Source organism: Bos javanicus, chromosome 20 (genome assembly GCF_032452875.1).
Source record: "Bos javanicus breed banteng chromosome 20, ARS-OSU_banteng_1.0, whole genome shotgun sequence".
Classification (NCBI taxonomy): Eukaryota; Metazoa; Chordata; class Mammalia; order Artiodactyla; family Bovidae; genus Bos; species Bos javanicus.
The window spans coordinates 67,452,522-67,740,879 of NC_083887.1; the positions used below are offsets into that span (position 1 = coordinate 67,452,522).

Consider the following 288,358-nt stretch of genomic DNA (forward strand, 5'->3'; position numbering starts at 1 on the left):
TGCCCTGTTCTTTTCTGAGTGCATCTGCATGGCTCTCTAGGTTAGCCCAGGGGTGGAAACCTGGTCATCTAGGAAATGCTGAGTCTTTCCTGAGGGTTTCTGAGCAGGAATTCCCCAGGCTGGAGGCTGAAGCACAGGAGCCAAGGGCACTCTGGGTGCCAGGTTTCCTGCCCTTCGGAGGAGCAGGCTGGGCTCCCAGTGGCCCAGTGAGAGCAAGGATGAGGTCCTGAAACTGAGGAAGCGGGGCAGCATTTATATCTGGGGATTAACGCCCTCTGGGCTTCAGAACCACCACTCCACTTTCAGAGGTTGACTGTTCGACTCTTGCTTGGATTCCATTGATCAATTAATTGATGTTTTGCTTATGCTCATTCAAGTTTTCTGTTTCTTGCCACCAAAGGAGTTCTATTTAACTAAGAGATTTCAATTCTAGACTCTAAGCACTCATTAAAGAGAACCCTCTTCATAGCATGGAAATAAACCCAACAGAAGTCAACTTCCTTGTTCTAGGTGTAAAACTGGCAGATCCCAGGCTTGGGGCAGATAAAGTATAAGATGAACTCGGGACATATTATTATGTCAGAAAACAAGAAAAAGGGTGAAAAAATGAGACGGATCCTTGGTACAAGGACACAGAGCAGATGCCGCAGGAAGGCGGTCTCAGCAGAAACGTCTGGGTCAGTTTTCACTCTAACATCATTGAGGATGGTAATGAGTTTTTGCAAAAATCCCTGTGTCCATGTCAACAATAATAGTTGTTGTTTAGTTTCTAAGCCTTGTCTGACTCTTTGAAACCCCATGGACTGTAGCATGCCAGGCTCCTCTGTCCATGGAATTCTCCAGGCAAGAATACTACAGGGCTATGTCCTTCTCCAGGGGGATCTTTCCGATCCAGGAATCAAACCTACGTCTCCTTCTTGGCGGGTAGATTCTTTACCACTGAGCTACCAGGGAAACACCCAACAATTCATCGATACACAAAATAAGTAGAGGGGAAGGATGAGCTCTCAACTACTGTGGCATGATCGTTCAGCTGATAAAGTAGAGGGAGAGCTGGATTGAAAGGTCTTCACTCGGTGGCCGTCACTGCACAGAGCGGCTCAGGCAAGGTCATCACTGATGCTTAGGAAGTCGTCAGTGATGCTCAGATCTCAGGGGCGGGGATGGATTTGGATGAGGAGCAGGATGTTGGCCTGTCTTAATGTGCCTTCTCAGTTACCTTGTTCAAAATCAGGGAAAAGCTAGTAACTACAGAGTGAGAAATTGGACCACACAATCACTGGCTGAGCAAACTCTGCCTCGGCGTCGAGGGCAGACCACACCCCGTGCTCTGGGTGTGATGCATGATATTCAGTGTCCCTCTCCAGAGGAAATGCCCAGCTCTATGTGAGCAATCATTGGCGAACAGCCCATTCAAGCAAGACGGGTAGGATTCTGAACTGTCTCAGGTGAAAGGGGATTGCAAGATGGGATAACCGGACGCAGGAAATGGTCCTAGAACTGACTCTTTTTCTGGAGGGGGGAAATGCCATAAAGGACATTACAGTAAGGCCCCTGCATACGATCTTCAAGTTGCAAATTTTCAAAGATGCGAGTGCGCCCCTGTGTGCCAGCTGCTGAACTGCACTGCTGTACTTTTCAAGGCACTGTGTGTAAGATTAAAATGTTTGCTTTATTTTTTGTGTTTGTTTTAATGTATTATTTATGTGAAAAATATTATAAACCTATTACAGTACAATACTATGTGGCCTTGTGTTATTTTGTACCTAGGCCAAGTTTATTGGACTTACAAACAAAAGTACTATCAGAATGGAACTCATTAGTATGTAGGGGACTTACTGTATTGGATTAATTGTCAAAATTAAAATATAGATGGTGGGCTAGATGAAACAATTGCATCAATGCTAAATTCACCACAGTTGATCATTGCACTACAGCTACGCAAAAGCACACCCATTATTAGGTGTAAGAAGCTAGTCTCGGATGGTTCAGAGAATATTATATTAATATGGATACGCATATTTTGACAGAGAGAGAACACATGCAAAAGCAGATGGGGGAAAATGGAAATAAAATTTGATTCTGAGGAAAGGGCACACAAGTCTTCTGGTTCAATTTTTAAAACGTTTTCTCTAATTTCAAAATGATTTCCCAATAACAACAGCGAAAGTGGTGCAATCTATCCCCCAGGAAGAAAACCCAGCTCTGCAGGGGCAGTGAGTCACCCAGACACCCCGGGCCTTCCTCAGTCTCGGGATTTGCTGTTTGAGTTCAGCAGGGTGGAGTGAGTCGCCCAGCACCCCGGGCCTTCCTCAGTCTCGGGATTTGCTGTTTGAGTTCAGCAGGGTGGAGACAGGCTGGGCCTGAAGGCGTCACTTTTCTGCCTCCTGCTCAGCGATTTTATCTTTTCCAGGGTGTTTCTTTCGATTAACCTCCAGGTAGCAGAGGGTGAAAACAGCTCAGCCACGTGCCAAGAATAAGGCTTGGCTCTCCTGCAGCCTCAGAAAAACTGTAAATAAACCAAAACACAGGGGACATTATTCGATCTGGAAAAGGGTTACTTAAGTATTCCAGGATGTTGGAAACAAAAGACACTTTAAATACCACAAGGCCTTCAAGAGTGACTTAGAGGATGTAATTCTGCCCAATCCTAGCTGAAATCATTTGGAAGGAAACCGCAGCTAAGAACTTAAGCCCTGAATGTAAGAGAGAGAATTAAGCTATCCAGTGTCTTAGACCCCAAGATTTCAGGGATCTTCAGTTTTAAGTGGACGAAAATGGGATCAGCAAACATCTGAGAAGCCCTGAGCTCCTCCCTGTTACCAAGTCCAAGCTTGCTCTGCTTGCCACAGGCGAGGCCAGTGAATCAGAGACGAACGAGGTGTTGAGGCAAGGAATTAAGCTTCGTTCTGAAAGCTGGCTGACCAAGAAGATGGCAGACTGACCTCTCAAAATGACCGTCTGGGATCAGGATGCCAGGCTCTCTTATGGATCAGAGATCCGGGAGGTGAGGAGACACAGTGAAAAGGCCATTCAGTCCTGCAAGTACCTCCTGTGATGGCGAGCCTCAGGCAGGGGAATGCATTAATTTCTTCCTTCCTGCCATCCACAGGAGGACAGGCTTCTGAACAAGGACACAACAGTCAGGCAGAGGGGCAGGGTGCTCTGAAGCAAACCGTTCTGTGTGATTATAATAACAAAAGCAGCCAAAGGCACAGATCTAACAGGGAAGAGTCAAAACTGGCTCTTCCCTGTTACATCATGACTACATCAGCCACTCCTGCATGCATGCTCCTGCTCCCCCACGGCAGCACGGGAATTGAGGGGAGCTGTGGCATTGCTCTGTGGCCAGGCTAAAGGCATCACAACAGCCGTTCCCGCAGGAGGGCCCCTCGGCCAGCAGCATCGGCGTCAGCTGGGAATAAGAGAAACGCCGTCAGGCCCCACGCAGACCTGCCAAGTCTGAGCTCTGGGTGTGTTAACAAGCCCTTGGGTGGTTCTGTGTTCACTGCAGAGTGACAGCCGCTGGGCTCCGGCTCCTTTCCAAGCTTTCATTTCCAGCGGAATGTCAGTTGCTCAAGCAGCCAGGTTTTAATTCAGTTCTATCTCTCCTTGTAAACTTGGGGAGAGGAAGTCACATTTCTGTGCCTTTTGGTAAATTTAGGGACCTTCTCATTTTCTGTCTTCTTTTTCTTGTTTATTCAAAGTTACATCAAACTGGACTTATCTAATTCGAAGGGGTTTGCTCAACCTTGGAACTTGGATGCAGACGTCAGAAAAGGCTTTGCAAGGCCTGAGGAGCAAAGACCAAAGTCGAGGTCAGAAATTAGAAGCTGTGAGAGAACAAGCCAGCATTTACCAGTGGGGGGTGGGGGAAGGAGCAAATGGGTGGGGGGTTAAGATGTACAAACCACTATGCATAGAGGGAGGGGACGTGTGTGTCCCTGTGCTGACTCATGTTGGTGTATGGCAGAAACTAACACAATCCGGTAAGGCAATATCTTGCAATAACAAATTAATAAAAGAACCAATAAAGATATGTTGTACAGCAGAGGGAAATGTAGCCATTATTTTGTAATAACTTCATATTTTAAATTTTAATTTTTTATTGGGATATAGTTGATTAACAATGTTACGTTAGTTTCTGGTGTACAGCAAAGTGGTTCACTCACACACATACATGGATCTGATATTACTCTGCCAACAAAGGTCCATCTAGTCAAAACTATGGCTTTTTCCAGTAGTCATGTATGGATGTGAGAGTTGGACCATAAGGAAAGCTGAGCGCTGAAGAACTGAAGCTTTGAACTGTGGTGTTGGAGAAGGCTCTTGAGAGTCCCTTGGACTGCAAGCAGATCCAACCAGTCCATCCTAAAGGAAATCAGTCCTGAATATTCACTGGAAGGACTGATGCTGAAGCTGAGGCTCCACTACTTTGGCCACCTGATGTGAAGAGCTGACTCATTAGAAAAGACCCTGATGCTGGGAAAGATTGAAGACAGGAGGAGAAGGGGACGACAGAAGACTAGATGGATGGATGGCATCACTCACTTGATGGACATGAGTTTGAGCAAGCTTTGGGATATGGTGAAGGACAGGGAAGCCTGGCTTGCTGCAGTCCATGGGGTTGCAAGGAGTCAGACATGACTGAGTGACTGAACAACAACAACAATTCTTTTTAAAATTCTTTTCCCATTTAGGTTATTACAGAGTACTGAGCAGAGTTCCCTGTGTTGTACAATAGGCCCTTGTTGGTTATCCATTTTAAATATAGCAGTTTTTTTCCTGTCAATTCCAAACTCCTAATGTTTCCCTTCCCCCTCTGGAAACCATAAATTCATTCTCTACATCTGTGAGTCTGTTTCTATTTCATAAATAAGTTAATTTGTGTAATTTTTAAAATATTGTGCATAGAAGCAGTATAACATATATTTCTCTTTGTCTGCCTTACATCTCTTAGTACAATAATCTTTAGGTCCATCCATATCCCTGCAAATGGCATTGTTTCATTCTTTTTAGTGGCTGAGTAATATTCCATCACACATGTACCACATCTTCTTTATCAATAACTTTAAATGGAGTGTAGTCTATAAAAATATTGAATTACTATATTGCACACCTAAAACTAACATGCTATTGTAAATTAACTATACTTCAATAATAAAATATTAACATAAAGCAAGTAGAAGCTGTGGAAGTCTTTGCTCTGTTGGCAGGAAGTGAAGAGGCAGTCGCTTCTTATAACTTGTGGTCCTACCCCTCGTTTTCACCATCGAGTTTCTTCCATCCTAAACGTAAGTGGTATCTCTTTGCGTGGCCTCTGAGCTGGGGTCATGTAAGATTCTCCACGGGGAGGGACCAGTCCAGTACTGTCCAGAGAGGAGAGCAGGTGGGGGGGAAAGAGAATCCTGTTCTCCTGCAAAAAGAATGGCCAGTTGTTCGATAATCTGCAAAAGACGCTATGAAGAGGTGGAAGAACGTGTGGAATTTTTTCTCCAACTTGAAATTTTTTCTCCAACTAGAGTTAATCTCCTGATATAATCCATGTTTCAGCGCTAAAGTGATTACTAAAGGAAAATTCTTAAAAGAGGAAGCAGCAGGGAATGAGTTACAGGGCTGAGAAAAGAGGATTCTAAAGGATCTAAAGAGAGACAAGTGGGGTTGGAAGGCCATTGTGTGTATGTGTGAGTGTGCATAAATGTGTATATGTGTGTGCATGGTGTATGTATATGCTTGTGTGTATTCAGTGTGTACAAGCATGTATGTGTGAGTACATATGTGTATATGTGTGTATTTGTGTACATGCGTGAATGTGCATATGTGTTTATATGCTCATGTGTGTTCAGTGTACAAGTGTGTATGTGTGTATGTGTGTGTGCGTGTGACTGTGAGAGCATCCATTTGCAGTGTGTGAGTGTGTGTGCAGTCTCCTTGTAGCCTTCAGTTAACAAGAATCCTGGTGGTTATGAGGGAGTGGCAAGAAGGAGAAGGAAAGAGACGTGGAGGGGAGGGAAGAAAGAGATGGTGGGATCTGGGTCTCGGGCATGGTAGGGATGGCTGGGGAGGCTCAGCCTTTGAAGCAATTGAAGCGTAGGCTGGAATGCTGCCCAGGCAGGTGGCAAATGTTTTACTTTATTTACTTTATTTCATTCTGCTTTTGTAAAGAACCAACACCTTAGTCTGACAGATACGGTCATGGAAGAAAGAAACATTTATGATTGTCAGGAGGGCATTGGAGGCTTGGTGGCAGCTGTGATCCTGAATTCTAAACCCAGTGTCTTGCCAGCGGTATACCTGGGATTATGCCTTCACCTCCCAGAGCCAATTCCTTTATCAATCACTGAGGATTTTAATAAGATTATAGCTTCCCTGGTGGCTCAAGTGGTAAAGAATCTGCCTGCAATGTGGAAGAGCTGGGTTGGGAAGATTCCCTGGAGGAGAGAAAGGCTACCCACTCCAGTATTCTGGTCTGGAGAATTCCATGGACTGTATAATCCATGGGGTGGCAAAGAGTTGGACACAACTGAGTGACTTTCACTTTTACTTATATATAATATATATGCATTATACATATACTAATATCATAATACATATGCCTAGACAGTGTATTAAAAAGCAGAGACATCACTTTGCTGACAAAGATCTGTATAGTCAAAGCTCTCATTTTTCCAATAGTCATCAACAGATGTGAGAGTTGAACCACAAAGAAGGCTGAATGCCAAAGATTTGATGCTTTTGAACTGTGATCCTGGGAAGGACTCTTGAGAGGTCTCTGGACAGCAAGGAGATCAAACCAGTCAATACTAAAGGAAATCAATCCTGAATATTCATTGGAAGGACTGATGCTAAAGGCTGAAGCTCCAATGCCTTTGGCCACCTATGTGAATAACCGACTCACTGGAAAAGGCCCTGAAGATTGAAGGGTGCCTGAAAGACTGAAGGCAGGAGAAGAGGGTGACAGAGGATGAGATGGTTGGATGGGATCATTGACTCGATGGACATGAGTTTGAGTATTCTCCGGGAGTTGGCAAAGGACAGTCCAGCACAACTTACTGACTGAACAATAGCAACAACATAAAGTATGCATTACAGGCCTGCCTGCCTGCTAAGTGGCTTCAGTCATGTCTGACTCTTTGTGACCCCATGGACTGTGGCCCACCAGGCTCCTCAGTCCATGGAATTCTCCAGGCAAGAATACTGGAGTGGGTTGTCATTTCCTCCTCCAGGGGATCTGCCCTTCCCAGGTCTTGAACCTGCATCTCTTATGCCTGCATTGGCAGGTGGGTTCTTTACCACTAGCGCCATCGTATTGCTATGTGTATGTATTATACACGATGTACGTACATAAGGCAAGAGGAGAAGGGGACGACAGAGGATGAGATGGTTGGATGGCATCACCGACTCGATGGACATGAGTTTAAGTAATCTCTGGGAGTTGGTGATGGACAGGGAGGCCTGGCGTGCTGGGATTCATGGGGTCGCAAAGAGTCGGACACGACTGAGCGACTGAACTGAACTGAACTGATGTATTATGCTACTGAGTTGCATTCTTGAAAATAATTACTATGGTGAATGTTATGTGAATTTTATCAAAATAAAAATTAAATAACATAAAATAAACCTCAAGAAGTAGCCCTCAGGTGAACCAGGCTCCTCACCATTTGGGAGAGGAAGCCCCTGTCTTTGGGGGCGTGTTGGAAATTTCCTCACAGGCACCTGCCTCTTTTTCCAGGGACCCTCCACTCTTGCCTGAACAAAAATTTTCCTTTTAAGCTGACTTGGGTCTACAGAATATTCTCTGCTTTCTGAAAACTAATTCTTGCCTCTTTTTTTTCAAATCATTCCCTCAGTATGGATCGTTCTTTTCCAGCCCCCTGGTGGCTCAGATGGCAAAGCGTTTGCCTGCAATGCAGGAGACCCAGGTTCTATCCCTGGGTTGGGAAGATCTCCTGGAGAAGGAAATGGCAGTCCACTCCAGTACTCTTGCCTGGAAAATTTCCATGGACTGAGGAGCCTCGTAGGCTACAGTCCATGGGGTCACAAAGAGTCAGACATGACTGAGCAACTTCACTTTCCAGCCCCAGGGTCTATGCCCGGGAGTCTTCTACACGGTGTTTCAGAAGAGAATGCAGATACTGGGGTCGGTTTCCTGGAACCCTAGTTCAGCAGTCCCGAGGAGGCCTGGCCTGAAGCCCATCACAGGCTTCTTCTCACAGGCTCCCTGCAGCTGCCTGGGTCTCCTTGAAGGCTCTTCTTTGAGCTCATGTAGAGAAACTATAACCTCAGCTTTGCTATATTTAAAATGGATAACCATCAAGGCCAACACAGGAGATGCAAAAGAGACATAGGTTCAATCCCTGGGTCGGGAAGATCCCCTGAAGTAGCAAATGGCAGCCCACTCCAGTAGTCTTGCCTGGAGAATCCCATGGACAGAGGAGCCTGGTGGGCTACAGTTCATGGGGGTCGCAAAGAACTGTACACAACAGAGCACACAGCAGAGAGAGAAGAGAAACTGTAACTTCAGCTTTGCTATATTTAAAACGGATAACCAGCAAGGGCCAGTTGCCATACAGCACAGGGGACTCTGCTCAACGTCGTGTGGCAGCCTGGAAGGGAGGGGGTCTGGGGGAGAAGGACACGTGTGTAAGTGTGGCTGAGTCCCTTTGCTGTCCACCGGAAACTATCACAACATTGCTGATTGGCTATACTCCAATACAAAATAAAAAGTTGAAAAATAATAAAATGGAACATCTGTGAAAAAAAAATTGCTGCTTTTGCAGCAAAATTGTGTCCCTGGAGATGAGCCACCAAACCCTGGCATGTACACAGCATGTGGGTGCTGGGCTACTCAAGATAAAGGGGAGGCCTCTTGACTCCCACCCTCTGCATGTGGCTCTGTGTCTGCGGCCCATTTGGGGGGCGTCTCCTGCTCCAGGCCGGAGGCACAGGTCACTCCTGCCCAGAAGCCTCCCCTTTCCCATCCTCTGGGATGGGACACCGTCGTCCGGGCCACCGTTTCTTCCTACTTCCCCGTACCGGTTACTTATCTCTGCCGGAGAGAACCCCCCTAACTCATGAGAAGCTGGCACACCTGTCACTGCTCCCCACATGACAATGACCCCTCTTCCTCCTGCAGGAATCCCCTTAATAAAGCCCCTCTTCAATCAGTCCGCACTAGGTTTTAATTAGATGTTGAGCTGAAGCGGCCTCAGCAGACCATGAAGGAACTCAGGAAATGGCCACACCGTGGCTTCCTGAAGCCTGTCACTGCCCAGCAGTTGGCCCCTGCGGGGACAGGGGTGCCCTGCAGGTGGGCCCTGTGACCCAGAGCTGCCCGACACCCGAGGAACCTCAAGGGCCGTGGCTATGAGGGTGGGACGCAGTCACTGGATGTAGTCACGCAGTTACTCTGTAGGCTGGAGGTCCTGAGTCACCCTCTGGGGCGGGCAGGCCTGGCATCGAGCCCAGGCAGCCTGGCAGGGAGAGTGTGCTCAGGGTGCAAGCTGCCTTCAGGGGGTCACGGACCCCCAGGCTCACCTCTGTCTCTGGGGCTGAAGCCCGAGGTTGGGGATAACCCCACTGAGGACCTGACCCTCTGGGAGACCATATGGTCTAGACGAGAAACTGAAAAGATTAGCGGGGCACACTTCGGTCAGTTTGAGCTGAAAGATCCCAGAGAGGCAGCACATCCCTTCATTTTCCCTGCAGAGCAAGGGAGGCCTCATTCCTGGCATTGCAGAAGTTAAGGGGAATGAGATCAGAGTCCCAACTTCAGCTCTGAAACACAGCCCTGCTGTCGCCCAGCCACATCACCTTGGGAAAGAGAAGAGTCCTCAGGCAAGATTTCAAGAGAATATACGGAAGACCTGAAAGAAAATGTGACTATTTAAGACACTATTCAGGAATGTTCTCCTCAAACATAACGTGTCAGGTAAAACAGTTTCGTCTGCAGCGGGCAAAACCCTGACTCAAATTCACTTCTGCCAAAAGTGGGGAATAGTTTCAGGAGGGAAAAGAGTTGCAAAGCCTTTGTTTTCTCCAAGAACAATGCAGTTATTGAATCTATGAACCCGTTTTGCAAATGAAATGTCAATGAGCTTGTTATTACTGTTCTTTAGTTGTTCAGTCGTGTCTGACTCTTCTGACATCATGGACTATAGCCGCCAGGCTCCTCTGTCCATGGGATTCTCCAGGCAAGAACACTGGAGTGGCTTGCCATTCCCTTCTCCAGGGGATCTTCTCGACCCAGGAACTGAACCCAAGTCTTCTGCATAAGAAGGTGGATACTTTACCACTGAGCCACCAGGGAAGTCTTCAATGAGCTAGAGAACATTAATTTATTATAAATTATTATTATAATTATACATAAACATAAATAATTGTTGTTATGGATTATCATAAATTTATTATTATACATCACTGAAAAGATTTAAAAATTGGGAAAAATAAAGGCAGAAACAAGAAGTCCTGAGTCTGTGTCTAGATTCTGATCAGTACAGTTCAGTTCAGTTCAGTCTCTCAGTCGTTTCTGACTCTTTGCAATCCCATGGACTGCAGCACGCCAGGGCTCCCTATCCATTACCAATGCCCGGAGTTTAATCAAACTCATGGAGAGTGAAAAAGTTGGCTTAAAGCTCAACATTCAGAAAACGAAGATCATGGCATTTGGTCCCATCACTTCATGGTAAATAGATGGGGAAACAGTAGAAATAGTGTCAGACTTTATTTTTTGGGCTCCAAAATCACTGCAGATGGTGACTGCAGCCATGAAATTAAAAGTTGCTTACTCCTTGGAAGGAAAGTTATGACCAACCTAGATAGCATATTCAAGAGCAGAGACATTACTTTGCCAACGAAGGTCCGTCTAGTCAAGGCTATGGTTTTTCCAGTGGTCATGTATGGATGTGAGAGTTGGACTGTGAAGAAGGCTGAGCACTGAAGAATTGACGCTTTTGAGCTGTGGTGTTGGAGAAGACTCTTGAGAGTCCCTTGGACCGCAAGGAGATCCTATCAGTCCATTCTGAAGGAGATCATCCCTGGGATTTCTTTGGAAGGAATGATGCTAAAGCTGAAACACCAGTACTTTGGCCACCTCATGCAAAGAGTTGACTCACTGGAAAAGACTCTGATGCTGGGAGGGATTGGGGGCAGGAGGAGAAGGGGACGATAGAGGATGAGATGGCTGGATGGCATCACTGACTCGATGGACGTGAGTCTGAATGAACTCCGGGAGTTGGTGATGGACAGGGAGGCCTGGTGTGCTGCGATTCATGGGGTTGCAAAGAGTCAGACATGACTGAGCGCCTGAACTGAACTGATGTCCATTGAGTTGCTGATGCCATCCAACCATCTCATCCTCTGTCATCCCCTTCTCTTCCTGCCTTCAATCTTTCCCAGCATCAGGGTCTTTTCAAATGAGTCACTTCTTCACATCAGGTGGCCAAAGGATAGGAGTTTCAGCTTCAGCATCAGTCCTTCCAATGAATATTCAGGACTGATTTCTTTTACGATGGACTGGTTGGATCTGGTTGCAGTCCAAGGGACTCTCAAGAGTCTTCTTCAACACCACAGTTCAAAAGCATTAATTCTTCAGTGCTCAGCTTTCCTTATAGTCCAACTCTCACATCCATACATGACCACTGGAAAAACCATAGCCTTGACTAGACAGACCTTTGTTGACAAAGTTAATGTCTCTGCTTTTTAATATGCTGTCTAGGTTGATTATAACTTTCCTTCCAAGGAGTAAGCGTCTTTTAATTTCATTGCTGCAGTCACCATCTGCAGTGATTTTGGAGCCCCAAAAAATAAAGTCAGCCACTGTTTCTACTGTTTCCCCATCTATTTTCCATGAAGTGATGGGACCGGATGCCATGATCTTACTTTTCTGAATGTTGAGCTTTAGGCCAGCTTTTTCACTCTCCTATTTCTCTTTTATCAAGAGGCTCTTTAGTTCTTCTCTTTCTGCTGTAAGTGTGATGTCATCTGCATATCTGAGGTTATTGATATTTCTCCCAGCAATCTTGATTCTAGCTTGTGCTTCATCCAGCCCAGCGTTTCTCATGTACTCTGCATAGAAGTTAAATAAACAGGGTGACAATCCACAGCCTTGACGTACTCCTTTTCCTATTTGGAACCAGTCTGTTGTTCTATGTCCAGTTCTAACTGTTGCTTCTTGACCTGCCTACAGATTTCTAAGGAGACAGGTAAGGTGGTCTGGTATTCCCATCTCTTTCAGAATTTTCCACAGTTTTTTGTGATCCACACAGTTCTATTTATAAACATCTCTAAAAAAGTCATTTGTCTTTGTTTGTAGAGTGAATGTAAATTATACATCAGGTAAAACCTAACTAGTCTCAATATTACACTTACATAAAGCAAACTACAATAAAATGGTCATTTTAACCTTTTTTTAATTTATAGGAGGTTTTAATTTTTTTTTTTTTTACTAATGCAAAAGACTATCATCTGAGACTGTTGCATAAAACAATGGCTTCAAACAGAGTCAAGCCCAGAATATCAAAAAGAAGGCAGCTCCCCATTCAGTTGGGATGTGGCTATCCATCACTTTTATGTGAAGAACAAAATCTGACTAATGTTGGATCAGTTTCTTTTACTTTAACCTTTGCTTCCCGTGGCTTTTGTTCACTCAAAGGATACTATCTATACATAATGGCCTGCCTCTGAGGGCCCTGCCCCTCTGCCTGAATGTTAAACCGAAGTGCCTTTGTTTAGAGAGATATCCTGACCCTGTCCACCTGTGTATGCCTGCAAGAAAAAGGAAATTAAGACACCCCTTTCCCAGGGCTGATCATTTCAGGAGATATCTGCAAAACTTCTGACTGTTTTACTTTGTTTCCTTACCGCCCCCTCTTCTGTTCTCTGAAAGAAGCTGTGAGCCTGCGTGCTCAGTCATGTCCGACTCTTTGTGACCCCATGGGCTGTGGCCCACCAGGCTTCTCTGTCCATGGGATTTCCCAGGCAAGAATACTGGAGTGGGTTTCCATGCTCTCCTCCAGGGGTTCTTCTTGACCCAGGGATCCAACTCGAGTCTCTTAAATTTCCTGCATTGACAGGCAGGTTCTTTACCACTAGAGCCACCTGGGAAGCCCAGAATATAATGTTACCCAGTCATAAAAAAGAATGAAATAATGTTGTTTTCAGCAACATGAGTGGATCTAGAGACTATCATCCTAAGTGAAGACAGAGAGAGACAAGTATCATTTGATACCACTTATACGTGAAAGCTGAAAACCGGTGCAGATGAACTTATTTAGAAAGCGGAAACAAACTTGAAACAGGGCAGGGACCTATGGTCCTTGCCCCGCCATGTCCTGTGACTGCCTTTTGTCTGTGGAAAACTTTAGTCAAATAATGAATTTAACCAGAAAAATGAGAAATGTGGAAACAAGGGAAAACAGTCAAAGGAGACTAAATAATAATAATGTGTCATTAAGCACAGTCAAGGACTTTTAGTTCTTTCTTGAGGGCTATAGATAATATTCTGAGCCATATCCTGTGAGCTGTCTTATAGATACTGAAATACCAGGTAGAGAAGTTAACTACACGATGACCAGACTGTGCCCAGGACTTGAGCTGCTGCAATTCTGAGAACTAACTGCAAAGAAATGGAGAAAAATGGACCCTGGAGCTGAAGATTAGCTGTCCCTAAAACAGCCAAGATGACGCTGGTCAGGCCATCTGCGACAACGTGAATATGGCTGTTAGAGATGACTGTGCTGTTTCTGCATGTAGCCCCTCCGCTTCTGTCTATAAAAGCTGTTGCCCACTGGTTGCAACCTTTGGGAAGATGGCCGTCACCTTCCCCTCTCATTCGCCAGCATCTAAAGTAAAGCAAACTTTCCTTTCCACCAACCTGGCCTGTTCACTGGCTTTTAAGTGTTGAGCAGCTCGATCCTGCCACACACTTTTGATAACACTCACAGACCCACAGAACAAGCCTATGGTTATCCAACATGAAAGGCAGGGAGGAATGAATTAGGAGTTTGGGATTAAAAGATACACACCACTATACAAAGACTAGATAAGCAATAAGAACCAACTGTATTGCACAGGGAATTATAGTCAATATCTTATAATAACCTATAATGGAAAAGAATCTGAAACAGAATATATATATATACATGTATACATGTGTGTGTGTATATATACGCATAACTGAATCACTTTTCTGTACACCTGAAACGCTGTAAATCAACTATACTTAAAAAAAGAAAAACAGTTGAAAAACAAGTGACTCCCTAGAGCTCCCTCAACCCTTCTGCCCTGTGAAGACACGATGAGAAGACAGCCGTCTATGAGCCATGGAGGATTCCAGCTTCTAGAACTGCAAAGAATGCATGTTTTTTGTTTATAACCTATGGTGGTCTGTTAGAGCTGCCTCAATGGAACAAGACACATAGGAAACACCCTTGTCTCGTTTGTCTTCTGGAAATATAGCTACTCACAGAAGAAGCAAATTCATATCAGGAAAGAGAGGAGAGTGTATATGACAGTCATGTGACCAAGTTTTCTCCCATCTATTATTTTAATGCCTCTCTCTAGCACGACAGGAACCTGCTAGCCATGATTATAAGGACATCAGCCCAGGTTGCATCTGATCCTACAACCATTTTGCTACTGTAACTGAACTGCAGAGTTAAACCCAAGTTTTTAAGAGGCAGCCCAAAACATCAAAAATCTGAAATACTCATTTCATTTCCGTCCTTTATTTTCTCCTTGGAACATCAGAGAATGTGGATGGATGTTTCTTCTTGATGTGACTTGAAAGGCATTATCGCATTGGTCAGGACAATCAAAATGTTTTGTATTGACTAGACTTCTTGATTCATTTTCCCAAACCCTCGGTCTTCACGTTGCCCGGCTGCCTCCCAGGGCCCTTCAGCCGTGCAGATCGCCCTGACGCAGGGTCTGTGCCCTTTGTTCACCTGACTAATTCTTTCACGACCTGCAGCGAGATAAGAAGTCACTTAGTGCATCCTTGGTTATACTGTGCTTTATGTTTGTGTGTTTCGGGTTGGTTTATTTTCCTTTTAGGTGTGGGACTATTCTCTGTCCAAAAGTGTGCTTTTGTGTCGTTACCGGAGGCTGTTTACATTTGAAAGACTTTCATGGAGTGGAGTTCACTCCAGGTTTTCAGAAATGCCCTCCTTTTTGTAATATTTATGGCCTCATCTTCAGAAAAAATGATGTTTTCTTTGGTTGGCATTCCCAGGAGATGACAAAGTGAGAGAAATTTGCATCTTTCTGAAGGTAAATGTCTCAGATTTGTGGTTTTGACATACAAGACGGATGATTACGTTTTGTATTCTATAAAGAACTAAATATTAGATATTATGATCATAAGTTGTTTCTAAGAAGACACACACAAATATATACAAGTATATTCATAACTATGGTTTCAGACTTCATTGTTGAAGAAGGGTTTTTATTTTAAAAATGCACATCTAATTCAGAGACTTTACAAATAATTGACAAAGCCTGAGTCAGGAATGGTGTGTTCTCTGGGATTCAGTAACAATGGACTTTAATTCATCACTGCAGGAATGACTGTGGAATTTGGTGAAATAATTTTCATAGAAAAGTAAAATACAATTTGGGGCCTCAAGTTTCTGATAATTGAGTAATTTTAGCCCTTGTGACCTTCACTCCCAGATATTTTGGCCATACTAAACAAAATAAAGTTGATTTGCCAGCAATATCAAGTTTTGAGGCTATAATCACCCATCCACCCATTCGCTCATCTATCCATCACTCATGTGTGTATTTATTTTCAAAATGTTGTGAGCTGGGTTCTCCTTCTGCTGTGGGAAATAATGCAGAGAATTATGTAACATTAGACGCATCCCCTTTCTCACAGCTTCATTCCTTCTGTCAGGCCAGCACTGATTTGTTTCCGAGAGTTAAGACAGAATATGTTTGTGTCAGTCGCTCAGTCGTGTCCGACTCTTTGTGACCCCATGGACTGTAGCTTGCCAGGCTCCTCTATCCACAGGATTCTCCAGGCAAGAATACTGGAGTGGGTTGCCATTCCTTCCTCCAGGGAATCTTCCCCACCCAGGGATCAAACCTAGGTCTCCCGTGTTGCAGGCAGATTCTTTACTGTCTGAGCCACCAGGGAAGCCACAGAAAGAACATGGAATCAGAAGAATGGTGGGAAGCCTGGAGAGTATCTGAAGTTGAGATTATGTTTGTGGTCAGAAATGGGTGTGCAATGGACTGCATGGCTTGTGCCCCACGAATCGCATGTTGAAGCCCTGCTTGCACTGTGACAGAATTCGGAGGTGGGGCCTTTGGGAAGTGATTAGTGTCAGATGACATCACGAGGGTGGGGCCCTCGTGAAGGGGTTGGTGCCCTTTAACCTGCCTGTGATGCAGGAGACCAGGGTTCGATCCCTGGGTTGGGAAGTTCCTCTGGAGAAGGGAGTGGCAATCCACTCCAGTATTCTTGCCTGGAAAATCCCATAGACAGAGAAGCCTGACGGGCCACAGTCTGTGGGGCCGCAAAGACTCAGACACGACTGAGCAACTAACACACACACACACACACACACACACACACAAAGAAGAGGAAAGAAGCTACTGGCTCCCCCTGTGGGGCGTGAGGATACAGGAAGAGGACTGAGCTCTGTAAACCAGGAAGTGTGCTCTCGCCAGAACCCACCATGCTGGGGCCCTAATCCCGCACTTCCAGCTTCTAGAACTCTGAGAAATTCCTATTTGCTATTTAAGCCACTAATCTCCAGTGATTTCTTACAGCAGCCCCAGGGTCTGAGGCAGGGGTACCCAAGTAGATTATGAGAACAGTGTTCTTTTTTTAAAATTAATTTTTATGGGACAGCTGCTTTACATTGTGTGTTAGTTTCTGCTGCACAGGGCAATGAATCAGCCACATGTATATATATATCCATATATCCATATATATACATATGCATGTATATGTCACCTCCTCCTTGGATTTCCTTCCCATTTAGGTCGCCACAGAGCACTGAAGAGAGTTATATTTGGTGCTATTCAGTAGGTTCTCATTAGTTGTCTATTTTATGCACAGTGTACATATGTATGTGTATTAGTGTGTATATACATATATATATATATATAGAGAGAGTGTATATATAGTGTATATATGTCGATCCTGATCTCCCAGTTCATCCCATCCCCTTTTCCCCACTTGGTGTCCATACCTTGGGTCCCTACATCTATGTCTCTACTTCTGCTCTGCAAAAGGTTTCATCTGTACTCCTTTTCCAGATCCCACATGTGTTAATCTATGGTATTTGCCTTTCTCTTTCCGACTTCCTTCACTCTGTGTGACAGTCTCTAGGTCCATCCATGTCTCTGTAAACGAGACAGTTTCTTCCCTGTTTATGGCGGATTGCTTTCCATCGCCTCTGTGTGCCTGAACAGTGCTTCTTGGCAGTTTGACTCTTGCATGATCTGGAAAGAAGGTGTGTGTCTGGCCCAAATCACTGCTGGTTTCTTATTCCATGTGGGGTGTGGAGGACCACCTCACAGTCACAGGACCTATCTGCAGTGGGTCAGCAGGAGCGGCCGGTGCCTCTGCTGTGGCCAGAGTAGCCACAGAGGAGCCAGTTCTTAGTGATGATGCTGGCCTTTGAGACAGTTACACAGATCCAGACACCCCGGGTGATGGTCACAGTCAGAACAGAGATCTGCTGTGTAACAGATGGACCGACTGGCCAGATCAGTGCCACCAACATTGTAACTAAACGACAGGAATCAGATGAAGCAATTTATTTTTTTCAAGAAAAAAAGAACAACTCATTCAATGGGCTAAGTCCAATGTTAAGAGCACACCTCAGTCCAACAAAGTGTAGTATCAGTGGGTTATGACAGGTTATATAGTTCCTTTCAATAAATCAAAAATCTAAAATTAAAGGGCACACATATTTCTGGGCTTCACTGGGCAAGCTTTTCTCTTGAGTAATCTAAGATGAAACATAATTTTTAAAGAGCTGTGTCTACGATTTTCCTAATAATGAATAAAGAAATATCACAAACCTGCACAATTCCACGACCTTTTTAAAGTCAGTGGAGTTTTGTTTGCCGTCCTATGACTGATGGGACATGTTTGGGACCTTTTTAAAGTCAGGGGAGTTTCGTTTGCCGTCCCATGACTGATGGGACACGTTTGGGACATTGATGTGTCATTCCAGTGGGGGGACCTTGCCAGACTGGCTTTATTCACTGGAAACCTAAAAGAAGTAAAGACCACTGGGATGGTCATGATTTTACAAAGGCTAAGATCACATGGGAATGGGGCTTTAGCAGGCCGTCCAAAACCAATGTTTAGAAGAGGATACAGGAAGCCCAACAATGCCACAAAGCACAGGCCCCTTGGCTTTTTCATTAAGATGTTTACACCGGGTGGGATCCCGTTTCCTGTCTTTTGAAGGCAAAGCCTTGGCACTGGAGAAGGCCGTCCCCTTCGGTCTGAGGCAATCTGTGCCTTTTCTGTTGGAGGGCCTGGGGGAAGCGGCCCGTGGCCCCTGCCCACCACATGCCCCGCTTGCCCAGACGGTGTGCTGTGTGGATGGAGGAAGGGAGCCCCGCGTCAGTCTTGGGGGCTAGGGGTGGATGCGTTAAGTATGTGTCAGCGGGCCCAGCCTTCTTGGCGCCAGGGACTAGTTCCATGGAAGACGGTTCTTCCACGGAGTCGGGTGGGCGGGGTGGGGAGGCTTTAGGCTGATTCAAGTGCACTGCATTTAGTGTGCCCTTCGTTTCTATCTCACTGCATTGTGATGTAACGCAGGAACTGTGCACCTCACCCCAACTCGAATCAGCAGGAGGCCGGAGCTTGTTTACTTGCAGTGACCGCTCCCATCGGGGGTGGTGGGAGGCAGTGACGCCCGAAGGCTGTTGCTTATGTCCAGTCTACGCCATCATTTTGTTTCGGTTGCTGTCACTGCAGAAAACCCAGCATCACAAAGACAGGATGTTGGAAACAGAAGCAGCACTTTTCAGGGCTTTTGTGACACTCTCAGGATATCCCACCTGGACTTTAATCCAGGACGTATGGGATTTGAAGTTGTCTCAAACATGCTTTTAGGGCCACCGTCGTTTGCAGTCTCATGCGGTGATGTGAGGAAAGAGCAGCGGCTGTCAATGCAGTTGGAGCTTTGTCGCTTGCCGGCTGCTCACCTCCAGCTGCGTGATGGCTAGCAGGTTGGGGACCCCTGGTCTATGTTGAGACTTTGAGTCACCGTCAGCCCCACAGCCAGCTGACCTCAAGATGTGTCCCCAGCCTTGTGGGAGCCTTGGACCGCATGGGGCAGGTCCCCCTCTCAAAGCCCAAGAAGCTGCCTTAGACTATCCTGCTCTCCCCCTCCCCGAGAGGAGGCCTGGACTGGGGGTCAGCGAGACCCCTTCCAGGTCCAACTCTGCCTTTTACTGTTTGAACCATCCTGAGCAAACATACACTCTCTGCCTTGGTTTCCCTGTTGGTCACAGACGGAGGTGATGGATGGCCCCACCCCCCTTGCTCACAGGATGGTTCTGAAGATTAAATAAAGAGGTTCAGGTAAACACTCTTTCCAGGGCTGTGTAGCTATAACATGTAATGAGAAAAATAAAGGTTTTCAGTAAGTAGTGCTGGAGCCATCGGATATCCTTATGCCAAAAATTGAACATCACATCTTACACAAAAAGCACCTCATAGTGGATCATAGACCCCAAAAGAAAATCTAGCTCGATAAGACTTCTAGAAGAAATAAAAGTGAAAATACCTGTGACCTTGGATTTGGTAAAGACCTCTCAGATACACCACCAAAAGCACCATCCACAACATGAGAAATTGAACATTTGGACTTCATCAAAATGGCAAAGATGCTAAGAGAATGAAAAGACAGGCCACAGATAGGGAGAAAATATTTGCAAACCCACATCTGATAAAGGATCCTATGCCAAATAATCAAAACTCAAAAACAAACAATACAGCAAAAAAGGGGGAAAGATATGAAAAGAAGATGAGCAGGTGGCAACTAAGTACGCAGAAAAGAGCTCAGCGTCATCAGACACCAGGGGCACCAAGCAAAGCCTTGATGAGCGACTGTACATTCCTACAGGCTGGCTCTGACCAGGCGTCCTCAGGGCAGGGGCTCTTCGGGTGTGGACATCCCTGATTGCAGAAAGCAGGGCAAGTGGGGAGCAGCAGGGACCTCCCAGGTGGAGAGGAGTCCTCGATGCTGGGTGACCACTTTTGAAAGAAGAGACCCTGGCATCCCCTTGTAGAAGAGAGTGTTTCTGGCAGAGGCTCTGAGCTGTAACATGACAAACACATTCCTCAGAATGGCAGCAGCGAGAGGAGTCAACAGTTCACTAGCCAAACAAGTTTTCTCTACATCAGCATGTGACAGGCACTTGGAGGAGTTCAGCTCAGCTATTCCCAGGAGAAACATCAATAACCTCAGATATGCAGATGACACCACCCTTGTGGCAGAAAGAGAAGAGGAACTAAAGAGCCTCTTGATGAAGGTAAAAGAGGAGAGGGAAAAAGCTGGCTTAAAACCCAACAGTCAAAAAACGAAGATCATGGCATCCGGTCCACCACTTGATGGCAAAGAGATGTGAAAAAAATGGAAACAGTGATACGATGCTATGTTGTCACTTCAGTCATGTCCGACTCTGTGTGACCCCAGGGACGGCAGCACACCAGGCTCCCCTGTTCCTGGGATTCTCCAGGCAAGAACACTGGAGTGGGTTGCCATTGCCTTCTCCAATGCAGGAAAGTGAAAAGTGAAAGTGAAGTCACTCAGTCGTGTCCGACTCCTAGCGACCCCATGGATTGCAGCCCACCAGGCTCCTCCATCCATGGGATTTTCCAGGCAAGTGTACTGGAGTGGGATGCCATTGCCTTCTCCGGGAAACAGTGACAGACTTTATTTTCTTGGGCTCCAAAATCACTGCAGATGGTGACTGCAGCCATGAAATTAAAAGACACTTGCTCCTTGGAAGAAAAGCTATGACCAACCTAGAGAGCACAGTAAAATCAGAGATATTACTTTGCTGACAAAGGTTCATCTAGTCAAAGCTTTGGTTTTTTCAGTAGTCACTTATGGATATGAGAGCTGAACCATAAAGAAGGCTGAGCACCAAAGAATTGATGTTTTTGAAATGTGATGTTGGAGAAGACTCTTGAGAGTCCCTTGGACAGCAAGGAGATCAAACCAGTCCATCCTAAAGGAAATCAACCTTGAGTATTCAGTGGAAGGACTGATGCTGAAGCTGAAGCTACAATACTTTGGCACCTAATGAGAAGAGCTGACTCATTAGAAAAGACCCTGATGCTGGGAAAGATTAAAGGCAGGAGGAGAAGGGGACGACAGAGGATGAGATGGTTGGATGGCATCACTGACTCGATGGGCATAAGTTTTAGCAAGCTTTGGGAGATGGTGAAGGACAGGGAAGCGTGGAGTGCTGCAGTCCATGGGTCGCAAAGAGTTGGACTCGACTGATGGACTGAACAGGAGCAGTAAGACCCTCCCCAGACAGCTCCTGTGGAAGGAAATACTTTTCTGGAGCTAGTGGCCTCCATCACTATTTTTTTTTTAATTTGAAGTATCGTTAATTTATTCATTACAATGTTGTGTGAATTTCTGCTGTACAGCAAAGTGATTCACTTATACTTTATACACATAATCTTTTTTACCCCTTCACTCTTTCATTGGGAGATTCTGTACACTCAACACCAACTGTACAAGTTTACATTTGAGTGAAGTAGGAGTCTCAGCTGCACAGAGTTGCAATCACAGAATTCTTCTAACAAGATTGGAAGGAAATATACAAAACATTTTAACTGTGATTATTTCCAGCTGGTGGGATCAATGAGGCTATACCCTCCTTCCTTTTTTTTCCCTCAATTACCTTCTCATGGACACAGCGTGTGTGATAACTTCCTAATCAGGGAGAAAGTGGAGTGAGCTGCATTTTGGGCACACTGTCTCGGTGTTGGTGACCAGAGGGAGAGCCGCAGCCACCCCAGGCTGGTGCTAATGGGGAGAGTGGACTCTCAGTGGGATGTGGAGTTACCAATGATTCAGCATTGCTCCAAAGAAATGAGAATTTTGCATTGAAGAGTCTCCAAGGAGTCATTGTCCTAACTGGTAGCCAATGAAACTGCCTTCAAGGAAAGAAGACCTTAGCTCTTGCTTTTCTATTGAGTGAACTGTGAATTCTGCATCCATGCGTAACCACTTCACATCTCACTAACACACTTAAGATGCTCTGGTAACAATTGAAGGTCTGCTTGGACTGTGATGGAAGGAGGACCTTGGGGCCTCTGAACTCAGGCACTGGTTGGCGGTCCTGAGGAAGATAGAGGGTCCCACACAATATGGAACAGCAGCAGTTCCAGGGCCAGGTCTCCGGAGGGCTCTCCCAGGGCTGGAGCGAGGATTTTAAGACAGCATTGAGAGCAGAATGATTCTAAAGATGCATCAAAACAGCCCCAAAGTGGACAGGCACTTCTCAGCCCTCTGGGGCGGCTACATTCTCGGAAGGCTCTTCCTTCTGGTGACGCTTCAGGGACATGGGTGTTCCTCCAGGAGGAAGGGGTGTGAGGGGCCCTCGGAGGACTCCCGTCCCACCCCATGCTCTTCAGTCACGGTGTTGCCAGTGGTACTCTGCGATCTTGAGAGAAGGTTCTAGAGGGAGAGGAGGGAGCCAGTGCTGGCTTCCCTGGACTGGCGACAAGAGTGTATTCAGAAGTGTTGCCCTCCACTTAAACATGTAAAGTCAGCCCTCCTCTACTGTGTGCAGCGGTCTGGTCTAATGTGCCATTTAAGGCCACCGTCCGGATGTTTGTCCACTGACGTACGTGGGGTGTTGAAGTCCACGACCGTTGCTGTGCTTCTGTCAGTTTCCCTTTATGCCTGGCCCGTGGTGCTCTGCTTAATCACTCAGGAGTGTCCGAGTCTTTGTGACCCCATGGACTGTAGCCCACCAGGCACCTCGGTCTATGGGGATTCGCCAGGCAGGAACACTGGAGTGGGTTGTCATGCCTTCCTCCAGAGGATCTTCCCAGCCCAGGGATTGAACCCATGTCTCCCACATTGCAGGCAGATTCTTCACTGTCTGAGCCACCAGGGAAGCCCTTATGCCTGTTAGTATTTCCTTTATATATTTGGGTGTTCCTGTACTGGGTGAATATATCTTAATGAGTGTAATATCCTCTTCTGATATTGATCTCCCAGCATTATATAAAACCCTTCTTGATCCTTTATTGTAGACTTTGCTTCAAAATCTGCTTTGTCTGATATGAGTACTGCTACCCCAGGCTTCTTTTCGAGGGCTCACCAGCTCATGCTGGAGAGCTGCAATCACCGATGACTGTGACATCCTTTCTTTACTGATGTGGGCGGAAGTAGCCCATGTCTCACTGCCTACCTGGAGACAGCATCCGATGCTGCAGATTAAGGGGTCTGTCTTAGGAGACTGCCCACCCCCCTGACACACATACTTCAGATGCCAAACACAAGTCCAGGTTTTCAACTGTGATTCTGACTGATGGCTGTAGATTGGAGATTCCAATGACCCCCTCTTTGGATTCAATTTATTTGTTCAAGTGGCTCACAGAACTCAGAGGAACAGTTGGATGACTGGTTTGCCAGATTATTATGGAAGGATAGGACTCAGGAAGGGCTGGACAGAAGAGATACAAAGGACAAGGTACGGGGAGGGGCTTGGAGCTCCCACGCCCTCTCCAGGCACCACTCCCCCCAGCCTCCGTGTGACCCCCACCTGGACGCTGTCTGAGCCCTGGCATTTTAGGTTTATATGGAGCCTTCGTTGTGTAGGCCAGACTGACTTAATCATTGGCTGTTGGTGACTCATTCAACCTCCAGCCTCTCCCCTTCCTCAGGGATCAGGAAGCGGGGTTGAAAGTTCCAACCTTCCAATCACATTGTTGGGTCCCGTGACAACCAGCCCCCAACCTCAGGCTACTTAGGGGCTTTCCAAAAGTCATCTCACTGACAAAAGGCACATTTATCGCTCTCATCACTTAGGAAATTCCAAGGGTTTTAGGAGCTCTGTGCCAGAGTCAGGATGAAGACCAAATACATATTTCTTCTTGTAAATCAAAATATCACAGTTTTAGTTAAAATAAGATTATCCAAGTATTTAAAACTTAAGTCTCAGACCAAAAAAAAGAGAAGAATTTGAGGAAGTTTTGAAATGATGTCAATTTCTTAGTCCCACCAGTAAAAGACAACATTAGGTGCAGTGATTACCATTGGGGTTAATATCACATTGGGCTTCCCCAGCGGCTCAGCGGTAAAGAATCTGCCTGCAATGCAGGAGCTACAGGAGATGTGCATTTGGTCCTTGAGTTGAGAAGATCTCCTGGAGGAGGTCATGGCAACCCACTCCAGGACTCTTGCCTGGAGAATCCCATGGACAGAGGAGCCTGGTGGGCTACAGTCCACGGGGTCACAAAGGGCAGGACACAAATGAAGCAACTGAGCATAACACGCAGTATCAGGTTGAGGTTCAAATCTAGGGTGAGTGCAGAGGAGAGCCTAAGGGTGTGAGTGTCCCTCCATGAGCAAGGACATGAGATAAATGAAAATAAGTTTCAAAGAAAGCTTCATGAGAGTTTATGAGAGTCACTAAGGTGTGTTGGGAGAAGGCGATGGTACCCCACTCCAGTATTCTTGCCTGGAAAATCCCATGGACAGAGGAGCCTGGTAGGCTGTAGTCCATGGTGTCACTAAGAGTTGAACATGACTGAGTGACTTCACTTTCATTTTTCACTTTCATGCATTGGAGAAGGAAATGGCAACCCACTCCAGTGGTCTTGCCTGGAGAATCCCAGGGACAGGGGAGCCTGGTGGGCTGCCGTCTATGGGGTTGCACAGAGCTGGACATGAGTGAAGTGACTTAGCTGCGGCAGCAGGAAGGTGTGTTGATTGAGGAAAAAAATGCACAACTTAAAAGTTGAGAATTATGTTTCATCTGGTGGATGTACTGAAGACTTGGGGCTTCCCTGGTGGCTCAGAGGTAAAGAATCCACCTGCCAAGCAGGAGACATGGGTTTGATCACTTGGTGGAGAAGATCCCCTGGAGGAGGAAATGGCAATTCACTCCAGTATTCTTCCCTGAAAAATCCCATGGACAGAGTAGCCTGGTGTGCTACAGTCCACTTGGTCGAAAAGAGTCGGACATGACTGAGCGACTGAACAGCAACAACAACTGAGAACTTAAGACTAGGAGACAGCCTTTCAGGTCGCTCTAGTGACCGCTCTGAAGAGGTAAGGGAGTGGCCAGGATGAAGTGAAGTCGCTCAGTCATGTGCGACTCTTTGTGACCCCTCCCCACCCCCATGGACTGTAGCCTGCCAGGCTCCTCTGTCCATGGGATTCTCCAGGCAAGAATACTGGTGTAGATTGCCGTTTCCTTCTTCAGGGGATCTCCCCAACCCAGGGATCGAACCTGGGTCTCCCACATTGCAGGCAGACTGTTTACCGTCTGAGCCACCAGGGAATTTCAAGATATAGAGGAGCTTTTGCAAAAACAAACAAACAATCAAAAACAGGTAGTTGATCAAGAGATTACCGGTAAAAGGGAATAACCAGATATCTCAAGTTAACGAATTCAGAGCTTTCCTCTGTATGGGTAGCAGCAGACTCATTCCTCTGATGGGCGCCTTAGCTCTCTAGGGCCAGCGTCCTGCTTTTCTCCATCTTGAATCCCCTCCGGGTGCACAGCTGGGGGCGGCTGCAATGGCTGCCACTTGATGGTCCCACATCCTTTGTTTACTGACATGGCAGGTGGCATTCGTCCACCCCAAGTGTTAAGGTAATATTGCGGATATGATTGGCTGCTGGCCGGTGGCCAAAGGAGATTTAAAGGTTGCTCACATTTCACATCATGACTTCTTCCAAAGTAGAGATTTTTGAAGGTGGGACTAAAGTTCTGTGTAGAGCCCATGTTTCTGGTGTCTTCCCGCCTTTAGCATTCCCTCCTGCTCCTTCTGTCGAATGAACCCTGGCTTCCTTTGGAGAACTCACCCATTTCCTTGGTGTGCCATTGTGCTTGGGCAGATCTTCACGGACAAAGACCTCCCTATCGTCAGGTACCGGGGTTGTGCCTGGATGAAACTCCTGGGTGCTTAACTCAACGTCTGCCCTTGAAAGGGGCCATTGGAGAATGGGAAGAAATGCCATCGACTTAGCATGCACGCGTGCAACCCACTCCAGTGTTCTTGCCTGGAGAATCTCACGGACGGAGGAGGCTGGTGGGCTATACAGTCCAAGGGGGCTGAAAAGAGATGGACGTGACTGAGTGACTAACACTTTTACACTTTTTCACTTTTTCGAAAGGAATGCTTTGCAAATGAGTGGTCAGAATGGTGAAATGAGCCAGACACGGAATTGCAGTTTGAACCCCGAGGGGCTCTGGGGGCTGTCACGATGCCCCCGTGTGGCTGGGGCGGGGAGCACTGCTGCACGGGGGGAGGTCTGCAAGGCTGAGCTTGCAGTGCCCCAAGTCCTGAGGGAACCAGACTGGACTTCAAGTGAAAAGGGCTTGTTCCTGTGCTTCCTTGGACTTTCCTGTGGTCACAGGAGGTGTGGGCGATGGTGGCCCAGGGCATGGCTCTCCCCAGGCCCTGCACTACAGCATCCCTGCCCACCCGGCGGGTGCAGCTCCAGTGTGCAGTGGCCTCGATGGAAGCGTGGGGGGCACAGCTGTGGGGAGACGGTCTTCCCGCTGAGCTCTCGGGAACAGAGTGGGAGGCACCTAGAAGTGTGCTGGCTGGGGTCTTCTTGGCCCAGGTGGGCGGCATCCTGCAGGTGTATGCTATCCGATACACTGGGTGTGAGTCCGTGGGGACCTTTATGTCACTTTCCAGATGTGTGAACTGTTTCACAGTTGTTCAGTCGCCAAGTTGTGTCTGACTCTTTGCGACCCCATGGACTGCAGCACACCAGGCTTCCCTGTCCTTCACCATCTCCTGGAGTTTGCTCAAACTCATGTCCCTTGAATCAGTGATGCCATCCAACCATCTCATCCTCTGTTGTCCCCTTTTCCTCCTGCCTTCAATCTTTCCCAGCATCAGGGTTTTTTCCAATGAGCCAGCTCTTTGCATCAGGTAAACTTTTGAAAAATGAGCTGAGGAGAAAGAAGTAAAAGCAGGAGCAGAGGAAATGGGACTGAGCTCCTTAACCGACTGAGCCGGTTTGAGAACTGGCCACATGCCGGGGAGACGAAGACCCCTGGGTGGGGACGGCGGCAGCCAGAATGCTGGGAGAGGTCAGCTCAGGACAGAGAGCAGCTGCCCGGGGAAGCAGGAAGCCGCAGATAGAAAGGGGACACTTTCAAAACACTTTCAAATTCTCCTCTATTTGCAAGGCCTGGTACACAATGGTTCAAATTTACACAAAAAGTCATCAATGAGCATTGAGATGATTTCCTTTCAACTTCACTCTGTAAGGAGATTTCCCTGGGAGAGACTCTCATAGGAGCAAAGTGAGCTAGCACATCTTGGTGCCCAGAGTGCCGGTTAGAACCAAAGGGTGCCTGCCTGGTGAATCTGCAGAGAGAGGCCCGGAGGTCTGTCCACCAGGGGTGGAATCCCCAGGGCAGAGCAGCTCCCCAGTCAGGTGGTGGAGTCCTCTGTGTGGGCTGAGTCACTGCACATCCCTGCGGGCAGCAGGGAAGGGCAAAGAAAGCATCCAGTGGCCCTGGGGGCCCTGATCCCGCCCAGGCTCAGCCCCCCAGATTCAGCTCCGGCCCGGAATCAGCAACAGGGAGGAGGGTCGGTCAAACACACTAGGGCCGTTTCCCTTATCCAGCGGCGTGAATGAGCCCTAAGGTGCTTACAGCCCAGACAGAAGCATTCGGTGCTGATCCACACATTTCTTTCAGCCTGGAAAATCCACTTGTCACTCACTTGACGAGTGCCCTAGCTTGTCACTACCCTACTCCAGTACTCTTGCCTGGAAAATCCCATGGATGGAGGAGCCTGGTGGGCTGCAGTCCATGGGGTCGCTAAGAGTCAGACACAACTGAGCAACTTCACTTTCACTGTTCACTTTCATGCATTGGAGAAGGAAATGGCAACCCACTCCACTGTTCTTGCCTGGAGAATCCCAGGGACGAGGGAGCCTGGTGGGCTGCTGTCTATGGGGTCACACAGAGTTGGACATGACTGAAGCGACTTAGCAGCAGCAGCAGCAGCAGCAGCTAGCTTGTCGGTAGGATCTCAGAACAAAGCGCCTGAGAAAGTGTACAAGGTTGGGAATTGTGGACACCAATAGGAAAAAAAATAACCTGCTTTGAAACAACTGTGGGCGACTCTGACACTGTCGCCTGGGGCAGTATGTCCCCCTGGAAACTCATAAAGCCACCACTAAGCAAAGCTTGGGGAAAAATGAATTGCTCCTCTGAGACGCCAGGAAACATCGAAGAATCCCTCCCTCACGGGTGCCCTAGAGCCTGCGCGCATTCCTTCCCACTCGTCTCTCCCCCTCACCCCCAAACTCTAGAGTTCACGGTGCTGGTGGTGCCCGGGAGCCCAGGAAAGACCCCATGTCCCAGTGAGGTGGTTAGCTCACTCCTCCGCCTTCTGTCTGAGCTTTTCCTTGCATTGCTTGCGGGTACCGCAGCGGCATCCAGCTTGCCGCAGCACCAGCACAGCGAGCTAGGAAAGACCTTCTCAGCAGGAACCCGTGGGACCGGAAACTCTGAAAGCGGAAGTGCTGCCTCTCACAATGCATTCAAAGCGAAAGATTACTGAAAAAAGCCCCAAACCAAGAAAAGGAAAAAAGGACGACCAAACAACTCAGAGTCAGGCATTTGGTTGTGTCCAGATTCTTCTTCCAGGCTTCCCTTGTGGCTCAGTTGGTAAAGAATCTGCCTACAATGCAGGAGACCCCAGTTCGATCCCTAGGTTGGGAAGATCCCCTGGAGAAAGGAAAGGCTACCCACTCCAGTATTCTGGTCTGGAGAATGGGGTCACAAAGAGTCAGACATGACTGAGCGACTTTCACTTCATTTCAGGGCCAACAAAGAGAGAATCCATTTATGTTTTTTTGAGGTTATATTTTTGTTGTGGTGGCTTTGGGGCTTCCCTGGCGGCAGAGTGGTTTGTTCCAACACAGAGGATCCTGCAGGGGCAGTTCATAAACTGTGCTTGCATTTATTCTTGCTCCCAGCCTGCTTTAGCAAAAATGGAATCATTCTGGTATGAACAGACATTGGTGAAACAAGGGCGTCACACTCCAAACATGTAGGATGCAGGAAGAGCGTCATCCCCAGAGTGGAACAGTCAGGAGCTGGAGGGCCTGGCTGATTAGAGTGCATGGCTTAGAGAAAGGCACTCACACGTGTGTCCTGACAAGAAGACGACTGTGGGCCCAACAGAGACTCGGCCCTGGAGCCAGCACTCTGTGACGTCTGAGAGGCAGAAGCAAACCACCCACGGGATACGTGTGGACACCAAACAGTGACTAGACTTGAGTTTCGATCATCAGCCACTGCACCACACTGAAAGGCATGTGTGGGAATGGCACCCTTCCACATCGTATGAGCTAATCAAGGAGAAGACATTCTTTTCTTTGGTTTCCCTGGTAGCTCAGATGGTAAAGAATCTGCCTGCAGTGGGGGAGACCTAGGTTCCATCCCTGGGTTGGGAAGATCCCCTGGAGAAGGAAATGGCACCCCACTCCAGTATTCTTACCTGGAGAATGCCATGGATGGAGGAGCCTGGTGGGTTACAGTCCGAGGGGTCTCAAAGAGTCAGACACGACTGAACGACTTCACTTCTTACTTCTTTCTAAAATTGAGATGATGCTTTTCAGCACTAGGATGCTGCCTTTGAGGGAAATGCCTACAGCGCAGCAGATACAGACCCCCGCTCAGTCCCAGCTGGCTCCTCTGCGAGGTGTGTGCTAACACTCTGCTCTCCACTCCGGCGAGACTCCACGCTGGGCTCCCCAAGCCCCCACTAAGCATCCCAGTCTCTCTGGGAATGGGCACTCAAGGCAAGCAACTCAGAGCTCCTTGGGGCGTGGGAGGGAGCAGCCCAGCACCCGGACTTCATCACTCGTGGAGCCCAGAAACGCAGGAACTGACGGGGCTCCCTGCAGGAGACCACCGGGGAAGCGCCTGGAAAACGCCTCTCTTCCTCACGGTGAGGGGGCGCAGGGAAGGGCCTGCTTCTTGGAAAGCAGCCCCTGGGAAAGAACACATTAAAGAACTGAAGGCCTCTCTGGCACTAAGCTTTCTACCAGGAAACGTTTAGGATTTCTCCCGCTTCCACAAGTGCGTGTCCACCTTTTGTTTATATGCTCCCTGTCTGTCATGACTCACACGGATGGAGGCTCTAAAACAGGGCAGCAGCTCTCAGCCTGCAGTGCTGGGCTCCTGTGTCTTCACGCTGCGACTAGACAGGCCAGGCTGCCAGAGATTCTCAGGAAGTGCCGGCTCATTTGGTTCCCTGTCTCTTAGGGGCCGGAGAAATACCAACAGCCTCAGATATGCAGATGATACCATTCTAATGGCAGAAAGTGAAGGGGAACTAAAGAGCCTCATAATGAGGGTGAAAGAGAAGAGTGAAAAAGCTGGCTTGAAACTCAACATTCAAAAAACGAAGATCGTGGCATCTTGTTCCATCAGTTCATGGGAAATAGAAAGGGAAAAAGTGGAAGTAGTGACAGACTTATTTTGTTGCACTTCAAAATCACCTCGGATGGTGACTGCAGCCATGAAATTAAGAGACACTCACTCCTTGGGAGGAAAGCCATGACAAAACTAGACAGTGTATTAAAAAGCAGAGACATCACTTTGCCAACAAAGGTCAATATAGTCAAAGCTATGGATTTTTTTGTAGTCATGTCTGGATGTGAGAGTTGGACCATAAAGAAGGCTGAGTGCCAAAGAATTGATGTTTTCAAGTTGTGTTGCTAGAGAAGACTCTTCAGAGTCCCTTGGACAGCAAGGAGATCAAACCAGTCAATCCAAAAGGAAATCAACCCTGAATATCCACTGGAAGGACTGATGCTGAAGCTCCAATACTTTGGCCACCTGATGGGAAGAGCTGGCTCATTGGAAAAGACTCTGATGCTGGGAAACACTGAAGGCAAAAGGAGAAGAAAGCAGCAGAGGATGAGATGGTTAGATAGCACCACTGACTCAGTGGACATGAGTTTGAGCAAGCTCTGGGAGATGGGGAGGGACAGGGAAGCCTGGCGTGCTGCAGTCCATGGGGTCGCAAAGAGACAGAGACGACTTAGTGACCGAACAACAACAGAAGATACGAAAGCAATGAATGTAAAATGTTCCTCTACCCACTACTTGGAATCTTCTAGGGTCCCTTCCCTTGTTTCAGAAGCCCTATAAAACGGATAATCTATTTTCTAAAACAAAGAACTGTTTATATAAGTCTATGTAGATCTGTAAAGACTTTGAAGATTCTTCAAATGGTAAACACAGGATAACAAAATTAACAGCTACGGGCATCTGGGGAAAAGAACAAGAAGCACAGAAAGCAGTGAAACCAGGGCTCTGAAATGAGTGTCTGCTAGACATAGGTTCCCAATTTTATTTGGTAGAAAAATTAGCAGAACAAACCATGAATGTTTACCAGTTATAGTGCCCATAAAATTAAAAAAAAAAATAGGGCTTCCCAGGTGGCTCAGAGGAAAAGAATTTGCCTGCCAATGCAAAAGACAGAAGAGATGGGTTCAATCCCTGGGTCTGGAAGAGCCCTTGGAGGACGAAATGGCAACCCACTCCAGTACTCTTGCCTGGGAAATTCCATGGACAGAGGAGCCTGGAGGGCTACAGTCCATGGCTGAACAAGCATGCTCCTGGAGCACGACTGTTCTGTTTTAATAAGTTTCCTCTTTCTTCAAATATTTTGGAGACTTTTGCCATTTTCTGTTCACGTACTCTGAGTAGACCTCATGACTACTATCCATTCTGTAGGATGCTCACCTGGTACATTTCACCTGCACTCTATCTGATTTATTGTTATCATATTTCAGAATGTGGAGTAGGTGGATGAACACAGGAAGCGGCTGATCGTTTGTGTGGTCTCCAGTCCGCTGAGCAAAGCCAGAGAACGTTGGTCAGAAAGAAACAACAGGGGCAGATGGAGGGCATTGGCTAAGGAATGTCTAACTCTTTGATATTAAATGACAACTTGAAATATACATCGATTACAAATCAACGTGCATTTCGATGATAATTTCCCATCCATTGGCTGATATCGCTACCATCCACCTGAGATATTGCTACCCCTGTGGTGTACATGTTTGTTTAAAACTAGTTTCTTCTCCTTCCTGTCAAAAGTCAGTAAAAGGGATGGGAGGAGTGGGTGGGTGAAGCGTAAAGTGTGATGAAATGCCAACATTTGGTTTTAACTGCCAAGGCCCCCAGATTGGCCTCAGAAAAGCAAATTAAACCCACTCCAGGAATCACTGCATATTAAGGAGAAACTGCAGCCTCCGGGGGCCAACGTGATCCAGTCTGTGACAATGCAGGGCTTTAAGGCTCTTGCGTAGGAAAGAACAAGGCTTGGGGTTTTCCAAGGCAGGATGTGTGGGTTGAATGGCTTTTTATTTGATTTTTTCTTAATTTCCTGACTATGCAGGCAACAGTTGTGAGCCCTGAGGGTCGGGGGTGGGAGGAGCAGAGCCGCAGTTGGGTCCTGACGCACTCAGACAATTACAGAAGGGGGAGGTCGTTTTGTCAGACTGAGCTGGATCTGTGTCTAGGAGAGAGGCATGGAAGGGTCAGTTCCATGCTCAGGGCAGAGGCCACTTGACACGTTACGTCCAGGTGGCTGGAAAATGCTTTCCGTTTTCAGGCAGGGCTGGCCCTCCACTGGGAGGCCTTTGTTCCGCAGTTTGTGTTAGTCCTGGGAAGGGAGGACCTTGAGGGGCTCAGGCGTGGATGTGGGATGATTTAAGACATTCTCCATTGCCGTGTGATCCAGCAATCTCCCTTGTGGATGAGTATTCAGACAAAACTCTAATTCAAAAAGGTGCATGTACCTCGGTGTGCACTGCAGCGATGTTTACAATAGTGAGGGTGTGGGAACAACCAAGTGTCCCTCAGCAGATGACTGGACACAGAAGATGTGGCGCATTAACACGATGGGATATTATTCAGCTATAAACGGATGAAATAATGCCATCTGCAGCAACATGGACAGACGTAGAAAATAGCACACCGAGTGAAGTAAGTCAGACAGAGAAAGAGAAACGTGTCGTTTCTATGTGGAATCTAAAGTAGGACGCAAATGAACGTGTCTATAAAACAGAAGTAGACTCACAGGCACAGAGAGCAGACTTGTGAGGGCCAAGGGGGAAGGGCAGAGGAGGAACGGAGTGAGAGGTTGGGACTGGCAGACGTAAATCAGTGCACAAAGGATGGATAAGCAGCAAGATCCCGCTGAATAGCACAGGGAACTACATTCAATATCCTCTGATAAACCACGATGGGAAAGAACATGAAAAAGGATGTCCAGATAGGTCTGACTGAGTCACTTTGCTGCACTGCAGAAGTTAACACAATGGTGTCAATCAACTATATTGCAGTTGAGAAAAAAAGATAGACTCCAAGAAGAAGGATTAGTCCCTTTAGGAGGTTTCAACTCTAGAGTGACACGTATAGCCTACGTTAGTGTGCACTGACCCTGAATCTCACGCTGCGTGTCACAGCCCCGCCACACTCTGGACAAGGGACGGTCATCGAGGTCATCTTGCAGTGAGGCGGCAACAGGTGGTGGTGCTGGAAAACGGGAGAAGGCGGAAGTTCTCTGCAGAAGAGTGACTGGCAGGAGGTGGGCATCGAAAGGCTTGGAGCCGCCACTGCCCTCGACCTACAGCCACACTTGACTACGTCACACACACACACACACACACACACACACACACACACACGTGCGGACCCTGAGAAGGGAGGTGCTATATAAGGAAGAGACGGCAGGAAGGCTCAGGACTCCCCTAAAATACACAGTGAAACAGTTTCCATTCTGCGTTAAGTACTGGGCTTCTCTATCGTGTCAGGCATTAATCTCTTGGGATTACTTAGGAAGTAATGAAATGAACTGACTCTTGTTTTCTGTAATGTTTTCCCTCCTTTTCTTTCCCTCCTTGAGAAGTAGGGATCATCACTGAAGTCATCAGAAGCTAAACTCTTGGAAGAAAACATAAGCATCCATTTTTCGTGACCTTGGATTAGGCATTAGTTCCTTTGATATGACACCAAAAACACAAACAACAAAATAAAAAAAAAAAAACACAGATAAATTGAATTTCATCAAAATTAACTTTTTTCTCTTTTTATTTTTTAAATTATGAAAGTATGATAACACATTTATGAGAGACTTGGGAAAAATAGAATAAAGTTACATATAGTTCTACTAGATATTACAATTATTTTTATGTGGATAAATTAAGATTTTTAGTTGGAGTTTAAATGTCAAATTCTCAAAAATTAGTAGAATGAATATACAGGAAAGTAGAAAGATACAGTTGAAGAAGGCAATGGCACCCCACTCCAGTACTCTTGCCTGGAAAATCCCATGGACGGAGGAGCCTGGTGGGCTGCAGTCCATGGGGTCGAGAAGAGTCGGACATGACTGAGTGACTTCACTTTCACTTTTCACTTTCATGCATTGGAGAAGGAAATGGCAACCCACTCCAGTGTTCTTGCCTGGAGAATCCCAGGGACGGGGGAGCCTGGTGGGCTGCCGTCTATGGGGCTGCGCAGAGTAAGACACAACTGAAGTGACTTAGCAGCAGCAACAGCAGAAAGATACAGTAGACCCAAAAAGCGCCAGGAACCAATTCAACATAATTAAGATTTATACAATTTTTACACAACAGTAGATACAAATTCAAGTTCCCATAGACTACTGCCTAGGAGACATTAGAACATATCCAGGGACATAAAACAAAGTGCAAACATTCATAGTCTAAAGGTATTTAAATCATAAGAGTCTGCTCTCATCACTGTGGAATCATGTTAGAAATCAATATCAAACAATATTTTAAGATAACCCATATATTTTCAAGGGCAATATGACATTTACCAAGAGATATCTTTGACTTAGCCACTGAAAGCCTCAGTAAAGTTAGAAGGCTAAAAAAATCACTGAGGGTGATTGTAGAGAAGAAAGTATTTAAATGGGAAATTAACATCAAAGATTAACTTTTGTTCTTCAAAGGAGACCATTGAGAAGGTAAAAACACAACTCTTACAATAGGAGAAAATATGTGTAAATTATGTATCTGATAAGAGGTTTATATCCTCGTACATAAAGAATTCTTATAATTAAAGAAAAAAAAAATAAAGAGCCAAGTTGAAAATGGGCAAAGGACTTATATCCATTTATCCAAATCAAGTACACAAATGTTCCACTGGAGTATTCAAAGATGTAAATATCATCAGTCATCAAAAAATGCAAGTCAGAACCATATCGAGACGTGACTGCACGTCCATTAGTATGGCTAACACAAAAAGAAAGAAGATAACCTTTGCTGCTGAGGATGTGACCATGGAACCCCTAAACATTGCTGGTGGGCTTGTTAAAACGGTGCAAGTTCTTTGGACAACTGATTGGCAGTTCCTCAACATATTAGACAGAGGGTCACCCTAGGACCTAGCTCTTCTATTCCTAGCTCCAAACCTGAGAGAAATGGAAACACACGTCCACACAAAATCTCGTGCACAATTGTTCATAGCAGCATTATTCACAAGAATAAAAATAAAAACCACCCAGACCTCCATCAATTGATGAATGAATAACCACGAGGTGGCATTTCTATTACCTGAGACAAAAGGATAACGCAGTGATGCACGCTACGATGAAGACGCACCGAGAAACCGTGATGCTGAGGGAACGCAGTCAGACACCAGGGCCACAGAGGCAGGATTCCTTTGACAGGAGGTGGCGTCAAAGTCATAAAGACGGGAAGTACATGAGTGGCTGCCTGGGGCTGAGGACTAGCATGGGATTCCTTTGAGGATGACAAGAGTGTTCTGGAATTAACCAGCGGTGGCGGTTGCAAGGCCGTGTGACTCTGTGAAAAACCGCTGAACTGTACACTTCAAAAGGATATATCTTATCATATGTCTTTGTTTTTTTTTAAAGAGCAAAGAGGAAGAAGGCATACCGCATGCACCAGCCGTTTGTAAACAAGACAGTGGAAGTCATATTTAAAAGCCAAAGCTTTGGATTATCAAACATTTCAGCCCCCAAAGTAAACTTTTTGGGGTGTTATGGGCGATGGGTTGGTGCATACAGCTCAGTCACACCGGTAGGTGGATGGACAATCCATCCTGTGAGGCAGGGCATGGAGTGGGGGATGGGCCTGGCCCAACTCTTCGGGGGTCCAAGCCCAGGACCGAGAGAGTGTCACCCAGCTGTGAGCCCAGATCCAGCCCCAACTGGGGGTCCTGGACCTACTGCTCAGTCCCAGCCTTTGACGGGTCAAGCAGCAGACAGGCGAGACTCTCCCCACCCTCTTCTCCTCCCGACCCTTCCCCAGTACAGATCCCACCCATTAGCAGGTCCCTGTGGCTGCAGGGGGATCCTCTTGTATTTTCTTTAATTTCAGTTCAGTTCAGCCACTCAGTCATGTCCAACTCTTTGCGACCCCATGGACCGCAGCACGCCAGGCCTCCCTGTCCAGCACCAGCTCCCGGAGTTTACTCAAACTCATGTCCATCGAGTCGGTGATGCCATCCAGCCATGTCATCCTCTGTCATCCCCTTCTCCTCCCGCCTTCAATCCCTCCCAGCATCAGTCTTTTCCAATGAGTCAGCTCTTCGCATCAGGTGGCCAAAGGATTGGAGTTTCAGCTTCAACATCAGTCCTTCCAATGAACACCCAGGACTGATGTCCTTTAGGATGGACTGGTTGGATCTCCTTGTAGTCCAAGGGACTCTCAAGAGTCTTCTCCAACACCACAGTTCAAAACCACCCATTTTTCAGTGCTCAGCTTTCTTTATAGTCCAACTTTCACATCCATACATGACCTCTGGAAAAACCATAGCCTTGACTTTAATTTGCTTACTGTTTTTGGCTGTGCTGGGTCTTCCTTGCTCTCCACGGCTTTCTCTAGTTTCGGCAAGTGGGGGCTCCTCTCTGTGGCATCATGGTGGCTTCCTTGCTGCACTCCCACGGCTCTAGAGCACAGACTCAGCAGCTGTGGTACCCACGGCATGTGGAATCTTTTGGGATCAGGCAGGGATCGAACCCGTGTCCCCTGCATTGGCAGGCGGTTTCTTAACCACTGGACCACCAGGGAAGCCCTGGATGCTCTGTGTATACGCATGTTGTGGGTGGGTGTCCATACTCCTTTCACTGCGAAGATACTTAGAGTCTCAGGATGACTCTGTGTCCCACAGATTCGTAACGTTGGTCTGGCATGTGAACTCCAGTTTCCAGTTCTGCAGAATGGCCAGCATTCCTCGAAATAAATGCTCCAGTCATCACGAAGGACCGACTGTGCCGATAGAGACGGACGACCTTGATTCCAAGCACGATGTGGGACCCCCTTGCCGGCATCTGGGCCTGACGAGCCCCCACCCAGGCTGTGGTGAAGATGGAGTTCCATCTGCAGTGGATTTTGCAGATGCTTGAAGAGTAATCAGTTGGAGTCCATTAGGAGAAAAAGAAAGGCAAGGGTGATCGGCTGGCCGTGTGGGGCTGTGGGGGGAGCCCCAGGCTGCGTGGATGTTGAGTCATGGTGAGATGAGTAATGCTAAGAGGAAACAAATGTATGGCGGGTTCCGTGAGCAGTGGGGAGGCCAGGCCTGCCCCTGGGACAGAAGGGGCTGGGAGGTCTGGGAAAAGGGCGCGTATGTTTAGCGTCAGCTTTCCTGGGATTCCCTCAATGCTAATTACCACCGCCTTGCTATGCTGCATCACAATAAATTTTCCTAAGTGGACTGATTATTTGCCCTTGAGGTCCTGCCCACATCTCTCACCTCCCACGCCAAGAATTCGGTTCTCTGGAGACGCGTGCGTTTTTGTTCTGGCCTCAAGTCTTTCTAGGAGAGAGGAAAGTCCCAGGATGGAGCTGCCAAAGTTAATCCGCTTGACCACTAATTGTCTGAATACAAACGAAGAGGCACCGTGAAAGCTGTTTCACGAACTTGGACTGGTTAGACACTCCGCATGAACGTTTGGGGATTAATCATGAAACACAGCAATTAACACAAAAAGAGGCCCTGCCCTAGAAACGGTTTAGTATCTTTGAGAAGGAAAGAAAATGATGTGGTAGGAGGTTTGCCCTTGAGTTCTCAACTCAACTCTGGGAAGCGGCTTAAAGAAATCTCCCAGGAAAAGTGAAGGGGGAATTTGGGCCGCTTCCTTTCAGGTCCTGGGGCTTGCCAAATCAAGGAGGGAACATGGGTGCCCAGCCACCTGTGGATGGGGAGAGTGCATCTCTGGTTACTGAGTGCTCAGCCAGGGGGAGCCAAGGCGCTCAGGAACCCGGAGGTGGTGTGTGAGCAGCTACCGGGGCACCACTCGCTGACTGATGCTGCCCGGGAGTCCTGATGGAGACAGGCTGCAGAAGATGCTTCCAGGCTGGCCCCGGTTCCCATAGTTGCTGGCTTTCTCTGCCTGATGAAACTGGTTCTTTCTTGACTTCTCATACAAGGCTGATGCTTATTAGGCTCTTAAATAGATTTCTCCAGGAGGAGAGAACTAAAACTTCCCCTCACGAAGTCTAGTGTCTTGGTGACCCTCCTGTCTGGGCTGAGCCATTGTGAACAGGGGTGTACACGTTTCTGTGTGAGCACGTTTCCATTCTCTTAGGTACATACTTTACAAGCGGAGCTGGCGGCTCGCACGGTGGTTCTGTGTTCAACATTTTCCAGGAGTTGCCAAAGGAGTTTATCTCATCAGCAAGACCTGAGGATTCTAATTTACGGTTGGATGGCATCACTGGCTCCATGGACACGAGTGTGAGCAAACGCTGGGAAATAGTGGAGGACAGGGAAGCCTGGTGTGCTGCAGACAGCTGCAGCCCATGGGGTCGCAAAGACTCAGACACGACTGAGCAACTGAATGATTTCTCCACATCCTCACCAATACTGGTTATTTGGTGAGTCATTCTTTCTTCTTTCCTTTCTCTGAGAGCCATCCTCGTGAGAATGATGACCTCTCTCATTGTGGTTTTGCTTCTCCTCTTCCTAAAGACTGCTGTCCCACTGACACAGCACACATATTTCCTCTCTCCTGGGTGAGTCCCCAACCCCTGCCCTCACCAAACAAATTTGCAAGAAAACTGGAAACTCTTTGGAAGACAGTCTTTGTTCTTCCCCTCTGGACGTATTTGTCCATTGATGGTGTTTCTGGTCCTTTAATTTTTGGCAAAAAAGTGTCTCTTCTGAGGAAGGGCTCTGTCTTCATGAAAAATGCCTTCCTCATGAAAAGCGCCTTTCTCAGTAAGAGGGTGTATGTCTGGATCAGTGGCGTATCTTGCATTCACATTCAGTCGTGTTTTGTGACTGGAACCTGAGAGGCTTCTCTGTCCATGGGATTTCCCAGGCAAGAATACTACAGTGGGTTGCCATTTCCTTCTCCAAACAGAAGACTGGGACTAACATAGAAACAAGGACCACTGCCACAGGAACACCTTCCTGTTGTGGAGAGAAGGGCCACAGAAGGAGTGATGCTGAGATGATCCTTTGTGTTCATTGACTGTAGTTTTATCTCTCAAAATTGAAGACAACCTCCTTTGTTACATGCTGCACCCTCAGATAGGATAATAATGGAAGAATGTATTTGCTATCAAATTGTTCCTGCAGGCTGCTCCGTCCTGATGGAACTTCCAGCAATGAACAGTGGTACCAGAACCTGAATGCCTACCTGACTGTGAGTCTCTAATGATATCACCCTTTTCTTCCTTCCTGTTGTCTTTTTCTTATTTAAATTTGCCAAGAGTTGATTTGAGGCTAGGTGAATAAACAGCACTCGTTTTAAGTTATTTTGTACCTGCTTTTTGAGATTAGGGGAATAGAATAAAAAATAACCAGGTTGGTTTTTTTTGCACATCTTACAGTATTCTCCCATCTTCCCACCCAGACATGCACAGGTTAAGTGTGTGTGTGAGAGAGAAAGAGAGAAAGACGGAGAGAGAATGAATGAATCTCTGGTGCCTCTTTGTTTTCTGATGAGGACCCCAGCCCTGTGGGACCATGGACCCTCCTGTGACCTCATCTAACCTTAATTATCACCTCCCCCCGCCCGTCCCTCCATCTCCAAATACAGCCACATTGGGGGTCAGCATATGAATTTGAGGGGGGACACAATTCAGTCCCTGGCCAGCAGGGAGCTGGAGGAGCGGGTTTCAGAGTGTCCTAGGGTCTAGGAGCAGCCCTGAAGGGTACGGAGTGTGACCAAGTGCAGCACTCCCCAGGACTACTGCGCTTGTTCAGAAACGAGGGGAGAGACTTAAAGCCGCACAGATTTGGCCCGTTTCCCCTGAGGCACTGGGTCCCCATGTCACGGTCGGGTGCGGAGGTGCTCCCGGCTGTGGAAGACAGACAGACCAGAGGAGCCCGTCTGCCCTGGGGTGGACGGCTCTGAGACCTCCCGATCCTGTCGGAAGGCATGCTTTGCCGCTTGGAGGTGACCTGCGAATGAGTGGCACGCCGTGGTACTGACTGACACTGTGACATGAACCGGAGGAGGAGGTGCTGGGGGAGTCATGGACACGGGAGGCAGGCACACTCATCTCCTGGTGGGCCCTGGCTTCCCCCGGGAAGCTTGGCACCCTTCCTCAGCTCCTGAGAAGATGGTGACGGACAGGCGTGTGTGCAAATCAGCAAAGCACGCTCCCCCAACCTTTCATGCTCCTCCCGGCAGGCGCATGCCCCTCTCAGCCACAGGACACATGGGTGCCGCTGAGTCTCTCGCCAGACTACGGATTCAAGCTCTTTGGATCCGTATGCCTGAAGCAGACCCCCAGCCGGGACGTCAGCTGCCGGGCTCGGCTGTCCAACTCGAAGTCAGAAGAAGAATCCTCAGCCATTGAGCCTCCTGGCTGGGTGTGACCCAGACGGGAGCCTTGCGCGGCCGTGCTCAGGCCTGTGACCACAGAGTCAGCCAGCCAGGCGGCTGTCAGGGTGCGTCCGGCAGGAAGGTGGGCCTGGGGACATTCCTGCTGGAGACCCTGGCAGGAGCAGCCTCGGCATGGTTTTTGGTGTCCTCCTTTGCCAGGTGGGCAGGCGGCCCTGGACACCCTGACCTGTAGAGGTGGGCTCTGCTGGGCCCAGTTCTGGAGTCAGCGAGTGCGGAGTGTAGGTGTGAGGATTTCCACGCGTGTGTGTCTGCTTGGTTGCTTCAGTTGTGTCTGACTCTGTGACCCCATGGACTGTAGCCCACCAGGCTCCTCTGCTCGTGGGATCTCCAGGCAAGAATACTGAAGTGGGTTGCCATTTCCTCCTCCAGGGGACCTTCCCGACCCAGGGATGGAACCCAGGTCTCTTATGTCTCCGGCACTGGCGGGTGGGTCATTTACCACTAGTGCCAGCTGGGAAGCCCCGTACATATGGAGATGTATGTGTATCTACATGTATAACTTCTTTTCCAGATTATTTTATACTGCAGTTTATTACAAAATATTGAATCTAGTTTTCCATGCTATACGGTAGGACTGTGTGGTCTGTCTATTTTGTATATACTAGTTTGTATCTGGTAATCTCACACTCATAATTTATCCCCCCCCGCCCCCACATTTTCCCTCTGGTAACTGTAAGTTGGTTTTCTATGGCTGTGACTTGTTTCTGTTTTGCAAATAAGCTCATTTGTATCATTTTTTTAGATCCCGCATATAAGTGATATCATATTTTTCTCTGTCTGACTCCCTTCATTTAGTATGACAATCTTTAGGTTTATCCATGGTGCTGCAAATGGCATTATTTCCTTTTCTGTGGCTGAATAACAGTCCAGTGTATGTGTGTGTGTATGGCTGTTGTTCAGTAGGTAAATCATGTCCAACTCTTTGCAAACCCACGGACTACAGGGCACCAGGCTTCCCTGTCCTACACCATCTCCAGGAGTTTGCTCAAACTCAGGTCCATTAAGTCAGTGATACCATCCAACCATCTCACACTCTGTTGCCCCCTTCTCCTCCTGCCCTCAATCTTTCCCAGCATCAGGGTCTTGTCCAAATGAGACCGCATCTTCTTTATCCATTCATATGTCAATGGACATCTAGGTTACTTCCATGCCTTGACTATCAACATTGGGGTGCATGTATAGATGTGATTAACACTTAAATCGGTGGACTTTGAGTAAAGCCAATCACCCTCCATAATGGGGTGGGCCTCACCCAATCGGTTGAAGGGTCCCAGAGCAACAACCAATGTTTCCCTGAGAAGCAGGATTTGGCCTCAAGACTACACTGTAGAGACTCTGCCTGAGTTTCCAGCCTGCTGCCCTGCAGAACTGAGGCTTGAGGCTGCAGCCTCAGCTCTTACCTGAACTCCTGGAGTGCTCCCTGCCCTACAGATGTGTGAAACCTCCACAGCTGTGTGAGTCAGTCCCTTAAAGCAACCCCCCCTCATAACCTACGGTGCCTGAGTCTCTAGAGAACGCTGACTAATAAAGCAGGCTGAAGTGAAAGTCGCTCAGTTGTGTCTAACTTGTTGCAATCCTGGGGACTGTAGCCCGACAGTCTGTCCCTGGAATTCTTCAGGCAAGAATACTGGAGTGGGTTGCCATTCCCTTCTCTGGGGTGGCGGGGGGGTGGTCTTCCTGACCCAGGGATCGAACCTGGTTCTCCTGCACAGTGGGCAGATTCTTTACCTGGTTCTCCGACACAGTGGGCAGATTCTTTATCGTCTGAGCCATCAGGGAAGCTCAGTGAAGCAGGGAGCGCCTGTTAATTGATCGTGGCATCTCTAGGGAGGCCGCACCTACCCGTTGCAGACTGCAGGTGCAGCTGGAGAAAACCTGGTCCCTGGGCAGGGAGCTGTGGCCCTGCCCCTGGCACTGGCCACCACCATCCCCAGGTCACCAGCTGTCTTCCCTGCAGCCTTCTCACTCAGGGGCCCTGTCTACTCAGACTGGTTCTAGCACTTTCTACCATATTCTGAGCTCCATTTCTGCCTCTCTGAGGCCAGGATCCCGATTCTGTGCCTGTCTTCCGCATTTCCGAGTAAACCTCACAAAGAATCACAGCTGTTCAGAAGCACGCTGCACAATATAAAATTTATTATAAAACTTCAGCAAATATAAATATCCAGGAGCCATTTGGAATGGAGACCACACCGCAGAAAAAGACTGAAATCTGGGGTTGGGTGGGGAGGGGAGGTTGGAGGCCCCCTGCTGCGTAGCTTTTCACCTGGAAATCCTTGGCCTCCCTTCAGAATGGATGTTAGGAAAACAACCAAAATTTACGGGGGAAAAAAATCGAAAACCCTGCAGCACATAAAAGCAAACCCAAGTGGGCCAATCACAGCCCACAGTGCTTGGTGTAAACCCCATGGAGTCTCTGACTCGGGTCCAGCCTGTCATTCTGCCACTTGAAAGAGAAAAGCATTAAGAAATGCGTTTACATAGGAACACTCACTTGTAAATAACTGAGAAAGAGAGAAAAGGCAACGTGTGAGAATTCTTTCTTGCTTCCAACGGGTCTGAAAGGGACAGAGCACCATGGCGGGAATTTCATTTCCCGTTTCCAGAGGCCAGGCTCCCCACCAGCATGGAGACCAGCTCACCTGCCCGGGGCCACCCGGGGTCCCTGTGCAGAGAAACCGCCGCTGGGGCAGGACACAGGCCTCGGGACACTGGGGATGCAGCCCGGAGGGGCTGACCCCACCTCCGGAAGCGGTGGTTTCCAGGTGGCAGCTGGGCCAGTCCTTAGAAGCAGACCTTCTGCAAGTCTTCCTTATTCCGGGCTGGCCTGCTTTGCCAGAGGTCCGCGGTTCAGGGTGAGCAGGTTGGGGAGCTCTGTCCTGACTCCACGCCTCCTCCCCGCCAAGTGTGTGCCTGTGTGCCCGGGGATGAACACACACACACACCCACGTGCATGCACACACAGGCACATGTGTAGTCTGGTCCAGGAGCTCCGCACGGATTTTTCTTCTTCCTGGGACGCCTGCTGGTGGAGAGACCACACGGCCAGCTGGTGCTGGAGACAGCCCCCGCGCCTGCCGGCTCACAGGTTGGACGTGGAGCAGGCTTTGCAGCACTGCTGGCCGTAGAAGCGGTGGCCACACACCCCGTGCTGGGGCGCCAGGGCACACCAGCGGAAGCGGTCCCCACAGGAGGCGCCTGAAAGCCAGCAGCCCTGCGTCAGTCACCGGTGCCGCACCCTGGGTCAGCCGCCACCCGCGGAAACCCCGGCAAACCAAGGCAAGCCTGCCGCCACCCTGTGGCTGCTCTGCAGGGAGGGCAGCTCTGCAGGTCACACGGACCATGTGGGTCATGCTGTTTGCACAAGATCTTTCTTGGCAGGTTCCTGCAAAGCTGTCATTTTCTAAACACCCCCCACGGAACCACTCAGCCACCCGAGACAACGGGTCTTCTGTGGACTGGACTCTGGTTCTTGGATCCCTGATTGAAGCAGACCACTCACTCTCCTCCAGCCCCATTTTCTCCTCCAGGAACCTCGACAGACAGACAGACAGGGCACGGTGCTGCAAATCCCCAAGGCACTTTGGGTATGTGTGCAGGGATCGCGTTTACCGAGCAGCCAAGGAGCAGCAGGAGAAGGGGACGACAGAGGATGAGATGGTTGGATGGCATCACTGACTCAATGGACATGAGTTTGAGTGAACTCCGGGAGTTGGTGATGGACAGGGAGGCCTGGCGTGCTGCAGTCCATGGGGTCGCAGCGTCGGACATGACTGAGCGACTGAACTGAACTGAAGGAAATCCCATGGACAGAGGAGCATAGCACGCTGCAGTCCACGGGGTTGCAAAAGAATGGGACACGACTTGGCGACCCTAACATCAACAACAAATGAATACGTTGGGGTCTCGTTTAACTTGGGGTGCAAAAGGCTGCTTTACTCAGAATGGCCTTCCCTGAATACAGACGGCAGCATGGGAACACAAGAGGCAGTTGTGCCTGCTGAAAGCCAAATGGCTCTCGCAGCCGCCTGTGCCGTTTCCGGGGAGGAAGGCGTGAGCAGCGAGGGGTCTGCTCCATGGGCCCTTTCATGGGGAAAACTGGTGGAGGTGGAGAGAGAACGTGTAGCGGACACAAGACCCTCTAACCGGCGGGGAGCCCTGGTTGCTCAGCTCTCTTAGCAACCACTCCAGAAACCCAACAGCCCCAGCCGGATCGCGAAGGTCAAACCCAGGCGGGGGAGGGGGGGCCCCCCGACACTCACCTTTCTTCTCTGCGATGGGGCAGAACCGGGTGTTGCAGGCCTGGGAGACGGTGGGCTTCTGCAGCACGGAGCAGCCTGCGGCCGGCCGGCCCCCCGCCAGGCACTGCACGGACCGCGTCTGCATGCCGCCCCCGCAGCTGGCCGTGCACTGCGGGAGACACGAGCCGCCGTCACGCTGGGCCACCCGGCCATCCAGCCATCCCTTTCTACGGGTCCCCTCCACCCAGGCTCCGCAAGGTGGTCTCTCTGTTTCTCGACCGGGGTAGGGGGCTGAACACAAGTTGCGTATTTCCCAGGAAGACGGGCCCAGAAGTCTGAACATCTTGAATCATCAAGGGTTCGATGGACACACACAAAGCGACACCTGTCTGGGGATACAGGCTGCAGGCCCGTCCCGAGACCCTCTCACAAGCCAGCCTTTCTGGTGCCCCTGACTCGGAAAAGCTTGACAAGCCAGCCCCCTCCACAGAGGCACAAAGACAGCCCTCCTGACCCCAAGTTTTGCAGGGACTCCGGATGCCTGGGCATGGCCGCCCCCTCCCAGGAACACCATGTCCCTACACTGGGGCCCCGCACTCTGAGGCTCAGAGCACAGAGGAGCCAGGGCAGGGAGAGGCGGCTCGGTCAGATCAGTCCTCACCAGCGGGCCGGGCACATACCCCATAGACCACGGCAGTGGGTCCACTGGAGACCCACTGCTGGCAAGAAACTGGGAGAGACCCAAACCTGCAGCAATGAATCTGCCCAGAAAGAAAGCGGCTCACAGTCCAGACCGAATTCTGACAAGCTCACGGCATGGCTCACACAAGGCTGCGTGTTCAAGAATGCTAAGAATGTTAAGCGGTAGAGGAGCCCCTGCAGAAAGATGGGGTCAGGAAACAATCTGGAGGTCCTGGTGCACGGTGGGTTAAGTTAAATAGTCGCGTTAACGCGTGAGGATAAAGCTCTGCTGATTTGGAGACACACACACAACTCAGGCTGCTGCCAAGATGTGTGGACAGGACCAATGCCAGGATCCCCCTGGAGCAGTGGCCCGGGGGTGGTCTTCCACGGCCGAAACCGCCCATGGCCAGACTCTGAGGACCGGCTGCAGACAGAGCCAAGTGAGGTGGCTTGTAAACCCCTTGGGAGAGGGACACAGTGATGCGGTAAGTAGAACATCTTGGTTTGCCCCTCGACGGAGGAGAGAAGCTGGAAACAGAGTCCCCAGAGCTCATAAGCTGAAGGAGTCGTTCTTTCTTCTTTTTTCCCTCTTTTGGGACAGGACGTCTGGGCCTCTGGAGAGAAAACCCAGGGCTTTTCGCTGATGAGCGTGTGGGTTTGGAACACACCCTGTGAGGCTGAGCCCTGCTCTTCAAATTCAACATCATCGGCGAACGCTGTGGGTCGCCCCGTTTCAGGGTAGGACACCGGCAGCCAGGAGCGCGACAGTGCCACGGGCAGACTGGTGACGCGTCCCCGAGTCGTCAGGCCCGCTCGAGTCGTGTCAGCTGTCTTGCTGGGGCTGCGGCGTCTCGGACTCGTGACACATGCCTGAGTCGTCAGGCCCGCTCGGCCGCGCCAGCTGTCTTCCTGGGACTGTGGCATCTCTGAGCGTCCCGGCAGAACCACGCTCCTGGCCCGCAGCCTCTGACTCGGGTCCCAGGCGCTCCCTCAGCCCCTGTCCCGGGCTGGGAACTCACTCGGGGACCTGGTTCCTAGTTCTCTTTTCTCATCCATAGTGTTGAACCTCTCTGCCTTGGAGTTGAATTTCTTTCATCACGAGCAGCAGGGCAGACTGCCACTCCCTGCATATATCGTATCTGTTTATATTTGAACCCAAGTTGTGGGCACAGAGGCTGACATAACTATATTTACAGAAAACAGTTTTTACAATTACAATTCACGTTTTAACATGCTGATACTTTTGACCTACTTAAAACAGGAAATGCTTGAAAAGGATACAGTCCAAATGTCCTGTGGTCCAGTATTTTAAATGAAACAGTTTCTAATACCATTCGGGGAGGAGTTCCTGTATTTCTAAATGAAAAGGTGACATCAGATTTGAAGATGTGCTAAGTCATTTCAGTTGTGTTCGACTCTTTGCCATTCCATGGACCTCAGCCCACCAGGCTCCTCTGTCCGTGGGATTCTCCAGGCAAGAATACTGGGGTGGGCTGCCATGCCCTCTCTCCAGAGGATCTTCCTCACCCAGGGATTGAACCCGTGTGTCTTCTGTCTCCTGCACTGGCAGCTGGGTTCTTCACTGCTAGCACCACTGGGAAGCCCCAAGTTTGGAGATAAGCAGAACCAAAGGCACAAACACACCTAGAGGGCAGGTGCAGAGTGGGCGGCGAGTGAGAGCAGCCTCCGGCGGGCTTCAAAGACTCCGCTGCTCCCCATGGCCTGGCCGCAGAGCGCACAGTGCCGATGACAGGGACACCAGCCCCAGACGAGAGTGAAGCTGTGCTGGAGGGGAAAGTTCTCCAGATGAGGACCAGATGCGGCTGCCCTCAGGCACTCATGGATTTGCTTTTCATCTGAAATTCCACATTCCGCAAACACTCCCTGAATACTCAGTATGGAGAGTGTGCCCTGGTGGACACTGGGGACTGTATATATAAAATATGCATGCATGTATGTGTACACATATGTCAACATGGGGAACACACCGCAGAACAGCAGGGCACTCGCCACAGAGTGACCGGTCTGGACGGCTGTTTTGTGACTGCATCCGCTTTCAAGCAGCTCACGTCAGCGGGGCAGCCTTGACCTCTGACAAGGCCGCAGCACGGACGTGGCACGATTCTGGGATGGGAGGCGCGATTCTCCACTTCGGAGTCTGCTTTCTGTCCTTGCTTCCTTTTTAGCACAGGGCACCCGGGAAGCTCGAGGATGCGGGACGCGCTTCCTGGGAGGGCAGTCACTGCCTGGGCAGGGAAGACTGCCACCTGCAGCTGCCCGGGTCATTCCCGTGGCACCAGGCATGGAGCACACCTTGTGGGAAGTGATTTGGAGAGAGATGAAGACTCCTGAAAGTTCCTCTGAAAGCGATGGGGAGCAGACATCTGCCTGTGGTTCCCGGGATCAGCCTCTGGAATCAACGAAGATCCCGCTTGCTGGCCCTGAGAGATCTTCTGCGACGGGAGTGTCCTGGTGGCCTGGTGCTCCGTGGATCTCATAAACTTGGTAGGACTTCACCTCGGAGGTCCTGGAGCCAGTGTTGCCTGATACGGTTATGAGAGCTGGCCCAGGCGGGAGCACAGACGTTCGTGGCCGTCCCCGCTATCATCTTCATCTGCTTTCTCTGTTTTCTTCATGTGGACCATTTTTAAAGTCCCTACTGAATTTACTACAATATTGCTTCTGCTTTATGTTTTGCTTTTTGGCCTTGAGGAATTAAGATCTTACCTCCAGGGATGGAGCCTGCACCTCCTGCACTGGAAGGCCAAGCCCCAGCCACCGGCCCGCCAGGCAAGTCCCTTCCTTTGCTTCTTAAAAACTGACCACCCAGACCCAAGTGCCCAAGAAGACACTGGGCTCTGAGCTGCTCTTGTGTTGCCCTCACTCACAGATGGCAACAGGACAGGCAGAGAGGGCTGCGAGGAGCCCAAAGCCAGAAGCAGGGCCAGGAAGTAGGCTGGGTCAACAGTAGTGTGTGCAGAATTCTTCCCTTACAGCTGCAGGGAGCGCGGGAGGAGGAGGGAACTGGGGACACGGAGACGCCAGGACAGATCCCGCAGCCCCTCTCGGCCTGGGCTGGCCAAGCCTGGGGACCAGGCGGGTTACAGCCATTGTGGGGGCTCAACCCCCATCCTCATTTGCTCAGCTTTGTGGTTGGCCTCAAACAGACTTACAATCACCTGTTTCTTCCAGATCTCGCATTTCTTCCCCATCCATACTCACCTCTGGGGAGCTCAGCCCAGCTTTTACCCAAACCATTACATCCTCTTACCCTGCACAGGGTTAGGGTTTAGAACAACCACGCTGAGCCTGTGTGCTCAGTCATGTCCGACTCTGTGAGACCCCATGGACGGTAGCCCACCAGGCCCTCTGTGCATGGGATTCTCCAGGCAAGAACACTGGAGTGGGTTGCCATTTCCTTCTCCCGGGGATCATCGCCATCCAGAGATAGCACCCACAGATCCTCCATCTCCTGCATTGGCAGGCTGGTTCTTCTTCACCACCAGCGCCACCTGGGAGGCCCTAGAACAATCACAAGTGCCCTAAAAGATGGAGTAACCTTTGGAGATCACCCCCTGGAAGGGCCCCTGCAACCCCGACCCCCAGAAACCCAACACCTCATGGCCTCTGGATGGAAGGGCCTGGAGCTGGCTCCATGGGCCTGGGGGCTACACTCTGGCAGAAACCTTCCAGCCCAGGGCAGCTGGCAACACCGAAGAGGGGCTCTGCCCGCCACCCCTTCACCCCTACCTGAGACCAGGGCGAGGCAAACCAGCTGGCCCGCGGGGGTCCTGCAGCAGCAAATGCGGGGCGTTTGGGGCAGGGAAACAGGGCACAGGCACGCTGCAGCTCCAGCTGGGGCTGCGGCAGGTGCAGGCACTTCTTGGAGGCCAGCTCACGGTACTTCCCAGACATGTACTTCTCAGCACACTTCAGGAACCTTTTCTGGGTTCCTCTTTCACAGGTAACAGAGCACTGAAAAGAAGACAACCAAGGACGTGCGTGAAAGGCATGTCTCTCCACGTGGTGGCCGTCTCTCTTGCAAAATCATTGAGTGGAGATGCCTCCTGATTACGTCAGCCTGAACATTTATAGATGTGTGAACAGTCAGTCCATCCTAAACGACATCAACCCTGAATACTCATGGGAAGGACTGATGCTGAAGCTGAAGCTCCAATACTTTGGCCACCTGATTGATGCTTTTGAACTGAGGTGTTGGAGAAGACTCTTGAGGGTCCCTTGGACTGCAAGGAGATCAAATCAGTCCATCCTAAAGGAAATCAACCCTGAATGCTCATTGGAAGGACTGATAATGAAGCTGAAACTCCAATACTTTGGCAACCTGATGCAAAGAACTGACCTATTTGAAAAGACCCTGATGCTGGGAAAGATTGAAGGCAAGAGGAGAAGCAGACGACAGAGGATGAGATGGCTGGATGGCATCACCAACTCAATGGACATGGGTTTGGGTGAACTCCGGGAGTTGGTGATGGACAGGGAGGCCTGGCGTGCTGGGGGTCCCAAAGAGTCGGACACAACTTAGCGAGTGAACAACAAACAGTCAGTGAAATTTATGGGACCTCTGCATTTTAAAATGGTGTTAACAGTATCTGCCAAAAAAACAACGACTCTCTTGAGGTCACAGTGGCCTGGTACTAGAGACATAAGTTGGGGCAGGGCAGTTAGAAACCGTGAAGGGAGTAATTCCGGAGCTATCGCTGCACTGGGGAGTGAAGATGCTGGGCTGTAACCGATACCAGAATGCACTGGAATCTACCGCACAAGGATGTCAGGTAAACCCCAGAGCTCCTCAGATTCACACACGCAACAGCAGCATGATGCTGGCCCCTAGCACAGGGGCAGGCAGGGGAGACCCAGGGCTTCCATCTCCCCTGGGAAGCTGAGTGCTGCCCTGGACAGAGCACAGCAGGCTCATTCGTTCCGACCAGACGTGCTCTGAGCCCGAGCTGCCGCTGCAGCCGCACCCTCTTGCATGGACAGCGGGGCCCTGGGCCAACCTGTGGCCAGGCGGGGCTGCAGCCACGTGACACACGGGGATGACGCAGAAGGCCAGGCACAGACTGCACCAGGAGGCTGGCTCGGAGGTCACAGGGCAGGTCCCGGGGGCTGGCATCACTGCCCCGGGCTGGCATGTCTGCAGGTCCCATCCACGGAGGAGGCTGGGTGCCCGGGGCTCTGGCCTCATGCTCAGGCTCGGCTTTGGGGCGTGCTTGGCGGGTCCTGCTGCCAGAACAGAGCTGGAGGGCTCCTCTCGGGGGCTTGTTGGGGCCAAGCCTGAGGGAAGCTCTGGGGTGTGGTGAATGTGTGTGTGTGTGTGTGTGCATGCCCGAATGTGTTAGATATTCAGGGCAAGGGATTTCCATCTGGACACCTTCCAGACACCGTGTGTGTTAATCTCTCAGTCATGTCTGACCCTTGGTGATCCCAAGGACTGTAATCCACCAGGCTCCTCTGTCCATGGGATTCTCCAGGCAAGAATACTGGAGTGGGCAGCCATTCCCTTCACCAGGGGATCTTCCCAACACAGTGATCAAACCCCGTACTGCAGGCGGGTTCTTTACCACCGCGCCACCTGGGAAGCCCTTACTAGGCAGATCAAGCTGTTTCCTTCCTAAGGACTCAGCCTCTGGAGACATGCATAGAATCAAATGTCTCCTAATGACTGCATGATTCAGTCATCTAGACACTGACGCCCCTGTTCTCAGGTGAGAGAGGATCGGGAGTTCTTCCTTAGCAGCAGCAGGGTTCACGCAGTAGTGATGCTGTTTTTATTTTTCAGGGGCAAACAAGGGCTGTCTCATTCGGGGTAAATGTCCTGCCTGGCACGCCGTCACTTTATAGAGGCCTTCCTCCCTCCTGGACTAGACGCCATTGGTGGCCTGGGTGGGGATGAGACCCCGAGTCTGTTCCTGAGGGCCAGGGATCAGGGGGCCTTCTTTCCCTGGTTGCTATGGAAACCAGCTGTGTGGGCTGCGTACACGCATGCATCTCAGGACACGCTGTCTCCTCCTGCGGTCGCCCCCCTGCCCCACCACCTAGGCACGTCCTGGGAAACGGCTGCAGCTGCTCGGGGTGAGGTGGGTCCCCCAGCCCACAGCGGGCATGATGAACACCCCCCGGCCAGCACCTGTTCACCCACCCATCCACTCCACATCGAGGGAGGGATGATTGTGTGGGTGACCTGGGTGGGGTGCTCCACGGATGTGATATGAAAGCCAGAGGACACGCCAAGGAGTGGAGGCCAGGTGTGGGGCTGAATACCAGGGGCAGTGGGACCGGAGACTTAGAGGAAAGGAGCGGAAGCAGAGGAACCCAGCAAGGAGGGTTGGCCCTGAGGTGGAAGGTGGTCGACCCAGTTCCACCTGGACCCGGCACGCCTACCTGGGACCAATGCATCTACCTGGGATCTGGCACACCCACCTGGGAAGGTGCACCCACCTGGGACCAGGCGGACACGAGCCACTGCAGCTTCCTGTGCTTGTGGCAGCGCCTGAGCAGACAGGCCTCGTGAGTCCTGGGCTTGGGCTCCGCGGTGCAGACGGCGTCCGGCAGCAGTTGTGCCCTGGCTGAGGGGTTGGTGCTCTTACAGGCCACGGACCTCTTCCGCCAGCCCTTCCCGCAGGTTCGTGAGCACTGCGCGCAGGAAGAGCGAGTGTCAGCTCCCTCAAGAGGGGGATGGGACCGAGCTGGGGCTCCAGCCCTGAGCCCCGAGGCTGGGGAGACTCCAGGTGCCCCCACACCCTGCACTGCACAGGAGGGACCCCATTCACCACCCCACCCATGCCAGCCGCCCCACCCCACTTACCTCCGCCCAGGGCCCAGTGCTCCACGCCGGCGGGCAGCTCTGAGGCTGGCAGGCCTGTCGGCTGGAGGGGACGGGCTGTGGACACAGGCTGGCCGAGACCCGCTCCGATTTGTAGTGCGCGCGCCGCGTGCACTGGACCGCCCGGCTCTGCGTGCCCCCTCCGCACGTGCGGCTGCAGGCGCTCCAGTTCCCCACTGACCAGCTGCGGGGACAGGGGACCCCACGGTGAGGGGCGGGGCTGCGTCTCCAGGAGGAGGAGGCAGGGTCCGGGGGCGGGGCATCAACCTGCATAACTTCCCACCTGCTGCCTCGTGTGCGCAGTCCTTTTCAGTCCTACGTGTGGTCTCCCAGGCCCCTGCCCCTTCTAATTTCCTGATTAGTGTTCCTGACGTCAGGCCTCCCCTCCTCTGGCTGTCAGCTTCTCTTGGGCTTGGAAATAACTCCCCTCAACGCAGTGCATCTATTCCCGCCACCCCCAACCTTTTCCTAAAAGGAAAATTTCAAACATATACAAAAATATAGGCCCTCCGTGTCCCTGTCCACCCAGTCTCAAAGATTATCAGTTTATGTCCCAGATCCCTATAGCATTTTGAAGCAAATTCTAGACATACTCATATCTCAATACACACCTCTAAAAGATAAGGAGTCAGGTTTTTCAGCCTAATTATAATGCCACTGTGACATTTGAAAATTTTAACAATAATCCCTTAACATCTTTAAATAGTCAATGTTCCATTCCCAATTATGTTGTCCCTGTCAAAATTTAATCTGCTTGCTGGAGTCAGAATCCAAATAAAGCTCCTGCTTTGAATTGGTTGATGTGTCTTTTGTTTTGGTCTATAGGTTCTCCGAAATTTCATTTAGTTTTCTCTTTGTTACAGAATGACAGAAAGATGGCTCACCTTACTACATCTCTACAGCTTTCTTTTTTTTTTGCTGATCACAGGACTTTGCAAGCTACATCTCTGTGGTATCACTTAGAAGGCTCTCTGTCCTCTGCCCTTCTTGCAATTAAGTCATTAGTCTAAAGACTTTGTCATATTTGGGGGTTTTTGTTTTGTGTCTACAGATGCCCTGAAATTGTACCAATACTAGGTGGGCTGAGCCCCCCAAATTGCTGAACAAAACCACCAGCATGCGTCCTCAAGTTCTCAAAGGGGTCTGGGACCCAAATCATGGTCGAGCCTGTCTTTGGGCTTTTGTGAAAGTTCTAAGGAAGAAGGAGGCGATGGAGGGAGGAGAGGGGAGTCGATGACACTTGCTGGATTAGGAAGCGGGGTGACCCCGCCCCGGGACTTGGCAGCGCTGCAGTGGCACCAGGTGCACTCAGGCTGCACTGTGAAATGGGAAAGCGCCTGCCGCATCAGGAAACAAGGATGCCACAGCTATCCGTGATTCTGGCCCTCCCACGTGGGCTTCCGAGCTGGGCCCCACTCCCTGCACGAGGAACTGAAGGATGTCGCAGCCATCAGCAGTTCCAGCCCTCCAGCGTGAGCCAGAAGGCCCTAAGGGAATTCAAGAGAGAGAAAAAGTTCTCCTTAAATGTGCAGGGTGCTGGCCCCAGATAGCTGAGATGCGTTATGACAGGAATGACTTCAATGATCCCAGACTTGCATCTTCCCACGCATAGAAGAACACTAAATTCCTTAACTTGGTATCTGATTTTCCTTACTTAACAATCTTTGATGTTCAGACTGCCTGCCCTCCTTGCTGCAAACTGGTGTATAGCCTGACTCCTCTCCCGCCCCCTTGGAGCGGTTTTCTCAGGGTCACTGAGATGCCCTCTCCCGAGCTTGGAATCCTTAACATTCCGGATAAATAACTCTCTACTTTCAGGTTGCAACTGTATTTTTGTAGTTGACAGAACCATGATATGTTTACTTAGGTTTGTTTGTAGAAGCTTTGAGCTAGATTATGCCAAAGTATTTCTCATGAACAGACTCTATTATCTTTCTAAGAAAATTATTTAAAAACTGTGATTAAAAGTTTTATGCATATAATAATAAACTATGTCAGGTTTGTAAGAACTGTTCCGTATCAACTGCGGAAATGCTTCCACTTCTCAGTGTTAACAAGATTGTTGCTGTTGTTTAGTTGCTCCGTTGTATCAGACTCTGCGACCCCGTGGACTGGAGCCCACCAGACTCCTCTGTCCATGGGATATTTCAGGCAAGAAATCTGGAGTGGGTTGCCATTCCCTTCTCCAGGGGATCTTCCCAACCCAGGGATTGAACCCTCATCTCCTACACTGTAGGTAGATTCTTCACTGCTGAGCTATTGGGAAGCCTGGTCTTTACCATCATGTTAAACCATGTAAATTATGCAAACTCCTTAGGAAACCCAGGCTTTGGGCTCCTGGCTGCGTTGATTCTTCATCTGGAGGCTCTCCATTGCTTTTCTATTTTTTATGTTTCCTCCCACTTCTTACATTTGCTTCTCAACTGCGCAGCCTCATAAACTCTAACTGGTCAACCCTGGGTCTGTGGAGGTGTCTTGGCTGCTCCGAGGCTTTTCACATCCCTGTGTTAAGTCCTCGGTCTCCACCATCTTAAGCTGTTCCAGTGGGTTGGTCCATGCTCTGACCTCCTCTTAGCCGCACACCATTAAGAAATGGTCCTGTGCAAAAATCGTTCACACGGCATCTGGAGATGCCAAGTGCTTGCTTTGTTTCACAGGCAGAGCTCCGGGCAAATGTCTTGACTGCAGCTCAGGAAAGAGTCAAATCCACACAAGCTTCTGTGCTGGTGTCTGAGGGTCCACTGAGCAGAACGAGCCGTGTCGGGTGGCTGACGAGCGGCCGTACCTGTCCTGCTGTGGTCTGGTTTTTCAAGTCCGCCAGCTGGAACAGAGCAGGCCGTGGGTGTGACTCCCGTCAGTCAGGTGCCCCAGGCAGGGCCTGGAGCACTCGGCCACCCGGCCACCACGGTGCTGCCCCCAGCCAGGAGTCACCTGGCAGGACTTACCCTGCAGCTCTCAGAGCTGCCTGGACAAGTGGTGGAGTTTACAGTAGTTACTCAACAGTCTGGGCAGGGTTCCCTGGCACCGTCTGCCCCATATTCAATGTCACTAATTGTCAACAGTCAGGAGCTGCTTCTCATAAAATGACTTTTGCCTTCCCATTAAAAAAATAGCAATATTTTGGTTTTGGTTATTTAATGTTTCCTCTGAAACTGCAACAAGGGTATTTGAAAATGCAAATTCTCAACAAGGGTGTTTGGTTTAGTGCAGTACGCTGTCGTGAAGCACTCCCCAGGCAGCCTCAGGGCTGTGACTGCCCTTCAGGCTCAGAGGTCACCCTTGGCGGGGACCAGACCTGTGGCTCACGGCCGAGCCCCACCTGTATGGTCAGCTCAGGGCTGTCACAGAGTCAGCATCAGAAACCGCTAACTTCGTTTTAGAATTGGGTTTCAGTGTCTCTTCCTGCTCCCTTCAAAGTTTTCAGACAAAGCACCCTGTTGATCCCATTTTCAGGAGTAACTCCTGGTCGTCAGTGGAGTGGCCTCTCATAACTCAGTAAGCACATGGGGTAATGACCAGGCAGAACCCAGTTGATGGGGTGAACCTAGAGAAGGCTGTGTTCACCGCTGGGTTTAGCTCCAGGGAGGTGCAGGCTGGACAGGGCGAAGGACAGCATGCGAACACAGCTCCAGTTACAAAGTGTCCCCACGTCGGTCAGGACTTTCACAGGCTGGTGTCCGTCACCGCCTTCAGGAAGGATGCTCTCAGTCACATTGCCCGCTTTGACTTTGTGACATGATCTTTAAAATCCTCTGTGACTACAAACACGGACATTCACACGCCCCATACTCAGTGGCCTGGACTGTGACAGTTGCCATTGCGGCCCAGCGGTCACTGGGTGGGTTCTGAAGACAGAAGGTTCTTGTCTTCATAGGAAACTACAGCCACGCCTCATGTGCAGGCGATTGAGGTTTACCACGCTTTCCGTCTACATGAAGTTGTCGACTTAAAAAACATTCACAACCTAAAAAGCTGAGAGTTATGTTTTATTTGGTGGGAATTTTTAGGGCTTAAGCCCAGGAGGCAGAATCTCAAGGAACCCTGAGAAAACTCTTCAAGGAGCTGAGGGGAGGAGCCAGGTTACATAGAAGTTTTGTGACAAAGGGCAGGTAGTCTGAACATCAAGACTATTGTTGAAGAAAACCAGATATCTCAAGTGAAGGAATTTAGTGCTTTTCTATATATGGGAAGGCACAAGGGTCTGTGCTCATTAAACTGTTCCTTTCATATGCTGTTGGGGCAAGTAACCTGTATTTTCACTTCCTGAGCTCCGCCCCCGGGACTCACTGTGGGTAGTAGCCGCTGTCAGCTGCTAGATCATAGGGATTCTCCTCCTTCCTGAGCACCCTTAGGACTCACCAGCTCACACTGGAGAGCTGCCATCGCTGAGGACTATGACACCCTTGTTTACTGATATGGCGGGAAATACGCTGCTGCTTTCAAGATAACAATGCACATCCCATAATAAACAGATGCCAGTTTGAAAAATCTGCCTTAGCTGCAGGAAGAGAATGTCCGCGAACACATTAACTTAAAGAGAGCGGACAGACTGGGAGCTGAAAGCTCAGTAGCTGAGATCACAGGACTCAGGGTGATGAAGAGGGAGAGAAGCTGATTGCTGAGCCCATCTGGCAGCTGGCCACGCATGGGCTGTTCGCTGGCCTGGCCCATATGCTGAGTCAGGAATTACTGGTCTCTGTCAGGGGATGTTTCAACTGTATCAGAGGGTGCCAGCTGCACTCCAGGCCAGTTCCGAGGCAGAAGTCCAGTGCTGAAAGGGCCAATGATCTCGGTAACCAATTGTGCGAGTGAGTGGTGTGAGAGGCCAGAGCTGTTGGACACACAGCTTGCACTCTGCACTCCTGCCTTGATGCCGAGAGCAAGTCTTCCTGAATTGCAGCAGTAAGTACATTAGAAGTGACAGCAGCATGCCAAACACACACACACATCCTCCACCAGGTGTTGGCAGGGATGTGCTAGACTCTCTGGTTGTCTGCTGGATGCAATGCCGGGGAAAGGCCTCCATGGTCACCCGAGAACTGAAAGTCCATTACTGATGACTGGCTGGCAAGGATGGGGGCCAGACTTCAGGAAACTGGGCACCTGGATCAAGAATCCAGGCTCTGGGAAGCTGGCAGCTTAACAGTGACTTCACTTTGTTCAGTCTCAAAAGGCAAACTCCTTTGTTCGATGTGAGAGTGAAGGAGAGATTTATAATGAGTCATGCACAGGACTGAATTTTTTCATCGTTAAGGCAGCATTTCTTTGCTGACTCACATGGAGCCAAACTGCAGGACCTCAAAACCTCCCCAAAAAGGAGGTTCAGTGGATGTTAATCTTATGGACTGCGAGAAGCCAAAGATACGGAGATTTTTTATTATTCAGGGGCTGATGTGCTATTTTTACTAAACTTTCCTGTCTCACTCCCCTGTCATCAAATGTTATCTTAAGAAGAATCAGTAAGATCTACAGAGCTTCATTTACATGGGGGAGGCATGGGAAATGGAATTATGAGGGATGCACAGGCCAAAGAAATCTACCTCGCTGTTCCAGACAGCCTTGATAATTTCCTGTTTCAGCAAAAACCCTTCATCTGGAGGTTTTTTCTCTGCAGACCATGGAGGGTGTGTGATCCCATTAACTCAAATGAAAAACCCCGGCTCATAAAAGGTGAGAGGGAAATGCTTAGATTCTGAGTGACAGTGAAGGGCTGCTTATTTGCAGGGCTGCTCCCTTTAGCCAGTTTCCACGGGAAACTGGAAGAAAGAGGCTGAGTCTTAGAGTTGGGTAGGGCTTCAGATATGGTCTGCTTTTCCAGTTGTATGTTATGGATGGGGAAGTGGCACCTCAAGAAGCAAAGTGTCATGGAGGGAGTGGATAATGCAAACAAGATGGAGCTCAGGACTCCCCCAGCGCTGCCCTCTGCCTCATCCTTGCTCTGCTGGGAAGAGTGAGCATCTCCCCATTGTGAGATGTCAACGTGGGGAAGGCAGCCACCTCCCTCTCCTCTTCACCCCATTCAGCACCCAACCATCGAGCCAGCTCTGTGTCACAAACACCTCTGCTATGGAGTAAAAATAAAAAACTGGAGTGGTAACTACATACAGGTAGCCCAGTGAGCAACCTATACCCAACTGCAACTGAAACTGAGTAATGACTTGGTCGGAGGTAACTCCCTCCACTTTCACAGGGTTCGCACCCCAATTCTTGTGCCCCAGGATGACCCCAGGGGCTGAGAGGACCTGTGGCTCAGCCCAGTGCTGAGACAGTATTTCCCAAACCACGGCTGCCTGGCAGGGCTTTCAAACATCCACACGCACCTGGTCTTTCCCCCGCTCTGCAGGAATCACAAATCTGCGGTTGAGAGTCAGAAATCTGAATTTTTGCAAAGCCCTCCTTCCCTGGATTGGGAAGGAGGGCTCTGTAAAAGCCCTTGAGATGACCAAGAAACAGGACACCTGCTCATCAGGGCAGTCCAGGGCTCTGGCTCCTGCGGGTGGTAACTGCCCTCGCTCCCAGTTGTGTTAAAGTGGCTGAAAGAAACACAAGCTGGAATCAAGATTGTGGGGAGAAAGATCAATAACCTCAGATATGCAGATGACACCACCCTTATGGCAGAAAGTGAAGAGGAACTCAAAAGCCTCTTGATGAAAGTGAAAGTGGAGAGTGAAAAAGTTGGCTTAAAGCTCAACATTCAGAAAATGAAGATCATGGCATCCGGTCCCATCACTTCATGGGAAATAGATGGGGAAACAGTGGAAACTGTGTCAGACTTTATTTTTTGGGGCTCCAAAATCACTGCAGATGGTGACTATAGCCATGACATTAAAAGATGCTTACTCCTTGGAAGGAAAGTTATGACCAATCTAGATAGCATATTCAAAAGTAGAGATATTACTTTGCCAACAAAGGTTCGTCTAGTCCAGGCTATGGTTTTTCCAGTGGTCATGTATGGATGTGAGAGTTGGACTGTGAAGAAGGCTGAGCACTGAAGAATTGATGCTTTTGAACTGTGGTGCTGGAGAAGATTCTTGAGAGTCCCCTGGACTACAAGGAGATCCAACCAGTCCATTCTGAAGGAGATCAGCCCTGGGATTTCTTTGGAAGGAATGATACTAAAGCTGAAACTCCAGTACTTTGGCCACCTCATGTGAAGAGTTGACTCATTGGAAAAGACTCTGATGCTGGGAGGGATTGGAGGCAGGAGGAGAAGGGGATGACAGAGGGTGAGATGGCTGGATGGCATCACTGACTCAATGGACGTGAGTCTGAGTGAACTCCAGGAGTTGGTGATGGACAGGGAGGCCTGGCGTGCTATGATTCATGGGATCGCGAAGAGTCAGACACGACTGAGCGACTGAACTGACTGAACTGATGCTATTTTTAATGATTATGAGAACTCAGAGGTGCCAATAAAACATCAGGGGCAAAGCCTGGTAAGTAGGTTCCTCTCCAAAAAGCCATCGACCCTCACTCCTCACGACAGGACATCAGAAAAGCCCACTCAGGCAACCCCATTGCCTGGCAGCTCCCATGCCCTGGCCACCCCATCTTCAAGCATCATCCCTGGCTGTAAACACTCTTCTCTGGAGCTGGCATCTGGCCCCAGACTCAGCGACCGAGCCTCTCGGAGGCTGGCATGTCAGGCAGGCTTGGGCTCCTTCTGGAAGAAAGACTTCTCAGAACCAAAGTGGTGGAGAAGCTGGGTCAGAACAGAGCTGCTTCTCCTGTACGGCCCTTCTGACCTCAAAGTGAAGTGCTCAGAGAAGTAAAGGCAGACACATCCAGTGCTGATACTCCGGATCCTCCCAAACAACTCAACCTGACAGCTGGGGAGACATGGTTCCTATCTAAGGAAGGTCCCATGGAGCAAGGTCTTTGGAAATGCACATTTCTGTCAGGCATTGTCCACTTTAAAGTGCACAATGTGCAAAGTGAGGACTGGAGTCCGGGAGACAGCACCTCAGTGGCTCTGAGAAATCACTCCTGAGAAGTGGGGGGGTTGGTGGGGGACAGGAAGGTCAGTACACATGTGATTTTGGTGAAGCGGAAGTTCATGCAATTCAGCACATTCTTTCCAGAACGTTTCTGCTAATCTCATGAAGCTTTTGCTAATCACGAGAAGCAGTTGTCACCATGAAGGGTTTTAGTGCTTTTCTATATACGGGGAGGTACAAAAATTGGGCTCATAAAACCGGTTCCTGAAAATATACGAGTCTGAAGACCTCCCTCCAGTGTTGCCCTGAGCACAGAGGGCCTCATCTCTGCTCTCCACCCTGAACTCCTTGCAGCTTCACTGGTGGCTCAGATGGTAAAGGATCTGCCTGCAATGAGGGAGACCGGGGTTCTATCCCTGGGTTTGGAAGATCCCCTAGAGCAGGGAATGGCAACCCACTCCAGTATTCTTGCCTGGAGAATTTCATGGACAGAGAAGCCTGGCAGTTACAGCCCATGGAGTCACCAAGAATAGGACATGACCGAGTGACTAACTGAACTCCTTTTGAGGGGTGTTGAAGCTCAGCAGCTGTAGCAGTACATGATTTAATCCTTGTAGATACTCAACATTCAGAAAACTAAGATCATGGCATCCGGTCCCATCACTTCATGACAAATAGATGGGGAAACAGTGGAAATAGTGAAAGGCTTTATTTTCTTGGGCTCCAAAATCACTGCAGATGGTGACTGCAGCCGTGAAATTAAGAGACGTTTACTCCTTGGAAGGAAAGTTATGATCAACTTATACAGCATATTAAAAAGCAGAGACATTACTTTGCCAACAAAGGTCCATCTAGTCAAGGCTATGGTTTTCCCAGTAGTCATGTATTGATGTGAGAGTTGGACTATAAAGAAAGCAGAGAGCTGAAGAATTGATGCTTTTGAACTGTGGTGTTGGAGAAGACCCTTGAGAGTCCCTTGGACTGAAAGAAGATCCAACCAGTCCATTCTAAAGGAAATCAGTCCTGAATATTCAGGACTGATGTTGGAGCTGAAACTCCAATACTTTGGCCACTTGATGTGAAGAATTAACTCATCAGAAAAGATCGATGCTGGGAAAGATTGAGGGCAGGAGGAGAAGGGGACGACAGAGGATGAGATGGTTGGATGGCATCACCGACTCAATGGCCATGAGTTTGAGTGAACTCTGGGAGTTGGCGATGGACAGGGAAGCCTGGCTGCTGCAGTCCATGGGGTCACAAAGGATCAGACATGACTGAGCAACTGAACTGAACTGAACTGAACTGAACTGAGAGATATGTGGCAAGTGCCTGTCATCTGTATCTGACAGGATGGAAGCTTGTGACAATAGATGTATTCATAGCTGGGGACACCATTTAGGTTACAAATATTCTACCACCCTGCCCCCTCAGTAGACAGTTGGTTTTTTACTGGGCAAGACCAATATAACTTCTGACATGAGACTCCTTCAGCGTCATCCCCCAAGAGAACAGAACAGTGGGCGCCTCCTCCGTCAGCGTCTGTTCCTGGGGACGCTTGCTGTTGGTTCTGTTCTTCTCTGAACACGAGACGCCCTCTGGATGGGTGCCTCCCTCTTACTGATGCATTTCCAGCCTCGGGAGCAGCTCCCCGCTCTGTTCTGAACTGACCCGTCAGATTCTTGGACGTCTTTTCTGTCTTGGCAAAACGGCTGGGCTGCTGCCTACACCATGCTGAGCGCCAGGTGGGGTGAAAGGCCAGCCGTGCCCCAGGCTGTCAGCATCCTTCCCTGACACCCAGTGACGCCTGGCCGCACAGGAACCAGCGGAGCCTGCCCTCAGGGCTGCCTCTGCCAGCTGAACTTGGAATCGGAATTATGTAATATAATGAGGCTTGGTGTCGCTGGATGAAACATGAGCTTGGAGAAGGAGAAGGCTGTTTCTATGAACACTGGGTTGAATCTCTGGAATGACTCAGTAGAGACCCGTCATTAAATGGAACTGCTCTCAGCTTAGGTGTGGCTCAGAGAAAAATAAAGTCTGGAGAAAACATGAAAGATTTAAGATGATTTTGCACCCGGGTGAATGGGACAGGTTTCAAGTTTTTCCTTCAAGAAACTTAAACAGAACATCATAGGTGTGGGCATATTTTATGCAAATAATCAACTTAGATCTTTAATAGGCAGATTCCTACCCAAGTAAGCTTTGGTTATAACTGAAGGAGTTAGCAAATGGATGAACATTTCTGTATTTTAAGTGAAAACACAGGTTCAAGGCATATGTGTATCTTGTATTTTTAAAGGAGTTTCCCTTAATTTGCCATTTTCATCAGTGGACCAAAATGAGGGTCACTCTCATCCTCTGTCTGATGAGAACCCTGACTCCCCCCGTGAGCATCTCACCTGTAGAGACCTCTGCATCTCCATCACATGGCACTCCCACCTGGCATGTGATGGGAACTCAGAGCCAGCATTCCCCACTGCCCCATTGTGCCCCCTCTGCCCTGTGTGCCCATTCCAGGGGGTGGAACCCCTCCTGGTTTCTGTCCTCTAGCTCTTCCCATGTCTCCCCCCATCACAGATTCTATTTCCCAATTCCCCAGCAAAGCTGCCCTTCCTGAGTGTGTGTGCGTGTGTGCTAAGTCGCTTCAGTCGTGTCCGACTCTTTGTGACACCATGGACTGTAGCCCACCAGGCTCCTCTGTCCATGGGATTCTCCAGGCAAGAATAGTGGAGTGGGTTGCCATGCCCTCCTCCAGGGTATCTTCCTGACCCAGAGATCAAACCCACATCTCTTATATCTCCTGCATTGGCAGGTGGGTTATTTACCATTAGCACCACAAGGGAAGCCCCTCTGATCAAATCCAGGTCGATGGTGGTTCATTTTATGTGTCAACTTGATTGGGTCATGGTACCCAGATATTTGCTCAAATATTAGTCCAGGTGTTTCTGGGGAGGTGTTTTTTTTTTTTTTTAAGATGAGGTTAGCATTTAACTCAGGAGGTTCTAAGTGAAGTAGATTGTCCCCCATAACGTGGGTGGGCCTCGCTCAATCAGTTGAAGTCCTTAATAGAAAAATACTGAGGTTCCCCAGAAGAAAAGAATATTCTAGCAGCAGACAACCTTTGAACTTGAACCATGGCACTGACTCTTCCCTGGGTCTCCAGATTTTGGACCTGCCAGCCTCCACAATTACATGGGTTGATTTCTTAAAATCTCTGCACACACACACACACACACACACACACACACAGGCACACACACACCCTCTACTGGTTCTGTCTTTCTGAGAACCTGGCCCAGTGTAAGATCTTTGTCATTTCCCATTTGAATTGCCTCTGCACTGGCCTCCTTGCTCCTGGGTTTGGTGTGATAAAAGCCAGCCTCCCGTCTGCTACCAGGAAGTTAGTTTCAGTGCTAACATGAATGGGCCCCTTCACTACCTAAAGTCCTTTCCAGTTCGGTTTCCTGGGATACGTGGTTCACCACCCAGGTGAACCTGCTGCATCACTGGGCTCCTTGCCTTCTTCCTCAGGTACTTATGATTTGGCAAAGTACTAGATGCAGAGTACGAGGTGCAGGGTACAAGGCGTAGAGCATTAGGTATAGGGTACTAGATGCAGAACGCCAGGCTCCCAGTACTAGGTGCAGGGTACTAGGTGCAGGGTACTAGGTTTAGAGTACCAGGCTCCCAGTACTAGGTGCAGAGTACGAGGTGCAGGGTACAAGGCATAGAGTATTAGGTATAGGGTACCAGATGCAGAACGCCAGGCTTCCAGTACTAGGTGCAGGGTACAAGGCGTAGAGTATTAGGTATAGGGTACTAGATGCAGAATGCCAGGCTCCCAGTACTAGGTGCAGGGTACTAGGTTTAGAGTACCAGGCTCCCAGTACTAGGTGCAGGGTACTAGGTGCAGAATGCTAGGTTTAGAGTACCAGGCTCCCAGTACTAGGTGCAGGGTACTAGGTTTAGAGTACCAGGCTCCAAGTACTAGGCGCAGGGTACTAGGTGCAGAGTATTAGGTATAGGGTACTAGATGCAGAATGCCAGGCTCCCAGTACTAGGTGCAGGATACTAGGTACAGAGAGCTAGGTTTAGAGTACCAGGCTCCCGGTACTAGGTGCAGGGTACTAAGCTCCATCCTAGTGCAGGGTAACTCCTCCTCCACCCCATCCTCCACCTTCCCTCTCCTCCTCCTCCTCAGCCCTCACCTGGCGGGTGAGGTCATTCACATGCAGTCCAGCTGGCTCTATAAATACAGCCTCTCCGTCTATCTACTCAACATACAAGCAAAGAAGGAAAGCCATGTTTCCTTACTGCATCAACTGTATTTCACATGTACTTTTTGACAGTCAATGAAGGGCTGATAAGGACATAACTAGTAAATATGAATTTTTAAAAAGTGAAAAAAAATCCCACAAAGACGTGCCCATTAATTTTGTTGCATTACTTCTAAGTAATTTTCTAATTATGGGTAAAGATCATGTGCTCAAGAGATCATGCTGCTGAAAGTATGTAATTCTCCACTCAGAAAAGAATTATTGAGAAACTTTAGAACTAAGTTCTAAAAATGGTGCTGGGGGAAGAATGAGGGAATATGGAAAACAACGGTGACCTAACATATTTATTTACATCTGGAGAAAGGAAACATGGAAACTATCTCAACTATACTCAGCTGAATTAGAGACACAGGAGAGGCCCTGGGCAGGTTTTCCCATCTGTCCAGGTGTTTCTCACCTGAGCACAGGGCAGACATAGCTGGTCGCTGGTGAAGGAACATGGTTCTACACCGTGAAGGTTTAGATCCATCTCGAAACCAGTGCAACATTGTAAAGCAATTATCCTCCCCAAAAATAAAAAAGACCCTGGAAAAGAACCTGATGCTAGGAAAGAATAAAGGTAAAAGGAGAAGAAAGAAAATCAGCCCTGAATATTCATTGGAAGGACTGATGCTGAAGCTGAAACTCCAATACTTTGGCCACCTGATGTGAAGAACTGACTCATTTCAAAAGACTCTGATGCTGGGAAAGATTGAAGACGGGAGGAGAAGGGGACGACAGAGGATAAGATGGTTGGATGGCATCACTGACTCAATGGGCATGGGTTTGAGTAAGCCCTGGGAGTTGGTGATGGACAAGGAGGCCTGGCGTGCTGCAGCCCATGGGGCCACAAAGAGTCAGACACAACTTAGGGACCAAACAACAACACAGAGAAAAAAAGAAGTTAAAAAAAGCCTGTCTTTCAAAAAGAAAAGATAATGAGATACTTTGAGAACCCCTAAGAGACGACGCTAAAGCTTTTTGAGTTATGGGAATAAACAGACTCTTGCAGTTTCTTGACCTGCTTTCAAGCAACAGCTTATTAAGGAGCGTTCCCAAAGGACAAAGGCTCCTTCTCCCACCATGTCCAGAGAAAATGGCATTAAGCTGTCCACAAGACTTAAACATTTGGATAGCAGGTGAGGAAATGATACAATTTATGGACAATCCAGTTGTATGAACAAGAGCTTACATGTTATGTAGATCTGTGGATTCCACATGGGATTTCCTTGTTGATTTAGAGAAACTTTCCTATCCTGAAGATATGCCATTTTCCCTAATTGAGAAAGGATGAGGTAATGTTTACCCAAATCACTGAGCGTGTGTAAATACACCCTTTAACTCACTCTAAGAGACACTCACAAGCTCACGACAGGAGGCTTGAACCTGTAAGAGTTCAGATTCTCTCAACTACTTGGATTATGCTTGGAGAAGGAAACGGCAATGCACTCCAGCATTCTTGCCTGGAGAATCCCTTGGACAGAGGAGCCTGGTGGGCTACAGTCCACAGAGTCGCAAAGAATCAGACACAACTGAAGCAACTTAGCACACATGTACGGATTATGCTGCTACAATAACATGAAGGCTTATTTTTCCCCGAAAAAGGCTGACAGATAATAGAGATGACATTTTCTATTCAGATACTCTTTTTCTGAAAAGAAAAAAAGCTTTCATCTAGCCCAGGAGTTGGCAAGCATTTCCCTAAAGGGCCAGAGAGTAGACAGTAGGTATTTTAGGCCGATGGCCACATGATTCCAAGTCCTCCACCTTGCTGTGGCAGGGAGAAAGCAGCCAGAGGCAGGACGTAAGAGAACGGGCAGGGAGTGTCCCAATAAAACTTTATTTGCAGAATCAGGAGGTGGGCTGCATGTGGACCTGGGGCCACAGTGTGCCAGCCCCAGACTTATCCGTTCCACTTAGGAAGGCGTGGACCGAACACAGCTGCAGACACCAGGAAGTGCTGGGTATTTGTACAACAATCGGGATGGCTCTATAAGGTCAGCGTGTCAGGGTTTAGACCCAGCCTGAGTGCAACCAAAGCAGATTACTGGGAGGAGTGGGTGGACACACTGCCTCATCGTGGGGGACAGATGTCAACAACACAACAGTGACAACAAGAACAGCCAGCCGCATACAATCGATCTTGAAGTTCCAACAAAGAAGAGTCACAAATAAGACAGGGAATCAAACGCAAGGCATATGGCTTCAGTACACGGGGGCAGGGGGCAGATCGTGGGCTCCCTGAAGGGACGGCCAGGCTGGGCTCTGAGAACCCAGACAGCCAAGAGCTCCTGACCGTCCTGCGGTCCTGCCAGCTGGGGGCTGGTCCTCATTCCAGCTGCTGGAGGACAGGGGAGAGCTTGGGAAGGCCCCACAAGCGGTGTGGGCCAAGGTTTGCGCCCAGGGTCCAGCCTGCAGGCAAGGCACTCCCTGGCTCCCTTTCTACGCTTACATGTTGCCCACTTTGTGCCCTGTGCCCTTCCAAATGCTTATGTGGATTAATCCACTCACACACCCATCCGTCTAACAACCCCAGGGAGGTGTCGTCAGAATTCTTATTTTACAGATGAGGAAACTGAGGCCCGGAGACGGTGGAGCCTGGACACAGCTCAGGCTGCGAGTCCCTCAGGCTCTGGACAGTCAAGGTCACACTGCCGGGAAGCAGCAGGGCCAGAGGGAACAGGGGAGAGCCGTGCTCTCAGCCGCCCTGAGTTCTGCTGCTCAGTGAGTCCAGGCCTCTGCAAAGTGGGCCTTTTAGCTGGGAATCGAATGAGGCTGTTGTTCATTGTGGCTTAGCTCTAAACCAGCCCAGGATAAATGCCTATATTGGGGGGGAGGGGCATTAATCTTGAGTGGGTAGTTAAAAATTTTATGTGTATTGCTTCCACATACGTGTAAGTGTGGAATTCACTGTTTAAAGTAAATGCTGTGTATTTCTACTTTGTGGATCATCACCATATAAAGCACTTTTTTCAAAAGTGCATAATGATTCAGTATTGAATCAGTGCTACGGTTTCTCCAGTAGTCATGTACAGATGTGAGAGCTGGACCCTAAAGAAGGCTGAGTGCTGAAGAATTGATGTTTTCGAACTGTGGTGCCAGAGAAGACTCTTGAGAGTCTGCTGGACAATAAGGAGATCAAACCAGTCAATCCTAGTGGAAATCAACCCTGAATATGCATTGGAGGGACTGATGCTGAAGCTGAAGCTCTGATCCTTTGGTCACCTGATGAGAAGAGCCGACTTACTGGAAAAGTCCCTGATGCTGGGAAAGATTGAGGGCATGAGGAGAAGGGGGTGACAGAGGATCAGATGGTTGGATGGCATCACTGACTCGATGGATATGAGTTTGAGCAAGTTCTGGGAGTTGGTGATAGACAGGGAAGCCTGGCGTGCTGCAGTCCATGGGGTTGCAGAGTCAGACAAGACTGAGTGAGCAACAACAAAACACAAATACTCAGTTAGGTCCATGCTGTTTCCAAATATTTTTCTCCTCAGTCACCACGACATCCAGATTTTCTGCAACATCTGAAATATCTCTTCCTGCCTCTCAGGAAAACCTGTTTAGTGATGTCCTAGGGGAAAGCCTATGTGTCTAAAAGGAATTTAAACATTTCAAAACTGGCTTAGGTTCAGTTTTCTTTCTTTTAAAATGGATGACCTTCCCAGAGGAGAGGGCTTAATTCATCTCTCAAGGTGCAAAATGTGATTTAAGCCGTGGAAGATTCACTAGGAAATTCGTGGAGACTCACTTTCTTTGGATCCCTGTTTTCCTTGGAAGGCATGTCAGTTTCTTGTTCTAATACAGAAGTTGAACTGTCCCTACTGTGGCTTCTTGTTTATGAGGAGGATTTTAAAGATGATGGCATCACTCCTACAGTTTCAGGCGTTTCTGGGATTTTTGCTGTAGCGTTTGTTGGATCTTCACTCCCAGATAAACACTTTGCAATGATCTTCTGCAGACATATGAGTCGGTTTCCTGAGAATGCTTTCCAGGTGGCCTCGTCCAGCACATCTGGATGGTTTGAGCCTGACCACAGGCATTCAGTTCCCAGGGATTCTGCCCTTGACCGGGACGAGGGCTCGGAGGGGTCTGGGCCAAGGTGGATCAGTCACTTAGAGCCATCTTCAGAGGGTTTTATGTACCAGGGCTGCCAGGAATGGATATAAATCTAATGGGTTTTAAGAGGGAAACCAAAGAAGCAGATTGAAGTCATACTGCACACAGAGCAAATCTGCAGTCAAAGTGACACCGTAGATGAAATCAGTGTCAGTATCCTGCTCAGAGTTTCAGTCACACTCTGCTGGAAGGTGGTAGGAAACAGTAAGAGCATCACGGTCACAGGCTCACACAACCTAAGTCCCCGACGGAGCCACAGAGCTTCCTGAGTGCTGGTGGTGGTTGCTGTTTAGTTTCTAATTTGTGTCTGACTCTTTGTGGGTTGTAGGCTGCCAGGTTCCTCTGTCCTGGAATCTCCAGGCAGGAATACTGGAGCGGGTTGCCATTTCCTCCTCCGGGGGATTTTCCCGAAAGAGGGACTGAATCTGCGTCTCCTGCTTGGCAGGCAGATTCTTCACCACTGAACCACACTGCTACACGACTCTGGTGATATCAACTCCTTCCTTAAAGAATTATGAAAGCCGTAATGAGAACTGACTGACACCTGGGAATATGAGGCATAAAGCTACACAGAGGTTTGGGGTAAAGAACTTAACAGTAAGGGACAGAAATGATAGCAGACACACGGATATTTACTGTGGTTTCCACAAAATGATGGCAGGGTCTGACTTTTTACAGTGATTTCAAAGAATCTCCAGGTTTGATGTGTTAAGCTGTCAAACAGCTTCCAGACTGAGGTCCAGGTGTGAAGGCACCCCATGCCAAGATGCGTCTGCTGACCACGGGAGGCTATTAGGCTAAGTGCCTGCCAAGAACATGTGGGTAACATTTGATGCTGGGGTCTTCTTTCTCCGGAGGGCGGGAACTGTTCCATTCTCTGCAGGAAGCAGGCTTCTCACCGAAGTACTTTGAGGAGATTAATCGGATCCAGGAAATGAACACGTAAGAGTATGTAGAACAATATTTATGTAACCTCCTGGCTCCTGTCCCCAGGAAACTACCTTCTTAAGTTGCATTCATTCTTCTTCAAGACACTGAAGATCACTTATTTCTTATCTTCTTACCAAGTCTTAGGTACTCATTGGTTGGACTGCATCCTATCAGCTGTGTTTCATGTCTTTGTAAACACTGAAAGGCTGTAACACTTTAGGGAGTATTTAGTTAAGGAGCAGTGCTGCTTATTTAGTTGCTTAGTAATTATTTAGTTAAACGCTGTTTTATTCCTCAGAATCACTTTCCTAATCTAAAGCTTCATATGAAACATTACAAAACTTACCAGAGGATCCATGTAGTAAATGTTATATTCATCCATTGTTGTTTAGTCAATGAGTTGTGTCTGACTCTTTCGTGACCCCATGAACTGTAGCCCACCAGGCTCCTCTGTCCACATGATTTCCCAGGCAAGAATGCTGGAGTGGGTTGCCACTTCCTTCTCCAGGGACTAAATCCATGTCTTCTGCATTGGCAGGAGGATTCTTTACCACTGAGCCACCAGGGAAGCCCCTGTATTCATCTACTGCTCTTAAAAATGTTGATGCTCAAAGACCAAAGCAGTGTGAAAAGGCATGTGTTCATACTATCCTGGTATCACATTCAGTGATATTTGCTGTATTACACTTGCCATGCTTGATCAGCCTGTGCTGCAAAAGAGCCTAATAATTCAACAGTACTTACATTATCTATATAGACAAAAGAAGGCCCTCTATTTTATATTTAAAAGCTTTCTCATATGCTCAATATTCTTACAACAGGTTGAGGCAAAGAGAAGCCCCACATGTAAAGACTTCATTCTCTAACTCGGCTGGTTTAAATGACTCAAATTGGGATAGCAGCCAAGCAGTGTAGCATTTATGATAATTTATTCCAAAATATCATATGCAGAACATGGAAACGATGTCTGGGCAGTTTAGACAGTACGATGATGTCTTTCTTTAACTGCCCGTATGATGTAAGGTCTACATTTGCACAAGTAGCCATGAGAGAATTGCCTTAGTGTCCACAGACATAGGATGGAAATCAGTGGAAAATTTGCTTCTTTGAACTCAATAAAGGGCCTCCAGAGGAACAGCAAGTAAAGGCATCAAAAAGTGCTGAGGTCAGTATGGCTCCCTGTGCATCAAACAGGCGTGGAGTGACATCGGACAGGCTGTGCAGGTTTTCATTGTCCTAGAGAAACCAATAAATTTTCCAAGTCCTGAACAATCTATAGCCAGATGATCTGGGCTAATGAATCCAATGCCCAAATCCCTCTAGTCTACCGGGTTCCGATAGTACTAGTGATAATGGGGCGGTGGTTTAGTCGCTAAGCTGTGTCCGACTCTTTGCGATCCCATGGACTGCTGCCCGCCAGGCTCCTCTGGTTGTGGGATTCTCCTGGCAAGAATACTGGAGTGGGTTGCCATTTCCTCCTCCAGGGGATCTTTCCCGCCCAGGGGATCTTCCCCGCCCAGGGGTTGAACCCGAGTCTACGATAGCTAGCATTCAATGAGGAGCTTTAGCTATGTTAACTCTTTCTCACAACAAATTTATATTACAGGTGTGCTTATCATGCCCATTTCAGAGAGGAGAAATTGAGGTTCAGAAATACTAGCTTATGTGTTGAGGATATGTGGGGGCACATGGTAGAGCCAGGATTCCAGAGTTGTGACTGACACCCGCGATTCCCAGGCCATCTGGAAGGATGTCACAAACACAGGTGACATTGTGGTTAGCTACCCATTCTGGAGAAGAAGAGAAGTGAAAGTCGCTCAGTCGTGTCCGACTCTTTGAGACTCCATGGACTATACAGTCCATGGAATTCTCCAGGCCAGACTAATGGAGTGGGTAGCCTTTCCCTTTGCTGGGGGAATCTTCCCAACCCAGGGATCGAACCCAGGTCTCCCACATTGCAGGCAGATTCTTTACTATCTGAGCCACCAGGAAGGCCCACCCATTCTGGAGAAACCCTTCACAAATGTCTTTGCTGCAATCAGGATAGTAACATTGTCTTACGCGGTGTGCCTGCTCAGTCACTCAGTGGTGTCTGACTTTTCGCAAACCCATGGACTATAGCCTGCCAGGGTCCCTGTCCATGGCAGTCTCCAGGCAAGAATACGGGAGTGGGCTGCCACGCCCTTCACCACGGAAGGAACTAACCTCTTCTGTCTCCTGCCCTGGCAGGCAGGTTCTATTATCGATCAATAGACCGGATTTTGAGTTAATGACTTTGATGACCAGAGGTAGGCCAACGAGCGATTTGATGAGTTATGAACACTCTTTGAAAACTTGATAAAAAGGCACATTTCCCTGAAATCTGTTTTGGTTAATTAAAAAAATCATAGTGGAGATTTTGGGAAAGACAGTGCAAGTGAGGTAGCATAGAGATTCCTTTTCTCCAAAGCAAATAAATGGCTGAGAAGTTGTGAACATATGAAAAGAATCAAAATAGAGGGATTACTCACGTTACACATCATCCATGTTTGCTCCATAAAGCACTTGGGAAAAGTACACCACAGGAACAAGGCCAGGCGGAAGGAGACCAGCTCCATTTGGGGATGTAAAGGACTTGGATGCAGATTCCTTGGTCAGAAATGAGCTGAGAAAAAGGAACTTTGTATGGAACCTAGGTGAAGATTGCAGACAACCTTCTTTCCATCAAATGCACGTGCAGAAGAGATACACAGCATTCAGAAAACAAAACAAAAAAAGGAAAATGAAGTATTCTCAAAGAAGATGTGCTCATCAAAAACAATTTTACAAACTAGAGTTACACTGTCAGGGAGCTTGGAAGCAAGCAAGAGGTCAGATGACAGAAGGATGTGAAAGGCAGCTAGGAGAGAAGCAACAGAAGGAAGCTCCCAGACGGGTAAGGAATTTGGCTTCCCAGGTGGCACAGTTGGTAAAGATACACCTGCCAATGCAGGAGATTCAATAGATGTGGGTTCAGTCCCTGGCTCAGGAAGATCCCACAGGGTAGGAAATGCAACTCACCCCAGTGTTCTGGCCTGGTAAATTCCATGAACAGAGGAACCTGGTGGGTTACAGTCAATGGGGTTGTAAAGAGTCGGACATGATTGAGCATGCACTTTTTTAAAAGGAAATTCATGATTTAATTATCCTAATTGAAAACTCTCTTAAGACACACTCCTGCTGACCAGGAAAACATTTAAACTGCTAAACTCAAGAATGAGAAAGCTATTGTATAATAAAAGACTGGTGAGGCCACGTGGTTCAGTGTTCAGTTGCTAAATCGTGTCCGAGTCTTTGTGTCCCATGGACAGTGGCACGTCAGGCTCCCTGTCATCCATTATCTCTGAGTTTGCTCCAGCTCATCTCCATTGAGTTGGTGATGCCATCCAACCATTTCATCCTTCGTCATCCCCTTCTCCTCCTGCCTTCAATCTTTCCCAGCATCAGGGTTTCTTCCAATGAGTTGCCACTGGATCCATTTAAACAGACAGTTTCACTTAAACAACTGTGGTCACAATTGTAACACAGAATTAACATTCTATAATTATTGAAGTGATAGAGGCGCATGATATAAAAAAATAATAACACTAAAGCCAAATGGAAATGAGAAACCTGCAAGCAATTATAACAAAGATTAAAGCCTGAACTGAAGTGTGAATAGCAGAGAATGAAAGAAGTAGAAATGTTCTAATCATCTTATTTTTCCAAATAGGGTTTAATTATATAGATTTATATAATTATATATATATATAGAATTATATAAATATAAATTCTATATATAGAATTATATAAATACATATATAATTCTCTCTATATATATAGCTTTGTGAAGTTGATAAATCAAAAAAGAACAGCCTAAGTATATGATTTTAAACAGTACAGGCATCTAAAGTAGACTGAGAAATATACTGTATGTTTCCTAAATAAAAAGAGGGGTGAAAAGGCAATAAGTCAAAAATTAGAAAAGTAATTTCCCTTGTGGCTCAGCTGGTAAAGAATCCGCCCACAATGCAGGACACCTGGGTTCGATCCCTGGGTTGGGAAGATCTCCTGGAGAAGGGAAAGGCCACCCACTCCAGTATTCTGGTCTGGAGAATTCCATGGACTGTATAGTCCAAGGGCTCACAAAGAGTCGGACATGGCTGAGAGACTTTCACTTTCAACAGTAGAGAAACATTAAATAAAAATAGGAAGCAAACAGATGAAATAATTACAAGACTTTATCTATCAGAAGCAGCACACAAATGAAATCACAGATTAATGTTATGAAATGTATGAAAATCACAAAGAAATCTGTACAATTAAAGCATACACAGCGATGGCTGGAGTGAATGATGGGAGTGCAGGGATCACAAGAGGAGAGCAGGGAGCCCAGGCCTCATTAATCTCAGGCTGGAGAGTGAGATGTGTTTTTCTTTCCTTCACAAATTTAACATCACAAGTGTTCACTTGCTTGGATGATGAAAATGCATCCTAGTTCCAGCGTCCTCCAGCGACTTGGGGCTGACACTTGGATATACCCTCAGAGCTTCAGTCGACACTCATAGAGTGTGGTCCCTTGGTCCCTGCGAGCTTCCGTCTTTTGCCTGTAAAGCCCACAGACCTGTGTGTGTAGAGAGGGCCAATATTCTTGATCCAAGGGATAGTCACCGAGACACTCTGGCTATAAATCCTAAGGTGACCATGTCCTCTGGGCTTCCTTGGAGGTGGGGTGGGGATAGGAAGTCAGCTCTGCCATGTGCTGAGTGCAGAACCTCACAAACTTCATAAAACGGATTCGTCAGCTTCTTTTCTTAAACCTCTCCATGTCTGCCACAAAACTGCTATGTCAGGAAGAAAAGGCACTGGCCAAAATTCAGTATCTCCTGAGAGAACAGAAACAAGTGGAGTTTCCAAAAGACAAACAAATAGAAATGCAATGGATGGCTTTTATTAAGTGAAGAACCAGCACTTACTTGTAAAAATGTGGATTCAGACCAATAGGGATCAATAAAAAAGAAAGAACATATTTTAGTATTATTCAGAAAGCATACGCCATTGAAACTAAAGTGGGGTGGAGGTGAACGATGGGTATAAACAGTGGAAAAGGAAGTCAGCACTATCATCGTTAGTTTATTAATATAATGTTAAATATGTTTACTACCGAAAAATTAAAAAATATAAAATTTTAGTGTCAGGGTACAAAGTCACTATTTCATTGTAGGAAAGAATAACTAAGTAAAATATAATGGCATAAAATTATGAAATATTCAGGAAAATAAAATATATTTACTTATGGAAATAAATCTATGAACTATTCTTGAAGAACCCAATGACTAAATGGAATGATGAAGGAAAAAAACCTTGGTAGCTTCTATATTTTCAAGATTTCAATTATCAATTAATTAGGTCTAAAGGAACCTAGTAATGGAAAATAACCTCAGTTGAAATGTCAAAAGAATTCTTTTATATTCCTTAGCTTGACAACATGAATTCACCTGGAAGAAAGGATTCAAGAAGAAACAGGAAAGTTTTAAGAAAGACAACTGGTTTGTGAAACACTACAGGCATCACACAGTGAGATTCTGGCCCAGGAGGATAAACCACTGAAACAGGGGCCAGCACTAGAGCCGGTCAAGCAGTTACAGCCACAGATACACGTCGTCCCAGGTCACTGGTGTGAGACATGGGGGTGAGAGTTGGACTATAAAGAAAGCTGAGCGCCGAAGAATTGATGCTTTCACTTTCATCCTATTCAGAGGGAGTAGAATCTGTGGGTCATTCCAGTCCTGAATATTCCTCAGAAGGACTGATGCTGAAGCTCCAATGCTTGGGCCACCTGATGCGAAGAACTGACTCATTGGAAAAGACCCTGATGCTGAGAAAGATTGAGGGCAGGAGGAGAAGGGGATGACAGAGGACCAGATGTTTGGATGGCATCACTGACTCGATGGACATGAGTTTGAGCCAGCTCCGGGAGTTGGTGATGGACAGGGAAGCATGGCGTGCTGCAGTTCATGGGGTCACAAAAAAGAGTTGGACGTGACTGAGCGATTGGACTGAACTGAAAGTATGAAAAACTTTCTCTGCTGTATGAATAAGATTTTACTGAAAACACAAACTTCATTGCATATTAATTTAAAAATATCATGTGACCGTTATAAGAAATGTGTCTGACAAGGTCCTACAACAAATTTTCCCAAATGATTATCTAGAGAGCAAGGGTCACATGCTGATCAACCAAATAGTTCATCATCCAAACTAGGACACTCTGGAGGGTAAAAGAGCACCGTTACTTACAGCAGGACATCAGGAGCTGGGTAACTGGACGAACTGGAACTGCTCTGCGCAAACTGGAACCTATGGGACTTCTAATTTCTATGTCACACACACACACACACACACACACACACAGAAAACCAGTGAAGACAAGGAGTTGTACATACAGTTTCACACTGACTCACGTACAACAGCTGTCTGGTTGGCTCAAGTGCTTCCTTGATCATTTTCTTGGGTACACTCTCCAAAGCCCATCTGCCTTAGTTCTGCACATCTAAACCCCGGGGTTGGTAACAGTATCCAGATAATAACTGAGGCTATTCTGGGGATTGATGGCTTAATCCCTCATTTCATTGAGCACTAGACACTTGCCAGGTAGTATGATTTTATCATTATCATCATCACCATCACTGGGGAGATCTAGGTTTGGTGGGGCCTGAAGCTTATATAATTGAGGTCAACTCCTGTAAGGACAGTAACATCAACACTGGGAAATCAGATGGGATCGAGAGAAGCCTTCTAGCCTCAGCTCTGGGGGCTCCACACAACCCCCCAACCACTAACATTCCCTCAGTGACACTGCGCCTGGGTTCCTTGGGCATTTCTACTCCTCTTTGGAAAGTGATGTAGCAGTGAACACCACTGGTTATAAGCATTTAGAAGAGGCATTTTCTACCATGATTCAACTCTTACAAGTCACACAGTTGGGGGAGAGGGCAGAGTGACCAGCTGCTCTCGTTGGTCTGGAACTGAGAGGGCTCCCCAGACAAGGGACTTTTGAAGTCAGGATCATCTAGGTCATTTGGGCTGTGCTGATCACTGTAGGAATAACTTACTTTCTTTTCTTTTCAATACAGAACTGATTTAACAATGTGAAGTGAAGTTGCTCAGTCATGTCTGACCCTTTGTGACCCAATGGACTGTAGCCTACCAGGCTCCTCCATATATGGGATTTTCCAGGCAAGAATACTGGAGTGGGTTGCCATTTCCTTCTCCAGGGGATCTTCCTGACCCAGGGATTGAACCCAGGTCTCCCGCAATGCAGGCAGACACTTTACCATCTGAGCCACCTGGTAACCACAGGCATGTGTAAAAATTTCCAATAATTTTCCTCCATATTTCCATTGCCTTGCTTCAACTTACCACCGCTAATAGCACAGCACTGTGCCGATTTCGTTATCTCACGGCTGTTTAGCTGTCAATCTAACGACAGCAAACAGATGCCTGTAGTGAGACGTGGTGGATCAAGTCCGCGTGTTCACCCCTGTTGCCTCCCCCGCTGCTAGTGAAGGCCAGGAAGGAGGTTTCCCCTGCAGAGGCTGATGTGGGAGAACCCGGGGGTTGTTAGAATGGGAGGCTCTGAGACCCCCCGCCCCGGGGCCCATCTCTGCTGTGCTGGGCACAGGAGCTGGCCTGCTCCCAATACACATGCATCTGATAACGGGACCCACTGGAGAAATAGATGATTCCAGGGGAAACTCTGGCAAGGGACAGAGCTGCTGAAGAACGCTGTCTCAGCCCGGAGATTGTCTAATGAGCATCTTGATGGCGGAACAGAGGATTGCGAGGCATCGGAGGGAGATGCCAGCACAAGATGGAAAGAGAAACCCCCACCACAGGACTGTTAGAGGAGAGCAATACAGAGGGCGTAGGACCTGTGGGTAAGGGGGTGTGGCGCAGGGGCAGAGGGAGGGAGAGGGAGGCAGGACATGAAGAGAGAGAAAAAGAAAAATAACAGAAGGGCAGCAATATATAATGTTTTCTTTTTTTTAGAATTTTCAAAGAGAAAAAAAAGAAGCAGAATGTCTTAATACAGAGGGAAGAATCAAAAACAAAAAAAAAAAAGAAAAAAAAGTGTGTGTCAGGTACTTAACAACAGGCTAAACGGTCTACAGCAGAAAACTTCAAAGGTGAACCTTAAACATCTCCTAGAACAAAAAAAGAAAGAGACGGCATTTGAAAAGAAAACGAACACGTTATAATCCAAGCCTAATGCATCCAGAGTTCAGAAGGCAAGAATGTGCAGAATGAAGGGGGAGGTGATTAAACCCATTTTTCCCCCTAAACCCACAGGGCCCATGTAGGCTCAACAAACAAACGAAGATATGACAACATGAAAGCAGATGAGAAAGTTGGGAATAAACAAAAGAACCCTGCGATTTTACAAAAGGAGAGGTAAACATTAAAAAAAAATACCCCGTTTCCAAGTAAATGACTGAGAATCCAAATAGTAGCAGACTTCTCAGCAGGCGCAGGGGACGGAAGAGGTGATGTCATGCCCATAAAAGTCCAAGTGAGCATGGCCTCCACCCCTGAACCCTCCTTTCAAACTCTGTCATCCCTGAAGCCTCAGAAAGTTCAACCCCCCCGAACGCTTTCTCAGACAGGAGAAAGAGGCTGTTTCCTAAATACGGTGTCAGCCAGCGGAGACAGACAATGGCCTGGCAATCAAGAAGCAGTGGGATCCACATGGCAGAGAAAGAAGGGGTGTTCAGGACGACGGGCTGGAACAGAGGCGGTGGCACTGGTTCCGCCAGTGCCCAGGCCCCAGGACGAGGTCCCCAGGGAGAAGAGACTCTCTGGCATGTTTAACCAAGCGAGAAGCATGGGACAGACCTGGGACACCCTCACCTCCTATAAACCCTGTCCACACTTGCTCACTGAGGTCTGCCTGACACCCTGACCCTTCTGCTCCCATGGTGCCAATCTCCTCTGCCTTGCTCTATTTTTCCCTTTATATCCATGGTTCTTATCACCTTCTAAACATGCCATTGTTTCAAAAATACACTATGTTTATTATTGACTATCTCTTCCCCACTAAGCTTCTCAAGACTTGGACCTTTATCCCACTGATAAATGCTGAGTGCCCGGCACAGAGTAGACACTCAACATGTATTGGTTAAATGAGTTCACGAACGTGAATTTTTTTAAGGGTTTATGTAAAAAAAAAAAAATTCATGCAATCATTAGCTTTTAGAAAATACAATTTTATATACAAAAGGATACAGAATCAGGATGTTCTGCTTAACAGAGAATAATAAATAACAATGTCAACAATGAATACCAATGGGATATAACCTTACCGGAAGGATGGAGGTAAAGGAATTTGGTGTGAAGAGAGAGCTTAGTGATGTGAGAGTCACACAAAATGATGCTGAAGAGCTGCAGGCTCCCCTGTGGCGGATCAAAGGGTGGTCTCCAAGCCCTCACAGAGGAAAATGATGACTACACCCAGTATTGAGAAATACTGGAACAGACCCCAGAAGAGAGAACCAAGGTAAGGGAGTTGTTCCTCCTGGTCAGTGGGGCTGCGTGCGTGGGACAGGGAGTGTGGCCTCTCAGAGTAAGCCTTTAAAAAGCAATTAAAACAATGCATGTAAGAAGCAAAGACCAAGGTTTAGTGCAAATGCAGAGTTTTGAGGATTTAAGTGAATTCTTCTCTTCAGTCTTTTTTATTGTTAGATGTCATAAATGCATGAAAACAATTAAGAATCCCAGTAGTTGGAATTCTGTTTGACGTAGGGATAAAAGAAGGCTGCTATCACATGGCGGCTGGAGGCAGGAGGGGGACACTTGTGTGTTTTCCTGTGTTGTGTGGGATCCAGACAAATCTAAACATTCTAGGAGACTGCAGTCTTTATGACAATTACATTCCTGGTGACCACAGTCAAAGTGTATTAAGAATTTGTCCTCTTCTAGGTCTTTGGCCCTGAACTAACACGGAACCTGTTAGTTCTAACACGGAAACCAAGCTGAACGCAGAATCTTTCATTCTGCCATGTGGTGCTATTTCATCCTGCAACACCATTTCTTTGTTGAAATGAGGTCCTGTCTGGAAAGGGGTATTTTAATTGAAAATGTAGTTTACCTAAACAAATATATATGAGGATCTCTTTGGCTCTGGGAATACTGTTTAAAAATTATGCATGTCTTTAAAATGCAATGAATCATAAGTAATATTTATCAGAAACTATAAATAAAATAGGGACTGCTGAAGCAGGAACACTGTCAAAATAAGATGAAAAATAATCTAAGATTCAATGATGATATTCATACTTGTCATAATATCTTATAGCCACATGCTAAAATTAATTTAAAGTTACACTCCTTTTTTTCTGAGACTTTAATGTTATAAAGTCACCACAGTTGGTGAATATGCTTGGCAAAATCATGTGGCTTGTAGATGACTTTGGAATGACAAGACATCAAAAGTCCATCAAAACTAAGAAAAGTCTAATGTGAACAGCAAAATGAATGATTAAACTCCTGTATCTGATTCTGGTCAATTAGTTCGGCTGCCCTCTTAGGCGACAGCTCTTTCAGGGTTATATGAATTCACTATACTCATTTGCTCAATTTTCCTAGTCCTAGGAGTTTGCTGATTTTTTTCTTTTTAATTTAGTGAAAGTATTTTTAAGGTGGCGGGGGGTGAGGTGGGGTGGGGTGAGGAAGGCAGGCAAAAAGGAGGATTATAATGGAGGGGGAAAAAAGAATTTTTCTTCCAAAATAACTCAGGTAGCTTTTCAGGGAGCAGAAAAGTGCCATGTCACACTTTGCTGCTGCTGCTGCTAAGTCGCTTCAGTCGTGTCTGACTCTGTGCGACCCCATAGACGGCAGCCCACCAGGCTCCCCCGTCCCTGGGATTCTCCAGGCAAGAACACTGTAGTGGGTTGCCATTTCCTTCTCCACTTTACCATGTGGTATCATCTTGTAAATTTGGTCTGAAACCTTAAAGAACCATATGGGGCCTCTATGAGTCAGAAGCCCACCCTCTGCAGAGGTTGCTATGGAGACAGATGTGAAGCTGAGATCCCGCCAGCCTAGAGTGCAGACTTTCTAAGGGGATGGAGGGGTGCAGCTCTCAGAAGGGTTACAGGGAGATGCCACCTTTGCCTTCTTCCACTCCCTCCCCTGCCCTCCCCCTTGACCTGCTCAGTTTGGACTTGTGGGCTCATCCTTAGGGAAGAAATAAAGGCCACATCCCCTCCTGCCCTTCCCAGGTTCATGCTGACTTCTGAATCTGGGATAGCAGGGTAGGTTGCATGTTACCTCTGAAGAGAAGGTTCAGGGATTTGTCTGATGCTACGGCCTTGGATTTGTCATACATTAAAACAAAATAAGGAGACAGGCTTCCTAAGGGCTTCCCAGGTGGTGCCAGATGTAAAGAACCTGCCTGCCAATGCAGGAGACTCAAGAGAAGCAGATTTGATCCCTGGGTGGGGAAGATCCCCTGGAGGAGGGCATGGCAGCCCACTCCAGTATTCTTGCCTGGAGAATTCCATAGGCAGAGGAGCCTGGCGGGCTATAGTCCATGGGGTTGCAAAGAGTTTGGACACGACTGAGTAACTAATGCTTTCACCTTCTTGGATTTTTTTTTCTTTTATCCTAATTCTTGTTGAGCTAACTCTGACCACCACACCTGTACCCATGACCTGTGTGATTAGGCTCTCTGTAGGACCTGCAGACCCAAGTGGGCACTCAGGGAAGTGCCCACCTGACTCACATGGCTGTCCAGGGCACTGCCCATCTCACCTTCTCCTTCCCGTCAAGGCAGCAGCCTGCTTTCCTAACGCCCAGGTGGTGTAATGGAGCAGGACCCTGCGGGCCCTTCCCAGGACAGATGCCCCACCTCCTCTACCTGACTCTTGCTTACAGGAAAACCTTAGCCCAAGAGTAAATGTCATCAGAGAAGTGACAAAAATCCTGAAGCAAAGAAAGACCAAAAAAGACAAAATCATATTGATAATAGTTTAACCATTAAACGAAGTCAAGGACCTTTAGTTCCTCCTCAGGGCAGGATTATATTTTGGATCATATACTTTGAGCTGCTGTGTAGATGCCAAAATCCCCACCCAGTGGAAGGAGTTACCTACATGATGATCAGACTGTAGCCATGACATCAGCTGCTCTATCTTGCACGATCCCAAGAACTGGGAACCAACCACCCCAGGAACTGAAGACTAACTGTACTTAAAACAACCAAGATGACACTGATCAGATCACAGGTGACAAGCTTCCAAGGTGACTGTCAAGAGCCGACTGTATGTGCAGCATGAAGCCCCCTTCCTCCTGTGCATCCCCGAAATGCCCCCTTTAAAGCTCTTCCCTGTGACTGGCAGTGGGGCATTACCCTTTGGACATGAGTCCACCTTCTTCCCAGGTCGCCAGCCTCCTGAATAAAGCAAACTTTCCTTTGTACCAGCACTTGTCTCTGGACTATTGGCTTTCAAGCAGCGAGCAGCCAGACCTGAGGTCAGTAACAGAAACGCTTAGCTTTTTTTTTTTTCCCCCACTGGAAAAACAAAAGCAATGTGGCAGGAGCTTTCTCAGCTTCCAGCCCCCACTTGCCTGGGCGTGTCCCTGCTCCTGCCGAGGCCCCACCCTCACAGCTGCTCTGTGTCCCTCCCTGGTCATTCCCGAAGCTGCGCGGGCTCAGCGCACCAGCTCTCCCACGAGGCGGGAAGCAGCCGCCCCTTGGCTTCGTGGCCATTTCCAGGTGCAGCTCCTTCTGTCCTTTACGGCGAGATTCACCAGGGACGGGCCTGTCCTCACCTGCTCTGCTCTCTTGCCTCTCTGGAAATCCCACGTCTTTGCTCACCACCCGCCCCCACCGGACATGCTCACGCGGTGCTGATGATCCAAACCTTCCTAAACTTTACCAGCACTCAGGGTGCAGGAGGCGAGGGCCCTGCCTCCTAGGCGGTGCATGCTTGGACCCCCCGCTTCCCACAGGTGTCTTTTGTCTGCCTCCTCGCCCTCCTCGGAGAATGCACCCAGAGAACTCGAGCAGCACTGTATGAACGATCTGTAAGGGGCTCCACTCCAGTGTGAGCGCTGTCACAGCACACTTAGCTTTGTCTATAAATCCCTTATTTCGGAGAGCTTCATAATAATTGTGTGTGGGCAACCTGAAGATGTTTTTAAAGTTACACTAATTTATGTGGCTGTCTGTGTTATTTATCTATATCAAAAAGCAGTGGTGTGAAAAAAGGAGAGAAGGTAGGATTTCCTACAGTAGAGGCCATACTACTACTACTACTAAGTCACTTCAGTCGTGTCCGACTCTATGCGACCCCATAGACAGCAGCCCACCAGGCTCCCCCGTCCCTGGGATTCTCCAGGCAAGAATGCTGGAGTGGGTTACCATTTCCTTCTCCAATGCATGAAAGTGAAAAGTGAAAATGAAGTCGCTCAGTCGTGTCCAACCCTCAGCGACCCCATGGACTGCAGCCTTCCAGGCTCCTCCGTCCAAGGGATTTTCCAGGCAAGAGTATTGGAGTGGGGTGCCATTGCCTTCTCCAGTAGAGGTCATAAAAGAGTAGAAAGAGAATTGTACACATTCATTAGAGAAGAGAACAGGCATGAAGCGATCAGACGCATAGACAATGGAAGACTCAAATCCTAAATCCTGACCTAGATATATTAATAATACACAAGCAGCCACATCTCATGTAGACAAGCTAAGCGTGTAGGTAAAAGATACGCTTGATTTGATAAATTCAAAACCCAACAGAAAATTATCCAAGGTGAAGAGAAACCTAATAACAGAGCTATTTAAAAATACAGAGAATGAAGAAACGTAAGGCAGGCCAAAAACAAGTAAAGGTAGCCTAGTGCCATAATGTCAATGAAAAAAAAAATAGATCATCCACTAAAGCCATATTAGGAATATTGGGAAAAAGCAGTATTAGGAATAAGCATGGCTATTGTTCAATATAAAGAACAATTCATGCCAAAACTAGACCCCTACCTAACAACATAAAGTAGAATTTTAATGTTAACTATAAAGCAAAATTAACAGCAGAAACAGAAAAATGAACAATCCTAATGTGAAATTTTAAAGTGTTTCTCTCAGAAACAGACATACTAGATGGAACATATTTGGATAAAGAAGAAGCCTGATCTGTCATATAAATAACCCTAATACAACACAAAACACACATTCCTTCATTCCCACAGAAAATATTTGTAAAAACTCCCATGCCTAAGGCAGAACGGAAATCTTGGAAATGCTAAAAATTACATACTTTTTAACTCTTTCTTTGATCTCAATGTAGAAACATCTGAAATAACAAAAAATTCACCCCGAAGCCTCAATAAATTTAGAAATGCAAAACCACAATCACTGTAAGTAATTCACGGATCAGACAGTGAAACAATGGTGTCTAACCTTACTTAAAAAACAACATACTGAATTCTCCTCTCAGAAAGATGTGACTCTGAGTGAAGCTTCAGTTTTCAACAAATATTTCCAGAAGACCTGACTAGGACACTTGCAGTGAATATACACGTGTACCTATAGAGTTTTAGTAAAGTCTATTCTATTAATATCAATAACCTCAGATATGCAGATGACACCACCCTTGTGGCAGAAAGTGAAGACGAACTAAAAAGCCTCTTGATGAAGGTGAAAGAGGAGACTGAAAAAGTTGGCTTAAAGCTCAACATTCAGAAAACTAAGATCATGGCATCTGGTCCCATCACTTCATGGCAAATAGATGGGGAAACAGTGGAAACAGTGTCAGACTTTATTTTTGGGGGGGCTCCAAAATCACTGCAGATGGTGACTGCAGCCATGAAATTAAAAGATGCTTACTCCTTGGAAGGAAAGTTATGACCAACCTAGATAGCATATTCAAAAGCAGAGACATTTGTCAACAAAGGTCCATCTGGTCAAGACTGTGGTTTTTCCAGTAGTCATGTATGGATGTGAGAGTTGGATTGTGAAGAAAGCTGAGCGCCGAAGAATTCATGCTTTTGAACTGTGGTGTTGGAGAAGACTCTTAAGAATCCCTTGGACTGCAAGGAGATCCAACCAGTCCATCCTAAAGGAGATCAGTCCTGGGTGTTCACTGGAAGGACTGATGTTGAAGCTGAAACTCCAATACTTTGGCCACCTCCTGTGAAGAGTTGACTCATTGGAAAAGACCCTGATGCTGGGAGGGATTGGGGGCAGGAGGAGAAGGGGACGACAGAAGATGAGATGGCTGAATGGCATCACCGACTTGATGGACATGAGTTTGGGTGGACTCCGGGAGTTGGTGATGGACAGGGAGGCCTGGTGTGCTTCAGTCCATGGGGTCACAAAGAGTCGGACGTGACTCACCATCTCAACAACAGCCTGCCTGTCTTTCTAATTGCCACCTATCTATCTACCTTTCCATCTATCATCCGGGTATTCCATTTATCTATTCGTAGGCTTCATTTTCATTTTTATTCCAACATATTTGAAGCATATGCTCTCATGTGTATTATTAGGACACTTGGTGAATTTTAGTTCATCATATTGAGGTCTCAGGACCAGAATAATAAAACTATTATGATCATTACAGGTACTATTTAACCTTTGTAAGTAAGTTCCCTGAAATATAAAAGTATTTCCAAAGTGCCTTTCTGCCTTTGCTCATATGGATAGATATACAAAACAACAAAATACTCACACACATATACTGACACACAAACATGCACCAAAACAAAACAAGTAAGGCAAGACAAATAAGGAGGCCCCCCCAAAAAACACCCAAAGTATTTTACGGAACTACATAAGGCAGATTTCTGGTGTGAAATGATGACTCCAGATCTAAATAGTTAGCTCACTTCTATAGCTCCACTTCTGCAATGATTTTTCCATTTTAATATTTCAGTGACCGAGGAAACAAGTCAAGTCAGCCTTGATTAGGACCAGTCTGTCCATATTTGTAACTTGGTTTTCATTATGGATGCGCTGTAACAAACGTCACTATGATGGTTTTCATTACGGATGCATTGTGACAAACACCTTTATGAGCCTGAATGTACTCTAACTTCCTTGTTTTGGTTCAGCCACATCTTTCTTGGGGGAGATACAGTAAGACACCCCCGTTTACACTGAGACTGTCACATCTAGGTGATGACGCAGTCACCTAGTCAAGTCTTGATGCTCAGCCCCTGCACTGGCAACTTCACACTTCACACCGAATGGTTCTCCAAAGACTGTCAAGTACAGAGATGACCTAACGTTTTTGGTTTCTCTGGTTAAAAGGAGACAGCTAGATGCCTTTTCAGTGGGGGCACAGCGGCGGGAGGACAAGGTTTCTCAAGAAGAGGAAGGGCCCCTCAGGAGGCGGCGTCTGTGGGCATGAACCCTATGTAGCACCAGGTTCCCTGACAGTCAGCTCAGTCCCAGAAGAACAGCAGCGGGAAGTGCAGCACCTGGGGGACTCGGGCTCTGCAAAGCTCCCCGACCTGTGGCTTCACGCGTCCACAAGGGTTCTGAAGTTCAGCAAAGCTGATGCTCATCCCGTAAGTGGAAAGAAAACAGGAGAGGATAACTGTACCAAGTCTCCTATATCCTTCATCGCCACTGTCATGTCACCAGAGAAATCCATGATCTGAAAAGAGACAGCTAGAAAGGACAGGCTTGTGGACACAGTGAGGGAAGGACAGGGTGGGATGACTTGAGAGCACCATGGAAACACAGACACCACCAAACGTAAAGTGGGTAGCCATGGGAATTTGCTGTGCGATGCAGGGAGCTCAAAGCCGGCGCTCCATGACCACCTAGAGGAGAGGGATGGCGTGGGAGACAGGAAGGCAGTTCAAGAGGGAGGAGACATGCCTCTGCCAGTGACTGATTCGTGTTACTGTGTGGCAGGAACCAATACAATATTGTAAAACAATCATCGCCCAATTAAAGATAAATAAATGTATATAACAAACAAAGAAACAGTAAGTAACATTAAAAACAAAATAAATGAGGTTGTGCTCAACTCAAGGGGGACATGTAATTGATTTACTAAAAGAAGAAACACTCTAGTACGATTCCCAAAGATTCCAGAATTAATGGTGTTGAAACGGAAGTTGGGCTGCTAGGTGAGAGGACTGGCTCTGTCCTTTGTGGAATCCGGTGCCAGGTGCGAGACCACGAGGGATTTCAAGTTGGTGGCATCGGAGAATTAAACCAAGTGGGGAGGGTTTCCAGCACAGGGCCCTGAGCCATGGGCAGGGAACACGCCCAGGAGGCTGGTCCTGCAGCTAGTTTATTCCCAGTCACTCGAATAATTAAATGAACTGACATACTTCCTTACCATCCTGGGAGTTAAACCCCTTCACATATATGGACCGCCTCCATGACCAGGGTCCTCTTCATCCCTGGGTAACCTGCACACTACCGGGTGTGAATATTTTCAAGGCTTAAACCTAGGCTGCTGTTGCTCAGTTTCGCAGTCGTGTTCGATTCTTTGCGACTCCATGGACTGCAGCATGCCAGGTGCCTTCACTATCTCCCAGAGTGTGTTCAAACTCATGCCCCTTGAGTCAGTGATGCCATCTAACCATCTTGTCCTCTGTCGCTCCCTTCTCCTGCCGTCAGTCTTTCTCAGCATCAGGGACTTTTCCAATGTGTTGGCTCTTCGCATCAGGTGGCCAAAATATTGGAGCTTCAGCTTCAGTATCCGTCCTTCCAATGAATATTCAGGATTGATTTCCTTTAGGATGGACTGGTTGGATCTCCTTTCGGTTCAAGGGACTCTGAAGAGTCTCCTCCAGCACCACAGTTGGAAAGCATCAATTCTTCCTGTGCTCAGCCTTCTTTATTGCAGGACAAGTGTTACTGCCCCCTCTCCTGTTCCTGGCAGTATTGCGGTAAGAAGATCATTAGTTCTTCATAATCACTAGAACATGACGTTCCCCTGCTCATCTCCTCCCTCATTTCTACCAAATGGACGCAGTCACCCTCGTCTGGATCTCGGCTGTAAAAGAAACAGTTCTGCTGATGGGTTTGTAGGAGTCAGCAAAATGTAGACAGGAACAGTAGGACCATCCAAAGACCAAGCGGGAGGAAAGCAGAGAAGGGCTCCGTTTGTACCGGGAGGAAGCATCGAATGACAAGACGCTTTATCTACACCCTTCCTCTGCATCCCTAGAAGAATCCTGCAGAAAGAGGCGAAGCATCCATTAACCATCTGGAAAGTATTTCCTCTAGTTCTATCTTCAGCCGGTTGACCAGGAAGGCGTGCAGTGAACGCTTGTGCTTGGAAAACGAGAGCGATAAGAGGAACAACAGGAAGAGCCCCTCCATTTAGATAAACTGAGAAATCGAAACGAAATAAGTATCCGTGTGATTTATGGCTCATGTATCAAAAGCAAGCCATAAAAATGCCTGATCCTCGCTCAAATGAGCCGGGGGAGTGCCGCGCGTTGCTGTCCGCGCGGGGCCGGCAGAGCCTCCTTCCAGGCGCGCGGAGGCGGCGGCGCGGGGGGCCTCGCTTGGTCACCAAGGCGCGGCGCGAAGTGCCGATGCTCCACGACCGGGCCGGGGTGCCCCCGCTGGCCCCCGCCTCGCAGACATTTGAGATCACCTTCCTCCAGGCTGGGAGGCTCCCGGACTCCCGGCTATCTGCCCGCGGAGATTTACGACCTGGGCTCGGACCCGGGGCCCTTGTGTGCCCCAGACGCGGCGGTGGTGCGCACGTGTGGATGGAGACCGATGGGGGCGCAGGGTGGGGGGCGGGGGAGTGGGGAGCCGCAGGGCTGTTTTTTTTTGGATCACGTCCGTTATAAAGAAGACTAGCTGTGATTAAGATGTTTTAAATCGCCCCCCGCCCCCCGCCCCCGGGTCCTTCGGGGAGCCTCCCTCATGAGGAGCAGGAAACAGCACATTGCTCCCCGCTCCATCCTCTGTGCCCCCCTGTGAACCAAAGACGGTGGGAGGCTGAGCATGCAGCTGTGCCCTGTGGCCGCGGAGGCTTTGTGGGGCCCAGAGAAGCGGGTGGACCCTCCGCTTGAGAGGGTCATGGATGGACACCTCGCAGGAGGCAGTCTAGTAGGAAAGACATAGGCTCTCCCAGGCGTCTCCCAGGGGGTGTGCCGCTCACTTAATCAGGAAGGAGAAACTGGCAGTATTCTGGGCAAGAAAGAAAGGTATCTTACATTTCAGAGGACAACAGAACAGCTTTAAAATTAAGATCTATTCTCCCAGTGCAGTTGGGTAATATGACAGTGCACAGGGACGGGTGCATGTAGCGTAGTTCCTTCTTCTGTTTGTCACTGACCGTCAGTAAATAACTAATGCGAACTTGTTTCTTCTTTCCGGGCAAAAAAGCAAAGAGCCAAGATTTAGTGAGTGTTTTAGCACATGTCCTGGACTGAGTGAGAGCTTTTACATGGATTCCCTCAACACTTCCTTGACCTACACTGCCCTGATAAGTACAAGGTGAAGGTACTAATATAATATAATATAACATAATATAATATATATAACATTAAGAATATAATATGTCCTTGTGCTCAGTTGTGTTTGACTCTTTGCCACCCCATGGACTATAGCCCGGCCAGGCTCCTCTGTGCATGGGATTCTCCGGGCAAGAATACTGGAAGGAAAGTATTCGTTTCCTCCTCCAGAGGATCTTCCTGACCTAGGGTTTGAATCTGTGTCTCTTGTGTCTCCTGCCCTGGCAGGTGGATTCTTTACCACTCTGCCACCTGGGAAGCCCCAAAGACCCTGCTTTCTGTTTTTGAGGCCAAGTTCAGCAAAGCCAGCTACTGTGGGTCTTTAAAATCAAGACGCATGAGGCCACATGTGACATGGTGAGTGCCTTGGCTGTCAGAAGGGCCTAGTGAGCTTCCCTTTTGTAAACACGTTACTCGGATGCTTTTGACAACCTCTCTGTGATGATGAAGCCTGGGAGATGCAGACAGACGGTGGGCGAGCCTGGGGGGTGACAGCTGGGGGAGGCAGGGCAGGACCTCGGCTGCCCCCCCGGGCTCCTGCCCGCACCTGAATCAGGGGACCGGGGCTTTCTTGAGGAGCATGTCGGGGCGGCGGTGCTGGGGACGGGTGACCAAGATGGCCAAGGCTTGCTGCCACATTTGCACAGGGTCCACCCTCCCCGGACAGCCGGGACAGGCCTCACCACGGGCTTTCCTAACACATTTCACTTGGTAAGGACAGGAGACACTGGGGCAGGGCACGGAGGCTTGGTGGGAAAAAGTTCCCCTGCCCATGGCCCGCTGCCCCTCCTGCAACCTGAGCCGATAAAAGCCAGAAAAAGCGCCGTCCACTCTGAGACCTTCTGCGCCCCTGCCCAGATGGGCCAGGCCTGCCCCCACCCTGAGCACACTTTCTGTGGCTCATCTGTTCAGGCAGCTCTTGCTCCTCTCACTTCTGCCATCACGGATCACGTGGCCTCGGTTGGCACTTCTAGTCCCTAGGCTCAGGAGCCCCGAGGATTGGGCCTTATAGCTGCAAACCCCTGACACTCGTTCAGAGGGACGCGGCAGTTCTTACCTGGGGGGACAGGCAGACACCTTGCAGGGCACGACCCCTGTGACCGGCCGGGCGTCAGGGCTGCAGAAGGAGGTGTTCACTGGGACACGCAGGTCTCTGTAGCAGGCTGCTCTCGCGGTCGTCTGCCCTGTGAGAGAGAGGGATGCACGGTGAAGACCACAGACACGACCCGTGGTAAAAGCAGGCGAAGAGCTAATGCCGTCTCCGGAAACTCTGTTCCTGCATGTTAGCCTGTTTTTGCATGAATGACATTTGGCTGACTATGATATTCCACTTCTCTGATCTGTCTTGATGACTTTTTTTAGTGGAATTCATCAGTTCTAAGATGCCTTGTATCTTCCCCCTACATTAAAAAAATATATATATTTATTTTTATTTTTGGCTGCATGCAGGCTGTTCATTGTGGCCTGTGGCCTCCAGAGTGTGTGGCTCAGAGGTTGCCTTGTACTGGCTTAGTTGCCCTGAGACATGTAGGATCTTAGTTCCCAGACCAGGAATTGAACCCCTGTTCCCTGCATTGGAAGGCAGATTCTTAACCACTGGACCACAAGTACCCCACCCTGCCTACATTTTAACGTCTTTAAGTGTGTGCCTCGTTATTGGTGCCAACTTATATTTGGTGAAACTATCTGCCCCCCCATCCGGTCTTAGCCCCGACATCCCCAGGCTGGCCTCCCGGGCTCATGGAGCTGGCTGTCTAAGAGATACACAATCCATCAAATGCATTCAGAACAGGCTTCCTGAAGCCCCTTCTCTGGGGTCTGTAGTCTCTGTGTAGTCAAAGGATCAGTCTTGTAAGCCCCTGATTCCCACTCCCATGCCTTGCTCTGAGTCCACTGTTTAACTGATACCACCTATATTTATTTCCTTTACACACACATACACGCTCACGCTGCTCCCAGATTAAAAGCCTGCTCTTCTCTCGTTAAACTGGAGACCTCCTGGCCTTGTCCTCCAGCCTTACACACAGACACACACACACTCACACACTCTCACACATGCTCACACTGCTCCCAGATTAAAAGCCCGCTCTTCTCTCGTTAAAGTGGAGACCTCCAGGCCTTGTCCTCCAGCCCCGCTGCCTCCCTCTTGTACCAACATCTCCCCTGGTCCTCTGACCCCCAGAGCCCACCCACAGCTGTGTCTGTACGTAGAACTTGGTCCTCATCCACTGTCCCCGACACACCTGGTGGAAGTCCTCTCATCCCTCTATGGCAGGCCCACACCCTGTCCTCTGACACAGCACCTTCCCCTGCTCAGGGTTCTCAGACTCGAGTGTACATCTGAATCCTCTCGTTAGCTTAAACACACTCCTGGCCACTTCCAAAGCCTTGAATCCGGCAGGCCTGGGATGGGTCCTGAGAATGTAAGTTTCTAACACGTGCTCAGATGTCTAGGAGCTGCTGCCCCGCGGACCACACTTTGAGAACTGCTGCTCTAGGAAATATCAGAAGCTGCCACTTTAATGTCTCCTGTTACACAGGTGTGACAGAGTAAAAGATGAATACTTGGTCTCTTTCCCTGATTCTTGGAACAGCTCCTAGAACCTTTGGAGTCTCCTTTGTGAGCTACTGAGCAGACTGGTTGGTGGGGGGAAGCCCTGCACAGCTTATGGATGGAGCTGGTCCCAGAAAGACCAAGGCGTGATGCGAGGGTTTGCAGCCCAACCCTGGACCTCTGGGGAGGAGACGGGCTGGAGATTTAGTTTAATTACCAATGGCCAAAGACTTAATAATCCTGCCTGTGTAATAAAATCTCTATAGAAACCTGTAAATAATGGGGTTCAGAAAGCTTCCAGGACGATCTCTCTCTCAACTGCTTCAGTTGTGTCCAACTCTTTGCAATCCCATGGGCTGTAGCCCACCAGGCTCCTCTGTCCATGGGATTCTCCAGGCAAGAACACTGGAGTGGGTTGCTGTGAACGCCAACATCTCATCCTCTGTTGCCCCCTTCTCCTCCTGCCCTCAGTCTTTCCCAGCATCAGGGTCTTTTCAGTGAGTCACCTCCTCACATCAGGTGACCAAAGTATTGGAGCCTCAGTTTCAGCATCAGTCATTTCAATGAATATTCAGGGTTGATTTCCTTTAGAATTGACTGGTTTGATCTTCTTGCAGTCCAAGGGACTCTCAAAGAGTCTTCCCCAGCACCACAGTCCAAAAACATCAATTCTTCAGTGCTCAACCTTCTTTATGGTCCAACTCTCACATCTGTACATGACTACTGGAGACACCGTAGCTTTGACTATATGGACCCTTGTTGGCAAAGTGATGTCTCTGCTTTTAAAGATGCTATCTAGGTTTGACATAGCTTTCCTTCCAAGGAGCAAGCATCTTTTAATTTCATGGCTACAGCCACCATCCGCAGTGATTTTGGAGCTGAAGAAAATACAGTCTGTCACTGTTTCCACCTTTTCTCCATCTATTTGCCGTGAGTTGACAGGAATGGATGCTATGATCTTCGTTTTCTGAATGTTAAGTTTTAGGCCAGTTTTTTCGCTCCTTTTTTCACCCTTATCAAGAGGCTCTTTAGTTCCTCTTCACTTTCTGCCATTAAAGTGGTATCATCTGCATATCTGAGGTTATTGATTTTTCTCCCGACATCCTCGATTCTAGCTTGTGATTCATCCAGTCTGGCATTTCGCATGATGTATTCTGCGTGTAAGTTAAATCAGCGGGGTGACAATATACAGCGTTGACATACTCCTTTCCCAATTTTGAATCAGTCCTTCATTCCACATCCTTTGCTCCATGTTACTTCTTGATCTGCAGATAGGTTTCCCAGGAGACAGGTAAGGTGGTCTGATACTTTTATCTCTTTGAGAATTTTCCACAGTTTGTTATGATCCACACAAAGGCTTTAACATAGTTGATGAAGCAGATGTTTCTCTGGAATCCCCTTGCTTTTTCTATGAGCCAACGGATGTTGGCAATTTGATCTCTGGTTCCTCTGCCTTTTCTAAATCCAGCTTGTACATCTGGAAGTTCTCAGTTCACATACTGCTAAAGTCTAGCTTGAAGGATTTTGAGCATAACCTTACTAATATGTAAAATGAGCACAATTTTATGGCAGTTTGAACATCCTTTGGTACTGCCCTTCTCTGGGATTGGAATGAAAATTGATCTTTTCCAGTCCTGTTGCTACTGCTGAGTTTTCCAAATTTGCTGACATATTGAGTGCAGTACTTCAGCTGCATCATCTTTAAAGATTTTAAATAGCTCAGCTGGAATTCCATCACCTCCACTAGCTTTGTTTGTAGTGATGCTTCCTAAGGCTCACTTGACTTCACATACTCCAGGATGTCTGGGTCTCAGTTAAGTGACCATACCATGACCATACCATCATGGTTATCTGGGTCTCCTGCATTGCAGGCAGATTCTTTACCACTGAGCCACCAGGAAGCCTAGTGATTTAATAATGCTTGACAAGAAATCATCAAAATATAGGCATATAGACATATTCTATAGGTATATTCTTTATTCTACAGCACTTGGGAAGAACTGAACACAATTTTCATGATTCACCTATGTATCAATGTAGAGATGAAATCTGAATCAATATTTTATGAACTTATTTTTCCACTTGCTAACAGGGAATAAGAGACAGGGAAAATTAAAAAAAAAAAAAAAAGAAACAGACGTCACTTTAAAACTGTTCTGTAGAGAATCTTGTAAACTCCCTTACATTAAGCCAACTAATCTTAATGACCCAATTTATAGGAGGATGTACTGAACAAGAGTATCATTTTTTTAAACTGTTGGAGGTCAGTTATAATGAGTAGAGAAGGAAAATTAAACTTTTCTCTTAAATGATCACTTAAAAGTCCATTTTAAAATTTTCTAACCAAAGTCTTCTGGCATTTTTGGTGTGACTCTGTGAATAATGACTTTGGTTTGGGTTCCAGTTTTGAGACTGAAGACGTGACATTCATATGACATATGACATTCTTATGCTCAAGTCTTAATAAAGAGTCAGGCCAAATGATTCTGCTGAGCAGGGTACAGGCTCTCGGTCAAACCAACAGGAAACTGCTTTGCTTTCAAACAGAAACAGAAGTGTCCTGTGTTAACATATTCATTTCTCCTTCTTGGTGGAGATGTTTGTCTGACTTTGGTGCCAGTCAAGTCCCAAGCTTTTACCTATTAATTGGATAAGGGGGAAATCTAGATCTAGTCACTCTTGGAATGATTTTAGTAACAACATGATAGGAAAAATATAACCTAAAGGGAATCTGCCCAACACATTTCTAAGTTCACTTTTTTAAGCTGCTGACATCGGAGACCTCTCACTTTTCCTACTGGGGCACTATTGGCATTTTAGGTAAAAACATTATTTGCTGTGCAGCGTGGTTGTCATGTTGTAAAATGTTTAGCATCCCTGGATCCTGCCCACTAGATGCCAATAGCCACCCATGGCAACTAACATGCCTGCACACATGTCCAAATGCTTCTTCTAAGGAACAGTGCAGCCTTTGGTTGAGAGCACTGATAGACCACAGCAGATAAGGAAGAAAGTACATGCTTAGGAAAAAAGAAAGGGAAAATGTAACATGTTGCTTGGAAATCTTTAGTAATTCCTAGAAACAAGATCAAAACAGGACAGTGGTCATCAGGTTCATAGCAAAATTCATTTAAGAAAATGACAATGACAAAAATGCTACAAAAAAAGAATTTATGGTGTGTAGCTCAAAGTGAGATCCAGAGGGTATTTCACAGCCTTAAATACCTACAGTGATAAAGATAGGTATGAATGGAAATAAATGAATCTAATACTAATTATGGTGTTAGAAAAAAGGATAGCTCAAGGGCTTCCCTGGTGGCTCAGCTGGTAAAGAATCTGCCTGCAATGCAGGAGACCTGGGTTTGATCCCTGGGTTTGATCCCTGGGTTGGGAAGATCCCCTGGAGAAGGGAACAGCTACCCACTCCAGTAATATGGCCTGGAGAATTCCATGGACTGTATAGTCCATAGGGTCGCAAAGAGTTGACACGACTGAGTGACTTTCACTTTTACTTTCAAGGAAGCAGAAAGAAGAAATTGATATAGATTGGAACAGAAGTCAACATATTAGAAAATGAACAGACATCAATACACTTGCAGACAAACATGTGAAGCAGAAGTCAGTATGTCAGGAAAGAGAAAATGATGAATCCAGAAGCTGATATTTGGGAAAGGAGCTTATCCTCAAGCACAACAACCTGAAACTCTGCTCACCCCACTCTTTCTAGCTCTTCCCTGGATTACAGGGGTTCCAGGTGGGCCCTTCCATCTCTACATCTCTTGTCTGTGAGGCTGTTGGATAGATCCCATCACTGAGATGCTTGAGCACATGATGTGGTCAGAGCCGCAGCATCATGTTCCTGGCAGCAAGGATTTAAAACGTGGGCTCTGGCAGATGTGAAGTCTGCTGTAAGTCTCCAGACATTTTTCTGGGAATCACATACTCCAGTGCTGGCTTAGCTCTAATCCTCGCCAGGAATTTCTGGAATGTTCAACACATTCCACCTCTTTAGTAGCCACAGCAACTCTGAGACCTAAATGGGTCTCTCTTTGACTTTTACTTCCCCAACTTTTCCAACTATTTTGTAAACATACGACGCTTTATAGTAAATACCTTCCTAGGATACCTAGGATGGATTCTGTTTTCCTGGCTCAACTGTCACTGACATACTAACTTAATGAAAAAACAAACAATAAGCACAAATATACAAAACAAGAAATCAGAGTAAGGAAATAGCCACAAGTAGAATAAACAACTGGAAAAGACCCTGATGCTGGGAAAGATCGAGGGTAGGAGAAGAAGGGGGTGACAGAGGATGAGATGGTTGGATAGCATCATTGACTCAATGGACATGAGTTTGAGCAAGCTCTGGGAGATAGTGAAGGACAAGGAAGCCTGGTGTGCTAAATCCATGGGGTTACAAAGAGTTGGACACAACTGAGTGACTGAGCAACAAGAAGAAACAAAAATGTTTTAATCAGAGTACTTTGTTCAAATATATTAAAATATTATTTAAAATCCTAAAGGAAAAAAATGGTTTTAATTAGTAAGACTACTCTCAAAAGAGATAAATAATCTAATTAGTCTAACTACCATACATATTATAAAAAAAAAAAATCAAAGATCTAATGCCTGAAAAGGTATCAGATTCAAGTGCTTCAGAGAAATTCTACCAAATGTAGTAGATGCTACTGCTGCTACTAAGCCACTTCAGTAGTGTCCAACTCTGCACAACCTCACAGACGGCAGGGTCCTCTGTTCCAGGGATTCTCCAGGCAAGAACGCTGAGTGGGTTGCCATTTCCAATGCATGAAAGTGAAAAGTGAAAGTAAAGTCGCTTAGTCATTTCTGATTCTTCGTGACCTCATGGACTTCAGCCTACCAGGCTCCTCCATCCATGTGAGTTTCCAGGCAAGAATACTGGAGTGGGGTTGCCATTGCCTTCTCCAGTAGTAGATGCTGCTGCTGCTGCTGCTGCTGCTGCGTCGCTTCAGTTGTGTCCAACTCTGTGTGACCCCTGAGACGGCAGCCCACTAGGCTCCTCCATCCCTGGGATTCTCCAGGCAAGAACACTGGAGTGGGTTGCCATTTCCTTCTCCAATGCATGAAAGTGAAAAGTGAAAGTGAAGTCGCTCAGTCATGTCCAACTGTTCACGACCCCAGTGGACTGCAGCCTTCCAGGCTCCTGCGTCCATGGGATTTTCCAGGCAAGATTACTGGAGTGGGGTGCCATCACTTTCTCTAGTGCTGTTTAAATCATTACAGAGCAGACAAAATAGGAAAGATTTCCAACATTTAAAAAATTTCGTATATTTTAGGATGCAAAGGAAAATTATATTAATAACTCGATACATTTTCACCCTGTTCATTTAACTTATAGCAGAGTACAATTATGCTAAATGCAGGGCTGGATGAATCACAAGCTGGAATCAAGATTGCTGGGAAAAATATCAACTTAAGATATGCAGGTGATACCACTCTAACGGCAGAAAGTGATACCACTCTAATGGCAGAAAGTGAAGAGGAACTAAAGAGCCTCTTGATGTGTGAAAGAGGAGAGTGAAAAAGCTGGCTTAAAACTCAACATTCAAAAACCTAAGATCACAGCATCCAGTCTCATCACTTCATGGCAAATAGAAGGAGAAAAAGTGTAAGCAGTAACAGATTTTATTTTCTTGGGTTCCAAAATCACTGCAGCCATGAAACTAAAAGATGCTTGTTCCTTGGAAGTAAAGCTATGACAAACCTTAACAGTATATTAAAAACCAAAGATATCCTTTTGCTGATAAAGGTCTATATAGTCAAATTATGGTTTTTCCAGCAGTCATGTACAGATGTGAAAGTTGGACCATAAAAGAAGGCTGAGCACTGAAGAATTGATGCTTTCAAATTGTGATGCTGGAGTTGACTCTTGAGAGTCCTTTGGACAGCAAGGACATCAAACCAGTCAATCCTAAAGGAAATCAACTCTTGGATATTCATCGGAAGGACTAATGCTGAAGCTGAAGCTCTAGTACTTTGGCCACGTGATTCGAAGAGCCAACTCATTGGAAAAGACCCTGATTCTGGGAAACACTGAGGGCAGGAGGAGAATAGGGTGGCAGAGGATGAAATGGTTAGATGGCATCATCGACACAATGGACATGAATTTGAGAAAACTCTGGGAGATCACTGAAGACAGAGAGGAGCCTAGCATGCTGCTGTCCATGGGGTTGCAAAGATTCAGACATGATTTAGCACCTGAACAACAACAACCCTTAGAAATACTAATGGAAAAAATACAAAATAAAACAGGACAGAATCTAATAGTACCTTGGGGGAAAAAAGACATCAGATAATAATTCTCAGTAGGAATATAAGAATGATTTAGTGTTAGGAAAATCATTCCTAATAGTTTAGTGTTAGGAAAATTGGCTCGGAGAAGGCAATGGCACCCCACTCCAGTACTCTTGCCTGGAAAATCCCATGGATGGAAGAGCCTGGTAGGCTGCAGTCCATGGGGTCGCTAAGAGTCGGACACGACTGAGTGACTTTACTTTCACTTTTCACTTTCATGTATTGGAGAAGGAAATGGCAACCCACTCCAGTGTTCTTGCCTGGAGAATCCCAGGGACGGGGGAGCCTGGTGGGCTGCCGTCTACGGGGCCACCCAGAGTCGGACACGACTGAAGCAGCAGCAGCAGCAGGAAAATTGGCTAATATATTTCACCATTTTAATGGATTAAAGAGTAAACATAAAGTTCTTCACAAATGTAATACATTTCAGCATGCGATAAATTCTGCCTCAATTTTGACAAAAATGTTTACAAAATTGACAACTGATGAATACTTAATCAATATATCTGTATATTTGCATGAGTATACATGTGTGCATATATATACCTATGTATCTACATAGACAGATGTAGGTATTTACACGTTTATTTAAACCTAGAAACCAGCATTATGGTAAACACTATAAACAGTCCCATTAAGGTTGAAGAGAAGTGAAGTGAAGTCGCTCAGTCGTGTCCGACTCTTTCTAACCCCATGGACGGTAGCCTACCAGGCCCCTCCATCCATAGGATTTTCCAGGCAAGAATACTGGAGTGGCTTGCCATTTCCTTCTCCAGGAGATCTTCCCAACCCAGGGGTTGAACCCAGGTCTCCTGTTTTGTAGGCAGGCACTTTACTGTCTGAGCCACCAGGGAAGTCCAGACTATAGGTTAGGACCATTAAGGTTAGGAATAAGAAAAACATATATCATCATGCAGAAAACCTGGGTTGGATCTCCAGGGAAGATCCCCTGGAGAAGGGAAAGGCTACCCACTCCAGCATTCTGGCCTGGAGAATCCCATGGACTGTATAGTCCATGGGGTCACAAAGAGTCGGACACAACTGAACGACTTTGATCATTATCATTGATCATATCATCATTTCAGTTAAGACCATAAGGAGATACTGGCTCACACAATTAGATAAGATAAAATAAGGGTTATGAACATTGTAGTGGGGAGAAACTTCAGGTGGTATCACTATATATCTAGAAAACTCAAGGAGGAGTAGGTGTAAAGATGTTGGAGGAGGGGGAGAAAGAGCAGACTCTTGGGTACAGAGAAAAGACAAAGCGTGGACACAGACTGAGCTCAGAAGCAAAGAGAAAACAATGCCTGTCGCTGAGACAGTAAGAAGTTGCTCTGATGTGAGAGCCGGTATCACCAGTGTGAGGCCGAAGAGCACAGAGATTTGTATCAAAAGACCCTCATACGTAAGTGATGATGGGGAATCAAGGGCAAACCAGCCCCCTGGGGGAGGAGATGGAGACACAGGTGCTGGGCTTGTGGTGCACCTGCAGTAAGGAAGTTAAGGGACAGGACCAGTGACAAGACCGTGCTGATAAAGGAAGGAGGCAAATGGGCAAGATGGATGTTGGAAATCAAGAGCAGAGAAAGCTGGAAGGAATCAGGTCAATGGTGCTAAGGGCTTCGGGGAGGCCAGCAGGAGGGGGCTGAAGAAGGGCTTCTGATGTCATCACAGGATGGTGGTCACTGCTAGAAGCGTCTCAGATATGAAACCAAGAAGCTGTAAGGATGACCAGTAGGGGCTCCTGGTTGGCAGTGGGGCAGGAAGTGGAGGTTATTCTTAAGGCAAGAGAGAGAAAAAGGAAAGAATGGGAGACTGATGGGAAGGCTGAGGAAATCTGAGAGGGGGAAGACGGTGGGGCAGGGAAGAGTGACTTGAAAGGGAGGAAGGTTGTGTTTTGGTGGTGAGAACTTTGTGTGATAAGGTCACGGGTGAAAGCGGAGTATTGAGGTTGGGGAAGGGGGAACATCTCCCTGGGGCAGAAGATGCAGAAGGAATGAGTCGCAGAAAATTCTGCTGTGGTTGGTGGGAACCAGCTGACGTTTACACTGGGCTTAACCCTCCCCACACGGGGGATGGAAATCGCCCACATGTATGTGCAGAAGCAAGCTTGTGTAGAGACATATGGAACCTATTACAGCAGGACTCCACAACGGGTCTGGCTTCCAATCTACTAGGGCAGTTCAAGTGCTACCTTTAATCTATAATCTATAAGGCTCAGTAGAGCTTGAGGTCTGTTAGCAGGCACTGCTTCCCTCCTCTTACAAAATTACCATGATTAAAAGCATATGGAGAGGGGGCTGCTAATGGTCCCTGGACTCGCTTCCTGGGTGTGTTCCAGGAAATTTCTTGTCTTCAGTTCTCCCACCCATCCACTGTTGTTATTGTTGTTGTTCAGTCGCTAAGTCGCGTCTGACTCTTTGCAACCCCATGGACTGCAGCATGCCAGGCTCTTCTGTCCTCCACTTCTCCCAGAGTTTGCTCAAATTATTGTCCCTTGAGTCAGTGATGCTATCTAACTGTTCATCTTCTGTTGTCCCCTTCTCCTTTTCCCTTCCATCTTTCCCAGCATCAGGGTCTTTTCCAATGAATCGGCTCTTCCATCAGGTGGCCAAAGTGTTGGAGTTTCAGCTTCATCATCAGTCCTTCCAATAAATATTCAGGGTTTATTTCCTTTAGGATTGACTGATTTGATTTCCTTGCTGTCCAAAGGACTCTCAAGAGTCTTCTCCAGCACTACAATTCAAAAGCATTAATTCTTTGGCACTTAGCCTTCTTTATGGTCCAAGTCTCACATCCATACGTGACTACTGGATAAACCATAGCTTTGACTAGACCGACCTTGGTTGGCAAAGTGATGGTTTTGTTTTTTAATACACTGTGTAGTTTGTCATAGCTTTCCTTCCAAAGAACAAGCATCTTTTAATTTTGTGGCTGCGGTCACAGTCCTCAGTGATTTTGGAGCCCAAGACAATAAAATCTGTCACTGCTTCCATTTTTTCTCCCTCTATTTCCCAGGAAGTGATGGGACCAGATGCCATGATCTTAGTTTTTGGAATGTTGAGCTTCAAGTCAGCTTTTTCATCCCACTAAACCTGTCTTAACTCACCTCTCAAGGAGCATTAAAGCATGGACCTTTGACCATCACAGTCCCTGGTGGGAAATCTTCTGACTGACATTTAAAAATTAACTGTAGGGTTCAGTGAAGTTGTTGCTCTTCTTTTAGAGCCAGTTCCTCTTGGAGAAGTGGTCATCCCTTGGTATTCCTGAATGCCAGGGACTCCACAGATGCCTCCGAGGGCTGCTGGGGCACTGAGCAGGGGAGAAGCCCTAGCCAGTGGGTTCCGCCTACAGTAGAAAAGTCCTCTCGGCAGAAGCACAATTGAAAGTGACTCCCTGAACCAGGGGTTCTCAATGTGCTTCATCACCAGGAGCTCTTAGTATAGTGCAGTCTGCTGGCCCATCCTTATTGCTAGGACTTCTGACTCAGCAGGTCCTGGGTGGGCCCAGCAGTTTGCATTTCTAACAGATTCTCAAGTGATGCTAATGATGCTGGCCTGGGGCCTACAATTTCCACAGCAGCTCAGTGACTTTTGCATATGATTCTGTAGAAAGTGACCTTAAACTTGGAGGCACCCTAGTTTTGTGAATGCGAAATCAGAATCTTCTATAATTTTTTTTATGTCAGATCCCATGCTACCATTCAAACTCTGCATCCACAAGTGAACAAATCTGCATGCGGGTGTCCACACATATGAGGCAAGGTCATCCCAAGAGAAGCCATCTTAGTCTTCTAGGAGTAAACCCTTCCGATTGTGTGTGTAAGTTGTGCAGTCATGTCTGACTGTTTGTGACCCCATGGACTGGGGCCCACCAGGCTCCTCTGTCCATGGGATTCTCTAGGCAAGAATACTGGAGTGAGTTGCCATTCCTTTCTCCAAGAGATCTTCCTGATCCAGGGTTCAAAACTGCGTTTTTCACATTGCAGACAGCTTCCTTACTGTCTGAGTCACTGGGGAACTGAGTCACCAGTTCCCCGTAAAGAACCTGCCTGCCAGTGCAGGAGACGTAAAAGAACTGAGTCTGGTCTCTGGGTTGGGAAGATCCTTGGAGGAGGAAATGGAAACTCACTCCAGTATTCTTGCCTGGAGAATTTCATGGACAGAGGAGACTGGTGGGCTACCGTCCATGGGGTGGCAAAGAGTCAGACACAACTGAAGCGACTAAGCAACAAGCACAACTTTCAAATACTCTCCCTAAAAGTGGAGCCAAAATGTATCATTTCTGGAGCAATTTTTGGGGCTTTGGAAGGATTCACTATTTACAGTTCATTTTAAGTGTGAAAATTCATAAACAGAAGCCTCATTTAAAATGGAGTTGATTTTGGTGCTGACAACTTTTCAGTTCTTTATGTGCAAATACGCTTACTTTCAAAAATTAATCTATATTCTTCAAAAAAAATTAATATGAAAATATGACTAAATATTCTGATAATACTAAGGTTTTAAAGGACATAATGTGAAATTCATGAATCTTTATTGTGAGCACTTCAACACTTAAAAGTACTTGACGCACAAAGTGAAGAATAGCAATACACACTGGTTGAATTAGTCAACATAAACTACTGGCTACCAAAAGAGTTTCAATGCTGACATCTTACTTAAAACTAGTATAGAACTGCACACAGAGCCCATTTAAAAAAATTTACATAGGAATAATGCTGTTTATGTCCAAAGAAATAAGAGTCATTCAGGTCTCTTATATCCAAAAATAAAATTAAAGGACTCAGGAGGCCAGAAGGGCCCCAGCACTGGATGTCAACTGCATTGCCAACAAGAACAGTACCTTGCGGTGTGTCCAATAGGAAGGTGATTACTTTACTACCAGCAGGAGGAAGAATCTCTCTTTGCCTAGCAACAGCCCAGCCAATAAGAAACCTCACAACTCAGCCAATGAAAAAATCAGTATATTTCAAACTCCCAGTTTCCTCCAATGGATGTATTGTTATGATTTTTAATAACAGCCGCTATCAACTCCCCCTTCTCTTCTATAAAAGACCTTTCTTTGTTCATGGGGCTTGTCTGCAATTGTGTCTAGAATTACAGTTCTTTGTTGCTCCCTGATAAATCCATTTTGCTGGTAAAATGACTAGCTGTTTTATTGTTTTAGGTCAACGAAAGTATCAATAATGCTTCAACATATTTGCTCAAGAATGTGAACTCCCCTGTTAAAAAGGAGCCACTGGCTTAATACATAAAGAGGAACTCTTTGCAAATGAAGGATATAGATGAGGTGATAACAGGGAACACTTATCAGTCAGGATCTTCTAAAAGAGGGCGCACACATGGAAACCTGAATGTGGGAGGAAGGGATGAGATGGGACAGGGTTTACTGAAGTGTCTGCAATGACCTTGGGTCAGGGGGAGGTTTGTCTTCTGCATTTTCTATGGTTAGGACACTTGCGGTTAAAAAATAATTCCGACATCCACAGATTGGAGCCTCCATGAAAGTGCGCCTCCTCTCCTGCTGACATCCTGGGCAGTCTTTTCTCAGGAGCATCGGGCAGGGAGGGATGGCCGGATGGAGGGGTGCTGGGCCTCCCGGGTGATGCTCACCTGGCTGCCTACGAGCCTGCAGCCCGTCTGCCCACCCACCTGCTCTGGCCTCTCCTCCTCCTTCCTGCTCTTTAACCCCCAGGAGACTCAGTTTTGGAAGTCCAAGAGATGCACCAGGGAGGGGGAAGCGAGGGCAGCTGACAGTCGGGTTTCTCTTTTGATCCACCTGGTAACTGTTCACTGACACAGAAAATCGAACTAGAAGGCTTGTCAGGGTCCCTAAAGCACACCCCTACACAGGCACTGAAGAAGCAGACAGGGTTCTGGGCCTGTTCAGAGTCCCTCCTCAGCAGAATGTGGAGTGGAAGGCAGGCTCTGACTGTGCCCTGACACTCACAGCTGACACCTGAACCCTTAGGGAGCATCCCAGGGGTCACACGGCCAGGCTGCTTAAAAACGGCTTTGGGTTAAGGTTTGATAAGCCATTTTTCACAGTTAATCCAGGGCTGCCAAAAACCCCATGAGATCAGAAAGTCTGTGCTTCGTTTGAGAACCTGAAAATCTGAGTCTGCAGGCCTGGCCAAGAATATCTGCGTTTCTTTTTTCATATTTCTGATTTTGCCCCTTAATTTCTGTGTTGTTCCTGTCAGACCACTTCTCTGTTACTGGTTCACTCCGAATGAATTCTCTCTCAAATGCCTGCTGTATTTCAACCATCCAGTAACCTCGCCTGAAGGAAAAACAGTGAGCTGAATATTAAGTGAAAGAGATGGCCCGCATGTTCGTGTGCAGCACCTAGACCTTTTTTCCCAAGGGTTTTTCTCGGGCCCTTGGTCCAAGCTTTTTGATCACAGTGTGCACGTAGTCTAAACACTCGGGTTGTTGGGTTGAGCGTTTACCTGGACCTGAAGTCAGGCAAGCAGCGGGGCAGGCTGCAGGCTGCAAACTGTTGGGTCAGATGCTAAGCCTGGGTAGAGAAAGGGAAAGCAGGAGCCCCACAGGACAGGTTTCAGGACCAGGGGAATAACTGGAGCACTCAGCATGGGGCCACGTGCTCTGCAAGCTCAGGACCGTCAGTGTGAACAGGACCACGTGCTGCCTTATCACACCACGTGCTGCCTTATCACACCATGTGCCAGGGCTGAGTCCACGTAGTGAGCGGAGCCTGCCAGGGAAAGGCACACTCCACCCAGGAGGCTGGGGAATCAGCCTGAGCGGCCCCCAAGTCCTGCCCCCAGGCCACTGCCCCTTCCAGGCAGGAAAAGGGCCAGGCCACACTTTGTCCACTCGCCGTGGTGGCTACCAGCCTACACACCCTCTACGCACAGAGACACACTGCGGGCACCTCTCCAAGTGTGTGTGTCCTGCACATGCCTGCCCACACGAGTGTGCAGAAGATGGCAACACAGTTCAAAACAGGGAGGAATGCGTTCATCACCCTTGCCTGGGGCCACGTGACTAGTGTCATTGTGGAATTTCCTTTGGCTTTAAGGGTTTAGTAACCCAAACAGTGCGATTTCTTAAGCAAAGCTATAACACTAACGGAAGAGAATAGAAGCTGACATTTACTTGGCTAGACGGAGTGTGAGAGCTTTACAGGTTTTTCTCTCCTGTAATCCTTAAAGGAACCCTATACGGTTGATTACATGATTATTCTACTTTACAGATGGGCTCACTAGTGTGTAAAAGGCTTAAGGAGCTCACAAGGTCACGTGTTTTAAAGGGCCAGGACTCAATCTCTGGCAGTCTGGCCAAACCCCCCGCTGCAACCTTCCAGCCTCGGTGTGATGGGTCACTGGCTGGCCTGGTCCTTCTATCCAATGTGATGGGCACGTGTGGCAATTGTAACCTCTTGTTTGATTTTTGCTTGAGAAGGAAGGAGATTCATAACATTTTCTACTTCAGAACCCATCACACACTGGAGGGCAATTTCTTACACTCTGTTTCACTGGGAGTGGAGTTTAAGGCTGGAAGTAATGAAATGTGAATTCTAAGCCATCCACTTTCAGGCACGCTCCCTTTTTTCACACACAGCAGCAGGTGGATGAGAAGCATAAGGAGGCCCTGGGGACGCCGCCGTGGAGGGGAGGCGGCCGGCTGACCCTGTGTCATCATTTCCATCTGTGCCCTCGTGTGTTTATAAGTGGTCGAGGTCTTGCATTCATCCTTCAACAAAGCAATGCCTGGTGCCTAGGCTGTGTGGACTCTGTGCACACAGCAGCTGATAATACACAGGAAACATCACCAACAGACCACCACCCCAGACTGCTCCATCACCGTCAGTGAATCTCAACCACAGAGACAAAGAAGCGACAAGTGCACACGTCAGGTGTAATCGAGCCGTGAGACAAGCGCCTGGGCGTGGAAGCTGCGGGAGGCACCGCCTTGGGGTGGCAGGGACCGTGGCCTGCTGCCCGAGTGCCTCCTAGAGCTGATCACTGGTGAGCAGAGCAAAGCCCACCAGAGGTGCAGAGAAGCTACAAAAGCCCTTCCTCAAACCCAAGGGACGTTCAAAGCATCAAGAAAGCTTACAAAATTGAAACCAGTGCAACAGAAGAAATCAAAACCAAAGAAAGGAAGAAAACGTCCTGTCATCAGTCAACACAAGAGTGCACTGGAATGATGAGATGTGAGGACGCATCATATGAAGCCTTCCCTCGGCAAGACACTTTCCACGTCCAGGCAGAGGCTGGCCTGGGAGCCTACAGAAAAAAATATCCTTTCAATCCCACTACAGTCATCCCCTCCATTCCTGCATTTTCAAGGGAACCACACCCAATGTCTCTGTGCATTTTCACCAAGATTAAGTCAGGTGGAGAATAAGACAGGCTATTGGTCAGCTCTCAGATGGGGAAACTCAGGCAGACTGTCGGTCAGCAGTCTTACCACCCATGGGCTGGGTGCCTGCACACCAGGCTTCTCAGGCTGCAGGCACTCCTGCTTCATGTGGACAGACACTGGTGAACGGATGAAACATTACCTGCCAGGTGCCTATGGGATGGCCCAGTGATGCCCCAATCCTAGACTATTAAAATGGAAACGGCAAGGCTCAGCTACCTTCAACATTCTCTTCATTGAACTCATGTCCTTAGGGACACTCAGGTGTCAGCGCCCACATCCCAGGGTGAAGAGCATCACCGCAGGTCCTGCCAGACGGGAGGTAGTTGCCTACGGATATGCATGCTCAGTCGCTTCAGTTGTGTCCATCTCTCTATGGCCCCATGGAGCATAGCCCACCAGGCTCCTCTGCCCATGGGATTTCTCCAGCAAGAATCCTGGAGTGGATTGCCATTTCCTCCTCCAGGGGATCTTCCCGATCCAGGGATCAAACCCTCATCTCCTGTGTCTCCTGCACTGCCAGGCAGATTCTTTACCACTGAGCCACCTGGGAAGCCCTGGATATGAGGATAGGAAAACACTCCTGACTCGGGATCTCTGATCAAGTCAGAGCATTTGAGTTGATCTGAGATTTTCATAGGGATTCAGCCTGGGAACGCTCTGCTTTATTCCACATGGAAATGCTCAGGAATCTAAAAGTCCAGCAACGCGCCAAGGGATGATGAATTCTGGAGGTCAAATCTGCTTGTGTGTGGTAGGGATGCTCGAGGTTTTAATGTAAAATTAATTTTCCATATAAACAAAATAGATGTAAAGGTGAATTTAAATGTTTCTCTTGTTTTCAAATAGCTAAATATCCTGGGAAAATATAGACAGCCATATGGCCAATGGTATTTAGGGTTTCTGGGTTCTATTTCTACACTAGATTTTAGATAATTACGTTTTCAGATGAGTTTCATGTGGGATGAGGTCTCGTCAGCCACCTGGCTGAATGTTTGCAGAGACTCAGGTATCATTTTTCTGACCAAGGGCACAGCTGTAAAGCAATTTCTCAACTGTACTTACAATCTCTCAACTATTTGTCAGAAAGAAAAATCTGTGAGTCCACAGGAATGTTAGAATCAAGCTGGCCAACCTTCTAAAATGATCCATATTAATAGATAAGAGAGAAGCAGAGTTAAAATTCAAAGAATAAATAAAAAAAGACAGAATAATCCTTTAAATGGGAAAAACCCAAAGCTGAACCCTGGCCATGGAAGGTGGTGAGTTTAATGAGCAAAGCGATGAAGCTCTATCTTAATCTTTTTACAGAAACCAGCTCTGGCCAGCTCTTTGGAAATCATTTTAGAATCTTCATACTTTGCCAAAGTATCTGGAAGAAGAGTATTCAGTCTTAAAGACGGTGATTATATCAAAGAATCTCTACGTTTTCAGTCATTCTAATGGCAGAATGATTTCCAGCTGTTGCCAAAAGCCTTAGCCTTCTTTTATTAAGGCAAGGAAGCCAATCCTGTAAGCAAAACTGCCCAGGAAACCGGAAGATATTCCACAAACAAAGCACGTGCTTTCACAAGAAGTGTGCGCCATGCGGACACGTGGTGTCTGTATGCTGAAGGGCCTTGAAGGTGGAGAGGGTTGGTAGCTCCAGGAAAGCAGGGTGGGGGAACTCCTGGCAGCTGATGCTCAGAGTCTAAGCTGTTCCCATGTGTGCCTGAGTGGCAGCTTTGCTGGCATGATCACGCCAGGCTTACGGAACCTGAATGGGCACCTGAGCTTGGAGGGTGGCGATGACTACCATTTATGGATGGCCCGTGGCATCCTGTGTCAGTTCTGATTGATGAGAAACTGGCCCGATATCTGAGTTCCCCGACAGCATGGGCTGGTCCAAGGTGACAGCAGGACATGCCGCTCGTCTTGTTTTAGGTGGGCATTCCCCGTCTTTAAGGTCCCAAGTTTGGTTAACTGAGATGTGGGCAGCAGGACTTGAAACCCACACAGGCACACACACAGACACACACACACACACACCCATGGCAAGAGGGGGGAAGGAACCAGTCATGACCACATGACCACCATGGGCCTGTGTGAGGGACTAGACCTTGGGCAGGTCCCAGTGCCCCAGAGGAGGGGGACTTTGCAGGACTGGGAGACTCTGAGAAAGGGAAGAATTCCTACTCCTTGGGATGAGCTGGGCTTCTGCAACTTACCCTGCACCTTTGAGGGTGCTCCAGGAGAGGGATGGGGTGGACATCACACATGGCCCCTGAGGACAGTGGCCCCTGTCTAGGGATGAACTTTGTATTCCTCTTCTCTGCTTTTCTGGTGGGTAAGAGGGCTAAAGGAGGATGTGCTTTGCAACTTCTCAGGGTCTTGGATAAAGACACAGAAGTAGTTTCATGAATTTGGCTCAAAGGTGACCCGACACAGGGAGGAAAAAGCCAGAATCATTTCAGTTGATATCTGGGACCTAGAAGGACAAGCTCAAGCCTTTAAAGTTTAAAAAAGTAAAATGCACATTTACTTTAAGACTCAAAGCATGTAAGGATGTTCTAAATGTATGGATGGGGGAAATCTAATTTGAAGTAGTTCCTGTGAAAAAGATATGACTTTTAGCCAACTAGAGGAAGACTATGAACAGTTGATGTTCAAAAGCGGTCCCAGGTCTCCACCTGTGACTACTCCAGATGCTCAAAGTGCAGCTCCCCAGCGCTCTCTGTGCCGGGTTCCTGGGGCTCTGGGCTCTCACAGACCCCGGCACACGACAGCATGTAGCCTTGCATGTTGCATAGGTGGGTATGCATGTTTTTGGGGACAGGGCCAGTCTACATGATTCCTCTTCACAGACAGAACTCGGCGTGGTGCCTTACACATTTAAGGAAGAACAAAAATGCCCCATGCCATAGAGGTTCAGTTCAGTTTGGTGGCTCAGTCGTGTCCGACTTTTTGTGACCCCATGGACTTGCAGCACGCCAGGCTTCTCTGTCCATCACCAACTCCTGGAGCTTGCTCAAACTCATGTCCATAGAGTCATCCAAGCATTTCATTCTCTGTCGTCCCCTTCTCTTCCTGCCTTCAATCTTTCCCAGCATCAGGGTCTTTTCCAATGAGTCAGCTCTTTGCATCAGGTACCTTATAGAGGTCCCATGTTTCAGTCAGCCATATTGCTAGTAAGTCACTCAATACTTTTTAATAAAAGTAACAATTACATTATGGGGCTTCCCTGGCGACTCAGATGTAAAGAATCTGCCTGCCAATGCAGGAGACATCAGTTCAATCCCTGGTCTGGGAAGATCCCCTGGAGAAAGAAATAGCAACCCACTCCAGGATTTTTGCCTGGGAAATCCCCATGGACAAAGGAGCCCAGTAGGCTACATACAGTCCATGGGGTCACAAAAGAGTCAGACACTATTTAGCAACTGAACAAGAAAAATTACACTAGTGTTTCATCATCCAGTTCAGAGACAGAGAGGTTTAAGCAAAGGTCTCTACATTTTCCCCACTTGATTTAAAAGTTTGAGGTTCAGCACTTTTGAACTGTGGTGTTGGAGAAGACTCTTGAGAGTCCTGGGTGTTCATTGGAGGGACTGATGTTGAAGCTGAAACTCCAATACTTTGGCCACCTGATGTGGAGAGCTGACTCATTTGAAAAGACCCTGATGCTGGGAAAGATTGAGAGCAGGAGGAGAAGGGGATGACAGAGGGATGAGATGGTTGGATGGCATCACCGACACAATGGACATGGGTTTGGGTGGACTCTGGGAGTTGGTAATGGACAGGGAGGCCTGGCGTGCTGCAGTTCATGGGGTCGCGAAGAGTTGGACACAACTAAGAGACTGAGCTGAACTGAGGTTCAGACTGATACTCAGAAACATTTGCTGACTGGACAGTAAATGAATAAATGGTTTCCTATCAACAAAACAAAGGCAAGGTTTCCAATATGTAATTTTATTCTATTTTCTAAACCTCATCACTAAAATTAAAGTTTAAGCCCTAGAAATATCTGCAGCTGATGATGAGAACATTGCTGGAAAAGCGTAAGAGAGCTTGATTTACAAGTCAGTCTTAGGGTTTGTCTGAGGAACACTAACTGTAAATCAGAGGAATTATTCCCATTTGAAAAAAGAGATCATCCCCAGATACTGCATGATATGTATCAGAGAGATTAAATAACTATAAGCCATGCTGCAGTCCATGGGGTCGCAAAGAGTCGGACACAACTCAGCAGCTGAACTGATAAGCCAAATCTGAATAAGCCTTTTCATGTGAAAGTAAAGCAGTGGTTTGAAATTCATTACTGTTTGAAATACATTGAGCCAACGGAGTCACCGAGGTTGATTTTTAAAAAGCACAGCATAAGTAACTTTGAGAAATAGCTGATGCCTTTACACTGGAAACAAGAGTCTGCTGAAGCCATTCCCGTGTCTGAAAGTCCCTATCTTAGAGTCACACTTAATCGGCTAAGTTGGATCCTCCCCTCAAATACTCTTGGCTTAGCATCTCCCTGTGTGAATCCTTCCTCCACCACCCCATCATGAGTGCCCCAGTGAGAGTCCGGCAAAGGCACCACTAAGCAGGATTACTGAAATAAAATCCCATGGTTATGTCACAAGAGTGAGTGGAAAGGAAAAAAAAAATGAGCAGAGGACGCTGCCAGAAAAGATGAGAGGCACTGCCTGCCTTGTCAGGAAACCTTGCTGTCTAAAGAGAAATGGCCCATTAGAACAGATAAGGGATGGGACTGTCCTTTTTTTTACAGAGGCCAGGTGATGTTTCCAGAATGAAACCAGGGCTGGGGGGTTTCCCAGGGGTCTCCTCCTGGTTTACTCATTCCCTAGCTGTTTCTCCAGCTTGTAGATGTTAAAGTCACAAGAAGGAAACTAAGCAAAGCATGCTTCAAGTGTTCCAGCCTAGGTTAGGAAGAGGCCTAGGCAAGTGGAAATCTTCAAAACGTAAAATATGATGCAGATGAAACAAAACCCAGACCTGAACCTGATCTGGCTGCCTCAGGTGGGGTCTTTCTGTTTTTAAGCCCTGTTGAGGAAGGAAATCAGTCCTGAATATTCACTGGAAGGACTGATGCTGACGCTGAAGCGCCAATACTTTGGCCACCTGCTGTGAAGAGCTGACTCATTGGAAAAGACTCTGATGCTGGGAAAGATTGAAGGTGGGAGGAGAAGGGGACGACAGAGGATGAGACAGTTGGATGGCATCACTGACTCAATGGACATAGGTTTGAGTAAACTCTGGACATTGGTGATGGACAGGGAGGCCTGGCGGGGTGCAGTTCATGGGTCGAAAAGAGTTGGACACGACTGCGAGACTGCGCTGCACTGAACTGAACTGAGGGTTTCCACAAGACCAGGCAAGTGACAGGACGCGGTAGGTGCCCAGTTAACCACAGTGTTGTGTTTCTTATTTTTATCTTGTTTGTACAGAAAATAGGATAATCCTGGGGGATGCAAGAGAAAGAGTGGGAGAAGGGAAGGTGTGGTCTTGCCCTTTTAGGAAAATATAGGAGGGTCCACTTCAAGCCAATAGCATTTAAACAGTGCCCTTTCCTTAAGCCCACCTACTTATGCTTTATTAATATAGGAAAAAATAGGCAAGAGTACACATGGGAAAAAAATGATTTCTTCAATAAGTGGTTCTGGGAAAACTGGACAGCTACAGTCTTCCCAGGTAAAAGAATGAACTTAGAACATTCTCTAACATGTATACAAATATAACCTTAAAATGGACTAAAGACCTAAATGGAAGATCAGATACCATAAAACTCCTAGAATAAAACATAGGCAGAACAGCCATTGACATAAACTGCAGCAATATTTTCTGGATCTGTCTCCTAGAGTAATGCAAATAAAAATAAAAATCAACAAATTGGACATAATTAAACTTAAAAGCTTCTGCACAGCAAAGGAAACCCTAACTAAAATGAAAAGGCAGCCTATAGAATGGGAGAAAATATTTGGAAGAGAAGTGACCAATAAGGGATTAATTTTCAAAATACACAAACAGCTAATGTCAAAGAAACAAACAACCCATTAAAAAGGTGGGAAGGAGACCTAAACAGACATTTCTCCAAAGATATACAGATGGTGCAAAGGGACATGAAAAGATGCTCAGTACTGCTGATTACTGCTGCTGCTGCTGCTAAGTCGCTTCAGTTGTGTCTGACTCTGTGTGACCCCAGAGACGGCAGCCCACCAGGCTACCCTGTCCCAGGGATCCTCCAGGCAAGAGTACTGGAGTGGGTTGCCATTGCCTTCTCCGGCTAATTACGAGAGAAATGCAAATCAAAACTACAATGAGGTATTACCTCACACTGGTCAAAATGGCCATCAAAGAGTCTACAAAAAGTAATGGTGGAGAGAGTGTGGGAATATAAATTGGTGCAGCTACTATGGCGAACACTATGGAGGTTCCTTAAAAAACTAAAAGTAGAGCTACATCAGATCCCGCTCCTGGGCATATCCAGATAAAACTGATTCAAGACGACACACGCACCCCATCATCCATAGCAGCACTGTTTACAACAGTCAAGACACTGAGGCAACCTAAGATGAATGGACGAAGATACAGTAATCTTGACACAATGGAATGTCACTCGGCCATAAAAAAGAATGAAATAATGGCATTTGCAGCTACATGGACGAACCTAGAGGTGATATACTTAGTAAGTCAGAAAGAGAAAGACCAATATCATGTGGTATCAGTTACATGTGGAATCTAAAAAAAATGTTACAAATGAACTTATTTACAAAACAGAAAGAGACTCACAGACATAGAGAACAAACTTACGGCTATGTAAGAGGGAAGGGGAGGAGAGATAAGTTAGGAGTTTGGGATTAACAGAGACACACTACTACACATAAGCTAGATAATCAACAAATATATTCAATATAGCACAGTATATTCAGTTATACATATACGTATGTGTTATTCAGATGTATATACGTTATTCATATCCATATATATATATATATCACGGAATGACTTTGCTATACCCCTGAAACTAATGCAAAATTGTAAATTAGCTATACTTCAATTAAAAAAAACTTAAGATGCTCTTGGTTAGGCACTGAGTCCTGGCAGCTGCACAGCCTTGGCATTCCCACTGGAAGACTGTATAAAAGAGCCACCTACTACACAGGTGATGATAAAGGGTGGGTTAGACACCCCTTCTAGCTGCTGAACTGAGAAACCTTGATTTTCCATGAATTTTCCATCGAAGTTAAAAACAAACAACCACTCACTGACTCTATAACACAATTCTTCAGGCAAATGACTAGGGGATGGGTTTTGGGTTGATTTCCTCTAGAAACCTCAAAGTGAGAATTATTCCTTAGGTGGACCTTGGTGATTTGCAAGCATGCTCAGCATCTGCTAGAGTGTTTCAGGCTACTGAGGCGGCCACGTGGTTGGAGCTGAGGAAACCCAGCGTCCTCTGCATGCCTGGCTCTCCCAGGGAGGACACGGAGAGAAGCCCTAATGAAACATACTCATGGACCAGCCGTCCTTACACGTGCTGCCATGTGACTCGCTGCACTCTTTTAGCCACATGAAAATCTACAAGGACGCATCTGAAAATTATCCTTACACAAATAGAAGGCTTTGTGGTTTATTATTTTAATCAAACACTGTTAGATAATCCTAAATAGGGACAGATAAAATCAAATGCAGCCAATACGGAGCAGAGAGTCGTAGGGGATGGCTGTGAGACCAGAAGAGAAAGGGAAGGAGAATAAATGGGATTAGAGTAATAGCCAGACCACACACAGGATGCCCACGAGTACGGCCTGTTTTATTTCCCAAATGGGGTAAAATTATAGCTGATGCGGGTCCCTCGCCAGAGTAGATACCCCACATTTTCTCTAGCTGCCTTTAGGGTCATTTGTTGCTAGTCTGCATTGCAGAAAGGGATTCTATTTTGCCTTAGAAAGCTCCTAAAGTCAGAATTTAAATAGGATTTAAACATTTTATTTTTAATGAGAAGAATAAATACATATTGAGTACATGGTGTTAACTTTTCAGACTGTTATTTTTTAATTGTTCAATTTTTCTGTGTGTCCTTCCATTCATTGATTTAAAGCAATTATTAAGAAGACATGAGTTCAGTTTTTTCCTTATCAACTCATTTTATTCTTACTTTATAAAATGTTCATTTGTGTCCTATTATACTTAAACATATGGACTTCCCTTGTAGCTCAGCTGATAAAGAATCTGCCTGCAATGCAGGAGACTCTGGTTTGATTCCTGGGTGGGAAAAATCTGCTGGAGAAGGGATAGGCTACCCATTCCAGTATTCTTGGGCTTCCCTGAAGGCTCAGCCAGTAAAGAATCCGCCTGCAATGCAGGAGACTCAGGTTTGATCCCTGGGTTGGGAAGATTCCCTGGAAGAGGGCATGGCAACCCACTCCAATATTCTTGCCTGGAAAAGTCCATCAACAGGGGAACCTAGTGGGCTACAGTCCACGGGGTTGCAAAGGGCTGGACATGACTGAGTGACTAAGCACAGCACACAGCATGTACTTAAATTTAGAGTACTGTTTAGACTAATTTCCTAATTATTAAAACCTGGAATGTACAAAGCTGAAAGCCCTTTGGCCATATGGAAAGGTGTCTGTTTTTCAATATCAGGTAGAATTTAATATTTTGTCTCTAAAATTTGTAAGTATTTATTCTCCATCCTTTCCCAGATAGCACAAAGTGGCTCTAGCTAAAAATATCTCTCCAGTGAACTGGCTTCCTCAACTCAGTCATGGGCTGAAAATTCTAAAGGTATTAAGATGACAAACTCATCTTCTATCAAATGAAATTCTTCTTTTTGACATGTTGTTTCTTGTCATTTTTACTGACTCTTTCACAAAATTCTTATAATTTCTTAGTGAATTTAAGTATATGACTTTATAGCAAATTTCTTTCCAATAAAATGTTTGAACAAGACCATTTGATAAAGGGCTTCCCTCGTAGCTCAGTCAGCAAAGAATCTGCCTGCAGTGCAGGAGACCCAAGCTTGATCTCTGGGTTGGGAAGATCCCCTGGGGAAGGAAATGGCAACCCACTCCAGTATTCTTGCCTAGAGAATCCCATGCTCAGGGAAGCCTGACAGGCTACCATCCATGGGGTTGTAAGAGTTGGACATGACTTAGCGACGACATCACCACCATTTGATAAAAAATTATCACTCTGTATCACTCGCTTCCACAAAGGTTTCTATTTCTCATCATCAACAAGAAATATATAATAATTTGAGTGGCTTTCATCTGAATGATGGAGGCTGAACAACACGCTGCTGAATAACCAACAAATCACAGAAGAAATCAAAATTTGCATAGAAACGAATGAAAATGAAAACACAACAACCCAAAACCTGTGGGACACTGTAAAAGCAGTCCTAAGGGGAAAGTTCATAGCTATACAGGCATACCTTAAGAAACAAGAAAAAAGTCAAATAAATAATCTAACTCTACACCTAAAGCAACTAGAAAAGGAGGAAATGAAGAACCCCAGGGTTAGTAGAAGGAAAGAAATCTTAAAAATTAGGGTAGAAATAAATGCAAAAGAAACAAAAGAGACCATAGCAAAAATCAACAAAGCCAAAAGCTGATTCTTTGAAAGGATAAATAAAACTGACAAACCATTAGCCAGACTCATCAAGAAACAAAGGGAGAAAAATAAAATGAATAAAATTAGAAATGAAAATGGAGAGATCACAACAGACAACACAGAAATACAAAGGATCATAAGAGACTACTATCAGCAATTATATGGCAATAAAATGGACAACGTGGAAGAAATGGACAAATTCTTAGAAAAGTACAACTTTCCAAAACTTGACCAGGAAGAAATAGAAAATCATAACAGACCCATCACAAGCATGGAAATTGAAACTGTAATCAGAAATCTTCCAGCAAACAAAAGCCCAGGTCCAGACATCTTACAGCTGAATTCTACCAAAAATTTAGAGAAGAGCTAACACCTATCCTACTCAAACTCTTCCAGAAAATTGCAGAGGAAGGTAAACTTCCAAACTCATTCTATGAGGGCACCATCACCCTAATACCAAAACCTGACAAAGATGCCACAAAAAAAGAAAACTACAGGCCAATATCACTGATGAACATAGATGCAAAAATCCTTAACAAAATTCTAGCAATCAGAATCCAACAACACATTAAAAAGATCATACACCATGACCAAGTGGGCTTTATCCCAGGGAAGCAAGGATTCTTCAATATCCGCAAATCAATCAATGTAATACACCACATTAACAAATTGAAAAATAAAAACCATATGATTATCTCAATAGATGCAGAGAAAGCCTTTGACAAAATTCAACATCCATTTATGATAAAAACTCTCCAGAAAGCAGGAATAGAAGGAACATACCTCAACATAATAAAAGCTATATATGACAAACCCACAGCAAACATTATCCTCAATGGTGAAAAATTGAAAGCATTTCCTCTAAAGTCAGGAACAAGACAAGGGTGCCCACTTTCACCATTACTATTCAACATAGTTTTGGAAGTTTTGGCCACAGCAATCAGAGCAGAAAAAGAAATAAAAGGAATCCAAATTGGAAAAGAAGAAGTAAAACTCTCACTGTTTGCAGATGACATGATCCTCTACATAGAAAACCCTAAAAACTCCACCAGAAAATTACTAGAACTAATCAATGAATATAGTAAAGTTGCAGGATATAAAATCAACACACAGAAATCCCTTGCATTCCTATACACTAATAATGAGAAAACAGAAAGAGAAATTAAGGAAACAATTCCATTTACCATTGCAATGAAAAGAATAAAATACTTAGGAATATATCTACCTAAAGAAACTAAAGACCTATATATAGAAAACTATAAAACACTGGTGAAAGAAATCAAAGAGGACACTATTAGATGGAGAAATATACCATGTTCATGGATTGGAAGAATCAATGTAGTGAAAATGAGTATACTACCCAAAGCAATTTATAGATTCAATGCAATCCCTATCAAGCTACCAATGGTATCCTACACAGAGCTAGAACAAATAATTTCACAATTTGTATGGAAATACAAAAAACCTCGAATAGCCAAAGCTATCTTGAGAAAGAAGACTGGAACTGGAGGAATCAACCTGCCTGACTTCAGGCTCTACTACAAAGCCACAGTCATCAAGACAGTATGGTACTGGCACAAAGACAGAAATATAGATCAATGGAACAAAATAGAAAGCCCGGAGATAAATCCACGCACATATGGACACCTTATCTTTGACAAAGGAGGCAAGAATATACAATGGATTAAAGACAATCTCTTTAACAAGTGGTGCTGGGAAAACTGGTCAACCACTTGTAAAATAATGAAACTAGAGCACTTTCTAACACCATATACAAAAATAAACTCAAAATGGATTAAAGATCTAAACGTAAGACTAGAAACTACAAAACTCCTAGAGGAGAACATAGGCAAAACACTCTCTGACATATATCACAGCAGGATCCTCTATGACCCACCTCCCAGAATATTGGAAATAAAAGCAAAAATAAACAAATGGGACCTAATTAAACTTAAAAGCTTCTGCACAACAAAGGAAACTATAAGCAAGGTGAAAAGACAGCCTTCAGAATGGGAGAAAATAATAGCAAATGAAGCAACTGACAAACAACTAATCTCAAAAATATACAAGCAACTCCTACAGCTCAATTCCAGAAAAATAAATGACCCAATCAAAAAATGGGCCAAAGAACTAAATAGACATTTCTCCAAAGAAGACATACAGATGGCTAACAAACACATGAAAAGATGCTCAACATCACTCATTATCAGAGAAATGCAAATCAAAACCACTATGAGGTACCATTTCATGCCAGTTAGAATGGCTGCAATCCAAAAGTCTAGGAGCAATAAATGCTGGAGAGGGTGTGGAGAAAAAGGAACCCTCTTACACTGTTGGTAGGAATGCAGACTAGTACAGCCACTATGGAGAACAGTGTGGAGATTCCTTAAAAAACTGGAAATAGAACTGCCTTATGATCTAGCAATCCCACTGCTGGGCATACACACTGAGGAAACCAGAATTGAAAGAGACACGTGTACCCCAATGTTCATTGCAGCACTGTTTATAATAGCCAGGACATGGAAGCAACCTGGATGTCCATCAGCAGATGAATGGATAAGAAAGCTGTGGTACATATACACAATGGAGTATTACTCAGCCATTAAAAAGAATACATTTGAATCAGTTCTAATGAGGTGGATGAAACTGGAGCCTATTATACAGAGTGAAGTAAGCCAGAAAGAAAAACACCAATACAGTATACTAATGCATATATATGGAATTTAGAAAGATGGTAACAATAACCCTGTATACGAGACAGCAGAAGAGACACTGATGTATAGAACAGTATTTTGGACTCTGTGGGAAAAGGAGAGGGTGGGATGATTTGGGAGAATGGCATTGAAATATGTATAATATCATATATGAAACGAGTTGCCAGTCCAGGTTCAATGCACGATACTGGATGCTTGGGGCTGGTGCACTGGGACGACCCAGAGGGATGGTATGGGGAGGGAGGAGGGAGGAGGGTTCAGGATGGGGAACACATGTATACCTGTGGCAGATTCATTTTGATATATGGCAAAACCAATACAATATTGTAAAGTTAAATAAAATAAAATTTAAAAAAATGAATGATCTCAAATAATAAAATTACCTTTTAAAAAATCTTATACTAGACAAAAAGGAGAATCCAATTCACTAAACTTTAAGGGCACTTGTGGACACAGCTGAATTAGAAAAGGGAGACCAAGTTCTCAAGGGACACTCGGGACCACTGCTCAGACACTGCCTCTGGAAGAGTTAAGGAGCCCTGGGGTCCTCATCAGGACAAGATGAGGGTCAGTATATTGTGATGAGGGCCAGGGCACGTGATGGGGACCAGGGCACGTGATGGGGACCAGGGCTAGATGTTGAAGACCATGGAAGTGCGTCCCATGGCCCAAAGAGGCCTGGCACCTCTGTGCCCATCACCAGGTCAACCGTAGGATGAGACTTACCTCCTCCACAGGAGACGGAGCACTCGGAGCGGATGGTCACCCACGTGTAGCTGGGCTGGGCTCCAAGCTTCTTCTCAACCTCCAACCTTGGCATGGAGTATTCCCAGGCAATGCCTGGGTTCCTTCCCTGAAACAGAAGCTACAAAATAAAAAAGGGAAAGAGAAAATGAGTTAAAGTAGAACATACAGTAGGTAACTTGGGATTCCCTGGTGACTCAGTTGGTAAAGAATCTGCCTGCAATGTGGGAGACCTGGGTTCGACCCCTGGGCTAGGAAGATCCCCTGGAGGAGGGCATGGCAACCCACTCCAGTATTCTTGCCTGGAGAATCCCATAGACAGAGGAGCCTGGCGGGCTAGAGTCGATGGGGTCACATAGAGTTGGACATGACTGAGCCACTAAGCACAGCACAGAACCAACATATAGAAGGTAATCTGTTTTAAGCTCTTGAAACATTAGTCATGTCAATAAGAAGATGATCATAATATTAAACTAGACTCAAATACATCTATAAAAATATATAGACATTTGATTCTTTTGCTGTATGCATATTCCCTTCATAGTCTTTGCAACCTAACAAAGGGATCTGGTTCTTTTCCTGGGTGTTTCCTGGAAAGCCCCAGCCATCCTCCCCAGCTGAGCAAATCAGAAAGTGATACTTAAAAAGCACCTTCACAATTCCTAGTGAGTTCCAAACAACCGACAGTTGAGTGCATCTCATCTCTGCAGGATGGAAGCTAACTCTGAGTCCTTTCTCAGGGGATGGGATGCAGAGATCTTCTGCCTACTGACATGTTCCATGTGGGTGCAGGAGGAAAGATGCCCTCTCTGGCTGGGCACACCTGTGAGCCATACTTAGCACATGGAATGGCACTTGGACTCTTCACTTCCTAGCTGGAAACCTGACCACACGGGCCAACTACCTTTTCCTCCTAAAGGTATCTGATCCCTTGATCTCGATGACAGGCTTTTTTGTGTGTGTGTGGGGGGAGGGGGGAGCGTGGAACTTTGCCATTAGCCTGTTACTAGAAATCCCATCTCTGAAGCCTTCACTGCTTCTTAATGGGAAGGCTCAGTGGATAGTCACTGGATCTTCCCCAACTCCCTGGCACCACAGTCCCGTCCCCGACAACACAGCTCAAATCTAGTTGGGCAAGATGCTATAGGACAGGGATAAGCCCTGGACAGATGGCTGCACTGCAGGCCATAGATCTGCTCTTGCACCTGACATCCTGAAATGGGAAACGGGGTTCTCAGTAAGCCTCGATCACTTTCAACCCTGACCGATCTGTTTCTCTGTGAGTAATAAAGCTAAAAGGGGCTTCCCAGGTAAAGAAACTGCCTGCCAATGCAGGAGATAAGGTTCAATCCCTGGGTCAGGAAGATCCCCTGGAGGAGGAAACGGCAACCCACTCCAGTATTCTTGCCTGGGAAATCCCATGGACAGAGAGCCTGGTGGGCTACAGTCCAAGGGGTCCCAATGAGTCAGATAGGACTGAGCACACATGCACGTTAAAGCTAAAAGCCTGAGATGGTGGGAGAGAAATAACCAAGGCAGGAATCCAGGGTGAACATGTCTACAGAGGGGAGGGGGAGCAGTCCCAGGTCGAGAGGGGAGACGGAGGTGGGACGTGTGGAGATGAGGCATCTCTCAGGACGATGCAAGGATGGCGGGATGGAGCTGCGAGGCCCACGTTGCAGGTGGAGGGCACCTGGGTGGCTTCACAACTGCACACACAGGTGCAGGCTGAGAGGGCAACTTTTGAACCAAGTTTTTCCTTTAAATGTGCACAGAAACGTAAAAACGCGTGAAATTAGTGTGTCCGCTGCGTGTTGCCACCATCTGCCTGGTCCCAAGGGGACACGTGACATTGCTAGAAGTTGCTCAAGCGTATCTCATGGGCCTGTGCCGTCTTGGGCAGAACACAGAGGGGCCTGTGTAGGAGCTGAGTGTGCGGGTCCCTGCCTGGCACTGGGCCCAGGCGGTGGGTTCTCATCTCACTCCCGTTTCCACCGGACTCAGAAGAATCCTGATCCCGCCTGAAACACAGGCACACACAGAGCACCCCACAGCGGCCGCTTCTCACGGCCTCAGAGCTTACAGGAGAGAAGCAGGCTTAGGTCACAATCCACTAATAAAGATGGAAAACCCAGGACTGCATGCTGTGTGTCCTTACAAATTTCATCACGTGTCTAGAGACGAAAGACGAGCGGTCCACTGGCCCACTCAGTCTCTGCATTGATTAGTCTTGTTTCTGAGACATTAACTGCAAACAACTTTCTGGGGACATGATATTTTGCCAGTATAGCCTTGAACCTACAGAAATGCCCCAAGACCCCCCGTCCAAGCCCTGAGAGCAGGAGGCTGGGGTTCACCTCCACGATCAGCGTTTCGTTGGTTGGCCCAGGAGAGGCTAAGCTCTCAGGCTCCTTGTAGGAACGTCTGTAGTCAAAGGTGGTTCCTGAAAACTTGTACTGGCCAGGCCAGTCCACCGTCCAGTGTCCGTTCAGGTAGTACTTTTTGAGTGCATTTCGCACGGAAATGTAGGAGGTAGATACGTTCGTTTCATAGATGCGGATGCTCCGGGCTCCGGAGGGGATGGTGACCATCTGGTAATACTCTGGGCAGAGGAAACGGGAGGGGAGAACGTGGTGTTTCAGCAGCGCAGGGCCAATCCCAGTGCCCGCGGCTCTCTGTGACCAGCCCTTGGGGATCAGAGTTTGGAACCTGGAGGTCTAGTTTGGCCATCCAGGTCCATGAATCCTATAAAGGAGTTTTTTTCTTTTTTTTAATTGGAACAGAGCTATTGTAATATTCATGGTTTCTAAGAACTACTTTAATTGAAATAACCTAGCAACCACTTCTAATCAAAACAGAGGGTTTGAGAAGCAAAGCAGGCCAGGAGTCACACAGGGCTCTCAGGACCCTGCCTATTGGCTCTTTTCACTACACCCTCCTCCTTCCCACAGAGGGTCCCTTTCCGTCTCTGCTTAGGTGATGGGCGGATCCCACGGGCGGACTCACGGTTGGCGCGGTGCTGCTTGGCGTAGAGGCCCTTGTGCATTGTGCAGCTGGAGTTGTTGCCCCGGCACACGCCGCAGGCATCTTCCGTAGCATCGGACCCCAGGATATTGTCACACCCCACTCTCTGTGGGACCCACGAGGCCACAGGTCATTCATGAAAGACAAGACAACAGGAGCGAAGTCACAAACCTTTCCCCGGAGAGTTGAAAAGTTTCACCAACACGGGAGAGTTAACAAATATTTATTGGATACCCAGTATGTGCACTGTGAGACTGTCAAGCTATGCTTCTGTCCAAAGGAGACCTTCTCATGGCAAACACAGCCTGTCCTCTTTGGCATTGCTACACGACTGTCCTTCTGGAGCCCTGGATTACACCTATCGGATTGTCTTGTGGGAGACGTGGGTAAATTTCAGCCCGACGTGAAGAGCCAAGCACAAATGACAAGAGATGTGGCCTCATGGGGGTCCACTGGAATTCACCTCGTGCTTGTGAATTGTCTTGTGTAGAGATAAAGAAGGAACATAGGCCATGGGACGATTATTCCCAAATTATAGCACATTTGGCTATGGTCTTAGAATTTTAGCAGCTCTTTATAAATTCTATGATGCTTGCTAGTCTTACATTTCCTAACAAAAAATATAGGCTACCTAAAAAAAAAAAAAATCCATTCAGAAATGAAGTAACCAGGGTCCACAATCCCTTGTTTGAAATACCAGGACCAGATACAGTGCAGAACTCAGGGTTTTTGGACTGCAGGAAGGTGAGTAACATGTTATACATAAGATGTGGGGACATCGATGATGTTTGTAAACTCACACACTGAGCGGGATAAACATAACTGAAGACAGTCTCATCAATTCAAGGCAGCTTTGCAAACACATAAATTCAAGTTGCCTTATATTTTACAGCCAAATAAACTTTCCATTTTGCAGCTCTTTGGACTTTAGAATTAAAAATAAGGAATTGTGACACTCTATCACTAAGAGTACATAAAAGCAATGAGATATTTAACAAATTGACTCATAATCAGACACGGTGGGTGGAGACCTGAGCGTTTTAAAGCTGAAAGAGATCTGAACAGTGTGTGTGTGTGTGTGTGTGTGTGTGTGTGTGTGTGTGTGTGTTAGTTGCTCAGTTGTGTCTGGTGTCTGACTCTTTGCAACCCCATGGACTGTAGCCCGCCAGGCTCTTCTGTCCGTGGGGTTCTCCAGGCAACCCACTGCACTGAGTTGCCATTCCCTTCTCCCAGGGATCTTCCCCACCCAGGGATGGAGTCTGGGTCTCCTGCACTGCAGGCGGATTCTTTACCGTCTGAGCCCCCAGGGAAGCCCTGTGTGTGCTGCTTTAGTCTAACCTCATAGTGCTGGTCCAACTTGACCGCCGTCACAGTTTACACTTTTAGAGGAAATCAGATCTGGGACCAAGGTCTTTGGACTCCACTGAATACAGATATTGAGTCACTTCCCTGAAAAGCCCGGTATTTGTCACTGCACATAGCCCCCTCCCTTTGTTTATTAATGTAATGAAATGCTCCCCACATCTCACTTCTGCACATGGTGATAAGCTCAGAGCTTTGGGTCCACACAGCATCCCCTGTTTCCCAGCCCATGCCCTGAGTCCCTCTCCAGCAGGAGTGAGGCTGTGATCTCCCCAAGACCCTGCCAGAACGATGCAGTGGCCCCTGGCTCTAAGCTGTCCCTGGCTTCATTCACTCTGACGCCACTGCCAGGTGACTGCCGTCTGATGCTGCGACTCTGCCGGTCCCCAGTCGCAGTGTCTTCCACCAAAATGTGAGGGTAAAACCGAGTCTTCCAGCAAATGGCCCTTTGTGAGCACCTCTTCCTCCACTCACCACCCTCAGCGCCCCCAGCTCCTGCCTGCCTCCTTGTTCTCTGACCACCAAACCCATTCCTGCAGCCCATGATTCCTGTACCACCAGGTCCCCCTCCCCGTTTCCCCCTCGGCCCTCTTCCATCTCATCCTTTCAGGTCTAGCTCCCCTCCCCAGCAGTCCTGAGAGTTTCCCGGGTCCACATCTAAGAGGGAAGCAGCTTGTCCCTCCCGTGGAGCTCTGCACACACCTCCACTGCCAAACTGCCTCCTTCTGTGCTCACGGATTTCTCTCCCTCTGGGCTGCAACAGGGAGGGAAAGGGTGTGGTTTTCGGTGTCTGGTCTCCTTAGCCCCTTACAGGATGCCTGGCACAAAGCGGACTGTTGGGAGATGTTTGTTGAACGAATGAATGATCATTATTACCTCACATATCCCATCTATACAAACATTACGGCTATCCTCCGAGCATGGAGTCCCATCTGTGACTTTATTTGACAAAGAAAAGAAGAAATCAAATCCTTCTGCGATACAGTAGAGTTTGCAGAAGTCCTGATCTTAAAAAGAAATACACACACAAACACAAATAAGAAAGATACTTAAGCTCTGATCACTTTTTGCTCTAAATGTTATAGACTATTTTTTTTCTTTTTTTGCCCATAAAAACTCCCACACAATAATACATAGCAAAGACATTTTTAAAATTGCCTCTTTTGGCTTCATTTTCCCTTTCGTTTTTAAATTATTTTTTAAAGCTTCACTATTAATTTTTATTTTACTCTACTGTGTCCTTTATTGATACTCATTCTATACACAGTGGTTGGCACATAACAGGCATTCAATAAACATTTGTTGACTTGAACTACATTACTGTTCAACTATTTTACTAGTATAATTAATTGATCTGTGTAGAAATGCAAAAAATCACTACCATTGTGCAGCAATATACAAAATTCTTACAAATAAAGTATAATAAAATAATTGAAATAATCACAAAATTTCTTAATTAGCTACTATATTTACTAAAACACATAATATTTTTAAACTGATAAAGGAAATAACTTTTGGATGAAATCTCCAAAGAATATTGGTTTTTCTTAAAAAATATAATGAATTGCCAAAAATATTGTAACACGGAGAATATAGATCTCATTATGTACTTAAGACTGGAAGATCAAGTTCACACCCTCTCTCGGTAATCCATTTCAAGGATTTATGATTTATATGGCTAATATGAACTTTTGTAGAAATTTTTTTTCCTTTGTTCTCTTCTCAGTAAAGAAGGGAAGAGTTGATAATAAATATTAAACAAGGGAACAGTTGATAATAAATATTTATCTGCCTTAGGAATTTTCATTGGCCCAATGCTCATATACAAATATGTCCTTTATTGTGCAGGATAATAGAACCGCCTGAATAATGCTAAGAATCAAATTTAATATTTGTTTTCATGATCAATGACCATATTTACTGAAGACTAGAAAAACCAGAAACAGCACACAGATTTTTTGACCCTGATCTCAAGGTTCTTTCTCCTTTATTCTTCTGCTTACTTGTTTCTTACTGGCTTAATTTTTACTGAGTATGGAAGTAATAACCCAACAAAAAAATCCTTTGTATAAAACTGCTTCAATTTTCCTTACAGAATTTATTGGTTTCATAAACCTCTCACCATGATAACATTATATATATATTGAGATAGTTAAAGTGAGTGCCACGTGAGATAAGGCCCAACTTATGTATTCCCCAAGTATTTCCTGATAATATTCTCAATTCCAAAGAACACGATGATTAGGTGTTCTTTGAATTTATTCTCAAATTATACTACTGTATTATACTTATTCTCAAATTATACTCAAGTTATTATAATGATGAGAATAATGCATATTTCTCTCCACCTGGAGAGTAAAATCTTACATACAGTACAAATAAGCTTCTTGGTTTCTAAATTATAGATCAAACCTTTCCAAATACAGTATAGTATCTGATTTTCCAAAAGATACGGATATTTTATCTTTCATTTTTCAGCAATGCTAATCATTTAGTGGGCGATACACTCATCGCCATATCACCATCAACTACTGTGATTTGTAATTTTAAAAGAATTGATTCATTATCAATAAATCATCTACTTTGAGTGTTTCATCACTTCTTTAAAGATTCCACGGTATTTTGCACAGACTCACTATCTAGCTTGCTGTTTTTCTGAGCACACAGCTCGTCAGGTTTAAATAAGATGCCTTGGGGCAGGTAGAACAGACCTAACAACCAGAACAGAATCTCTGACTGGCCTCACAATATTCGGTCTACCTGGACCCACTCTACAGACTATGCAGTTCTTTAAAGAGTGAAGAAGCCGAGGCTGCTACCAGAAAGCATGATTTGAGATTTACCTTCCACGTGGGTGTATGGCTTCCACTTGTAGAACCATCCTCGGAACCGTTTGCCGTTGAACTCGGCGCACTGCTGGGCGCGGAAGTCGATGCTGTTGTGGGGACATGTGTGACTGTTGCAAAGCTTCAGAGTTCGTGTGGAGCCCACACAAAACTTGCCTCCATGCGATGGTCTGAAATGTGTAGTTCATGGTTAGAAACTCGCCTTAGAACAGCTACTTACCCCTGCCTTGAATCCGGCTTGTTAGGGAGAGGGAGCAGGTAATGTTAAGGTATTTACTGTCACCAGTCAAGGAAAGTGCCTTTCTAAGAAGCCCCTTGCACTTGTTACATACTTACAATATGGGTAGTGTTTTCCTTTTTTATTGGGTGTATTGTTTGCAATATTGATACAACAGGTTAGAACTCTGAAAGCGGGTGGCATGTATTTGCTCGTCTCCCCACTGACTCGATGGACGTGAGTTTGAGTGAACTCCAGGAGTTGGTGATGGACAGGGAGGCCTGGCGTGCTGCAATGCATGGGGTCGCAAAGAGTCGGACACGACTGAGCGACTGAACTGAACTCTAGGAGGCAGGTGGGCACCTCTGTTCTCTGATCTAAAAAGCAGAGCATGACTAAGGGCAGTGGTGAAAAGCAGAAATGAGCCTAAAATTCAACTGCTTCATTCTCCAGATGGCAGCTTCTTTCCACTCCAAGCTTCCTGTGACAAGGAAGGGGATGGAAGGAGCAGTCGTCCTCCACTGGCTGCAAGGGACAGTAAACACCCCCTTCACCCTAGAATTCACGCAGGCACCCCAGAAGGGGAGCACCCTGCCAAAGCAGGAGACCACCTGGGTCTCATGCATTAAAGACAGGACTAATATAAATCATTTTGCTTAGTGTCAATGTAAGTTAAACAAATAAAGGTGTACAATGAGGGCTGAACACCCTTTCACTCCACTGCACTGAGGTCTGCTTCTAACACCCTTGTCTCCCACAGAAGACACAATGAAACCACACACCGCGCAGGTAAATATCCTTGATGAAAAACCAAGGCTTTGTTTTTCTCACTTGAAAAAATTGTCCCTACTGATTCTCACTCATTTGTGTTCTCTATATTTTTCTTATGACTTATTTCCATATTTTAGGCAGAACCTTGGTATTTCATGTAAACGGACTACAATCGAGTTCCTGAATATTGTTGTCGGGTCTGTTACTTTTGGGGCTTCCCTGGTGACTCTGCTGTAAAGAATCTGCCTGCTAATGCAGGAGAGTTGGGTTCAACTCCTGGGTTGGGAAGATCCCTTTAAGAAGGAAATGGCAACTCACTCTGGTATTTTTGCCTGGGAAGTTCCATGGAGAGAGGAGCCTGGTAGGTCCATGGGGCCGCAAAGGGTTATATATGACTGAGAAGCTGAGCATCCATGCACAGTTACTTTTGTTGTGGTCAAATAGTTACAAGCGCCTTAAATCATATCACAGAGACATCACTATACAATAAATGCCTGAGTGAAAGGGCTTTCTGCCTTGGAATTCTTTTGCAGTAATACAAGAAGTACAGAATTATTTTCACTGAGCTTCCTTCCACATACTCTTTGGGAAGTTTGTCACAGAGAGATGGCTCGCTGGGGAGGAGGGAGGTCTGAGCGCTCACCTGGGGTTTGTGCAGAGTCTGTCCCTGTGCGACACCCCTCCTCCACAGGTCCTGGAGCAAGGAGACCAGGGAGACCAGTCTGACCAGTGACCATGAGTGGGCTTGGGGCCTTCGTCCCCGTATTTCACACACTGTCCTCCACGGCACCACTGAAAATTAAAACAAAAACAAGAACAGTGATCTGACTGTGGGTGGAGACTGACTTCATCACTACAGCAATGCTCAGCCCTGGAAACTTGGTAGTATAAGCAGATATCAGTCTCCCTGCCCTCAGGAGCACATAATGAAAATACATTTAACGCTTTTTTTTAAAAATTGAAGTATAACTGCTTTACAGCATTGTGTTAGTTTCTGCTGTACCACAATGTGAATCAGCCACATGTATACTTATGTCTCCTCCTCCTGGAGCTTCCTTCCCAGACCCCCTCACCCCCATCCCACCCCTCTGGTCATCATGGAGCACCAGGCTGAGCTCCCTGTGTTACACCGCAGCTTCCCACTAGCTGTCTATTTCACACACGGCAGTGTATATATGTCAATGCCACTTTTATTCTTTCCAAAGTTAGCCTTGTTCTATAAATCCGCGTGAAGGGAAGATACAGAGAAGACTAGTTTTCAGGCATCTGTCTGAGCTGCTGGAATCTCACACATGTAGTCAAGTTTTGTTGTAGGAACACGTAGTCCAATTGTTCACCTCTCAGGTGTGTGAACTCTAATCTTCCCTGGCAACAACACGCTCTTCATCTCTTGCTGTCAGAACAGACTGACTGTCGGGCAGAAAAGTCCAGCTGGAGGGTCTGTGTGTCTCAACACCTTGTCATTTCCGTCCGGCACTTCGTGCTTTTACTCCGAAGCACCTGGGCTGGGAGCCTGGAGGCTTTAAGTGATGCCTGTCAGAGGTCACACAGCCTTCTGAGGACATGAGACAACCCACACAGGGCTCCACCTGTCCTGGGGAGGCCGGGGATGCTATCAGCTCCCCTTCCTCCAGAGAAGCGCCCATTGATGTTATTCTGCTAAAGTCCCCATGGTTCCTGCACTTGCACCATGTGCAAAAGCTACACAAGATAGACAGCTGCATTCAGTGGCCTGGGTTTTCTCACTGATGGACTTATGCACTGGGCACAGTCGGCATTCTGATGGCAAACACTGTGCAGAAGACCAGAAAATAATAGTTCTAGGAAGGCAAAAACAACCTATCAATATTGATATGGTCGCTGAAAACAGCTTATGATTCCTTCTAGTACTTGGTGTCTACTGCATACATTCGACCTGAGATGCAGAAAGCGCTGGGTTCGATGCTCGATACTAGATGCTTGGGGCTGGTGCACTGGGATGACCCAGAGGGAGGGTATGGGGAGGGAGGAGGGAGGAGGGTTCAGGATGAGGAACACATGTATACCTGTGGCAGATTCATTTCGATGTTTGGCAAAACCAATACAACATTGTAAAGTTTAAAAATAAAATAAAATAGATAATGTAACAATAAAAAAAAATAAAGTCACTTGGCTAATTCCTCTGTCAAGTCATGGTTAAGCCAATACCTTGACTTAAAGCCTAAATGGGACTTGTTTAGGTTAAATTATTTCATTTTTCTTGGGATGCTTATAAATTACTTTAATAAAATTTGGTCTAGTTTTATTTTAAAATGACATAAAGTGTTTACATGATGTAAGGATTTGTTTTAAAATGACACAAAGAATCAGAGATCAAATTGCCAACATCCATTGGATCATAGTAAAAGCAAGAGAATTCCAGAAAAACATCTACTTCTGCTTAATTGACTATGCTAAAGCCTTTGACTGTGTGGATCACAACAAATTGTGGACAGTTCTTCAAGAGATGGGAATACCAGACCACCTTACCTGTCTCCTGAGAAAGCTGTATGCAGGTCAAGAAGCAACAGTTAGAAACAGACATGGAACTACAGACTGGTTCCAAATTGGGAAAGGAGTACATCAAGGCTGTATATTGTCACCCTGCTTAATTAACTTATATGCAGAGTACATCATGCGAAATGCCAGGCTGGATGAAGCACAAACTGGAATCAAGATTGTTGGGAGAAATATCAACAACTTCAGATACGCATACACCCTTATGGCAGAAAGTGAAGAAGAACTAAAGAACCTCTTGATGAAGGTGAAAGAGGAGAGTGAAAAAGCTGGCTTAAAACTCAACATTCAAAAAATGAAGATCATGGCATCCAGTCCCATCACTTCATGCCAAATAGATGGGGAAACAATGGAGACAGTGACAGACTTTATTTTCTTGGGCTCCAAAATCATTGCAGATGGTGACTACAGCAAAGAAATTAAAAGACACTTGGTCTTTGGAAGGAAAGTTATGAAAAACCTAGACAATGTATTAAAAAGCAGAGACATTAGTTTTCCAACAAAAGTCCATAGAATCAAAACTATGATTTTTCCAGTAGTCAGGTATGGATGTGAGTGTTGGACCATAAAGAAGGCTGAGCACTGAAGAACTGATGCTTTTGAACTGTGGTGTTAGAGAAGACTCTTGAGAGTTCCTTGGACTGCAAGGAGATCAAACCAGTCCTGAAGGAAATCAGTCCTGAATATTCACTGGAAAGACTGATGCTGAAGCTGAATCTCCAATCCTTTGGCCACATGATGAGATGAGCCAACTCATTAGAAAAGACCCTGATTCTGGGGAAGAGTGAAGGCAGGAGGGGAAGGGACGACAGAGGATGAGATGGTTGGATGGTGTCACTGACTCAATGAACATGAGTTTGAGCAAGCTCTGGGAGGTAGTGAAGGGCAGGGAAGCCTGGTGTGCTGCAGCCCATGGGGTCACAAAGAGTTGGACCCGACTGAGAGACTGAACAACAACAAAGGGTTTATGTAATGTTTTTCTGAAACTTGGAGTTTATTCTTTTATTTTTTGATGTAAGCAAATAATGTAGATTAATCATTCCTTTTCTTTCATAAATGACTCCATGTTACCCACATCTTTTTCCATTCTCTTTTTTTCACTTAACTCTATATTCTGTAGTTCATTCCATATAAGAAGGTAGACACATCCCTCACTCCTTTGTTGCAGCAAGAAAACATTCCAGTAAGTGTATTTCCAATCCATGTCCTTCTGATGAACACTTGCATCATTTCCAGGCTTTTGCTTTGATAATCATTGCTTCAATAATTGTATTGCAAAAAACAGAATTTTTTTTTTTTGCTGTTTTTGTCAGAGTGTACTTTTGTAAAATTGAAGTGAAGTTGATTTACAATACTGTGCTAGTTTCAGGTTTATGGCAAAGTGATTCAGTTATACTTACATAAATATGTACTTTTTTTTCAGAATCTTTTCACTTGTAGGTTATTATACAATATATAATATAGTTCCCCATGCTGTAAAGTAGGTCCTTGCTGTCTACTTTATGTATAGTGGTGTGCATCTGTTAATGCCACGCTCCTACTTTATTCCCCTTTGGTTGCCATATGTTGTTTCCTATATCTGTGAGTCTATTTCTGTTTCATTTATAAATTCACTTGTGTCATTTTTTAGACTCCACATATCATATGATATTTGTCTTTCTCACTTAGTACGATAATCTCTAGGTCCATCCGTGCTGCTGCAAATGCCATTATTTCACTCCTTTTTATGGCTGAGTGATATTCCATTGCATACATGTACCAAATCTTCTTTATCCATTCGTCTGTTGATGGACATTTAGGTTGCTCTCATATCTTGGCTACTGTAAATAGTGCTGTTATGAACATATGGGTGCATGTACCTTTTCAAATTATCATTTTCTCTGGATATATGACCAAGATTATCCTTAAGTGAATATTCTTAAAAATTATTTTTAAAAAGTTATTTTTTTTGTGAATTTGAGGAGAAGCCACTACATCTTCTCCCAAGAAAGTTGCATGTAGACACACAAACATACATACACGCACACAATTTCGAGCATAATTTCTCACAGGTTGCAGACCCCTGCAGCTGGTGAGTGAGGTGGTCAGCATAAGATCTTTGTGTTAAGTAGACACACAAAATGTCTGAAGAAGCACTGGTTGTATTTCTAAGAACCATTCCATTTGGTCGCAGTTTTATATTCTATTGATGACTTGAAAGAAGGCTTTCTCTTGGGCAGTGTGATGTCACCATGAAGCACACATCCTGTTGTGATGCTGACCACGAAATCCACTGTCACTCTGAAACCCAGTACAGACAGGGAAGCAGCATAATGAGTCACGAAAACTGATGCCGTGGAGGAGAAAATGAGCCCTACATATCAGCTCAGCCAGGTGCATGACCTGGGCACTGACTCAGGTGCCCCGAACCTGCCCTCCTCTGAGCATCAGGCATGATGGAAACCACCAGACTGAGTTGTTCCAGGGACCCAAGGTAATGACCCAGTCCTTGTACCAAACGTAATCACAAAGTGAGAGCTGGTTTAATTTTACATTAGGGATCACTGAAGAACCAGAGTCTGCTTTGGCATGCATCCAGGCTGTAGTCCTCATCCCCTTGCTATGGATTTCTCATGGCGAGAGCACAGGGAACCCAGTGTCTTTTTCCTGGAAGAGTTCTTGGGTCTACAGTGGGTGCTACTGTAGGTTTACCCTCCGGATGCTTGTGGGGATTCAATGTATATAATGCTCTAAGGACAGCTCTTGTCACTAAAAGATGCACTGACCACGGGTCAGGTGTACCAGCATGCAGGTCCACCCAGAGCCTCATTGTTGTAGCCGGTGGAGGGGAATAGGCTCCCATTCAGGAAAGAGATATACAGAAGCTGGAGAGCTACTGTCAGTTATCTAGAACATACCCACTGCTCTCGAATACCCCAAAGTACTGGCACACTGACTTTTGGTAATGCTCGCTTCTCAGTCAGTACACCTCATGGACACTGTGGACCAGTGATGCACAAAGACACACCACTAACACCAAAGAAGCTTTTACAGGGGCCTCTGATGCTTGTCCCATCCTGGCCACTGGGCACCCATGAGATTCTAGGCAGAACACTTAACGCCGTGCAATTCGTAAGGATCCATTCTGGCTTAATATACACTGATTCTTTTCAATTTGAAGGAAAAAGCTCTATTTGGAAACATAATGAAAAAAAAATACCACGGAAAATCAGCAACAGAGGATGAGATGGTTGGATGCCATCACTGACTCAATGGACATCAGTTTAAGCAAACTCAGGAGATAGTGAAGGATAGGGGAGCCTGGTGTGTACTGCAGTCCCTGGGGACCCAAAGAGTCAGACACAACTTAGAAATTGAACAACAACAATTGTGCTTTCAAGGTAAACAGAATGTAATGATAATACACGGGTAGCACCAGAGTTATTACATCATCCCTGAAAAATAGTAGATTTTAAAGAAAGCAGGCTGCCTGGAGAGCCAAGCCACACTGGTGTGCACCATCACCAGGGCAACAATGGGAGGGCTACCAATCTTTCAAGAAATCAGCATAATTTTGAAAACTTTGCAATCAAGTATATGCAGGGAGTCATGATCACCTGCAGCTTAAAGCTCAGGTAAATTGCCTGGTTAAAGTGTCAGTCACTCAGTTGTGTCCAACTCTTTGGGAACCCATGGACTGTAGCCCACCAAGCTCCTCCGTTCATGGAATTCTCCAGGCAAGAACACTGGAGTGGGTAGCCATTTCCTTCTCCAGGGGATCTTCAGGACCCAGGGATACAACCTGGATATCCTGCATCATGGGCAGATTCTTTACCATCTAAGCCACCAGGGAAGTCCAAATTCCCTGGTATCCTGTGACAACTGGCATTTCTACATTGCAGTACCTCAGCAAATGCATTTCCTCTTTTGAGAAACTATTGTTTAGTCGTCAAGTCATGTCTGACTCTTTTCGACCCCGTGGACTGTAGCATTCCAGGTTTCCCTGTCTCTCACTATCTCCCTGAGTTTGCTCAAGTTCATGTCCACAGGATGCCATCCAGCCATTTTATCCTCTGTCACTCTCTTCTCCTTCTGCCTTTTGAGAAACTAAAAGCATTCTTATTAGACTTTTTTGTTATGGACTAGTTTACTGCTGTCTATATCACTAGACAGATTTAAATATCAATCTCACCCTTGGAAGGTCTGAAAATAAAGCATATTAACAGATGTAGGATGAATGGTTCTTAGGTGCTATTCCTAGGCAAATTTACCTCACTTCTCTTCATTTTCTCAGTCAGCGCTGCAATAATTTAACCTGAAAGCATGTTAACATTGTTTCTTAATACTGTAAATCCTTTCTTTCTGTACTCACATTTAAATATGTTTATAGTGTAACAAAGTTTACTTCAGAATTTAAATGTACTAGATCAATAATATTCAGGCATATGTTTCTCTTTTGTACTTGTTAGCATCACTAAAAAGTTCAGATATATAGAAGAAAAAATGGTTACAGTGACAATGCGGTTCTGACATATTTCTGTCTTTTTCAGTAGCCTTTTATAGTTTGAAAAATACAATCATGCAGCTTAAATAAAAATAATTAAAATATTACTCTTTAGCAGTAAGAGAATTTAATTTTCAGTTTTAATGACAGAATTGTCATTGTCTCCCAGCTAGTAATGAACTTGCCATCTTATGAATTTTCTCTTTTCCCCAGGACAGCATCTTATTTTCCCAGGAGCAATAGTCAAAAGGCTCTGTTCAACAGTCTTCAATGGATGCTCTGAGGCTTTATCAGAACTACTGAACACTAGTTCTTTGTATGATTATAAGGTAGTCAAGAGTTTAACATTATCCCTCATTAAACAGAATCAGCCATCACCTGTTGCCTGACATCAGTGTCTAGTAATTGCAGGTATCTCATCAATGCATCACTAGAAAAGTGAGAAGGGGAGTCAGTCCTCTCTTCATAGAATTAATATAAATTAAGCAATCTTTCGACATAGTATCAGTTCAGTTCAGTCGCTCAGTTGTATCAGATAGGAACATAAAGATCAGGAAGACAGGCTCAGAAATACAAAGACAAAAGGAGGAAGGATGCATGGCTGAAAGGCTGACATGTGAATATGATGTCTGTACCTAAGGTGAGTTTCTTACCATGTCATGCCCACAAGTAGTGCCTTCTGCAGCTGGCATGAATTTAGTCTCACATTTCCTTCCTATCCGGTGGCACCACAGGGCTTTACAGATATCCTAAAATGGAAAGAAGTTCATTAGTATTACAAATAGTCCACACAGCTGTGATAAAATGTTGTCATTGTTTAGTTGTTAAGTCGTGTGTGACTCTTTTGCCACCCTATGGACTGTAGCCTGCCAGGCTCCTGAGTCCATGGAATGTTCCAGGCAAGAACACTAGAGTGAGTTGCCATTTCCTCCTTCAGGGGATCTTCCTAACCCACGGATCAAATATGCATCTCTTGCTTTGGCAAGTGGGTTCTTTACCACTGAGATACCTGGAAAGCCCAGTATTACTGAAAAGTTTAAGGGAAAAACAACTGATATAAATTAAAAGCTAATGTCTACTCAGGAGTAGGTACTCATGGTAGACTAATGACCCAGAAGTCTCATGTTCTAGACATGGTCCAACTTCATTCTATCCCCGAAGCTCTATTTATTTCTATTTATTCATCATACATTTAACAAAATTATACTTCCTAAATTAAAAATAAAATATGCTTAATCCAGACATTGAAGAAAAGTACAAATAATTAAAAATTAAGAAATTAAAAACCAATAACACATAACATTTTATAATTCACTCTTGCTCCTACCTTTCACTAACTTCTGCAACTCTGAATCCTCATTTCCATGTTAAAGATGACTATGAAACTTGCTGACGTGTCCATTTCTCTAGCCAGTCATCCATTCATTCATTTACCCACCCATCCACCAACCCCAAATCTTTGATGAAGGTCTAGAATGTGCCAGGTATCTAGATAGGCATGGGGTTTCATAAGCAATATGACCAGACCTACTCTCTCAAGAATGGTCTTAGAGGGAGTAGATCGGTGTAAATCACCACTGGTGAACATGGGAAGAGGTTCCCCTGCTACAAGGGAAAGAACATGGTGCAGGGTGGGCTTGCCATTAGAAAAGAGCTTCGCCTGAAGGACCGAGGAAAGGAGTGGGAGAAGATGGACAGATGAGTCAACTCTTCAGATCAAGTCTGGCTCTTTCCGAAGAGAAAGAATGAAGGGTTCATGCAAAGAAAGATGAGAAAGAACAATGGCATGTGCAGAGGAAGGAAGCTCCACATGGCTGATTCGTGAGCAAAATAAAACAAGATCTGAGGTTTAACCACAATAAAAAGCCTCTCCAACTGTAAGAAATTATTTATGCTTTTAGATCCAAAGGAACATCTTAGTGAAGGGTAGACCGTGGGGCTCATGAAATGATGGGACCTTCAGGAAAGCTGGTGGGGGCTGCAGTGCACATGACGAAAACATTTCTTAAATGACCTGTACAACTGTTCTAAATACTTGAACCAGTGCTGCACTATTTCCCAAGACATTTAATATCTGCATCTACAGGGTGCTTCCTGTTATAAAGAAAATGCAACACAGCAAAACTTCCACATGGTTCTGTCTGAAAAATGGCATTTCACGGCATCTGTGCCTCTACTTCCAGTTTCAGGTGGCGCTTCAGAGTGACTGTGCCTCTATTCCTGTTTCAGATGGCACCTCAGGGCGTCTGTGCCTCTTCTTCTTGTTTCAGGTGGCGATTCAGGGCGTCTGTGACTCTACTTCTTTTTTCAGGTGGCCTTTCACTGCGCCTGTGCCTCTACTTCCTGTTTCAGATGGTGCTTCAGGGCGTCTGTGCCTCTTCTTCCTGTTTCAGATGGTGCTTCAATGCCTCTACTTCCTGTTTCAGGTGGCATTTCATGGCGTCTATGCCTCTACTTCCTGTTTCAGGTGGCGTTTCACGGCGTCTGTGCCTCTACTTCCTGTTTCAGGTGGTGCTTCAGGGCGTCTGTGCCTCTACTTCCTGCTTCAGATGGAGCTTCAGGGCGCCTGTGCCTCTACTTCCTGTTTCAGATGGTGCTTCAGGGCGTCTGTGCCTCTTCTTCCTGTTTCAGATGGTGCTTCAATGCCTCTACTTCCTGTTTAAAGTGGCGTTTCACAGCGTCTGTTCCTCTACTTCCTGTTTCAGGTGGCGTTTCACGGCGTCTGTGCCTCTACTTCCTGTTTCAGATGGCGCTTCACGGCATTTGTGCCTCTACTTCCTGTTTCAGATGGCGCTTCACGGCATTTGTGCTTCTACTTCCTGTTTCAACGATGCTAGAGATGAGCTCACATGAGGCTTTCTGCATTGTATGAGTGACTAATTGAAAGATTTTCCTTTTAGCAATCCATATGGATTTTACCTTCACAAAACATAATTCTGAAATTTCCATAAATTTATTCATTATATATTTAACAGTTAAAATAGCTGTTAAAGACACCCCCCCACCCCCCGCTTGTATCTCTCTCACTGAAAAGACAGATTTTCAGAACATGGAATTTTAAGAAGCTTTTGATGTTTTAATTTGGATATCAATTCATTGCTTTTATTTTGAGGTGTTCATAGTAATCTATGGTTACAATCATGGTACTGTTAAATTGTATTTTCTCTGGAGCCTGACAGAATCATGAAGTGCTACTGGGGCAAACATGTCATGCCTGGTGGTCAGTGTTGCGCCTGGTTCTCATGACATTAATTAGCATGCTGTACCAGGGGTCTCTGTTCTTGGCCGGAATGGTGTTTAGAGATCAGAGCCATAAGAAGACCTAAAGGCATCCATAACATCAGGGGGCTGGGTGTCTGTAAGTCTCCAAAGGGACAACTAGGAAGCTCTGTTTGCACGGATGACACACAGATTTCAGACAGTGGTGCAGGGGAGGGGTACCTGCCCTGACGTAACCTAGTGATTCGGGCAGCTGGGCAAGCACAAGCAAGGGGAAGGACACACAGATGGATAAGTGCATGATAAGGGAATGGTTAGCTCCTATGACTGGGTTAGCAGGAGACATAGAGGCCCGGGGAGGGTTTGGGCTTCTGAGAAGGTATCTGGTGTAAATTGGGCAGGACAGATAGGGCAGGCAGAACCCGGGTATCCTCTTTGTATGCAGCTGCCCATCAACTTGTCCCGGGGGCCACATGAAGTGTCAGAGGTCCTGTGCCCGCTTTAGGGCTTGGCACCCGACAGGCACCAAATTCATGCCAGTGTCCTTTCTCAATTCCGATCATGAGGAGATGTGAGCTCACTTCCAGTTCCCAGCCTGGTTCATGGCTGTGGCTGGAGGGAGCCAATGCTGCTAATTCCTGGGGCGGTTTCGGAGATGATGGAAGAGGGTAAAATAAATGGGGCTTTAAAATATTAAATTATTTTTATGTTTTTGTCATCAATACCTGGAACAGTGCTTAGCACCTGGCTGGCTTTCAATAAATGCTTTCTGAGTGAGTCAAACATCTGTTAGTTTGTTTCTGTGGAAACGTTGGACAGAGTGAGCAGAAACTTCTTTAGTGTAAAATGATCATAATAGTGATCAGTGGATTGTGATCATGAAAACATCTACGATAATTTAGGAGGGTAACCTTATGATATGAAAATACTACACTGAGACTACTGCTAAAAGTATTTTCATAGTCTTCTTACATGATAGTTTTGGGTAACGTTCTGCAGAATATAGACATATAGATGGAAGATACTAATGAAAGTGACGGTTTTTAAGTTTTTTAAATAAGAAGCTCCCATGTAGAGGAGGCTGGTGGCCGTCAGCACACCACTAAATCATACGATGTGTCTCTTCTTCAGCCTGTGCCCAGTTTATGCCATCTGTGTATTTCAGCCCCATCCTTCAAACTGCTCAGTCCCCAATTCTAGGCCCCCAGGTAGAAATAAATCAAGAGTTACAAGAGCCTTGAAATATATAATTCATGTTATTGTGTTCTAACATGTCAGAAAGTATTCGAGGCTTTGGTGTCTTTATGTAAATGCTGGCCACTTAATAACAATGTGACATTCTATCCTGGAAAACAAATAGAAACACTAGTATCTCAAATGATGTTTATTTTGTTATCTAAACAACTCAAATCCAATTATTCCCTCTTGGTTTTATCATATTTTGACTTTACTGCTAACTTCTGGATTAAGTACAAGGGTGGTATTAAACTAACATTATGATCATTACATTCTTAATAAAATTTTAGGGTCCTCTTGGAACAAAGATACTATTAAATAATGGTTCCAGGGATAGGAATGTGGAATGCAATAAATGCTGGATGGGGTGGGGTGGGCACAGGGTGGGGGGCTTCCCAATTTACCAACAGTACCCAGGACACTAAGGTGATAAAATTTCCAATTCTCACATGCTGCACCTCAGATTGTCAGTTCAGGACACCAAGCGATGTTGATGAAGCAGAATAGGAACTTAACAAAGACAAAGTGTTCAAAATAACTAAAAATGGTATAGATGATCCTATTAGCAAAGCAGAGATAGAAAGAACAAATGAATGGGCACCGAAGGAGGAAGGGGAGCTGGATGAACTGGGAGATTGGGACTGACACATATACATTACTGATACTGAGTGAGTATACTTTCACTTTCATAAAATAGGTAACTAATGAGAACCTACTGTATAGCACAGAGAACTCTACTCAATGCTCTGTGTTGGCTTAAATGGGAGGGAAATTAAAAAAAGAGGATACATGTAAACATATAGCTGATTCACTTTGCTGTACACAAAAGTACACAACACTATGAAGCAACTATTGTTGTTGTTCAGTTGCCCAGTCGTGTCTGACTCTTTGTGACCCCATGGACTGCAGCATGCCAGGCCTCTCTGTCCCTCAACATCTCCCGAAGTTTGCCCAAGTTCATGGCATCAGTGATGCCATCAAGCCATCTCATCCTCTGAAGCCCTGTTTAACCCTGTCTAAAATATCATCCATCCATCTGTAACCCTTCCCAGCAAATTTGTACTGAGTGGGTCTTAAGTGCCAAGGGTTGGTTTAGGCACTGGGTAGTTTTTCTGTTATTTATTATTTTATATTCTCCCATCAGAAAAGTTCAAGATCTTTACATTTCAACTTAATCAAATAGACTCATTCTTAGAAGATTTCAGCAGGAGGTCATTTGACAAATTAAATTTTGTAATTGAGAATTTCCTGAGATGCTTCAATTCATATAGAATATACAGAATCTAATTGTCACTCTATATCTAAAGTTGAGATTCTTTATATTAGAAGGTTTGGCCACATGAGTAGAATTTAACTTCTAAAAAGAAAACTATGTCAATTTTATTTGTATTAAAAAACAATTTCACATCATAGGGAATTATGTTACAATACTGACTTTGATGGATTTTTTTTCAAAAGGTATCTTCTCTATTGTTTATGGTGAAGTAACTGGTACTAGGCTTACTTTTCTACATTTAAAAATTATAAAACTGGCTAATTGTTTCAGACTCTTGCAACAAGCAACACAGTACATAGTTCTCAAGAGAAGAGAAATTCATCAGGTGAGTGCCACCTCTGCCCAACTCCCCCCCTGGGTACATTTTGCTGACCATGGTACAGAAATGTGGATCCTACGCAGACAACAGCGGTCTCACCGAACTGAGAGTGCAGAGATCCAAGTTGGGGCTGCAGAAGTAGCCAGAATTTGTGGGACGATGATCAGAAAGGAAAAAGCTAAATTGAATAGGGAGCCCTGAAGATTCCCTTCAGGTCCTTATCTAAGGGGTGAATGGCTGATACACAGGATGAGACTCCAAGTGGTCTGGCAGAGCGCAGCATCTTTGAGCTGATAGCTGATAAGGGTTGGAAGATTGTGCATACACAATGCTGGGAAAAAGCAGTGTTCTGGCCCACACAAAGTGAGCATCTGGGCATCCAGTGGAAAGCCCGAAGTCCACGTCTCATGAGTAAGAACCATAAGCTGTCTAATAGGTAGAGTACAGGCTGTGCCTTAGAGCTAAGGAAAACCTTACGGCAGAAAGTGAAGAGGAACTAAAAAGCCTCTTGATGAAAGTGAAAGTTGAGCGTGAAAAAGTTGGCTTAAAGCTCAACATTCAGAAAACGAAGATCATGGCATCCGGTCCCATCACTTCATGGGAAATAGACGGGGAAACAGTGGAAACAGTGTCAGACTTTATTTTTTTGGGCTCCAAAATCACTGCAGATGGTGACTGCAGCCATGAAAGTAAAAGATGCTTACTCCTTGGAAGGAAAGTTATGACCAACTTAGATAGCATAATGAAAAGCAGAGACATTACTTTGCCAAAAAAGGTCCATCTAGTCAAGGCTATGGTTTTTCCTGTGGTCACCTATGGATGTGAGAGTTGGACTGTGAAGAAGGCTGAGCGCTGAAGAATTGATGCTTTTGAACTGTGGTGTTGGAGAAGACTCTTGAGAGTCCCTTGGACTGCAAGGAGATCCAACCAGTCCATTCTGAAGGAGATCAGCCCTGGGATTTCTTTGGAAGGAATGATGCTAAAGCTGAAACTCCAGTACTTTGGCCACCTCATGCGAAGAGTTGACTCATTGGAAAAGACTCTGATGCTGGGAGGGATTGGGGGCAGGAGGAGAAGGGGACGACAGAGGATGAGATGGCTGGATGGCATCACTGACTCGATGGATGTAAGTCTGAGTGAACTCCGGGAGTTGGTGATGGACAGGGAGGCCTGGTGTGCTGCGATTCATGGGGTCGCAAAGAATCGGACACGACTGAGCGACTGAACTGAACTGAACTGAAGGAAGAATAATGGTGGCTCAGACGGTAAAGGACCTGCCCGCAATATGGGAGACTCAGGTTCAATTCCTGGGTCTGGAAGATCCCCTGGAGAAGGAAATTGCTACCTACTCCAGTATTCTTGCCTGGATAATCCCATGGACAGAGGAGCCTGGAGGGCTACAGTCTATGGGGTCACAAAGAGTCAAGTATGACTGAGTGACTAAAAAAAAAAAAAAAAAAAAAAGGAATAATAAAACAAAGGCTCAGGGGATCGAAAGAATTCACCTACTATAACAACATAATATTAATATACATAACATAAAATAATATATCATGATATATAATTGTAACGCAAGTGATATATTCAAAAAACGGGCATAAGTGAACAAGTAGGATATTCTCTAGAGACATACAGACTATAAAAAAGAACCAAATGGTGATTCTAGTATGAAACTTAAAATAAACCAAATGCATAGTTTGACGAATTGTCTAAATAAATGACTAGGAATGTTAGAAGAAAGAGACAAATGATGACAAACTTTTATTAGAAACAGCTGAGTCAGATGAAAATGGAACTATGTCTTTAAAGGGTCTAAAGGGAAAAAAAGGAACAAAGAATGGACTGTTTAGAATTTTATATTCAGAAAAAAAGTGTTCTTCAAAACTGAGGGTAAATTAATGACATTTTTCAGATAAAGAAAACCTGGGATACTTTATGGCCACAGATTTGTGCTACAGAAAATGCTAAAGGAGGCTCTTCAGGCCGTAAGGAAATGACACAGTTTGAAACTGATGAACAGTAAATGGCAAATGTGTGGGTTAACATAAAAGATGACCCTATTTTATTTAGAAATAACCCATTATTTTAAAACACAAATTGTAACAGTGTGCCATGTGGCTCACAGCTTGCAAGAGAAATCAAGTACGTCATGACAGTAGCACAAAGAGTGAAAGAAGGCTACATGGACCCGTTTGTTGTAAGGATCCTGCGTTTTGCATAAAGTGACATGATGCTAGTTCTATGTAGGTTGCAAGTTAAAGATGCAGCTTTAGAGCAACCACTAAAAGTGCAAGAAAAAGATAGCTAAAAAGCAAATTGGTTCAAAAAATAGGATTTTTGAAAAGACATTTAATCCAAAAGAAAACAGAAACAAAAAAGGAATGAGAACAGGAAACAAATAGCAAAATGGGAGATTTAAATCCACTGTGTCAGTAACTGTTGTGCTTCGTCGCTCAGTCGCGTCTGACTCTTTGTGACCCCACAACCCTCAGTCATGTCTGACTCTTTGTGACCCCAAAATAAAACAGAAACAAAAAAGGAATGAGAACAGGAAACACATAGCAAAATGGGAGATTTAAATCTGCTATGTCAATAATTGTTGTGCTTAGTCCCTCAGTCGTGTTCGACTCATTGTGACCCTGTGGATTATAACCTGCCAGACTCCTCTGTCCATGGGGATTTTTCAGACAAGAACACTGGAGTGGGTTGCCATGCACTCTTCCAGGGGATCTTCCCAACCCAGAGATCAAACTCAGGGTTTCCTGCATTGCAGGTGGATTCTTTACCATCTCAGCCACCAGGGAATTCCCATGTCAATAATTACATTAAACATAATGGATTAAACATTCCAGTGAAAGGCTAGAAACTGTTCAACTGGATACAAAAGCAATATCAAACTAAAGGATGCTACAACAGACACATGTTACATAAAAACACAAAGAAACGGGCAGTTAAAGAATGGGGAAAATATGCAAAGAGTATTCTTAAATAAGCTGATGTGGCTGTATTAGCATAAGATAAAGTAGAATTCAAGAAAAGTGACATTATCAAAAGTAAAATAAAGTTATTGTATATTAATGAAAGGATCAGGAAGACATAAATCCAAAACTTGTATACACCTAAAAACCTAGCTTCAAAATACACAAAGCAAAAACTAATGGGAAGCAAGAACCAATGGGAAAAACAGAAAAATATATAACCTTTGTTAAAGATTTTAACACTCATCTCTGAAATCATTACATAACAAGTAACAAATATTGTAGAGGCTACAGAAGCTGTAAATAATATTGGCAAACAAACTAACAGAATCTCTTACCAAGCAAGGACCAAGAGGGGACCTCAGTTTGATAAAAGTTTACCAGGTAAAAATTTAATTGTCAACCTAAAACAAATGCATTTCCCTGAGTGTAAATATTTCCTCATTAATAGAAAGATGTCTGGAAAAGGAAATGGCAACCCACTCCAGTGTCTTGCCTGGAGAATCCCATGGACAGAGGAGCCTGGCGGGCTACAGTCCATGGTGTCACAAAAGGATCGGACATGACCTAGTGACTAAACAGTAACGACAATAGAAAGACATGCTGCGTTTAACTTACTCCCTGTATTTTCCAAACACTATTAGTTTACCACGGATGATAGCCTACAGTCTCAGCAAAACAGTGTGGAAACCAGGAGTATGCTGTAGAACACTCCACCTTTGAAAGAAAATGTTAGATGTGGGCTCCTTTTCCTTAGCAAACAGAAGAGTAACACAAAAAATTCTCAGGGATCTTACATATTCCTCCAACGGAAAAAGCAACACTGGGAATACTGTGTTGATGCTAGCTGATTTACTATTCTGGTTCCAAGCTGAGATTACCCAGCTGAGGAGATAAACATCCAGTTCTGGCAGACAGCTGTAACTGACTCTACGGGGAGACCTACTTGAGTTTAGAAGAAAGAAGATGATCATGTTGGATTTAAATTGGGCATATTCCCAACGTGTTCTGAAATGTTGGAGATTTCTGGAGGACTATATATTTTTGTCCACTTTACTTTTGATTTTATTATAAACTAGGATAAAAGAAAACTCGTGTGACCCCATGGACTGTAGCCTGTCAAGCTCCTCTATCCGTGGGATTTCCCAGGCAAAAATAATGGAGTGGGTTGCTATTTCCTTCTCCAGGGAATCTTCCTGACCCAGGGATCGACCCCAGGTCTCCTGCATTGGCAGGTGGATTCTTTATGGACTGAGCCACCAGGGAAGCCCCCAAAATCACTACTTTCATTCCATTTATGGGTGGCTTTGATAGCAGTTTAGTAGAGCGAGTTATGAAATCTTCATGTTCCCTTGTCTAGCAAGACCACGTGTCTCTGTGTTACATGGGGAATCTATGTGAGAAAACCGCTCTGCTGGTGTCCCTGGGGTCAGGAGACTACTATGAAAGGCTTCTCTAGAAATACTTCATTTGAGGAATTTAATAATCAGAAGTCCCAGACAGGCTACTGCCTTACGGTAAATTCTGTCTCTGTCTGAGGAAGGTAGGGGAGCAGAGGCAGTGCGCACTGTTCCTTAAACACCATTTGAAAAGAATACAGTGTATTAATTTGCCACCTTCCACCAACCAAGAGTTCTCACTGAACTCGCACATGATAAATCAGAAGGAGCTGACCCAAGAGGCCAAGTCAGTACTCGAGAGAAAGCTGATACCTACCGCAGCATCCACGGCCATCTTCTTTGCCAGTAAAACATGTGTTTCCTGTTATACAGGGCCAGCCCTAACACACAGGATTTGACATTTGGTAGGTACCCAATAAACGCAGCACACATCAACATCAGCTTCACCGAATAAAACGGTTTTATGAAGCATTTCGCGCTGAACACTTGCCGACAATCGCTTGCCTTTTTGAAACCCAGCATGCAGAGCTTGGCTTCCTCTCCAAATTGCCACTTGCACTGTGTGTTCGCGTCGTATAACTCTCCGGGCAGCTTCTCTGGATACTTGTACTCCTTCACGGGCTTTGGCCGGTCGGCAAGGCAGGTAGCCTGGGCGGTGCTAGAACACAGAAGAGCTGCTGGTGAGGCCAGGAGTTCCCAAAGGTGTACACGCAATCAGGCCTTTTGTTTCCCCTCATCAGTGGCACCCCACTCTAGTACTCTTGCCTGGAAAATCCATGGACAGGGGAGCCTGGTAGGCTGCAGTCCATGGGGTCGCTAAGAGTCGGACACGACTGAGCGACTTTACTTTCACTTTTTACTTTCATGCGTTGGAGAAGGAAATGGCAACCCACTCCAGTGTTCTTGCCTGGAGAATCCCAGGGACAGGGAAGCCTGGTGGGCTGCCGTCTATGGGGTCGCAGAGTCGGACACGACTGAAGTGACCTAGCAGCATGAAAATCTACAACATGTCTTGTGCAAAGAAGAGGAGATTTTTTTTTTTCCTGAGGTCGAAATAAAACATTTATCTTAATCGTATTTCAATATAGGGGCCACAGTTTCTAAAATTGTTCTGAATCTATGTCACGTTTTCTGGGGAGGCCATTTGCTCTTCCTGGGATCTCTCACTTAGCGTGGGGAAAGTGGGAAGAAATGGTACAACCAGATGTTCGATGCAAGAAGCTCCTATAACAGACACTGTCTAAAGTACACTCCTTTCCAGGAACAATAAAAAGATGAAATGAGCATTGTTAATAGCAGAAACATGATCAACCTGTGTCAAAGGCTGTGATTTTTTTCTTCCTTCCTTTCCTGCACAATAGCTTCCAGCTTCCGCATGGAACATGTGCAGTGATTTCCATCAGAAATGCTCTATACAAAGGCTGATTTCTGACTAGATTCCCAGGCCTAGAAGAAGTTCATTCTCTCCTTCAGTTCACTAGCAGATAGTTAACCACCAATTGGTGATTTCTTCCTCCACAAACAGGGCATTCTGTTCCCTACAGAGACGTGCTTCAGGATAATTTTGCATTGGGAGGAAGGAGGAGAAACAAGTGTTTGCAAATAGCAACTAAATTCTGCTTATAAATTTCCATAAGCAAAAGTGAACAGCAAACAAACAAAAATAAAACACTTCTGTAATCACAACAAATTCCACAGCAGTAGGTCACCTTAGGCATCTCCCAACTTTTCTTTGTGGGGTTGTTCACCTTGAGGGGAATCTTTACCTCACCCTACTCACCCCAAAGTAACAATCTGTTCTCTGTTTCTGTTTTTCTTTTCAACATCCCACACATTCATGAAATCATACAACATCTGTCTTTCTCTGACTCATTTCACTCATTTCACAATGCCCTCAAAATTCATCTATGTTGTCACACGTGATTGAACTTCCTTCCTTCTCGTGGCTGAATGATATCACACCGTGTGCACGTGTGGATATAGACACAGTGCACATACGAGCTTCCCAGCTGGCGCCATTGGTAAGGAATCCACCTGCCAGTGCTGGAGACACAGGAGACTTGTGTTCGATCCCTGGGTTGGGAAGATCCCCTGGAGAAGGAAATGATGACCCAGCCCAGCACTTTTGCCTGCAGAATCCCATGGACAGAGGAGCCTGGCAGGCTAAAGTCCATGAGGTCGCAAAGAGTCACTTGCGACTAAACACACGCACGCACACACACACCAGTGCGTATACACATGTGAACATCACATGTACATCACATGCATCAAGTCCTCTTTACTCTTTCACCCACTGAAGGACACTCAGGCTGTTTCCAAGACTTGGCCATTGTGATGTGCTCCAGGTCATGACCTCGGTAGAAGTTACACCAAAGTGTGTGTGCATGTGTGCTAAGTTGCTTCAGTCATGTGCAACTCTGTGACCCTATGGACTGTTGTCCCCAGGCTGTAAAATGTTATTGAGCTTATAATTTGGTACATATATATTATATATGTGGTCAAGCACAGCAAAAAATAACATTAATGAAGAATATTAGGCCAAGCCAGAGGTTCTATAAGAAAATTTCAAAGTCCTTTTCCCCGCCATGACTCATGAACCATAACAGGTTAAAGACTTCCAGAGATTTTTTTTTTTCTTTTTTTACCTTTACCACCTCTTCTTCCAAGAGAGGACACGGGCCCTCAGGAAAGGCTACCTACTTGCCACGGTCAAGGTCTCCCAGGCTTACGTGGGGAAGTCCAAGTTGGAGCATAAGCTGATTCCCTGGCTGATCTACAGGAAACTGCTCGTCCTTCCGTCTCACAAAAACTACACTTAGCCATGACTCGAGGGCTTGTTTTTCTTAAGATCAATATTAAACAGCAGGGCAAGATGTAAACGGAAATGTCTTATTTCTCTTATGCCCCCAAACAGATTCTTTCAGGCCAAATCAAATTTTCTGTTCCCCAGGGTGGTCTGGGGCACGCCAGGGCATCCGTGCCCCTTTAAACTCCTGCTTTCCTGCAATGACCTTTCTCATGTATGGATGTGGATTATGTGATGAGAGGGCTTCCCTCGTGGCTCAGACAGTAAAGAATCTGCCTGCAATGTGGGAGACCTGGGTTTGATCCCTGGGTTGGGAAGGTCCCCTGGAGAAGGGAATGGCACCCCACTCCAGTATTCTTGCCTGGAGAATCCCATGGACAGAGGAGCCTGGAGAGCTACAGTCTTTGGGGTCGCAAAGAGTTGGATACATCTGAACAAATGTTTCAGTTCAGTTCAGTTCTGTGATGAGAGGGGAGGTGATATTTTCTGATCAGCAGTTCATGATTCAAACTTTCAAGCAGCAAATTGAAGATGAACCCATGTTGCCATTAAATTTAAAATAATGAGCTAAAATTTCCCTAAGTCCTAGGCCTCCCAGATACAGACATGAGTAAATGTGATGAAGTCTGTCTGCAGGAAGTGACATACGTCTTTACTGATGAGTCTGAGGAATTTACTGTAAACACTTTTCTACTAAGTATAGAGAAAAGTCGTGCTGACAACTTCAGGCCAATTGAGTTTCCTTATTATATATAATTTTTCTGTATACCTAATGCTAAACTGCTAATAAAGGAAAGCAGATTCATCTTCGAAAAGTTGGTCACTTATCCTTACTCATTGTTGGGATCACATCCAAATTGCTGACTAACTGGTGGAGAATATAACAGTGTTCTGATTACTTAAAAGTTAGGGAACCAGAAAACATGTAAAAGAAGATGGATTCAGGGTCATTAAGCCAACGAAAAATCAGGGTTGAAACACTGGGCACATTCAGTTCACAGCCAGACATCTCAAGTGCTAAGAATCCGAAGAGTGAATCGGACAATGAGAGGCTTTCTTGGAAAACTTGATCTTTCAAGAAAACACATTTCTGAGCATGAAAAACATCTTATTATTATTTTTTTTTTATGTGTGGTCCAAATTTTTATTATTATGTGGTCCAAAGAAATTAGTAAACTCCCTGAAAACAACTGTTTATTACTGCATGGCTAGAGAAGAGTTTTAATAATCGGCACAAAAATCAACGGAACAAAATGGCTCTGGGCTCCAGACTCTCATCGGTCATTCCCAGGGCCACATTTTGATTTGGCGATTACACCCCTGATTAGTGGCATGGAGAGAATTATTGTCTCAGACTAGGACTGCTCTCTTTCCGTGAGTTCCATATTTCTTGGCAGTTTAAAACCCAAACTCTCTCATGAAGCTGATCTTCATGCAAGCCCACACTTTGTATCCCTGATGCCTGCACTTTTCAGGTTTTCAGAGCACATTTCAAAAAATTTATGATGTTTATATGTCTTCATCAAGACCAGTAAGATGAAAAAGAAGTAAATTTTTAAGAATATAAAATTTATACAAAGGATTTGAGATATAAAAACATTTAAAATTTTCCTTGTCAATACACTTCTTTGTTAGAGAAAGCAGAATCCTTCACACACACACACACACAAACACACACCCCTAAAAATTTGAGCAGCTGCATGAAGCAGCGAAAAACAATGCTAACAATCCCCAACTTGACCCCAAGAGAACACTGTGCAGAGAAAAGCAAATGTTGACAGGACCCATTGTGCCCTGCCAGTTGAAGAAGAGTGTGAATGCTGCCCTTTTGGTAACAGAAGTTTTAAGAAGCGATCAAGTGTGTATCCCTGGAGTACAGGTTTATATTACAGGATACAGATTTGTTATTGTTGTTGTCTAGTCACTTAGTCTTGTACAACTCTTTTAGCACCCCATGGACTGCAGCCCACCAGACTCCTCTGTCCCTGGGATTCTCCAGGCAAGAGTACCAGAGTGGGCGGCCATGCTCTCCTCCAGGGGGTCTTCCCCACCCAGGGCTGAGCCTGCGTCTCTTGCGTCTCCTCCACTGGCAGGCAGGCTCTTCACCACTAGGGCCACCTGGGAAGTCCTAGGGTCTATTTGTGTGTTTCCCCCTGGTCTTCTTTCATTTGTTTTCTCTCTCTGACTTTCAAGTCTACTAATTTTTTTTTTTACTTTTTTCTTTTTGATTTATTTTTGGAGGCTAATTACTTTACAATATTGTATTGGTTTGGTTTTGTCATACACTGACATGAGTCCGCCACGGGTGCACATGTGTTCCCCATCCTGAACCCCACTGCCTAATTTTTTTCTTGTGATAATCTGCTACAAACTCTTAAGGTAAGGTGGTTTCATGTGTTAAGTTTTTTCCCCAAGAACATACAATTGAAGTACGAGTGCTAACACTCACACTCTCCTTGATGACGCTCAGACATGTGAATGTGCTTAAAGAGACCTAAGTAGCCACTTCCCTCCTGTTTCTTGCCAGCATGCGAGTATTTTGAAAATAAGGAAGCATGCTCTTTGCATCTCCTTTACAACAGGGGTCCCCAAACCCTGGGCCACAGATCACTCGTGTTCAGAGGCCCCTTAGGAACCTGGCTGCACAGCAGGAGGGGAGCGGCTGGTACACATGAGTCTGGGGACCGCTCCAACGGGACTTGGCGGACCCAGCCGTGAACGTCAAAGGCAGCGAGAGACACACAGCCAGCTGCGGGGCTCGTACCTTAAAAACTTGTGCAGGTACTGGCGGCTGCAGGGGGACCAGGAGAAGACCCCGTTGCGTCCTGCCAACGTGGGGGACATTATGTTGCCTTCCGACTTCTTGCACACGTTCCCCTCTCCGTCATGGACCATGCCGAAGCTGTGGGAGAGAAACGGGTCTGTCAGAGCAAAGAACAGGGTCAGCGATCGCACTCGCTCAAACCAACACAGGTCAGCCATGTGAAGACCACTCCTCCTGTGTGCTAGGCAGGCTGGCAAGGGGAAACCAAACCAGGGAAAATATCCACGTGGTCACGGACCCTTCCGGGAGAAACTACCATTTGTGCAGCTACTGAAAGTGCCCACCATCAAAACAGAGCCCACGGCCAGGTATCTGTGAAGGGCAGACAATTCAGTTATAAAAAAGCATTTCCAGTGTGGGGGATGTGTGCGTGTGTGCTCGGTCACTCAGTCATGTCCGACTCTTTCAGACTCCATGGACAGTAATCTGCCAGGCTCCTCTGTCCATGGGATTTCCCGGGCAAGAGTACTGGAGTGGGTTGCCATCCCCTTCTCCGGGGGATCTTTCCAACCCAGGGATTGAACCCAGGCCCCCTGCATTGCCGGTAGGTGTTTTGCAGATGGTCAAAACCCAAAATGCCAACAGTGCATCCTTACTGTCCCTTGAGAAAACTGCAGTCTCGAGCTTATAAGAATCCCACTGACAGCTGCTACACATGCCCATTAAATCAGCTGCTGCTTAACTTCCTAAAGCTAGTCCTGTAGGATTGCCTCAGGCTGCCATCTTCACCCACCTCAGAAGAGCACAACTTGCTGCACCGGGAAGGAAGCCTGGGGGACTTGGGAGCTCCATGACCTGGAAGACTTCCCATGGCGGCGGACACATTCTTGGAGAGTCAAGCCATTTTTGGCCTTTAGTGCCTGGTACCCACCCACTCAGGTTTCCCTGGCAGCTCAGCTGGTAAGGAATCTGCCTGCAGTACAGGAGACCCCAGTTCGATTCCTGGGTCGGGAAGATGCCCTGGAGGAGGGCGTAGCAACCCAGTCTAGTATTATTGCCTGGAGAATCCCCATGGACAGAGGAGTGTGGCGGGCTACAGTCCATGGGGTCTCAAAGAGTTGGACGTAACTGAGCGACTCAGCACAGAGGCCACCCGGTCACTGTACGGAGTCCCAGAAAGCAGTTCTGAATGAGCGGGATACAGAAGGAAGAGGAAGGGAAGAGAAGGAGGAAGCAAAGAGGGGTGGATGGTTCCTGCATCCATGTGGGCTTTCCTCTGCCGAGAACCCCATGATGAATGGAGGGAGGGGCACAGGGCTGGGAGACAGGGACACATGGGAGGTAGCTCCCAGGGGGCCGGGGAATCTGCACTTGTGGCAGAGGCTGAAGACTCAACTGTTTTCCTTAGAGCTGTTTAATAATATCAGGAAGAAGAACAACTCCCATTTGTAAGCACTACTTTTCAGGTATGGAGAAGGCAATGGCAACCCACTCCAGTACTCTTGCCTGGAAAATCCCATGGACATTAAGCACATTAAGTATTATTTTCTCACTACAGGTCTACAAGGTAGACATTATATTTGTAACGATAGCAAGATGGGAGGCCGGAGACAGCCTAGTCCAGGGTCTCAGAGCTGGGACTGGAACCCAATACTCTTGATGTCAGAGCTCGGGCAGGACCCGTGCAATAGTGTAATCTGAGCGTGGTTGAAGGGTGGGTCCAAGAAACCTGCTGCACAAACACTGTCCAACTTTTGCACGATTCCCGCTCAGGACCAAGGGGATGCAGATGCAGTCACTCCGGCCTCCACCTGAAATCCCATTAAAAGCACTCAGTCAAGGCGAGGTAACCGTACGGCAGAGGGGATGTGCCCCAGAAATAGAGGATTCAGGCGTCATCCATGGGAGGCTGCCTCGGGGAGAAAGTGATGAAGATGAAATAGCAAAGTACCTTCCCCTGGATGGCCCTTGACTCGAATATGAAGAAAACACATTAGGGTCCAGCAAGTGCCCTAGATGAATCTGCTACCAATTCTGCCTTCATTTCTAAGGAATTCAAAACCACAGTATCCCACATCCGGGGATTAAACATCTTCATCAAAGTCATTTTCAATGATTCTCAGACTTGTCTGAGCATCAGAATATCTGAGAAATGTACCACACACTGGCTCCCCAAAGCCTACCTGGTAGAGTTTTGATTTAGTAATGTTGGGGGTTGTTGCTGAGTTGCTCAGTCCTGTCTGACTCTCTGTGACCTCATGGACTGCAGTTAGCCTGGCTTCCCTGTCCATCACCATCTCCTGGAGTTTGCTCAAACTCTTGTGCATTGAGTCGATAATGCCATCCAACCATCTCATCCTCTGTTGCCCTCTTTTCCTCCTGCCCTCAATCTTTCTCAGCATCAGGGTCTTTTCCAGTGAGTTGCCTCTTTGCATCAGGTGGCCAAAGTATTAGAACTTCAGCTTCAGCATCAGTCCTTCCAATGAATATTCAGGGTTGACTTCCTTGAGGATTGACTGGTTTGATCTCTTTGCAGTCTAAGGGACTCTCAAGAGTCTTTTCCAGCACAATTTGAAAGCATCAATTCTTCAGCGCTCAGCCTTCTTTATGGTCCAACTCTCACATCCATCCATAACTACTGGAAAAACCATAGCTTTGACTATATGGACCTTTGTCAGCAAAGTGATGTCTCTGCTTTTTAAATATGCTGTCTAGGTTTGTCATAGGTTTATTCTTTACCATTTGAGCCATCAGGAAAGCCCAAGTTGGGGGTTAGGTTCTGGTGTTTGGGTGAATCCTCACAAAATGATTCTGATACCCAACCAAACTTCAGCACTACTATGTTTCAAGTTGTTCTTGGAAGCAATACAAACCCTAAACTGCACTGAAGGAGTGTGGGGGATCAGCCTAGTGGCATGAAAGTGCACACAATAATCATAGTTGATAGTAACATTAATAAAGTCACGGAAGAATGACTAGGGCACATTTTGAAGATAAGGTTGGTATTTGGCAGCTAAGAAATGAAATTACTATTCAAGTTGCACATGCCAGACATTTTTTTTTTTAGCTTCCATGACTCACAGTACTTTATTCCAAGTGGTTACTATTCTATATTTTAAAACAATACATATTCCCGCTTTCTTGTGTACTAGCTTTTAAGTTTCTAGAGAACAGAAGGTCTTCTTAACTGTGCTCAGAGACCCAGCACTGGTGGACTTTCTAGCTCATAACAGGAGCTCCAATGACGTTTGCTGAATGAATAAGAAACGACCTTCCAGCTTTAACAGCAACTCAAATACCCAAATGTAAACATCATTTCACATCAAACTGGACTTGAGAATTATATTCAGTGTCACATGCTTTTAATGTCTTTTACAGAATTTTCTTGAGTTATTCAATGACATCAGCCAGTATTTCCTTGTTACTAGGGATATACCCAGGCTTCTCAGGTGGCCTAGTGGTAAAGAACCTGCCAATGCAGACTTAAGAGACCCGGGTTTGATTCCTGGGTCAGGAAGATCCTCTGGAGGAAGGTGTGGCAACTCACTCCAGTATTCTTGCCGGGAGAATCCCATGGACTGAAGCCTGGTGTGCTATGGTCCGTTGGGTCGCAAAGAGTTGGACATGACTAAAATGACTTTGGCATGCATGCAATGATATACCCAGGATGAACAGCCAAGCATTTTTAGAGGTTGCATCAATATTTCAGGCTGATCAGACAGCAGTGGTTAAGACAAAGGGAAGACCCTTCAGAAGTAACGATAGGTCAGAGTCATCTGGAAGGTAAACCACACACTGGCTGTGATGATGGTGCCACAGGTAGGACTTGTCCAGACTCGGATGCAGGCTTTTCAAGAAGCAGACCCATCCTCCCTGACAGACAGGAAGCCGACATGGGGACAGCAGTCAGGTGGGACTCTTGAAGCCAGGGCAGGTCAGATAACCTGGGAGAACATGAGTTGCGGTGGTGGGGGAACCTCCAGTCAGGGTCTTGGCCCTGTCATTCACAAGTGGTTTGATGTGGAGCAAAGTTTTCAAGTTCCTGAGTCTCAGTTTTCTTACCTATAAAATGGGATAATAAAACTTGCCTCTTAAACTGTTCAGCATATCTGGCATCATGCATGTAAAAAAGGGAAAATTCAAAATATCTCTTTCCCTGATTCACATGTGGTCTTGATCAAATCTCAAGACACCTAGATGCCAGCTATCACTTGCATACATAACTTTGGTGTGTGTGTGTGTGTGTGTGTGTGTGTGTGTGTGTGCATGCCTGTGTGTAAGGGCGGTAATGAGGAGGCAGTTCAGCCGAAGGTCAATGGGTTTCGAATACTTTTGGTCACAGAAACAAAAATCTTAAGAGGAACGACAATAAATAAAATTGGTAAGAAATGATGCTCCAACCTGCTGGGGGTTCTGGGGGACAGTCTGACAATCACCACATCAGATGATCTTTAAGCAACTATTGCTTTGATATTCTTTAAACCCTTAAAATCACCCAGTGCCTACCCAATCCAGCTAGGGGCTCAGGCTGATGGCAGAGAACAGCCATAAATCAGTGAGGTGCACACATCACCAGCCAGTGCTTGGAAGGGCATCTAATATCAACAGCTAAGGATGGCAATGGACCCCACTCCAGTACTCTTGCCTGGAAAATCCCATGTACAGAGGAGCCTGGTGGGCTCCAGTCCATGGGGTCCCTAAGACTCGGGCACGACTGAGCGACTTCAGTTTCACTTTTCACTTTCATGCATTGGAGAAGGAAATGGCAACCCACTCCAGTGTTCTTGCCTGGAGAATCCCAGGGACAGAGGAGCCTAGTGGGCTGCTGTCTATGGGATCGCACAGAGTCGGACACGACTGAAGCAACTTAACAGCAGCAGCAGCAGCAAGGATGGCTAAGCAGAATGGTATCCGCACACCAATTCTGTTTCTTTCCGAAAGACTTCCCTGATCTTCCTTGCACATCTTGCCATGCTGCAGCCCTCACTGCTTGGCCTCTCACATGCCATGTCTATCTTACCTGGCTTTAGGCTTTTGGAGGGCATGGACCACTAGTCAGTTTGTAGAATCCTACACAATGGTCTGCTGGCACAAGGCAAATTGCACCTGGTGAATGGATCAGAGCATGCATGTGTGTGTGCAGTCATGTCTGACTCTCTGTGACCTCATGGACTGTAACCCACCAGGCTCCTCTGTCCATGGGATTCTCCAGGCAAGAATACTGGAGTGGGTTGCCATGCCCTTCTCCCAGGGATCTTCCCAATCAAAGATCAAACCTACATTTCCTGTGTTGGCAGGCGAGTTCTTTACCAACTAGGAAGCCCCCATATGGATTGGTAAATAGTGGAAAAAAGAGGGGGGCAGGATGATGGCTCATGCATACTCTTGAGCGCAGGATGTTTAATATCATCTTGATGGTCTGCGATGACCATGAAAATTATGTATTTAAGCCAACTTCATATACAAGCAATGCTCAGCTCAAGTAACACAACTCAAATTGCACCTGCTGAGGTCTCACAGACTCTAGGGGTTTTATATACAGAAACCTATGGAAGAGGAGACCAGGCTATGCACCACAGTCATGGTCAGGCTGCCAGAGAACCACAGGGTATCTGGGATCTGAGTTCCAGGGCCCTGCCCATCGAATGGCATGACTTCCTTTGGCAAATGAGAATTTTTCAAATGGATTCATGCCCAGATGACACATTTTCCAAAATGTGTAGTTGAGCCCTCCTGCCTCTGTGCCGATTCTTCAACACCTCCATTGAGCAAACCGCACATGCTGTGTGTGACAAGTGACTCAGTACAACCAGGAAGCCCACCCTCCACCAGACCTGGCTCAACCGCACACTCGAAAGGAGCAGACATGTGCTCGTTCCCAGTTCCAGTCTCTCTCCTCCCCTTCCCAACACAGATCCAAGCCATGGTTCTTGGCAATTCCCGTTTCTAGGTCAGATTCCCCAGTGGAAACCACAAGATGCCTTGAGATTAAAAAAGAACTGAACCTGGCAGAAAAAACGGGCTGGACATGAACTGAATCTTTTTGAGCTGAAGGTTAAGAATCTATGGCTGAAAGGCTCTGAGCCTTACATATATACTGCTGTGCATAATATAAATGCATTACAATTACATTATCCACTGTAATGATAAACCTGAATGATCAGGTCCTCTGAACATAAACCAAACTTCACCTGTGAAACAGGATGCTTTGTAACTCAATAAATGTAATCACTTCTCCACTGATCTCCAGTGGCACCCAATATGCTACTGGAGGTCAGTGGAGAAGTAATTACATTTACTAAGTTATAAAACATTCTGTTTCACAGGTGAAGTTTGGCATAACTGACTCAATGGACATGAGTCTGGGTAAACTCCGGGAGTTGGTGATGGACAGGGAGGCCTGGCGCGCTGCGGTCCATAAGGTCACAAAGAGTTGGACATGACTGAGTGACTGAACTGAACTGAAATGTAATTACTGTATAAATGTAAAATTACTTCTTAATTCTTACGGTATAGAACTCAGAAACTGCTTCTGCTTAGAGCTCCCTGCTAAGGATAAGGTGAAGGCATGCTGCTGGATCCCTGCCTTAAACCTATGACTACTTCTCCGAGTAGTAATAGTTATTAAGTGAATAAATTGAATCACTGGGTTTGTTTGTGATTCACCTGAAAGGCATGGAGCCACATTTCTGAGCCTCCCTGCCACGGCCCCCTCATCGGACGCAGGTGCCACAGTGAATGATGTGTTAGTAACACGCCCCCTTATGTACAGACAGTGAGAGGGAAAGAAAGGCGAGATGAACTGGGGAATCGGGATTCACACACATACACTATTGATCATTGTTGTTGTTCAGTTTCTAAGCTGTGTCTGAATCTTTGCGACCCCATGGACTGTAGCCCATCAGGCTCCTCTGTCCATGGGATTCTCCAGGCAAGAATCCTGGAGTGGGTTGCCATTTCCTACTCCAGGGGATCATCCCAACCCAGAGATTAAACCCAGGTCTCCTTCATTGCAGGCAGATTCTTTACCATTTGAGCCATCAGGTCGCTGACACAGATGCAAATTTCCATTCATTACATGCATGACCCTAACAGACAGGGCTACCATTCCAGGCTATTTGCTATGGCAGCTGGCACATGCCTTTTCTGTGCACACCTCCCACTGTACTTCCTATTTCCTTAATATGATCAGAAGCTATTTCACTGGTGACATGAAACACTCAGGGCTCCCGGACTCTCTGACTCTTGCACAGTGGTCTCAAGCAGCAGGTGCTGGAGAAGGAGGTCTCAAGCAGAAGGTGCTCACTTCCTGGGGTCAGTTCTATTAGGAGTGGGACTTCTCTGCACCCACACCTCTAGAGTCCCTTTCCTTCCTCTCATCTATATCCCCACTTGCAAACAAAAGCACTTTTCTCTTGTTTGGAAGAAATTCTTTTTCTACCTACACTGAGCCCTAGTGACAAAAGGAATAATAACTGGCTTCTAAGAAAAAGGGGCTTCCCAGGTGGCATTAGTGGTAAAGAACCCACCTACCAATGCAGGAGACCCGGGTTCGATCCCTGGGTCAGAAAGATCCCCTGGAGAAGGAAATGGCAACCCACTCCAGTATTCTTGCCTGGAGAATCCCATGGACAGAGGAGCCTGGTGGGTTACAGCTCATGGGGTCACAGAGAATTGGACACGACTGAAGTGACTTAGCACAGATGCACCCACTCTAGGAAAAAAATAAAAGCAAACGCTGATGCTTGTTGACATGGAAGATGGGGAGTCTTGACTTGGATGTACAGAGTTGAATTTAGTTAAATTCACCAGCTGTGGCTGCCAGGACTGCCAGGGCCCAGATCACAACTGCTTATCTAATGCTGGTTTGTTCAGCCCTTGATGACTTAAATATTTCTTACCTTGATTGTTTAATTAAATTTAGGTATGGTTCAGAGGACAGCAAGAGCCCCATGTCATAAAAATAATGAGAGTTTTTGAAGTTTTAACTCCAGCAGCCCATTTACAATTATGATTTAATTGAAAGCTTTGTAAAGTGTAGGTGCAATTTTCTAGGCACTGAAAATGTCAATCATTACCTGTAATGATGAAGGGATCAGTAATAAGATATAAAGCTTCACTTTCAGGTCATCAGTTCACACAGAGCCTAAATCTGCGTGGCCTCTGTGAGATCCTATTAAAGGCAGGCACACGTGTGTCCACACACACACACTCAAACACACACACACACACACACACACACACACACACACACAGATGCTTTGAACAGGTCAGGATGATACAAGTGGCCTCAGTCCAATTTCTAACCAGATGGAGAAGTCAGTTTTGCAAAAAACAAATGACAATCAATGCCTTTTGCAAATTTTGTGATTAGCAAGATCAATGAGGATGGAAGTAAAATTAGAAAAAAAATTGTGACTCCTGGTTGTGGGCTTTCTAGAAGCTTCAAGTACAATTTCAATCCAGAAGAAAAACATTTGTGTTATTATTGCTGATGCTCATATAAACAAAGCAATTGCAGCAAGTGAGCCCCATTGAGTAAAAAAAAAAAAAAATTAAGTAGATGGTGCCTCAAAGTGAGGCGACCTATAGATTATTAGAGTAAGAAAGCTTGTTTAAGAATAACAGCTGCTAGAAATAATTGACAGAAGTGTTTCATTTTTACAGGAATAAAGGTAAGCTTCTCACTTGAAAAGATATCGCTAATGACAAGCCACCCACCACTGAGAATTGCTTGGTCCTGCACTGTCCATCCATCCGCCAAAGCCCCAGGCTCCCCACTCACCCTGTTGCTGCTTCACTTCACAACTGACAACGGTGGGCACGTGGGGATGTGGAAGCCAACCAGCTCCTACCAGACTGCATCTCTTGTCCTGTCTGCATTCCCCAAACCCTGCACACCAACCACAACCCATCTCTACAAATGATCAGAGTGACATCAGAATGCAAACTTTCGAACAGTAAGTTACCAACGTTTACCATCCTCAGCTACGTGGGGTCCTCCTGCAGGAGCTAACCAGGGAATGCAGTCAGCCCACAGGACAAGCTCAAGACACAGGACAGAGGAGCAGGGACAGACAGACAGGTCTGCAGTGTGCGGTTTTTTGCACATGTGTGAGCAGGAACGGATGAAGAGAGGGAGCAAAGAGCAAACGTGTGGATCACCACCGCTTGAGATCGAGCACAGTGAGGCATTCAAATGGAATAGATGCACCTACGAGATCATCTCCTATGGTCCATGGCATTCCTGCTGGGATGTCCCCTTACAGACGTGACCTACCCATCACCATTTCAAGACAAACATCCAGCCCAGAGGGGATGCCAGGCTCCGCCCTCCCAGGGAGATGCACTCACTTGTGTCCAGACTCGTGGGCGATGGTGAAGGCCAGTCCAAGACCCGTGTCCTCATTAATCGTACAGCTGCGGTATTTACTGCACATGCCACTGATGGGTGCGAATCCTACGAGACAAATGGATGGAAAGAATGTACAGGCCGAGCACCGTAGGAAAACAGAGATGGGGCACAGCACACACGTGTGTTCATCTCTGTCCTTCCAAGACGCCTGGTTCTCGTCTTGGTCAGGTGAAACGTGAAACAGGAAACCCCTGTTAAGGGCCCTGAATAACATGGGAGGGGGCATTTGTTCTCTCTTCATGGAAAACAGTCCACAGTTCTACATCATATTCCAGTTACAGGTTACAAGGGGGGGCAACATCCAAGAGGGGGTTCCGTGCTGAAGGAGGAGAATTTCAGCTTTTTTCCTACAAACGTCTGTGTCCTCAGAGGCCCGACACAAAGTGCTGTGGGGAGAGGGTGTCGGTGGCCCTCAAGGCCATGCCAGGGTGGATGACCTGCCGGCGGGGGGCTGTTCACAGGACTCAGCATCTGTCCTGCTCATGGGTATAGTTTAATGTGGATAAAATGATAAAGTGTAGAATCAGCAGAGGGAGCGAGCACCTGGGGAAAGGCCTGGGGGAAACCAGGCGCGAGGACCCGGGGCCTTCCCTGCAGTGGCCTTGCACAAAAGGACTTAATCCCCCACAGGAGGAATAACGCCGACCAGGGGTTCTCAGCAGAGACTCAGGTCCAGGCGTTGGCTGGGGGCTGGCCACAGGGCACCTCGGCCTGGTGTGGGCCCCGGTTCCAGGCCCCAGAAGTAAAGCAGGCGTTCCAGGTCAGCCTCACGGCGTGCATGGTGTAGGCCCAGTGGGTCAGGCTCGCCAGCTGGCGGCCGGGAACTCTGCTGGATCCCACAGCCGAGGGCCCACTTTGTATGCAGGCCTTTCGGGGAACAAGGAGTCAGGACTGACCTCTATCAAACCCAGCCTTGTTTGAATGTTTTTGTAACAAAGAGACTTCTTCCCCAAGACCTTGGAAAGAAATGGAGAAAGAGAAAAAAAAAAAAAAGTCCAGGAGCATCTCTGTCAGTAGCTCACTGTTTACACTATTTCAGACCATTTGCAAAAAGACCGCCTCATGGACATTGCCCCCATTGTAACCTGTAACTTGAACATTACACAGAACTGTGGACTGTCGTTCCACACAGAGAGAACAAACGCCCTTCTCCCACCTTATTCAGGGCCCTTTGTGTGATTGTCCAAGGGTTTCCTGTTTCACATTTCACTGTTTACACTGTTTGGAAAAGTATAAAAAAATTTGCATCATAAAGTACCACTAACATTCAGTCAGCCCTTTAAGCATGCTAAAAGTGGCTAAGATTGAGATATTTATAGAGAAACAGAAAGATGCGGAACACAATATTATTGCAGTATCTCTATAAATATTCACAAACATATGTCTTTCCTATCATGAGAGACCCACTTGGACCTCTTGATCCCACTCTCACAATTAGAGGAAGAAATGGAAGAAATTATTTCTTAAATTAGAAGAGACAGGAGTTCTTGAATCTGTGAGACCTTTCCATGGGAAATAAGTGATTTTGGTGACGACAAGCACACTCTTATGTTTGGCCAACGTTTATGCAGGGACGGCGTCTGTTTCTCACAAAGGCACTCAGCAGCAGCTGCCACTTACGGATCCGGGTGGGAGGTGAGAACCCTCCGTATCCCGGGCTGCTGACGGAGCACGGCACACACGAGTCTGTCAAAGCCCCAGCAGAGGCTCTTACCCAGGGTGTCACAGGGCTCGTTCTTCCAGGAGCATATGTCCAGGCCGGTGAGTAAGATGGCGTGGTCGTGGCGAGCCCCATCTTTCCCCGTCAGTCCAGACTGCCACTGGCAGAAGCTGCTCAGGCTGTGGTCCGCGTGATGGCTTATCACCAACCCTGGCTGCGTGGGAGGGCACCCGAGAAAACAGGAAGAGAGCATGTCAGGCAGCGGCACTGGCATCACCGCACACTACCACTGATTTGGATTTCAGTGACGTGGTGAATCTGAATGGCAGACGAACTAGTCTATCCATCTCATGTATTAAAATACAAAGGAGGGCGTTGTATATAAAACTTGCAGATTCAGTGTAGACGCTCATGTCCCTTTCTCCAGTTCTGTACAAAAACAGTGGGGATGCATTCAATCACTGATCACACTTCGATGACCCAAGAAACATTACTTCTGTGTCTGTAACTCTTCTAAGAGTTATTACTACAGAATTAAATTAGGTCAGTTTTACACGGAAACACCATGTTGCAAGAAGGGGCTGCTCAACTGACAAAGCTTTATTTCTTTATGTCTAGAAAGAAATTTCTTTATTTCTAGAAAACAGGCTGGAACTAGAAGGATAGTTCCAGGTGACGTTCAGCCTCCTCCATGTATTGCTATTGTTGTTCAGTAGCTAAGTCATGTTTGACTCTCTTGTGACCTCAAGGACTATATCCTGCCAGGCTCCTTTGTCCATGGGAATTCCCAGGCAAGAATACTGGAGTGGGTTGCCATTTTCCCTTCCAGGGTATCTTCCCAACCCAGGGATCAAACCCGCATCTCCTGCATTGGCAGACAGATTCTTTACCACTGAGCCACCATGGTATATATACCAAGTTCTAATAGATCAGCAATGAAAGATCAGAATGAAGGTACCTGAACTCTTGGTAAACGAAGAACTGGGGGGGCTGGTAAGAATAGCTCTCAAAGCTGGCAGATGAGTTATTTAAACCTTATCTATAGGTTCGATATATTTTCCTATGGATGGTCACAGAAAACAGCTTAAACATCTCCATTTCAGGACAACAACTTTAAAGCTTTTCTGACCAGAGTGTTGGGCTGGAACCGTGTCTCTCAGTCACTAACATGCTTTCTCCTTCAGTGCTATTGTGTCTTTCCAGAAGGCCAAGTGCACCCAAGCTTAATGCTGCACATCAACCCTGGGACATGCCTTACATTCTTCAGCCGGTGATTTCCAGGAAAACTGCATTAATTAAAGTTAACACAGGTGTATGATCAAACGATAACCTCGCTTATTCTTTGCTGCTTGGATGAATTCCAAGGTGAAACATTTTAATGCAGAGAATAATTAACCTGTCACCTGGGAATCCCTGCTCAGTCAGCAGCCCCCTCTGCAGACACACACGAGAGGCAATGGAGTTGTACTTCGCTGACTATTCAGTCCAGAAACATGCCTGCCCCTGCACACCCCGCCTGCATGGAAAGAGGGCCTCAGCCCAGAACCTGCAAATCTAAAGGCATCTGAGATCTTATCAAGGATCTCAGAGTTCATCTAAAAATTATTTGTTTCATAAACAAGACAACCATGGCTAACAGGAGACTCTGCCGAAACACCAGTAAGGGTGGAACTGGAGGTTGGGTGCCTGACTAGGACCCGGGGTTCACTCCCTGACGTCCAGTCAATGACCAGCTCAGGGCAAAATAGAACTGAGAGCCCTTGATGGCTAAGAAACTCCCCCTTACTTCTGCCACAAGACGCCCACCCGAGGTGCACTGTGAACGGAGGTGCACCTCTGTGTGTCCACACAGGGGTTCTGAAATGAAGGCGCCAGACAATCTTTTCCCCACTGCTCCCACGATCCAGCATAGTTTGGAGGTTTGCATGCAATGAGAGAAATGTGCCTGACATTCTAGACTCTACGAATAAAGTGCTGAGACTGAAGGTGGTGAAGGTGAGTGTCAGCGCTTGGGAGGTAACAGAGTACAAGCACACAGGGCCGCACGGTACGGTGCCGTCTCCGGGCTACGGGGCGCTATTAAACGCCTTCCAACAAAAGACGCCACCTCCATCCTCAGGCTCACAGTGGAACACGCTTCATATTCCGGGTGTATTTCCCACCCAGGTGTTACAGTAGTTCTTTTTGGGACTTCCACAGTGGTCCAGTGGCTAAACCTTCACGCTCTCAATGCAAGGGGCCTAGGCTCAATCTCTGGTCAGGGAGCTAAATCCCACAGGCCACAACTAAAGAACCCTGCACGCTGCAATGAAGGTCGGGGATCCTGAGCATCTCAACTAAGACCAGTGCGGCCAAATAAACAAATATATTTTAAAGTTACTTTTCCTTTCCATTTTCTTATTAGCCAAGCAAATGAGTATGCTTTACTTCTCTGCACAAAAATCACAAACAAAAGTCACATAAGCATTATGGGAACTGACAAGAAACTGACTGTATTATACACAATATCAGAACGTTTCTGTCCTCAAGGGATAGAGAAGGAAAGAATCCATAGAAAAATTACATTTAGGAAAATGAATATTTTGCACGTATTTTTCTGAGGCGGGGAAGCTGCTGGTATCAAAGATAGGATACCTGTTCCTCTTCCAGAAGAATCAGGGCGACAATGGCAATGTTGATATTCCCTCCTATTGTCCCGTCTTTGAATAAAGCAGACACCTGGGAAAGACAGGTAACTCACGTCAGTCCCTGCACATGACACCCTTTCCCCCAGCCCTTAGCCTGGAGTTCACAGCTGAAGGCCAATCCCGTGTTCTCCATGTGACAGAGCAATGTTCGGTTTCTTACACTGCTAGACACACAGGGATGTGAAGTGAAAGTGTGAAAGTGAAAGTGTTAGTTGCTCAGTTGTGTCTGACTCTTTGAGACCCCATGGACTGTAGCCTGCCAGGCTCTTCTGTCCGTGGGATTCTCCAGGCAAGAATACTGGAATTGGTAGCCTTTCCCTTCTCCAGGGGATCTTCCCAACCCAGGGATGGAACCCAGGTCTTCTGCATGGCAAGCAGATTCTTTATCATCTGAGCCACCAGGAAAGCCCAAGACACACAGGTATGGGAACATCTAATCACACCAACTCTTGGGTCCTTATGGTTGGTGCTTGGAAGTAAAACAATGAAGTCTGGGGAGGTAGGTCCCTCGTGTTACCAAACACCAGTGAAGGGCTCACAAGTCCCCTTAGTTGGAAAGTGTCCTCATTAGACTACAAGAAAGTTTCTTTTTTAACTGACAGTGATGACCCACAGGTAAGCACTCCCCAAGCTGTCCCAGTGAAAGATTCCAGAAGCATAAGAGAACTTCTTGGGAAAAGACCAGAGGATACAAGAAAGAGAAGGAAATCAATGCAGAAAGACAGTGATCAAGGGGAGATGCAGACGTTAGAGGTGAAGGTCACAGGAGTAGAAACGAGTGATCAGAGTGATCAGGCGTCACCTCAGGCATTTGAGGCGACGAGTGAGGACGAGTCAACGGTCACGGGAAGCTCCAGGGAACTGATGTGGCACCAGGATGTGGAAATGAGAGAAAAGCTCAACAGAACAGAGGCAACGTTTGCAAATGGCAGAGACCTGCAGTGGCGGGTGCCTCTGGGTGACCACCTGCCTCAGTCCCCTGGGAGACCGGAAACCACGAGGGTCTGGCCGCCAAAAACAAGGACGGTGAGAGCAGCCATGCCGAATCATGGCAAACTGAATCATATTTAGGGGTACTCTGTTTATCGGGATGTGAAACGTATGTTTCAAATAAAACTATTTTAAAAATTCACTTTGATGGCCCCAAATTTTGTCTTCTGTTATGCAGATTCCACTTAGGTGAAATGGGGCTTAGACACCTCTCGCTACACTTTAGTACAGACTAGAGCTGCCAAGCAGACACAAAGCCAGACACATTTCTATCTGCAGTGACATTAAAAAAAATTATTGGAGTATAGTTGCTTCACAGTGTTGCGTTAGTTTCTGCTGTGCAGCGGAGGGAGCCAGTCATATGTATCATATCTCTACATCATTTGCTATTGTTGTTAGTCACAAAGTCATGTCCGACTCTGGCATCCCATGGACTGCAGCATGCCAGGCTCCTCTGTCTGTGGGATTTCCCAGGCAAGAACACTAGAGTGGATTTCCATTTCCTTCTCCAAGGGATCTTCCTGACCCAGAGACTGAACCCATATTTCCTGCACCGGCAGGTGGGTTCTTTACTGCGGAGCCACCAGGGAAGCCCCATGTGTACACACATCCCCTTGATTTTGGACTGCATTTCCATTTAGGTCACCACTGCAGTGACATTCTAAACGGTGTACTGCTTCTTGTTCTTGTAGATAAAATAATGCATCTTTTATATTCATATTCCTAAAAAGATGAGCATTTTCTATGTGCTGTGTTTTAAGTCACTTCAGTCATGTCCAACCCTTTGTGACCCCATGGACTGTAGCCTGCCAGGCTCCTCTCTCCATAGAATTCTCCAGGCAAGAATACTGGAATGGATTGCCATTTCCTTCTCCAAGGGATCCTCCCAACTCAGGGATCAAACCCAGGTCTCCCTCATTGCAGGTGGATTCTTTACCATCTGAACCACCAGGGGAGACGGGCATTTGTATAGGGCCACCTAAAATCACACATATATACTGCTGATGGGCAGACTTACTGCACTCAAAGGTCTCAGCATCCTCTTGGAGATTTCTGATAAATGGAGACATCGTAAACTTGAAATATTGTTCATATTTTTTTCATGCCAAATTGTTCATCCTCCAAATTTTATTCTCTGAAGGATTGAAAATGGCTCTTCTGATTGGAGCATAGTAAAAGTGAAGGAGCTATCATGGATGAAATATTTCTTGAGTATGAAACATAAATCCACAAGTAAAAGAGGGAGGCAAACGCACACACTACACCCACACGAGGCAGAATCACACACGCGGCTCAAAGAGCAGGACGAGCCTACCATGTTGAGAACTGTCAGCACGTAGGTGGTGATGTTTTCATGGCCATGGTTTTGCATCATCTTTTTGTCAACCACCACCAGCGTCTCCACATTCAGCTCTTCATTCCTATGGGACTTCAGAAGGGAGCGCTTTTGCCTTACACATGATTTATACTCATCCGGCAGGATGAAAAGGTCTTCTTTGGGAGGCTTGGGCATGTCTACAGGGGGGGCATTTGGAGAGGAAGTAAAAGCAAAGTCATCACACAAAACCTGTGGCAGAGCTCGCGCTAAAGAAAATGGATTAAAAAAATGAATATTCATGAAATGAACCATAAAACCCTTAAAACTATGATGCGAAACTTGTGTTAAGGTGGGACACTACATTTAAATAAAGTTTGCACAGCCTAGATGTCATAGAATTCATCACTATATGGACTTTTGTATAAATTTCTCCTGATTTAAAACAAATTGGTCTGTATAGTCAAAGCGGTGTTTTTTCCAGTAGTCATGTACAGATGTTAAGAGTTGGACCATAAAGAAGGCTAAGCACTGAAGAATTGATGCTTTCAAACTGTGGTGTTGGAGAAGACTCTTGAAAGTCCCTTGGACTGCAAGAAGATCCAACCAATCCATCCTAAAGGAAATTAACCCTGAATATTCATTGGTAGGACTGATGCTGAAGCTGAAGCTCTAATCCTTTGGCCATCTGGTGTGAAGAGCTGATTCACTGGGAAAAAACCTGATGCTGGGAAAGACTGGCAGCAGGAGGAGAAGGGAACGACAGAAGACGAGATGGTTGGATGGCATCCCCGATTCAATGGACATGATTTTGACCACACTCTGGGAGTTGGTGATGGACAGGGAAGCCTGGTGTGCTGCAGTCTGTGGGGTTGCAAAGAGGAGTTCACAACTGAGCAACTCAACAACAAAAACAAAAAGATCACTTTGGTTCTGAAGTGCTGGTGTCTAAAAGCAAGATGTTCCAAGATTGTGAACATGAGGGTATGTGCAACAGGGGCTCCGAAATGGAGTCACTGACAGAGCAATAAAACTAATAATTACAAAAAGAAGTGCTGTCTTACACGGTGTTCTCATTTGAAGACTTTTAATGACCTAAGAGGTTTTAAAGTTGATTCCCGGGTCTGGACACACAGCTGGATAGTCTGTAGTATTTCCAGTGGGTTATAAACACACAGCCAGATTGTCTGTAGTATTTCCAGTGGGTTATAAATGCTCCAGACAGATCCACTGTAGAGCTGAATTTCCTCAAAAGTATTATAAATATTTACCTAATTTAACTGGAAGACAAAATAGACTTGATCTTCTTAGTGCAAGCTGTTTAAAAATAGTTTTGGCTTTGATAATCGGGAAGTTGACACTATGCTAAAAATGGTCAAGTTTGGTGGATGCCTCAGAAAACGTGGTTAGAACTGCTCCGTGTGAAAGTATCCAGGTATTAGGTGGCAGTATTTTACTGAATTAGGTGAATTACTAAATTCAGTCAGTCGGTTCAGTTCAGTCGCTCAGTTGTGTCTGATTCTTTGCGACCCCCTGAATCGCAGCACACCAGGCCTCCCTGTCGATCACCAACTCTCGGAGTTCACACAAACTCACATGCATAGAGTCAGTGATGCCATCCAGCCATCTCATCCTCTGTCGTCCCCTTCTCCTCCTGCCCCCAGTCCCTCCCAGCATCACAGTCTTTTCCAATGAGTCAACTCTTCGCATAAGGTGGCCAAAGTATTGGAGTTTCAGCTTTAGCATCATTCCTTCCAAAGAACACCCAGAACTGGTCTCCTTTAGGATGGACTGGTTGGATCTCCTTGTAGTCCAAGGGACTCGCAAGAGTCTTCTCCAGCACCACAGTTCGAAAGCATCAATTTTTCGGCACTCAGCCTTCTTCACAGTCCAACTCTGACATCCATACATGACCACTGGAAAAACTAGAGCCTTGACTAGATGGACCTTTGTTGGCAAAGTAATATTTCTGCTTTTTAATATGCCATCTAGGTTGGTCATAACTTCCCTTCCAAGGAGTAAGCGTCTTTTAATTTCATGGCTACAATCACCATCTGCAGTGATTTTGGAGCCCAGAAAAATAAAGGTGGCACTAATTCAAAAGCTATGCCAGCTCTGCTCATGGAATACTCAGCTAGAAAACACTGTTTTGGTTGACTGATACTCACATCCACTGCATTTTACTCTCTTTGCTAAAATACTTGCAAACTTAAAAGAACTCTTGGGAGGATAACAGTTACACCACTACAGTTTAATAAGCACTCATCACATGCCATTTGCATTGATGCAGTTTACACTGATGTGGTCTCCCCCATAAAAGATGTCTATGTATAACCCACTCACTCTCTACACCAGCTGTGGGTAGGAGTGAGGCCACCGAGACACGGGAGATGAACATCACTTTCTCAAAATCCCTCCCTAGAAGGCACTGGGAATGGATTTCAGATCTGGCATTGTGGTCCCAGGGCCCTTAGTCTTAATTTCCATAAGTACAGGGTACAAGCGGAGATGGGAACATAGCAGTTCCCCAGGCCCTCAGTACTGGAAAAAGGCAGGAGCACAGAGGTGGTGGTCTCACTGGCCTGGGGTCTGAAAAGCCCCTCAAAACAAGTCATCCGCTCAATATGGTCCCACAGCATCTCCCGCCACACATGAGTCCCAGCTCAAAACCCACCCATGATGCCTCAGCTAGAAGCAGCAAGCTACTATTTGAGCCTGAGGTTCAGAGTCACAATTGATTTTAAGCAAATCAGCCTGCTTTTCTCTGCCCTTTTCAACAGAGAGAGATGCCTAAACCCACAGGAAAGCGAAAGGGTTAGCTGCTCAGTCATGTCCGACTCTTTGTGACCCCGTGGTCTGCCCATGGAATTCTCTAGGCAAGAGTCCTGAAGTGGGTTGCCATTTTCTTCTCCAGGGATCTTCTCCACCTAGGGATCAAACCTGGGTCTCCTGCATGGTAGGCAGATCCTTTACTGTCTGAGCCACTGCTGCTGCTGTTGCTAAGTCACTTCAGTCGTGTCCGGCTCTGTGCGACCCCACAGACAGCAGCCCACTAGGGAAGCCTGAACACACAGGAAAATCCCTCATCTCCTGAGCAGAGACTCCAGGAAAGAATCTTTGTAGGTGTAAACCCCCTGAGACAGAAGATGGAGATACCTCTAGGGAAGCCCAAAGCCTCATGGATAGTGTGGGAATATCGTGTCCCATGCTGTCAGATAAGTGAGCCTTGAGGACTAAGTGCTCAGCCCAGAGGGATTGTGCCAATTCTGCTAGGCGTGGCCCCAGCTGCTCGGGGGGCCCAGGGCAAAGAACTGCCACGTGCCCTGCAGAAGCGGGCAGAGATGGCAAGTCAACAGCACCAGATCAGCCACTGACATGGCCCACATTTTCTGCCACCTTGTTTCTAGTTTTATTATGAAAACATAGTGCTTTTCAGGTCTACTATAGCCTTCTACTTCTCTGTATATTCGTTCTATTAATTTTTGAGAGTTTGATATTGAAACTCCAACTAAAAATCTTCATCTACTTAAAAAAACTGTAATATATAGTGGAACTATATGTAACCTTGTTCTGTATATTCTGAGACTCCTGTAAATGAGTTATCATACTTTTGTAATTTAAAAAATTAAGATTAAAAAGGAGAAAAAAATGGCTACATTTTTCCATTTTCCAGCTGCGAGTCTTATTGTATAATTTAGTGTCTTATTCAGATATCTCCCTCTCAACAACCAGACTCCACTACTGAGATTCTGAAATGCCTCTGGAGACAAATGCATGGACACAGGTGCACGGACAGCCCCACCAAACGGAACAATCGCACTGCCCTGCATGCCCAGGTGCACTGCCTTTGAGCTATGGGTCTGAATGACTCCGATCACCTCCAGATAAGAATGAAAGGGTCACATTCATTCCAGAAGGGTCAGCACTGCTGGATTGCTCAGAAACACTGAAACATCTGCGTTGGGCCCTGGAGCGGCCTGTCAAAGACACGTGGACAGCCCTGCCCATCTTTCCTGCCTGGATCCAGGTGCTTGGTCAGCTTTCTGTCTCTGACACATGGAGTCTGTCCTACTCTGACTACACCCTCACCGGGAGCCCTGCCAGCACCTTCCTGGCTCTGACCTTGTCTGTGCCTGAGTCCTGCCTCTCTGTCTGTTCCAATTGGTCTCGACCTGTTTGGCCCCGCCCCTGACCTGCCTGGCCCCGCCATTGGTCTGTCCGGCCACGCCCCCCACCCCACCCCACTGGCCCCCGACCTCCTCCCTGTCTGCACAGACTCAGGAAGCCACTGCTGGTCAGTGTGCCCTGTTCTGATGCTCAATCAGCTGGACTTCCCTGACCTTCTCACCCTCCTGTTCGCTCTCCTTGTGCTCAACACTGTTCTTCCTGCTGCCTCCCCTAAGACCCAGCCCACTCTTGGTCGGATTGGGATGAGATTTTTGAGACCGTCTGAATGTATTCTGAGACTGATTTACAGGACATGCGTTCAGATGACACACGGGTGCGAACAGGTCAGCCGCGCTTGTTCTTCTGTCGTAGGTGCCAAGTGATTCTGGGTCATTCTCTCTTCTCTGCAGTGTGTTATGGACCCCTGCATGTGCCCACACTTATGTGAGGGTGCTGGCTCAGCGGCCAATGAAGCTAAGCAGCAGAGAAAGGTGGGCTTCCAGAAGTGCTTTGGGGAAGGTTTGCTATTAATAATTAAAGCCATGCTTGAGGGGAAAGCTGAAGCAAATGAGGACACGTTCAGAAAACACTGATCTTCTATTCCTGAGTCTGTGAGAGGGTCCTACATAAAATGTAAGTATCATTTCTCTTCCTCAATGTTCATGACACAAACAAAGAGGACTTCGATAAAGCCTTGGTGAAAAATTGTAGGTAAATTACACCATGCATCCTGTGTCTTCTGACGTGATGAGTGAAGTATATAAACCTACCTAGGGATAAATCACCTCAGTGGGAAAAGCATGTCAGCTTTAACAAATCTGCTGCTAAGTTGCTTCAGTCGTGTCCGACTCTGTGTGACCCCATAGATGGCAGCCCACCAGGCTCCCCCATCCCTGGGATTCTCCAGGCAAGAACACTGGAGTGGGTTGCCATTTCCTTCTCCAATGCATGAAAGTGAAAAGTGAAAGGGAAGTCTCTCAGTCATGTCTGACTCTAGCGACCCCATGGACTGCAGCCCACCAGGCTCCTCCGTCCATGGGATTTTCGAGGCAAAAGTACTAGAGTGGGATGCCATTGCCTTCTCCGATTAACAAATCTAGACCTCAAAAATAAAGTTACTGGGTAGAGACACCAGGATTCTTTTGACGATGTCTTGTAGAGGAGTCCACATTTCTGTGAATCACATCATTTAGTTTGCCCAGGGAACAGCTCTTAAAATTAAAAAAAAAACACAAAAAACTACCTTTATCCACATGCCATGGAAAGATGTTTTATCCTGAACATCCAGACAATGGGCTCTCTTTGGAATCATTACTTAGGATTAGCAAAGGTGGTCAATAAATTTCACCTCGAGGGCAGACTACTTTGAAGAAAATGAAAATACTCCAGTGTCTTACTTAACATCCTAATCGTTAAATTACAAAGACAATCGTCCTTACATACATTTCTTGCGCCTTCCGCAGAAATGCTGCTTCCGTGGGTGCCTGAAGCTGAAGCCGCGTGGGGACTGATCTTCGTGGTGGAAGAGATGGTGGTTTTCCAGCCCCCACTTTTTCTCCATCATCGCGACCCGGTGGGGCCCCACGGCCGGTGGCTCGGTGGATCTCTTGTACAGGATGTGGGAGGGAGGCCTGCCCCCCGTGGAGTCACTGGGGCTCCCTGCCAGGTGTGAAGGGAGGGGCTTCAGGAAATAGTCCGCTTCCTGGGTTCTTATCATGCCTGACTGCAGAAGAGAGAGGGAGAAAGAAAGGTGCATCGCTCCTTTATCATCTGCTCACAAACACGCTGTTCCCTCCAGCGATAAACCTGGAATGGGAAATGACAACCCACTCCAGTATTCTTGATTACAGAATTCCATGGACAGAGGAGCCTGGAGGGCTACAGTTCATGGGGTCCCAAAGAGCAGAGAAACACACACACACACACAGACACACACACACACAAAAAAAAACACACGGTTCCCTCCAGGGAGAACCCATGTGGAATAGGGTCATGTAGGGGGCTGAGAATTAGGGGATGAGGGGTCCACCCCATCTTTTCAGAAACAGTGGTGTGGTGGTCAAAGGACTTGACTCTTGGAGCAGAGAGAGATCTCACAGCATACCAAGGTCAGGTTCTTTACTGGAAAAAATGGAGGAGAAAGCACACACACAGCCCTAGATAGTAATACGGGTCAGGGTGGGTGGGGGAGCTCTCAAAGAAAGACATAAATTTATAAACCTATTATACAGAGTGAAGTAAGCCAGAAGGAAAAACACCAATACAGTATACTAACGCATACATATGGAATTTAGAAAGATGGTAACAATAACCCTGTGTACGAGACAGCAAAAGAGACACTGATGTATACAACAGTCTTATGGACTCTGTGGGAGAGGGAGAGGGTGGGAAGATTTGGGAGAATGGCATTGAAACATGTAAAATATCATGTATGAAACGAGATGCCAGTCCAGGTTCGATGCACGATACTGGATGCTTGGGGCTAGTGCACTGGGATGACCCAGAGGGATGGTATGGGGAGGGAGGAGGGAGGAGGGTTCAGGATGGGGAACACATGTATACCTGTGGCGGATTCATTTTGATATTTGGCAAAACTAATACAATTATGTAAAGTTTAAAAATAAAATAAAATAAAAAAATTTATAAACCCAGTATAGTCAGCTGTTTTTCCTAGTTTTATGCACTGTTCATTGAAGAAGGCCTTCTTGTCTCTCCTCGCTATTCTTTGGAACTCTTCATTTGGTCGAGTGAAACTTTCCCTTTTTCCCTTGCTTTTTGCATCTCTTCTCTAGAAGAAAACAACAGAAGAGGAAAGACTAAAGATCTCTTCAGGAAAACTGGAAATATCAAGGCACCATTTCACCCAAAGATGATCACAATAAAGGACAGAAACAACAGAGACCTAGTAGATGCTGAAGAGATCAGGAAAAGACGGAAAGAACACACAGAAGAGCTGTACAAAAAAGATCTCAATGAACCAGATTATTATGATGGTGTGGTCAGTCACCCAGAGCCAGACATTCTGGAGTGTGAAGCCAAGTGGACCTTAGGAAAAACTGCTGCTAATAAAGCTAGTGGATGTGATGGAATTCCAGTAGAACTATTCCAAACCCTAAAGGATTATGCCATCAAGGTGTTGCATTCAATGTTAGCAAATCTGGAAAGCCCAACAGTGGCCACAGGACTGGAAAAGGTCAATCCTCATCACAATTCCCTCGGACGTGGGGTAACTCCTCTCGTCGCTGCCCTTGACCTCGGACACTGGGTATCTCCTCTCAGCTGCACCCCCTGACCTTGGACGCAGGGTAGCTCCTCTCGGCCGTTCCTGTGTCGTCACAGTCTGGTACTCTCGGCCACTACCCCTGACCTCGGACATGGGGTAACTCCTCTTGGCTGCCGCCCTTTGGGCATGGGGTCCTCCCGGCTTCTGCCCCTGACCTCGGATACAAAATGATAGGATACTGAAAGAGAAACTCCCCAGGTCAGCAGGTGCCCAATATGCTACTGGAGATCAGTGGAGAAATAACTCCAGAAAGAATGAAGGGATGGAGCCAAAGCAAAAACAATACCCAGCTGTGGATGTGACTGGTGATAGAAGCAAGGTCCGATGCTGTAAAGAGCAATATTGCATAGGAACCTGGAATGTCAGGTCCATGAATCAAGGCAAATTGGAAGTGGTCAAACAAGAGATGGCAAGAGTGAATGTCGACATTCTAGGAATCGGTGAACAGAAATGGACTGGAATGGGTGAATTTAACTCAGATGACCATTATATCTACTACTGCAGGCAGGAATCCCTCAGAAGAAATGGAGTGGCCATCACAGTCAACAAAAGAGTCTGAAATGCAGTACTTGATGCAATCTCAAAAACGACAGAATGATCTCTGTTCATTTCCAAGGCAAACCATTCAATATCATAGTAATCCAAGTCTATGCCCCAACCAGTAATGCTGAAGAAGCTGAAGTTGAGTGGTTCTATGAAGACCTACAAGACCTTTTAGAACTAACACCCAAAAAAGATGTCCTTTTCATTCTAGGGGACTGGAATGCAAAAGTAGGAAGTCAAGAAACACCTGGAGTAACAGGCAAATTTGGCCTTGGAATACGGAATGAAGCAGGGCAAAGACTAATAGAGTTTTGCCAAGAAAATGCATTGGTCATAATAAACACCCTCTTCCAACAACACAAGAGAAGACTCTATACATGGACATCACCAGATGGTCAACACTGAAATCAGATTGATTATATTCTTTGCAGCCAAAGATGGAGAAGCTCTATACAGTCAGCAAAAACAAGACCAGGGGCTGACTGTGGCTCAGACCATGAACTCCTTATTGCCAAATTCAGACTTAAATTGAAGAAAGTAGGGAAAACCACGAGACCATTCAGGTATGACCTAAATCAAATCCCTTATGATTATACAGTGGAAGTGAGAAATAGATTTAAGGGCCTAGATCTGATAGATAGAGTGCCTGATGAACTATGGACTGAAGTTCATGACATTGCACAGGAGACAGGGATCAAGACCATTCCCATAGAAAAGAAATGTAAAAAAGCAAAATGGCTGTCTGGGGAGGCCTTACAAATAGCTGTGAAAAGAAGAGAAGTGAAAAGCAAAGGAGAAAAGGAAAGATACAAACATCTGAATGCAGAGTTCCAAAGAATAGCAAGAAGAGATAAGAAAGCTTTCTTCAGCGATCAATGCAAAGAAATAGAGGAAAACCACAGAATGGGAAAGACTAGAGATCGCATCAAGAAAATCAGAGATACCAAAGGAACATTTCATGCAAAGATGAGATTGATAAAGGACAGAAATGCTATGGACCTAACAGAAGCAGAAGATATCAAGAAGAGATGGCAAGAATACACAGAAGAACTGTATAAAAAAGATCTTCACGACCCAGATAATCATGATGGTGTGATCACTGACCTAGAGCCAGACATCCTGGAATGTGAAGTCAAGTGGGCCTTAGAAAGCATCACTACGAACAAAGCTAGTGGAGGTGATGGAATTCCAGTTGAGCTCTTTCAAATCCTGAAAGATGATGCTGTGAAAGTGCTGTACTCAATATGCCAGCAAATTTGGAAAACTCAGCAGTGGCCACAGGACTGGAAAAGGTCAGTTTTTATTCCAATCCCAAAGAAAGGCAATGCCAAAGAATGCTCAAACTACTGCACAATTGCACTCATCTCACACGCTAGTAAAGTAATGCTCAAAATTCTCCAAGCCAGGCTTCAGCAATATGTGAACCGTGAACTTCCAGATGTTCAAGCTGGTTTTAGAAAAGGCAGAGGAACCAGAGATCAAATTGCCAACATCCGCTGGATCATCGAAAAAGCAAGAGAGTTCCAGAAAAGCATCTATTTCTGCTTTATTGACTATGCCAAAGCCTTTGACTGTGTGGATCACAATAAACTGTGGAAAATTCTGAAAGAGATGGGAATACCAGACCACCTTATCTGCCTCTTGAGAAATTTGTATGCAGGTCAGGAAGCAACAGTTAGAACTGGACATGGAACAACAGACTGGTTCCAAATAGAAAAAGGAGTTCGTCAAGGCTGTACATTGTCACCCTGTTTATTTAACTTATATGCAGAGTACATCATGAGAAATGCTGGACTGGAAGAAACACAAGCTGGAATCAAGATTGCCGGGAGAAATATCAATAACCTCAGATATGCAGATGACACCACCCTTATGGCAGAAAGTGAAGAGGAACTCAAAAGCCTCTTGATGAAAGTGAAAGTGGAGAGTGAAAAAGTTGGCTTAAAACTCAACTTTCAGAAAACGAAGATCATGGCATCCGGTCCCATCACTTCATGGGAAATAGATGGGGAAACAGTGGAAACAGTGTCAGACTTCATTTTTCTGAGCTCCAAAATCACTACAGATGGTAACTGCAGCCATGAAATTAAAAGACGCTTACTCCTTGGAAGAAAAGTTATGACCAACCTAGACAGCATATTCAAAAGCAGAGACGTTACTTTGCCAACAAAGGTTCGTCTAGTCAAGGCTTTGGTTTTTCCTGTAGTCATGTATGGATGTGAGAGTTGGACTGTGAAGAAGGCTGAGCGCCAAAGAATTGATGCTTTTGAACTGTGGTGTTGGAGAAGACTCTTGAGAGTCCCTTGGACTGCAAGGAGATCCAACCAGTCCCTTCTGAAGGGGATCAGCCCTGGGATTTCTTTGGAAGGAATGATGCTAAAGCTGAAACTCCAGAACTTTGGCCACCTCATGCGAAGAGTTGACTCATTGGAAAAGACTCTGATGCTGGGAGGGATTGGGAGCAAGAGGAGAAGGGGACGACAGAGGATGAGATGGCTGGATGGCATCACTGACTCGATGGACGTCAGTCTCAGTGAACTCAGGGAGTTGGTGATGGACAGGGAGGCCTGGTGTGCTGCGATTCATGGGGTCGCAAAGAGTCGGACACGACTGAGCGACTGATCTGATCTGATCATCACAATTCCCAGGAAGGGTAGTACTAAAGAATATTCTAACCATTGGACAATTGCACCCATCTCCCTTGCCAGTAAGAGTGTGCTTAAAATCTTGCCTGCTAGGCTTCAGCATTATGCAAACCAAGAACTTCCAGATGTCCAATCTGGGTTTAGAAAAGGTAGAGGAACCAGAGATCAAATTGCCAATATTCACTGAATCATAAAGAAAGCAAGGGAATTCCATAAAAATATCAATCTCTGTTTCATTGACTACACTAAAGCCTTTAACTGTGTGGATCATAACAAACTGTGGAAAGCTCTTAAAGAGATGGGAATACCAGACCATCTTACCTGTCTCCTGAGAAACCTGTATGCGGGTCAAGAAGCAACAGTTAGAACCATGTATGGAACAACTGTTTGATTCAGGATTGAGAAAGGAGTATGACAGGGCTGTCTGCTGTCATCCTGTTTGTTTAACCTATATGCTGAGCACATAATGAGAAATGCTGGGCTGGATGAGTTACAAGCTGGAATCAAGATAGGTGGGAGAAACATCAACAACTTCAGATACACAGATGGTACCACTCTAAAGGCAGAAAGTGAAGAGGAACTAAAGAACCTCTATATGAGAGAGGAGCAAGTCAGCTTAAAACTAAATATTAAAAAGCTAAGATCATGCCACCCGGCCCTATTATTGGATGGCACATAGAAGGGGAAAATGTGGAAGTAGTGACAGATTTCCTCTTTTTGGGCTCCAAAATCACTGTGGATGGTGACTGGAGCCATGAAATCAGAGGACAACTGTTTCTTGGCAGGAAAGCAATGACAAACCTAGACAGTGTGTTGAAAAGCAGAGACATTACTCTGCAGACAAAGGTCCATATAGTCAAGGCTGTGGCCTGCCCAATGGTCATGTATGGTTGTGAGAGCTGGACCGCAAAGAAGGCAGAGTGCCAAAGAACTGATGCCTTTGAACTGTGGTGCTGGAGTAGACTCCTAAGAGTCCCTTGGACAGCAAGGAGATCAAACCAGTCAATCCTAAAGGAAATCAGTCCTGAATATTCATTGGAAGGACTGATGCTGAAGCTGAAGCTCCTGTGTTTTGGTCATTTGATAAGAACAGGCGACTCACTAGAAAAGTTCCTGATGCTGGGAAAGATTGAGGGCAGAAGGAGAAGAGGGCAACAGAGGATGAGATGGCTGGATGGCATCACTAATGCAATGGACATGAACTTGGACAAACTCTGGGAGATGGTGAGGGACAGGGAGGCCTGGTGTGCTGCAGTCAGTCCATGGGGTTGCAAAGAGTCAGATGTAACTGGGCAACTGAAGGAACGAACAGATATAGTCAATAGCAAAACTCTATTCAAATCTGAATATGATGTGACACTTTCTATAAAAGTGTAACAATGAAATCAATCCAGTAGGAAGCAAAAAGGAATAGTTTAAGGAACTGGGGAGATCTTTCTAAACAAGGTATTTGGAAATAGAAAAGAATTGATTATAAAAGTAAAAAAAAAAAGTACAGTATAACAGACAATGAAGCACAATGGCAAACATAGCTTAAGTGAGAGAGAACAGAGACCCTTTTACATTTAGAGTGACAAGGACTTTCAGAGTTGATAACTATTGGGAACAGACTGGCAGTGTGGCCCCGGGAAAGGGTGAACTGGGGCCCCGCCCGGCTCATCTATCAACACTGAAAATGTATCATTTGATTCCAGGATTTTAACCCTCTGGAATTCTTGCTTAATTTATTTTAATTGAAGGATAATTGCTTACAATATTGCAGTAGTTTCTGCCATACATCAACATGAATCAGCCACAGGCATACATATGGCCCCTCGCTCTAGAACCTCCCTCCCACCTCCCACTCCGGCCCACCCTCTTAGGTTATCACAGAGCATGGGGTTTGAGCTTGTGTGATACAGCAAATTCCCACCAGATATCTATTTTACATATGGTATTGTACATGTTTCAATGCTATTCTCTCTATTCTTCCCTAGAGGCTATCACACAGAGTGAAGTAAATCAGAAAGAGAAAAACAGCTATCCTATATTGCCAAATGCTTCTAGCAGGCACTCCCCCAGTATTGATACATATTTGTGAATGTATAATTTAGTCACTGTTTATAATCATTTAAAAGTACAGACAAAACAAATTAATAACAAAAATAAATAATGTTTATCAATTAGTTCAGAGTGGTTTTTAAAGTACATTTTTTTGGTATTTGGAGAGTATATAACCATTTTAAAAGGCCAGTTAATTATGTCCTGATGATAATCTTAAGTAAACACTTTTGTGTGAGCTCCTAAGATTATGGCCAGCATTTCCTATATGACACCTTATTTATCACAGACATCCTGGAAGGTTGGTATCACTCTGCTCTTCCTTCTATGGACAAGGAAATACAGAGTCTGGCTGATTAAATAACATATTCAAGGTTACCTGGGAAAGTATAAGAATTTGAACAAAATCAGAGTAAGTTCAAAACCTGTAAGGTTTAGGCTTATAATGTAGGGTTCCCAGAAGTTGTTAAATTTTTTTTAAAGTGTATGCTGCTACTGCTGCTGCTGCTGCTAAGTCGCATCAGCCATGTCCGACTCTCTGCGGCAGCCCACCAGTCTCCCCTGTCCCTGGGATTCTCCAGGCAAGAATACTGGAGTGGGTTGCCATTTCCTTCTCCAGTGCATGAAAGTGAAGAGTGAAAGTGAAGTAGCCCAGTCGTGTCTGACTCTCTGCGACCTCATGGACTGTAGCCCACCAGGCTCCTCTGTCCATGGGATGCTCCAAGCAAGAGTACTGGAGTGGGTTGCCATCGCCTTCTCCTTTAAAATGTATAATAAAGTATACATATAATGTATAATATATGTATTATACATATATTGTATAATAAAGTATATAGTGTGATTCCAAATGTGTTCATTTTTTTAAGTGTGCATCTCCACTTAAAGTATTTTCCTAGAAGGGCTAATGAAAAATTGCTGAAGCTGGTTATGTTCAGGGAGAGGAAATCAAGGAGGAGGGATGTAAGAAGAGAATTCCACATCCATTTTTACATCTTTAGGCATTACTCAAGTTTGTAAAATCTGTGTACATCCTTACCTTAAAAATATCAATGGCGTTGCCGGATCGTGGGATGACAGATAAGCTTTTAAAATCATTATGAGTGTTTTAAAATATCTTTATAATTTTAGAATACAGTTAACTATTCCTACAGAACTATTAAGGTATCGCTTAGCATTCTCCAATATAGTATTATAAGAGTGCGGATATTTTCCTAATTATTTTCTTAATTCAGCACGTGATTAGCACTTTCTAGGTACTCAGAGACACTGGTGCTCGGGTGCTTATTCTCAGCGAACATCTGATTTAGGACCTGAGGCTGACCCTCATCTGGGGGGGTGCCCAGTGCCCATCACCACCCACCAAACTCAGTTCTGTGGGTGCTGAGCTGTCCTGCACAGATCTGAGTGTTTGCACAGGGTGGGATGATAGACACGGAGAAGCCCTTCTCAGATCTCGGGAAAGCGTCAAATGCAGCTCTCAGGGACAGGAGGGTGGGGTGGACACAAATGAGAGGGGAGACCAGGCTTATCGTGCATTCAGAGGTGAAGCCCTGGCCACACTGTTCCTGCAGGTGGGGAAGGGGGAGCCCAGATCGTGCGTGAGTGCTTAGTCACTCAGTCATGTCTGACTTTGTGACCCCATGGAGCCTGCCAGGCTCCTCTGTTCATGGAATTCTCAGGCAAGAGTACTGGAGCGGGCTGCCATTTCCTTCTCAGGGGAAGAGAAGGTTAACAGCAGTAAACAATCAGTGAAGCCATCAGCACCTTGGGGGGTAGACCTCCCAGGGCAGAAATGCCAGCCTGCAAGGAAAGGTGAAATCCTTGGAATGTATGCTGCAGATCCAGGTGGTGGAGGAGGAGGGCTGGGGAGGCTGTCCCTGGTGCTCTCCATGGATGCCCGGGAAACCTTTTTGGCTAAGTACTCTACCAACTAAACTAGAAGAGACAATACTTTAACATCTGCAGTGCTATCAAGGAAAAGTCAAGTGTGGGATTAAATAAAAGCTGGAGCCAGGTGGGTTTCATCCTGTTGGCAATTAAACTAACTCAGGAGTAGCAGGAGCAGTTATGGGTGTGTTCAGCCTTGTGTGATAACATACCCAGGAGTTTCCACACTTGCAACTAGTTGAAGTGTTACATTCAGTTCAGTTCAGTTCAGTCGCTCAGTCGTGTCCGACCCTTGGAGACCATGAATTCTGCTGAATTCTGCTCATGAATTGCAGCACGCCAGGCCTCCCTGTCCATCACAAACCCCGGAGTTCATTCAAACTCATGTCCATTGAGTCAGTGATGCCATCCAGCCATCTCATCCTCTGTCGTCCCCTTCTACTCCTGTCCCCAATCCCTCCCAGCATCAGAGTCTTTTCCAATGAGTCAACTCTTCACATGAGGTGGCCAAAGTACTGGAGTTTCAGCTTTAGCATTATTCCTTCCAAAGAACACCCAGGGCTGATCTCCTTTAGAATGGACTGGTTGGATGTCCTTGCAGTCCAAGGGACTCTCAAGAATCTTCTCCAACACCACAGTTCAAACGCATCAATTCTTCGGCACTCAGCTTTCTTCACAGTCCAACTCTCACATCCATACCTGACTACTGGAAAAACCAGAGCCTTGACTAGATGGACCTTTGTTGGCAAAGTAATATCTCTGCTTTTGAATATGCTATCTGGGTTGGTCATAATTTTCCTTCCAAGGAGTAAGCGTTTTTTAATTTCATGGCTGTAGTCACCATCTGCAGTGATTTTGGAGCCCCCCAAAAATAAAGTCTGACACTGTTTCCACTGTTTCCCCATCTATTCCCATGAAGTGATGGGACCAGATGCCATAATCTTCATTTTCTGAATGTTGAGCTTTAAGCCAACCTTTCACTCTCCTCTTTCACTTTAATCAAGATGCTTTTTAGTTCCTCTTCACTTTCTGCCATAAGAGTGGTATCATCTGCACATCTGAGGTTATTGATATTTCTCCTGGCAATCTTGATTCCAGCTTGTGCTTCTTCCAGCCCAGCATTTCTCATGATGCACTCCGCACATAAGTTAAATAAGCAGGGTGACAATATACAGCCTTGACGTACTCCTTTTAAAAACAGTCATTTTTTTTTCCTTAAAAAACCCTTTTCTCATATGCAAATAATGTCTTACTGTTCAAATCACCTGGAAATACGAACAACTCCTGTGGGTTCTCTAGAGTCAATGATGTCCAGCATCTCTGACTGGAGCCCAGATGGACTTACAGAGAACAGAGAGATGAGTCTGATACCGATTATTCGATTCTAACATTACAATCTTTGTGCCTTTGGACGAGTTACTCATTCCCTCTGTGCTGTTCTGTCCTCTAGGGAGTGGATACAAAGACAGCCACTTGCCATGAGTTTGTAAGACTTAACACTAATATATACCTAAATACATAAATGAACGCTCAGTCATGTCCAACTCTTTGTGACCCCATGGACTATACAGTACATGGGATTCTCCAGACCAGAATACTGGAGTGGGTAGCCTTTCCCTTCTCCAGGGGATCTTCCCAACTCAGGGATCGAACCCAGGTCTCCTGCATTGCAGGCGGATTCTTTACCAGCTGAGCCACAGGGAAACCCATTTAAAATACATGACCTCCAGTAAATAAGCAAAAAAAAAAAAAAAAAAATTTGCTGCATAAATGAAACAAAGACTGCAGATACCATGCTTCAGCCTGAAGATCTATGATTCCCTTTGGATAACGCAGGTGGTTTTTGTCGGATGGTTCACTCTACAGTACAAGATCCCTCTGAAGCCTGAGTGTGGGGGTGCCCCAACAACATCATCATCACCCCAAACACACCTTGGTTCCTGGCTTGCTGCATTGGCCTTTCTGGCTTACTCCCCTAAAAACACTTGGGTTCTGTGAGCACTGTTCCAGATTCAAACCCATCTCCTTTTTCCCTTGGGTTCACTCTGGGTGGCCCAGAGGACCAGACTGTCAGGCAAGAGTGACCTCCACACCCCCACCCAAAGGACTTCTGAATGTTCACTGACCAAGCAGTCAAGTGTTTATGCTTGTTTCATTTATAATTCAGTCTGAGGTACAGTATTCTGTGTTTAAATAATCCCCATGTTCATTAAATACATAGAATAAAATAACTGATAACACTGATATTTTGATATTCCTTGATAATCAATACACAACGAAAAATACAAGAGGAAAGTGACCCCACTGTCTTGCTGCATTATTAGTTTGCAAGCTTATTTAAATGATTATGTAAATTGTGGAAGATTAATGTTTTCTTCTTATCAAAGCTTTTCTTCACTGAATCAAGAATATTTACTTGGAGGCTCATAAAATGTCTGGTGTACACCTGCCCACAGTCACCACTGGGAGGTCAGCTGGGTGGATTATTAACCGGGCTTCAGAAAAGGCCAACATCCCCCAGACATCACAGGGGATCTCTCCAGATGCCTGCATCTCTCATCGCCAGCTCTGTAAATCATTTGACACTGGAGAACTCAACACTAGCATTGCATTTATAAGAAGAGGAAGAGTAAGTGCCTTGTCAGTGATGAGAATGGGCAGCTCCTCAGACTCACAGACACAAACAACAAAGTTGTGGTTTGTCTACAACAAAGTAGACAAGCAGTGACTGTGAGGGGCGATATAAGGGAGAGGATTAAGAGGCACAACTATTATGAACTAAGCTATGAGGATATATTGTACAACATGCGGAATACATCCAATAATCTATAACAACTATAAATGGAGTATAACCTTACAAATTGTGAATCACTATACTGAACACTTATATTGCACAGCAACTATATTTCAATAAAAAGAACATTTTAAAAAAAGAAAAAAGCTGCTTCTGAGCAATGTGAGTAAAGAAAAAAATATTGAAGCTTGAAAGTAGGATGTTTACTGTGTTATATTTGTTGCTATTCGCCCTTAAAGGTTGATAGACCTTTATTTAAGCGTGCTTCCCAGGTAGCTCAAATGGTAAAGAATACACCTGCAATGCAGAGACCTAGGTTTGATCCCTGGGTTGGGAAGATCCCCTGGAGGAGGGAATGGCAACCCACTCCAGTATTCCTGCCTGGAGAATTCCATGGACAAAGGAGCCTGGTGGGCTACAGTCCATGGGTTGCAGAGAGTCAGACATTGAGTGACTAACACACACACACACATACACAGACTTTTATTAATGTATATCTATTTAGAAAAGTTGTCTGTAAAAGTTGTGTGAGTCAAAAAATAAAGTGTAAATTAGGAAGTGATGAGCTTGGTGGGGCGTTCACATCGTGCTGTCGTGAAAGGGAATTCCCACTGAACTGGGGCCAAGCTTGTCTCGGGTGGCACCATGCGCCCTTTGCTCGAGAGCTAGCTATCAGTCAACACAGGGAAAAAGTGATCTAGCTCATTAGAAGAAATACGCATTTCAGTTCCAATTCATTTCACTTTTTACTCAACTTCTTTGTCATTTCTTCCAAAATGTGGTTTGTCTGGGGACTACTCTACTCATTCTAGTCTTCTTAGTGACGTTTCTAAAGCACAAGACAAATGCAGCGTTTATAGATCTTACACACTTACTTTGTCTCGGGCACCGTCTATGTGGCTGCTACCGCCCTAGGTGTTTTGCTTTATTTATTATCTTATCCTAAGTACTCTTGCCTGGAGAAGCCCAGGGATGGAGAAGCCTGGTAGGCTGCAGTCCATGGGGTCACTGAGGGTCAGACACAACTGAGCGACTTCACTTTCACTTTTCACTTTCATGCATTGGAGAAGGAAATGGCAACCCACTCCCGTGTTCTTGCCTGGAGAATCCCAGGGATGGGGGAGCCTGGTGGGCTGCCGTCTCTGGGGTCGCACAGAGTCGGATGTGACTGAAGCGACTCAGCAGCAGCAGCAACAACAAACATACGAAGTGAGAATCACAATTCCCATTTAAAGGAATGGGACACTAAATGCAGACATTTGCCCAAGACGGAAAAGCTAGGAAGTGGGGTAGCTAAGAGGGAAACTGAGTCTGAGTAACTCAGATTTACACGCCACTGTCAGCAAACCATGTTACTTCTATACCACCATGTACCCTGGAGAATAATACCAATGGTTGTGGTCACTGAGAGTGAACTCAACTTAGTTGTAAATGTATATTGCAAACACTAGAGCAAAAAAAAAATTTTTTTTAAGTATAACTGATATGCTAAAGAAGGATATAAAGTATGATTATAAAAATGCTAAATTAAACTCACAAATAGCAGAAAAACAGTTGAAGGCAAAATATGAATAATGAACAAAGGCAATGGTAGAAAACTGTAACATATATAGTAGGTATTATTTCAGTTACATCCACTTTGACTGTCAATGATTCAATGTACCAATTAAAATACAGAGATTGTCACAGGGCAGAAAACATGATCCATCTATATGCTGTCTACAAGAAACCCATTTAAAACATAAAGACACTTATAAATTAGCAGTAAATGGATGCAAAAATATACCTTGATAACACTAATCAAAAAAAGGCAAGAGAACTATATTAATTTCAGAAAGAGCAGACTTCAAAGTAAGAAAAGCTATTAGAAACTAAGAGGGAAATTAAATAATGATAAGGGAGTCAGAACTCTAAGATGCAGCGATTCTTAATACATATGTACTTAACAACTTAACTACATGAAGCCAAGTCTGGTAGAACTGAAAGGAGAAATAGATGAATGCACTATGGTAGTTGGAGTCTTTATTGCTCCTCTTTCAGAAATGGACAGATTCAGCAGGCAGAAAATCATTAAGGACATAGATGAACTCAACAATGCTGTCAGTCAACAGGATATAAACGACATCTATAGATAGGAAGCTGTCGGGCTTCCCTGGTGGCACAGTGACAAAGAATTCGCCTGCAATGCAAGAGATGTGGGATCTTCGATCCCTGGGTCAGGAAGATCCCCTGGAGAAGGAAATGGCAACCCACCCCAGTATTCTTACCTGAGAAATCCCATGGATGGAGGAGCCTGGGGGACTACAGTCCATGGGGTTGCAAAGAGTCAGACCCAACTTACCAACTAAACAACAACATATATGATTTCATCCGACAACATGAGAACACACTTATTTCTCAAGCTTATTTAAGACATTCATCCACATAGACCACATTTTGGGCCTTAAAACACACTGCAACATATTTAAAAGAATGGGAATTATACAATGTCTGCTCTCAAACCACAAGAGAATTACACTAGAAATCAATACAAAAAAGTAACTGGAAAATTCCTAAATAAGTAGAAATTAGACTACACACTTCTGAATAACACATGGATCACAAAGAAATTCAGGAGATATTTTGAAATATTTTGGACTAAATTGAAATGAAAACCCAATTTATCAAAATTTGTGGGTTACAATAAAATGCTAAATGGGTAATTTATGATACTGAATGCAGACATTAGAAAAGAAGGAAATTCTAAAGTCAGTTATTTAGGTTTCTGGCACAGGAAACTAGAAAAAGAAGAGTGAATTAAGTGCAATGTAAGAAGAAGAGAAGAAATGATAAGAATTAGAGCCTAATCAATAGAATGGAAAACAGGAGACCAACAGAGGCGGGTCAGAGAAACCACGAGCAGATTCTTTAAAACTGCAAGATGTTCTCATGCTGCACTTGGAGAAATTTGAAGTTCTAAATGCTTTCCTTTTAAAAAAATAAAGAAAATAAACCAACCAAGTATTAGGTCAAAGGGTTTTTAAAATTGCAATGAATGTCTACCTAGAAACCAGAAAAAACTTATTAAAAATAAATTCAGAATAAATGAATCAGTAACTACTAAAAGAATGTGGTTATTAAATTGAAAAAGCCTAATAAAGTCAAGATCAAAATGGGTATACCTCATGAAAAACAATGAATATGAAAACAGTTAAGAACATAGATAAACCTAATAGGCCATGGCAGTTATTTATAAGGGCAGATCAGATCTCTCTTGGAGCTTAAATGTTATGGCTGTGTGTAGTCTTATTTTTCATTAGCAAATTCTGGGGTTCAGCTTTCAATTTTATGACCTCTTTCAGGTCAATCTATTACAAAGATTTTAATTTCTGCTAGAGGAAAACTTCTAGATATGTGCTCTTCCAAATGGTAGCCACTAATTTTAATTAACATTGAAGAAAATTAAAAATTCACTTCTCCAGCTGCTCAACAGTCAAGTTTAAACAAATTAATATCAATTCAAGTTGAAAAGGTAGTCTTGCCATTCCTCAATAGCCACATGTGACTAGCTGCTCCCATACTGGACATCACAGATAATAATACTATGGCACAAAATTTTATGGAAGAACACAGTTCCAGAACAACTGGTAATTAACAAATCTTTGGGGGCTTACTTCTTAAGACTGGTCTCCTAATTCATGATAGTTGGCTACAGTACTTGTCTGTAACAAGTAGTACATATCATATAATTAGGAACATTCTTATAAATCACATCCACCTAGCATCTTTATAAAAGTTTGCCAGCTACAAATCAGAACATGTCCTAGACTGATGCTTAGTAAGACTGCCTTTGGTTGACACGAAAGTATCTGAACTAAAAACAGCTCAAACTCTCAGATCCTGTGTTTCTCTGTACATTCCCAAGACACAAAAAGAAATGTCTATGCGAATAGTCATTTAGTCAAGGCAATGGATACATTGCTGCTACCTAATGTAATAAAAATACCATGGATTAAACGCTCCAAAAAATTCATTTACAGAGTTGCGCAACATTGAGACATGAATTTGATCCTGTAGTGGAGGAAATTCACAAATTCTCTCACCCAAGAAATGTGCAATATTGTATATTCATTCATTCATTCATTTAATTAATTCATTCAATTAATTGCATATTATGAGCTGGGCTCTCTCTTGTCTTAAAGAGATGGGAATACCAGACAACCTTACCTGCCTCCTGCGAAACCTATATGCAGGTCAAGAAGCAACGGTTAGAACCAGACATGGAAAAACAGACTGGTTCCAAATTGGGAAAGGAGTATGTCAAGGCTGTATATTGTCACTCTGCTTATTTAACTTATATGCAGAGTACATCTCGTGACATGCTGGGCAGGATGAAGCACAAACTAGAATCAAGATTGCAGGGAGAAATATCAATAACCTCAGATATGCAGATGACACAACCCTTACAGCAGAAAGCAAAGAGGAACTAAAGAGCCTTTTGATGAAAGTGAAAGAGGAGAGCAAAAAGGAAAAAGCTGGCTTAAAACTCAACATTCAAAAAATGAAGATCATGGCATCTGGTCTTATCACTTTGTAGCAAATAGATGGGGAAACAGCAGAAACAGTGACAGATTTTATTTTGGGGGGCTCAAAAATCACTGGAGATGGTGACTGCAGCCATGAAATCAAAAGATGCTTGCTCCTTGAAAGAAAAGTTATGACAAACCTAGACAGCATATTAAAAAGTAGAGACGTTACTTTGCCTACAAAGGTCCGTCTAGTCAAAGCTATGGTTTTTCCAGTAGTCATGTATGGATGTGAGAGTTGGACCATAAAGAAGGCTGAGCACCAAAGAACTGATGCCTTTGAACTATGGTGTTGGAGAAGACTCCTGAGGGTCCCTTGGACTGCAAGGAGATCCAACCAGTCCATCCTAAAGGAAATCAGTCCTGAATGTTCATTGGAAGGACTGATGCTGAAGCTGAAGCTCCAATACTGGCCACCTGATGTGAAGAACTGACTCATTAGAAAAGACCCTGATGCTGGGAAAGATTGAAGGCAGGAGAAGAAGGGGACGGCAGAGGATGAGATGGTTGGATGGCATCACCAACTCAATAGACAGGAGTTTGAGCAAGCTTTGGGAGATGGTGAAGGACAGGGCAGCCTGGCATGTTGCAGTCCATGGGGTCGCAAAGAGTTGGACATGACTGACTGATTAACAACAGCTCTCTTGTCAATCCAGATACAACAATGAACAATAGACAAATACAACTTCCCTTGTGAAGTTTAAATTCCATCTTGGGGGCTTGGGGGGCTTGGGGGACATATAATAAACAAAATGGATGACAAAACTAAATGTAAAACTATAAGCTTATAGAAGATGACATAGGAGAAACTAGATGCCCTTGTCTGGCAATGACTTTTTAGACCCAATGCCAAAAAGATCCATGAAAGAAGGAATTGATAAGCTGGACTTCACCAACATTTAAATTCTCTGCTCTAGGAAAGATACTGTCAAAAGAATGAGAAGAAAAGCCACAACTGAGGGAAAAATGTGCAAAAGACATACCTGTCCTTCAGTAGGTTAATGGATAAATAAACTCTAATGCATCCAGACAATGAAATATAACTCAGTACACTAAAAAATAAGCTATCAAACCATGAAAAGGCAGGGAGGAAGCTTAAATACATATTACTAAGTGAAAGATGTCAGTCTGAAAAGGCTACCCACTGTACAATGCCAACGATATGACACTTTGGAAAAGACAAAACTATGGAGACATTAAGAAAAAAACAGCAGTAACCAAGGTTTAGTGGAGCAGAGCACAGAGGACTTTTAAGGCTGAAACTATTTTATATGACACTGAAGAAGACTCTTAAAAGTCCCTTGGACTGCAAGGGGATCAAACCAGCCAATCCTAAAGGAAATCAGCCTTGACTATTCATTGAAAGGACTGAAGCTTCAATCCTTTGGCCACCTGATGTGAAGAGCCTACTTACTGGAAAAAACTCTGATGCTGGGAAAGACTGAGGGTGGGAGGAGAGGGGGACGACAGAGGATGAAATGGTTGGATGGCATCACTGACTCAATGGACATGAATTTGAGCAAACTCTGGGAGACAGTGAAGGACAGGGAAGCCTGGTGTGCTGCAGTTCATGGAGTCGCAGGCAGTCTGGCACAACTGAGCAACTGAACAGCAGTGACGATGAATACACATCCTTACACCTATCTGTGTATGGGTGTGTGCGTACTCCGTGTCTGACTCTGCGTGACCCTATGGCCTGTAGCCTGCCAGTCTTCTCTGTCCACAGAATTCTCCAGGCAAGAATACTGGGGTGGGTTGCCATTTCCTTTTCCAGTGGATCTTCCTGACCCAGGGATCAAACCTGCGTCTCCTGCACTGGCAGGTGGATTCTCTACCAGTGAGCCGCCTGGGAAGCCCATACGTATTTATCCAAACCCAGAGAACGTGTATCACCAAGAGTGAACTGTAACATAAACCATGCACTTTGGCGATTATCAGATGTCAACAGAGGTTCATCAGTTCTGACAAACGTACCACCTGGTGAGGGGTGTTGACGATGGGGGGGGGTGGTGTGTGTGTGTGGGCAGGGTGTGTATGGGAATTCTGTGGACTCCATTTTGCTGTGTCCTGCTAAAACTGCTCTGAAAATAAACACTATTAAAACATAACTCAGAAGGAAGAAGAACACCAGGAGTGTAGGAGAGGGGGGTTCAGTCTTAGACAGGGTAGCCAGGAAGGCCTCATTGAGAAGGTGCATTTCAGCCAAGCCCTGATGGGTGGGGAGTCGGCTGTGAGGTTCCGGGGGAAGGCTGCAGGCCCGGCAAGGGAGCAGCCCCTCCAGCGGGCCTGTGGCCCAGCGCGGCATCAGCCGATGCTGTGTTTGCTGCAAAACGTCTACACGTGATAGACTCACCAACGAACAGTGTTAACAATCATTCAGCAGGGCCTTGCTTGGATTGCACAGACTTTTGAGGAGGCCTCTTGCGGCCCATCGAAAAGGGGGGACACATAAAGATCCTTCTGGCTTTTCCACCTCCACCTTCTCCCGTAGAGGGCTACGCTTACTGTCCGCCACTTCCACTCTTATCCTCCTTCTAAGGTTTCCTCTGCTTGTTTGGAGGAAAGAAGAAGCATCAACCAGATCACTGACTATATACAACCTTGCAGTTGCATCTTCTGATTTGAGAGCACAGTCCTGGAGCCTCCCCCGCTCCAGCCTGTGTCGATTTCCTTCCAGGTGATGCTCCTGCCGCCTGCCCTGGGCTCAAGACCCTCTGCTGTGCCTGCCATCCTGCAGTCTCAGCAGCATCTGGGCACCTTCTGGCCTAAGAGTCTGGGCTCCCACTTGTCCTGCTTCCTATGTACACCTGCACAGACCTCCACCAGCCTGGCTCTTCCTCCCCTCTCAGTCTGGAGTGACAGGGGAAGGCGTGGGGCCTTGCTTGCCCTGGTGTCCGCTCTTAAGGGCAGAACAGATGTTAAACCCAGCCTCGTGATATGTGCTGCACTGATGCAATGGCCAGCAGTCACCACTGAGGTCCAAGCTCAGGTTCAAGTCCTAACTCCACCTCTCTTCCCAGGGCAAGCCTATGTATGTGTGTGTATTTACTTGTATGTGTCCTGAGTGTTCTAGTGTGAGCTGCTCAATCATGTCTGACTCTTTGCAACCCCATGAACTGTAGCACAGCAGGCTCCTCAGTCCATGGAATTCTCCAGGCAAGAATATTGGAGTGGGTAGCCATTCCCCTCTCTTAAGGGATCTTCCCAACCCAGGAATCGAACTGAGGCTTCCTGCATTGGCAGGTGGATTCTTTACCAGCTGAGCCTCCTGAGACCTAGTTCCTATCTTTGCAAATACAGGACAATATCTACAGCTATTTCCCAAGCTGACTGTGCAGATTAAATCTATACACTTCAGAGGTGGCCAGGCTTCCCTTCTGGCTCAGCTGGTAGAGAATCCAGCTGCAAGGGGGGAGACCTGGGTTTGATTCCTGGGTTGGGAAGATCCCCTGGAGAAGGAAAAGGCTACCCATTCCAGTATTCTGGCCTGGAGAATTCCGTGGGCTGTTTAGTCCATGGAGTCACAAAGAGCTGGACACGACTGAGTCACTTTCACTTCACTTCACTTCAAATGTGGTCAAAAAACAGTACTTTAAAGACATCCATCAAGATCCCAGCAGATACCGTGGAAGAATGAGGGCAGCACCTCACTTGGAAAGCTGCAAAGAGAGGAGGCAGAGAGTGTGCAGGGCTGGGCAGGTTGGCAAAGAAAGACCAACAGGCCAAGGGCAGCTCCGGAGGGTCCCAGCAGAGCCGGTCAGCCATGGCCGCAGTCAGGGCAGAGAAGTTGCCAGAGTCTCGAGGCGGGGCAGGCACACATGTTTCTCATCAGAGGCCCTGGGGCCCCGGGGTGTTGTCACCTGGATCCCCGAGCCATTGCTGAAATCACCCCGGTTTTTCCGCACACACTCAATCCATCCCAGTGGATGATCTGGGCACTCCCCCCCCACCCCCACCAACGCCAACAGCGGCAGGCTGCTAGCTCTGGGAGGCTTCTGTTATGAGCTCATCAAGCTGACACTTAGCTCATGAATCAGCTGGTTTTTCTATTTAATTGGCAGCTGGGGTATTTCCCTTCCCCTCTGGTCTTGGTGTTGATATCTAGTCTCTGACAACAGTGCCCTTTAAGCTCCGGGTTCCAGGACTGTGACATCATGTTTCTCTGAGCCTGTTAAGTCCCTTCAGTACTCTTTGCAACCCCATGGACTGTAGCCCACCAGGCTCCTCTGTCCATGGGATTCTCCAGGCAAGAATGCTAGAGTGGGTCGCCATGCCCTCCTCCAGGGGATCTTCTCAACCCAGGGATGGAACCTGCGTCTCTTATGTCTCATACATTGGCAGGTGGCTTCTTTACCCCTAGTGCCCCTTGCAAAAACTTAATCATCTTAGTATCGATGCCATTCTGCCTATCACACCACTCCTCTGTCCCAGGGACTGGGATACCACCTTCTTATCAGTAATCCTCAGAACAGGATTGCAAGGGAGGGATCGGCAGCTACATTTCTGCAGACAAAGAAACAGGGATGCTCAGAACCCAAATATCCATCAACCGGTGAATGGGTAAACAAGATGTGGTGCGTCCTTACAATGGAACACCGTTGGCAATGAGAAGGGATGCAGTATGAATAAACACGGATGAATCCAAGTGTGTGGAGTGAAGAAAGCCATACCGTGTTGTGTGATTCCATCTCTCTGAGATGCCTAGATGAGGCTAAACCACGGAGGCAGGAAGCAGGGCTGTGGTTGCCAGGCTGGATGGGAGCAGGGAGTTACTGCTGGCACAAGGGTTCTCTCCTGGGTGAAGTGAATGGTTTAAAACTGAATCACCGTGATGGTTGCACAACCCTGCCTGTTTACTGAAAGACCACTGAACTGTGCACTTGAAGCAGTGAGGTTTTCTTAAGTGAATTATATCTTGGTAAAGCACTCAGAGGGGCTTCCCTGGGGGTTCAGTGGTAAAGAACCTGCCTGCCAGTGCAGGAGACATGAGTTTGAGCCCTGGGTAGGGAAGATCCCCTGGAGGAAAAACTGACAACCCACTCCAGTATTCTTGCCTGGGAGATCCCATGGACAGAGAAGCCTGGTGGGCTATGGCCCATGGGGTCGCAAAAGAAGTCAGACAACTTAGCAACTAAAAAACAACAAAGTGTCTAGAAAATAAAACAAACCTGGGGCCCCAGGAGTGCGGGCTGAATGAGGGCAGCAGCCAGGACGGCTGGGCTCCACTGGCCTTTCCTTGCACACCTGGGGCTTCCTGGGTGCACATCGAAGTCATTCAGAGACGTGCCCTCGCCAACAACCCACCTGACAACCAGCACAACACAGACTTCACGGCCCTCCAAGGGGTCAGATTCCTCACGAGCGATCACAGAGGCAGCCGATGAAGCCGAGAGACTCAGAAAGCCCAGGGGCCAGAAGCCTGGTCCGGGTGGGAGCTGTCTTCCCCGTGATCCACTTGGGGCATCCTCGCAAGGCTAAATGCGAAGCCTCTGTCTACTTCACTTCACCTTTTCTAAGAACTCTGTCACTAAAGATGATGAACACTGGAGATCAGTTCTTCACCGGGCTCCTCCCCACTGCCCCGGGACTGGGCAGAGCACAAGGCAGGGGCATGAGCTTTTCATCTGAGGGGTCCCTGCTGCAGACACACCACAGGAACTTCATGTGCACCCCCCGAGGAGGCACTGCTGGGGGAGGGTATCACTTATGCAGACCATGTATCCAGTGGGGACTCCAAAACCTGTCCATGAGAATCCTCTGAGAAGCCCATGGAAACCCACGCTCCCCTTCCCTGCCCAACGTTCTCAATCAGCAGATCTGGGTGGGGCTTGTGACAATGTGCATGTTTAATGAGACACATCGACGTGACACTGAGACACACCCAGTCTCTGTGTCTCCAAGGCCAGGGCGGGTACATCCCACACTCACCTGGCACCTTTCACTTTCCAGCCCTGCGCTTGGGGAACAGGACCGGCAAGACCCCTGTGGGGTCAAACAGTTTTGTCAGATGTCTACTGCTTACTTACACAATTCAACTTCACAAGAAGCTTGCTATAACTAAGCTTCCTTGTTTGCAAGCAAGTTGACATCAGACTTGCTTGCTGTCAGAATCAATATGGCCCCGTACTGGCTTTTGTAATGTAGGGCCTGGGACAGTCATCTATACCAACACTGCGTGTTCGACACGACTTCTGTGACACATGTAACCATCCAGGCAGTTTCTTTAAACATCCGTCACTATGGATACCAAATCTGACCGTTCACAAATTCCAGCCTCAGTCATATATATGACTGCACATACTCTCACACACATGTCAGAATCCCCAGGGAGTTATAAAAGTTAGACCCATCCTGTTTCCAGAATGTTAACTCAAATTGCATGATCATTATAATGTGGCAAAGCATATTCGAAACGGTCTATTTTAGAATGACTTCTTTTTAAAACATGTTTCCTGATTCCTTCTTTAGTTTTAAAACAGCTAACAATTACAAACAGGAATGCATTTTAATTTTAAATATTCAAATTTAGTCGGACACGACTGAACCGACTTAGCAGCAGCAGCAGCAACATGTGCTACATATTCCTACATTAAATGATTGATTGGAAATAAACAATAATAGCACCATGATGGGTAAAAACAAAATAGAATGCCTTCTTAATAAGCTGGTGGTATCAAGAACCCATTAGGAAAATACCACCTCTTTTTTCTTTTGGTAGAAATTCCCTAATAGCTCAGTTGGTAAAGAATTCAGCTACAATGCAGGAGACCCTGATCTGATTCCTAGGTCAGGAAGATCCACTGGAGAAGGGATAGGCTACCCACTCCAGTATTCTTGGGCTTCCCTTGTGGCTCAGCTTAAGAATCCACCTGCAGTATAGGAGACCTGAATTAGATCCCTAGGTTGTGAAGATCCCCTGGAGAAGTGAAAGGCTACCCACTCCAGCATTCTAGCCTGGAGAATACACGGTTCTGTATACTCCATGGGGTTGCAAAGAGTTGGAGCGACTTTCACAACTCACAACAAAAGCATTGAACACACTAAGGCAAAATCAGTCCATACAAATCTAGGGGTATTCTACACAGCACCTTCTCAAGGAGAATGCTCACTGCAGAAAACGTGGACAGATCCAGCACTTCCAGAGAGGGAAAGCAACAACAACAACAAAGAAACAAGACAAACAGCAACAAATAAGAAAAAAGAAACCAGGCCAAGGCTGGTTCCTTCCTGTGATTCACAGCTCGCTCCCCTCGTGGCAGATTGCCTTTGCCAACCAGTGAGGAAAGGATTCAGTTCCCATGATGGCTCAGAGAAAAACCTCCAGATTAACCTGGGATTGGCTCTGTCCTCCTTTCCTACAGCCACGAGAACAGCCCAGCTACGCAGACTGAGCCTGTGCTCCTAGGGGTGGCAAACAGCTATTCCAGACCATGCAGATATACTGTTCTACCTTAACTGGGTTTACTGCTGATTTAGCCTCCTCCACAACTCACATTCAATTCTGTCAACCACCAAAGAGCCCCCCAAACGGGTGAACGTCACCTACATTATTTCTCCCATAAGCATTTGTGCTCAATCAGATCAGATCAGTTGCTCAGTTGTGTCTGACTCTTTGCAACCCCATGAATCGCAGCACGCCAGGCCTCCCTGTCCATCACCAACTCCTGGAGTTCACTGAGACTCACGTCTATCGAGTCAGTGATGCCATCCAGCCATCTCATCCTCTGTTGTCCCCTTCTCCTCCTGCCCCCAATCCCTCCCAGCACCAGGGTCTTTTCCAATGCTGTATGTTAATCACAATTCAAATCCTTCTGTCGTCAGTCACTTTTCTGGGAACCCAGAAGCGGGTATCATGGCTCAGCTGGTCCTTCACATTCTTGGGAGTATTTTGTATATATTTTAGAGCAAGCATATCTAGAGAACTTGTCAAATAGATGACGGTGGATGGAGATCATTCAGCTGCCTTGAGCTGTGCATTAACCAGTAACTCTGTGGTGCCTTGGCTCACTGATCTCTGGCCTTTTCACATAAGTCATGCACATAAAGCAATAACTGTTAAAGACTGAGACCCAGGTCCAAGTGACAGGTTCTTCTACAGGTCAGCACATTGAAACCCTTGGGGGTGGTCCCCATGGGAACACTCAAAATCCATGGGTTATGCTCTGCAGAAGGGTAAGATATTGCTCACATACTAGGATTACATATTATGATTAACATATAGATAAGAGCTAGAAATATAGAAGATGATCAGTTCATAAGAACTCCGTGTCTCTGATCAGATCATTGACTTGGTATTAACAGGGCAACTCTTGGACCAGTGAAGTTAATCACACTCAGGTTACCTCCCATCCCATCTAAAAGTATAACCCAGAAAGTTAAAAAGTTCCTGGAAGGACATTTTTTTGAAATTAGTATGAAAGAAAAGTGAAAAGGGAAAGTTGCTCAGTCGTGTCCAACTCTTTGCAACCCCAAAGACTATACAGTCCATGGAATTCTCCAGGCCAGAATACTGAAGTGGGTAGCCTGTCCCTTCTCCAGGGGATCTTCCCGACCCAGGAATCGAACCCAGGTCTTCCACATTGCAGGTGGATTCTTTACCACCTTAGCCACCAGGGAAGCCCACCAGGGAAATTAGTATAAATTAGTATATATGAGTATGTATGTGTGTATTTAATGGACAAAGATGATTTCTGATGAGATAGTTTATTTATTTTATTCACATAAGAAATTAAAAAAGAGAATGCCTGGGACCAGTTCTCAGTTATCTGCAGGTGAGACACTCATTTCTCTCAGTCAGCCTGTTATAGCTACACTCACTGTGCTCCCTGAGGCTGCCTTTTTGCCAGTTTTCTACATGCATTTTCACCTCAACCATCTGGAAAGGAAATAATGCTATTACACACTGCTTTCATGTCCATAAGAAACGGACAGTGAGTTAGGCTGAAACACAGGGACCAGTCACTGTTTATGATGAGAGATCTCTGTAGCCTTCCTTGATTAGTTTTGGATTATAAAAGCTTTAAACTATGTTCTCTGTCATCTGTATTTATGGTCTTTCATCACTAAATAATATAAACGTGTGAGTTGTAACCGCTAGAATGCTAAAGGACACAGAAGCCCCCTAAGTTCTCCACAAGAATCATGCCATCTGAGAAAGGTTGTGCAGAATTGCATGGCTATCCTCCATGCAAGCATCAAAGTGATTAAAGGCACGGGTTTTGTACATCTAAGTTCTTCTTGTGGTGCCCAACCTGACTCCAAGGAGAAAGAGGAAGAATGTCCTTCAAGGAGACAAGAGTGTGAGGGGTGGGGGACAGTTCACCATTTGTTCTCAGGTCCGATGAACATGGCTTGGATCCAGACTCTGTCCCTTATAGGATGGCAGCTTTGGGCAGGCTGAAAACTCTGACTGATCCTTGATTCCTCTTATTCACAATGGGAACAGAGATCCTTCTTGTATTACTAATATACTGTGCAAGAGTAATGCAATGAATCTGACTGCAGAAATACCTGGCCTGGAATTAAAGCAAGCGCTCACTTTAATATCAATATCCCTCCTTATATTAGTGCATTTTCATGTTATTTGAAACTATTCAGAATGCCTCATTGATACATACTATATATAACACACATGCTCCTATGGTGAAAAAGTTGAACACACCTGGACTTCTCTGCAATGGAAATCTGCCTGCAATTCAAGAGACCTGGGTTCAATTCCTTGGTTGGGAAGATCCCCTGGAGAAGGGCATGGCAACCCACTCCAGTATTCTTGCCTGGAGAATCCCCATGGACACAGGAGCCTGGCAGGCTGCAGTTCATGGGGTCGCAAAGAGTCGGACACAACTGAGCAACTAAGCACACACACCACATGTTTGCTCCATAAACACCAAAAATGGAGTCCAAATTAAAAGCAGGACTTTTCAAAATGATGGCTCATTGGTACCCAGGTACACTGAGCATTAGAAGAATTTTATGTTCAGATTTTCCCCAAAAACTGTGGTTCAGAAGTTGGAGGAGAGCAGTTGGTAGATTAAAAGATGGTTAGTTAGCATCACTGACTCAATGGGCATGAGTTGGAGCAAATTCCAAGAGATAGTGAAAGAAAACTATGACCAACCTAGACAGCATATTAAAAAGCAGAGACATTACTTTTCCAACAAAGGTCCATCTAGTCAAGGCTATGGTTTTTCCAGTGGTCATGTATGGATATGAAAGTTGGACTATGAAGAAAGCTGAGTGCCGAAGAATTGATGCTTTTGAACTGTGGTATTGGAGAAGACTCTTGAGAGTCCCTTGGACTGCAAGGAGATCCAACCAGTCCATCCTAAAGGAGATCAGTCCTGAATGTTCATTGGAAAGACTGATGTTGAAGCTGAAACTCCAATACTTTGGCCACCTGATATGAAGAGCTGACTCATTTGAAAAAACCCTAGTGCTGGGAAAGATTGAAGGCAGGAGAAGGGGACAACAGAGGATGAAATGGTTGGATGGTATCACTGACTCAATGAACATGAATTTGGGTAAACTCCAGGAGTTGGTGATGGACAGGGAGGCCTGGCATGCTGCAGTCCATGGGGTCACAAAGAGTCAGACATGACTGAGTGATTGAACTGAACTGAACTGAGTGAAGGACAGGGAAGCCTGGCATGCTGCTGTTCAGTGTCACAAAGAGTCGTACAGGACTTAGCAACTGAGCAACAAGACTGAAAGAGGAAGAAACTGAGTTAAACAGCTTTCCCATGAAATCATCACACTTCCCCCGTTTGTCTGTTGACAAGGAACAGTTGAACCACCATTTCCCAAGAACCACAAAACTGAAACAGGTCAAAGCTTAAGAATGTGTCCACTTTCCTATGATAGAAACAGTATTACCAGAGCCTACCCATCTGGGCAAGAGCTGGAAATGTGGGATGTGAGATTATTAATATTAAAAAAAAATAAAAGCAGTGGAAAGAACATGTGAATGAAAGATGATTAAAACACCACAGGAATTTGAAAAGTTAGCTCAACATAAAAGGAATTCTCTAACCACTATTCAACTAAACACAACGGCAACAGTGACCAGAATCTTATGATGCATCTGTCTCTATACCTGACATATACAAGAGCACATTATCCACTGTGTTTATGGATCCCACTACCTTATCCACATGCGCGTATCTATGATGTGTCATGGCCCCTCCATGCCCTGTAGAGCTGGAACGGGCCACATCTTTGACAAAGCAGAGATGAAAGGGCTTGAAACCAGAGAAAGGAGAAGTTTGTTGGGGTGGACTTTGAAACCAAGATCAAACAAAGAGTGCATGAGATAAAGGAGAAATCTGAACCATGAATAATTGCCAAATGAGAGGGTTAATCTGCAAACTACACAGTGGAACATGATACAAGGTCACAGTGTAATTAATATTCTTGACCTTCATAGTTGGAAGTCAATGTTGGATAGAATGGATGTTAACCCCTGATTTTATTTTAGTATACAGTATATAGTATGAGATGGTTGGAAGGCATCATAGATTCAATGGACATGAGTTTGGGTAAACTCCATGAGTTGGTGATGGACAGGGAGGCCTGGCGTGCTGCAGTCCATGGGGTTGCAAAGAGTCGGACACGACTGAGTGACTGAACTGAACTGAGCTGATATAGTATATACATAAACAATAATATAAGTAACACACTTGGATCTATGTGACTGAGGAATGCCACTCAACAACTGATTTTTTTTAATTTATTTTTTTAATTGAAGGATAATTGCTTTACAGAATTTTGTTGTTTTTTGTCAAACCTCAACATGAATCAGCCATAGGTATACATATATCCCCTTCCTTTTGAATCTCCCTCCCATCTCCCTTCCCATCCCACCCCTCTAGGTTGATACAGACACACTTTTGAGTTTCCTGAGCCATACAGCAAATTCCCATTGGCTATCTATTTTACATATGGTAATGAATTGGTGATCACAGCCATGAAATTAAAAGATGTTTACTCCTTGGAAGGAAAGTTATGACCAACCTAGATAGCATATTCAAAAGCAGAGACATTACTTTGCCAACAAAGGTCTGTCTAGTCAAGGCTATGGTTTTTCCAGTGGTCATGTATGGGTGTGAGAGTTGAATTATGAAGAAAGCTGACCACGAAGAATTGATGCTTTTGAACTGTGGTGCTGGAGAAGACTCTTAAGAGTCCCTTAGACTGCAAGGAGATCCAACCAGTCCATCCTAAAGGAGATCAGTCCTGGGTGTTCTTTGGAAGGACTGATGCTAAAGCTGAAACTCCAATACTCTGGCCACCTCATGTGAAGAGCTGACTCACTGGAAAAGACTCTGATTGGCAAAGATTGAGGGCAGGAGGAGAAGGGGACGACAGAGGATGAGATGGCTGGATGGCATCACCAACTTGATGCACATGAGTTTGGGTGAACTCCGGGAGTTGGTGATGGACAGGGAGGCCTGGTGTGCTGCAATTCATGGGGTCACAAAGAGTCGGACACGGCTGAGCGACTGAACTGAACTGAACAGAATGAATTTAAGTTATGGGCTTTTAAGAGACTTTTGTGGTTGAATTGCAATCTATGAAACTGTCAAACTATTCTTACTGATATATTCACATTGTAAGACAGAAGTGGCCAAACCATTTCGAACACATATGTTCCTTCATATGTATAGAGGCACAGGGGTTCTGGGGCACCTGGCCTTTCTGATGAGGCTGAAGCTGGGTTTGCCCATCCTCCCAGTACCAATGCACTTCTGTGATACAGGCCTGGTGAAGTTGGGGTTTGGCTTTGTTGTTTTTAAAGTTTTAAATCAACGTGGAGAGTATTTTCATTACTTTGAAGCAAAACTTTCTATCCCCATAAAGCCCCTGCACCAATCGCAGCTTGAGGGCTGTAGTCATTTTGAGCCTTTAGATGTAGGTCGCTTTCAAATCTATGGGCATAGGTCATTCCTCTACGGTTTTCATACACAAAGTGCCTCCAGTTCCTCCTCCAATAGAGGAAGCTGTGATGCACGTATTACTAAATCTTCACTGAGGGTTGTGTATGCATGCATGTGTGTATGCATGTATGTTTAGTCGCTCAGTCATGTCTGACTCTTTTGCGACCCCATGGACTGTAGCCCCCAGGCTCCTCTGTCCCTGGAATTCTCCAGGAAAGAATACTGGCGTGGGCTGCCACTTCCTTCCCCAGGGAATCTTCCCAAACCAGGGGTTGAACCTGCAGCTCCTGCCGCATCTTCTGCAATATAGGCAGATTCTTTACTGCTGAGCCACTGGGTTAATAACAGCAAACTTGAAAGTGTTGGGGATTAATAAGCTCAATTTTATTAGCATATACAGCACATAAGCTACTCCCCATTGGACAACATATTGGATTTTTGGAGCTAGAGATAGGAAATTATAATTGATATTAAATTCAGAAAAGTTTTTAATAAGGAAATATATAACTATGGCATGTATCAACGTTAAAAACTCATAATATGCTACCAAGTGGTTAATTGGTATATTATATTATATTATAATATATTATTGACCTTCTTTAGAACATATAATGACTTCTGTTTCCATATATGCCACGCTTACACTGCACAGTACTTATTATACATTTAAACATTTACCCTTCATTCTCCAAAGTCTTCCATGCATACTTGTACATTTCAGCTACACGTAGATGGGCACTATGAAATGCCCTGCTTCTCTTTTGGCTTATTATTATGCGCTCCATCACTTTTTATTTTATTACCTAATGATGACCTGCACAGGGAATAGTCAAAACTCCCCCAGCTTCAGTTAGAGATAATCTCTGCATATAAAACAAGGTTTATAGCTCCTTTGGCTGCTTCAGGAGTATACAAAGCCAAGATGTCCGCTATTCTGGGCATTTTTCTCATTTATGATACCTTGTAAGCACAAAGGAATCTCCCAGGTGTTAGGAGAGGACTGCTTTCTTTCAAATGTGTGGAAATAAGCAATGCTTCTAAAAAGTGCATAAACAGCTCCCTTGGATTTTAAATTGCTTGTTTAAATGATGTCTTTTAATCATCCTAAGTGCTTTCAATAAATCACCTAAGAAGTTTTAGTGTATTCTAATCCAGTCCTAATCCTATTCCCATGCCATCTGTAGGCCTTCTCTGAAGGTCAGTGGAGCTTCACTCTATGTTCTTTAATACCACTTGAATTTGCTTACCTGACAGTGTATTCAGTCATATTCTAATAAGATATTTTTGAATCTTGTTCTTATACTTTAACAAACTATTTTGGAGATTTTTCATGTTCAGTTAAGAAGTGCAGTCATGTCTGACTCTTTGTGACTCCATAGACTGCAGCACACCAGACCTCCCTGTCCATCACCAACTCCCAGAGTTTACCCAAACTCATCTCCATTGAGCTGGTGATGCCATTCAACTATCTCATCCTCTGTTGTCCCTTTCTCCTCCTGCCTTCAATCCTTCCCAGAATCAGGGTCTTTTCCAATGAGTCAGCTCTTCTCATCAGGTGGCCAAAGTATTGGAGTTTCAGCTTCAACATCAGTCCTTCCAATAAACACGTAGGTGTTCATAGGTCCATCCATGTCTCTACAATGGAACATAGGTCCATCCGTGTCTCTACAGATAACCCACTTTCACTACTTTTTCTGGCTGAGTAATATTCAATTTTATATACTGGAGGGCAGGAATAGAGACAAAGACATAGAGAACAGATGAGTGGACTTGGGGGAGGGGGGATGAATTGGAAGATTGGGATTAACACATGTGTATTGCCCTGTGTAAAACAGGGCAGCCAGTGGGAACCCAAAAGGCAGAGAGCTCAGCTCAGTACTCTACAGTGACCTAGAAGGCTGGGATGGCAGGGGAAGTTCAAGAGGGAGGGGACATATGTATACATAGCGATTATTCACTTTGTTGTAGGGCAGAAACTAACACATCATTCTAAAGCAGCTATATACCCTAATTTACAAAATCAGGTAGATATTTATGTCCTAACATGAAAATCACTGCAGATGGTGACTACAGCCATGAAATTAAAAGACACTTAGTCCTTGGAAGGAAAGTTATGACCAACCTAGACAGCGTATTAAAAAGCAGAGACATTACTTTGCCGACAAAGGTCCGTCTAGTCAAGGCTATGGTTTTTCCACTAGTCATGTATGGATGTGAGAGTTGGACTATAAAGAAAGCTGAGAGCTGAAGAATTGATGCTTTTGAACTGTGGTGTTGGAGAAGACTCTTGAAAGTCCCTTGGACTGCAAGGAGATCCAACTAATCCATCCTAAAGGAGATCAGTCCTGAGTGTTCATTGAAAGGACTGACGTTGAAGCTGAAACTCCAATACTTTGGCACCTGATGCAAAGAGCTGACTCATTTGAAAAGACCCTGATGCTGGGAAAGATTGAAGGCAGGAGGAGAAGGGGGCAACAGAGGATGAGATGGTTGGATGGCATCACCGACTCAATGGACATGAGTTTGGGTAAACTCTGGGAGTTGGCGATGGACAGAAAGGCCTGACTTGCTGTGGTCCATTGGGTCGCAAAGAGTCGGACACGACTTGGTGACAATTGAACTGGATGGACCTAGAGTCTGTTATACAGATGAAGTTAAGTTAGAAAGAAAAAATAAATATTGTATGTTAACACACATATGTGTAATCTAGAAAAATGGTGTAGATGAACCTATTTGTAGGGCAAGAATAGAGATGCAGATTTAATTATGTTTTTATTTGCATTCATAGTTTAGTAATGGGGGTTACTGAGAAGAACAGATACTTGCTCAGATCCTACTGGGAGTCCTCTGATAAGGCCTTTTCTATATATGTTGCCTCATTAATTCTCATGTGACCCTATGAGGTCAGAGTTATCTATAAATTAAAGAAACTGAAGGAAAGTGGTGAACGATTTGGCTAGTAGTAAGGGAAGTTAGATTTGAACAAGACCTTGTGTGATTTCAAAGGCTGTGTTTTTCATTAGATTTACCTTTTGTTTACTTTAAGAAGTCATTTTACTCTGCTTCTTATTTGAATGTCTGTCTAAGTAAATATCGTCCTTCATGTGTGAAGAGTTCATGATTTTCCCTCCACTTGCAGCTCTGAAAAACTACCACAGCCCTAAAATTGCAGCTTCTCCAAAATGCTTGTTGACTAGCTTGGTTCTAAATAAAATAGCTGCTCAATACTTATCTTAAATAAATGAAGTAAATATGGAAAATTTCTTATTTTATGAGAAGTGTCAGCTTCTCATCCCTGAAAGTTAGTATAGAATAAATTTGCTGCATCACATTTTGTGAAGGATTCATGATGAGAAGAATGTAATTTCTCAGACATTTTCATGTGCAGTAGGCAATTCTCCTTGGTCATAAGCTTGATAAACAAGGAAGACAGCCATCCAAGAGACTGAGACACCCAAATCACACTGTAAAAACCACAGTATCTCTATGCTCATGTAGGAAGGTATAAAAGGCTAAGAGGTGGACATGTGCCACTGAGTTTCTTAAACCATTTTTTACATAAATCATATTATATCTTCTTGTCCAAGTATATTGCGATGCCTCTTATTTAGGATTTGCTTAGAGATACTCTGTCATTAGAAAAATTATTAATATGGTTAGGCCTGTAAAGTGCTCATTTGCAGATTGCGTTTTCTGAAACTACGTGAATGTGAACAGCACTTGTTCTGCTCTTTTCTGCTGTGGAGACACACTCCCAGGCCTCAACAGACAGGCTTCAATCTGAGTGGTGCCTGGGAAATGCATGCTGTCCAAATTTAACCTAAAGCTGTTTCTAGACAGAGCTTTTCACAGTCACTACACATTCTCTCTCTGGAAACAGGAGCTTTCTCCAGTATAGCTGGAACTAGTATCTGAAACGAGGATCCTCCATCCACCCATCCATCCATCCACCCATCTACTCAGCCCACCTCTCATCTACTAACTCCTTCCAAGGTCCAGGAACACTGCTGGGTGCTCTGATCCTTGAGGTATCCTGACAGTTAGTGCTACCATTAGGATGCTGACTATCTACTGAGAGAGGTGGGTAAATACTAAACTGGTGACCAAAATAAGAATTAAATTGATATCATTCTTTAAGTGAGTCTTGAAGGTATTACAAGGGAACTTACCCTGGTCTGGAGCATCAAAGAAATAGGACTTCTGCAAGTGTCTTTCCAACTGATGCCTAAAGAATAAAGAACACTTAACTGGAGGAAGAAGGATGGGAACTGTGTTCCAGGCAGAAGGAACAGCATTTGCAAAGACGCTGAACAGAAGAGAAGCTCAGCATTATTATCAAAGAAAGAAACTGATGTCACTCGAGCCTGGAGAGTTTTCCCTATGAGGCTACAATTGTAGGCAAGGGCAGATTCCAAGGGCATCTTCAGTCATACTGAGGAAGTAGGTTTCCCCAGAGTGCTGTGGGAATACGCTGTTGTAAAGGAATGAAAAGATTGGAACTGTGCTTTTCAACCTCCACTTAGGCTGGAAAAGTAGGAAAATGGTAGGGCTGCAAGCAGTTGGCCTCAACTTTCACAGAACCGTCTCTGACCCCTCCGTCTCCATGTCTGTGCATGGTTCCCAGAGCCCAATTTGAACTACCTTGCATGGAGGCCCTGACTACTTCTGAAGCCCAATCAAATCTAAGAATATTCTTTCAAAATGCTCTATTGTGTAAACTTAAATGTAGGCTTACCTATATTTAAGCTTACATACGGGACAGCCCTGCTTTTTCACCTAAGAGAAGAAGATACAATGCATTCACATGAAAATTTAAACTATAATGAAATGAAATAACCCTAAGGTCATCAAGGCAAATATTTTTTTCAGACTTTACATACTGAAAGAAATCACCAATTACTTAAACTACATGTTACTTTACATGTATTACTCCAAATTTCTAATGTCTTACTCCAAATTTCTAATGTCTTAAGGGATGGAGCTGTAACTATTCAGTGACAGAAAATTGGAAAATTGGATAATATCTGTCATTTCTGAAGCTTTCTATTATTTTAGTGTGTGCACATGTGTGTGTGCATGTGTACATGCACTCCCTCAGTCATATCTGACTCTTTGCAACCCCATGGACTGTGGCCCACCAGGCTCCTCTGTCCATGGAATTTTCAAGGCAAGATTACTGGAGTGGGTTGTCATTTCCTGCTCCATATTATTTCAGTACTGTTTTTAAAACTAAAGGCAGCCAGTCATTTTAACATGACTGCAAATCTGGTAACAGCTTGTATTTTTCTTTTAGTTTTTGTTTCAGTAATTTTTGTTTCAAAACTGGTAACTTTTACTATATTGACAGTTCATACCTCACTGGACATGCTCCTTCACTGTCAATTAACTATACAAAAAAAAAATCCTGCCTACATTTCTTTAGATTGTCATTTTTAAAATGAGATATTATAGTTAGTTTTCCTATAATTTCACAGAAATAGAGAAAATGAAATTAGCATTGATTTTGCTACTAATTTAAAACATGGAGTTACTTAATGTCTTTAAAATACATGTTATTCTTATAATATTAAAAACAAGCCCTTGAGTAGTGAAAAGTATGTGCAATAAAGGACAAAGAATGAATACTGTTATTAAACAAAGGAATAAAATCAGCAAAAATGACATGTACTTGGAATAACTGGGAACTGGAGTAGAAGTAGAAAAGCAAATACTAATATAGTTGAGCTCTGAGGCTCAGGGAACCTGAGAGTTGGGGTGGGATTACTGAGAATGGCTGTTGTCCAGAATGAGCAAAGACGAGATCCACTAAGTGTGTAAATTCACGTTGATACCGAGCCTGGCCTCAGGCCTGTAGATGATGATACTCCAATATCTCCTTCAGAAGTGGTTTAGAGTAACCAGACTCACAGACACTATACACACACACACACACACACACACACACACACACACACACACACAGGAGCCCTGAGTGCCAACTTATTCCTGTGTAGTAAGCAATGAAATACTACTTCCAGCCTACTGAGGAAACTCACAGTGTGATGCTTCTCTCTCCAGGCAAGCAACACATGGGACTTTATTTTATTTTATTTTTAATTTAATTTAATTTTATTTTTAAACTTTACATAATTGTATTAGTTTTGCCAAATATCAAAATGAATCCGCCACAGGTATACATGTGTTCCCCATCCTGAACCCTCCTCCCTCCTCCCTCCCCATACCATCCCTCTGGGTCGTCCCAGTGCACTAGCGGACTTTATTTTAATCAAGTCAGGAAGAAGGGCAAAAACAGCCCATCTCAGGGGAGGAATGTCTGCATGCAGGGGTCTCACAGCTCCACCCTCTCACAGTAATATGCCTGCTACCAGGCCTCGGGAGATCTATTTCTTGAGGTCCAGCCCTTTCCCTAAATAGGGCTGTGATGTTCCTACTATGCTTTGTTTTTCCTCCCCCACACCTCTTCCGAGCAGTGCCTGTGCAAATGATTTTTGCAAAGCAGCAGAATTTCCATTTCTCCATTAAAAAATAATTTGTTCATAGAATACCTTTTTATTGAGGATTTGAAAGGTCTGTCTAGTCAAGGCTATGGTTTTTCCAGTGATCATGTATGGATGTGAGAGTTGGACTGTGAAGAAAGATGAGCACTTAAGAATTGATGCTTTTGAACTGTGGTGTTGGAGAAGACTCAGTGTTCCCCCTGTTCTCTACTCACCTTTAATAACAGCCAACACAATGCGGGATTGGATAGAACTAGGAAGGTGGAAGAATGTGTTCCTTTTTTCCCATCTACTTCCTGTCTGCACCCTATGAACTTCCTGTCTGCTCCCAATTGACTTCCTGCCTGCTGCTTGTGGATTTGTGGACGCTCTATCTGCTCCTCATGAACTTCCTGTCTACCACTTATTGACTTCCTGCCTGGTTTCTGTGGACTTCCTGTCTACCCAGTAGACTTCCTATCTGTTCCATGTGGACTTCCTGTCCAGCCCCTGTAGAATTCTATCTGCCCAACATGGACTTCCTGTCTGCTTCCTGTTCCTGTCAGCTTGGTTTCATCCTGGCAGTGGCAGTTGATTCTAGTAATTGGCAGTGATAGCAGCTTACAGCAGTATACAGGTGACTTAAAAACCCAGCTGCAAGGTGCCCCCTCCCAGTCCTGGCACCAGTGGGCCAAGTCCTCCTCCTCAGGGGTTTGAGCCCAGCTCCAAGCATCTAAATTTTAATGATCCTAACTTCTTCCTCAGTCCCTCAACTTTAGGTCCATTGGCTACTTCCTGCACTTGCTATGCTGTGATGTCTGGGTATTTTCCTTTTCTGTTTTCAGTTTTTTAATATCCGATTAATGCACTGTATTAATTCTCTCTTTTCAATTAGTTTATGTGGTTTGTGTCCCTAACCAAGCTATAATTAATATTGATAATGATAAATCTGAGTAGAAACATAAATCTGGGAAGGGAATAGGAAGTACATGTGAAAGGAGAAGAATAGGCAATTTTAGATGGTGGGGGGGGGATCAGGGAGGTCCTCTTGTTGAAAGAGATATTTAAGAAGAAAAATGTTACATGTGATTTATGGAGGTACAATCAGACTGCTCTGGTCAAACCTCAGGCAAGACAGGATCACACTTTAAGGACCTTGCCTTCATCTGACCTCCTTTTTATATTCTCTCTGGCATGGACTTTCTCTGAAATAGCCACTCTCTAAAAAGTAGGTTTCAGGTCCTTTGAAAAATTCCAGACATGAATCATCCCTTAGAGGGATCACATCTTGGCTCCTCCAGGGGATCATAAGGCTGTTCTCAGGTTGAACTTTGCCTCGGAGAAAATCCTGGTCATACTGGTTGTGGAGATGAGCACCATTCCAGTGATCCTCACAGTAAATGTTGTACTGGCCACAGAGAGTGCTTATATGGGAGCTGCCATATGGGGGAGGCACTTACTTCCAACAAAAAGATATCAGGAGTACCAAACACTAACCATAACTGAGCATCCCACTCTGTCTTCTCCCTATGCTACCTGCCCCAGATCTCCAGAACAAGGATCACTTGCTTTATCATTAACATCTTTGGCATATATTTGAACATAGAAAGTCTTCAATTGACTCTTCCTTGTAATGAAAACTAATAGTATCCATTTCTGTTACAGTGAAAACATCCCTGGATGGAGAATCTAAAGACAAACATCCTAGAACTTCCTAAACCTTACCTGCCTTTATAATATTGACCAAGTCATTTCATCTCTTTGAATCTCAGGTTCATCACTTGAAAAGTAAGGCAAATGGAATAAAATCAAGATTTTATACTTAAATTTCTCTAATCATCTTATTTTCTTGGTTTGTTTACAATGAATGGTAACCTAATAGAAAAATATGGTCACATCAAGTATATGCGTGTTCAGTTGCTCAGCCGTGCCCAACTATGTTGTGATCCCGTGGATTGTAGCCTGCCAGGCTCCTCTGTCCATGGAATTTTCCAGGCAAGAATACTGGAGTGGGTTGCCATTTCCTACTCCAGGGGATCTTCCTGACCCAGGGATCAAACCCACATTTCTTGTGTCTCCTGAATTGGCAGGTGAATTCTTTACCACTGCCTTTGACTGTGTGGATCACAATAAACTGTGGAAGATCCTGAAAGAGATGGGAATACCAGACCACCTGACCTGCCTCTTGAGAAACCTATATGCAGGTCAGGAAGCAACAGTTAGAACTGGACATGGAACAACAGATTGGTCCCAAAAAGAAAAGGAGTCCATCAAGGCTGTATATTGTCACCCTGCTTATTTAACTTATATGCAGAGTACATCATGAGAAACGCTGGGCTGGAAGAAGCACAAGATGGAATCAAGATTGCAAGGAGAAATATCAATAACCTCAGATATGCAGATGACACCACCCTTATGGCAGAAAGTGAAGAGGAACTAAAAAGCTTCTTGATGAAAGTGAAAGAGGAGAGTGAAAAAGTTGGCTTAAAGCTCAACATTCAGAAAACGAAGATCATGGCATTTGGTCCCATCACTTCATGGAAAATAGATGGGGAAACAGTGTCAGACTTTATTTTTGGGGGGCTCCAAAATCACTGCAGATGGTGACTGCAGCCATGAAATTAAAAGACGCTTACTCCTTGGAAGGAAAGTTATGACCAACCTAGATAGCATATTGAAAAGCAGAGACATTACTTTGCCAACAAAGGTCCGTCTAGTCAAGGCTATGGTTTTTCCAGTGGTCATGTATGGATGTGAGAGTTGGACTGTGAAGAAAGCTGAGCACAGAAGAATTGATGCTTTTGAACTGTGGTGTTGGAGAAGACTCTTGAGAGTCCCTTAGACTGCAAGGAGATCCAACCAGTCCATTCTGAAGGAGATCAGCCCTGGGATTTCTTTGGAAGGAATAATACTAAAGCTGAAACTCCAGGACTTTGGCCACCTCATGCGAAGAGTTGACTCATTGGAAAAGACTCTGATGCTGGGAGGGATTGGGGGCAGGAGGAGAAGGGGACGACAGAGGATGAGATGGCTGGATGGCATCACCGACTCAATGGACGTGAGTTTGAGTGAACTCCGGGAGTTGGTGATGGACAGGGAGGCCTGGTGTGCTGCAGTTCATGGGGTCGCAAAGAGTCGGACACAACTGAGAGACTGAAATGAACTGAACTGAACAGAGCACCACCTGGGAAGCCCCACATCAAGTATATTATAAATGTTACTTTATTGTTACTCACTCAGTCATGTCTGACTCTTTGTCACCCCATGGAATGTAGCCCACCAGGCTCCTCTGTCCATGGGATTCTCCAGGCAAGAATACTGGAGTGAGTTGCCATTTCCTTCTCCAGGGGATCTTCCAGACCCAGTGTTCAAACCTGGGTCTCCCGCTTTGCAAGCAGATTCTTTACCTTATGAGCCACAAGGGAAGCCAAAAAGTTACTTTGACCTTGTTCTAATAATAACATACATTCCATTCTGTCAATTTAAAGATTTGCATTATATTTAATCTTAAGTAGTTAGCAGAAATTTATGTAGTGATTCAGTACATTAAGTTCCCCATACCCACTTTTAAAATCTCCTAATAATCAATACTCAGGCCATACTTCACCCAAAAACTTTATTTTTTGTACAGTTTTCTTACATGCCTCCTAAGGCTGACCTATTTTCAACTGGTATGCCATCACTGGTCTTCTCAGATAGTGACATTTTTCTTTTAAAACTCATATTAGCTTTGCTAACCATCTCTTGTGTTGGTCCTCCCTTTCTGCTCCTGTTTTAGTTTCCTGGCTCAAGAACATTTTTCAAAGTCAGTTACAAATTTGGCAACATTTCAGACAGTTCCTAGGATTTATTGGGTGCATTAGGAAAACCCTCAATGACTAGGTTTTCCAGAGAATCCCTGGAGTTTGTGTCTGGAAATGAAACGTCATACAGTTCAAAAAAGGGCCCCAAGTACGTCTCCAACCAAGTGAGGGAATTTGAAAACTTAAGTAAGAACTGTGGCATTTACAAGGTTTGCAATACTACTGAAAACAAGAAAGTAATTAGATTTTAGGAGAAGTGGTATGTATCCTATGCATTAACACCTTAACAAACTACACAAGAGGAGCTAAAATTCTGCCAGATTTTGTGCCAAGGACAAATGATAGATTTAATATCTTTTTTTTTTTAAAGTACTAATCCAAGTATATGTTTCCCTGGTAGCACAGCAGTAAAGAATCCACCTGCAGTGCATGAGACGCAGGTTCAACCCCTGGGTCAGGAAGATCCCCTGGAGGAGGGCATGGCAGTCCACTCCTGGAGAATCCCATGGACAGAGGAGCCTGGCAGGCGATGGTCCATGGGGTCGCAAAGAGTCAGACATGATTTTGTGACTGAGCACAATCCAAGCATAGGACTGGCATAAGACCCTTTGAGAAAATCTAATTCTGTTATATGCAACAGAAGACAGTTCCAAAGAAAGCTCATTTAAAGTATTGACAATGGAAGTTTCTAAAAATAGCCTGTCAGAAATCTTATTGATTAGACCATTTCTGAAAAAAAATGTACTTCAAAAGAAAAAGAAAATTTATATTACTTGACATTAGTCACTAAAGGAAATCATACACAATGTATTATAACATGAATTTTATATTTATTCATATCTCAAAATAGAGATTGAGAAGACGAAATATTTTTGTTTGTGAATGTGAAATACAATCATTCATTGCGAGAAAAAAAAAGGAACTCAGTGTTAACAGGAACTTTGGAAAAACAAAGATGAATAAAACAATATCTCTTCAAGGATTCACAGTCTGGTATAAAAAAAACCTATAAATAAATAATTGTGGCATTGAAACATGTATAATATCATGTATGAAACGAGTTGCCAGTCCAGGTTCAATGCACAATACTGGATGCTGGGGGCTGGTACACTGGGACGACCCAGAGGGATGGCATGGGGAGGGAGGAGGGAGGAGGGTTCAGGATGGGGAACACATGTATACCTGTGGCGGATTCATTTCGATATTTGGCAAAACTAATACAATATTGTAAAGTTTAAAAATAAAATAAAAAAATTAATTGTGGAATGAATCCATGTTTTTCAATATAAGGGCCTAATATATTACACATCACCCACTAAATTCAAAGAAGGCTTGATACCGAGGAAGGTGGCCTTGAGGTGGAAACCAAAGGAGAGCATGCTTACACTTCAGCATATTCAAGGATGATGCAATGGAATCCACATAAACAGCCTTGTAGGTCCCTGTGGTGCAACAATGACCTCATGATCAGGGGAAGCAAGACAGCCCTATAAGTTCAAGTGCTGTTTCTGAAGTCACTCAGCTTAGGTCAAAATCCCACTCTTTTAAGAATTACCTTGGGAATCATCTGTAGAATGGCCATAACAAAATAGCTTTGGGCAGTGCTTTGAAAAATATGTTCATAATAGCATCCAACAGAGACTGACTTCCAGAATGGCTGTGTAAGGAATGCAGAAGATTCTCTCTCAAGTGAGACAGCCATTTGCCTGGCGAAAATCACACACACACACACACACACATCATTGAAAGTCTCTAGAAATTGTCCTAAGGGCATAAAAAGTGGAAAATCTTTTCTCATATAGATTATCACAGACTACAAAGTAGAATTCCCTGTACTGTGCAGTAGGTCCTTGTTGATTACCTATCTTATATGTGTATAGTAGTGTGTGTGTGTTCATCCAAAGCTTATGATTCACTTCTCTCATACTCTAATAAAAAAAAAAATGAAGGACTTCCCTGATGCTCTAATGGCTAAGACTCCATGCTCCCAATGCAAGAGGCCTGGGTTCAATCCCTGGTCAGGAAACTAGGTCCCACATGCCACAGCTAAGAGTCTGAATGCCACAACAAAGATCAAAGATCCCAAGTGCTGCAACTAAGACCCAGTACAGCCAAATAAGTAAAATAAGTAAATGTATTTTTATAAAGAATGGGAAATCATCTATTGAATTAAATTTAGTAAATCTGTAAAAGAATGATAAAATTTGGTTGTATTTGAGCCCATGGTCTAGTCACATATTACCTTTTCCCCTGCTCAATATGACCACACTCCCTACAGCCTTAACACCCAATCTAGGGCTATATTTTAAAGTCAGGAGACACAAGGCGCCAACACTTCTTATCCCCTTGGTATTATATATATATATAAAATCCCATGTTCAAGGGCAAGGAGAAGCCCCAAAAAGACAGTAGGAGGGGTGAAGTTGCATAGAATCAAACCCCATACCCACTAGAGATGCTCAGAAGGCTCAAACAAAACCTTGTGCCCACCAGGACCCAGGGACCCCACAGAGACTGAGCCAGACCTGCCTTTGAGGAATGCTTGAGTGTCTGCATCAGAGGCACGTGTCAGCAGTGGCCTGCCCCCGGGACAGGAGCTCTGGCTGCATCAGACCTTGGAGGCACAGCGTGCGAGCCCCACTATAGCCACCAGGCAGACAACCCACAAACTGGAGAACAATTATACCAAAGAAGTTCTCGCAATGTTGCAAAAGTTCAAGGGCCCACAACACATTTCCCAACCTGAGGATACACCAAAGGGAGTGAGAACCCCTAGGGAATGTGACTTTGAAGACCAGTAGGATTTAATTACAGAGCTTCAACAGGACTGGGAAAACAGACTCTTAGTTCAGTTCAGTCACTCAGTCGTGTCTGACTCTTTGTGACCCCATGGACTCCAGCACGCCAGGCCTCCCTGTCCATCACCAACTCCTGGATTTTACCCAAACTCACGTCCATTGAGTCGGTGATGCCATCCAACCATCTCATCCTCTGTCGTCCCCTTCTCCTCCCACCTTCAATCTTTCCCAGCATCAGGGACTTGGTGGGCACAAACAAAACCTTGCTCCTTGGAAGAAAAGCTATGCCATACCTAGACAGCATATTAAAAAGCAGAGACATTACTTTGCCAACAAAGTTCTGTATAGTCAAAGCTATGGTTTTTCCAGTAGTCATCTATGGATGTGAGAGCTTGACCATAAAGAAAGCTGAACACCAAAGAACTGATGCTTTTGAACTGTGGTGTTTGAGAAGACTCTTGCGAGTCCCTTAGACAGCAAGGAGATAAAACCAGCCAATTTCAAAGGAAATAAACTCTGAATACTCACTGGAAGGCCTGATGCTGAAGCTGAATCTCCAATCCTTTGGCCACCTGATGCGAAGATCTAACTCATTTGAAAAGACCCTGATGCTGGGAAAGATTGAAGACAGGAGAAGGGTACAAGAGAGGATGAGATGGTTGGATGATCTCACTGACTCAATGGACATGAGTTTGAGCAAGCCCTGGGAGATGGTGAGGGACAGGGAGTCCTGGCATGCTGCAGTCCATGGGAGCAAGGAGTTGGACACAACTGAGCGGCTGAACAGCAACAACAACGTGAGTGTGTGTGTGTGTGTGTGTATTTACACGGATAAATATATTTTTGGCCATACCACATAACACGTGTCATCTTAATTTCTCAACCAGGGATCAAATCTCTATCCTTTGTATTATAAATGGGAAATCTTAACCTCTGGAATGCTAGGGAGACCCCCACCCCCACCACAGTTCTATATTGCAGAAACTCTATTAAGGACAGGCATGGATATGTAAGCTGATTTGCCTTCTGCTAAGCCACCCCCACCACTCCTCAAGATTTGGTGATAGACAGGGAAGCCTGGTGTGCTGCACTCCATGGGGTCACAAAGACTTGGACATGGCTTAGCAACTGAACTGAAGAAACCCCTGATCACAGGATGGAAGCTCTATATCAGGCTCAGCAGGCTGAGAATAACAGATCCTGGAACCCCTCCAACCTAGAACCTTTGTATAGTAAGGGTTTCATGTTTGGAACCAAAGTAGACACAGCCAGGAGCTACTATTAGCATCCAGAGCTCCACTCAGAGATAGGGGTGTTACTTTGGAAGGAAAAGTATATATCAGTTCCAGCTCCTTTACAGGCACACAGATTTTTCCCAGGAGGAAAAACAAGTTCTATGAACAAGAAGCTCACTTTAAAGGAATGATTCTATTTGGAACAGACTGTGAAAGTTATGCCTAACAGCGTTATAAAAAATAATGGGTATTCTTTAGGCACGCAATTAAGAGAAAGCTGATTGCTCCATGATACACATACCAATAAATGAAACAGTACCCCAACTGGAAGTTTAGCAGAGAGATTTAGGGAAAAAGACAAGAGGATTCTTCCTGCTATTGGAGTAATCTCAGTAACTGGCCGCATCCTAGTCCTGCAAAGCTCTTCTGTAATCAAATTAGACTGTGGAGCAATTCAAGACCAAGCATGCTATTAAAAATAATGCAAAAAGATCACCTAGTAGTTAATGTAGGCTAAGAGCTGGGTGTGATACCAATAGAGGCAGATTAGCACAGGCTTTCAGAAAGATTGTGCACATGCCCTAACTCTGCACTCTCTAAGAGGCCACATTGCAGGCTGCATATTGCAAAGAAAACAGACTTCACTGATCTAGTCACTAAACAAGCAAGAAAGAAAGCAACAGCAACAATCACTTGAGTGGTGGCATATGGTCAGTCTCAGAGTATCGAGAGTTGCTAAGATATATTATCTATAATGCTCAGTATTCAGCAAAGAAATTATGAGAAACACACACACACACACAAAACAGAAAAGTGTGACCCATACACAGGAAAAGAAAGAAGAAATGGAAACTGCTTCTAAGGGGATCTAGGTGTTTAACTTAGTAGACAAACACTCCAAAGTCACTGTTACAAATATATTTAAAGAACCAAAGGAAACCATGTCCAAAGTATTAAAGAAAGGCCTAATAGCAATATCTCATAAAGTACAGAATAAAAGAAATTATAAAAAGAACCAAATTGAAGTTGAAAAGTACACTTTCCAAATAAAAAAATTTACTACAGAAGCTTAATAATAGATTTGAACTGCTAGCAGAGAATCAGTAAGCTTGGTGATCAATCAATTGAGATCATACATTTGAGGAGCACAGAGGAAAATGAATGACGAAAAATGAGTGGAACCTCAGAGAAAAGTGCTACATCATTAAACACACCAATATATGAAGAGCAAGAGTACCAAAGGAGAGGAAAGAAAGGAGAAGGAAAACATAGTTGAGGAAACAGTGGTCAAATACTTTTCAAATTGAGGGAAAATATTAATATGAATATTCAGGGAGCTCATATAATTCTAAGAAGGATAAACTCAACCATACGCACATCTATACACAGCATATAATAATGTTGAAAGACAAAGACCCATTGAGAGCAGCAACAAGAGCAGAAACCCCCAATGCTTTATGAATAACAAAACTACAGTGAGATAAATAGAAGACTTCTTAACAGAAACAATGCCAATGGCAGCAGGATGGAATATGCAAATGCGGATGGAAAAGCACACAGCAAACAATGAAAACTGAAAGAAACTGTCAACCAATCATCTCCACCTAGCAAAGCAAATCCAGAGCAAGATAACGCTTCATATCCACTCGGATGTCTCTAAGAAGAAGAGATGGACAAGAACAAACGTTTTCAAGAATGTGGAGAAACTGGAATACTTATACATTGCTGGATAGATGCAAAATGGTGCAGCTACTGTGAAAAAATGGTTCAGAATCTGATAAATATTAAGCACAGAATTCCCACTTGATCTAGCAATTGCACTTCCAGGTATATACTCAAGAGAAATGAAAACTTATGTCTACACAAAAGCTTGTACACAAATGTTTATAGCAACACCATTCACATAACCAAAGAAAATACAAACAATGCCTATCAACTGATAGACATCAAAATAAAAAGTGGTGTATGTATGCCGGGGACCTGCCCCGGCTGATCCAGGGTATTCAAAGCGGGGACGGCGTCGGCGACCTATTTATTTAAATATTTTATCAAAGATATAAAGAGTAATAGGATGAGGATAGCTCAGTAGGAAAATTCAGTGGAGAAAAGAGGCTGAGTAGCTTGGTTTACGCGGGAGACCAATAAAACTTCAAGACAAGAAGCTTGCACCACTTACGTAGGCCGCAGGCGTCCTTCCATTCTCCCGAAGGAGAGGAGACACTGAGGCCTCCCCGGTCGGATCTTAGAAGCCCAGGCAAAATTAGTAAGCATGGTGGGTTCCGCGCTCCAGATGGAGACTCAGCCAGAGGGAGAGAGTGACATGGGGAGACCAGTATTTCGAGAAACTGATCCCAATTCTTTATTTTCCAGAGTCTGTTTTTATACACTAAGATGTTATACAAAAGTCACGTGGGGACAGCAGTCCTGACTTTTATTAAAGTCAGGTGCTTCATACAAATGTATACAGAGGTCTTAGGGGTGTTACATCATCTTCTGCCCAGGGGGGCCTGCTGACAATTTACGACCCTCTCCTTGTGACAGCGGTCAGTCAATCAGGACACTTATTTCTCCAGGGCTGATTATTCTCAAAACAGACGCCACCCAAATAAAGTTACATTCCTACAGGGTGAGGGTGTAGTGGGTTTTAGTTAAGGAAAGAATTTACTTAGCCTAAGGTCTAACGTGATTAATATCAAAAGTTAATTCTATATATTCATTAATGTGTGTAAGGGCAGGGGATATGGAGACTTAGCAACAAACATTGGCTCAACAAATGAAAAACCCTTCACCAACACAATTTCTAATTAGCCCATTATACTTATAGTTTTCTAACTTTTCTAAGGAACCTGTTTTTAGAAGGTTTAAAGCATCTCGTGCCTCTCACAGTTGGGAGGCTGTGAACAATCACATGTGGCCGGACGAGCCTGTCAGGCAGGCTAGAGAACCTTCAGAGGAGTTTGTAGGTTAAAACACTCTTGTCACACCCAAGAGTTTTTATTGACTGGAGCTCTAGGTTAACTCCTTCTCCGAAAGAGGTGGTGGGGGACAGCCCCCCGTAAAGTCAGAGGTGTAGGTAAGAGCACAAAGTAGTAAAGTAGGCAGGCTCTGGTTATGGGGGTAGATGCTCGAGGATTTCCAGGGGGACTCCTGAGGCTCGATCCCGCCTTTGCGTATGTCGAGCCTCCTTCCTCATGACCTTTGCCATGGGCGGAGTACCTCACTCTGGCCCCCAACATATGTATACAAAGGATTATTTACCAATAAAAATAATGAAGCCTTTAAACATGTTACAACATGGATGAATCTTGTATTCTGTATACTAAATGAAAGAAGCTAGTCAGAAAAGGCCACATATCTTATGCCTCCATTTATCAGAAATGTCCAGAGTAGGGCAATCTATAAACACAGAATGTTACACTAATTGGTGTCTACGACTGACTGATGAAGGTTTCAGAGAAATGAGAGGGACTGGACTATACAAAAGTTTCTTTTGGGGATGATGTAAATGTCTCAGTTTGTGGTAATGTTTGCACAAGTCAGGGAAAATACTAAAAAAAACCCATCAAATTATACATTTTCAAGGGGTGAAACTCTGTTGACATATAAATTATATATTAATAAAGCTCTTAAAAATAGTACCTATCTCTTAGAGATATCATTAGGCTAAGTGAGATAATGTGATGTGACTGGTGACAGAAGCAAGGTCCAATGCTGTAAAGAGCAATATTGCATAGGAACCTGGAATGTTAAGTCTATGAATCAAGGCAAATTGGAAGAGGTCAAACAGGAGATGGCAAGACTGCATTTGACATTCTGGGAATCAGAGAACTAAAATGGACTGGAATGGGTGAATTTAACTCAGATTACCATTATATCTACTACTGTGGGCAGGAATCCCTTAAAAGAAATGGAGTAGCCATCATGGTCAATGAAAGAGTCTGAAATGCAGTACTTGGATGCAATCTCAAAAACAACAGAATGATCTCTGTGCATTTCCAAGGCAAACCATTCAATATCACAGTAATCCAAGTCTATGCCACAACCAGTAACGCTGAAGAAGCTGAAGTTGAATGGTTCTATGAAGACCTACAAGGCCTTTTAGAACTAACACCCCCCAAAAGATATCCTTTTCATTATAGGGGACTGGAATGCAAAAGTAGGAAGTCAAGAAACACCTGGAGTAATAGGCAAATTTGGCCTTGGAATATGGAATGAAGCAGGGCAAAGGCTAATAGAGTTTTGCCAAGAGAACGCACAGGTCATAGCAAACACCCTCTTCCAACAACACCAGAGAAGACTCTACACTTGGACATCACCAGATGGTCAACACCGAAATCAGATTGATTATATTCTTTGCAGCCAAAGATGGAGAAGCTCTATACAGTCAGCAAAAACAAGACCAGGAGCTGACTGTGGCTCAGATCATGAACTCCTTATTGCCAAATTCAGACTTAAATTGAAGGAAGTAGGGAAAACCACTAGACCATTCAGGTATGACCTAAATCAAATCCCTTATGATTATACAGTGGAAGTGAGAAATAGATTTAAGGGCCTAGATCTGATAGACAGAGTGTCTGATGAACTATGGACTGAAGTTCATGACATTGTACAGGAGACAGGGATCAAGAACATCCCCATGAAAAAAAAATGCAAAAAAGCAAAATGGCTGTCTGGGGAGGCCTTACAAATAGCTGTGAAAAGAAGACAAGCCAAAAGCAAAGGAGAAAAGGAAAGATAAAAACATCTGAATGCAGAGTTCCAAAGAATAGCAAGGAGAGATAAGAAAGCCTTCCTCAGCGATCAATGCAAAGAAATAGAGGAAAACAACAGAATGGGGAATACTAGAGATCTCTTCAAGAAAATTAGAGATACCAAGGGAAGATTTCATGCAAAGATGGGCTCGATAAAGGACAGAAATGGTATGGACCTAACAGAAGCAGAAGACATTAAGAAGAGGTGGCAAGAATACACAGAAGAACAGTACAAAAAAGATCTTCATGACCAAGATAATTACGATGGTATGATCACTCATCTAGAGCCAGATATCCTGGAATGTGACGTCAAGTGGGCCTTAGAAAGCATCACTACGAACAAAGCTAGTGGAGGTGATGGAATTCCAGTTGAGCTCTTTCAAATCCTGAAAGATGATGCTGTGAAAGTGCTGCACTCAATATGCCAGCAAATTTGGAAAACTCAGCAGTGGCCACAGGACTGGAAAAGGTCAGTTTTCATTCCAATCCAAAAGAAAGGCAATGCCAAAGAATGTTCAGACTACCACACAATTGCACTCATCTCACAAACTAGTAAAGTAATGCTCAAAATTCTCCAAGCCAGGCTTCAGCAATACGTGAACTGTGAACTTCCAGATGTCCAAGCTGGTTTTAGAAAAGGCAGAGGAACCAGAGATCAAATTGCCAACATCCGCTGGATCATCGAAAAAGCAAGAGAGTTCCAGAAAAACATCTATTTCTGCTTTCTATGCCAAAGCCTTTAACTGTGTGGATCACAATAAATTGTGGAAAATTCTGAAAGAGATGGGAATGCCAGAGCACCTGACCTGCCTCTTGAGAAACCTATATGCAGGTTGGGAAGCAACAGTTAGAACTGGACATGGAACAACAGACTGGTTCCAAATAGGAAAAGGAGTTCGTCAAGGCTGTATATTGTCACCCTGCTTATTTAACTTCTATGCAGAGTACATCATGAGAAACGCTGGGCTGGAAAAAACACAAGCTGGAATCCAGATTGTAGGGAGAAATACCAATAACCTCAGATATGCAGATGACACCACCCTTATGGCAGAAAGTGAAGAACTAAAGAACCTCTTGATGAAAGTGAAAGAGGAGAGTGAAAAAGTTGGCTTAAAGCTCAACATTCAGAAAAGTAAGATCATGGCATCTGGTTCCACCATTTCATGGGAAATAGATGGGGAAACAGTGGACTTTATTTTTTGGGGGGTTCCAAAATCACTCCAGATTATGACTGAAGCCATGAAATTAAAAGACACTTACTCCTTGGAAGGAAAGTTATGACCAACCTAGATAGCATATTGAAAAGCAGAGACATTACTTTGCCAACAAAGGTCCTTCTAGTCAAGGCTATGGTTTTTCCAGTGGTCATGTATGGATGTGAGAGTTGGACTGTGAAGAAAGCTGAGCGCTAAAGAATTGATGCTTTTGAACTGTGGTGTTGGAGAAGACTCTTGAGAGTCCCTTGGACTGCAAGGAGATCCAACCAGTCCATTCTAAAGGAGATCAGCCCTGGGATTTCTTTGGAAGGAATGATGCTAAAGCTGAAACTCCAGTACTTTGGCCACCTCATGCGAAGAGTTGACTCATTGGAGAAGACTCTGATGCTGGGAAGGATTGGGGGCAGGAGGAGAAGGGGACGGCAGAGGATGAGATGGCTTGATAGCATCACTGACTCGATGGATGTGAGTTTGAGTGAACTTCGGGAGTAGATGATGGACAGGGAGGCCTGGTGTGTTGCGATTCACGGGGTCACAAAGAGTCGGACATGACTGAGAGACTGAACTGAACTGAAGTGAGATAATAAATGGGAAGCTATTAGGCAAGTCTTTGGCAAATAACATTCAGTAAGTTACTGTTGTTCCTTCTGCTACTGTTATGGTCATCGTTGTTTCTTATGGTGTAATTAGCCCCATCATTCCATCCATTATTTAACAAATATTGAAGAGCACCTACTGTGTGGCACACATTTATGTGCTTGTGAACAGCTTTCTGATGTTATTTTGGTAGAGATGTAAGTACAGCAGATACTATTTTTTTATTAACCTTATTTAGCAAAATGAGTCAATATACTCTTGGCAACACCAGAGTGACTCTAGAAGTCATTTTAGGGCTTCCAGATCTTATTCAGTTTACTATACTTGGGCTTCATATACAAATATTAACTCCAAATACTCATGGATGGTGTTACCAAGGACCCATGAGCTTGACTGATGTTCACGATCTTCCCCGAGACTGCCTGTGACTCCTCCATTCACAAGCATCACACTCCAATTCTACAACAAGGATTCGGCTTGCACAATGTTTCCTCCAGAAGACTACTCTGGCACTGCTGCCCTCACCGCTTAGAGCGAGGCGTCTTCATTTCAGTTCTCCTAACACCCATATCTGTCTTTATTTTATCGCTCTACAGCAAATTAACTACCTCTGGCTTCTCTCATCAGACAATGCATTCCTTGGACCCAACTCTGATGGGCTCTGGCGAGGCACACTTCTGAAGCACATTCACTATTCACAGACAATTAAAAACGAAATGTTCATTTTGGTTTTGTCTTTCTTCTTTAAGAGTATGTACTTACTATAAATCAGAACCACACTCCTGACTCCCATCAGATCACTGCGTTATCTAGAAACCCAGTAAAAAAGGGCTTAACTGATATTCACCTGGACCTTTAATTAGAACCTGAAAGAACCAAGAATAACAATAACAAAAAAAGGCAGCATCATGTAATATAAAAGGTATGCTATTTTTCTTCATGTGTTAACAGGTTTGGAAGAGGAGGGATGGGGTAACCATCAATCAAGGAAGGAAATCACAGACTTGGCAGCGATTCATGGGGCATCTCCATTCAATAATTTTATTATCGGGCTAAAGATAGAGGACTTCTTAACCCTCCTTTTTTCTTCCTTATAATGCCTTTGATTTGTCCTATCATATGGTAAATGCCCCTGAAACGCACACTCATAAGTCTAACTGAGGTCATGTATGAGGTCACGTCCACACTCTATGGACAAAACATCACTTTAGTTGGAACTAAGGTATTTGGAAGATTAATAGTGAAAGCACACAGCTTTCCATTCCAGTCACCAAAGCATTAAATTCCAACGTGTATTATGCAGAGGAGTCTTTTTCTGTTCCTTTCGCTGTCTTTTATGTAGTTGTCATTTACAGCGTTTGGTGTTAACTCCCACTGAGTTCAAAGAGAGCCAGAAATCTCAAGCTGCTGCCAACCAACTCTATTCATGGGACAGACTCCAGGGCAGAGCTCAGCCATCATGGAAAAGCCTTGGCTCACAAGACCCAAGGCATCCATGAGCCTGCGCCCCTGCTGGGTTAGTAGGGAGCCAGTGCCTTACTCAGCCTCCACAAACAAATTCAAGGGTGCTGTGAAGGGCATGGTGCACCTCCCTACCACAAAGGTGGCTCCCATGCTGGTCTGAGCCTTTGTTGAAGAAAGCCAAGGAATCTTCCTTTGGAGCCTTATATGAAGAGTTATAGCTCTTTCATTAAGGAAGATCTATGCTTCTCAAGAGAACAATGGAAGAACCTGACCACACCATCTTCATGCTTAACAAGTGTGCCAAGTCACCACCATCCTACCCTTGACAATTCTCCACTGTATCCATTCTCAATCCAAAAGCCTTTCCAAAGATAGTAGACATGAGCCCAGACCATACCAAATTCTCCCTAAAAAGCAGAATGCTAATATATATATTTTTTAATTCACAGGACACAGCATTTTCACATATTTAGTATTTCAAGGAATTAACTTTGAATGCCCCTTCAGCATCTAGTATTCATGTACATGCACACAAAATCCTTACAAGATGTAGAGTCTGAATTCTCTTTCCAAACAGGGAAAGGAATAAGACAGACTTAGATGATTTTCTGGAGATGTAACAAATGTCCAAAAACCCGGTTGCCAAACACGATCAAGACCTTATTGCTTTGACCACACATTGTTTTCAGCTTGCTACTTATGTCATGCTTCCCCCATATGTGTCTGACTAATTAGCTTGTGTCCAAGAATTTAAGCATCTTCTAAGCTTTTGTCTTCTAAAATGGAAATATTTTAAGAAAAGTAAAAGACAAGCCATTAAGACTTCAGCTTAGGTCAGCCTGAGGGATTCAGGTACCTTTTCAAGTTGACCTGATGCTCCAAACTCTGGGTTTGGAGCAAAGAGGACCACCTGCAGTATCGAAGATGTTTAATGGCTAATTTAGATAATAGGCTTCTCTGGTGGCTCAGATGGTAAAGAATCTGCCAGCAAAGCAGGACACCCATGTTCAACTCCTGGGTCAGAAAGAACTCCTGGAGAAGGGAATGGCTACCCACTCCAGTATTCTTGCCTGGAGAATTCCATGGACAGAGGAGCTTGGCAGACAGTCCATGGGGTCGCAGAGTCAGACATGACTGAGTGAACGTTTCATTTCAGTTCAGATACTTAGGACAAGAAGAAAACACCATAGCATCACCAGCCCAGTAAGACCAGCTCTGCCCTGCCATGGACTCATTACTATATTTGAAATGAATGCTCAAATCTGTAAATATGTCACCAACATCAGAATGACAGAAATAAGGAATTTTTAAGCACTAGCTCGAATAGCCCACATGGCCAATCAGTTGAATACCATTGTTCTATTCAAAATTAAGACAATCCTCCAGTGCTAGTAAGTGAGAAACCTGTTTAAGGAACCAATAAGTCAGAACCAATAACCCCGAAGAATTCACAGCCTTCAGACTTGGCCATAAGTTCTTATGTAGTTTTCAAGCTGCAGTACTCTGCCTCACTCACTGTAGAATAAAAACAACAGAAGTCAGGACCTTCACGCTGCTTCCAAGCAGGGAAAGGACGCAACCCAGCATATTTTAGAAAGTACCTCTTGGCAGTTTTTCCTCCTGCTTTGACAAATCAGAGAAGTCTGTACTGCAGTGGTGGGAGAACAACCCAAAGTGCAAGGGAAATATTGTCGCTTGTCCCCTTTTCCGTGTCCCCATCACTTCACGACCAGCGGCATGAGCTGTACTCACCAATCCTTTGCAGGTCGAAAGAGCCACTGAGGAATTTTTGTGGGATCGCAAGGAGCCTTGATAAAAACAGAAATCCTCGGGTGGGAAAGCCTGCACCGACTTCGTGCCCTGCTTTCCCAAAGTCTGGATGAGAAATCCAGGTGCGACCAGTTTGCTGGAGGCTTTCAGATCCAGGTGGAAGTCATGCCTGAAGCCTTTCAGCCGAAGGTGCAGAGAGTCAACTCCGAGCTGGGCCAGAGCCCTTTTCCTCCTCTGGGGGTGGGTGATTTCATGGGACACGTAGTTGCCCTTGTGGTCAACCTCGTAGGGAGACACCAGCTCATAGTCTGAAATCAAGAGAGGATGTGTGGCTGAGTAATTTCAGAGTTCTGAAAAGGACCAAGAAGTCTTCAAATATAATTTACACTGGATGATATTTTCACCCAGCAAGAAAGATGGTGGAAATGTCAACCTCCACCCATTCAAATCCAAACTGAACGCATAAAATCAGAGTTTAAAGGGGAAATCTTAAAAGGGGCCTTTGGAGAAGTCACTGTTGTCCCTATAATGTGATATTACCAATCCAGCAATTGCTATGACACTTCTAAGGAGAAAGAGATTACAGACCAAATGAAGCTAAGACTGGGCTTTTTGGATCACTAGAATAATTATAATAAGTAATCATTTTTATATCCTTAAACATTCTTTTAGTCATATTGTCTTTTACCAACATCTTCATTCCACTGATAAGAAATTTTAGCTTAAAAATACTGATAATGTTTCCGAGACCAATTAACAAGATTCATGTCCGACTGTTTGCAACCCCAAGGACTGTAGCTCACCAGGCTCCTCTTTCCGTGGTATTCTCCAGGCAAGAATACTGGAGTGAGTAGCTATTCCTTTCTCTAGGGGGTCTTCTATCCTGGTGTTCACTGCAGCACTATTTACAGTAGCCAGGATAGGGAAGCAACCTAGATGTCCATCAACAGATGAATGGATAAAGAAGATATGGTATATACATAAAATGGAATATTGCTCAGCTATAAAAAGGAAGGTATTTGAGTCAGTTCTCATGAGATGGATGAACCTAAAGCCTGTTTTACAGAATGAAGTAAGTCAGAAAGATAAAAACAAGCATCGCTTATTTTTCATTGCTTGGATCAAAATTCTCTCTTTCATCCCCACCATTAACACATCATCTCTGCCATCGAGAGGTCAGGGAGCAGTTTTTTTCTGGGCAGAGGGACAGAATGTGGACCACAGACATGGGGTGGGCTTCACACCAGGGATCGTATCTTCCTGAACTGCCATGCTCTAAGCTTGAACCTGGGCTTTTAGACCATGTGAAGGTCAGTTTGCCGAAGTTGAACATGCTCAGTCCTGTCCAACTCTTGATGACCTCCTGGACTATAGTTCACCAGGCTCCTCTGTCCATGGGATTCTCCAGGCAAGAATACTGGAGAGGGTAGATATTCCCTTCTGCAAGGGATCTTCCCAACCCAGGGACTGGGCCCATATCTCTTGTGTCTCCCGCATTGGCAGGTGGATTCCTTATCACTAGCACCACCCAGGAAGATCTGAAGGTAGATTTATCAAAGCTGAGGTTATGAAATATTTTAGCCAATGTATTGGTTTGATTTACATCTTTCAAACATTTAAACATATCTTGCGTGTCTCTCTATCTGTGTACTAGCAATGGGCCTGCACAGCTTTGGAGAAGACTTGCTATCTAGCCTGCATTTTGTCTAAACACCAGGAAATAGCAGACAAGAAAGACATGGGCCTTCTCCAAATTCCCTCTAAGATGCCTTTGAAAGGGGTGTCAGACCCCAGCACCAGAGGACTAGACCTACACCATGGTGCTCAGACCTGAAAGACAGGATGCAACCTCCTCTTACATGTAGGACAAGACTTGATCCTAATATTCTCATCCGGGTCCTCCACCAATAAATGTTCTCAGGAGACAGTTTGATGCTTAATAACTGGTCCTTTTGCATGGGTTGGACATGTTTCCTGGAGTCATAATGTAAACTAAAACATTGTCCTACAGAAGTGGCATTTGGTCATTTGGCGAACAATCCTAGCTAGGTTTTTATGTTTATTCTTGCCACCTCTTCTTAATATCTTCTGTTTCTGTTAGGTCCATACCATTTCTGTCCTTTATTGTACCCATCATCGTATGAAATGTCCCTTTTGTATCTCTAATTTTCTTGAAGAGCTCTCTAGTCTTTTCCATTCTATTGTTTTCCCTTATTTCTTTGCATTGATCACTTACGAAGGCAGTGATCAATGCCTTTTGTAAAGAAGAACTATACAAAAAAGATATTAATGACCCAGATAACCATGATGGTGTTATCACTCACCTAGAGCCAGACATCCTGGAGTACAAAATTAAGTGGGCTTCAGGAAGCATCACTACTAACTAAGCTAGTGGAGGTGATGGAATTCCAGCTGAGCTATTTCAAATCCTAAAAGATGTTGCTGTGAAAGTGCTGCACTCAATGTTGCAGCAAATTTGGAAAACACAGCAGTGACCACAGGACTGGAAAAGGCCAGTTTTCATTCCAATCCCAAAGAAAGGCAATGCCAAAGAATGCTCAAACTACTGCACAATTGCCCTCATTTCACATGCTAGTAAAGTAATGCTCAAAATTCTCCAAGCCAGGCTTCAACAGTATGTGAACAGAGAACTTCCAGATGTTCAAGCTGGATTTAGAAAAGGTGGAGGAATCAGAGATCAAATTGCCAGCATCTGTTGGAACATAGAAAAAGCAAGAGAGTTCCAGAAAAACATCTACTTCTGTTTCATTGACTACACTTAAGTCTTTGACTGTGTGGATCACAATAAACTACAGCAAATTCTGAAAGAGATGTGAATACCAGACCATCTTACCTACTTCCTGAGAAATCTGTATGCAGGTCAAGAAGCAACAGTTAGAGCCAGATGGAACAACAGATTGCTTCCAAACTGGGAAAGGAGTATGTCAAAGCTGTATATTGTCATCCTGCTTATTTATTTGACTTCTATGCAAAGTACATCATGTGAAATACTGGGCTGGATGAAGCACAAGCTGGAATCAAGATTGTCGGGATAAATTATCAATAATCTCATATATGCAGATGACATTACCCTTATGGCAGAAAGAGAAGAGGAACTAAGAGCCTCATGATAAAGGTAAAAGAGGAGATTGAAAAAGCTGGCTTAAAACTCAACATTCAAAAAACTAAGATCATAGCATCTGGTCCAATCACTTTGTGGCAAAAAGATGGGGAAACAATGGAAACAGTTACAGACTTTGCTTTCTTGGATTCCAAAATCACTGAAGATGGTGACTGCAGCCATGAAATTAAAAGCTGCTTGCTCTTTGGAAGAAAAGTTATGGCAAATCTGTACAGCATATTAAAAAGCAGAGACATTACTTTGCCAACAAAGGTCTGTCTAGTCAAAGCTATGGTTTTTCCAGTAGTCATATATGGATGTGAAAGTTGGACCATAAAGAAAGCTGAGTGCTGAAGAACTGATGCTTTTGAACTGTGGTGTTGGAAAATACCCTTGAGAGTCCCCTGGACTGTAAGGAGATCAAATCAGATCAGATCAGTCGCTCAGTCATGTCCAACTCTTTGCGACTCCATGAATCGCAGCACGCCAGGCCTCCCTGTCCCTCACCAACTCCCGGAGTTCACTCAGACTCACGTCCATCCAGTCAGTGATGCCATCCAGCCATCTCATCCTCTGTCGTCCCCTTCTCCTCCTGCCCCCAATCCCTCCCAGCATCAGAGTCTTTTCCAATGAGTCAACTCTTCGCATGAGGTGGCCAGCTTTAGCATCATTCCTTCCAAAGAAATCCCAGGGCTAATCTCCTTCAGAATGGACTGGTTGGATCTCCTTGCAGTCCAAGGGACTCTCAAGAGTCTTCTCCAACACCACAGTTCAAAAGCATCAATTCTTCAGTGCTCAGCCTTCTTCACAGTCCAACTCTCACATCCATACATGACCCCAGGAAAAACCATAGCCTGGACTAGACGAATCTTTGTTGGCAAAGGAAATCAACCCTAAATATTCGTTGGAAGGACTGAAGCTGAAACTCCAATCCTTTGGCCACCTGAGGTGAAGAGCCGACTCATTAGAAAAAACCCTGATGCTGGGAAAGATTGAAGGCAAGAGGAGAAGGGGGCAACAGAGGGTGAGATGGCATCACCGACTCAATGGACATGAGTTTGAGCAAGCTCTGGGAGATGGTGAAGGACAGGGAATCCTGGCGTGCTGCAGTCCAGGGGCGTCCCAAAGAGTCAGACACAACTGAGAGACTGAACAACCACTAGCTAGGTGGCGATAGTGGTAAAGAATTGGCCTGCAATGCAAGAGACATGAGTTCAATCCCTGAGTCAAGAAGATCTCCTGGAGGTGGAAATGGCAACCCACTCCAGTATCCTTGCCTGGAAAATCCCATGGACAGAGGAGCCTGGAGGGCTACAGTCCCTGGGGTCATAAAAGAGTCAGACGTGATGAGTACCCCTCACACACGTGGGAACAGTACTTGAGTAACTCTTTTTCTGAAAAAAGAAATTTTCCTTAACAACCAAAGCTCTTTTGGTATAGGTACTTGCCCACAAGTCCCTGGGCCATCCTGGCAGGTATCTGAAGGGTTACACTGGACCACAGAGAGTGGGTGGCAGCCAGTGGATGGTCATAAAAGCAAGTGTCTGGTTTGGGCGAGGCAGAGAAGGTGGGGATGATAAGGCACTGTGCAGAGCCCCTGGTAATGAGTTCCTCAGCAAGGTGAGTGTCAAGGGCCCGGCACTCAGCCCATAACCGAACGCTTGGCTATGGCCTGTTTGAGCCCAGGCTTCCTGCTTCCTCGGGTCAAGGGCTTTGACGTCAACCCCTGGAGGGCTATTTGCAGGCTTACAGACCTGGCCCATCGTCCAGGTAACTGGTGATCTGGGGCCCATACAGATTAGACAGTCAACAGGTGCTGGCTGGCCAATGGACAACCAAACTTTGCAATATCTATCAAAGCAGGGCCCTGGTGTCTGATATGGGAGAATACACTGTGATTATTTCACATTTTAGTTAGGAAAACAAGAAAGTAAAGCAAACCTGCTTGAATTCTATGCAATAATTTTAAAAGGGGAGGAAACAAATTAGGTATTAATATCCTGGTGTAAGTGTGTGACCCCAGTCACTGCTTGTAGTTGGTCAGTCACTCAGTCGTGTCCGACTGCGACCCCATGGGCTGCAGCACACACCTCTCTGTCCCTCTCCATCTCCCGAGTTTGTCAAAGCTCATGTCCACTGAAGCATGATGCCTTCCAACCATCTCATCCTGTTACCCCCATTCTCCTTCTGCCTTCAATCTTTCCCAGAATCAGGGTCTTTTCCAGTGAGCTGGCTCTTTGTATCAGGTGGCCAAAGTATTGGAATTTCATCTTCAGCATCAGTCCTTCCATGACTATTCAGGGTTGATTTCCTTTAGGATGGACTGGTTTGATCTCCTTGCAGTCCAAAGGACTCTCAACACTACAACTGAAAAGCATCAATTTTTAAATGCTCAGCCTTCTTTATGGTTCAACTCTCACCTTTGTACATGCCTACTGGAAAGACCATAGCCTTGACTATATGGACCTTTGTTGGCAAAGTGATGGCTTTGCTTTTTAATACACTGTCCACTGGGGGAAGGAATGGCAAACCAATTCAGTAAATGTTCCATGAGAACCCCATGAACTGTATACAAAGAAGTCTGTCCCTGGGCACTCCAAAAAACAGGGAAAAGCTCTTGCTCATGTAGTTGTGTTTCCCCAACTGCCTTCCTCATCCCGCTTTCTGAACTCAGGGGAAAAGCTAGTGTGATGTGGCTGTGTTAACACCTTTCTTCCTGCCCTGCGAGCCCTTGGGGAGTCTCCACCTCACACCCGCCTGTTTCCATCCCGACAGAGGCTCTGGAATGAGGACAAAGCCTGGGGACTGTTCCAAACCCTGGTAACGAGCAGATTTATTGCACATAAAAAGATGATTACCATTTAAAAAATCAGATTGTTCCCAGATGACATAAAGTCATATTCTTCTGACCTTTACTTGGGAGGACATACAATCTTTATCCTTTATGGGGAAGGGGGACCTACCACAACTCTTTTTCAAAGTAACTTTTAAGCCTCTTTTACAGAAACACACACAGCATTCTGCTGATGCTTCTTTCACAACCAGCTATGGTGGGGGTGGGGTGGGGGGATGGCCTGGTGGAAAGCATTTGCCAATTTCCGTGGTATAAACACTCCCACTGAGGCTGATGTCAATTGCCCAGGTGACATCACTGAACGTGGAGTTTAGAGGTTTGCAAGGTGGCACATGGTTACAAAGCGTCTCCATACAGAGGAGATGCTGCTGTCGCTCAGCCGCTAAATCATATCTGACGCTTTGCGATCCTATGGACTGCAGCACACCTGGCCTCCCAGTCTCTCACCATCTCCCAGAGTTCACCCAAGTTCACTGAGTCAGTGTGCCATCCAGAGAAGGTGGGATGGTAAGGCACTGTCGCTCAGAGGCGACACAGGCAAGTATTGTCAAGAGGATAAACAACAGCAAAACCTTTAAAAACTGGGAAGTGATGAGATTTCAGTGTTTTAGTTTTGGTCTTTTTTTATTTTATGTTACTTTATTTGCTTATCTATTCTCTGGACCTTGGTACCCAGACCAGGGATCGGACCCAAGCCCCCTGTAGTGGAAGCTAACCACTGGTGCCCCAGAGAAGTCCTAATCTTCTTTAGAACATGATGGTTTCCCTGCACGTTTCTTTTGATTTTCAACAAACCAGCTCACAAATTTCCTGATGAGGTTAAGGGTCAGCTCTGGAGACCTGGCGCGTGCTTGCACAGCACACTGGCTCCAACAACCGAGAAGCCGCTCACTGTCACCAATCACAGTCCCTTCCCAGGATGAAGGGGAACAGGAGTGAAAACTGAGCCCAGTGGCTCTCAGCGGGGGTGCTACCCCTCCCCCACCCCCAGGAGATGCTGGGGACATTGGGGGACACTTTGGTTTTCAGAAAGCAGAAGGAGAGGGCAGTGTTGTGGGGGTATAGTGGGTGAGTCCAGCAAGGTTGGTACATATTCTTCCAGGCACAAGACAGGCTGCCTCAACAAGAGATCTAGAGCATCTCCAAGGTGGGGAAACCCTGGCTCTTCTATCAGGCAGCAGTCCTCTGCATCAAATACACACTGTCAGTTCCGTGTAGATGACCGTGAAGAGGCTCATAGCCACAGAATTCTATGAATGAACAAAGTAAGCAGAGCTTCTCCCCTGTCCACTTACTACTACTCCGAGAGAAGGTGATATATCATTGGTATAAAATGATAGTTTCAAACTAACTCTCAACCTTAAGGTTTAAAATGATAATCCCCCAAACTACTGGCTTGTAAAATCAAGAAAAAAAAATTAGTGAGATTCCTGATCCTTTAGAATCCCTGAAATAAGACCTCAGCCCTACAGAGGCGTTTTTAAGGAGAAGAAACACACACGTGGCTGCTGCAGTCAGCACCCTGATCAACTTGATTTCAAGAGCTGTTTTTGACTAAGCACCAAGTCTAGGGAGAGTCCAGTCTCAGACTGAGTGCATGATGCGTGGCCCACCTGTGAGTGTACACGGTCTGCCCGGTGCCAGCTCTGGAGGACGGATTTTGTCCATTGAGTCCTAACTGCATGTTCAGGGCCTCACATGCATAGCTTGTCATCAGCCACGGCGGGAGCATTTAGCCCATGGGAACCAGAACACGTGACAAATCAGAGCCTCCAAGAAGCTGTTGTTAAACAGTTACCAGCAAAGCACTGGGCCAGCCTGCCCTGTCTCAGGGTATGTGAATGTGTGAGTATAAATCAATATAAACTATGAATGCACACACACACACACAGGTCTCTCTTGTTCAACAAAACAAAATTCTAAAAACTTCCCACCCTTGACCTGGAAGCTTAGCTTACCCTAGATTTTGAAAAGTTATTAATAACAAGCTCATGCTATATCTTTGGGGATTCCCTGGTGGCTCAGATGGTAAAGAACTGCCCGCAGTGCAGGAGAGCTGGGTTCAACCCCATTGGCCAGGAAGATCCCATGAAAAAAGGAATGGCTGTTGTCTTTGCTCTGAAAAAGACCTGCTATTATTATGACAAAGGTTAATTTGTGGAAAAAGCATTCAAGTCTTCTCTTAAGGAAAAGCAATGCTGAATCAGCCAAAATGAAAGGGGTGCACCGAATGTCTGAAAATAGAATTGATCTCAATGAACATATCTACTGTTGCTCACAGAATATATGGAGTTCTATTTCTAACTGCATAATTACTCCAGACACCCAGGAACATTGACTATAGAGGTTAAAATATGTGTTAAACAAACCTTTTGGCCAAAAGAGTTATTTCAAAGCCAGATGTAGGTTTTGAAAGAAAAGAAAGTGTTAGTCACTCAGTCATGTCGGACTCTTTGTGAAGTCACAGACTGTAGCCTGTCAGGCTCCTCCATCCATGGGATTCTCCGGGCAAGATACTGAAGTGGGTTGCCATTCTGTTCTCCAGGGCATCTTCCTGACCCAGAACTCAAACTCGGGTCTCCTGCATTGCAGGCGGATTTTTTATCATCTGAGCCTCCAGGTTTTGAAGGCATCCCCAGACATCTAGCAGTCAGCTAACCCCAGCATCACACAGTCTATTCCATCTCTGCCATCCTAGGTCGAAAGAGGTCACTGCTGAGCACAAGGAGTCTTTCCCTGATCCTGTGGGAGCTTTCCACTGAAACTCACTCTCTCAAGTTAGCCATCTATAACTGGACCCGAAACACCCACACAGTGGGAGATGAGGGGGCGGCGTGTCCCCTGGGCTAGAACCTCCCTGACGATGGCGCCCACCTTCCCCGTGAGGTTCCAACCAAGCCAGCTAACTGGTTCTTTCAGGAACTCTGGGCTTGTGACCCCCAGCTGAGGAGTTAGGTGATCAGAGCCACGTGCCTGCCAGGCTGGAGTCCAGTTCACAGGATGCTCCTCCAGGGAGAAGGGCACACTTGGGCAGGATGTCTTGGGTTCTCCTCCTGGAGGTGATTCTGTATCTCCAAAGCTTTTACCTCCCAGAAAACCCCATAAATGTTAAGAAACACTTTGAAAATTCTTCTGAGACCTTCAGGAGTTCTCATGATTCTAGAAAGCTAGAATTTTCAAAAAATCTTACTTTTTAAGTGGGGAAAGACAATTAACTACAGTGTAAGTCATTACATACTAGAATGAAACGTAAGAGAAACGCTGAGGATGAGGGCAAGCCCAAACAGGTGAGCTTGAAATAACTCTGGCAAATACAGGGACAGAAACGTTTTCTATTATTTACCGCTGGTGCCCTCTGGTGGATTTGGAAAAGGTCCTACGTTCCCACATTTCATTTATCACTTTACAGGCTCTTACAGGCGGAATCTCAATAATTAATGCATATAATTCAATGATTGTCTTTAGGAGTTTTATTAAGAAGCTACGTTCAGGAGTTCTGAATTATTAACTCATTTTTTAAGGTTTACTGAAAAAAATATGATGGGATAATCAAACCTGATTCTTCTTCTGTAAGTCACTAACAACATTTGAGATGGCAATTTCTTCTTGGAATCGATGCAAAGTATTCGTATTCAGCAACTGCCAATGGACTGGGTTCAGATGAAAAGCCAGCTAGCAACTGAAATTAAACACCTGCTTTCTGATCTACCCTAAAGCAGGTCAGGACAGGGAGGTCTCTCCCCCTGACACATGAAATAATAAATGCCTCTTGTGAGGAGAGAAAGTACAACCACACACTGCAAAGTTCTGACCTGCTTTTATGTCAAAACAAGGCATGGACTTGGACAGTGCTCTTACAGTCCCATGGACAGAGGACCCTGGTGGGCTACAGTCCATGGGGTCGCAGAGTCGAACACGACTGAGCGACTTCACTTCACTTCACTTATGAAGTCACAAGACGCTGATTACCCATCCCACCAGCTCTCCAGGAGCATCCCTTTCGATGCTAAGGTGGTAACTACTGAGCAGAACAGCTGTCTTTTTGTCTCCTGCTCTGGCTTCCCAGGTGGCTCAGTGATAAAGAATCCACCCGCCCATGCCGGAGACCTGAGTTCCATCCCTGGGTCGGGAAGATCCCCTGGAGAAGGCAATGGCAACCCACTCTAGTATTCTTGCCTGGAGAATCCCATGAACAGAGGAGCCTGGCGGGCTACAGTCCACCAGGGGCAAAGAGTCGGACACGACTGAACAGGCAGGCAGGCAGGGTATATGCCCAGCAGAGGGACTGCTTGGTCATATGGTTGTTCTAGTTTCTAGTTTTCTGGCAATGGAGGGTGTTCGCTGTAAAAGGCCAGAAAGGGAACAGGTGAAGGAGGGGACGAGGGGATGGAGAAAGGCGTTGTAAGCTTTGTAATCGCTTTGGTGTCTGCATTAATATAACTCCTAGGTTATTTCTCCCTTCTATTTCATCTAAATACATTCCCTTGCTTTCTTCCCTAATGCTTATGGTAATAACCCTGGTAAATCGCATCTGTTTTACTGGGAAATGATATAAATATTGCTGAAAGTTGACTCAGCGGTGTTCGCTGGCGAAGCGCCGCAGCGTCTTACAGGGAATTCCCTGAGTTAGGAACCTTCGCGGCGCTTTGTAAACCAGCCTTCGGGCGTTTACAAGCTGCTCCGCGGAAAAGGTTCGAACCACCCTCCCGCCCCGCGCGGACTTACCGCCCTTTTCCCCCCAGCCCGGCCACTCCGCGGGTCCAGGAGGACGCCGGACGCTCGGGCTCCCGGGCGAGGCCGCTGCGGGTCCCACGGCGCAAGCAGGTGCCTGCGGGAAAACAGCGGCGAGACCTCGGTGAGACCCGGCTGCGCGAGGGGGGCTCCGGGGAACCCCGCCCGCGCCGTCTGGACCCACCTGCACACCCACCTGCGCCAGCAGCAGCACCCAGAGCGCCGCGCGGCCGAGGACCCGCATGGCCCGGCCGCCCAGCGCGCCCCGCGTCCGCCGCCCGCGCTGCGCCGCCGCGGGGAGAACGCACGGCTCCATCTAGGGGCGCTCGGAGGGGCCCGGGCCGCGGGAGGCTCCCCAGCCCGGCGGCCCTGCGAAGCGGGCACCGAGGACCAGCCCGGTCGGCACGCAGCACGGTGTCCTGCGGTGGATGCGCCGCCCGCGCCGGGGTTATTACTGCGGCTCCGCGCCGCGCGGGGGGCGGAGTGGCGGCCGCGGGGGCGGCGGGGGCGGCGGGGGCGGCGGCGGAGCGCCCGCCCGCACCGTGGGAGAGACGGGGAGGGCAGGCGAGGGGAGGGGACGGGGAGAGGCAGGAGAGAGGGCGGCGGGGTGGGGCGCGAGGAGAGGAGGACCTGGGAGAAGCCGCGCGCTCCCGGGCTCGCAGTCGGCGCGCCTGGCCGGCCGTCCCGTGGGCTCGCGGGTGGCCGGGGCGGGGGGACCCGGGGTGGGGGCGGTGAGCCGCTTGAGGCCGCCCGCCCCGAGCGCTCCGGCCTGCAGTCCGCGGCTGGACAGGGCTCGCACCTCGCGGCGCTGCGCCCCGGCGCTCCCCGGTCCCCACTCCTGAGAGCCAGGCTTGCGCATCCAGAGGCCGACACCTGCCGCCCGCCGGCAAGCGGCGGGACAGCAACCCCTGGGCCTGCCCTTCCGCCCCCGGGGGCGGGGGTCGAGTGTGAAACAGGAGTGCCCAGACCTTCTGGCCGATGCGCGCGTCTGAGAGCAGAGGACGCGAACGGGCATCGCCCGCCGACTCGGCAGGCGCTGCGGGTGGGGAAAGCTCCGGCCTCCGTCCCGTCGGCCCTGGGACCTGTCGGCGCTCCGGGCTCCGGGGATCCTGGCCGCCGCGGACTGGCCTTGCTCTGAGCGCGCCTGTCCCGGGGCCGCTGGGGCCCTACGTGCAGCCGATAGGGAAGGCTTTGGCTTCGCGGGTGGGTGCGGGCCGGGGCCAGTTCCTGCGCTGCTGTGTCAGTCGCGCTAGGAGGCTGAGGACGCGCCGCCACCCGCCCGCCTACCAGCCCAGCCCGGGTTCTACACCTGTTGATGGCTCTGTGTGTGAACGCACGTGTGTGTTTGAACGTGAGCGCACACGTACCTGCGCTAGGTGTACGTGAATGTGCATTAGAACCGGTTTCTGTGTCCTTCCTCCCGCGTCCGCCGCCGTGCCTGTGTGCGCGCTGGAGCCTCGGCGCACCGGATTCTCCGGCGTGTGTCCTGCCTGTGACCACTCCGTTCTACTCACTGCTCCTTGGCCTCCCAGACCTCTTACCTCCTGGAGGTCTCCGGAATCTGGGCTCCTGCTTCGTGGTCCCAGTCCCCTGCACATTCAGTTAAGCCCGTCTTGGCCGGTTTTTGCACATTTTGGAGTGGAAATTGGTGGAAGTGGTCTCTGGACCCCCCTTCGCCCGGCTCGCCCTGAGCCAGTGGGTGCCTCTGATTTCTGGCAGCTCGGCGGTGCAGGCTTGCTGGGCAGACACGGAGCACCCTCAGGCTGTGAAGGGCAGACTCCGTCTCCATCTCTCGCTCTCTTTCTCATATTTATTTATTTGAAAACACTCTGCAGAAGTGGGAGAAATTTTACAAAAAGTCGTGCTTTGGGAAGTGGGCTTAAGCCCCTCCCCATCCCCTCCTCCACGAAGTTCCTAACTGGTGTGTGCCTTGGTGTGCCCACAGCCAGTCTGTCAGGGGCTCATTGGAAGCTAGCAAAGGTTCTGCAGGAGGCAGAGAGTCCCTTTGTCTTGAGTACTGGGCATTGCATGCTTGATAAACCGGGGATCTCTAATTATCGCTAATTGCGTCGAAGGTAACATGCAAGGGCATCAGGTTTTCCAAGTTTAGCTACCATCATGCCCATGGCTCTCTTTAAGTTCATCAGATGGAATGAAAGAAGAATGGCCAGTAAAAAGGATCCACTTTTGGAATTCTTTTATTCCCCTTTTGGAATACAACCAAAATCAATCTTTCCATCGTTAAGAAGCGATATCCTTTACAATGATGAAGGTTTTCCAGGTTTTTTAGCCCCTCATTGAATCTGGTGCTCATCCTAGATGACATAGATGAAGGGTCTGCTGCAGCCTGGGGGCAAGGTTGGGGGCTGAGATGAAGGAAATGGAGGGACTGGGTATAGAAGGGCCATAGAACACGGTGGAGCCCATTTGTGATTTATAATAAGATATGTGTATTTGGTCTCCTCCAATTCCTAGCACAGAGCGCTCCAAATTTGGAATTTCCTGAGTGCTGAGAGAAATAAAGGTAGCTTTTGTTATGTTAATGTGGTGACTTTGCACCCAAGGGGAGACCAGTTGCCCAGGGACCTAATCCTGTGGCTGTGCTGTGCTCAGTTGCTCGGTGGCCTCTGACTCTCTGCGACCCCTTGGACGGAGCTGCCAGAAGCTGCCATAATTCCAAGAATTGGCCTCAAAGAAATGGAAACCAACGCACCCGGGAACTGAAAATTAACTGTACCTAAAACAATGAAGATGATGCTGATCAGACCACTGATGACCAATTTCAAGATGACTGTCAGAGTTGACTGCTGTTTCTGCGTATAGTCCCATTCTGTGCAGAAAACCTCTTGCCCCACTGGTTGCTAGGGATGGGGGGGGGGTCAGCCTGCAGACAGACGTCCACCCCGCCCCCCCACAGTTGCCCACATCAGAAATAAAGTGAACTTTCCTTTCCACCAACCTGGCCTGTTTATTGGCTTTTGGGCAGCAAAGAGCCAGACCCCACCATACACCTCTCGGCATCATGACTGGTAAATGTTGGTCATCTTGCCTGTCCAGGCAGGTGTCCTGTGTCTGGCTGTCCTGTAACCCTAGGGCAGGGGACCCCTCGGGACTGGAGAGAAGGGGAGGTGAGGAAGCACACGTGTGCAGACTTCCTTTTCAGGTTTTGTTTTGGCCACTTTGTAAAGTGAACTGCAAAGACTTCCAGGTGATTTCTTTGCTCTGGAACATTTCAAACAAGTGGCCATTGTCTGGGCCTCCCCAGGATGCTGAGTCATGGTAGAACGTTAGCGTTTTCATCCCCTGTGTTCTGCTGCTGCCGGTTTTTCCATCTCTGCCTCTGGAATTCACCCGACATGTGCCCTACTTGGGCTTTCTGGGTGGCGCTAGTGGTAAAGAGCCTCCCTGTCAATATAGGAGACATAAGAGATGCAGGTTTGATCCCTGGGTGGGGAAGATCCCCTGGAGGAGGGCATGCAACCCTCTCCAGTACTCTTGCCTGGAGAATCCCAAGGACAGAGGAGCCTGGTGGGCTACAGTCCATGGGGTCACAGAGTCGGACATGACTGAGCAACTAAGCGTAGCACAGTGTTTAGCACTCAGTTCAGTTCAGTTCAGTCGCTCAGTCTTGTCTGACTCTTTGCGACCCCATGAATCACAGCACACCAGGCCTCCCTGTCCATCACCAACTCCCAGAGTTCACTCAGACTCATGTCCATCCAGTCAGTGATGCCATCCAGCCATCTCATCCTCTGTCGTCCCCTTCTCCTCCTGCCCCCAATCCCTCCCAGCATCAGAGTCTTTTCCAATGAGTCAACTCTTCACATGAGGTGGCCAAAGTACTGGAGTTTCAGCTTTAGCATCATTCCTTCCAAAGAAATCCCAGGGCTGATCTCCTTCAGAATGGACTGGTTGGATCTCCCTGCAGTCCAAGGGACTCTCAAGAGTCTTCTCCAACACCACCATTCAAAAGCATCAGTTCTTCGGTGCTCAGCCTTCTTCACAGTCCAACTCTCACATCCATACATGACCACTGGAAAAACCATAGCCTTGACTAGACGGACCTTTGTCGGCAAAGTAATGTCTCTGCTTTTTAATATGCTGTCTAGGTTGGTCATAGCTTTCCTTCCAAGAAGTAAGCGTCTTTTAATTTCATGGTTGCAGTCACAGGTCAATATAGAGTTTAGAGAACTGCTGATGTTACAAAATAACAAAAACCGTTACTGAAAAATGGAAGGTATATTTGTATGTATGTCTAAGCAAGGTTGATAAAAATTTTACTCTACAGGTGAGATGACTATACTCTAACATACACTGCTTTCTTTGTAACTGAATATCAGGGAATTAAGCTAAAATCCTTTTGAAAAAGTGAAAGTAAATACTGGTGATAAAAATAATAAGATACATGGGAAGAGAAAAGTAATGAGATTTTGAATATTTAGAGAACAGCAACAGAAAAATAAAAATCAGGCATAGGTGTGACAACCGAAGATATAAAAAAAAATTAGTACACATGATAAATTAAATTTGCTTATTATAAAACAAGATCTTAGATTTTGTTATGGAAGTAAAACTTGGTCATGTACTCGTAAATGTACCATGTACTGCAAAGGAAAACTGAAGGACTGAATGAATTGTTATTTTCATATTAAATTATTTATCAGGTAAAATTGAGAATGCCAAGATAAGATGCTAGGTCTGTTTCCTATCCTATAGGAGGCTTCATTTTCCCATCTGTGTAATGGACATGATAAAAATAGAAACTACTCCAAAAGGTTAGTATGAGGACAGATAAGTGAATGTTTACAGAGAACTTAGAACAACGCCTGGAATGTAGAAACTGATATGTGAATTTAACAGCACTTTAACTTAAATGCATTTTAGTGCACGTGAATGAAAAATAATGCATGTTATTTTAAAAAATAGAACAAATGAGAAAAAAACCAGTTGGCAGAATCAGATGAGTGTAGAGCAAATTCAGCATGAGCATCAACATTCCCCTTGCTCCAACCGTTGCGTCCAAGCCCAGTTGATTTACATGGGAAATATTTGCAATGATCCTTCCAGAATAAAGATTGCATCTCTTGAACAGAGTTCAGCATTTCTGCAGCCCCAAGACTGAGAATTGCACAGCAAATCTGATGTGACAAATTGGATTCCTTTTTCCCATATCACGTCTCATTTGTGAAGACTTGGATAACTGGAAAAAACTGCCCATCTGACTCACACAAACTATGGGGAAAGAGAACCCAGTCTTTCTCTTTGCTAAAGGATCTGGGAAAAGTCTGGATAATTCCCAGAGATGAAGAATGCCATCTGTAATGTTGTGAACACCACAGTTTGTGTTTAACTTAATGCCCTGGGTAAGATTCAAATGGGAAACCATGTCTTGGACAACTAATTAACATCATGACTCTGTCACTGAGCAATTTTAGTTCAGCTGTCTCATTCTATCTTCATGAGGTGGAAAAAAAAAAACAAAAACAAGTTCTCAAGCTATAAAATTTCAAATCAGTAACCACATGACACTATTTTACAGATCTCTATCTGTATCAGAGTAAATAAATACTCTATCAGAGTATTTATTGGTATTTTATTAAGGTTGCTTTATGAACAAAATCAGCTGTGGGTCTGTAAGGTCACTAAGATACAAAACTTTCCATTAGTTCCTGATAACTGAGCAATCCTAAGTTTGGGGAAATTTGGATTTGAAATGATTACTTCTTAATAATGCAAATAAAATCTTCTCACTTGCTAGCTTTCTTTACCCATTCCCTCAAAAGAACCAATGAGTTTGGCTAATGTCTCTAAAATATCTTTGAGTCACACTTCTGTCATGTGAGTGTATGTTCCTCGGTTCTTTGTCTCGTCACAACAAAGATTTGGAGCAACGGACATTAAAGCCCTTGGCACGTCACAGCTCTCAGGTCTTGGACAAACTGTGCTACAGCTCTTAGGCAAATCAGTGTTACAGCTCCATTTTATTTAGAAGATAGCAGGAGAATCCAAGACTCGAAGAGAAGGGAGTGGAGGAGTGCATGGGGAAGGAGAAAGAGAGAGAGAGAGAGAGAGAGAGAGAGAGAGAGAGAGTGCCCATGCATGCGGGAGAGAAAGTCCGAGAGAAAGCGCTTTGGCTCCTCCTTTTATATGTTTTTTCCTCCACCTAGGCCTGCCCTATGCAAATTGGGCTTAGCCAGGAGTGCTGTTTGTTCTGTTTGTTCTGCCTGAAGTCTTCACTCTGGTCCTTGGACCTTCCTTGTCTTTTAGCCACCACCATTTTGGACTCCTTTTCCCTATTCTACTTACCTAACACTTCCAATGTGATAGGAAACATCGAGGGGAGGAAAAGAAGGGGGTGCCAGAGGATGAGGTGGTTAGATAGCATCACTGACTCAATGGATGTGAGTCTGAGCAAACCCCAATAGACAGTGAAGGACAGAGAAGCCTGGCATGGTGAAGTTTGTAGGGTCACAAGGAGTCGGACATAGCTTAGCGACTCAGCAAAAACAACAACTGGTGTGATAAGCGTACAAATCTGATAGCATCCTTCAACAAAATTTGGGATTGAAAAATAAACTTGATATATAATAATGATTAATTAAATCAATACAAATGCAGATTATACTTTTTCAAACTGCCTTTAACATTCAGGAGCCCCTCTTAGCAGGGACAGGCATGGGTTTAGACATTGAAAAGTCAGTGTGTAGAAAGAAAGCACTGTCGATCAATCTTGGGAAGCACTGTTCTCATACTTCCCTGTCCTTTCATGTCTGAAGGTGTGCTCACAAATGCCTTTCTCTTGTCTGGGGCTTCCCTGGTGGCTCAGCTGGTAAAGAATTCGCCTGCAATGTGGGAGACCTGGATTTGATCCCTGGGTTGGAAAGATCCCTTGGAGAAGGGACAGGCTACCCACTCCAGTATTTGGGCCTGGAGAATTCCGTGGACTGAATGGGTTCACAAAGAATCAGACATGACTGAGCGACTTTCACTTTCACTTTCTCTGCTTGTCTGGCTTTCTTCTTTCTCTTCCTCTGCCTGGTATGACATTCTCTGTTTGCTGAGGGGCCTTGTTTCTTGATCACCTTTCCCCTGGAATGCCTTGCTCGCTCCCACATCTCCCCCACCCAGAGGCACCCAGAATGCCATAGGGTTCAATACCTGTTAGTTACCTGGATGGTGGAACATATCTACCTTTGAGTTTCCTTTTACCTTTATAATTCTCAGGAAAACTCATAATTCTCACTCTCCTGGACAGTCATAGAAGAGCTGGTATCTTCTACTCCATTCTGCAAACCTCCAAACTCTGCTTCAGTGATGGGCGGAAAGTACAAGCCCCCCAAGGGTATTTCAGCATGCCAATGGTTGGAAGAAGGACATTCATTATTTTTCTGCCCAGAGATGGAGTGGCTAGCATGAAGAAGTTATCTCCCCAGGTGGAATGCTGATTAACTGTGGACACTTAATCTCCGTGTCCTCTCTCTCGTCCATACGCTCTGCAGTTGAGTACAGCGAGGAGAATCTGAATCTGTGTTTTAGAACACAAACCAGAGTCAAGCCTTTCAATTCAAAATCTGCCCTCACGTTTTAAAAGATTTGGGCTTCTTCTTTGTCATGCTTCAAGTCTAGATGGGGGCCGGAGGCAAAGTTGATCAGATTCCAGGAAAGGATCTGAACTAGTGAGATTCAGCCGCTGGTAGACCCCGGGGTCACCTGGCGAGGGGAGACCGGTGCTCAGAGCTGGACCACACAGATATCAGATCAACTCAGAGCAATGTGGCAAAGCTGGGACTGCAGTGGCTCCAGGCCCAGAGTGGAGACTCAGAGACAGAAACTGAGAGCAAAGGCCCATCGAAAGAGCGAAGCACAGGTGAGGTGGCCAGGTGGAGGAGACAGCTGTGAGCGTTTCTGCCCTTTGAGATGCTGGCACTCAGCAGCGCCTCCTCCTCCTGGTGTCTGTTTCCTGTTCTGAGCGGGTTGTGTGGTTTTTGATACAAGTGCCAACAAGCTGGGGGCTCATTCTCCTCAGTGAGATGGGTTTGCAATTCTGCCGGGGTCCAGCCCCGGTAGATCCAGGGAATTCGAAGCGGGGACGGCGTCGGCAAGGATCAGGAAACAACTGCTTAATTAAACGTTAATTAAGGATATAAAGAGTGGTTAAATAAGGATAGCTCAGTGAGGAAATTCAGTGGAGAAAAGAGGCTGAATAATTCAGCCAGAAGGTGAGAGAAAGAACGACATGGGGAGACCAAGTTTCGGTGAACAAGGCCCGCACTTTATTTTCCAAAGTAGTTTTTATACCTTAAGTTATGCATAGAGGATAATGGGGGAAAGGGTAGAGTCATACAGTAAGCCAGGCTTTCTTCCTGCAAACTTATCACATGCAAAAGTTTAGGTGATTTACATCATCTTCTGGCCCAGAGGACTGTTAACATTTTAAGATCATTTCTTCAGAAAACTTATTTTTCTCTGAAGGTGATTAGTCAGGTGCCACCATCCAAAAGCATTAGATAAAGTTGCATTCCTATAGGGTAAAGGTGTGGTGGGCTACAACAAGAAAAATAATTAACTCAAGGGTCCCAGGTTACAAACATTAAAGCTACTACTTACACCAATTATATTAATAAATACACTGCCAGGGACACAGCAGGTAAGGGATATGGAAACTTAGCAGCAAACCTTGGCCCAACAAGTGAAAAACCCTTCACCAATACAATTTCTAATCAATCTTTTAACTGCTCAAAGGAATCTGTATTTAGACAGTTTAGAACATTTCATGCCTCTCACAGTTGGGAGGCTCTGAACAATCACATGTGGCCGGAAAAACCTATTCAGGCAGGCTAGAGGACTTCCAAAGGAGTTTATAGGTTGAAACACTATTACACCCAGGAACTTTATTAACTGGAGCTGTAAGTTAACTCTTTTTTCAGAGAGATGGTGGGGGACAGCCTCCCATAAAGTCAGAGGTATAGGTGAGAGCACAAAGCAGAAAGTAGGCAGATTCTGGTTTTGGGGGTAGATGCTCGAGAATTTCCAGGGGGACTCCTGAGGCTCGATCCCACCTTTGCGTATGCTGAGCCTCCTTCCTCATGACCTTTGCCATGGGCGGAGCTCCTCACGCCGGCTCCTGGCACAATTCCGTAAAGAAACCTCCCTCCCTAGTTCAGTTCAGTTGCCCAGTCATGTCTCTTTGCCACCCCATGGGCTGCAGCATGCCAGGCCTCCCTGTCCATCACCAACTCCCTGAGTTTACTCAAACTTATGCCCATTGAGTCAGTGATACCATCCAACCATCTCATCCTCTGTCATCCCCTTCTCCTCCTGCCTTCAATCCCTCCCAGCATCAGGGTCTTTTTCAATGAGTCAGTTCTTCGCATCAGGTGGCCAAAGTATTGGAGTTTCAGCTTCAGCATCAGTCCTTCCAATGAATATTCAGAGTTGATTTCCTTTAGGATGGACTGTTTGGATCTCCTTGCAGTCCAAGGAACTCTCAAGAGTCTTCTCCAACACCACAGTTCAAAAGTATCAATTCTTCTGCGCTCAGCTTTCTTTATAGCCCAACTCTCACATCCATACATGGCCACTGGAAAAACCATAGCCTTGACTAGATGGACCTTTGTTGGCAAAGTAATGTCTCTGCTTTTTAATACCCATCCCTAGATTCATCCCCAAATGAGTTGCAGAGCACATGGGAGCATGGTGCAGTTCACAAGAACCCCTGCCCCGTTCCCTTAGCCCGTTGTGTTTATAAAGATCAGATGTGGACTTGATCATGTTCTCCAGCCAGTTCCGGTTTGCCTTTCTTTAGGAGCCCATGGCGCCCACTCCAGTACTCTTGCCTGGAAAATCCCATGGATGGAGGAGCCTGGTGGGCTGCAGTCCATGGGGTCACTAAGAGTCAGACACGACTGAGCGACTTCACTTTCACTTTTCACTTTCATGCATTGGAGAAGGAAATGGCAGCCCACTCCAGTGTTCTTGCCTGGAGAATCCCAGGGACGGGGGAGCCTGGTGGGCTGCCGTCTATGGGGTCGCACAGAGTCGGACACGACTGAAGTGACTTAGCAGCAGCAGCAGCAGCAGCAGCAGGAGCCCATGGAAAGCAGCAGCTGGTGGTTTCCTCTCTACGTCCTAGCATTTGCTCTCAAGTGGAAGAAATATGCCAATGATGAGCTTTGGGTTAAGAGGGAGGCAGTTAAAAGAGAGAGTCTGCCTCTGCTGGGGAGAAACCTTCCAGACCGAGCTCAGTTACAGCCGCTTATAGCTGGTAGCTGAAAGAAGTCAGGGGAACAACATGCGAAGGGCATCTCGGGTCTCATCCAGACCCTTTAATTTGCCTCCAGTCCCTGCACACTCGGGCACCATCCAAAACACCAGGCTCCGACCCGCACGTGACTCCCAGGCTCAAGTCTAAGTCATCTGTCTTAACTCCCAGCCTGTTCCTGTGGCTCCTGACCCTGGTCGGGCTGGGCCCCCTGGAAGCAGCCCCCATGTGACCACCTTCATCCCTCCCTTTGCTCCCTGTCCATGTCCTCTCTGACTCCCACCAGCAGTCACTACCCGACCATGAGGTCCTGGACGACTCACAAGCCTGCCTGAGCCCCAAACCGACCCCCCCCCCAATGCCAGCTCCTGGCTTCATTCCATCACCTGTCACCTGCTGCCAGGCCACGCTCAGAACCTGGAGCTTTAGGGGAACCTCCATCAGGTCATCGTTTCTCTTTCTAGGCTCCAGGCTCGGGTCTCAGAGGGAGACGGATGGAGATTCAAAGTTAGGTTCTTTTCCAGCCTGGGTGGGTATGACTGGGGGGGGGGCTTGATTCATCCTTACCTGCAGAGTCTGACTCATAAACACACTCTCACACACACATACACACCCATCCTCACAGGATGTTCTGGGAAACCCCAGCGCCCCCCTAGACAAGGACAGAGCCCCCTGGTGCCCTCCACTAAAGAACAGAGTACATGTGCTTCTGTGGAACATCTGACTCTGGAAAAAGGAGAACCCCAGGATGCTCTCTGTAACCTGGCGGCACCAGCACCAGAGGAGGGGTCTGAGGGTGAGGGGTCTTGGAGGAGGCGACCAGGCAGGGAGGTGCTGACCACACCCCCCGATGTCTGGACCCCTGCCCCTGAGGGACCCCTTGGTGACACTGGCGGGGAGCCAGTGGCCTGGGGCGGCCTCTGAAGGAATTGGAGAGCCCTGATCAGGGAGGGAAGTCAGTGGTCAGCCCCTGCCACTCACCTCCGGGCCCAGGGAGCAGATGTAGAAATTCTGAGTTCAGCTGTTGAGACCATCCAGGGCTTGAGGCTGCAAAGTGCCAGCCGAGTGCACTTAGCAGCTGAGGACCTGAAAGTGCTGAGTGGGGACTCACAGTCCAAGTGAGCAAGGAGAGGGCATCCCGAGGACAGTGGCCACTGCAGCCCTGGGTCAGAGGTGAGCACTGAGTTCTTGGTGGAGAAAAGGGCTCTCCTGAGGGAACCCTAACGCCAGGCTCTGATCACCGAGAAGCAGAGCACAGAGGCCTCGGCGTGGACTTGGTTCTATGGCCCAAGCAGGAAGGATTCAGGGTTTGAACCAGAAGAATTGCTATACCCCAGAAGGGGATAAGGGCCTTTCCTGGGGTTGGTGGGGAAACTGGAGGGGAGGCCTGGTGGCCAGAGGGGCAGGGGGAAGTCTGTTCTTAGGGGGCGGCTCGTGTTATGAGGTGCCAGGGCTTCTCAGGTGGCTTAGTCAATAAAGGATCTGCCTGTGAGGTCTGCAATGCAGCAGACCCCGGTTTGATCCCTGGGTCAGGAAGATCCCCTGGAGGAGGGCATGGCAACCCATTCCCATATGCTTGCCTGGGAAATCCCATGGGCAGAGGAGCCTGGCGGGCTGCAGTCCACGGGGTCCCAGTCACACATGGCTTTGTCACTAAATCCCAAGAAACCATGACTTGCAGTCAAAGCTGTGTGGGTCATCAGAGAAATAGGGGTGCCTGAGAAGCTCTGAATTTCAGAGCAGAGGGGACTGCTTGCTGGCTCCTTTGGGAACTAGGTGGGGGAGAGGGAGCTGTCTCAGAAATTGCCTCCAAGGCTCCTGAGCAGACATCCCCGGGAAAGAGGTGCAGGGACCCCTGGAGGGTGAGTGACCGCAGTGGAGCCGGCTCCTTATTTTTAGCCTCCACGCCTAACACACCTATGACGCAGGCTGAGAGTTCACCCTGGTTTTGTGTTTTCTTTTGCTCCTGCTATTAGCTAGGCAAAATGAGGGCTTGTACCCAAAGTGAACTCAGGTTCAGAGGAAGAAGAAAGGCACATTTCTTCTGTGCATTTTGGTTATTTCCACTCATTTTAAACGTGGCATGCTGAAGTCCAGCTGACAAGAGGGTGCTGGAGATGTAGCCTCTGGACACCCTTGGGCACCCCCCTACCCCAGGGACATTCAGACATCCAACCTGGGTGCTCCTGACCATGTGGCTGGCCAGAGGGGGAGAGTCCTGTTCTGGTACCAGCCTGCGTCTGGACAGGAGATGGTTGGTGGGGCTCAGGCCCTCTGTGGTTGTCTATGTGGCCTCTCTGGACTTCTCTTTCTGGAATGTTCCTTTGTATCCATGGAGTATTAAAAGTCATAGTAGGGAGGTGTGCAACTTGGCTGCTCACTGACATTTTTTCCTTTTCTTAGCTCCTTAGCTCCTGTTTCTGGTATCTGTTGATCTCCTGGAGCACAGATTTGAAAAAGAAACGTTCCCAAGAACACCCGTAGGGATGTTACATGCTTTTCGGTACAGTAAAGAAGGGTTGTGAAAATGTGGTCTGTGGAAATGCCTTTCTTCTCGGGGACCCTGGTCCTTGGGTATGAGCTCTCCACTTGCAACAACTTGCAGAGTTGGCATATAACTAAATAATCCCCTCCGCCCTGCCGAGAGGCTGAGCCGTGGTTTACTGGTGAGGATGAAATGCTTGCTGGGACTTGGTGTCTTTCAACAGATCTTTTCTTGAATTTTGTAACATGCTTCTGCTGCCATCTGCTCAGCTTGCCAAGTGAGTTAAATATCGGATTGGCCAAAAAGTTCAAGTTTTCTGTAACATCTTACAGAAAACCCCAAACGAACTTTTTGCCCAGCCCGATATAAAGAGGGGCTGCCCTTTCTCCTCTGGGTCCTCTGTAATGGTATCCCTGTCTCTTGGCAACAAATGCGGTCCTCTTAGAGTGAATCTCTTCCCTGATTTCATAACTGTCCCATATGGGAACCTCTGTTGTATAAATTCTACCTCCTGAATTGCTTTTATTTTTTTTGGTATCCAGTTCATCAGCCATCTTAAAATTTTACTTTAGTTTCTAGAGTAAAAGGAACGTCACATTACTCAGTGAATAGTTGTAATTAACTAGTTTCCAAAGTTGGAATATCACACATTTACCCTAGCTTATTGTTGGGCTGTAGCCTTTAAGGTCTAATGTAGTTTTTATTTTATTTATTTTAAAATTAATTAATTTATTTTTGACTGCACTGGGTCTTCATTGTGGTGTGTGGGCTTCTCTAGTTGTGGCTAGCAGAGGCTTAGTTGCCCCATGGCTGGTGGACTCTTAGTTCCCCGACCAGGGACCAAACCCAAGTCCCCAGCACTGGAAGGTGGATTCTTAACCACTGGCACACCAGGTAAGTCCTTAATGTCGGTTTCAAAACCTAATGATTTCACATAAGTCAATATATTTTAGATTTTTCTGGAAATAATTAAAAAAATGTTTAACATCATTTTAAAGAGTTTAAATAAAATTTTTGTAAATTTGGTGTCTTTTTTTTTTTTTTTGTGAAGCACTGACACATAAAAGTCAGCTTGTGAATGCAGCATATTTGAAGGAATGACACTCAGTTTCCCAGCCAACCTGGAAATCTGAGGGTAGCAATGATAAAAGCTTCTTTAACCCAGATTGTTAAACCCACAAAGTAATCATCTGGAATTGACTGGTTGGCCCTTAAAGTGAAAGTGTTAGTCACTCAGTCATGTCCAACTCTTTGCAACCCTACGGACTGTAGCCCTCCAGGCACCTCTGTCCATGGGATTCTCCAGGCAAGAGTAGTGGAGTGGGTTGCCATGCCCTCCTCCAGGGGATCTTCCTGACCCAGGGATCAAACCTGCATCTCTTCTGTCTCCTGCATGGCAGATGGGTTTTTTTTTTTTTTTACCACTAGTGCCATGGGAAACCCATGATTGTATATAGTAAGTCATGAAGGGAAGCCCATGATTGTATATAGTAAGTCACGAAGCTTGGCTTGTGGACGGATGGGCCCCGCTCCTTCTTACAGGGCAGGCTTTACTTCTAGAACAGAGAACGGCCTAGATCTCTCTTCCTGTTTACAGTCTGTCTCCTCTGTGTGTTCATGTGTTCTTTGGGTCCAATTCCCTCTTCCAGGCAAGTGAACTTGGGTGCTAACCTGGCTGAAAATCACTGGCTTCCAGGAATCTGGGGTTGGGTCTAGGGTGATAGAGGAAGTTTCTCTGTAGGCTTTATTGGGTCAGATGCAAGATTTAATCAGAGGGGGAAAAATTAATCCTGGAGAGAAGCCTCGCTGGATTCAAGGCCCTGGGGCCCTGCAGGGCTCTGCCAGGTGCATTTGGAAAGGAAGCCCAACCTTGACCATGAATTAGCAAAGAAGCAGCATGAAGGACACCAAGCAAGCTCAAAGACCCAGGCCCAGGGTGCCATTAACATCGGTTAGCTGAGTGCATAAGCCAACACGTGTATGTTTGTTGATGTAGGGAGGCTTTAAGAGCCACTAATAGAGTGAGCTGCCCCAGGAAATTCACAGCATCCTGGGTAAAAGTTCAGAAAACAAAATTCTCTCTGTGTTCTGTTCTACCCACCTGATGGCTAGAGGGACAACTGATATCCGTCTAGTAATTGCAAAGTGAAACGGTGGATATGGTCCAAAGGCAGATTTTGTAAAAGTTCTTTTTGAATTTCATGAGAAGCTAAGCATTTGTTCCACCTGGTCAGCACATACTTTGTTTTGGTATCGTCTCAAAAGTCAAATGAACCTTTGACTGCAAAGGCTAGGCTCTCTTCTCTGTGTTAGAAGGCTAGTGGTCTGGAGAAAGATTTTTCAAAAATTGCTCTTAGTGAGCACAGCCTCAATGAAGGGGGCTTGGGGAACTGACAGCCACAGGATACCAGCTAAGTTGCTTCAGTCGTGTCCAACTCTTTGTGACCCCATGGACTGTGGCCCCAGGCTCCTCTGTCCATGGGATTTCCCAAGCAAGAAGACTGGAGTGGGCTGCCATTTCCTCCTCTAGGGGACCTTCCCGACCCAGGGATTGAACTCACGTCTCCCGCGTCTTCTCTGTCTCCTGCACTGGCAGGCGGCTTCTTTACCATTAGTGCTACCTGGGAAGCCCAAGTGTCTCTTAAAGGACTGAGCACAATCAATGCCCTTCGTAAGGGGAAGAGTCCATGTGTTGCAGAGAAGAAGCCGATTCTAACCCCTTGAAGGAACTGTTTCTTTGACTTGCTTTTCGTGGCTTCTGTTATTATAATCATACAGAATGGCCTGCCTCAGAGGACCCTGCCCCTCTGCCTGACTGTTAAACTAAACTGTCTCTGTTCAGAACCCTGCCCACCTGTGCATGGCAGGCATGGAGAAATTAACACATCCCCTGCTTGCCATTCTCAGAGATGTTTGCAGGATTAATGACTTTTTTGCTTTGCTTCCTCACCTCCCCCATCTCTAACAAAAGAACCTGGCATCCAGACCCCTATAAGATGGTTATTTTGAGGCACCAGCCTGCCATCTTCTCAGTCAGCTGCTTTCTGAATAAAGTCGTTTTCCTTGCCTCTTCTCTCAGATTCATTGCTCTGTTGTGCAGTGAGCAGAGCCGAGTGAGCTTGGACTCAGTAACCAAATGCCACCCCTTTATTCCACTGAAGCCAAATGCAGTTACACCCCAATGCCTTCAGTTTGAGCTCATGTTCCCCCTCCAGCATGGAAACAAGAACGAGCTAGTCCCCCATGCCTGGGGAACATTTCCCGGGCAGAGGCAGTACCATTGAGATTGACTGTGTCTTGCTTGTTCCACAGGCCTCGCATCTCATCCGTACAGTTATGGTTGGGGCACCAGCTCTGGGTGGGATGGTTTGTATATGAAGGGCCTGCTTGAGGGGGCTGGCCCTGTAAGGGGCAATCTCTCTAGGGTTAGCAAGGCTTAAATGTCAAAGCACCAAAATTACAGAAAATGAAAAGGCACGATGATACTCTTCTCTTGGCGCTTATTCTGCCATTGATTATTTTTTTAATGGCAGTGCGGCTGATTTACATTGCTGTGTTAGTTTCAGATGGACAGCAGTGTAATTCAGTTATACGTGTGTTTGATCTATGTTCTTTTAAAAAATTCTTTTCCATTATAATTTCTTGCAAGACACTGAATATAGTTCCCTGTGCTATACAGTAGGACCTTTTTTTAAAATCTATTTTATATACAGGAGTGTATATCTGTTAATCCAATATCCCCAGTTTATCCCTCCCTTACCTCCCCTTTGGTAACCCTAAGTTTGTGAGTCTATTTCTGTTTTGTAAATAAGTTCATTTGTATATTTTTTAAAAATTCCACATATAAGTGATATCATGTGATATTTGTCTTTGTCTGAGTTGCTTCACTTACTATGATAATCTCTATGCCCGTCCATGCTGATGCAAATGGAATTATTTCATTCTTTTTTATGGTTGAGTAATATTCCATTATATATATGTTCTGCTGCTTCTTTATCCATTTATTTGCCAATGGAAATTTAGGTTGCTTCCATGTCCTGGCTACTGTAAATAGTGCTGTTATGAACACTGGGGTGCATGCATCTTTTCAGATTAGAGCTTTTGTGTTTTCTAGATATAAACCAGCAGTGGGATTGCTGCGTCATATGGTAGCTGTATTTTTGTTTTGAGGAAGTTCCTTACTGTTTTCCATAGTGGATGCAACAATTTACATCCCTACCAGCGCTGTAGAATGGTTGCTTTCCTCCACACCCTCTCGCGTGCGTGTATTATTTGTAGACTTTTTGATGATGGCCATTCTGATCAGTGTGAAATGATACTTCATTTTAGTTTTGATTTGCATTTTTCTAGTAATTAGCAATTTAGAGCATCTTTTCAGGTGCCAATTGGTCATCTGTATATCTTCAGATAAATATCTATTTCAGTCTTCTGCCCATTTTTAAATAGGCTGTTTATTATTATTGAATTGTATGAACTGTTTGTATATTTTGGAAATTTAGCCCTTGTCAGTTGCGTCATTTGCAAATATTTTCTCCCAGTCTATAGGGTGTCTTTTTGCTTTGTTTCTGGCTTCCTTTGCTGTGAAAAGCTTATAAATTTGACTAGGTCCCATTTGTTTAATTTTGCTTTTCTTTCCATTGCTTCAGAGACCAGTTACAGATTATTAGTTGTTAACTTACCTAGCTAACTTACTGTCTTAATAAATGGATGCTTCCTGTTCAATTTTGTATATTTTGCAACATCCTCTAGTGTTGAATGATTATTGTAAATATTCAGTTGTGTCTGTTCACCAAAAGACAGCACAAGAGACATTTTCCTCGGGATGTGGCAGATGGAGAGAGCAGCAGAGAAAAGCTAGGTGGTTATAAAGTGTTTCAGGCCTGGGGCACCAATAAATAAATTGAACATGTGTACTTTGTCTGCAAGACTCACCATTGCCCTGTAAATGGATCATCTATTAGTAATCATCCAGTGTGTTGACTCTCTAAAGAAAACCTCACAAAATGCAAAAGCATTAGTAAATCATCATGTAAGAACTGAAGGCTGAACACTTATACCTTTCCTGCATGCGTGTGTACTCAGTCATGTCCGATTCTTTGCCAACCCATGGATGGCAGCTCGCCAGGCTTTTCAGTCCATGGAATTTTCCAGGCAAGAATACTGGAGTGGGTTGCCATTTCCCACTCCTGGGAATCTTCCTGAGGGATAGAACCCATGTGTCTCCTGTTTGGCAGGTGGGTTCTGTACCACTAGCGCCTCCTGGGAAGCCCACCTTTCTTCACCTGGTATTTATTTCCATGTCCTTAATTTTAGCAGCACCTAGAAAAAGCCAATAATAATTCAATTACAATGTGAGTGCTTGAAGTTTTTCTGATTAAGCAGATTGCACGTGAAATGTGCAGCCTGTTTATTTTACAAGTGTGGGTGTGAGTGAGTATGGGCTTCCCTGGTGGCTCAGATGGTAAAGACTATGTCGGCAATGCAGGAGATCTGGGTTCCATCCTTGGGTTGGGAAGATCCCCTAGAGAAGGGAATGTCTACCCACTCCAATCTTCTTGCCTGGAAAATGTCATGGACAGGCGAGCCTGGCAGGCTACAGTCCATGGGGTCACAAAGAGTCAGACACGACTGGTGAGCGTACATGCTTACTAAATTTGCTCCCTTTTGGGTGTTGGGAAAATGGCCCGAGCTCGATGGCAGGGCTCACATCCCTGAGATGATTTCAGGAGACAGATGCAGAGGCAGGGACCCAAAAAGCCACAAGCCTCTGGGAAGTTGGCCACAGCTTGGCTGCAAACCAATCTTTCAGATTAGATTTGCAGATGCCTCTGTTCCTTGGTGGGGGGATAATGGACAATTTGTCCAGTATGTGTTAATCTAATAATCCATCTCCATTTAACAACTTCAAAGCAAAATAAACACAAGGCACTCATTAATACTTACAAGTGGGGCGTAAACCTAGCCACGCGATTTGAACACTGAGGTTTGACTACAAGCTGCTTTTGGAAGGTGGCTGTCTCTGCTCTGACTTGACCTAATCCTGAGATATCGTTCAGCTTTCCTCTCTGAGCACAGGATTTCAGGAATAAGTCCAGCAGCAGCGTTGAGGGGAATTGCCCAGGAAACAGGGCTAAGGAGGCCAAAGGGCTTGTTTTCAAATTAGCGGCACAGTTACTAGGGTGGTCCCCTTGCTTTACATATGAACACAGTGAACTTTGTGTAAATGCCTCAATACAGACTAGTCAGTTCAGTTCAATGACTCTTAGTTCCCGTTTCACACAGAGGAAAACCTAAAAGCCCAAAACCAGAGAGCATCAAGCTATTTGTTTAGGGAGCAAATGTAGCCCTTGAACTCAGATCTTCTAATTTCATTTCATCATGATTCAAACCAGTCCATCCTAAAGGAAATCAACCCCGAATATTCATTGGAAGGACTGATGTTGAAGCTGAAGCTCCAATACGTTGGCCACCTGATGACAAAGAGCCGACTCACTGAAAAAGACCCTGATGCTGGGAAAGTTCAGTTCAGTTCAGTCACTCAGTCATGTCTGACTCTTTGTGAACCCATGGACTGCAGCATGTCAGGCCTCCCTGTCCATCACCAACTCCCGGAGTTTACTGAAACTCATGTCCATTGAGTTGGTGATGCCATCCAACCATCTAATCCTCTGTCGTCTCCTTCTCTTCCTGCCTTCAATCTTTCCCAACATCAGGGTCTTTTCAAATGAGTCAGTTCTTCACATCAGGTGGCCAAAGTATTGGAGCTTCAGCTTCAGCATCAGTCCTTCCAATGAACACCCAGGACTGATCTCCTCTAGGATGGACTGGTTGGATCTCCTTGCAGTCCAAGGGACTGTCAAGAGTCCTCTCCAACACCACAGTTCAAAAGCATCAATTCTTCAGTGCTCAGCTTTCTTTATAGCCAACTCTCACATCCATACATGACCACTGGAAAAACCATAGCTTTGACTAGACGGACCTTTGTTGGCAAAGTAATGTCTCTGCTTTTTAATATGCTGTCTAGGTTGGTCATAGCTTTTCTTCCAAGAAGCAAGCATCTTTTAATTTCATGGCTGCAGTCACCATCTGCAGTGATTTTGGAGCCCCCAAAAATAAAGTCTGCCACTGTTTCCACTGTTTCCCCATCTATTTGCCATGAAGTGATACTGGGAAAGATTGAGGGCTAAAGGAGAAGGGTGTGGCAGAGAGTGAGTTGGTTAGATGGCATCCCTGACTCAATGGACATGGATTTTCTCAAACTCTGGGAGATAGTGGAGGCCACGGGAGCCTGGCGTGCTGCAGTTCATGGGATTGCAGAGTCAGACGTGACTGATGGACTGAACAGCAGCAGCATTACTCACTCTCAGGAAGAGTTTGAATCTCAGTGATGCTAGAGAGGAGAGATGAAAAATAAAGAGAAAAACTCCCCTGGGAGAAAGCCACTTAGAAAGGCACACACCCTGGTTCTCGGCCGCCTGTCCTGTGTCCACGAGGAGATTTGGGGGACTCTGTAAGACCTCAAGCTCTCTCCTCTCCCTCCACCTGCTTTGGGGTGAAAACTCATAATATTCTCACACCCTCCCACTTGAGGGAGAAAACAAACAAGCATGTGCTTCTCATCACCCTTGTTGACTTCCTTGTCTCTCTTCAAGGTCATTGGGGAGAAAGGAACTGTAAACAGCAGACAAAGTAGGAATTTTAATCTATCAAGTGACAGAGCTTTTATAACAAACTTATAAGGCTGGCAACAAAACTTAACCAGAAAATAAAAGGTCTTTTGGATTAAAGCATTTAACAAACATTCGCAGACATCAGTTTAAAACTCGACTTTATACCAGACCGTTTCTTTTTTCTCATGAGTCGACTACTTGGTCACATAAAGAATGGTTGCTCCTTATCACAACACAAGAAAAGCAAAAATTGCTTGTTTATGTTTTTGGTCTATTAAGCATAATCGACATAGCATCCAGTGGCACCTTCGAGATTTCCAAGCACATTCTGAGTTCTTTCTGGTATAACTTAACTTACACCCACATTTTCCAGCTTCAATCAACTCCCTTCTCACAAATGAACTCTTGATTATTTTAGACAGTCACTCATGCCTCTAAGACTGAATGTCTGTTATATCTTCCCCCCTTCAGTTCTGACTCATTATAAAGATGTGAAATAGCGCCCCATCACTGCCTCACAAATTCCTACCAGACAGCAGATGTAATAAGGATAATGGGAAGAAAACTGCGTTGTCATCGACAAATGGGAACCAAACCAAGATGGCATCCTGAGGAGCCTGGAGAATTCCACGGACTGAGGAGCCTGGTGGGCTACTGTCCATGGGGTCGCAAAGAGTCAGACACGACTAAGCAGCTAACACTTTCATTTTCACAGACAAGAAACTTGGAAGGGTTTCTGCAAGGAAGTCAAGGCAGGGCAGGTTTGAGATGAAAACCTACCAACTGGCAAAGGATCTTTAATGAGCACGAGGGACTGGGAGGGGCTGGGGTGGGCATTGGGCTGAGGACTAGATGGGTGGGACAGTGATGGAGGGGGATATGCCTGGAGCTCAGTCACTACCTCCACCCTGGAGCTGGAGGAGGGGAGGCTGGGTGCCAGGGGAGGGTTGGGGACCCCTGGGACAGGTGACAGGGGAGCAATGGAGTGGGGGGGGCCTGGCTCTGAACAGGGGTCATCCTGCCCTCTTCTGGAAGTCCTGCATAGACGTGTTCCATTCTCTCAGTCTGTCTTCTGGATCTAACTCCCTTTTCTATTCTACTTTGAAATCACTTTACTCTCTGTTTAGCTTCTGTTTCCGTTTATTGCTTTTCAGTTTTGTTTTTAATTTTTTGTTTGTTTGTTTCTCTGGGCTTAATCTGAAGAAAGTTCTTCAGCCTGGCTACTCAATATATTACCTCTGTTTGTAGGCAGTTGAGAGTCCCTCCTGTTGTTTGGTTCCTAAGTTGTGTCCAACTCTGTGTGACCCCATGGACTGCAGCTCACCAGGATTCCCTGTCCTTCACTGTCTCCCTGAGTTTTCTTAAACTCAAGTCCATTGAGTCGGTGATACCATCCAACCACCTCATCCTCCAAGCTATTGCTAATTTTTGTTTTAATGATTATAGTTTTTTTTTATTTCAACTCCAAGCTTTGTTTGTATTTTACACACAGGTTTGGCAGAAACCCCTGGTGAGGATTTTCTTTAGAGGATTGTTCACTATTTAGATGGTGTATAACTTTAATTGGAACCTACTCCTTCAGTCATTAAAGCTTCAAAGACTTATTAGTTTCATTCATTTAAATAGAAAACCTACCATGAGTAACATTTGAAAAAATATTCCCACTTTAAGCTTGGGCCCCTGAGTAGCAGGCCCCCTCAGTAAGGTAAAGTGAAGGTCAAGTTCATGAGCTGAAGTGCTGTCTTAGGTACAGAGAAGGCAACAGGTAGAGAGATAAGACTTTGGTGTGAGTTTGCAATTCTGAATTGCTTGTTAAAGGAACTAGGGTGAATCACATTGCTTTGAACCAATATCCTAATCTCTACATGAGATCAATCCCTTTTTTGCTCATTTTTACTGTGAAAATTGACTCACTTGAATGTGAAAATAACAGAATGATATGTCAAACTGAACCACACCGAAAACTATGAAGTGATTATAATACGATGCTACTGATAGTCACACTGTTCTATAGTTCTACTATGGATTTTTATATCACGGGTTCCCTTGATTCAACGTTATCAGTAACAGAAAAAAAGGTGGCAGGGATAAAAAGGAACGAATTTGAGTCAGTTGAACTGAGGTGGATGAACCTAGAGCCTGTTATGCAGAGTGAAATAAGTCAGAGATAGAAAATGTCACATATTAATGCATATATATATGAAATCCAGAAAAACAGTACTGATGAACCTATTTGCAGGGCAGGAATAGACACAGATGCAGAGAATGGTCATGTGGACCCAATGCGAGAGGGTGGGATGAAGGGAGAAAGAAACACTGACATATGTACATTACCAGACGCAGGACTGACGGCTAGCGGAAAGCTGCTATTTAGCACAGGGAGCTCAGCCTGGTGCTCTGTTATGACCCAGATGGTTGGGATGGGGGGAAAGTAGGAGGGAGGTTCAAGAGGGAAGGGATATATGTGTATATATATCCCTGGTGGCTCAGATGGTAAAGAATCTGCCTGCAGTGCAGGAGAAGTGAAGAGAAGTGAAAGTCACTCAGTCGTGTCTGACTCTTTTTTGCGAGTCAGACTGTACATGGACTGTACATGGACTGTACAGTCCACGGAATTCTCCAGTCTAGAATACTGGAGTGGGTTGCCTTTCCCTTCTCCAGGGATCTTCCCAACCCAGGGGTCGAACCCAGGTCTCCTGCATTGTGGGCGGATTGTTTTACCAGCTGAGCCATAAGGGAAGCCTATTTCCAGGTTCGATCCCTGGGTCGGGAAGATCCCCTGGTGAGGGAAATGGCAATCCACTCCAGTATTCTTGCCTAGAAGATTCTGTAGACAGAGGATCCTGGTGGGCTACAGTCCAAAGGGTCACACATGACTGAGCAACTAACAGAACAGAGCATATATACGTGAATCAGCCCATTCATGTCTTTGTATGGCAGAAAGCAACATAACACCGAAAAGCAATTATCCTCCAATTAAAATAATAATAATAAAAAAAGTGGCTGGGGAGTTGGTCAAGAAACAGGCAGAAGAAGGAAAGGGAGAGGGCAGAAGAGGCTCAGCCACGTGGTGGGTGTCTCACCCACCAGCTCGCTTCAGCCTGGAGTTCAGTCGCTCTTGTTAGAAAGTGGATTCTGAAAGGTTTTACCCAAAAATGATGAATCACAGCACCGAGGGCCAAGCTGGTCCTGCGGGGCAGCTCCCAGACCCGTCCCAGTGGCCACAAGCAGGAAATCAGCAGGTATCGGTTAATGGCACCAGCAGTAAAATATTTTATGCTGAGATTCTCAACATAAAATCCCTCTCTGGGGAGACAGCTGATGAGAAGCTAGACCTATAAAAATCACATTAGCAGATCCATCATTGGCTTTGAAACAGTAGTAATGAAAAGTGGCAACTAACTTTGGTTGGAAGGCACGATAGCCTGGCTCGACTCTATCTTCAGGGACTCTTCCGCCAGCCAAGCCCGCCGCATCTGTTGCCCGCTTACCTAAGCGCGTGTTTTACGTTAACTGCATTTCACAGGTAGAGTGAGCCCCTCCAGGCCCACCGGGCCCTGCAGCGGAACGCGTCTAGGACGGGAGTGGGACCATGGCTGGGAGGTCACGGTGCCCAAACTCTCCCGCTCACAACCTGCAGGGATCAGAGACTGTCACGCAGCCTCAGCTTCCTGACCTTTAACATGAGGCTGGGGGAAGAACTGCACGTCCAGAGTCTCAGGAAACAGCAACCTAGAGGGAAGTAAGGAGAAATGTGGTATGAAACTGCTCATAAGCCGAATCTAAAAAGAAATGATTCAAATGAACTTATTTACACAGCAGAAGTGGACTCACAGACTTCTGTTATGCTTACCAGGGGGGTAAGGGTGCGAGGAAGGGATAGTTAGGGAGCTGGGGACTATGTTTAAAATGTTACCTATGTAGCAGGCTGAAATGGAAAAGAATTTGAAAAAGAATATATATTATCTTTATATATCAATAGATATCTATATAAATATATATTTATATACATAATTATGTATGTATTATATTTATATATTAATTAAATTAATACATAATTATATTAACATTAAATATATTAATCCTATAATTGTATATAATCATATATATTATATTTAATATATAATATAGTTATACATTATTTATATTTAAATTATATATATTAATATATTATATAAAATATATATTAAACATATACATAATATATGCACTGCTGCTAAGTCACTTCAGTCGTGTCCGACTCTGTGTGACCCCATACATGGCAGCCCACCAGCCTCCCCTGTCCCTGGGATTCTCCAGGCAAGAACACTGGAGTGGGTTGCCATTTCCTTCTCCAATGCATGAAAGTGAAAAGTGAAAGGGAAGTCGCTCAGTCGTGTCCAACTCTTTGTGACCCCATGGAGTGCAGCCTACCAGGCTCCTCCATCCATGGGATTTTCCAGGCAAGAGTACTGGAGTGGGGTGCCATTGCCTTCTCCAATACATAATATATAAATATATATTATATAAACTTTATATATATTAATTTATATATTTAATTATTTATATAAATATATTCTTTATATAAAATATATAAAATGAAATATATAAATATATAAACATAATGTTTGTACATCTTTATAAATAAATATATATTATTAAATATATAAAATAATGTACAAATATATAGAATATATAGAAATAAATATAATTAATATATTTAATTATATATTAATGAAATACATTATAATATAATTAATATATTTAATTATATAGATTATATTTAATATAAATATATTTATATATTATTTCATGTTTATGTTCTTTAATTATTTATATATATTTATATAAAATGTATTTATACATATAGATATATATAAATAATATATAAATAAAATATAAATATATATTCTTTATATAAAAGTCTTTATATATGTGTGTGTATACATATAAAGCTCAATCACTTTGTTGTTTCCCTGAAACTAACACAACATTGTAAATCAACTACACTTCAGTAAAAATTAAAAAGTTAAAAAAATAAGGATAACTGGCTAACTAAATAAGAGGAAATAAAAATAATCCGTGAGCTGTGCAGTCCTTGACGAGGCACCAGTCACAGTGGGGACTGCTGCAGCAGGGACTGTGGGTGGGGTGCCAGCGTTGGCAGGAGGGCCCTCCCTGCCCCTGAGCCATCCCGCTCTCAGGAAGCACAGCAAGCGGTGTGCAGCGCTCGCCGGCTCCCGGGGTTCGCCAGAGCTGAGGGAGCCCTGGGATGTGAGGATGTGGGCTTTCCATTCGGGAATTCCTCACGAACTGGTCAGGGAACCTGTTTCCAAAGGAGGACTCCTAACGGGTGTCCAGATCCAGTTGAGAATGGCAATGCTTCCGTGGACAGAAGTTTCAGCTGTATTTTCAGAATGCGCTTGGATGAAGCCCTTATGAGGAAATGGAGACTCCAGTGCATGCTAAGGCATGGCATTACTAGGGACGGTTCCGAAGTCAGAAAGATAGAAAAAGTACCCAGTAACGTGAGAGGCCCCATGGCTCAGCGGTAAAGAATCTGTCTACAGTGCAGGAGACAGGGGTTCGATCTCTGGGTCAGGAAGCTCCCCTGGAGGAGGGCATGGCAACCCACTCCAGTATCCTTGCCTGGAGAATCCCATGGACAGAGGAGCCTGGTAGGCTACAACCATGGGGTCACAAAAGAGTCGGACATCACTTAGCAACTAAACAACAGCAACAAACCCAGTAACTCAGAAACGTAAAAGGAATTTGAATTGCGTGATGAACGTCACCTTGTAATGACTTATGTATTCTATTCTTGTTATAAGAAGAATGCATAGAGCCAAGCCAGCAAATTGTCGTCCCTTCTCCCTGAGTAACAGTGCCCTGATTTTTATTCTCCTTTGGGTGTGTGGCCATCCTGAACAGAAATTAGTTTCCTAGTTTCCCGCGAAGCTCGGAGAGGTCAGCAGGGCGGGCTGGTAGGATGTCAGCACCCTTGGCATGTTCTCCTTCCAGGGCATGGCCTCAGAGAAGTGTGTGCTCCTCCCTGCCTCTGTCCTCCTGGCTGGAACACGGATGCAGTGGTTGGAGCTCCGGTGATAATCTTGGACACTGAGACAGTGCCACGCTGCATCCAAGGTTGGGTGGCAGTCTGATGGCAGGAGCCTTTCAAAACCCCCTGCAGGCCCCCAGCTCCTCAGTGTCTGCCCAGACTCCTCTTCAAAGCGAGAGAAACACGTGTTAATCCTGTTTCACCCAAACCTACTTCTTGAAGCAAGAATTAGTCGCTCTATTGTGCCCAACTCTTAGCAACCCATGGATTGTAACCTGCCAGACTCCTCTGTCCACGGGATTCTTCAGGCAAGAATACTGGAGTGGGTCTCCATGCCCTCCTCTAGCGGATCTTCCTGATCCAGGGATCGAACCCAGGTCTCTTGCATTGCAGGTAGACATTTTACTGTCTGAGCCACCAGGGGGGCCTGCTTCTTGGAGGTAATAAGGGACAGTTCTGTATGTCACTCCCGGGTTAGGAGACTGACTCAGGTCCAGAGTGACACCCAGTTATCTACAGACAGACAGTAGAATGAGGACAGTATAGGCATTTCAGGAAACAGTAACATCCTGAAATGGGATAGGAAGGACTTAGTATTCACCCTTTGAACCTGAGCTAGGTTAGGGAGGCTAGGCCAAGTCACTTCAGTCATGCCCAGCTCTTTGTGACCTTATGGGATTCTCCAGGCAAGAATACTGGAGTGGGTTGCCATTTCCTCCTCCAGGGGATCTTCCCCACCCAGGGGTTGAACCCACATCTCTTCATGTCCTGCATTGGCTGGAGGGTTCTTTACCACTTGTACCACCTGGGAAGCCCTGAGCTAATGATTAAATTAAAAGCAATATATTTTTCTTCAATTTTGTTAGCATTTGTATGTAAATGATATTTTATTAACTGATGAGGTATTTTGCTGTTTGTTGCCATAATCAGAGAGCTGGCTTGAATGACTTCCTTTGCTGGGCATCAGGATATGACAGTTGTTTTTCCGGGGCACAAAACACTGGGGTGTGGGTACTTAGCCTGTAGATCAAAGCAGCTGCTTCCAGGGGACACAGTCATACTGAATACAGCGTCTCCATCCAGCGTGTGGTCATGGGGAAGGGGCCCTCATAAGACAGATACAGGCAAAGCTACTCGCCACTCCCTTTCCTATGATGACCCTCACTGAAGCTGGGAAAGATTGAGGGCAGGAGGAGAAGGGGAAACAGAGGAAGAGATGGTTGGATGGCATCATCAGCTCAGTGGACATGAGTTTGAGCAAACTCTGGGAGATCATGAAGGACAGGGAAGCCTGGTGTGCTGCAGTCCATGGGTCACAAAGAGTTGGACACAACTGAGCGACTGAATGACTCAATCATGTGAAGTTTCTTCCTTCTGGTTTTCGTTGGAGAGCACCATGTCCCCCAAGCCCTGTGTTACCCACCCGCCCGCCTCTGTGCCTGGGTTAATGCTTCACCCTTCATGTGACTTACTCCTGACCCCCGTGGAATTTCCCAGCGTTCCAGTGACCGCCCTCATCACTCAGTAACTGGGGGTTAACACAGACCACATTGCCATAGCCCCTCAGAATTCTTCTTATATCACATTGGGAATTCTGTTTTCCTTTGACCGAAAGAATAATGGTTTATCTGAGCTGACTCCGTAACCCCAAGAGGGGCAGTGAAGCTCTGAGGAGTTTGGCTAAGGTTCTGGGACAGAGTAGCACCTCCAGTTTCTGAGAGTGGCAAGAGCCCAAATGGAGGATGAGGACACCCCTGTCTGAGTTGGTGGGGGGCTCCCCACGTGGACACACTGGAGCGCATACCACGTGGGGAGGCAGAGGAGACCCTGCCCGTGTGTGCTGGGGTCACTGCAGACTCCCTGTGTTCTCAGGAACACCATTTTCCAAAGCACAGAACTGTTGCAAGGGAGAAGAGCTGAAGCATATTGTGCAAGTCAACATTTAAACAGCTATTGAAACACAAATGGAAGAGCACCCTGCTTGGCCACCCCTGGCTGGCACTGCTCGCCTTTCTGCTCATCACGCGGGGCACAGATGCCTGTTGCTGGGCACAGGGCCCCAGACTGCACTCCTGCATGTCTGCCTGGTCCACAGACTCTCAAAGCCAGCTGCCTCCAGTCTCTTGGACACTGGAGGCTTCCCGGTCTCATATTTGTTTTCAACCAGGCTCCTGGTTAAAGGTGTGCCAGATTCGACTTCAGGCATTTGCCCATATTGGGGGAAAACACTTTCCGTTGAATGTGATGCTGTGAAGCAAGGCTGGCTGTTTGGTGGGGGTGGGGGGGTGGGGGGTGGGCAGCAAGCAGGAGTGTGGCTGGAGTTCAGAAACAGGGATGTCAGGTCCTCTTGGTCCTAGAGGACCCCCGGGTGTGGTCCTGGTTCTCTGCCCCCTGTGTATGGTTGCCCGGAACAGGTAAGGAACAGGCTGGGGAAACAGAGATCCTCATAGCTGGCCATGTGGCTCATGAGAGCACCAGGAAGGCTGCACCCCCCCTCCCCCGCCACATATATTATAAGTTTCCAGTGACTGCTGACAGTCCATGGTACCAACTTTGTGCCAGAGACTCTGTTGACCAGCCTATTTAGTCGCTGTCACTCTCGGTGGTATTGGAGGTGGGGAGAATCTCTACTTTGCAAAGGAGGACACGGGGACCCAGAAGTGTGAAGGTAAAACCATGGCCCAGGTGGGGACTTGACCCAGTCATCTGGCTTCAGCATCCTGCTTCCAGCACCATCCTTCCGTCAGGGGCTCGTCACCCACCGCAGGCAACAGAGCTGTGAATGACCAACTGGATTCATGTGCGGCCCTAGATGACCCCCAGGCTGCCGGGCACCAGGAGAGAACCATCTTGACAAGGGTGACTCCATCAGGATTTATAGCAGTGACTTCCCACTCACTGCACACCTCTTTGGACAACTGGCTGTCAGAGAACATTTGTCCTGACCTCCCAAGGCCAGTGAGCACTGGTGGCCTTTTTGATATGAAGTAGGTCCTGAATAATTAATTGTTTTGCCAAATGCAGGACTTGAGCTCCCCACCCCCACACTATGTGCATGCTTGATGCTCAGTTGCGCAGTTGTGTCCGACTCTTTGCGACCTCGTGCACTGTAGCCCCCCAGGCTCCTCTGTCCGTGGGATTCTCCAGGCAAGAATACTGGAGTGGTTGCCATTTCCTCCTCCAAGGGATCTTCTCCACTGAGGGGTCGAACCCAGGTCTCCTGCATTGGCAGGCAGATTCTTTACCACTGAGTCCTCTTAGAAGTCTTTCCCCCAGACAATGGAACCCAAGTCTCTGGCATTGCAGCTGGATTCTTTACCAGCTGAGTCACAAGGGAAGCCCAAGAAATGAGGAAATACAAGGAAATCACCACATTTACAGTCTGATTTCCTTTCCATGCATTAAAAATGAGACTAAGGCTGCCAATCTAAACACCAGCATACTTGTTTCTTGTTTTTGCATTTTCTTTTCTTTTTTTTGGCTGCCCAGCAGGGCCTGCAGGATCTTCGTTCGTTGACCAGGGATCTAACCCAAGCCCCTTGTACTGGAAGCATGAAGTCCTAGACACTGGACCCCCAGGGAGGTCTCTGTGCGTTTTCTTTTGACAGCATACCCCACCTCCGCCATTCCTGGTCAAAGCTCCCTGTTTTGGGGCTAACGTGAGGAGTGAGTAGCTGCAAGTTAGTTTTGGTCCCTGTGGGTGATGTCACGGCTGATTTTATCGCTGGGCTGCCCCCTGCATTTGATTTTTGAGCCCTCTGATCAAACTTTGCCATGTGCACTCATTTCATTGTCTTTTGCATGCCATTTTGAGATTGTCTCAGGTTAAAAAAAAAAGCATATTGGGATATTTAATCTTTGTGACTAGCAGTCAAGTTTCACTCTACCTGAGAACATCTCCCAGGGCCCAGCCTCCGAGTGTTTATTCCTGGGCATCTTCACTGTATTAGGGAAGTGGGACTCTGACTCCATATTCAATCTGCTTGTTTTAATCTTTGCACTCTACTGGTTTTGCTTCAAGTTAAGAATCTTGCCAATAGGCGGAAATATACAGGATAGCCCATTCTCCCATTCCCAAGGCTTTGACCTTATATAGAGCTACAAAGTTGCAGAAAGAGAACATCTTTCATCTTGTTGGAGGTTTATGGGAAGGTGATGACTTGACCTACCTGGTTAGCTGGAAGAACACAGAATTCCAGTACCAAAATGTTTGCAACAACCAACCACATCTCTCCCTCAACTGACCTTTAAAAATGCTTTGCTGAAACCCTTTAGGGAGTTCAGGGTTTTGGAGGCACAAGCATCTGTTCTCCTTGACCCTGCAATAACCCTTTCTCTGCTCCAGAATTTGACATTTCAGTTCGTTTGGCCTTACTGTGTCTCATGCACGTGAACTTGCCTTCAGTAATATTTCATGATGAAGGAATCTGTGACCAAGTCCATCTCAGAAAAGCACCGTGGAACTTAGCTTGCACTTTTCCTCTATAGAGAACTTCCGGAGCCTCTAACCTGCTAAGGGGGTAGGGGATCAGATGGGATGAGTCAGGAGGGAGGGCTGACCACGTGGAGCTCAGGGAAAGAGACACAAAGAGAGGTCCCAGCTGAGGAGGGACCCTGGGCTGGGGTCCAGGCAGCCCCTTCTAGAGTAGTGTCTGTTCTCAACCATTTTAGAAAATGGCCCTCCAGGTATGACATGGCCAGAATCGGGCAGAATATTCATGTACACACACATGTTATCACTCAGTTTATAGCAGAGAAGAACGAACCCGACTCCTTATTGAATCTATTCCTCCAGCTCTAACTCTCGGTCAGTTGCCTGTGCGTAGTAACACTCCCTTTTGTAAGAGTGTTCTCTATATTCTGAAAGACACAGGGCAGCCCATTCTCAAGTCTCTGACCTTTAAAAACATAACACTTTTCAATTTAAAAAGTCGAGTAACAGAAAATAACATTTGTCTTGGAGGCTTACAGGAACTTTGTGATCAGACCTACTTGAGCAGCTACAAGTATAAAAGATTCAGGCAGCAAGAAGTTCTCCACAACCAACAACTCTCCTTCCCCTTTTAGTGTAAAAGAAGCCTGAACTCTGAGGTGGGCAGGATGTTCTTTAAGGATGCTAGTCCACCATCTTCTTGGTCTGCTGGCTTTCTGAATAAAGTCGCTATTTTTTATCCCCCAAACTTGTTTTATTGGTCTGTTGTGTGGTGAGCCTGGACTCGGTAACAAGTTGTTTGGGATAAAACATATGCGGTGATGAAAAATTCTTGAAGGTTGATGAGCTGCACTTTGGAGAATGTAGTCTCCTTTTAAGGGGCACAGAAAGGAAAAACAATGTGATCTCCACATGTCGGTGAAAGAGTGGTGAGATCAGGGTAGGGACTGAGGGTGAATAGGATTCAGGTAAGGAGACACATAAGGAAACAGGATCATTTAAGGTGACGCTGGCAACTCTGATGCGGAAAGCCACGCCTTCCCAGGACTGCGCCTGGAAGGCCCGTGAAGGGATATGAGAGTGAAAGTGATGGGTAACACTTAGATGCCTAAATATTTTCTAACTATTCCCGTTTAGATTGCCCACTCTGCTAGAACGTCCTTTTTTGTTGTCTAATAATCTCCCTCGTTTCTTCCTTCTCTCTGGCACCACTGCTTCTTTCCCTGGGGCACCAGCTTTGAGGTCAAGGGTTCATGGTTTTATCCAACAGCAAGTCCCTAAGACAGAAGACACCAGCGTGAGGAGGGCGTCCCAGGCTGGTAAAGAGCCAGTCATCTCAACCTTCTCCAGGTTTCTCATAAATCCATCAGTTCAGGTCAGTCACTCAGTCATATCTGACTCTTTGTGACCCCATGGACTGCAGCATGCCAGGCCTCCCTGTCTATCACCAACTCCCGAAGCTTGCTCAAACTCATGCCCATTGAGTCGGTGATGCCATCCAACCATCTCATCCTCTGTCATCCCCTTCTCCTCCCGTCTTCAATTCTTCCTAGCATCAGGGTCTTTTCCAACAAGTCAGTTCTTCACAAAATCCACACTTTATGTTAAAAATAAAATGTCAACATGGACACCAGGCAGAGTGGCAATCTGGAAGTTAACTTGCTGCATCTCTGGAGAAGAGAAAGAGAAGAATTGGAGCAGAAGATCCTGTGGCCTAACAGGGGAGAGAGAGGGCAGAATTCAGAAGAAACCAGGGGAAATTGTGCACTGCGCACACACACACACACACACACACACACTCTTAAACTCTGGGTTTAGAAGCCCACACTGTCACAATGACAAGAAGACTATTTAGTTTCAAGATACTGGGAGACAAATGCCCTCCAAGAAAAAGTAAAAATTCCTTATGGGTTTATGTAAGTCCCAGTCCTCAAAATTTCTTACACTTTCAGGAAATTGTGTCTGAAAACAGGGGATTCTAACACCAGGTACTGTGCAGCCTGACAAGGACTTCCAGGCTGGGCTCAGGGCAGACCAGGAGCCACAGAGCCCTGGGCTGCACATGAAGGCTGTTTCCTGGCCTCTGGTGAAATCCTTTCTCTCTGCAGAGCCGTTCTTCCCAAGGACAGTTTTGTCTCTCCCAGGCCTATGGGGTGAGGAAGACTTCCGGTGGGCAAGGGGTCTCGGCCGCATGGGACAGTGGCGAAAGCAGCTGCCAATCAACCAAGTGGTAGCAACCAGCAAGGAGTCGTTGCTGGAATGCTCAGAGTGTTTGTGGAGCAAGCCGAGGGGCTTCACACTCTGTTCCTCCAGCCCTGAGATTCCTGCACGCTTCCCCTTGCATTCCAGAAATGTTCAGGGCTGCTCCTCAAATAGTTGAATGAATGGCTTTTCCCACCATCAGGTCCATTTCATCCAGGCTTTCTGACTCTGCACAACTGCCATCTTTCCCCAATACTTTCTCTTTATACTTTTATTTTTTATTATTTATCCTTACTGTGGATTTTTCTAGCTACTTTTATGGATATTTCCGTTTTATACCCATAATACAGTCAAGTCAAAGAGTTTACTCTCTCAGACCTCGTCTTCATCCTTCTCTACTGGGGAGCAAACTATCCAGTTTGATTTCAGAATCCCAGAACTGGGTTCTGCGGGGGGGTGCAGGACTCCTCGAGGGGTGAGTGTCTGGGTGTGTCCCCTGTGGGAGGGACACCGCAGAGATGTCACCTTCCCTGGGCACTGACTACAGACACAGTGACACTCGGAGCAGAAACTCCATTGAGGACAAATGGTCAGGGCCCATGGAGACTTCAGAAGAAAAGAAGCGAGATGAAAGTGAAAGTGGCTCCATGGTGTCTGACTCTTTGAGACCCCATGGACTATACAGTCCATGTAATTCTCCAGGCCGGAATACTGGAATGGGTAGCCATTCCTTTCTCCAGGGGATCTTCCCAACCCAGAGATCGAACCCAGGTCTCCCATATTGCAGGCAGATTCTTTACCAGCTGAGCCACCAGGGAAGCCCGAGACTTCAAAATAAAATGTGAAATGTGGGATTTTCGTGTTGGTTTCTGCCAGACATCATCATGAACCAGCCAGAGGAACACATATGTCCCCTCCCTCCCACTACCCCCCCCCATCCCACCCCATCCCTAGATTGTCACAAAGCCCTGGATTTGAGCTCCCTGTGTTGTACAGCAAACTCCCACTGGCTACCTAATTTTACATATCAGCCAGTCAGTTCAGTCGCTCAGTCATGTCTGACTCTTTGTGACCCCATGAACCGCAGCATGCCAGGCCTCCCTGTCCATCACCAACTCCTGGAGTTTACTCAAACTCATGTCTATTGAGTTGGTGATGCCATCCAACCATCTCATCCTCTGTCGTCCCCTTCTCTTCCTGTCCTCAATCTTTCCCAGTATCAGGGTCTTTTCAGTGAGTCAGGTGGACAAAGGATTGGAGTTTCAGCTTCAACATCAGTCCTTCCAATGAACACTCAGGACTGATCTCCTTTAGGATGCACATATAGTGATGTATATGTTCCAGTGTTACGCTCTCCAGTTGCCCCACCCTCTCATTCCCCCAATGTATCCAAAGTCTATTCTTAGAGCATTTGAGGTTTATAGAACACTTAACACGGGAGGAACAGGGATTTCCCATGTATTCTCTTCCTTTCACAGTTTTCCCTTTCGTTCTTAACAATGTGAACTAGTGTAGTACACATCTTGCTACTGATGAACTGAAACTGGTGATTTAATTTTAATAAAGCCCCTGACTCTTTAGCCTATGCTCATCACCCAGATCACTGCCGAGAATCTGACTTAGAAAATGTAGCCGAGTCCATCAGCCTCCTCTGCATCTGTGGAAATGAGGCTAGAGGATGAGATGGTTGGATGACATCATGGACACAATGGACATGAGTTTGAGCAAGCTCCTGAAGACGGAGAAAGACAGGGAGGCCTGGCCTGCTGCAGTCCCTGGGGTTGCAAAGAGGTGGACACGACTGAGCGACTGAACGATGACAACCACCTTGTGTCTGGGACATCCCTCCAACTAAATGCTTATTCCAGGTCAAAACTCACGGGGCTTGCCTGCGGGCAGTAGATATAGCCCTCTCTCTGTTGTGTCAGAAGGTTCCAAGCTCCACTTCCAGGACAGGAGCTATGGGAGGAACTGGAGGGCTCCCTTTTTTATTCCTTCTACGTCCTCAGCAAGGGGCATTTGTGTGGAACTGCGGAGGCAGCTAAAAGTTAGTGGGAAAGAGTGTAAATCACTTCATGAATGTATTCAGGAACTTTTTTTTAAACAAAAATGTGTATCTTGAAACATGGCCAGTTCAACCCAGCAGAACTGCTGACTGCTGAAAATGTGTGCCTGGTACTCAGTCTATGGGCTCCGAATGCTGAAAACGCAGTTTTATTCATTTAAGTACCCTTACTCATGAACCTGAATGGAGGGAAAATGTCAAAATGGGGGACGCTTGGCAGGTTTGCTAATACACTGGTTTTCCTTTTCTCAGATTCAATAGCAGCATGTCTATCAGTTAAAATGTCCTCAGTTGTCTCCGAGGATGGATGAAAAGAAGAGTCAGAAATCAGGTGAGTGAGACGTGCAGGGCCGGGGGTGTGTGGGAGACCGTCCAGCCCCGGGTCTGCTTCTCAGCTGGGGACTTGACTGAGCCTGGAGCCCATGTCTCCTGTGAGGGCTTTCCCAGCTCTGCAAACAGCAAATCTGCAACAGTGCCATAGCGCCCAGTGTGCAGGAAACACACATTTTCTTACAGCTGAATTTGATTCAGCTCCAGGAAGCCTGTGTTCATCTGATCAGAAAGTCACGGACTGCCCTTAGTATTTACTCTATGGTGGATACCACAGCAGGCACCCTTCTTGTACAGTTCCCACGGTGCTTCTGTGGCTTCTTTCTGGGGTGGGATGCTTTAAGGGGGGCTGGACACTGATGCTTTTATTTTTAATTTTTTAAAATTTATTGGCATAGACTTGATTTACTATATTGTGTTAGTTTCTGCTGTGCAGCAAAATGAATCTGTCACACATGTACATATATCCATTCTTTGTTTAGATTCTTTTCCCATATAGGCCCTTACGGAGTACTGAATACAGTCCTCTGTGCTCTGCGGGATGTTCTGATATATTTACTTTGTATATCAGATCAGATCAGATCAGTCGCTCAGTCGTGTCTGACTCTTTGCGACCCCATGAATCCCAGCACGCCAGGCCTCCCTGTCCATCACCAACTCCCGGAGTTCACTCAGACTCACTTCCATCGAGTCAGCGATGCCATCCAGCCATCTCATCCTCTGTCGTCCCCTTCTCCTCCTGCCCCTAATCCCTCCCAGCATCAGAGTCTTTTCCAATGAGTCAACTCTTCGCATGAGGTGGCCAAAGTACTGGAGTTTCAGCTTCAGCATCATTCCTTCCAAAGAATCCCAGGGCTGATCTCCTTCAGAATGGACTGGTTGGATCTCCTTGCAGTCCAAGGGACTCTCAAGAGTCTTCTCCAATACCACAGTTCAAAAGCATCAATTCTTCGGTGCTCAGCCTTCTTCACAGTCCAACTCTCACATCCATACATGACCACAGGAAAAACCATAGCCTTGACTAGATGGACCTTTGTTGGCAAAGTAGTGTGTATATATCAGTTCTAATTCCCAATTTTTCCCTGCACCCTCTCACACCCTGGCAACCATACGTTTGTTTTCTACATCTGTGACTCTATTTCTATTTGGTCGATAAGTTCATTTTGGCCATGCCAAAATGCCAGGAGGGATCTTGGTTCTTAGATCAAGGATCAAACCTGTGTTCTCTGCACTGGGAGCGTGGACTCCCAGCCACTGGACTACCAGGAGATTCCTGCTCACTGATGCTCTTGAAGCTTCATCTACTGTTCATATCTTAAAGGTGTCACAAGAGCAAACCATTTCTTCTCTTAGTTGCCAACATTTCAGTTGGGGCACCTGTGAACAAATTGCATTTCAAGGGATTTTCTTGAGAAAAGAAAAGAGAATTAGAGTTCTGTCAGGAAACGTGAGGTCCTTATCTGCCTCTTTAGAAAATAGATAAATGGTTCTCTCTCTTCTCATCTCCTTAATCAGCAATTCTCAACCCTGGATAGATGTTAGAATGACCCTGAGAATTTAAAAAATTCCAGCGACTCCATTTGGGACAAGGCCAACTCAACCAGGGTCTCAGGGCAGGGTGTGTGTGTGTGTGAGCTCTTTTCTCTTGGAAGGGCAGGGGCTGTGTCTGTTTTGGTATCTGTAAGCTCCTCTGGGGGTTCTGATGGGTGGTTCAGCCTGAGAACAGCTCCCTGTAGGATGCCCACTTTTTGGTCCTTTTCGGTTATTTTCCCACAGTCCATCCTGTCACAGTTTACTTTCTTGTTTATTTATTCAGGCTGCCTTTGTTGCAGCATGCAAACTCCTCGTTGCAGCCTGTGGGATCTAGCTCCCTGACCAGGGTTTGAACCTGGGCCCCCTGCCCTGGGAGTGCAGAGTCTTAGCCACTGAACCACAGGGAGAAGTCCCTGTAATTGACTTTCTAAGGCAGCAATTCTCAAAGCATGGTGCTCTGAAGAGCAGCAACAATGCCCGTTCCCGGCCCCATCCCAGCTCTGCTGACTCAGGTCCTCTTTGAAGCAGGGATGTTTCCACGCGCCCTCCGGGTGATTCTGTGAATTGAGGTCTGGGAACCACCTGTCTGAGGCATCTGCTCTCCCCTCTCCCAGCACGACTTAAACTTCCCATCTTCAGCTTCATCCTGGTAGGTTTCAGGCATCCATCTGAATGTCCCTGCAACCGTGTCAAACAGGAAACCAAGGCTTCTCGCTCTCCATGTCTACTTAGCGCTTGATGTTATTATTCACCAGGATTCTGGACATTCCTGCTCAAGATCTGACAGTCGCCTTCAGTTCCACCTTCCTCCTCTTCCTGGGAACCCATGTGTCCCCGGGTCTGGGTGCTTCTCCTCCACTGCTGTCACCAGGCTCGGCATTCTCTGCTCATCACTCTTCCATGGACACGGCAGAAATCCTCCTGAGGAGGACAGGGGCTGTTTCCCTCCCTCTTGCCCACTCTCTTCATCATGCTATGCCTCCAGGGTAACTTGTAGGTCCCACCCGACCCCTCTGCCCTCACCGCATATCGCAAGCAAGCAAACCCATCAGTTCCTCAGAATTAGTACAAGATGCAAGCCTTGCTCCCCCGTCTGCCTGCTGACACTTGTCCACACTGAACTCCTCTCTGTGGCCCCTGCCACAGACCCTGGGTTTCTGGGGGTGTCAACGGCCTCCAGGCCTCCTGCCTCCATGTCTCTGGTCTACTCCTCTGGACACACCGATTTCACTACTGTCCACCCTTCAGAGTCAGCTGAACTGTGACTATGTCCCACCTGGAAATAATCTCATTTGAATGCCTTTAGCATTTGCCTTGCAACATTTTGTTAACACTGGACATATTAGTAAGAGTCTCATGTTTTACAGACATTGAGGTAACCTCAAAACCTCCCTCTCTGTCTTCACCAGAGCTTCCTCCATGGATGAAGCACTGGGCCTTTTCTCTTTGTCCTCGGGTTGACTCTCCCTTCTTTAATCCCTGGCTTGCCATGTCTGCGTGGGATCAGCTGTGTCAGTCGAATGCCTTACTGGGGTCTCTCCAAGTGGAGTTTCTCCTCATTTCTCTGATCTTCTCGATGATCTTAACTGTATCCTTCAAGATGCATTTGACACTCTTCTCATCAGCTCCCATATTTATTGTTTGCTCAGATGTATGGTTTGACTTTCTCTCTTGTCTCTTGACACCAGACGAGAGAGTCTCCTTACCATTTCATGCCTGCTAAATGTGTAGCAAACACAGGTTGGAACAAGTCCTCAGGTGAGTGGTGTCCTTTTCCTGGGCTCCCCAACTCTGAGTGCTGGATCTTAACACAAGGAGCAGGTGAGTTCCAGACCCAGACAGTCAGGATGAGCACCCATAGCTCTACATGGAGAAGGCCATTACTATGGACAGCTTGACACAAACTTACTTACTTCTGGAAGCATCTATTGGGCTTTAAGGAAGGTTAGCCTCATGCCTCTGTGGGGGCTTCCCAGGTAGAGCTAGTGGTAAAGAAGCTGCCTGCCAAGGCAGGAGACATAAGAGACACTGATTTAATCCCTGGGTGGGGATGAACCCCTAGAGAAGGAAAGGGCAACCTCCTCCAGTATTCTTGCCTGGAGAATCCCGTGGGCAGAGAAGCCTGGCAGGCTACAGTCCACGGGGTTGCGAAGAGTCAGACAGGACTGGAGCAAATTAACATATGTGCCTTTACATGGGTATAAGCCCCTCCCAGCAGCCTCCATCTTTACACCTGCCCAGGTGAGGGTGTGGAAGGGACTGGTCTTCCACATGTGCCAGGAGACACAGGCTGAGTTCTGGCCCCAGGACAGCACCTGGCAGGAGCTCCTGCAGCTGAGAAAAGCCCAGCAAGAGGAGAGTGGGGGACCGACCTGAGTCTCCACTCCAGGGGCAAGGTTTGCCGTCTGACCATTTTCCTCCAAGACCCTCGGAGGAATGGATGTACGGCTCTCTAACAGTATAGCTCAATACAGCTCCCATCTGCTTTCCCCCTTAGTTGTTAATGGCCTCTTATATACTCTGGAGGGGGTGAATTCATGGTCCCACACTGAGTTTGTCCCCACGGGCACTGCACACGTGGTTCAGCCTCTCTCTCCCAGATGTGGCCTCCATGAAACATCCTCCTCAGCTCCCACACCTCCGTGCCCATGACCTCCGCTGCTCTCCCATCTCTTCTTCTACTCAAGTCTGCAGGGTGACATGCTGATCCAGTGTGTGCCTCTGGCGGTGTGTGTGCACGCATGCGCACACAGGACTGGGCATGTTGATCCAGTGTGTGCCTCTGGCGGTGTGTGTGCACGCATGCGCACACAGGACTGGGCAGGCTGATCCAGTGTGTGCCTCTGGCGGTGTGTGTGCACGCATGCGCACACAGGACTGGGCATGCTGATCCAGTGTGTGCCTCTGGCGGTGTGTGTGCACGCATGCGCACACAGGACTGGGCATGCTGATCCAGTGTGTGCCTCTGGCGGTGTGTGTGCACGCATGCGCACACAGGACTGGGCATGCTGATCCAGTGTGTGCCTCTGGCGGTGTGTGTGCACGCATGCGCACACAGGACTGGGCATGCTGATCCAGTGTGTGCCTCTGGCGGTGTGTGTGCACTCATGCGCACACAGGACTGGGCATGCTGATCCAGTGTGTGCCTCTGGCGGTGTGTGTGCATGCATGCGCACACAGGACTGGGCACGTTTTTTTTCAGATCTGGCATTTTCACTTGATCGATAGTAAAATAAAGATTGACTTAGAGATACTAAGTGAAGTAAGTCAGAGAGGAATACAGATAATATAGGATATTATTTACATGGGGAATCTTTTAAAATAGGTAAAAACAAACTTATTTACAAAGCAGAAACAGACTCAGAGGCATAGAGAGCAAATAGGGTTACCAAAGGGGACAGGTAGGGGGAGGGATAAATTGGGAGTTTGGCACTAAGAAGTACAAACTATATAGAAAATAGATATTCAGCAAAGGCCTCCTGTAGAGCACAGGAAACTCTGCTCAGTATTACATAATAACCTAAGTGAGAAAAGAATTAAAAAAAATAACAGATGTATGTATATGTGGGGCTTCCCAGGTGGTGCTAGAGGTAAAGCACCCACCTGCCAGTGCAGGAGTCGCAAGAGACACGGGCTTGATCCCTGGGTCGGGAAGACTCCCCTGGAGAAGGAAATGGCAACCCTCTCCAGTATTCTTGCCTGGAGAATCCCATGGACAGAGGAGCCTGGCGGGCTACAGTCCATGGGGTCGCAAAGGGTTGGACACGACTGAGCGACTTAGCACGCACGCACATATGTATATGTATAGGTGAATCACTTTGTTGTACACCTGACACTAACACAAACTGTAAATCGATTATACTCCAGTATCAAATAAGCATTTTTAAAAATTAAAAGGAGATCCCGCCAGTTCTGTTCCCGGGCCAGTTTTATGTCTTCTGTCAAGCTTTTCAAAAGATTTGCTATCAAGGAAATACTGCTGCCCGCTTTGTAGCTCCCTGAAGCTTCTATTGTTTATTTATTTTAAATTTAACATCCCAGAGCACGCTCGTCTCTGCCTTTTCTGCCTGACCAGACTTCCAGGGCCGAGGAGGATCCCAGGGGAGTCAAAGACCAGGATCTTCTTTCCCAAAGCCCCACTTGTGGGTCTTCAGATGTCCAGTAATTTCAGCCTGTCTCTAGAAGTTATCTGGGCAGAATGCCAGCTGCCACGGATCTAAAGCTAAGGTCTTTGTCAAACCCTAGGACATTTCTTAAATATGTCAACTAATATTTATTGCTGGTATGTTTCTAATTCAGTTTCTTTAAATATGACCCAATGTTGCTAATGTTGAATGAAGCAAAATTCTATATTAAATTGCATTTAAATTAAAATGTTCAGTTTACTCATAATTAACAACCATGCTTATTTATTAATGTCACCTTACTTTAAATCATTAGATCAGCCTTCCAAGTTTATCCCCATGCTGATTTTCACAAATGGTTTAGGAATAGTTCAGGGAAGTATATAAAAAACCCAACCAAGCTTCCCCTGTGGCACAGGTGATAAACAATCTGCCCGCACTGTAGGAGACCTGGGTTTGATCCCTGGATGGGCAAGATCCCCTGGATAAGGGAATGGCTACCCACTCCAGTAATTCGAGAATCCCATGGGTAGAAGTAGCTTGGTGGGCTACAATCCATGGGATTGCAAAGAGTCAGACATGACTAAGCGACTAATGCTTCTCCAAGATGAAGACATTCTTTATAGCCAAAGAAACCCAACTTTTCTACTTCTGGTCATTCATTTGTTCACACTAATACACAGTTTTTTTTTTAACTCTTTAAATGTACATTAGTAACCATATTAAAAAAAAATTCTCAAAATGATCTTGTCAGTTTCTGCCTTTTGCTGTCAAACTCTGCAGTGTATTCTTCAGAAGTCACGTGACTCCTTGTAGGTGTAGGGGCCTGAAATGGGGTGCACCTTTCTTCAGCTGCGACGCCGATTGATACATGTCAATCAGATCAGAGGCAAAAGAATTCCCTGCCCCTTACTGTGTCAACAGAGATCTTCAGTGATTAGCCTGAACCATGTGAAATTGTGTAAATAAAAAAGCTGAATCTTCACAGTTTCAAATGTTTATTTTTTTAATTTATTTTTAACTGGAGAGTGACAGCTTTACAGTAGCTAGGACTCAGAAGCCACCCATGTCCAGCGGCTGTTTCATCTGGTTTAACCGCACATGTACGTCAGCACGCATACATTTTTATGGGACATTTTTCAGGGAGTGTTTTCTGAAGCCTTGCCAAGAGGGGGTCCTCATTTGTCCCTTTCCTTCATAGGCGGGGTTTAAAATTTAAGGTACACATCTTGACTGTGGTTCATGAGAAGAATTAAAAATATCCTCCACGGCACATTGACCAGAAATTACCTGTAGAGACTTTATGGAGACAGACTAAGTCCCTGGGCAAGGCCCCACCCTCATGGTCCCCACACTGAACATTCTCTTTCTCAGCCTCAAGTCCACCCCACCCCCTCGCTTCTGGAGTTCTCAGGGCTCAGCCTGAGCCCACTGGCCTGTGGCTTGCAGCTCAGTTTTCCCCCCTCTTTTAAGACACAGCCTGGCAATGTGTTTTTTTAAAATTTTAAGTCCTTTTGGCCTCATCCCAGGAAACTACTTGCTGCTTTGGCCCTGGCCCCATCTCAGGGTGACCCTTGCTCTTTTCCAGCCTTCTGGGGAACATCCTGGGCTCAGGGAGCTTCAGCTGCCCCAGCTTCCTGTGGAGTCTCAGAGCTGTGCTTTGCAGCACACACACGCATATAATGTATGGTACTAATATATATATATATATGAAGAGTATATAAAGTAAAGAGTCTGCTTGAAATGCAGGAGGCCAAGTCTCGATCCCTGGGTCAGGAAGATCCCCTGGAGAAGGCAATGGCACCCCACTCCAGTATTCTTGCCTGGGAAATCCCATGGATGGAGGAGCCTGGCAGGCTACAGTCCATGGGGTTGCAGAGTCAGACATGACTTGGTGACTCACACACACACACACACACACACACACACACACCCCACACACACATCTCTCACATCTTCTTTATCCATACATCTTCTTAATATTTTAAACTTACTTTTCACAGCTTTTCAAAAACCATTGGTGGTTTAGAATTGCCATTTATATAATGATGTTTAGATGATTAGATATAGTCAAGTGAAACATCTCTTCACCTCTTTTCTCTCTCATTCCATATCAGAGCAATATGAAATACCCAGTCTATTGGTGTTTGCTTGGGGTTTTGTAAAGCTCTGAGTGATCTATAATTAGTTTATATCTAAGAGTCCCCAGTAGCTATGTATCTCGTGGAATTATTTTTTATTGAGCCAGCAGGAATAAACTTGGAGTAGTTATTGTTTAATTCTCCCTTAAAATGTGGGGTTGGCTTTGGAGTGGTGTTGGCTGCTCTGTGGTGGCCACGTGCTCATGGATCTGAGTGTCCTGTGGAGTGTCTGTCCACCCAGCTCTGCTCACCCAGTGTTTCCACCTCACCTCCCCTGCCCTGGGTGCACAGGTAGCCTCTCAGGCTGAGTATACACAGACGTCATCTCCACAGCATCAGTAAGTGTCCACTCCCAGGGAGCACAGTGGTACAGAGTCCACCTGCCAGTGCAGGAGACCCAGGAGACATGGGCTCGATCCCTGGGGCAGGAAGACCCCCTGGAGCAGGAAATGCCAGCCCCCTCCACTATTCTTGTCTGGAAAATCCCATGGACAGAGGAGCCTCGTGGGCTACAGTCCACAGGGTTGCAGAGTTGGACATGACTAGGTGACTAAGCACGCATATGCTCACCCTTTGGATTTCACTCCATGTGGAAGGCCAGGGTCGATTGCAGATTCCTGAAGAATGGAGACCTGGTCTTCTGAGAGATGATCATGGAAGTCAAGGAAGCCAGACAGAGAAAGACAAATATCATATGCTATCACTTTATATGTGGAATCTTAAAAAATGATACAAATGAACTTATTCATAAAAAACAGAAATAGATCCACAGGTTATTTAATAGACTCTAAGGTTACCCAAGGGTTAAAGGGAGGGATTAATTAGAAGTTCGGGATTAACATCTATATGTATTAACATATATACTACTATGTGTAAAATAGATAAGCAACAAGGATCTACCGTATAGCACAGGGACCTATACTCAATATTTTGTAATTATATATATATATAAATAAATATAATGGAGAAGGCAATGGCACCCCACTCCAGTCAGTACCCTTGCCTGGAAAATCCCATGGATGGAGGAGCCTGGTGGGCTGCAGTCCATGGGGTCGTGAAGAGTCGGACACGACTGAGCATCTTCACTTTCACTTTTCACTTTTCACTTTCATGCATTGGAGAAGGAAATGGCAACCCACTCCACTGTTCTTGCCTGGAGAATCCCAGGGACGGGGAGCCTGGTGGGCTGCCATCTATGGGGTCGCACAGAGTCGGACACGACTGACGTGACTCAGCAGCAGCAGCATACATATATAAAACTGAATTCTTTGCTGCACACCTGAAACTAACACAACATTGTAAGTCAACTACTGCTCTTCAATTAAAAAAAAAAAAATGAAAGCGCCATCCTAAAACCCACATATCATTTTGGAAGAATGAGAAATCCTCCAAATACAACACGTGTGTGGGGCCAGAATCACTTGTGTTTCAGGAACAGATACGCTCTGTGATTGTCAAGCGCTTGGTCCACCACTGAGAAGGACAAGGTGCTGACTCTCGCACTGACGGCGTAGCCAGGGCTCTGTTGCGTCGGAACCCCGAGGCTTCCTGCATGTGACCTGCACCTGGGGTAAAGGAGGGGTCCGCGCAGCACAAGAACACAGCCAAGCTGGGGGCCCCTCTCGGAGAGCCCACACCCACTCGGGCACAGCCAAGCTGGCGGGCCCCTCTCGGAGAGCCCTCACCCACTCGGGCACAGCCAAGCTGGTGGGCCCCTCTCGGAGAGCCCACACCCACTCGGGCACAGCCAAGCTGGCAGGCCCCTCTCGGAGAGCCCACACCCACTCGGGCACAGCCAAGCTGGCGGGCCCCTCTCGGAGAGCCCTCACCCACTCGGGCACAGCCAAGCTGGCGGGCCCCTCTCGGAGAGCCCACACCCACTCGGGCACAGCCAAGCTGGCGGGCCCCTCTCGGAGAGCCCACACCCACTCGGGGGACGCGTCTGGCCATGAGCCAGTCACAATGAGCTAGCAGAAGGAGAAGGACGCTGAGTCTTTGTCCAGGAAAAAGGTAAGTTTTTGAATCATAACAAAAGAGTTTGGCAAGATCAGTCTAAGTCCTGTATAAATTGTGTGAGTGTGCTTGCTAAGTTGATTCAGTTGTGTCTGACTCTTTGCGACCCTATGGATTGTAGCCCACCGCCAGGCTCCTCTGTCCATGCGGTTTCCCAGGCCAGAATACTGGAGTGGGTTGCCATTGCCTTCTCCTCTGACCCAGGAATTGAACCCCACATCTCCTGCTGCCCCTGCATTGGCAGGCAAATTCTTTACTGCTGAACTACCAGGGGAGCCCTGATACAAATGATCATAGCATATACAATCAGGGGATTTCACTCCACTTAAATCATGTATAGGGGAAAAGCCTGAAATAGTCCTCAAATATTACTAAGGTAAATATTAATATTGTACAGACTGCTTTAAAAATAAGTAAACTTTGTCATGGGGGACCTGGAAAATCACTTCAAGACTAATAATATTCCAGGAAATTCATCTCTGCTCATTCTGAGCAGCAGACATAACCTGAGTTACTAATCCCAGCCGCTATGACTGGCCAAGTATAACTAGTTGTGAGATCATAACAGGCGCCTATGGGCATGTCTTAAGCAAAAGTCTCTTGGTTTGAAGGTTTGGAGCACTCCCTCTGGACTGTCCAGCCAAACTCAGCCATCATGTCTAGAAAGACCTCTGGAAGGACACTCTCCACTACTTTTACGAGACTGTTTCCCCTCAGTGAGAATGGAAACCTACTTTAAATGATTATTGGAACTTAAACGACTTGGTGTATTAAGAATGTAACGTGCTTGTCCCAACCCGTCCCTAGAAATCTGCAAAGTTATAAGTGGGAGATACTATGGCCATCGGATTTCCCCAATGGCTCAGCGGGTAAAGACTCCTCCTGTGATGCAGGGGACACAGGAGACTCAGGTCAGGAATATCCCCTGGTGGAGGAAATGGCCACCCACTCCAGTGTTCCTGCCTGGAGAATTCCATAAACAGAGGAGCCCCGTGGGCTACAGCCCATGGGGACGCAAAGAGTCGGACATGACTGAGCAACTGAGAGAGCAACTGTGGCCATGACTGTGAACCAAATGTCAACATTTATTTCACACTATAATGTGAAATTTTAATGAACTGCCATTTCTCCCAAATCAGGTACACTGTATCTTGATTCTCCATTTGCTCACAGCTCACACACAGGCTACAGCCTGTATTTTATTTTTACAAGAGGTAGGTAAACTGACACCCAGCCTTGTAAAAGGAGGACCACAGCAACAGCAGCAATGACTGCAGTAGTCAAACACAAAACACACTCATACTGTGTCATACTACTGACATTCAGTCCAGTAATCCTCCCTTCTAACAACTCCTTTATTTTGCAGTGAAAATTGATTTATATAATTTTTGCGCCTGAACTGTTGTGGAATTCCTAGTTTTGTTTTCCTTCCTATCCCTCCCTTCCCCTCACTCTTCTCCATCAATTGCTTCCTTGCACAAATTGGCTGTCCAATAGGAGGCGGGAACACTGCTGGGATGTGGGAAGCCGAAGGAGCCCCACTGTGGCCACACAGAACATAGGAGGTGACAGGGTGACTGAGTCAGATCCTGGGGGGCACAGACAGAGGGGAGGGGATTCTTTCTGCTTGGTTTTGGGGAATCCCTGGAAGGTTTCAAGAGTCTATGAGAGAGAGAGTGAAGTTGCTCAGTCATGTCCAATTCTTAGCAACCCCATGGACTGTAGCCTACCAGGCTCTTCCTTCCATAGGATTCTCCAGGCAAGAGTACTGGAGTAGGTTGCCATTTACTTCTCCAGGGGATCTTCCCAACCCAGGGATCGAACCCAGGTCTCCCGAATTGCCGACAGACACTTTACCATCTGAGCCACCAGGGAAGCCCCAAGAGTCTATACTGTTTGATTGTCAGAATTAATATCTCACCAGTTGGAGAGGGCAGAGAAAGCCGGAAACGTGAGTGAGAGATGCAAAGACTCTGAAAAGATAGGTGCTTTCTGGTGTGACCTGTGCGTGAGATGGCTGGGGTGGTGTTCGTTTTCAGCTCATAGCTTGAGGTTAGGTATTGAAGTACTTTGAGGGTTATGCATTCAATTTGCAATCAATCGAAATTTATTTTGAAGAAAGTAGGGACATTTCATATTTTCAAGGAAGGCAATTGTATGAACTGATCTATGTTTTCTAGAGGCAACTCTAATAATAAGGATGGGAACCAATCACAAGAGACGTGCCTAGAAGCTTTATTATTTTCTTTTGCATATTTTATTCTGTCCAGTTAGGCTGGTTTTTGTCTCTAGTGTGAGGTAGTAGGCAAGATTCATGCCTTTTTTTTTTTCCTATATAGATGTAGGATTCACCAATACTACCCATGGAAATGATCACGCTTTTCACACTGAGCTTCAGTGCCCCCTTCACTGCATATCAGTGGTAGATTACCTACGCTAAGATCCCAGTGAAAGTCTCCTCTGTATCCACTCATTGGCTCTAGAACACCTGTTCCTTCCAGTTTGAACTCAGCCCCAGTTTGAACTCTAATTACTTTGACCAATTAGACATCCCATGGACAGAGGAGCCTGGTGGGCTGCAGTCCATGGGGTCGCTAAAAGTCAGACACGACTGAGCGACTTCACTTTCACTTTTCACTTTCATGCATTGGAGAAGGAAATGGCAACCCACTCCAGTGTTCTTGCCTGGAGAATCCCAGGGACGGCGGAGCCTGGTGGGCTGCTGTCTCTGGGGTTGCACAGAGTTGGACACGACTGAAGTGACTTAGCAGCAGCAGCAAAGAACATGAACGTGCATGTGAATTTCCATGTGCCCTCCGACATGATCATGCCTGCTGTCTTTAGAATCCTCTGAACTTAACATGATGGCATGCATGTTGGGATGGAGGATATGAGGGGCCTGTGGCTGAGAACCCAGGCATGTTAGCCCTCATAGACCAACAAGAGCCAACTGACCCCAGACGAGCAAGGCAGCCCAGACCCCATCAGCAAAGGCACTGCCAGGAGCTGCAGTTGACCAGGGTGTCCAGATGGGCTCCGTAAAGCTACCAGCTGGCCACTGACGCAGGGCATCATACACGGGCACGCTTTAAGGCACTGCCTGTCAGGGTGGTTTGTAAAACACCTTTATCATGATAATAGGGAGCTAGTGTAGACACTGCTACTTCAGAGTAGGGTGGTGCTGTAACAAAAATATAAAATAACCATCATTGCACTGGGGCTTGGTGGTGGGTCAAGACTGGAAAAAATGGATGGAGACTTTTCAGGAGGCTGGAATTATGGAGGCCACGTTGTTGTTGGTGGTACAGTTTGTAAAACCATGGTGGGTGGTATCTGAGAAACAGCAAATGTACTAAATAAACTTTTGGATTTGAACAATTATATTTTGAGGCAGAATGCTGAATGTTCAGCTGGCTATTATTAGCTAAGTAAAGAGCTAAGATAAGAACACAGCATTTTACAGGTAGAATTTAGAGAAAATATGAAAGAACCAAAATTTTCAGCGTTGGCATATAAAACTATTTCTCATCTCCAGTATTTGCATCTGGTGAAATATTCTCTGGCTAAATTTTCAGCATCGTACATCTTCTCAGGTATGTATAAATTTTACCTACCATCGAACATTAATCAAACTGGGAAATATAACAAAGATATCCACTAATCCACAGTTCACTTTCAAATTTTAGCAATTTTTCCAGTAATATTTGTTGCCCTTACTTTATATTTATACTCCAGGGTCCAATTCAGACTCCCACATCACATTTAATTGCCATGTCTATTTAGTCTCCTTTAATTCAGAAAATGTACTCAAGTACTTCTGTCTTCTATGACTTTGACTTCAAGAATACAGCTGTGTTATTGTGTACAATCTCTCTCAATGTGGGTCTGTTGCATGCTTCCTCATAATTGATTTCAAGTTATGCTTTTATGCATAAATATTAAAAAATGATGTTTTCTTCACAGGACATTATATCTGTAGGCAGAGGATATCAGTTTGTCTCATTATTAGGGATATTAACTCAGGTTACTTGGTTAAGACTGTGTTTGGTGAACACCTTGTAAAGTTAATGTTCCATTTGTAATTAACAAGTAATTTTGCATCTACACACACCTCTATTGTTTATCAAGTGTTCAGTGGTCCGTTTTTGTACCTAAAGAACCCAGCTTGACTCAGTTATTGCCATAGTGACGTTCTTCATTCTTCACCAGGCACAATGACACTCAGTGTTGGTGGTTATACGTAAGTGAATGGTAGATTGTTACAAAAAATCATGAGAACAAATCATAAAATAGTACAGACACTCTGAGCGTGTCCCACAGGCATCCTCTAAGGGGATGCAGTCAGGAGTGGCACCTGCCTCACACCATGGGATTTCTGCAGCAGGAAGCCACACTGCCCTGCTCAGCCCAGCCTCTGCAGACAGCTCTGTGGCGCTTGGTGTGGGTGTCAGGGCCCGACCTGGTGGACAGGTCTCTACCCTTCCCCTCACCACCCTGGAATCCATAGGGCACCTGTTTTTTACATGTCCTGGTTTCTGGATAGAAGCCACGTTCGAGTTTGTCCAAACAGACTGATTGGTGGAGCCAAGGTCACAAGCCTGCAGAATAGCTGCAAGGGAGTCTGGCGTCCAAGTTGTGGTTTCTTCCTTGTGAGACAGGAGCATCAAGCCACAAGTGAGGGATTCACTCACCTCTGTACGGGAACATTTGGATGATTTTTTAAAATGATTAATTTTAACAACCTCATTTTTCCTTTCTTTTTTATTTTTCTACAATCACTTTCTACCAGAATAAAACACTTTCTTCATTCTTTTTTCTCTCTTTAACGTTATCCATGCTTTTAATAATTGTGGCTCACTCTAAATTGTGTAACAATGTTTGAAACTATTTAGGCTTTCTAATTTTCAACAGTAGGATAAAGAGCATGCTGTGCTTTAGCTAGCCTCCTGATTCTGTTCCTGTTATCTAGAATTTCAGTGCCAGCTCTTTAACCACAAAAATCAAATTTAGGCTCATAATTAATTATGGTATCACATGTATGTTACCAAGGTCTTAGATGAGCAAGGTTTCTGTATTCCCACTCCAAGCCTCTGCCTACACTTTTCTTCTTTTTATTATGTTTAATTTCTTCTTCAATTGTAAGATGTTTGTTAACTGGCTTAGAATTTAAAATTGAAAATGTCTTTATTATATTGTATGGGCTTCCCTGGTGGCTCAGGGGTAAAGAATCCACCTGCAATGCAGAAGATGCAGCAGGAACCACAGAGTTGGATCCCTGGGTCAGGAAGATCTCCTGGAGGAGAATCTCACTAGCAACCCACTCCAGTACTCTTGCCTGGGAAATTCCACAGACAGAGGAACCTGGCAGGCTACCGTCCAAGGGGGTTGCAAAATTGTCAGACATGACAGAGTGACTAAACAACATTATTATATCATAAATTTGAAAGACCATGGATCAACATATAATTCAATGCTGATCTTTCCCCCTTTAACATTTTCAAGCTATTATTCCAGTTCTTTCTTTATCAATTTAACCAATGAGAAGTCTATTAGTCGAACAGATATTTCTTTTTATTTATAAAAATTCTGAAAACTTTTTTTTTTTTGCTTTGCTTTGCTGTTCTAAATTTCCCTGCCTTACAATCCTATGTGAATTTTTCCTCTCAACTCACTTTGATATCAGATTGAGTTTCTTATAGAAGACACAAGGCTTTTATTAAATGGGAAAATGTTTCAGGCATCAGCCCTTAGACTGTTGTTGCTACTGAGGGTTTGTTGGAGTCTTTCAGTATATCTCTTTAAGTGTCTCTCAGTTTTCCTTGACTTTTCTCTTAATCCCTTCTTAATAAATTCCTCAGTGTTATCTTACTACCCAGTAATCCTCTGGGAAGGTCAACTTTATCTTGCTTTTCACTCTTATTTTCACTTTGACTATCTTCACTTTTGTTATAGTATCTATGCCAATGGTTAAGAAAGATTCATTCACTCACTGATTCAGATACTCTTGTATTTCATGTATCTAGGCATGCTTTCAGTATGACTTCACTGAGTATCTGTTGGCATTGCAGTCTGTGTTAGGGAAGACTATTTC

At 45.8% G+C, this 288,358-nt stretch overlaps 1 protein-coding gene across 1 annotated transcript; it reads right to left on the minus strand.

Annotated features, from left to right (window-relative positions):
- Positions 1-43,203: 43,203 nt before the first annotated feature.
- On the minus strand, positions 43,204-237,290 carry ADAMTS16 (ADAM metallopeptidase with thrombospondin type 1 motif 16). Its single transcript, XM_061393157.1, has 22 exons — positions 236,969-237,290; positions 226,251-226,576; positions 172,912-173,191; positions 167,302-167,501; positions 164,944-165,027; positions 162,364-162,523; positions 160,589-160,694; positions 151,235-151,372; positions 146,169-146,322; positions 135,890-135,985; positions 128,862-129,010; positions 127,228-127,400; positions 125,261-125,391; positions 123,005-123,128; positions 122,356-122,600; positions 119,981-120,119; positions 90,703-90,829; positions 52,841-53,042; positions 52,474-52,668; positions 49,765-49,989; positions 45,352-45,499; positions 43,204-44,287 (listed from the first exon to the last, which is right to left on the minus strand). The coding sequence occupies exons 1-22, from the start codon at positions 237,288-237,290 to the stop codon at positions 44,172-44,174; spliced, it is 3,840 nt and encodes a 1,279-aa protein (XP_061249141.1). The 3' UTR covers positions 43,204-44,171.
- Positions 237,291-288,358: the final 51,068 nt, after the last annotated feature.

Excerpts from the sequence above, each read along its gene's own strand:
- ADAMTS16 (XM_061393157.1), bottom strand. The coding sequence starts at position 237,290 with ATGGAGCCGTGCGTTCTCCCCGCGGCGGCGCAGCGCGGGCGGCGGACG. Across the intron at positions 226,577-236,968 it reads GGGCTGGGGGGAAAAGGGCG|ACTATGAGCTGGTGTCTCCC; the intron begins GTAAGTCCGCGC and ends TCTTGATTTCAG. Across the intron at positions 90,830-119,980 it reads CTCCGTCTCCTGTGGAGGAG|GGCAGACGACCGCGAGAGCA; the intron begins GTAAGTCTCATC and ends TCTCTCTCACAG.